This window comes from Phyllobates terribilis, unplaced genomic scaffold, assembly GCF_046119375.1.
Source record: "Phyllobates terribilis strain yellow unplaced genomic scaffold, ASM4611937v1 Scaffold_2__4_contigs__length_985480577, whole genome shotgun sequence".
NCBI classification, from domain to species: Eukaryota; Metazoa; Chordata; class Amphibia; order Anura; family Dendrobatidae; genus Phyllobates; species Phyllobates terribilis.
Window position 1 is genome coordinate 451138028 of NW_027362762.1, and position 288358 is coordinate 451426385.

At 45.8% G+C, this 288358-nt stretch overlaps 1 protein-coding gene across 4 annotated transcripts; it reads right to left on the reverse strand.

The window, feature by feature from the left end:
* Positions 1-42685: 42685 nt before the first annotated feature.
* DHX40 (DEAH-box helicase 40) lies at positions 42686-183981 on the reverse strand. Of its 4 annotated transcripts, XM_073665596.1 has the most exons (19): positions 183891-183981; positions 183652-183811; positions 180100-180300; positions 177511-177656; positions 172372-172491; positions 168963-169193; positions 165964-166030; positions 157926-158057; positions 132906-133005; positions 127953-128039; positions 127685-127867; positions 121669-121749; positions 120912-121069; positions 76751-76865; positions 70884-70992; positions 66436-66530; positions 63692-63761; positions 60476-60704; positions 42686-52027 (listed from the first exon to the last, which is right to left on the reverse strand). In XM_073665596.1, the coding sequence occupies exons 2-19, from the start codon at positions 183656-183658 to the stop codon at positions 51894-51896; spliced, it is 2265 nt and encodes a 754-aa protein (XP_073521697.1). In that variant the 5' UTR covers positions 183659-183811; positions 183891-183981; the 3' UTR covers positions 42686-51893. The 4 variants fall into 4 exon arrangements, with proteins under 4 accessions (XP_073521697.1, XP_073521698.1, XP_073521696.1 ...); XM_073665597.1 differs by lacking the exon at positions 183652-183811 and having other exon boundaries at positions 183891-183976; XM_073665595.1 differs by having other exon boundaries at positions 183652-183944.
* Positions 183982-288358: the final 104377 nt, after the last annotated feature.

Below are 288358 nucleotides of genomic sequence, written 5' to 3' on the forward strand. Positions count from 1 at the left end.
ACGCTAAACCCAAGACATCTCTTCAAAAGGACAGAAAATAATAATGCTGCAACTGAAGGGACATCTTAGAAGAATTAATGAATTTTGTGCTTTTTTTTTAAATTATTTTATAACTCATTTCTGCAATGGACATAAATTGATACTGGCTGTTTATCCCGTAGATGCCAAGATTAATACGGATTGTGGAATCTTAGGAATGTAAATAAGAGTACAGGCCTTTTAGGGGGACCAATTATTTTACCTCCATTCAAAGGGATAGTATTCAAAGGCCTTTAAATGAACGAACATAAAGAAATGAGACTTGTAGACAAAAAGAACAAGGCAGTGACAATGACATTAAATACACAGAAAAGCGCAACAAGATTAAAGGAGTTCTCCAAGAATGTTTTAAAAATGACCCCTACCACATAATTCAAACAGCATCCCATTCTAGTCATGTATCAGAACAGGCTGCAGTCTGATGAAATATCCCCCGAGTCCTGTGTCTCAACTAACTCCTCATGAATCACTGACCATGAAAAAAAATCCCATGTGCTCAGTCAGCCTAGAGAAGATATATCTCTTTGTCTTTCACACACTTCTCTGGCACCTCACCGTTATGTGTGCTTACGATAAAGCTCCTGTCATTGAGACACAGGTCTCTGGAGCAGTGTTTTTTTTCAGACTGCAGCCTGTACTGACACGTGTCTAGAACGGGCTACATTTTTCATTATATGATGAGGGCCATTTTATTGCATTCTTAGAGAACCTCTATAAGACTAAAATGGGAACAGCAGAAGAGATGATCACTAGTGTTGAGCGAGCACTAAAATGCTCGGGTGCTCGAAGCTCGGGCCGAGCTCACTGTGATACTCGGGTGCTCGACCCGAGCAACGAGCCCAATGTTAGTCTATGGGAGACCCGAGCATTTTTGCTGCGGCTCCCCTGGCAGTCTGTAGAAAGCCTAAAAAGTGCCCAAAACGATAGTGACAGTGCTCAAATGACATGGGGACAGCATGGGGATCGCCCCTGGAAGCATTTCTGACCCCCAGGTCACTGCTGTCAACAATGTGGTCAGAGGTATTAAGCCACTTTTACAGGCTCACAATAAAACGTTCAAAAACGAAAGTGAAAGTGCTTTCCTGTGAAATATGTTAACCCCTTAACGACCATGGGTCTTTCTGTTTTTGTGTTTTCCTTTTTTGCTCCCCTTCTTCCCAGAGCCAGAACTTTTTTAATTTTCGTTCAATATGGCCATGTGAGGGCTTATTTTTTGTGGGACGAGTTGTACTTTTAAACACCATCACTGGTTTTACCATATCGTGTGCTGGAAAATGGGAAAAAAATTCCAAGCGCAGTGAAACTGCAAAAAAAATGCAATTCCACAGTTGTTTTTTGGGTCCTTTTTTTACCACATTCGCAGATTGCTAAAACTGACCTGCCATAATTATTTTCCAGGTCGTTACGAGTTCATAGACACCAAACATGTATAGGTTCTTTTTTATTTAAGTGGTGAAAAAAAAATCCAAAGCATGCTAAAAAAACAAGAAAAAATGACGCCATTTTCCGAGACCTTTAGCTTCTCCATTTTTCGGGATCTGGGGCCAGGCGAGGGCCTTTTTTTTTGCGTGCCGGGCTGACGTTTTTATTGATACCATTTTGGGGTAGATCCGATGTTTTGATCGCCCGTTATTGCATTTTATTGCAAAGTTGTAGCGACCAAAAAAACTTAATTCTGGCGTTTAAAATTTTTTTCTCGTTATGCCGTTTACTGATTGTATTAATTCTTCTTTTATATTGATAGATCGGGCGATTCTGAACGCGGCGATACCAAATATGTGTATGTGTTTTTTTTTTTATATATATATATATTTTATTTTGAATGGGGCGAAAGGGGGGTGACTTAAACCTTTATATATTTTTTATTTTTTTAAAAACTTTTTTTTTACACTTTCTGCTTGCTTCTATAGTGTCCAGAGGAGACTAGAAGCAGCAGTTGTCTGATTGCTTCTACTGCATACAAGCGATGAGCAGATCTCTTGTATGCAGGAGAAATGCTCACTTGCTATGAGCGCTGACCACTAGGTGGCGCTCATAGCAATTGAGACATGACAACCACAGGCGTCTGCTGCAGACCCTGAGTTGTCATGCCCACCCATTGGTGACCCGCGATCACGTGACGGGGTCACTGATGGGCGGGGCTTAGGACTCCCGGAAGCGCGAGTTAAATGCCACTGTCAGAGATTTGTAAAGAGAGGAGAGAACAAGGCGCAATGGGTGACTCAGTATTGCAATTGTTAGAGGGGTGTGAGGATGGCTACTAACCTTATGAAGTTGTGCACCTCTGCACAACCCCAGTGTAAAGCTCCACAAGCTCCGCTCTGTTGGTGGCTGTCATCTAATTCCAGCGGCGTTCACAGATCCTGATCTCTCGGTGGTGGATCACGTGGTCAGGTTAGTTGCATGTAACGCCGAGATGGACGCCCAGCTTCACCAACACTCCAGGCAGCGCTCCGGAGGGGTTAGGGCAGCGCAGCTTGGAAAACCTGGGTAGTGATTCTAATTAAATTCCTCCCACAGGTGAAAGAACAATAAATTAAAGGCAGCTCTACCGCACCCCAACAGGGGGAAAGGGACAATCAGTGAATATGAATAGCGGTACCAGAGCGCCAATAACAGGGCAAAAATATTAAAAGGACTGATTTATTAATATACACACAACGCGTTTCGGTGGACACAGCCACCTTCATCAGGTCTGACAAGCAGCAAACAATTGATCCTTATATACATTTGACTAGGTATACAATTACTTAAAAGGGGCGGGGCCAGATACAGAGTAATACCTCTATATTAACCCCTTGAGTTCATATATGCTCAATAAAGTAAAAAGGATTGTTATAAATTAATGCCTAATGAAGCATATAGGGTTCTTATAAAAAGGATTCGCTGTATAAAAACTTGTGAATCCTATAATCATAAATAATAATTTTTACATACAACATAAAACAATGTATAAATATAAAGTTATAAAATTACAATCAGTTTCTATCATTATAATTAAGGAAAAGTAGACGAAGAAAGGAAAGAGAAAAAAAAATAAAATAAAATAAATAATATAAAATAAAAAATAATAAAAAAAATAAATAAAAAAATTAATAAAAAAAAAATTAAAAAATAAAAAATTTTTATCCAAAAAAAAAAAAATTTTTTTTATTATTTTTTCTCTTTTCTCTCTCTCCTCCCTCCTCCCCTCCCTCTCTCCTTTCCCCTCTTCCCTCCTTCTCTCTCTCCTCCCCCCTGCTCCTCCATATAAAAGATATATATAATAAATTTGCTAAAATATAAAAACAATTATTTAAAAAGTTGTCTTCTCTATATTGAGGTTCAAACCTTCAGGAGACAAGGTTCCCATTTTGAAAATCCAATAATTTTCACGTGTAATGAGACGATTTAGTCTATCAGGGTGTGTATCAACTATATGATCAATGATAGTTAGTTTTAGGTTATTAGGATTTTTTTGATGTTCTTTTAAGAGATGATTAGAAACACTATGTAGGGGAAAGCCGTTTCTAATATTTTGGCGATGTTTATTTAATCTGGAGTGCATTTCCTGGATAGTGCGGCCAATGTATTGCAGGCCGCAGGTGCACTGGAGCAGATAGATCATATATGAGGACTGACATGTAAGTCTAAAGCGAATGGGATATATCTCTCCAGTGACCGCAGAGACTAATGTTTTAGCTACGTTATCAATGGATTGACAGCATAAGCATTTAGGGACGTTGCATTTATAACATCCATTATTGCTAGTAGGAGCTGAATTTAAATGGTTCGGTCTTCTACCAATTGTTGTATTGCTAGGGGCTATATAGTTTCCTAGATTTTTACTCCTCCGATATATGACATGAGGAAATTCCGGTAAATGACAAGTTAATATTGGATCATTACTTAAAATTAACCAATATTTTTTTAATAAACTGGATAACACTTGCGTAGGTTTACCATAAGTAGTAATCAGATTTAAACTGAAATCGTTGTATGGCTCTTGGCTGGTATTCTTGGATTTGTTGATACACAAGTTCTGTGATAGGGATCTAGTTTTGGTGAAAGCATCCTTTAATAATTTCTGGGGGTATCCCTTAGCTCTAAAACGTTTTTGTAAAACCTTAGATTCCAGAAAAAAATCCGAATCATGTGTACAATTTTTTCTGACACGCCAATATTGACTGTATGGAATATTTCTAATCCAGCTGGGTAGATGGCCACTGTCAAATTCAAGATAGCTATTTACATCCACTTCCTTAAAGTGGGTAGATGTGGATATTTTACCCGAATTGTCTATATTTATCTGAAGGTCAAGATATTGAATATTACTCTCAGATATGGTAGAGGTAAAGTAAAGACCCCAGTCGTTAGAGTTTAATTCATCAATAAATTTGGCAGCCTCCACAGTATTTCCCCTCCATATAATAAACAGATCATCTATAAAGCGGCGGTACATAACGATGGATTTATCGGCGCCGAGGGATTGCGCGATGTGGATAGACTCGAATGCCCCCATATATAGATTTGCATAACTGGGGGCAAACCTCGTCCCCATCGCGCTGCCCCTCAGCTGCCGATACATCACCCCCTCAAAAGAAAATACATTGTTCTCAAGAATGAAAGTTATACCCCTCAATAAAAAGTTTTTTTGAGGATCTTGTAAGTTAGGGTCCTCATCTAGGAATTTTTTAATTGCCTGTAAACCCAATACATGTGTGATATTGGAATAAAGAGAGCTTATATCGAGTGTAATAAGAAGACAGCCTGGAAGAGGGGGTAATTCTCTCAATAGTCTAATTAAATGTGTGGAATCCTTTAAATGAGAATCTAGGGATAAAACGTACTTCTGTAAAAAAAGATCAATATAGTGGGATAAGTTGGATGTGATAGAATTAATACCAGAAATAATAGGACGTCCAGGGGGATTAAATTTATCTTTATGAATTTTGGGTAAAAAATAAAAATAAGGGACTTTGAATTTTTTAATGTCTAAAAAGGATTTTTCTTTTTTATTGAGGAAGCCAGCTGTAGAGGCCCCTGCTACAAGTCCTTTGTACTCCAAAAAAATGGTTACAGATGGGTCTGCTTCTAATTTCATGTAACAGTTTGAGTCGTCTAAAGGCCCTGTCACACATAACGAGATCGCTAGCGAGATCGCTGATGAGTCACGTTTTGGTGACGCAATAGCGATCTCGCTAGCGATCTCGTCATGTCTGACAGGTAGCAACGATCAGGCCTCTGCTGTGAGATCGCTGATCGTTACAAAGCTTCCTGGACCATTCCTGGGTCGTTGCGCTCCCGCTGGGCAGTGTGCATCGCTGTATTTGACACCTTGTCAACGACCTCGCTAGCGATTCAGAGCTGAGACACGTAGAGGTGCATAAATTGGACTTTTCTGCATTTATCGTCCCCGATTGGTGGTCGCTACTGCGTCCTCGTTTTTCAGATCCCACCAGCGTTCTCCGGCTGTGACTCCACTTTGAACAAATCAGACATCTTTAGCGAAGTAGGTATTGTTTGGGGTCTCAAATGAGTTTCCATTTTTAATTCATTTATAGGACATCTACCAATTATCTGCTATCATTGCTCTTCAGGGAGGGAGGGCTTGGCTTCTATCTGTATATATATGCTTTTGCATGGGCAGATATTTTAGGGGTCTCGTGCACACACACCCACACAGCACGTTTTCTGACACGCTGTCGTAGCCAACCGCTTCAGAGTTTTTCACACGCCAATTAACATGAAGCTTAAATCAATAGACTCTGTTCTTTTGGCCCGTTGCACGCTTCAAAACTTTCTTCGTCGACGTGATGCAATTACGTACTGTCCGCCTGGCTTTGTGGACTCTGTGGACCGAGCCAATGGGGAAGTGGAGCTCGGTGAATGGCGTGCAAACGATCCTGCAATTGCAGGCCTTCAACCAGTGGGACATGGCAGAAACACCCATGATGCGAAGACCTGCCGCGACAACTGCTGCCAGTATTTTAACGGTCCTGGTGCCCCGTCACACATAACGAGATCGCTATTGAGATCGCTATTGAAGCCAAGCCCTCCCTCCCTGAAGAGCAATGATAGCAGATAATTGGTAGATGTCCTATAAATGAATTAAAAATGGAAACTCATTTGAGACCCCAAACAATACCTACTTCGCCAAAGATGTCTGATTTGTTCAAAGTGGAGTCACAGCCGGAGAACGCTGGTGGGATCTGAAAAAACAAGGACGCAGTAGCGACCACCAATCGGGGACGATGAACGCAGAAAAGTCCAATTTATGCACCTCTACGTGTCTCAGTTCTGAATCGCTAGCGAGGTCGTTGACAAGGTGTCAAATACAGCGATGCACACTGCCCAGCGGGAGCGCAACGACCCAGGAATGGTCCAGGAAGCTTTGTAACGATCAGCGATCTCACAGCAGGGGCCTGATCGTTGCTACCTGTCAGACATAACGAGATCGCTATTGCGTCACCAAACCGTGACTCATCAGCGATCTCGCTAGCGATCTCGTTATGTGTGACGGGGCCTTAAGATTCTGAGGCCCTCCTTGATGTACCAGCCCCTGTTCATTATCACAGTCCCCCCTCCCTTATCTGCTCTTTTTATAATTATTTCTTTATTATCCTGAAGGGTTTTTAATGCACATTTCTCCTGGTAGCTCAAGTTATTCACTTTTTTAGAAATTGGGGGGAATGTCCTAAGGTCCCTCAAAATTAATTGTTGGAAAGTTTCAAGGTGTGAACCTTTGTGATGTAATGGATAAAAATTATTTTTCCCCCTCACATTTACATGAGTGAAAGGGTCCAGTAATGGGGGGCCTGGTATATTAGATTCTTGAATGGAGGGGGATACTGTTGAGCATGAACTAATAGGATGTGATTTTCTCTTATCTTCCAATAGAAAATGTCTTTTTAGTGTCAATTTCCTTATAAATTCATTTAAATCACAGAACAAAGTGAAATTATTAAATGGGACAGCTGGACAGAAAGATAATCCTCGACCTAACAAGGATCGTTCAGCTTCAGATAGCACATAGCTAGAAAAAATGCCCCCACAACCGATAGGGGTTTCTATCTGCAGGGAATTTGTATTCTGGTTCATTGGCAAGATTTAATTTTCTTTATATTTGGATTGTGTCTCAATTTCGGCATTTGGACTATTTTTGTTGTTGAGGCCTCGGGTTTTTCCACTCCCTCTACATCCCCTAAATTTCTTTTTCGTTTTGGACAACGTCCGGGGACCACGTGAAAAAAATGTGTAATTTTCGTTTTATTAGTTTGGGATGCAACTGCCTTCTGTGTTTGAGGATTTATCAAGATACTATTCTCATTCAAAATCGGAGATAATTCCAAGGATGTCATTCTGTTTATAGGGGGTTTTATGTGGTTTATACCACTTGTTTTATCAGAAGGTGTCCCTTGATTTAAAATATTCAGTGTATCCGCTAACGGGATCTGTCCAGATGACTCCCCAGCAATAGGAGTCTGTATTGCACTAGAAAGCTCTGAGATATTAGATCCACTATGGGATATCTCCTGTGTATGTAATGTGAAGTTCAATTCATCTATACCTGCTACTTGTGTGGAAATAGTAGACGGATTAGCAATAAATTCTACATCTGCTGCTTGTGTGGATAAAATAGGTGGATCAGTAATCAATATGGAGGGAGGAGTAATTTCCATACACATTCCCTCTATTATAAGGTCATTATTTTTTTCCAAATTAGAATTAAATGCAGTATTTTTCTTGTAATTATTGTTAATGGATAACTTCTTTTTATGAGTCTCATATTTTGCTTGTTGTTTTTTATTCATAAAAAACTGTTTTTGAAAACTATTCACTTGTTTTGTATGGTTATCAGGATCATTGCTTAGAATAGGGGATGATGGATTATCCCTAGTTGTTCTCCGCATAGGGATGATGGGAACAGGTGAAGTAATTGTATACCTAGTCAAATGTATATAAGGATCAATTGTTTGCTGCTTGTCACACCTGATGAAGGTGGCTGTGTCCACTGAAACGCGTTGTGTGTATATTAATAAATCAGTCCTTTTAATATTTTTGCCCTGTTATTGGCGCTCTGGTACCGCTATTCATATTCACTGTCAGAGATTTAACATGTTAACAGCCGCGGGTGGATTGCGATTCCAATAATCAGCTGACATGTGCTCGCTTCAAAGCGGCCTCACCGCCGGAGCCCCCGCTGAACCGGCCTTCCCGACCTGGTGCATACTATTACTGACCAGGTCGGAAAGGGGTTAAGGAACATCCTTTCCAGGGTAAAGACTTGTGTATAAGGTAAAATAAATAACCAAAAACAAAAATACTCCTCCACACCTTGGGCTATGTTCACAAGTAGCATTTTTTATGCGTTTTTGCACGTTTGTATTGCTTTCAACCGTGACAAATGCATTCACCGGGAAATGTCATTTTAACATTTTACAACCTTATCTGGCCATGTGCTGTGTGACACATGCATACAGTACTAAAAAGACATGGGAACAGCATGGGGAAGACCCCTGGAAGCATCTCTGACACCCAGGTCACTGCCTAAAAGTGTGCCCATCAGAAGTGATCTTTGCCGCATCAGAAGATGCAGACTTGCAACTATCCCCGTGCAAGTCCTTGTCCCAGGGCAGTGTTCAATTGTACCTCCCCCATTCCTTGCAATACAAGCGCAAGTATGCAGCCTGCCACCCACCCACCCCCAGGCTGCAATACCATACTGCTAGCTTGCTTGCACTTGAAATTGGGCCTTTTAGGCATGTGGAGGTGGAATCTGGCCACCACGTCATGGCTGCGTCGGTAGCCTGGTATTCATACTCAGTCCCCAGCCGCCTGGCGGCCGGGTGTCCACGCTTGGTCCCCAGCCGCCAGGGGGCGGCCGGGTGTCCATACTCAGTCCCCAGCCGCCCCGCGGCCGGGTGCCCACACACAGTCCCCAGCCACGTGGGGGTGGCCGGGTGTCCATAAACGGTCCCCAGCCGCCCCTATTTGTCCCGATGCGCCTTATACACAAGCGCGCATACCAAAACATTACCGGTGCCCTCCCCAGTGCATTTAGTGGGAAGGACAGCCTAACCACAAACACGTGGACAAGTGAATGTGGCCAGGAATGGTCCATCTCACTGACGCCTTCACACTGGGTTAATATTGTGGAAGCCGGGACACAGTTGGACACTGGGATGCAACACGTCCTCCAGACATAGAGGATTGCGGGTCCTGGGTCAATCAGGCTTCAACACAAAGTTCAGAAGGTAGACAGCAGCAGTGGTCGGCCTCCTACACAACTAGTAAATTATTCATGATCATGAGGCCATCCACCTCCTTAGCTGTCTGTTCCTTGGAATGCAAGCGCATGTATGTAGTAGCAGCTAGGCCTGAGGTGGTCAGCGTTTTGGCGCATATTCTACCTCCTTCGAGGATTGCTGGATGTTTTCCTGCTACTATCCCAGTTCTATGACTCCCGTTAAAACAAAGCTTCAGGTGATGAATGATGGATGAGGTGGTGGCAAAGGAGAAAGAGCAGGAGGAACAGGGACCATTCACATCAATATCAGGCCAGCCAACCACACATGTCTTGTAGGATATGTTTCTGTACCAAAAGTAGCGGTTCAGCTACACAGTTATAAGGCATACAGTGAATGCAATGCCTACCAAAAATTTCGAGGCACTCCAATGCCCCTTGGAAGTGACATGGAGGTCAGAGGGCCTTAACTAAACCGTTTTTTCCATTTATAGCAACTGGGTCTCCTGTACACTGTTGGCCTAAGCAGGGAATGGAAGGCTTTCCAAAAATTATTAGGCACTGCAATGCCCCTTGAAACAGACGTGGATTACAGCGTATTAAAAACCTTCTACCCATTATTGGGGAGTGGGTCTCCCTTAGTGTTCGCCTATGCATTGAAAAGCAAAAGCTGACAAAAATTAGGAGGAAATGCAATGCCCGTTGCAAGAGTCGTGGAGGTTAGAGGTAATTAAAAACAACATGTCAATGCCCCTTGGAAGAGCTGTGGAGTTCAGAGTGGTTTAACAAGATGGTTTTAATACCCCTTAGAAGAGACGTGGAGTTCAGAGTGGTTTAACAAGACAGTTTTAATGCCCCTTGGAAGAGATGTGGAGGTCACAGTAGCTTAACAAGATGGTTTTAATGCCCCTTGGAAGAGACGTGGAGTTCACAGTGGTTTAACAAGACAGTTTTAATGCCCCTTGGAAGAGTGGTGGAGGTTACAGAGGAATAAAAAGACAATATCAATGCCCCGTGGAAGAGACGTGGAGGTCACAGTAGCTTAACAAGACGGTTTTAATGCCCCTTGGAAGAGTGGTGGAGGTCGCAGTGGAATAAAAAGACAATATCAATGCCCCTTGGAAGAGTGGTGGAGGTTACAGTGGAATAAAAAGACAATATTAACGACCCTTGGAAGAGACGTGGAGGTCACAGTAGCTTAACAAGACGATTTTAATGCCGCTTACAAGAGCCATGCAGTACAGCATATTAAAAACATTATTCCCATTATTGGGGAGTGGGTCTCCCATAGTCTTTGCCTATGCCTTCCAAGCAAAAGCTGCCAAAAATTAGGAAGGGGGAACTTGCAATGTCCCTTACAAGAGCCATGCAGTACAGCATATTAAAAACATTATTCCCATTATTGGGGAGTGGGTCTCCCATAGTCTTTGCCTATGCCTTCCAAGCAAAAGCTTCCAAAAATTAGGACAGAGGAACTTGCAATGCTGGCAACATGGACCACGGTCACCCTGGTGGTATAGTGGTCGTGGAGGCTGAGGATAAGGAGAAGAGCAAAAAACAGCCGAAATGAGGAAGCGTATACCCATGTGTGGGTGTGAAGAGATGCATGGGAATACACCTCCCGAAATAACACCGTGGATTTGACTTTATGTTACTCTGCTGTCATTTGGTGGTGATGAGAAGTCTGGCCCAATCCAGCCCTTGTTCATTTTGATAAGGGTCAGCTTGTCAGCATTGTCTGTTGACAGGCGAGTGCGCTTATCAGTTATAATTCCCCCAGAGGCACTAAAAACACGCTCCGATAACACGCTAGCGGCAGGGCAGGCCAGGACCTCCAAGGCATACAGAGTGAGTTCATTCCAAGTGTCCAGCTTGGATACCCAATAATTAAAAGGCACAGAGGAATCACGGAGGACGCTGATACTCCCTCACCATCTTTTGAAACTTTCCACTCCTTGTGAGAGTACCCTGCGCCTCAGGGCCTGTAAGCTGGGCAGGTCTCAGAAAACTGTCCTAGAACATTGACAGTGTTCCCCTGCCTCTGCTGGATTGGAGTTGCGTCTCTCTCGCCTGTATGCCTTAGTTGGGCAGCGAACTGTGACCTCTGCCGCTACCGTGTTCAGATGGGAGTTTTTTTAATAGTTCTGCAGCAAGGGCCTTCTGGTACTGCCCCATTTTTGTAGACCTCTCCAACTCAGGAATAAGTGAGTGAAAGTTCTCCTTGTAGAGGGGGTCTAAAAGTGTCATCAACCAGTAATGACTGTCACCCAACATTTTGACAATGCGAGGGTCACGGTTAAGGCAGCGTAACAAAGTCAGCCATGGGTGCCAGACTGGTAACGGGCAAGACTTCCGTGTCCTCACCAAGATGATGACTGATAGTGTTGAGCGATCACTAAAATGCTCGGGTGCTCGAAGCTCGGGCCGAGCTTACCGTGATACTCGGGTGCTCGACCCGAGCAACGAGCCCAATGTTAGTCTATGAGAGACCCGAGCATTTTTGCGGCAGCACCCCCGGCAGTCTGTAGAAAGCCTAAAAAGTGCCCAAAACGATAGTGACAGTGCTCAAAAGACATGGGGATCGCCCCTGGAAGCATTTCTGACCCCCAGGTCACTGCTGTCAACAACGTGGTCAGAGGTATTAAGCTACTTTTGCGGGCTCACAATAAAACGTTCAAAAACGAAACTGAAACGGTTTTCCTGTGAAATATGTTAAGGAATTTCCTTTCCAGGGTAAAAACTTGTGTATAAGGTAAAATAAATAACCAAAAACAAAAATACTCCTCCACACCTTGGGCTATGTTCACATGTAGCATTTTTCATGCGTTTTTGCACTTTTGTATTGCTTTCAACCGTGACAAATGCGTTCACCGGGAAATGTCATTTTAACATTTTACAACCTTATCTGGCCATGTGCTGTGTGACACATGCATACAGTGCTGAAAAGACAAGGGATCAGCATGGGGAAGACCCCTGGAAGCATCTCTGACCCCCAGGTCACTGTCTAAAAGTGTGCCCATCAGAAGTGATCCTTGCCGCATCAGAAGATGCAGACTTGCAACTATCCCCGTGCAAGTCCTTGTCCCAGGGCAGTGTTCAATTGTACCTCCCCCATTCCTTGCAATGCAAGCGAAAATATGCAGCCAACCACCCACCCACCCGCAGGCTGCAATACCATACTGCTAGCTTTCACTTGAAATGGGGCCTTTTAGTTTGGAGGAGGCCGAAGCTGGCCACTACCTCATGGCCGCTTCGACAGCGAGGTATCCATACTCTGTCCTCAGCCATCCGGCGGCCGGGTGTCCACGCTCGGTCCCCAGCCGCCAGGTGGCGGCCAGGTGTCCATACTCGGTCCCCAGCCGCCCTGATTTCTCCTGTCACCTTCCCCCACACTTTTCTTAGCCTGGCCTGCTTTAGGGCAGCATTGGACGAGCCCACCAGAGAACCAGACTCCTCCGGTGGGCCCTGGCTTCTCCTTCAGGGGAGTTGAGAGTGCCTAGGTGAGGAGCATGATGATGATGATAGAAGTTAGCATCTGCTTTGTTTTCTTGGAATGCAAGCGCATGTATGTAGTAGCGGCTAGGCCTGAGGTGGTCTGCGTTTTGGCGCATATCCTACCTCATCCGAGGATTGCTGGATGTTTTCCTGCTACTATCCCAGTTCTATGACTCCCGTTAAAACAAAGCTTCAGGTGATAAATGATGGATGAGGTAGTGGCAAAGGAGAAAGAGCAAGAGGAACAGGGACCATTCACATCAATATCAGGCCAGTCAACCAGATATGTCTTGTAGGATATGTTTCTGTAACAAAAGGAGCGGTTCGGCTACACAGTTATAGGGCATACAGTGAGTGCAATGCCTACCAAAAATTTCGAGCCACTCCAATGCCCCTTGGAAATGACATGGAGGTCAGAGGGCGTTAAATAAACCTTTTTTTCGATTTATAGCAACTGGGTCTCCCGTGCACTGTTGGCCTAAGCAGTGAATGGAAGGCTTTCCAAAAATTATGAGGAACTGCAATGCCCCTTACAAGAGCCATGTGTGGCACCCCAGGGGTCTGGTCACCACAGTAATAGAGATATTACGTCGGAGAGCAAGTGGGAGGTTTCCTGGTCAGGATCCCTTAAACATGCAACATCCTCCTGCCCCAGTCCTGGGAGGGGAGAATTCTGCCCTTATAAACTGGATCTGGGGCGGGGTTGAGTGAGTCAGAGAACAGTCAGAGTCCGAGTGAGAGCAAGGGAAAGTAACAGCAAGGAGCTCTGTAGGAGCTAGGAGCTAAAGACCAGGGGCTGGAAGCTGAGCAGAGCTCGCCCTGGCAGAAGACAATAGGAACCGGACACAGGAGTCCGAAGCTGTGAGGACTTATATATCCAGCAGCAGAAACCAGCCGGCAGGGGATTTCAGGTCCTCTGGCCATAGAAGCCCGGAGGCTCAGTCACAAGCAAGGGACCAGCACCGCCGTCGTGGAGCGGAGGCTAACAGATGGCCCCAAGTCACCAGCCATACGGGTGAGCACTACACGGTACACTCAGGGACGTGGGCTACTTCTACCCGCTTACAGCAAGGTAGCCAGGAAGAGTGCAGACAGACGGGGAGGCCTACAACTCCACCTGGCCAGGGGAACTCCTGCTTGCTCACAGACTGACCAGGCCTCTTATGCTAGCCAGTACTCCCGGGAGGGTCTACCTTATAATCATCAGTAAAGACCCTGAACTGCACTGCAAAGACTCTGAGTCGTTCCTGCTGCGCTCGTGCACCATCACCCCCATCATCCACACTCACTGCCCTGAGGCTATACTCCTCCCGAGGGGAGTTATCCCATTCTATGCTGCGCACACAACACCAGCCTCAGCGGTCTGCCTCGCAGCGGTGGTACTCCCTGACCGCAATCCACGGGTGGCGCAGTCGGACAATTAACCTCAAAACCTAAGAAAGACTGTCACTGGTTTGACCAGCCTGAGCCACGGGACTGGGTCACCGCCACGGAGACTACAGACCCCAGAGACCCGGCACCGGGTATCCCACACACGTGTACACACGTCCCAGGGGGTGCGTCACATGCAGTACAGCATATTACAAACATAAGTCCCATTATTGGGGAGTGGGTCTCCCATAGTATTTGCTTATGCTTTCCCAGCAAAAGCTGCCAAAAATTAGGACGGAGCAACTTGCAATGCCCCTTACAAGAGCCATGCAGTACAGCATATTACAAACATAAGTCCCATTATTGGGGAGTGGGTGTCCCATGGTTTTTGCTTATGCTTTCCCAGCAAAAGCTGCCAAAAATTTGGACGGAGGAACTTGCAATGCTGGCACCCTGGTGGTATAGTGGTGGTGGAGGCTGAGGATAAGGAGAAGAAGATTAAACAACCGAAACGAGGAAGCGTATACCCATGTGTGGGTGTGAAGCGGTGCATGTGAATACACCTCCCGAAATAACACAGTGGATTTGACTTTATGTTACTCTGCTGTCATTTGGTGGTGATGAGAAGTCTGGCCCAAACCAGCCCTTGTTCATTTTGATAAGGGTCAGCTTGTCAGCATTGTCAGTTGACAGGCGAGTGCGCTTATCAGTTATAATTCCCCCAGCGGCACTAAAAACACGCTCCGATAACACGCTAGCGGCAGGGCAGGCCAGGACCTCCAAGACGTACAGAGCGAGTTCATTCCAAGTGTCCAGCTTGGATACCCAATAATTAAAAGGCACAGAGGAATCACGGAGGACGCTGGTACGATCGGCAAGGTACTCCCTCACCATCTTTTGAAACTTTCCACTCCTTGTGAGAGTACCCCGCGCCTCAGGGCCTGTAAGCTGGGCGGGTGTCAGAAAACTGTCCCAGAACGTTGACAGTGTTCCCCTGCCTCTGCTGGATTGGAGTTGCATCTCTCTCGCCTGTACGCCTTGGTTGGGCAACGAACTGTGACCTCTGCCGCTAGCGTGTTCAGATGGGAATTTTTTTAAGAGTTCTGCAGCAAGGGCCTTCTGGTATTGCCCTATTTTTGTAGACCTCTCCACCTCAGGAATAAGAGAGTGAAAGTTCTCCTTGTAGCGGGGGTCTACAAGTGTCACCAACCAGTAATGACTGTCACCCAACATTTTGACAACGCGAGGGTCACGGTTAAGGCAGCGTAACATAAAGTCAGCCATGCGTGCCAGACTGGTAACGGGCAAGATTTCCGTGTCCTCACCAAGATGACGACTGACCATGCTCTCCTCCTCCTCCTCTTCCTCCTCCCCCCTGTCCTCAGGCCACCCACGCTGAACCGACAGTATGACACTTGTACAGGTACTACCGTCTACAACGCATGATAGCAGCTCCTGTTCTTCCTCCTCCTCCTCCTCCTCTCCCTCATTGTCCCCCAATGCACGTTGGGATGAGATGAGGCTGGGCTGTGTGTAATCGCCCGCTAAGGCTTCTTGATCCATCTCATCATACTCTGGCTGCAATGCCTCCTCTTTAATTCTCTGCAGAGAGCGTTGCAAAAGACAGACAAGTGGTGGGATGCTGACACTAATGATGGCGTCATCGCCACTCACAATCTTGGTGGCCTCCTCAAAGTTTGTCAGGATGGTACATATGTCAGACATCCAGGTCCACTCCTGAGGTCTTATGTGTGGAGTCTGACCTGAATATCGACGGCCTTGTTGCAGCTGGTACTCCACAACTGCTCTCTTCTGCTCACAAATCCTTTGCAACATGTGGAGGGTAGAGTTCCAACGTGTGGGGACATCACACACCAGTCGGTGTGCCGGAAGCTGCAAACGCTTCTGCAACACAGCAAGGGCGGCGGAAGCTGTAGCCGACTTGCGAAAATGAGCTGACAGGCGGCGTACTTTCACGAGCAGATCTGGCAACTCGGGGTACGATTTAAGAAACCGCTGAACCACGAGGTTAAGCACATGAGCCAGGCATGGTACGTGTGTGATCTCACCTCGCCTCAGAGCCGCCACCAGGTTACGGCCATTGTCACACACGACTATGCCGGGATGTAGGTTCAGCGGTCTCAGCCACAGATCTGCCTGCTCTTTCACAGCTGTCCACAACTCACAAGCAGTGTGAGGTTTATCACCTAAGCTTATGAGTTTCAGCACAACCTGTTGCCGCTTGGCGGAGGCAGTACTGCAATGCTTCCAGCTTGTAACTGATTGTAACGGGTCTGGGAGGTGGAACCACAGAGCAACTATACAAAGGGGCAGTCCTTGTAAGGAAGCGGGTGACACCCAGGGAAGGCAGGCAGGCAGTCACGGCTAGTGACGGGGACAGTCTCTGGGTAAGAGGGCAGGAGGTCACGGCAAGAGACGGGGACAGTCTCTGGGTAAGAGGGCAGGAGGTCACGGCAAGTGACGGGGACAGTCTCTGGGTAAGAGGGCAGGAGGCCACGGCAAGTGATGGCTAAGCCTCCAGGTAGGCCAGCAGGCAGGTAGCAGGTGGACGCTCCCAGGTGAGCGGGCGAGAGTCTCTGGACAAGCGGGTGGTCACAGCAAGTGACGGCTGAGCCTCCAGGTAGGCAAGCAGGTAGGTAGCAGGTGGACGCTCCCAGGTGAGCGGGCGAGAGTCTCTGGACAAGCGGGTGGTCACAGCAAGTGACGGCAGAGCCTCCAGGTAGGCTAACAGGCAGGTAACAAGTGGACGCTCCCAGGTGAGCGGGCAAGATTCTCTGGACGGGCAGGTGGTCACAGCACGTGACGGTAGAGCCTCCAGGTAGGCTAGCAGGCAGGTAGCAGGTGAGCGCTCCCAGGTGAGCGGGCAACAGACACTGGACAGGCAGGTGGTCACAGCACGTGACGGCAGAGCCTCCAGGTAGGCTAGCAGGCAGGTAGCAGGTGAGCGCTCCCAGGTGAGCAGGCAGACGGATCCATAGACAGACTGGCAGGGCTGGTAGGCAGACTGTCGGACAGCAGGAATAACAGCAGATAGACACGAGTCAGGCAGGTATCAGACAGGAAACTGGCAGGTAACTGGCAGGTAACTGGAAACGGGACCTGAGGGCTGAAGCAGAGTGATGAACTATGCTACAACATTGCTCGGGCACCTCCATCTTGGAGGAGGTGCCTTATATATTGGAGAGATCCTCCGGCCATTGGCCGGGGACTCCTTAGGGCGGCGCGCGCGGCCCCTTTGAGAGGGGGAGCGCGCGCACGCGCGCCCTAAGCACAGTGACCGGGGAGGAGCGCACGCTGCCAGCAGAGCGGGAGGAAGACGCCGGGCACGGAGCGGAGAGGTGAGGGGAACAGCGTCCCTGCCTAGCAGGAGGCAGGGACGCCGACGCTACACTGATGTGGTGATATCTGAGATGGAGGCTGAACATGAGGAGGAGGAGGAGGATGCGCAGGAGCTGTACACTGTGGGGGCAACTCTGACTGACATAGGGCCCGCAATCCTCGGTGTGGGGAGGATGTGTTCCGTCCCAAGGTCCGACTGGGTCCCGGCTTCCACTATGTTTACCCAGTGTGCCGTCAGAGAGATTTACCGTCCCTGGCCACAAGCACTTGTCCACGTGTCCGTTGTCAGGTGGACTCTCCCAGTAACTGCGTTGTTGAGGGCACGGCAGATGCTTTGGGATACGTGCTTGTGTAGTGCGGGGATGGCACACCAGGCAAAATAGTGTCGGCTGGGGACCGAGTACCGAGGGACGGCCACCGCCATAAGATTGCGGAAGGATTCCGTCTCCACCAGCCTAAAAGGCAGCATTTCCAATGCAAGCAGTCGTGAAATGTGCGAATTTTCGACTGTGGCCTGTGGGGTGTTAGCTGCGAATTTCCGCTTTCGTTCAAAGGTCTGGGATATGGACAATTGAACGCTGCGGTGGGACGTGGACGTTGATGCTGTTTCTTGAGAAACTGCCATAACAAGTGAAGACTGAGAGGAGGGGGCATCTTTACATGCAGTATGGACAGGGGATTGCCTTGCACACACAACAGGGGGTTCTATTGCACGCACAACAGTGGAAGAAGCAGTGGTGACACCCGCTGACACTGGTCGTGGACCCTGGGTTTCGCCCCACAAAGTCGGGTGCTTTGCTGCCATGTGCCTGATCATGCTGGTGGTGATCAGGCTGGTAGTTTTGTCACCCCTGCTGATGCTGGCATGGCAGGTGGAACATATGGCCTTTTTGGGGTTATCAGCAGAGTCTTTAAAAAAATTCCAGACTCTGGAAGACCTACCGCTTGTACTGGCAACGTCCCTCGTGTTGGTGTTACGGGGAACGGTTGCCTGCCTTCTGTCTGCGGCCACCACACTGCTTCTTCCTGCCTGTTGGGGTACTCTGCCTCCCTCCCCCTGTGTGCTGCTGGCCTCACTCTGCATGTCCTCCTTCCACGTTGGGTCAGTTACTAGATCATCCACCACCTCCTCCTCTTCCACTTGCGCACCACGATCCTCCTCCTCAGTTCCTGGCAATTGTGTCTCGTCATCGTCCACCTCTTGTGACAGATTGCCAACGTCGACTTCCTGTGGCCGTGGCTGTTCAAATATTTGGGCATCGCAACATGGGATCTCCTCTTCCACCACTTCAAGCGTATCAGGCGAGGGGCCCAAATATGGAAATGGACCAGTGAACAGCTCTTCAGAGTGTCCAAGTGTGGGATCACTTGCTGTCTGACGACACTCGGCATGGTGGGAGGAAGGAGCATCAGGGTGAGGAGGAGTATGCGGTCGAGACTCACGGCTACTAAGAGTTGACTGTGTGGAAGACAGACCGGAGGTGGTGGTGCCCAGGTAACTGGAAGTATTGTCTGCTATCCAATTAATCACCTGTTCACACTGATCAGTTCTCAATACTGGTGTTGTTCTGTGCTTCCCTAGTAATTCGGTCAAGAAGTGGGAGCGAGAAGATGTGGCTGTTGGTTGTGGCACATTTTCACCTTGGCCACGGCCCCGTCCTCTGCACGAACCATCACCAGAGCGTCCACTTCCACGTCCCTTGCCACGCGCCTTGCCCATTGTAAATGAAGTAAAATAGCTTACACTTGCACTATCAATGGAAAAAGGGTAATAAAGAGTAGATTAGAACCGTGGAAGAGGAAAACCACATACTGGGGTATACCACACTTTTTTAAATAGAGATATTTGTGGCTGAACAGTGAGCGACACACTCAAACTGCTTTTTTTTTAGATATCAAAGGCCCAAAACTGGATAGTACAGCAATTTGACCCGTGGAACTGCGAAACCACACTGGGATGTCGGGCCTATACAAGACTATTTTCAACAGATATATTTTTGTGTCACAACAGTCAGGAGACGCTACTGTTTTTCTTTACGGAAAAAACTACCAAAACCTGAATAATAGAGATTTTTTACCGTGGAACAGCAAAACCACAGTTATAATTTACTGGTGTATACCAGGCTTTTTAAAATATATATATATTTGCGGCTGAACAGTGAGCGACACACTCAAACTGTTTTTTTTAGATACAAATGGCCCAAAAGTGGATAATACAGAGGTTTGTACCGTGGAACTGCAAAACCACACTTGTATTTCTCGGGCCTACACCAGACTATTTTCAACAGATATATTTGTGTCTGAAAAATCAGGGAGACACTATTTTTTTTTTTTTTTACAGCAAAAAATGCAAAAAGCAGGATAATAGAGATTTTTTACCGTGGAACAGCAAAAGCACACTTCTGTCTCTCGGGCCTACACCAGACTATTTTTAACAGATATATTTGTGTCTGAAAAATCAGGGAGACACTATTATTATTTTTATACAGCAAAAAATGCCAAAAACAGGATAATAGAGATGTTTTACCGTGGAATATCAAAACCACAGTAATAATTTACTGGTGTGTACCAGGCTTTTTAAAATATATATATATTTGCGGCTGAACAGTGAGCGACACACTCAAACTGTTTTTTTTTAGATACAAATGGCCCAAAAGTGGATAATACAGAGGTTTGTACCGTGGAACTGCAAAACCACACTTGTATTTCTCGGGCCTACACCAGACTATTTTCAACAGATATATTTGTGTCTGAAAAATCAGGGAGACACTATTTTTTTTTTTTTTTACAGCAAAAAATGCAAAAAGCAGGATAATAGAGATTTTTTACCGTGGAACAGCAAAAGCACACTTCTGTCTCTCGGGCCTACACCAGACTATTTTTAACAGATATATTTGTGTCTGAAAAATCAGGGAGACACTATTATTATTTTTATACAGCAAAAAATGCCAAAAACAGGATAATAGAGATGTTTTACCGTGGAATATCAAAACCACAGTAATAATTTACTGGTGTGTACCAGGCTTTTTAAAATATATATATATTTGCGGCTGAAGAGTGAGCGACACACTCAAACTGTTTTTTTTTAGATACAAATGGCCCAAAAGTGGATAATACAGAGGTTTGTACCGTGGAACTGCAAAACCACACTTGTATTTCTCGGGCCTACACCAGACTATTTTCAACAGATATATTTGTGTCTGAAAAATCAGGGAGACACTATTTTTTTTTTTTTTACAGCAAAAAATGCAAAAAGCAGGATAATAGAGATTTTTTACCGTGGAACAGCAAAAGCACACTTTTGTCTCTCTGGCCTACACCAGACTATTTTCAACAGATATATTTGTGTCTGAAAAATCAGGGAGACACTATTATTATTTTTATACAGCAAAAAATGCCAAAAACAGGATAATAGAGATGTTTTACCGTGGAACATCAAAACCACAGTAATAATTTACTGGTGTATACCAGGCTTTTTAAAATATATATATATATTTGCGGCTGAACAGTGAGCGACACACTCAAACTGTTTTTTTTAGATACAAATGGCCCATAGAACTGCAAAACCACACTTCTATTTCTCTGGCCTACACCAGACTATTTTCAACAGATATATTTGTGTCTGAAAAATCAGAGGCACACTTTTTTTTTGGGGGGGGGGGGGGGGCACCAAAAGGTTAATAAGATGGGTATTTGTACATTGTGAAGGAGGAAAAAAAAAGAGGATTTAGATTAAAAAAAAGGATTTTTCCTGGCCCCCGGGACCTGGAGCTAAGTCCAGCAATTTCAGCAACAGGAGCAGCACACAGGACTGTAATGCAGCGTTTGCTGGTATAACCACTGCGTCTCCTATACAGCCTGCCTGCCTGCCTGCCTGCCTGATATACCTGGGATGGATATTAGTCCTGAGAAGGACTGTTTGTTTGATCTGGCAGCCTTTACAGACCCTACACTAACTATTTTGCAGGATATATCTCTCCCTAAATCAGCAGCGCTGTCCCTACACTGTCTGATCCGGAGAGACTGTGTCCAAGATGGCGGCGCCCGGTTTTAAATACTCGAGGTGACGCTGTGCGGCCAGCCAATCACTGTAATGCCCACAAACAACATGGCTGCGGCATTACAGTGACTAGGCTGGCAATCCCTGCATGTTCATTGGCTCTGTAAAGAGCGCCAAACATGCAGGGCGGAGACCCGAGCTCCCGCCCGAGTAACCCGGAAATGCTCGGTGCTCGCCGAACATCCCGAGTAGCGTGATGCTCGGGCGAGTACCGAGCAGTGTCGAGCATGTTCGCTCAACACTAATGATCACTAGTGTTGAGCGAGTATGTTCTGTCCGAGTATGCTCGGGCCGAGCTCCGAGTATTTATAGCTGCTCGGTGATATCGTTGAATCGCTTCCGTGTGCATGATTTGCAACTGTTTGACAGTTTTATTACATGTGAGGAATGTGTAAGAAATAGACATTCCTCACATGTAATAAAACTGTCAAACAGTTGCAAATCATGCACACGGAAGCGATTCAACGATATCACCGAGCAGCTATAAATAGTCGGAGCTCGGCCCGAGCATACTCGGCAAAAGGGTTAATAGAACATACTCGCTCAACACTAGATTTAACCATATCACCGAGCAGCTGTAAATACTCGGAGCTCGGCCCGAGCATACTCGGACAGAACATACTCGCTCAACCCTAATGATCACCTATGAGATTATTTGTAAAACAGTTTTTGCTCAGGGTCTAGATAAAAAGGTATCCAGGACTGCCAGATTCAGACAAATATTGACACTTTGTAGCATCGGCGTCTCTGCCTCCTGCAGAGCAGACGCCGTTCCCCTCACCGCCGCGGCCCAGGTCCGGCATCTTCCTGCTTCCTGGGCACTATGCTTAGGGCACGCGCGCTCCCTCCCTCTCATAGGGGCCGTGCGTGCCGTCCTATAGAGTCCCCGGCCAATGGCCGGAGGACTTCCCCTATATAAGGTACCTCCTCCAAAATGGACGTGCCTGTGCAAGGTTGTTGTTCCGTGTGGTAAACACTAGCTCCAGCCCTCAGGTCCCGCTGCCTGTCAGTCCAGCCCGAGAGCCTGTCTAACAGTTCTGTCCTCCAGTCTGTCTACAGTTGTGCCCGCCAGCCTGCTTACCTGGAGCACCTGTATGTTACCTGTTGTGCCTGCCAGACTGTCTACCTGGAGCACCTGCCTGTTACCTGTCGTGCCCACCAGCCAGCCTACCCGGAGCACCTGCCAGTTACCTGCCGTGCCCGCCTGCCTACCCGGAGCATCCATATGGCTATCTGCAGAACCAGACTCCTTATCTACCCGGACCACCCGTCAGCCTTCCTGCCGTGCTCATCCACTGTACCGGTCAGTTCCTGCCATCTGACCCGTGGGAGTCACCTGCTCTCAGACAAGGTCAGTCCCAGAGTGGCACCTGGTCCACCTGCCCGGTCCCTCCCTCGTTCACGGAGTCGACTAAGCCGCCGCGTGACCTCGGTAGGGCCGAGTAGGCACTTAGTCATGCCCCTCTGGTCCCTCCTTCACCGAAGCACAGAAGTTCCACCACCCGGACCCGTAACACACTTTAGCTCTAAGTATACTGTATAGGTGTTTATTGATTCATTGGAATGAGACCACCAAATGTGATACAGGGATCTTTATGTACACATGTGCATCAGCAGGTCAGAGATATGTTGGAAATCTGTATAATCTCGAGGAAACCAGTGGATACCATTTTCTTTGGTAAAGGTGTGTTACACTGCACAATTATAAAGAACAAGCATTCTTAGGAAAGCTTATTTTCTGATAATCAGATAGTGTCAACAGGCTAACAATCACAAGATGAACAAGCAAAATGCTCAATTGTAGGGTGAAACGATTTTAAGTTCACATAAAAATAATCGTTCTTGGCAGCACATTGTCCCTTATAATTATGACCTGAGCTGCATAGAACAATAACAGCTTATTCGCACAGAATTATCTATGAACAAATGTTCTGTGCACATTCGAAGTGACTGGCAGAAATGTACAGTACAGACCAAAAGTTTGGACACACCTTCTCATTCAAAGATTTTTTTCAGTATTTTCATGACTTTGAAAATTGTACATTCACACTGAAGGCATCAAAACTATGAATTAACACATGTGGAATTATATACTTAACAAAAAAGTGTGAAACAACTGAAAATATGTCTTATATTCTAGGTTCTTCAAAGTAGCCACCTTTTGCTTTGATGACTGCTTTGCACATTCTTGGCATTCTCTTGATGAGCTTCAAGAGGTAGTCACCGGAAATGGCTTTCACTTCACAGGTATGCCCTGTCAGGTTTAATAAGTGGGATTTCTTGCCTTATAAATGGGGTTGGGACCATCAGTTGTGTTGTGCAGAAGTCAGGTGGATACACAGCTGATAGTCCTACTGAATAGACTGTTAGAATTTGTATTATGGCAAGAAAAAAGCAGCTAAGTAAAGAAAAACGAGTGGCCATCATTACTTTAAGAAATGAAGGTCAGTCAGTGCGAAAAATTGGGCAAACTTTGAAAGTGTCCCCAAGTGCAGTTGCAAAGACCATCAAGCGCTACAAAGAAACTGGCTCACATGAGGACCTCCCCAGGAAAGGAAGACCAAGAGTCACCTCTGCTTCTGAGGATAAGTTTATCCGAGTCACCAGCCTCAGAAATCGCAGGTTAACAGCAGCTCAGATTAGAGACCAGGTCAATGCCACACAGAGTTCTAGCAGCAGACACATCTCTACAACAACTGTTAAGAGGAGACTTTGTGCAGCCGGCCTTCATGGTAAAATAGCTGCTAGGAAACCACTGCTAAGGACAGGCAACAAGCAGAAGAGACTTGTTTGGGCTAAAGAACACAAGGGATGGACATTAGACCAGTGGAAATCTGTGCTTTGGTCTGATGAGTCCAAATTTGAGATCTTTGGTTCCAACCACCGTGTCTTTGTGCGACGCAGAAAAGGTGAACGGATGGACTCTACATGCCTGGTTCCCACCGTGAAGCATGGAGGAGGAGGTGTGATGGTGTGGGGGTGCTTTGCTGGTGACACTGTTGGGGATTTATTCAAAATTGAAGGCATACTGAACCAGCATGGCTACCACAGCATCTTGCAGCGGCATGCTATTCCATCCAGTTTGCGTTTAGTTGGACCATTATTTATTTTTCATCAGGACAATGACCCCAAACATACCTCCAGGCTGTGTAAGGGCTATTTGACCAAGACAGAGAGTGATAGGGTGCTACGCCAGATGACCTGGCCTCCACACTCACCAGACCTGAACCCAATTGAGATGGTTTGGGGTGAGCTGGACCGCAGAGTGAAGGCAAAAGGACCAACAAGTGCTAAACATCTCTGGGAACTCCTTCAAGATTGTTGGAAGACCATTTCCGGTGACTACCTCTTGAAGCTCATCAAGAGAATGCCAAGAGTGTGCAAAGCAGTCATCAAAGCAAAAGGTGGCTACTTTGAAAAACCTAGAATATAAGACATATTTTCAGTTGTTTCACACTTTTTTGTTAAGCATATAATTCCTCATGTGTTAATTCATAGTTTTGATGCCTTCAGTGTGAATGTACAATTTTCATAGTCATGAAAATACAGAAAAATCTTTAAATGAGGTGTGTCCAAACTTTTGGTTTGTACTGTAGCTGATAGGTGGTCATTCTCGGCTGCGGTTCATGCAATGTAAATGAGTCCCTAAAGGGTTTGTCCACTACTAACACAACCCCTTCTTGATGTAAATGTTTTTCCACCAATAAAGTAAAATAGCTTATACTCGCCTCCTGTACCAGCGCCATTCCATGAGTGCAGTGTGCCAGGATCTGCAGCACCACACGGTGGGAAGGCCTACGTACTATTTGAATTGTCAGCAGAAAAAGTGGATAAATAATGGTCATCAGACATACACACGTAAAGATATGCAGATAAGCATTTTTCATGATATATCAGCCCGATATTATTGTGGTATGGCTTATTTCTGACCCTCCTTGTATCTTTACGTGTGTATGTCTGATGACCATTATTTATCCACTTTTTCTGCTGACAATTCAGATAGTATGTAGGCCTTCCCACCGTGTGGTGCAGCAGATCCTGGCAAACTGCACTTTTTGTCCTACAAATATATTGTTATTGTATACCTGCATGATTTATATGTAAAAAATATTCTTCTATCAATAAAGCTGTTTTTATGCCATTTATACTCGTGTTTTCTCTAGTATTTGATTCAGTACTAATGTATCACACACAAATCGGATTACAAAAATATTTAAACACAGGTTGTAATGTAACAAAATAGGTAAAAAGCCAAGGTGGTGAATACTTTCACAAGTCACTGTATATAGCGCCATTAATTCCACAGCTTTGTACAGACATCATCATCGCCGTCCCCATTGGGGCTCATAATCTAAAGTCTTTGGAGTGTGGGAGGAAACCCACGCAAACACGGGGAAAACATACAAACTCCTTGCAGATGTTGTGCTTGGTGGGATTTGAACCCAGGACCCCAGCCCTAACCCCCGGGCTACTGTGAGCACTGATGTTAAAACTAACATGTGGAAGGCATAAAATAAGCCGAACGTATAGAATATAAAAAATGTGAAGTAAATGAAACACAAACTTACCAACAAGTAAGGATCTAGGTGCACACAATTTATACATCAAAAAAAATGGCAGCTATGTGATAGTATTTATTTCCACAGACTGAAGCAGATTTTAATTTACTAACAGCTATAGAAAATGTTTGTTACCTAATTACTTGAGACTAATAAATATAGTCAGCTGGACAGGAACATAGTAGATTTTAGTCTAGAAGAAAGATGTGGAAAGCCTATATTTTCATATGGTTGTTTTGTCTGATAACACCCACAAGCTGCATTGTATGATAATGGCAAACTGTTTCTCACTTCTAGGAATAAGACAGCTGTCTTGTAATCATGTACCTGACAGTAGTAGCCCGGTAAGAACAGTCAGAAGTCTCCATACTGCATAAGATTTCATGCATAGAATTAATTTTTCTTCATAAAGGGACTTTTCTGAAATGAAAAGTCTGTAGTCACTCTGTGTGACTGCAGACTTATCAATCCCCCGAGCGCACGCACTGTACTCTGAAGGGATTCGCCCGTTTGAGCCTGGAATGTCGGTGATGTATGTGATATACATACTCTCGGACAGAGCCAGACTAGTGGGTGCGGCCTCGCTCTACATAAGTGTATGGAGCGAGACCGCTCCCACTTGCTGGGCTCTGACCGAGACATGCATAACACATACGTACCTGCCCGTCCGGGCTCAGAAACCGGCAAATCCTTGCAGCGCACAGCACATGCACTGGGAGTATTCATAAGTCTGCAGTCACACAAAGTGACTGCACACTTATCATTTTGGACCGGACAATCCCTTTACAGCCTGGGACGTATTCGTATGCACCAGGCTGTCACCTCCTGTTCAGCGCGGGCTTCGGCGGTGAGCCCACACTGAACCGGGCACATGTCAGCTGATTATTACAGCTGACATATGCCCACCACAGCCGCGGGTGGAATCCCGATCCACCCGCGGCTGTTAACATGTTAAATGCCATTGTCAATCTCTGACAGCGGCATTTAACATCACCGCGCCGGAAGCGCGTCACTTAACCCGCCCATCGGTGATGAACCATTTCTGCTACATAGAGGTGATCTGCTCATCACCTCTATGTAGCAGAGGCGATCAGACAAGTGCTGCATCTAGTCTCCTATGGAGACTATAGAAGCATGCAAAAAGGGAAAAAAAATGTATTTAAAAAAATATAAAAGTTTAAATCACCCCCCTTTCGCCCCATTGAAAATAAAATTATATAAAAAAAAAACAACATACAGATATTTGGTATCGCCGCATTCAGAATCGCCCGATCTATCAATATAAAAAAAGAATTAATCTGATCGCTAAACGGAGTAACAAGAAAAAAATTCTAAACGCAAGAATTACGTTTTTTTGTCGCTGCAACATTGAAATAAAATGCAATAATGGACGATCAAAAGATCGGATCTACCTCAAAATGGTATCAATAAAAACTTCAGCTCGGCGCGCAAAAAATAAGCCCTCACCCGGACCCAGATCCCAAAAAATAGAGACGCTACGGGTCTTGGAAAATGGTGCCATTTTTTTTTTTTTTTTTAAGCAAACTTTGGAATTTTTTTCACCACTTAAATAAAAAAGAACCTATACATGTTTGGTGTCTACGAAGTCGTAATGACCTGGAAAATAAGAATAGCAGGTCAGTTGTAGCATTCAGTGAACGTGGTAAAAAAAAAAAAAAGAAAAAAACATCTGTGGTATTGCACTTTTGCAATTTCACCGCACTTTTTTTCCCGTTTTCCCGTACATGATATGGTAAAACCAGTAATGGCGTTCAAAAATACAACTCGTCTCGCAAAAAATAAGTCCTCACACGGCCATATTGACCAAAAAATAAAAACGCTATGGCTCTGGGAACAAAAAAACGAAAATGCAAAAACGGAAAATCCCGGGGTTGCAAAGGGGTTAACCCTGCTGTTCTGTTCGTTTTGGCTATACACTTGTACTGTTTGGGTCAATATTACCCGACCTATTATAGTCTGTTAATTTTGACATTTAGGTACTCTAAACATATTATTTGAATACCAGTTGCATTATTTAACTGTATGTGAACATGGTTGGTCTAAAACAAATGAAAATCAAAACTTCAGTTTGCATTATTTTCATTAGAAAAAGGTTATAATTGTACAGTTTGACTTATTGCTATATTGAGGCATTCTTACTAGTGTTGAGCCACCCCCGTAGTGTTCGGGTTCGGTTCGGTTCGTCGAACACCGGGATGTTCGAGGAACTGTTCGTCGAACTGTTCGTCGAACACCTTAGAACACCGTCGAACACCGTTAAAACCAATGGCAGGCAAACAAAAACACATAGAAACACATAGAAAACACCTGCAAAGGTGTCCAAAAGCTGACAAACTGCTCAGAAGACACTCTCTTTAAAAAAGCCGGCCGGCAAATTCAGCAGCGGCATACACCGGTACCCGACAATTTAGACAAGAAGGAATAGAGCATCACACATAGATTAGATAGATAGAAACATGTCAGTCACACATATAAGAAGCACAGTGACAGTGTTGGTTACTGCACTTGTCATTTAGTGTAAAGGATTTATTAAAAAAAATATTAGTGTTTTCATGCACCGTCTCTTTAAAAAAGCCGGCCGGCAATTCAGCATCTGTACCCGACAATTTATAACAGAAAGAATAGAGCTTCACACATAGATTAGATAGATAGAAACATGTCAGTCACATATATAATAAGTACAGTGATAGTGTTGCTTACTGTACTTGTCATTTAGTGTAAAGGATTTATTTAAAAAAATAATAGTGTTTTCATGCACTGTCTCTTTAAAAAAGCCGGCCGGCAATTCAGCAGCGGTACCCGACAATTTAGAACAGAAAGATAGAGCATCACACATAGATTAGATAGATAGAAACATGTCAGTCACATATATATGAAGTACAGTGATAGTGTTGGTTACTGTACTTGTAATTTAGTATTAAAATAAAGGATTTATTATTAAAAAAATTGGCGTAGGGTTCCCCTTAATTTTAGGCTCTAGCGGAGGTTAAGCAGACGGCTGGGGCAGATGTTTGAAGCCTGGGAAGGGGGTAATACCCACGGAGCTTCCCAGGCTACTAATATCAGCCCCCAGCTGAATACATAGCCTTTACTAGCTATTAAAATGGGGGACCCCCCCAAAAAAATGACGTGGGGTCCCCCCTAATTTAATAGCTAGCAAAGGCTAGGCAGACAGCTGGGGGCTGATATTAATAGCCCAGGAAGGGAGCCATGAATATTGGCCCCCTCCCAGGCTAGAAACACCAGCCGTCAGCCGCCCCAGAAATGGCACATTCATAGGATGCGCCAATTCTGGCACTTAGCCTCGCTCTTCCACGCTGCCCTGGTGCGGTGGCAGGGGGTAATAGGGTTGGGGTTGATGTCAGCTTATAATGCCAGCTGACATCAAGCCCAGGTTAGTAATGGAGAGGCGTCTATAAGACACCCCCATTACTAACCCCATAGTCAAAGTTAAAAAAAACACAAACACCCAGAATAAAGTCCTTTAATTGAAATAAAGACACAATCCTTTATTGTTCTAAATTAAACCATACTTACCATCACGCCCATTCCAGCTGAAGCCAACGATCTCCTGCAATAAAAGAAAAATAATAAAGCAACCTCATCCTTACCTTTCCATGGTTCCCACGACAGCTTCAGCTCTGCTACATCGAGATGACAGGCTGGACCGCAGCAGAACGCTGCCATCCAGCCTGTCATCCCGCAGACACTGAGAAGCGCAGGCTTGCTTGCGCTGCTCAGCGTCTCTCTGTGACGACATCCAGATGAGCCGAGTTCATGTCCAATGAACTCGGCTCACCTCATGCACGTCACTGACAGCGTGGGAAAATTCTCACGCTGAAGCGCTGATTGCAGGAGAATTTTCTCACGCTGTCAGTGACGTGCAGGAGGTGAGCTGAGTTCATTGGACATGAGCTCACCTCATGCACATCACTGACAGCGTGGGAGAATTCTCCTGCACTCAGCACTTCAGCGTGAGAATTTTCCCACGCTGTCAGTGACGTGCATGAGGTGAGCCGAGTTCATTGGACATGACCTCGGCTCATCTGGATGCCGTCACAGCGAGACAGTGAGGAGCGCAAGCATGCCTGCGCTTCTCAGTGTCTGCGGGATGACAGACTGGATGGCAGCGTTCTGCTGCGGTCCAGCCAGTCATCTCGATGTAGCAGAGCTGAAGCTGTCGTGGGAACCATGGAAAGGTAAGGATGAGGTTGGTTTATTATTTTTCTTTTATTGCAGGAGATCGTTGGCTTCAGCTGGAATGGGTGTGATGGTAAGTATGATTTAATTTAGAACAATAAAGAATTGTGTCTTTATTTCAATTAAAGGACTTTATTCTGGGTGTTGTGTTTTTTTTAAATACTTTACTAGAAATTCATGGCGGTCATGTCTAATACTGGCGTGACCCCATGAATTTTGGGCTTGGGGCCAGCTGATAATACCAAGCTGGCCCTAACCCCTTTATTACCCAGTGAGCCACCGCACCAGGGCCCTGGATGAGTTGGGTACAGCGCCAGAAGATGGCGCTTCTATGAACGCGCCATTTTCCGGGGTGGCTGCGGACTGCAATTTGTAGCGGGGGGGGGCCCAGAAAGCTTGGGCCTCCCTGCGCTGCAGATTCCAGCCCCCAGCTGCCTAGTTGTACCTGGCTGGACACAAAAATAGGGCGAAGCCCCACGTCAATTTTCTTTAAATTATTTCATGAAATAATTAAGAAAAAAAGGCCTTCCCTATATTGTTGTGTCCGGCCAGGTACAAATAGGCAGCTGGTGGTTGGGGGCAGCCCGTTCCTGCCTGCTGTACCTGGCTGGACACAAATATAGTGCGAAGCCCCACTTCAATTTTTTTTAATTATTTCATGAAATTCATGAAATAATTAAGAAAAAAAGGGCTTCCCTATATTGTTGTGTCCGGCCAGGTACAAATAGGCAGCTGGTGGATGGGGGCAGCCCGTTCCTGCCTGCTGTACCTGGCTGGACACAAATATAGTGCGAAGCCCCACTTCAATTTTTTTAAATTATTTCAGGAAATTCATGAAATAATTAAAAAAAAATTGACGTGGGGCTTCGCACTATATTTGTGTCCAGCCAGGTACAGCAGGCAGGAACGGGCTGCCCCCAACCACCAGCTGCCTATTTGTACCTGGCCGGACACAACAATATAGGGAAGGCCTTTTTTTCTTAATTATTTCATGAAATAATTTAAAGAAAATTGACGTGGGGCTTCGCCCTGTTTTTGTGTCCAGCCAGGTACAACTAGGCAGCTGGGGGCTGGAATCCGCAGCGCAGGGAGGCCCAAGCTTTCTGGGCCACCCCCGCTGCAAATTGCAGTCCGCAGCCACCCCGGAAAATGGCGCGTTCATAGAAGCGCCATCTTCTGGCACTGTACCCAACTCATCCAGGGCCCTGATGCGGTGGCTCACTGGGTAATAAAGGGGTTAGGGCCAGCTTGGCATTATCAGCTGGCCCTAAGCCCGAAATTCATGGGGTCACGCCAATATTAGACATGACCACCATGAATTTCTAGTAAAGTATTTAAAAAAAACACAACACCCAGAAAAAAGTCCTTTAATTGAAATAAACACACAATTCTTTATTGTTCTAAATTAAACCATACTTACCATCACGCCCATTCCAGCTGAAGCCAACGATCTCCTGAAATAAAAGAAAAATAATAAAGCAACATCATCCTTACCTTTCCATGGTTCCCATGACAGCTTCAGCTCTGCTACATCGAGATGACAGGCTGGACCGCAGCAGAACGCTGCCATCCAGCCTGTCATCCCGCAGACACTGAGAAGCGCAGGCTTGCTTGCGCTCCACAGTGTCTCTCTGTGAGGGCATCCAGATGAGCCGAGGTCATGTCCAATGAACTCGGCTCACCTCATGCACGTCACTGACAGCGTGGGAAAATTCTCCTGCACTCAGCGCTTCAGCGTGGGAGAATTCTCACACTGAAGCGCTGAGTGCAGGAGAATTCTCCCACGCTGTCAGTGACGTGCAGGAGGTGAGCTGAGTTCATTGGACATGAGCTCACCTTATGCACGTCACTGACAGCGTGGGAAAATTCTCCTGCACTCAGCGCTTCAGCGTGGGAGAATTCTCACGCTGAAGCGCTGAGTGCAGGAGAATTCTCCCACGCTGTCAGTGACGTGCAGGAGGTGAGCTGAGTTCATTGGACATGAGCTCACCTTATGCACGTCACTGACAGCGTGGGAGAATTCTCCTGCACTCACCGCTTCAGCGTGAGAATTTTCCCACGCTGTCAGTGACGTGCATGAGGTGAGCCGAGTTCATTGGACATGACCTCGGCTCATCTGGATGCCGTCACAGCGAGACAGTGAGGAGCGCAAGCATGCCTGCGCTTCTCAGTGTCTGCGGGATGAGAGGCTGGATGGCAGCGTTCTGCTGCGGTCCAGCCTGTCATCTCGATGTAGCAGAGCTGAAGCTGTCGTGGGAACCATGGAAAGGTAAGGATGAGGTTGCTTTATTATTTTTCTTTTATTGCAGGAGATCGTTGGCTTCAGCTGGAATGGACGTGACGGTAAGTATGGTTTAATTTAGAACAATAAAGGATTGTGTATTTCAATTAAAGGACTTTATTCTGGGTGTTTGTGTTTTTTTTAACTTTGACTATGGGGTTAGTAATGGGGGTGTCTTATAGACGCCTCTCCATTACTAACCTGGGCTTGATGTCAGCTGGCATTATAAGCTGACATCAACCCCAACCCTATTACCCCCTGCCACCGCACCAGGGCAGCGTGGAAGAGCGAGGCTAAGTGCCAGAATTGGCGCATCCTATGAATGCGCCATTTCTGGGGCGGCTGACGGCTGGTGTTTCTAGCCTGGGAGGGGGCCAATATTCATGGCTCCCTTCCTGGGCTATTAATATCAGCCCCCAGCTGTCTGCCTAGCCTTTGCTAGCTATTAAATTAGGGGGGACCCCACGTCATTTTTTTGGGGGGGTCCCCCATTTTAATAGCTAGTAAAGGCTATGTATTCAGCTGGGGGCTGATATTAGTAGCCTGGGAAGCTCCGTGGGTATTACCCCCTTCCCAGGCTTCAAACATCTGCCCCAGCCGTCTGCTTAACCTCCGCTAGAGCCTAAAATTAAGGGGAACCCCACGCCAATTTTTTTAATAATAAATCCTTTATTTTAATACTAAATGACAAGTACAGTAACCAACACTATCACTGTACTTCATATATATGTGACTGACATGTTTCTATCTATCTAATCTATGTGTGAAGCTCTATTCTGTCTGTTATAAATTGTCGGGTACCGCTGCTGAATTGCCGGCCGGCTTTTTTAAAGAGACGGTGCATGAAAACACTATTATTTTTTTTGATAAATCCTTTACGCTAAATGACAAGTACAGTAAGCAGCACTTTCACTGTACTTCGTATATATGTGGCTGACATGTTTATATCTATCTAATCTATGTGTGAAGCTCTATTCTTTCGGTTCTAAATTGTCGGGTACCAGTGTATGCCGCTGCTGAATTGCCGGCTTTTCATGTTTCACTGTTGGCACTGTTCCCATCGATTTGGGCAATCACTGTAATGCCACAACCACCATGGCTGTGGCATTACAGTGAGTGGCAGACAATCCCTGCATGATTGGTGCTCTAAATAGCGCCAGACATGCAGGACACGCTTTTGGTGCACGAACAGTTATCGAACATAACCTCGAACAGCCAAATTTTTTGCAAATCGTTCGGGTTCGTCGAACAACTCGAACACCGCCCAAAACAGCTCGAATTTGAGATTGGCGAACAGTTCTAGTCGAACACCGCTCATCTCTAATTCTTACATTCTGCACAGAAATAACTCACTTGTGCTTTACATAAATATTTACTACAACTAGAACATGTAATATTTCTTTTATCACATGAAGATGGACAAATGCTGCATCTTTTCCTTTTCAGTCTTTTCCCAGTGTTGGTGGAGGCCGTGGGTTCGCTTTGTGGAGCATGCTGCTGGATACGGTTTACTATGGCTGCTGCTCTTTCACTTCGGGTTTTAACGTTTCTTCCTAAAATAGATGGCATAACAAGTGACTTTCTTAATTCTTATAGAGGGAGTCTTCGGTTATGCAGTTTATTGGCGTACCAATCGGGGTTTATTTCACATCATAAAACAAATACATTGCAGTCAGATATATCTGCTTGTGTATGTAGCTATTAGTTGATCTAGTGTATCAACTGCCCCTTTGGTGGATTTATAATCATATATCATCTGCAGCTTTTTGTCATCTCGACCACTTACTGCATTGTCATGGTGCATCGTGCTCATCAGTGACCGGTGTGTCTTTTTTTGGGAATGTAAGAAACCACTGTCATGTCTCCAGTAAAGTAAAATGTTGACCTATGAACATCTCTTTTTACCAAGGATACCTTATGGCAGTTCAGGCTTGCTTTTTCTTACAGTGCCCACCATTGTAAGTTTTTTGTTTTAGCAACAGCTGCTCCAGTTGGTGCGATGTAAAAAAAGTTGTCACATTTTGTCCTCTTAGTCCATACGTCAAATCTGAAACCACTCGCATACCCTGATTCTTTTCAGGTTTTTCTCCGGGCTTTTTTCCTGTATTTACCTGAGTGTTTAGAGTGTATGAACTGCTGCTGTCATAAAGTGTCCATATCTTGATGCTCTACTTTGCTGGCTTACTCGGTATACATTGTCTGAACGGGCACCTACCTCAGAATGCCACAAGTTGTTCATCCACAGTGACATTTTCACCAGTATTGTATAATTTTGGAAGAATCTCTATCCATTTATCACAAACTTCTCTAATAGCGGCTAGTTATTAAGAGAATTATCTGATGTTAGCAGAGGACAATATTCCTGCCTGGGCAGAAGGCTGCAAGTTCCAGATCATATTTTTATTTTAAGACTGAATTGCTTGCATCAGAGTAGTTGTCTGGGTATATTGCCTCATCAATTCAACTTCAGAATCAGAATTCTCATAATCAATCACTTTCCCCACCACTTATGTGGTCCTTATTTTCAGACACTTTCTCCAGTTGGCAAGCTTTTACAATTCAGTTCACTCAATGGACGTCTTTGCCACATTTTCATACAACTTTCGAAACAATGGACACTAGCCACTTTCACAGGAAAAAAATAGAGCTATGTGATATGTAAACAATAGTAATAAAATTGCAGCAAACATTAACCAGTTTAGCAGCAATAAGAGCTTAAATACTACAGCGAAACAGACCTGCACTCAAAGCCCATCCATCTGCAGTAACTTGTATCCAGCGCACGGACCGCCACGAACTGGAGAAATCGATAAACAGTAGTAGATGCAATAAATAATACACAATGATATTATAAATCGTTTGTGACTGAAAATATGGCGGGAGATCTGTATAAAACATTATCGGGTCATATTGACCCGAACAGTGGGTATGTAACAATTATCATTTCATATAGAAAGAGTTTTAAAAAAAAACAAACACTCATAATAACAACACATATCCATAAACAAAGTTGCCTAACTACGATTTGCAGATCCTCATAATAATGAATCTGCAGATTCACAAACTTTTTTTCGGGTCACATAAACCTGATCAGTACAGCAGGGTTAAACTAGGAAAAAGGGATGAGGAAAGCGTTTTGCTATACAGAATTCACTTACACAAATGGTAGTATTATGGCAGGCATCAATACACATGACCATAACGTATACTTGAAAACTTAGTCCTGTTGCAAAACTTCTGTAAGAAAAAAAAAAGGAATTCGATGCTCTTATGTTCCAAGTTCAGAGGACATAGACTGGAGATTTCCAAACCAGATACTGATATTCCACCAACAGAATATGCTAAATAAAAAAAAGTGATTAATAGTGTTGAGCGATACCTTCCGATATCGGGAAATATCGGATCGGATTGGATCGGACCGATACCCAAAAAGTATCGGATATCGCCGATTCCGATACCGGAAACCAATGCAAGTCAATGGGACAGAAATATCGGAATGAAAATAAACCCTTTCTTTCCTTGTAGGTTAATTCTACATGAAGGAAAACAACTAAGAATAATGTAGAATGTATTGGGTGAGGTGGGGGAGACAAAGGCATAGAGGTTTAGCACAATCAAATGGAATAGCAGGAATTAATAGCAGAAGGTACAAGAGCCAATGGAACTACCGAGGACCAGCTGACGGTACAGGAACTCGGTTACTAAGCAGGAGGTACCTGTGCCAGAAAGCACTACCAAGGACCAGCAGACGTTGGTGGAACTTGGATACCGAGAAGGAGGCACCTAAGCCAAAGGCACTGCCGAGAACCAGCTGACGGTACTGGAACCCGGATGGGTAGCAGAAGGTACCCATATAAAAAAAAGTTGCAAGGCAGCGAGAAGGCCGCAGTTACCAAAACCCACAGTTCTACAGGGGGTGCTTGTCTTATTGGCACTATGGAACCAGCCTTCATTGCCAGATCCCGCAGCCCACATAGGAGTCACCTAAACTGCAGGCACCATAGAGTCGGCTAACCCGACCGCAACATGACAGGACAACGCATTGGAGGCAAAGTGACGTTGACACTACCCGGAAACAGCTGACGTGCTGGAACCAGGCTGGGCAGGAGGGAGTACCCGTGCCAAAGACACTGCTGGGAAACAGCTGGCGGTGCTGGAACCCAGGGTAAATACTAAAAACAGAGTGGAGCCAGAGGCGTAATTGGAGCAACTTTAAAATCTGTAGTAGTGTGAATGAGGACAGAGCAGGAGAAATTGCCGTCCGCACAGCAGGGGAACAGCTGACATTACTGAACCCCAATAACACAGCAGCAAGTGTTGACTGTGCAAACGGCACTTCCGAGCGCCAACTGGCGGTGTTGGAGCTCAGGGATAATACTGAAAACAGAGGAGCCAGAGGTGTAATTGGAGCAACTTTAAAATCTGTAGTAGTGTGAATGTGGACAGAGCAGGAGAATTTGCCGGACACACAGCTGGGGATCAGCTGACGTTACTGAACCCCAATAACACAGGAGCAAGCGTTGACTGTGCAGACGGCACTTCTGAGCAGCAACTAGCGGTATTGGAGCCCAGGGTAAATACTAAAAACAGAGGAGCCAGAGGTATAATTGGAGCAAGTTTTTAATCAGTAGTACAGTGGATGTGGAAAAAGCAGGAGAATTTGCCGGACACACAGCTGGGGATCAGCTGACGTTACTGAACCCCAATAACACTGGAGCAAGCGTTGACTGTGCAGACGGCACTTCTGAGCAGCAACTAGCGGTATTGGAGCCATGTGTAAATACTAAAAACAGAGGAGCCAGAGGTGTAATTGGAGCAAGTTTTAAATCAATAGTACAATGGATGTGGACAAAGCAGGAGAATTTGCCGGACACACAGCTGGGGATCAGCTGACGTTACTGAACCCCAATAACACTGGAGCAAGCGTTGACTGTGCAGACGGCACTTCTGAGCAGCAACTAGCGGTATTGGAGCCCAGGGTAAATACTAAAAACAGAGGAGCCAGAGGTGTAATTGGAGCAAGTTTTAAATCAGTAGTACAGTGGATGTGGACAAAGCAGGAGAATTTGCCGGACACACAGCTGGGGATCAGCTGACGTTACTGAACCCCAATAACACTGGAGCAAGCGTTGACTGTGCAGACGGCACTTCTGAGCAGCAACTAGCGGTATTGGAGCCCAGGGTAAATACTAAAAACAGAGGAGCCAGAGGTGTAATTGGAGCAACTTTAAAATCTGTAGTAGTGTGAATGAGGACAGAGCAGGAGAAATTGCCGTCCGCACAGCAGGGGAACAGCTGACGTTACTGAACCCCAATAACCCGGCAGCAAGTGTTGACTGTGCAGACAGCACTTCCAAGCGCCAACTGGTGGTGTTGGAGCTCAGGGATAATACTAAAAACAGAGGAGCCAGAGGTGTAATTGGAGCAACTTTAAAATCTGTAGTAGTGACAATGTGGACAGAGCAGGAGAAATTGCCGTCCGCACAGCAGGGGAACAGCTGACGTTACTGAACCCCAATAACACGGCAGCAAGTGTTGACGGTGCAAACGGCACTTCCGAGCGCCAACTGGCGGTGTTGGAGCTCAGGGATTACAGTTCAGGTGGTAGAAACATGAACACAACAGGAGACCTGGATATTGTTGACAACCAATTATTTATTCTGGAAGAGGACTGGCAAATTCATGAGAGATCCAGACCTTGTTCATTTTGAGAAAAGTAAGCCGGTCAACGTTATCGGAGGATAGTCGCATGCGACGGTCTGTTAGTACACCACCTGCGGCACTAAAGACGCGTTCCGATAATACACTAGCATCAGGGCAAGCTAGCACCTCCAATGCATACTGACTAAGCTCTGGCCATGTATCCAGCTTACAGACCCAAAACTTGAAGGGAGAAGAGCCGTCTGGGAGTACACTGAGAGGGCAAGACATGTAGTCTGTCACCATCTGACGGAAAAGATTGCCTCCTGCTGACTGGAGCCGTCTGTGATGGTGTAGACATTTGTGGCGACGGGGACACAAAACTTTGCCACATTTGGGCCATACTGGTCTTGCCTTGTGCTGAGGCGCTGCTTCTGCTCCCTCTTTATGCAGAGCTTCCTCCACTGCCTCGACGCACTAAGCTGCTTTGTAAAGCACTAGCAGCACTGCTCTCGGTTGGAATGGAGAACATGATGGAATGCACCAGTGCGTCTTGGTACTCCCACATTTTACGCTCCCGGTTCAATGGTGTTAAGAGGCTTTGTAAGTTGTCCCGGTAGTGAGGATCTAGGAGGGTGGACACCTAATAGTCAGCCGTGTTGAGAATGTGGGCGATGCGGCGGTGTTTCTCAGGCACTGCAGCATGAAATCAACCATGTGCTGCAGACTGCCAACTGGCCAAGAAACGCTGTCCCCTGCTTGAGGCGTGATCTCTGCCTGCTCTGCATCACCCCACCCTCGCTCTAGCTACTGACTACTAGAGCATTGTGTACCTCCCTCCTCTGGACAGATGTCTTCCTCATCCATTGACTCCTCCTCATCCTCCTCACAAAGTGTCCCCTGCCTAGGCCTTTGTGAGGAACCAAGTTGCGCAGACTGTAGAGAAGCAGATGGCATTTGTGACTCCTCATCCTCCACCTCTTCTAAAACCTCGTCCCTTAGTGCTTGCAGTGTTTTTTCAAGCAGGCAGATAAGGGGGATAGTCATGCTGACTAGTGCATCATCTGCACTCGCCATCCGCGTGGAATAATCGAAGGCACACAAAACGTGGCAAATGTCCTTCATAGAGGCCCACTCAGTGGTGGTGAAGTGTGAACGGCGCGCACTGCGACTTGTTTGCGCCTGCTGCAGCTGGTACTCCATTACTGCTGCCTGCTGCTCACACAACCTCTCCAACATATGTAACGTTGAATTCCTCCTGGTGGGTAGGTCACATATGATGCGATGTTCCGGAAGACGTAATCGGTGCTGCAGAGCTGCAATGCGTGATCTTGCGTTGCTGGAACGCCGCAAGTGAGCGCACTCTATGCGGACCTTGTGATGCAGTGCATCAAGATCCGGATAGTCCCTCAAAAAACTCTGCACGACCAAGTTGAGCACATGTACCAGACATGGGATGTGAGTGAGGTTGCCTAGGCCCAGAGCTGCCACCAGATTTCGGCCATTGTCACACACTACCATGCCTGGCTGGAGATTCGCTGGCACAAACCACACGTCGCTCTGCTGCTTGATGGCATTCCAGAGCTCCTGCCCTGTGTGGCTTCGATTCCCCAAAGAAATTAATTTTAATACGGCCTGTTGATGTTTGGCCACGGCTGTGCTCATATCGGTCATCATAACAGGTAACCGTTCACGGGTCGATGTGGAGGTAGACCGTGACGGCTCCTGCAGCGCTGATTCAGAGGAACTGGAGTATGAGGAGGAGTCAATGTGTACAGACTGAATTCCTGCAATCCTTGGAGTTGGCAGAACACGTACAGCGCCACTCTCAAGATCTGTACCCGGCCCCACAACATTTACCCAATGGGCAGTGAGGGAAAGGTATCGTCCCTGTCCATGCTTACTGGTCCACGCATCGGTGGTCAGGTGGACCTTGCTACTGACAGCGTTTTGTAGCACATGTTTAATTTTTCCCTCCACATGCTGTTGTAGGGCAGGGACGGCTTAACTGCTGAAATAAAAGCGGCTGGGCACGTTGTATTGTGGGACTGCCAATGCCATAAAGTTACGGAAGGTGTCAGTCTCCACCAGCCTGAATGATTGCTAAACTACTGGCCCTTGAAATGCTAAGCCAGCATTCAGAGCCTGTGCTCGGGGGTGGTTTGCCGAGTATGGGCGCCTTTTCTCCCATGCCTGTGCTAACGATGGCTGTAGACTGGCCTGGGAGTGTGAGGATGACAGGGAAAGTGGTGCTGTGGGTGGAATTACACTGTGTCTCTGTACAACAGTGCCAGAGATTCTTCCATGGCAATCCTGTGAGGAAGCCGAACCAGCTGTGTATGAGCTCGAGGAAGAGGCTACAACACGAGCTGAAGAGGTGGTAGGTGGCGCTGTAGGTTGGCCTAGGTCTTCAGTGTGTTTTTGTAACTCCACCACGTTCTTGGTCCGCACATGTTTCCACATATTTGTGGTATTGAGGTTGCTGACACTTTTCCCTCTTTTCACCTTCTGATTACACAGCTTGCATTTGACAAAGCAAATGTCATCTGCAACTGTGTCAAAAAAGGACCAGACACTGCAAGTCTTGGGAGCGCCCGCTTTGGATTTTGGAAGAGCCATGCTCCTAATGGGTGCCGAAGTGGAGGCTACAGGCAACCAAGTCTGCCCCCTCCCTCTCCCTCCTTTTTGGGCCATTCGGGGAATCTCTTCCTCAGAGCTGCTCCCACCACCTTCCTGTCCCTCATGCCATGATGGGTCAAGGACCTCATCATCTACACCACCCTCTTCAAACAACTGCTTCTCCTGGGTAGTCTCGACAGCACAGTACGCACCAGAAAGTGGCACCTGAGTCTCATCATCAGATGCGTACTGAGGTGTGCTGCTGACCATAGGCACTGGCCCACCCGCCTCTTCAGATTCAGAGAGACAAAACGGTTGCGCATCACTGCATACTACCTCTTCTTCAAATTCTCGAATTCTGCTTGGCTGGCCCCCTCTTTCCAAGCCAAGAGATTCAGAGAACAGAAGTAGAGATGGCTCCTGTCCAGGGCTCTCTGACTGCCTGGCCAATTTGGCAGGTGGTGAAGAGACAGATGGGTGCTCTTCAGTGCTCAGGACCTGAGAGGATCTGGAACTAATTGAAGTCTATGCGTTAGCTGCCATCCATACGACAACGGCTTCAATTTGGTCCTCCCGCAGCAGTGGGGTACGGCTAGCTCCTACAAAGCTGCGCATAAAGGACTGTTCCCTGGTAAAACTGGGGGATGCTGAGTCACTGGTGCCCGCAGCAGGCACAGAATCCCCACGTCCTCTCCCTGCAGGCACAGAATCCTCACGTCCTCTCCCTGCAGAAACTCCACGCCCACGACCACATGCCTTACTCCCTGCCTTCTTCATCTTGGTAGACTGATAAAGATAGGCAGAAAAGTACTAAGGGCTTAGTGTGCTTATTCCTGAACAGCTACTAACAGGTATAAGAAACACTAATTTTATAAAGTGTGGACTAGACTTTAATATGAGCTAATGTGGCCTACACAACTGTAAAGTGGAGTGTTTGGTGAACTTTATTTAGGTTTTTTTGTCACAAAAAGACACTGGATGTGCCCAAAGATGTAATACCGATAGTATCACAAACTTTTTGTAGCTATTACAATGTAGGAAGGTAACCTACAATGCAATAGATGAGGCTACAAAAAATAGGCTAATACTAATCTGGCTGGGGCTGCAGGGCACAATGCTGCAGAAAGGCTCCTCTAACTACTCCTATATAGTGTGTTTGGAACCAATTTAGCTGAATACGGATGGAACCACCACACTAATAGGAGATATCAGGAAAAATTATGAATTGGCAAAAAAGGACAATGTATGAGGCAGTGACACACACTGAATGCACTACAACCAGACGTGGCTGAAGCACACACTACAGGGTGAGCTGCACTCACACACACAGACCTTGCAGACAGCAGTGAACAGCACAGAGAACTGTGCACTAGCGCTGCAAGGCACAGCGATTTATAAAGTAGCTTGGGTAAAGCAGAATAGACCAAATAGGTAGCTAAAACTGTCCCTCAGAACAACAGCGTCCTATCCCTAACTGAATTCACAGCAGAGTGAGCTCAAAATGGCGGCGGCGGCTTTTATAGTGCATCATGACATCATTTCAGCAGCCAATCACAGCCATGCCATTAGTTAAGATGCCTACATGCCTAACAGGATGTGCCCACACTTCTTAGGATCCTCATTGGCTGAATAAAATGAAACTGGCTCATTGCATTATGGGAACTTCCGATTCCGGTATACGATATTGCAAAAGTATCGGAATTAAGTATCGGAATTCCGATACCGCGAATATCGGCCGATACCCGATATTTCAGTATCGGAATGCTCAACACTAGTGATTAACTATTGTTTAACAATGCACATACATCTAGAAAGGAGACACAAGCATACATATTTTTATTTAAACTGTATAAAAATAAGGTTTACAAACTTTGGATAATTATCAAAACAATGAAAAATAAAACTGTGGGAAATCTATCAAAACTATTGTAAATATAGGGTGATTGGAACGCGAACAGTAACCAACCTAACTGCAAAGGGCTTCTGAAATATGAGACTTGGAAAATATCAGCAACTTTACCAAACTTCCTTTCATTTGTTACAGTAAATCTAGCCAAATGTTCTTAGCAATTATGTAATAGTTGTGCTTGAAAAGAATCCAGGTGATGTTAAAGGGAACCTGTCATCAGAAAAAAACGCTATTAACATGCAGATATGGGGATAATCTGCAGGCTACTAGTTATTATGCTGCCTGGCGCCCGTACTTAGCGAACGCAGCAGGGAGAAAATGGACTTTATTCTCCCCGGCAGCATTCCGGTTTCAGCCACCGGTCTGAGTATACAGAGCGCGCCTGTAACCGCGCCCCTGGCACTGACTGCCGGCCGGCCCTAATGCAGAGCCAGTCAGTCACAGTGGTGGGCGCCGTTATAGCTGCCTCTCTGTATACTCAGAGCTGTGACTGAAGCCGGAACGCTGTTGGGGGTAAGAAAGTTAATTTCCTCCCTGCAGCATTCGGCTATGTGCAGGCACTGGGCAGCATTATAACACTATTAACCTGCAGGTTAACCCCATGGACTTTGAGGGGCCTATAGATTGGAAACTCCCCAAAAGTGATACAATATTAAAAATCACACCCCTCAGATACTTCAACATTTTTTAACCCTTCAGGTGTTACACAAAAATTAATGCAAAGTCGAATGAAAAAAAAAAAAATTTAAATTTTTACTCTAAAATGTTGCCCCAATTTTTTCACATTTACAAGGAATAGCACAAGAGAATGGTCCCCACAATTTGTTACCTAGGTTTCTTTTCAGCATGTAGATCCCCTGCATGTGATCAGAAAGCTGTGTCTGGACACACGGCAGGGCTCGGAAGGGAAGGAGCAATATTTGAATTTAGGAACACAAATTTGGCTGAAATAGATTGCGGGCACCATGTCGCATTTGCAGGGCCCCTAAGGCGCATAAGCAACAGAAACCCCCCCACAAGTGACCCCATTTTGGAAACTACACACCTCAAGGATTTTAACCAGGGGTATAGTGAGAATTTTCAACTCACAGGTACGACAGAGAATTTGATAACATTAGATCGTCATATTGAAAATCTTCATTTTTTTCACGAAAATGTTGCTTGAACCCCAAATTTTCCACTATTGCAAGAGGCAACATGAAAAACATGTAGTCAAAATGTTCTGTTTGGACACACGGCAGGGCTCAAAATGGAAGCGACATTTGGTATTTTAAATGTAAATTTAGCTGAAATAGATTGCAGACACCAAAACAGCAGGAATCTCCACAAGTTTTTGGAAACTAGACCCATGAAGGGATTCATCTACGGGTGTGATGATCTTGTTGAACCCATTAGTGAGTCACAGAATTTTTTAAAATGTGGATATGAAAACCAAAATTTTTTATTGCTAAAATGTTGCTTTAGCACCGAATTCGTAATTTTCACAATGAATAATAGGAAAAAACGGACCCCAAAATTTGTTACACAATTTCTTCCGAACATGAAGATACCCCATATGTGGTCAAAAACTGCTGTTTGCGCACATGGCAGAGCTCGGAAAGGAAAGAGCGCTATTTGATTTTTGCGCGGTTCACTGTAAGGTAAAAGTTATAAGACCGATTTGTTTGTTGGATCAGTACAATTACAGTGATACCAGATTTACATAGTTTTTTTATGCTTTGCTACTTTTACACACTTAAAACATTATTTTACAAAAATTGATTTGTTTTTGCATCACCATATTCTGAGAGCTGTAACTTTATTTTTTTTCCCGAATGAGCCATATAGGGCTTTTTTTTGCGGGACGTTTAAGCATTTTAATTTATACCATTTTTTTTTTTTTTTACATATTTTTTTTTTATTGCTTTTCATTCAATTTTTTGTGTCTCAGTATGATGAAAAAGCTACATTTTGGCCATTTTTTATTTTTATTTAAGGTGTTCGCCGTAAAAAACAACATTACAGTTTTATAGACACGTTGATACTAATTATGTGTACCTTTTTGGTTTCTTTTTGTTTTAATGCAAATGCTGCATTTTTAGTGGCGAAATTACTTTTCGTGATTTGTGTGCGCTTTTTTTTTGTGTTTTTTTTTTTTTTTTTTTTACCCTTTTTAAACATTTTATGTAATTTTTTTCTACTTTTCCACTTAGTTCCACTGTGGAACATATGTGTATATTTTTACTTTGATCGTTGGTCTCATGCATTGCACCTCTGCTTATAGCAGGATCTCACAGTCTCACTGTACATTAGGGTCATCAGATGACATCAGGGTACCATGGCAATTACAAGGTGGATGCTGCTATAGGGGGTCTTTTAACCCCCTTTTAACCGCTTAGATACCGTTGTCGCGATTGACAGCGGTATTTAAGAGGTTAATCAGCCCTGATCGGTTCCAAAACCGGCCGTGGTAGATACCGCAGGAGGTCAGCTCAATGTAAAGCTGTCACTGGCGGGAATTGCGCCCGCGGGTGTGGGGGACTACACTATTCTTTTATTCATGACCACCGTTTTAAAATGGCAATCAGGAATAAGGCCCCTTAACAGCTGCCATTTTAATATGTATTGGTGGTTGTTTTTATATATATATATATATATATATATATATATATATATATATATATATATATATATACACATATATACACATATACATAGCTCAAAAAATAAAGGCAACACTCAAATAACACATCCTAGATCTGAATGAATGAAATATTCTCATTGAATACTTTGTTCTGTACAAAGTTGAATATGCGGACAACAAAATCACACAAAAATTATCAATGGAAATCAAATTTATTAACCAATGGAGGCCTGAATTTGGAGTCACCTCCAAAATTAAAGTGGAAAAACACACTACAGGCTGATCCAACTTGGATGTAATGTCCTTAAAACAAGTCAAAATGAGGCTCAGTATTGTGTGTGGCCTCCACATGCCTGTATGACCTTCCTACAATGCCTGGGCATGCTCCTGATGAGGTTGCGGATGGTCTCCTGTGGGATCTCCTCCCAGACCTGGACCAAAGCATCCGCCAACTCATGGACAGTCTGTGGTGCAACGTGGTGTTGGTGGATGGAGCGAGACATGATGTCACAGATGTGCTCAATCAGATTCAGGTCTTGGGAACGGGCGGGCCAGTCCATAGCTTCAATGTGTTCATCTTGCAGGAACTGCTGACACACTCCAGCCACATGAGGTCTGGCATTGTCCTGCATTAGGAGGAACCCAGGGCCAACCGCAACAGCATATGGTCTCACAAGGGGTCTGAGGATCTCATCTCGGTACCTAATGGCAGTCAGGCTACCTCTGGTAAGCACATGGAGGGCTGTGCAGCCCTCGAAAGATAGGCCACCCCACACCATTACTGACCCACTGCCAAACCGGTCATGCTGAAGGATGTTGCACGCAGCAGATCACTCTCCACGGCGTCTCCAGACTCTGTCACGTCTGTCACATGTGCTCAGTGTGAACCTGCTTTCATCTGTGAAGAGCACAGGGTGCCAGTGGCGACTTAGCCAATCCTGGTGTTCTGTAGCAAATGCCAAGCGTCCTGCACAGTGTTGGGCTGTGAGCACCACCCCCATCTGTGGACGTCGGGCCCTCATACCACCCTCATGGAGTCCGTTTGTGGCCTGCTGGAGGTCATTTTGCAGGGCTCTGGCAGTGCTCTTCCTGTTCCTCCTTGCACAAAGGAGGAGGTAACGGTCCTGCTGCTGGGTTCTTGCCCTTCTATGGCTCCCACCACATCTCCTGGTATCTGCTCCATGCTCTGGACACTGTGCTGACAGACACAGCTACCCTTCTTGCCACAGGTCGCACTGATGTGCCATCCTGGATGAACTGCACTACCTGAGCAACTTCTGTGAGTTGTACTGTAGACACCGCCTCATGCTACTGTACCTCTAGGGGTGAGAGCAATGGCAAAATGAAAAAGTGACCAAAACAACAGCCAAAAAGGATGAGAACAGAGAAATGGTCTGTGGTCATCACCTGCAGAAACACTCCTTTATAGGAGGTATGTTGCTAATTGCCGATCATTTCTACCAGTTGTCTGTTCCATTTGCACAGCAGCAGGAGAAATTGATTCACAATCAGTGTGGCTTCATAAATGGACAGGTAGATTTCACAGAAGTGTTAATGACTTGGAGTTACATTGTGTTGTTTTAAGTGTTCCCTTTATTTTTTTGAGCAGTGTATATGGACGTAACCGCAGGAGCTGCGTTCACGCAAAGCGTCATATACAGAGCTGCGATCGTGCGGCCTAGCTGGCCCTGTTACCCGGATTACTTCTGAAGGTGAAGACGCCGGGGCCACGTACCTTGCCTGAGCTCCTCAATCTGCCCTCAGTCTGTTCCCTTCCCCCACCCAGGGAAGAGGGGAGTAGTAGTGTATGGCAGTACACCAATCAGACTAACAAGGTAATACAAACAGGGCTAAAGGAAAATACCAATCATAGAAATATATGCACACAAACAACAGAGGTTGACACATGGGAGTGGAGGATGGGGAAAAACCAAAATAGGAGAAGAGGATTACACACAACCTAAATCACACAACATTCTTGGCTTAAATCCTCCAAACGCCTTCTCCAACAACAACTCTCCACCACACTCCTTGCACCATGCAGGAGAGCTAGCTCTGGCAATGACTCCAAGCCAAAGCCGAGAATATATAGGAACGGGGAATGGCTAACACTGGAGAGCCATAATGCAGGTAAGCTTCCAGGAACTCACAACTGAGCAAACTAACCCGTGCACTGCTGAAAGAAACCAGCACCGTTTAATATGAAGGTGAAAGGCTTCTTTTGAGTGTAAGAGTGGGTGGAATCAGACTTCTGGCTCCTCTCTGTCGCAGTAAACCCGTGACACGCGCTTCTTCCCTTCTGAGCTTTGCACTATGAATCAAAAGTAGTTTTTGACAACATATGGGGTATCTGCATACTCAGAAGAAATTGCACAACAAATGTTTGGGTCCATTTTCCTGATACCCTTGTGAAAATGCAAAATTTGGGGATAAAAAAATATTCTGGCGGGAAAAATTAGATATTTTTTTTTATTTTTACGGCTCAATGTTATAAACTTCTATAAAGCACCTGGGGTTTCAAGGTGCTCACCACACATCTAGATAAGTTCCCTGTGAGGTCTAGTTTCCAAAACAGTGTCACTTGTGGGGGGGGTTCCCCTGTTTAGGCACATCAGGGGCTCCCCAAACACGACATGGCGTCCTCTAATTATTCCAGCAAATTTTGCATTTAAAAAGTCAAATGGCGCTAGTTCCCTTGCAAGCCCTGCGCTCAAACAGTATGGTGTATCAGTGTACTCAGGACAAATTGCACAACAAATTGCTTAGTGAACTTTCTCCTGCTACCCTTGTGAAAATGAAAATATGGTGCTAAAAAACATTTGTGTGGGAAAAATTTGATTTTTTTGATCTTCATGGCTCAACATTATAAGCTTCTGTGAAGCACCTGGGGGTTCAAGGGGCTCACCACACATCTATACAATTTCCCTGAGGGGTCTAGTTTCCAGAATGGCGTCACTTGCGGGGGATTTCCACTGTTTAGGCACATCAGAGGCTTTCCAAATGCGACATGGCATCCGCTAATTATGCCAGCAAATTTTACATTCAAAAAGTCAAATGGCGCTCGTTCCCTTTCAAGCCCTGACGTGCGCCCAAACACTGGTTTTCCCCCCACATGTTGGGTATTGGTGTGCTCAGGAGAAATTGCACAACAAGTTTTGGGGTCCATTTTCTCCTCTTACCATTGTGAAAGTAAAAAAATTCCACAATTGTGCTGATGTAAAGAAGACATATGGGAAATGTTATTTATTAACTATTTTGTGTAAAATGACTCTGATTTAAGGGCATAAAATTAAAAGTTTGAAAATTGCAAAATTTTCAAAATTTTCGCTAAATTTCCATTTTTTTCACAAATAAAAGTAAGTCATATCAAATAATTGTTAGCAATAGCATAAAGTTCAATATGTCACGAAAAAACAATCTCATAATCACCGGGATATGTTGAAGCGTTCCAGAGTTATTACCTCATAAAGTGACAGTGGTCAGAATTGTAAAAATTGGCCTGGTCAGGAAGGTGAAAACAGTCTTCAGGGTGAAAGGTTATTTCCAGTTAAGGGTTTAAAGGGGATTTCCAGGCTAGGTAAAAAAAATTCTCTTGGTAGTCTATTGTGGGAAATGTAATGTACACACTGTTAGGATACCGCTGTGTTTCATACTTGTAGCATTGGTCATGTGAGCGCTTATATGGAATCTGCATATGTGCGACCCCGTGCCAACTTTTCTTTCTTTCACTTTGGTCAATGCTGCATTTAGAGAATCGGAAGAGAAAGCAGTTTGCATCTGACAGGAAGTATTCACATTTCATATGCGCGGTCACATAAACCGGCAGAATCCAAAGTCTGTAATTATATACCAGGCCTGGAAAACCCCTTTAATTCTTGTCAGTTTCTTTCAGTGCCGTAAACATTAATGGAGCAGCATGGCACATACCTGAACACTATTTCATTCAAACTTCTCCAAGCTGGGGTGGAGGAAGGAATATAGGATTCATCTGTTCATATAACTGGTGGAGGGCCCAGCAGTTGGAGCCCCACCGATCCAACAATAATCGATAATATTTATCCAATTGATAGGTGACAAATCCTTCTGGTTGGAATACCTCTGTAAACTGATCTGACAGGTCATATTCATAGAGCTTAGACCTTGGATCAATGATCAAATCAATAATGAGCCAAACTCATTCAGTTTTGCTCATCACTGGATAACTCACCCAAATTTCTGATAAGGTGGCCATTCCAACCAATGAAGCTTTAATTAGAATGTTATGAATGCGATCTCAGAGCAAAGCCAAATAGGTTTCTGCACTCTGCAGAGATCCGCAGTCCCTTTATACTGGAATTAACTATTGATCTTGGCTCAGAAATTCTACTGATGTGATCCCCTAACAAATGTTTTTTTGCCCGGTTTCCTCTTTAAATGATAACATTTTGCCCGCCTGTGGCCGATGCCAGGGATGTATAGGAGCTAAATGAACACGGCGTTCAAAAGGATCTGCCTAAAGGTGTCTTCCAATCTTGGGCAGGCATTTATAGCATATCCATAGGAAATCCACACTCTCAGCTTAAGGCAACTCTCAATTTTGGGCAACAGGAGATGGGGTCAGACGTTCAGAACATAACATGAGAATATGCCATCAATGTCCAAACACCCCTTTACAAGCAGTATGCAGTAAGCTTACTCCAGTGGCAGCTGCATTTAAATAATCACTCCCATCAAAGTTTTAATCCTCTTAATATATTGCAATCAGCATATTATATTGCACTGTGTACTTACAACTGCTTATTTTGCCCTTCTATTCAGTAAATTCTTTTCTTTGCTCTATTTAGAAACCAGAAGTCTTTTCCCCACAAAAATCATTCCCCTCTTTAACTCCTGACCCAGTTGCTCCGCTCCTCCCCCCCACCAGGAACTTTTGCAATAACTCGAGTTATGCAGGGAAAATTGACCTCCTGTTTCTACATAGAGCTTAGAAGGATTCAGCTAGTCAGTTTTTAATCAAATGATATCATAGAATTAATGGAAAATAGAAGAATTAGCTGAGTAGAAAAGCAAAATGAGCAATAATAAGTACACAGTGCCATATAATATGACGACTGCAATATATTAAGAGGATGAAAGTGGTTATTTAACATTATAGCTGTTTGAATGAAAGCAAGGATTTCTGTAAGTAAAAAAAAATAGCAATTTTTATAATATATTTTGACAAAATATTTGACCTAAAAGCCTAATGACATTCACATCACCTCAGTTTATCTTACAAAAGGAAGGAACATTGCACTAGCACATTAGGTTTTCCTGTTGTTTACACCATTAGTTGAAGTGAGGACATTACACAGTATACATAGTCATCTGGATTATCATGTAAAGATATGTACTGTAACTGTACACCAAAAATATTAGTTTTCTTAAAAAAGAAAAAAAAAAAAAAAAGATTCTCAAACAAAGCATCATCAAAAAGGAAGTGGAAAAAGAAAAGAAGTTTGATGGTGTAGTTAGGGAAGGATAGGGAATTTTTAATAAAGTATATTAGAAAATAGTTTAGATTATGACTAACTATATAGAGATTTAGGATGAAAATTAATTTGGACTTTGGACCACCCTTTTAAAAGGAATCTATAATCACCATTTCTTGTTCATTTTTCTTGTGAAAAATTGTTAAAATACAGTCCATTACTTAGATATTGGTGGCGTATCCTTGGATTATGTCATCAATATAACAGTTATGGGGGTCTGACACCTGGCACTCCCACCAATCAGCTGGACGTTAACAGTGTGTGTAGTCGGAACATTTCAGCATTGTAAACTATGTAGTAGTTTTTCCCAGCTGCCATATCTCAGATCACAATCATATCAATAGGAGCTGAGCTGTAGTACCCGGGAACAGCCATGACACAGTGTATTGAGCAGTGACGTTTTGGCTCTGTACATAGTTTGTATCCTGACTGCTGTCAGAGCTGATGGCGACTAATCTATGGGATGGGAGTGCGAGGCGTCGGACCACCACTGATGTGATATTCAATACCTATCCCAAGAACAGGTCATCAATGTAGTGGTAGTGGAAAGCCTATTTTACCAAACAATTGAATAGTCATCAGGGCTGTGGAGTCGGTAAGCCAAACCTCCGACTCCTCAATTTCCATGACACCGACTCAGACTCCCTTATATATGGCTCATGTTTAAGTGATAAATTTACTGTAGCACAGACTCATCCAAGCTAAAAGTCTAGACCCTTAGATCAGAAATAGGACAGACATTTATAGGACATTTCATAACTTTCCCAAATTCTTATGGAAAAAATATTCCCCAAAAACTGCACTGAACTACTGTACCCAATTTATGATATATTTTAGGAGTTGGAGTCTGTCCATTTTATACCGATTCCACCAAAATGGACACCGGATCAGACTCTGACGCCACAGCCCTGATAGTCATTTTGTATTATGGTCTATATGTAACTAGTAAATTGTATAAAAAGACCACAGCTTCACTTTTGTCAACTTTTTTCTCCCTGATGAGTATTTGGATTCAACATTTTCTGCTGTTTACGTTGAAGAAAGCGTGCTCTCGCATCAGATATTGAGTTGTCGTCGTTTCTTTTCTGCATTTTCTTCAGTGAGGCTTCTAGTCCTACCAACAAGTAGAAAAAAAAATAAAAACAATATTCAGTGGCTAGTACATTAGTGTTGTGGTATACTTATGCATAGTTGCCAACAGGCCAGGATAAGCACATATTTGTTTTCCTTCTAGCCCCCAAAATTTTTGGTCATGAACGTTTTCCAAAGTGCCTTCTGCCCCCTGCTATCTTCTCCTACCTATACAAACACAGCTATAACAGTGTAGGCCATGTAGTGAGAAGCTTCGCTCAGGAATGTATTAGGCCAGGACAGTCACAGCTCAACACATCCAATTGGTGCATAAGATAGATAAAATATGAATCCTTTAAAATCCCATATCATTTTTAAAAAACGCAATATGAACTATAGGTTATGTTAGGACAATGTTTTTTATGTGATTGAAAACAACTGTATGGATATATGCATCACTAATCTGGAAGCATTTTAATGCTATTTAGCTGGATTCCACAAGAGACTATTTATCTGGATATTGGAGAACACCATTTATCTGGATGCTGTGTATGTTGTTATTAAACTGGGCATGGAATAACACAGTTTATTTGTACGTAATTTTATAGTACAAAATGTACAATGTGACCCATTTAATATGTGGGTTTAAGTTATGGCAGAGCCAACAAGGATAAAGTAGGCCCACCACACATTGCTTCTACGCAACTTCAAAAGTTGGTAACTATGCTTATGTACAGAAGAATCACTTATTATGATTAGGATAGGTCATCAATGTTTGATCAGTGGAGTTCTAAGCCCTGCTTCTCAGCAGAATGAAAGGGACACAGTCCTGGTTTGCTTTGCAGTACAATGCTTAACTTCACTGCCAGCGCAGGATCTGTAGTTCATTCTGGTGAGCAGGTGGTAAAAAGAGTTGTGCTTTATACATCAAGAGGAGCATGGCAATACACTAAAGAGCAACCCAAGAAAATATATGAGAATAACTGTCGACATGCAGTGTTTTTCTGATGGTTTTAGTTTTATGCAAGTATCTCTCACTTGAGTAAGTTTGAAGTTGATGGGGTTTTTTTTCTGCGCTATTCGGGCATTTATTTTTCGTGAACCAAATGGGATAATTGTTTAACACTGAAAAGGTTTAAATTTCTGCAGTGTTGGAATTTAGACTTGCATAGTGTGCTGCGGTACAGAGCAGTGATTCTTTAATAAAAATACATTAGTTCTCATTTTTACATTATGTCCTCAAATAAACAGAAATTTCAGTCTGCTGATTCTTTAGTCCTGACAGAAGTTCTCTCATAAAGAGCAGAGGAGCGTTCGGCAGAGTGAGTGCTCCTGTGTATGAAGGAGCCTGGGGACATAGCTGATGGCCAAACCCTTGGCCAAACCATGGTTCTCCCAACAGCTATCTAAATGAGGGGATTTACACTCTGTTAACATCTGGATTGTGGCTTCTATTTAAAACCCAACAGGCCACATTGACATAAAATGGGATCCATAGGTTTTCACTCAAATGTTTATGATTCTTACAGAAAAAAGTGCGAAGGACACAGGGCTGGTTTTCCATCAATTATGAAAAAATCTGTAACAAAGCCTCTGATAAAAATCTGAACTTAGCCTTACCAATAAGAGAGTATAAGTGCCTTCTGTCACATTTAGGTGGGATTTTTTTCTCACATGTATGAGTTTCAAACATTGTGAACTTATTTTTTTTAGTAGTTTTGTGTATCCAAGTGTCAGACCTGTAGCCACGAAGCTGAATTTGCATGTATTTCTTTCAAAACATTACTCTGATGCAAAAATCGCATGGCTATGTCTATGACTGTAAAGTGCTGGGTGAAATTTTCACAATGTGTCAGGTGTCTACGTTCAGAAAACATATTGATATGCGGGTATGCTGAGATCGTTTTATTTTACAATTCACATTTCTTTTAACTCAATAATGTGACAGCTTTTATTAAGCACTATTCTGTAACTACCACAAATAAATCTTAAATATTCTCCCTGAAAAGTGTGGAAAGCTGCAAAAATTATCAAATCAAATATAAAAAAGTGCAAAACCATTCTCACTGATTATTTACATTAAAAAGGAAGCCTCTAAAGTGTTATTCTAAGTAAAGTGGACACAGTAGGTGAAATAAGTATTGAACACGTCACCAATTTTCTAACTAAATATATTTCTAAAGGTGCTATTTACATGAAATTCTCATCAGATGTCGGTAACAATCCATCAAATAAATTAACTTATGTGTAACAGAAGAGAAATGACACAGGGATAAAGTATTGAACAGGCTTAACTGAAATTTCTTCAATACTTCGAACAAAAGCCTTTGTTTGTGATTACCGCATCAAGATGCCTCCTGTATGGAGAATCGAATTGCATGCATTGCTCCGGTGTGATTTTAGCCCATTATTCCACACAAACACTCTTCAAATCCTGAAGGTTTAGTAGGCTCCTTCATGGGCGTACCCAGGATCAAAACTAGGGGGGGGGGGGCAAGCCATGGTCACAGATACCGAAGAGAAATATATATATATAGTACAATGCAAAGATTTCACTTCTTACATTACATGAGTGATATCTATTGTAAATTCCACAATAGCTCAGAAACCAGCGAATCGCTCCACACAGTATACTGGCCCCCATAAAATGCTCCATACAGGATACTGGTCCCCATATAACGCTCCATACAGGGTACTGGCCCCCATATAAATGCTCCATACAGGATTCTGGCCCCCATATAATGCTCCATACAGAATACTGGCCCCCATATAACGCTCCATGCAGGATACTGGCCCCCATATAACGCTCCATACAGAATATTGGCCCCCATATAACGCTCCATGCAGGCTGTTCCCCACACATAATGCCTCATGCAGGCTGTTCCCCCCACATAATGCCCCACGCAGGCTGTTCCCCCCACATAATGCCCCACGCAGGCTGTTCCCCCCACATAATGCCCCACGCAGGCTGTTCCCCCCACATAATGCCCCACGCAGGCTGTTCCCCCCCATATAATGCCCCATGCAGGATGTCACCCCCCTTATAATGCCCCATGCAGGATGACACCCCCCCCTTCCTTATAATGCCCCATGCAGGATGTCACACACCCCCCTCCCTTATAATGCCCCATGCAGGATGTCACACCCCCCCTCCCTTATAATGCCCCATGCAGGATGTCACCCCCCTTCCCTTATAATGCCCCATACAGGATGTCACCCCCCCTCCCTTATAATGCCCCATGCAGGATGTCACCCCCCCATATAATGCCCCATGCAGGATGTCACACACCCCCACTTCACCCCCCTCCCTTATACTGCCACTGGCCTCCATACAATAAAAAAAAAATCAAATACTCACCTCACTTCTCACACTGCTCCGGACTCCTCAGCGTCGCCGGCCTCATCCCGCTCTGCGCGGTGACGGCTCAGGAGAGAGCACGGTGTAAAGAAGTCACCGCGCCCTCTGACCTGAGACGTCACAGTGCAGCAGCCGCGGAGAATGCAGGAGCTGCTACGGAGGCACGGGGAGAGATAAGTATTGTGCCGGGTGCCGCACACCAGGGCCGGCGTCAGCTCAGGGCCCCGGCATTTGCCCGGGTGCGGACGCCGGCCCTGGTGTGCGGCCCTGCTTCTAGGGGGGGCAGCTGCCCCCCCTGCCCCACGGTGGGTACACCCATGGGCTCCTTCTATGAACGCTGAGCTTTAGTTCCTTCCAGAAAATTTCTATTGTATTCATCCCAGGTGATTGGGTGGACCATTCTAGACGTTTTATTTTTTTTTTTCTCTGAAACCAATTGAGAGTTTCCTTGGCTGTGTGTTTGGGATCATTGTCTTGCTGAAATGTCCACCCTTGTTATGTCTTCATCATTCTGGTAGATGGCAGCAGATTTTTATCAAGAATGTCTCAGTACATTTGTCCATTCATCCTTCCTTCAATCACATGAAGTTTGCAAGTGCCGTATGCTGAAAAACAGCCCCACACCATGATGTTCCCGCCTCCAAACTTCACTGCTAGTATGGTGTGTTTGGGGTAATATGCAGTGCTTTTTGGCCTCCAAACATGGTGTGTATTATGGCATCCAAATAGTTCAATTCTGGTCTCATATGACCAGACTATATTCTCCCAGTATTTCACAGGCTTATTTAAATGTTAATGAACAAACTTTAAACATGCTTTAGTTCAGCAATGGAGTCTTGCGTGGTGAGCGTGCATACAGGCCATGGAGGTTGAGTGCATTATAGTTTTCTTTTAAACAATTATATCTGATGATTCCAGGTCTTTCTGTAGCTCTCCAGAAGTGGTCCTTGGTTCTTGGACAACTCTTCTAATAATTCTTTTCACTCCTCTGTCTGAAATCTTGCAAGGGGCAACTGTTCATGGCCAGTTTATGGTGAAATTATGTTCTTTCCACTTTTGAACTATGGCCCCAACAGTGCTCACTGGAACCTTCAGTAGTTTAGAAATTCTTCTGTAACCAATACCATCAGTATGTTTTGCAACAATAAGGTTGTAAAGGTCTTGAGACAGCTCATTGGTTTTATCCATTATGAGATGTTTCTTGTGTGGCACCTTGGTAATGAGACCCATTTTTATAGGCCATAAGTTGAACCAGATGATATTATTTTTCACTTAGTGACAGAATTGCTTTCTAATTACTGATAGATTTCAGCTGGTGTCATGACTTTCCATGGCCTTTTGCACCTCTCTTTCTTCATGTATTCAATGCTTTTTCCCGGTGTCAATTCTTATTATTACACATATCTTAACCCATTTACGACCTTGTCAGTCTATAGGGCGAGCTATGTACTATTACACGAGCGGCGATGGCACCCGCCGCCGGGTGTCAGCTGATTGTTACAGCTGTGCCAGGAGCGGTCCCGCATCGAAGTCGATCACAGCATTGCAGAGGTAAGTGCGATACTCACCTCCTCCACCGGCGTCCCGAGTCAGATCTCGGGTGTTGTCATGATGACCCGATGTCGTCATGACAACATCCGGGTTACCAGGAGGCAGGAAGTTACTTTGGTCATGCGCAGTGCATAACCAAAGTAACTTCTCCCTGTGCAGCTGTGACAGCCTGTATAGCACAGGGATGGTGCTGCATTCCTGTGCTATACAGGCAATCTGAAAGTTAAAAGTGAAAGTCCCATAGTGGGACATAGTGTAAAAGTTAAAAAAGAATCAGAAAGTGGAAAAAAAAAAAAGTTAAAAATATATAAAAAAAAAAAAAGAAAAAAGAAAAAAAGAATCTCCCAAAAATGAAAATATAATGTACACATCAATAAATATTATGAAAAAAACCCCAACAAAATAATAAAACTACGCATATTTGGCATTGCCACGTCCGGAATGACCTGACCTATAAAATCGTCCCACTAGTTAACCCCTTTAGTGAACACGGTAAAAAGAAAAAACCAAGCAATGAATGATGCTTTATCATCATACCGCCAAACAAAAAATGGAATAAAACACGATCAAAAAAACTAAATGTAAATAGAAATGGTACCGCTGAAAACGTCATCTTGTCCCGCAATAAACAAACCGCCATACAGCTCCATCAGCCAAAAAATAAAAAAGTTATAGCTCTCAGAATAAAGCGATGCAAAAACAATTCTATAAAAGAGCTTTCATTGTGTAAAAGCGCAAAAACATAAAAAAAAATATAAATGTGGTACTGTTGTAAACGCATTGACCCGAAGAATAAAGCTGCATTATCAATTTTACTACACAAGGAACAGCATTAAAAAAAAAAAAATTCCTGAATTGTTGGTTGTTGTTTATTCTGCCTCCCAAAAATTGGAATAGAAAGCGATCAAAAAATGTCACGTGGTATCAATAAAAACGTCAACTTGTCCCACAAAAAACAAGTGGTCACATGACTCTGTCGGCCGAAATATGGAAAAATTATAGCTCTCAAAATATGGCAATGCAAAAACTAGTCTTTGCAAAAAAATTAGTCTTTTAGTGTGTGACAGCTGTCAATCATAAAAACCCGATATGAATCTTGTATCACTGTAATCGCACAGACCCGAAGAATAAAGTCGTCTAATCACTTATGCTGCACGAGGAACAGCATAAAAAATAAACTCTAGGGTTAGGCTTGTGCTAGGGTTGGGATTTTTTAAAAAGTAAAAAAAAAATAAAATGATGATATGGCAACTAGTGTTGAGCGCAAGTGCTCGCTACTTGAGTTTGCATCGGGTGCTCGGGTATGCACAGAGTATCGCGGGTGCTCGAGTGACATGCTCGAGTCTCCGCCCCATATGCTTTGCTGCCAAAAAAAACTCACGGGGATTGCCTGCCATGCACGAGAAATCCCAGCATGTTTTTTTTGGGTGTCTAATAACCGTGAAACATGCGGGGCAGGGACTCGAGCATGTCACTCGAGCAGCCGCGATACATGGAGCATACCTGAGTACCCGATGCAAACTCAAATAGCGAGCACTTGAGCTCAAGACGAATGACAACTTATTCAATATGATGACCTAATGTTATCAAATTCTGTGTCGTACCTCTGGGTTCAAAATGTTCACTATACCCCTTGATAAAATCCTTGAGGGGTGTAGTTTCCAAAATGGGGTCACTTGTGGGGGGGTTTCCAGTATTTAGACACATAAGGGACTCTCCAAACGAGACATGGCGTCCGCTTTCAATTCCAGCCAATTTTGCGTTCAAAAAGTAACACAGTGCTCGTTCCCTTCTGAACCCTGCCGTGCGCCAAAACACTGTATTTTCCCCACATATAGGGTATTGGTGTACTCAGGAGAAATTGCACAATAGTTTTAGGGGTCCATTTTCTCCTGTTACCCTTATGAAAATGCGAAATTTGGGGCTGAAAAACATTTTTGTGGGAAAAATGTGAAAATGTTATTTTTACGGCTCAATGTTATAAACTTCTGTGAAGCACCTGGGGGTTCAAGGTGCTCCCTACATATCTAGATAAGTTCCCTGAGGGGTTTAGTTTCCAAAATGGTGTCACTTGTGGGGGGTTTCCATTTTTAGGCACACCAGGGGCTCTCCAAACGCAACATGGTGCACACTAATTATTCAAGCAAATTTTACATTCAAAGAGTCAAATGGCGCTCCTTCCCTTCCCAACTCTGCCGTGCCCCAAACAGTGGTTTTTCCCCACATATGGGGTATCTGCGTGCTCAGGGGAAATTGCACAACAAATTTTGGGGTCCATTTTTTCCTGTTACCCCTGCAAAAATAAAAAAGTTGGGTCTAAAGTAACATTTTTGTGAAAAAAAAGTTAAATGTTCATTTTTTTCTTCCACATTCCAAAATTTCCTGTGAAGCACCTGAAGGGTTAATAAACTTCTTGAAAGTAGTTTTGAGCACCTTGAGGGGTGCAGTTTTTAGTCACTTTTGAGTATTCTTTGTCATAAAGGCCTCTCAAAGTGACTTCAAATGTGATGTGGTCCCTAAAAAAATGGTTTTGTAAATTTTGTTGGAAAAATGAGAAATTGCTGATCAACTTTTAACCCTTATAGCTCACTAATAAAAAAAATTTTGGTTCCAAAATTGTGCCGATGTAAAGTAAACATGTGGGAAATGTTATTTATTAACTATTTTGTGTGACATATCGCTCTGATTTAAGGACATAAAAATTCAAATTTTGAAAATTGTGAAATTTTCTAAATTGTCGCCAAATTTCCGTTGTTTTCACAAATAAACGCAAGTGATATCGAAGAAATTTTACCACAATCATGAAGTACAATATGTACAAACAGTCTCAGAATCAGGGGGATCCGTTGAAGCGTTTCAGAGTAATTACCTCATAAAGTGACAGTGGTCAGAATTGTAAAAATTGGCCTGGTCATTAACATGCAAACCACCCTGGTGGGTAAAGGGGTTAATTTATAGACATCTATGGTTTGATTTCTTTGCCAGATTGGATGGGTTGTTACAGATATCTGGTGAGAATTTCATGTCAATAACACCTTTAGAAATATATTTACTTAAGTACTGAACAAGTCACCAATTTTCCATTTCACCCGCTGTACATTACTAAATATATTGAGCTGAGCAATTGTAAATTATTTACACTCACCCAACCAAAATTAATGTCCAATAGACTCTATATCATGGATGATGGAAGAGAAAATAGTCCATGTTGAGAGCATGTAGTACGTAATAAAGTAACAGATGTCCAAGTAAAAGTTAAAAGAAGTATACTTTAAATTTATCTGTTTAAAGACATGACAGGTAACAATAATCCTAGCATGCGGTCTCAGGCTTTGGAGCAATCAAAGGAACCATAACTGGTTGCTCCAAACCGTTGAATCCACATACTAGGATTATTGTACACCTGCCATGTTTTTAAAGAGATGAAATAAAGAACAACACTTTAACTATTACTTGATTATGATGCCGGACATCAGGATACCATTGCACAAGTAGTGTTGGGTCAGTTGTATAAGCAAGTTAAGATAAGCGATTCACTTATCTGTTATTAGTATACTGTTTGATAGGAAAAAAAAGTCATACCATCGTTCCGTTTTGCTTGTTCTCTTGATTCCCATTTTGCTAGTTCCTCTTTAGTCACCTCTTCTCTGGCAACATTGCTCAGTTCATAGGCATCAACATCATGTAGTTTAGGAAGCAAATCCTTAACCCATTCATAGCGGATAGGACACACAGTTCGAACAAATATCTTGGATGTAACCATAACATTGTGGAATAAAATCCACTCCAGGTGGGCCTCCTGTCCAAACAACTTGGGGGAGAGAAAGAAAATAAATATTACATACATATATATATATACACATACAGTACAGACCAAAAGTTTGGACACACCTTCTCATTTAAAGATTTTTCTGTATTTTCATGATTATGAAAATTGTACATTCACACTGAAGGCATCAAAACTATGAATTAACACATGTGGAATTATATACTTAACAAAAAAGTGTGAAACAACTGAAAATATGTCTTATATTCTAGGTTCTTCAAAGTAGGCACCTTTTGCTTTGATGACTGCTTTGCACACTCTTGGCATTCTCTTGACGAGCTTCAAGAGGTAGTCACCGGAAATGTTCTTCCAACAATCTTGAAGGAGTTCCCAGAGATGCTTAGCACTTGTTGGCCCTTTTGCCTTCACTCTGCAGTCCAGCTCACCCCAAACCATCTCGATTGGGTTCAGGTCTGGTGACTGTGGAGGCCAGGTCATCTGGCGTAGCACCCCATCACTCTCCTGCTTGGTCAAATAGCCCTTACACAGCCTGGAGGTGTGTTTGGGGTCATTGTCCTGTTGAAAAATAAATGATGGTCCAACTAAACGCAAACCGGATGGAATAGCATGCCGCTGCAAGATGCTTTGGTAGCCATGCTGGTTCAGTATGCCTTCAATTTTGAATAAATCCCCAACAGTGTCACCAGCAAAGCACCCCCACACCATCACACCTCCTCCTCCATGCTTCACTGTGGGAACCAGGCATGTAGAGTCCATCCGTTCACCTTTTCTGTGTCGCACAAAGACACGGTGGTTGGAACCAAAGATCTCAAATTTGGACTCATCCAACCAAAGCACAGATTTCCACTGGTCTAATGTCCATTCCTTGTGTTCTTTAGCCCAAACAAGTCTCTTCTGCTTGTTGCCTGTCCGTAGCAGTGGTTTCCTAGCAGCTATTTTACCATGAAGGCCTGCTGCACAAAGTCTCCTCTTAACAGTGGTTGTAGAGATGTGTCTGCTGCTAGAACTCTGTGTGGCATTGACCTGGTCTCTAATCTGAGCTGCTGTTAACCTGCGATCGATTTCTGAGGCTGGTGACTCGGATAAACTTATCCTCAGAAGCAGAGGTGACTCTTGGTCTTCCTTTCCTGGGGCGGTCCTCATGTGAGCCAGTTTCTTTGTAGCGCTTGATGGTTTTTGCAACTGCACTTGGGGACACTTTCAAAGTTTGCCCAATTTTTCTGATTGACTGACCTTCATTTCCTAAAGTAATGATGGCCACTCGTTTTTCTTTACTTAGCTGCTTTTTTCTTGCCATAATACAAATTCTAACGGTCTATTCAGTAGGACTATCAGCTGTGTATCCACCTGACTTCTGCACAACACAACTGATGGTCCCAACCCCATTTATAAGGCAAGAAATCCCACTTATTAAACCTGACAGGGCACACCTGTGAAGTGAAAACCATTTCCGGTGACTACCTCTTGAAGCTCATCAAGAGAATGCAAAGAGTGTGCAAAGCAGTCATCAAAGCAAAAGGTGGCCACTTTGAAGAACCTAGAATATAAGACATATTTTCAGTTGTTTCACACTTTTTTGTTAAGTATATAATTCCACATGTGTTAATTCATAGTTTTGATGCCTTCAGTGTGAATGTACAATTTTCATAGTCATGAAAATACAGAAAAATCTTTAAATGAGAAGGTGTGTCCAAACTTTTGGTCTGTACTGTATATATAATGAGTTTTTAAGTGCAATAGTCTATAAAAAAAATTAGACTATTGCACTTAAAAACTCAAAAGCTATCTGCCCTCTAGCATTTAGAGGTCAGTAGCTTTTATAATGTACATCACAGAGGCAGCGGAAGGGAAGAGTGCTTCTTGGGGAAGAGGAGCAACAGCTAAGGTGGAAGGGATAATGTCCTGCTTAGAGTGGTGACAACAACTGGGTGGTGGGAAGTGGAAATTTCTGCTGCTAGGTTTTGGGTAAAATGGGAAAGAAAGTGGGAAATAGGCTTGAAGGGATATGAAAATGTGCTACATGGTAAAATGACAACGCACTACAATGAAAGTAAGAGATCTATTCAAGGGGGTCAGGAAACCAGATACGCTGCCATCCAAGTCTGATTGTGCCTGTTCTACTACAGAGGTGATATAAGATACGGAGGTCTATGAGATGCTATGAAAGGTAACTAGGTACACTGCTACTGTGACATTATACACTGCAGAGATGAGGGGCCCAGGCTGGAAATGGGTTAGCATACCATTACTGCTGCTTAGGTGCAAACTACATCTCTTTTAGGAACTATAGTTTCATTAGCATATCTACATATCATTGACTAAAAACTAGTGTTGAGCGAGTATGTTCTGTTCAGAGTATCCTCGGGCCGAGCACCGAGTAGTTACAGCTGCTCGGTGATATGATTGAATCGCTCCCGTGTGCATGATTTGCGACTGTTTGACAGTTTTATTACATGTGAGGAATGTGTAAGAAATTGACAGCTTTATTACATGTGAGGAATGTCTATTTCTTACACATTCCTCACATGTAATAAAGCTGTCAAACAGTCTCAAATCATGCACACGGGAGCGATTCAACCTTATCACCGAGCAGCTCTAAATACTCGGAGCTCGGCCAGACATACTCGGCGAAAGGGTTAATAGAACATACTCGCTCAACACTACTAAAAACCTAAGTGCAACACTTATGTTAAGCATGTCACGTTTTATTATGACTCCTTCAAGGTAATACAATAGGATGAGAAATTACTGTATTATGTCATAGCACTGCACCGATAATGCAAGCTATTATGCATTTTTCTGCTACCACTCCATAAAAGGATTACCCGCATTGTTATAACTGACTCATTTCTATAAATGGTTTGTCACATTTATGACATAGGAATTTAAGGAAAACAACAATGCATCTACTGAATCCAACAAACATTGACTGATTATAGTTTCCTTAGCAGTAGACGAGCAACCAACGTGAATTTGCATCTGTCTATCTATGCTTGGATACCAATACTCACAACTGAAGAAGGATGGATATGTACCATGCTGCCATTTCCATCCATTGTGCAGAATGTTCTTCCTATTGACCTAGAAGTATAGTACAGAAGTGTGCACAATGTAAATTAATCATTTTACTAACATTTAGAGGAATTATTTGCAAATGCATACAGCATAATGCAGTGACCAGAAACACCAATATTAAATATTTTTACCTAACTTTGATCAACGAATAATTACTAAATATTTTTTTTCATTCACTATCTTTCATGTGCTTAATTCTATGGACACTGGTTCTCTCTGTAGTCTTTGTTGTTCCACAATTCATAGTACTAGTTTGCACAGCAGTGCATTCACCTCATCTTGCTCTTTGCAGTTACAGAGAGGGCAGTCACCCACCCTGAGGGGCCCACCCGGAGTAACCACCACTTTCAACTGTAATGGTCTTGCTGCACTACCTCTCTGTTCTGTAATCTGCAGATCGCTTTAAGCTCTGGCATCCTGTGCATGCCAAGGAGCGATGACATCACATTGGTCCGCCCACGCCTTACCGCTATCTGCCGGCGGACTCACCAGGATCCAGGGTTAGGTGACTGTGTTTTTATTTTAATAGTACTTGTGATGGGACCATCATACAGTGTGGGGGGCATCATACATCATGGGGACTACTGTGGGGGCCATCATATAGCATGGGGGCTACTGTGACAGCCATCATACAGTGTGGAATCTATTGTAGGGGCATCATACAGTGTGAGGGGCATTATATTGTATTTAGGGGGCTGTGGGGTCATCATACTGTAAATAGGGGGGACAGTGCTGGAAATGGGAGAAATCAGATGTGTCTTTGTTGTCAAGTTATGCCTGGAAAAACTGCCATGGCATTCTGGGCCAGGTGGAAAAGACGGGAAAAGCGAGCAACTCAATGACAAAGAATGTCACCTGTAAGTCACTGCCTATGATTGTATTTCTCACAACCGGCACCAGCGCTGCATGGAGCGAGATCAACTCCTGAGCCCGTTCCATACAGTGATAGTGCACATTCACCTTTGTTAAGGGGTTAAATACCTGTTTGGTAATTGTATTTAATTAGTGCACATAACTGTAAAAACCTAAAAATATTTACATAGGTATGTGTTACTTGGAGGCAGTTGCCCAGCTAATGTTCACAAATGCATTATTGAATTCTGTTGGTCTGTTTTAGTAAAATAGAGCAGACGAACAAACCCAAAATGGAGCCATTACATAACTCCTGCAAACTGAAGCAGATGTACCCCATTGCTTATTATGAGGTCCGCCTTGGTTTGATTAGGTCTCATTTTTTAGAATGAAAAAAAAAAAAGCACATCATGCAAAACTTTTAATCTTCTGTTTGAAAAACTGACACAAAATGGAATCAAAATGATCCCCATAATACAAAATGGGGTCTCTCTGCTTCAGTTTGCATAAGATATGCAATGGATCCATTTTGAATTCAATTTTGCCTGCGAACTTAGTCATACACCAGTCACATAAAAACAAAAAAGCCCGGCATCTGGAAATGAATACTGAGCATGCGCAGTAAACCCAGACACGCGTGTGGAATAAAACACCTCAATATTGATTTGGTGACCAGTATAATACTGGACAATTGTGGAGTGCTGATTGCCAGTATGGGTCAAGCATAGTGTAACCCACCTAGACCTTTGCAATACTCACCCACAACGGTCACTTTTACAACAAAGATATGTTAAAATCACTTTAAAAAGTTTAAGTGTTAAAAAAACACTTAAAAAAACATCTGTGAAATCCCGTTCTTCTGGAGTGGGTTTGAAGTAAACTACTGTTTTCATGCGACACATATGCCCACCCTCCCTCTCAGTGACTAAGGTATCATCATTTCCCTTTCTCCCTAGATTGTTCAATTCTTGTAGCCACCTTCCTCCAAAAAACTGGGCAGTCAATGAAGCCTTTGCACAAGGATTGTTAAGATAAATTTAACAATTTAAATGACTGAAGCATTTAAAGAGGACCTGTCACCAGCTCAAAAAAATTAAGGAGTTAAATACCTTGTAAAAATCCCTGATCTCCCGTGATTTTGCCACTCTCTTCTTTTTTGTACTGTGCAACTCCATTATAGAGATATTCACATTTGTTTCTTCTGGAGAGCACTATATGAAATCTTGGCTTTGCAGTCAAACTGGTCAGTTCTTCAGAGTCTTCTCTGGGGGCAGAGGCTTTCATCCCCTGATTCCAGATGCTGCCATTCACAACTCGGCAGCGTCCGAGACTGACAGCGTGTTAGATCAGTTAGTGAGCTGTGATTGGCAGCATTTGTGAGGGAGGAGTGAGAGTAGACGCTTCAAGAGAAAACTCTGAAGAAACGCCCAGTTGAATTGCAAAGCAGAGATTTCACATGCTGTGCTCCAGAAGAAACAAATATTAATATCTATGCAATGGAGCCACATAACGCAAAATGGAAAAGATAAGTTAAGTCAATATTTTGATCAAATGACAGATCCTTTTTAATGCTTTCTAAAACCTCCTAGGAATGTGAGTGGTACACACTCTCACTGCACCCTCCACAAGGAGAAGGTCACTGAAGAATATGGTCCAGTAATGTTGACGGAATAAAGTACTGGCACACAAACTATTGCTGTGACTTGCATGGGATCAGGTCTGACAGAGGCAGACAGCATTTTATTACATACATAATGTATTACACAACAAATAAAACTAAGGGTCTAGACTTGAATATTATGCAAAATAACAATGTTAATCGCCTTACTTTCTAGCCACATTGGAAAAAAATCCAGCACACAGACATCGCTGAAGTATCTCATTCTTGGGAATATCACTTTTCCGCATTGGAAAATTCTTTAGCTAAACAGATACATACGGGTAATCGAGGCATTAGTGTTAAACATATAAGTTTCAATATATGTATCTTTAAAATATCACAAATAAAGGAAAGATGCAAAGATACATTTGTTTATATCAGAAGAAAAGCGACTATTGGAGTACAAATGGATAAGTATGGTGCATAACATCACAATAATGTATTATTAGGCTAGGGTGTTTATCAATGTACAGTCACTGCCAAAAATTGAGTGACCCAAGTTTTGGTTTTCACAAAGTTTTTTGCATCAGTTTTCAGAGTAACAATTTGCTTTAACTCTAGATTGTTATGAACAGTGATCAGATCCATTGCAAAAAAAATGCAAAGTCATTCATTGCCTTGAAAATTAACTTAAATCACAAAAACGCCATTTCCACTGAATTTCAGCCCTGCCACAAAATAACTTACTTGGATCATTTCAGTGAACTTCTTGTTAGCCCAGGAGAAAGTGTTAACGAGGACAACGCAACTTGTACCACTTTGTCATGTTGACTGAATTATAAGAGCAGACTGGTTGATTTAAAAAGGGGATGATGCATGAAATTATCGTCTTCTGCTGTTAATCATGGTTACTTCCAAGGAAACACATGTAGTCTTCATTGCATTGCATCAAAAGGGCTTTACAGGCTGCTTGCAAAATTGTAGCTAACAGTTGTGCAATATGACTTAGGATAAAAGCCAAATCAGAATCTCAATTTGCAGACACGGTGTTTCGGGCTGTTGGCCCTCGTCAGTGCAAAGTATGAGAACTGATTTGGCTGCATGAGAGGCTCTGGACTGAGGTCTAAGGGGTAACGTTTCTCCTTGTGGAGAGTGACATACCGGCTCTGGCATGTCAAGGTAAGGAGGCTTATTCACTGTACAATGCTCCTCTGGGAAATTGAATATGCAAATTGCCTCCTCAGAGGACCTTTTTTTCTGATGACACTCCATTCAGCCTGATTGAGACATATGGAAGAATGATTGTCCGGAGAGAAAAAAATGAAAGCACTACCATGAGTCCTGTGCCATGCCAACAGTAAAGCATCCTGAGACCATTCATATGTGGGGTTGCTTTTCATGCAATGGAGTGGGGACACTCACAATTTTGCATAAAAACACTGCCATGAACAAAGAATTGCATCTAAAAAAATACTCCAAGAGCAATGTCTCCTAAGGATTCAGGTGCAATTTGGTGATGAACAATGTTTTTTCAAGCATGATGGAGAACTATGTCACAAGGCAAAAGTGATAAACTAAGTGGTTTGGTGAACAAAACATTGAAATTTTGTGTCCATGGCAGGGAAACTTAAGAGGTCTCAATCCCAATGAGAACCTGCAACCAATCCTCAAAAAGAAGGTAGACAAATAAAAACAATAATTGTGATAAACTCCAAGTACTGATTATGCAAGAAAGGGTTGCCATCAGTCAGGATTTGGCCCAGATGCGGATACCCAGCATGCCAGGGCTAAATGGAAAAGTCTTGAAAAATAAGGGTCAATTCTGAAAATATTGAGTCTTTGCATAAACTTGGTGTATTTGTATATAAAAGTGTAAAAACTTATGAAAAGCTTATAATTGTCCTACAGTAATCATAGAAACATCTGAGCAAAAAAAAAAAATCTAAAAACACTGAAGCAGTAAACGTTTTAAAAAACAAAACTTGTGTCAGTCTCAAAACTTTTGGCCACGATTATACACATTGCAGGTAAAGCAGAGCTAGAAGCACTACTATTGCATCCATACTATAAAATATGTATATGCTGTCCTGAGCTTATTTATAAAGGCAGCCTCTATGAAAATGCTTTGGACAGAGAACCTAAATGTAAGCAATGATCCATACAGAATTGTATGCGCTTTACAAAGCAGTGTCTGTGACATACAACAGATCAATAGAATATGTAAGGATGTATGGGTAAGCATACAAAGCATACCCAAATAATTCATTTTATAGCACCCTTAATTCAGGGCCGGCGTCTGCACCCGGGCAAATGCCGGAGCCCTGAGCAGGCGGGGGGGCCCCTCACAGTCTGGCACCCCGCGCACTATGGGACCCGTGAGAGGAGGAGAGCCGTGTCAGTGCCCGCTCCCCACCGCTTGCTCAGGGCCCCGGCAGCCGGCACAATACTTACCCCTCCCCATGCCTCCGCAGCAGCTCCTGCATCCTCCGCGGCTGCTGCACTGTGACGTCTCAGGTCAGACGTCTTTACATCGCGCTCTCTCCTGAGCAGTCACAGCGCAGAGCGGGATGAGGCCGGCGACGCTGAGGAGTCCGGAGCAGCGGCAGCAGGTGAGACGGGAGGTGAGTATTTGATTTTTTTTATTGTATGGAGGCTTGTGGCAGTATAAGGGAGGGGGGTGAGGTGGGGGTGTGTGACATCCTGCATGGGGCATTATATGGGGTGGTTGTGTGACATCCTGTATGGGGCATTATAAGGGAGGGGGGTGTGTGACATCCTGCATGGGGCATTATAACAGGGGGTGGGGGGGGTGACATCCTGCATGGGGCATTATAAGGGAGGGGGGTGTGTGACATCCTGCATGGGGCATTATAAGGGAGGGGGGTGTGTGACATCTTGCATGGGGCATTATAAGGGAGGGGGGGGTGTGACATCCTGCATGGGGCATTATAAGGGAGGGAGGTGTGTGACATCCTGCATGGGGCATTATAAGGAGGGGGGTGGTCATCCTGCATGCGGCATTATAAGGGGGGGAACAGCCTACATGGGGCATTATGTGGGGGAAATAGTCTGCGTGGGTTTTATGTGGGGGGAACAGCCTGCATGGGGCATTATGTGGGGGGGAACAGCCGGCATGAGGCATTATTTGTGGGGAACAGCCAGCATGAAGCGTTATATGGGGGCCAGTATTCTGTATGGAGCGTTATATGGGGGCCAGTATCCTGCATGGAGCGTTATAAGGGAGGGAGGTGTGTGACATCCTGCATGGGGCATTATAAGGAAGGGGGGGGGGGGTGTCATCCTGCATGGGGCATTATAAGGGGGGGGGGGGGGGACAGCCTACATGGGGCATTATGTGGGGGGAATAGCCTGCGTGGGGTATTATGTGGGGGGGAACAGCCTGCATGGGGCATTATGTGGGGGGAACAGCCTGCATGGGGCATTATGTGGGGGGAACAGCCTGCATGGAGCGTTATATGGGGGCCAGTATTCTGTATGGAGCGTTATATGGGGGCCAGTATTCTGTATGGAGCGTTATATGGGGGCCAGTATCCTGCATGGAGCATTATATGGGGGCCAGTATCCTGCATGGAGCGTTATATGGGGGCCAGTATTCTGTGTGGAGCGTTATATGGGGGCCAGTATCCTGTATGGAGTGTTATATGGGGGCCAGTATTCCGTATGGAGCGTTATATGGGGGCCAGTATTCTGTATGGAGCATTTTATGGGGGCCAGTATTCTGTATGGAGCATTTTATGGGGGCCAGTATTCTGTATGGAGCATTATATGGGGTCCAGTATCCTGTATGGAGCATTATATGGGGACCAGTATTCTGTATGGAGCATTATATGGGGGCCAGTATTCTGTATGGAGCATTATATGAGGGCCAGTATCCTGTATGGAGCGTTATATGGGAGCCAGTATTCTGTATGGAGCGTTATATGGGGGCAAGTATTCTGTATGGAGCGTTATATGGGGGCAAGTATTCTGTATGGAGCGTTATATGGGGGCCAGTATCCTGTATGGAGCGTTATATGGGGACCAGTATCCTGTATGGAGCATTTTATGGGGGCCAGTATACTGTGTGGAGCGATTCGCTGGTTACTGAGCTATTGTGGAATTTATAATAGCTATCGCTCATGTAATGTAAGAAGTGAAATCTTTGCATTGTACTATAAATATATTTCTCTTCGGTATCTGTGCATCATGAATCGTGGTATGTGTTAAAGGGGCCCACTGAGACTCTTTCGCCCGGGGCCCACAAAAACCTGGAGCCGGCCCTGCCTTAATTCCAGGGCGCTGAACATTTGAAAACGTTTTTTTTTCTAATACATAATAATCAGTGAACAAAAATTATAACTAAGAACAGCTAAATAAGTGACAGACTGGTGCAATGGGAGAGAGGACTCTGGCTGTGAGGGCTTACAATTTACTCCAAAGAATCAGTACTACAAAGTCAGAAACGTTTACAAATTATATGTAAATGTGTAAAATATCCAGAGATTTTTGAAGCCTAGAAGTGTTTTTCCCTCTTGCATGTTCTACATAATATTAATATTGACCCCTGTATACTCATAGAAATGGGTTTGGATACATATGGGTCAATGTATGAATTACAAGAAAGGGTGGAGGACAGATTTGTTGACAACAGTAATTACAGAAAGTAAAGTACAAACCTGTTTTAGCTTAGCTGAAATATCTCTAAGCTGCTTTTCCACACTGAAAGCAGATTTTACAGCTCTCCAGTGAACGGCATGTTTGTGACACCAGGAAACAGGATTGTCACTGGGAAACAAAAATATAATCTTATCTCCTTCTGCATAAAAGACCAACATTGATGTTTATGTATTGTAACATAAATTAAAGGGAATCTGTCAGCAGGATTTCACCCACCAAACTATTATATGTACATGTAGCTCTTAAAGTCAAGTCAAGCAATACCTTTACATGGCCAGCCCCTTCTTGTGTTACTGAGAAATCAGCATTTGAACTGATATGCAAATAAGGCTGAAGATCTGAAGCCTCTGTCACTCCAGCTCTATTCCCCACCGAGTGTTGCCTCGTCCTGCTTCACCGACAGCCTCTATGCTGTGTAACTTTAGGCAAAGGAGCCATCAGTCAAGCATTAGGAGGCAGCGCTGTGTGGGGAATAGAGTGAGCTGGAGTGACAGCCTAAAGGCTGATTTCTCATTGACAGAGGAATGGACTGACCATGTAAAGGTATTCACTGATTGAGGACTTCAAGACTCCGTATATTAGAGTCCACTAAATAGTATTTTATCACTGACTTGGGTGTACTCAAAATAATATTTAAAATATAACAGTTATTAATAACAGTTAAAATTGAAATTAATTCTATATTCCACTATGCTAAGAGCAAGGTGGAATATAGAATTAATTTAAATTTGAACAGTATTATTAATAAAGGTTATATTTTAAATATTATTTTGACTCCACCCAAGTCAGTAAATAAAAAAAAAAAAAAAGTATTAAGGGACTTGTCTGAAAGTGCTACATGCGCATAAATATAGTTTGTGGTCTGAAATCATGCTGGCAAATTCCCTTTAAGAGTCTACAAGACTGGGAAAAGTATGTAAAACTTTAATGTGTTTGAATGATATCTGGGACATTTTCTATAAATGTTTTTATCATGGACTTTTAACTGATATTCTTAAAGAAAAAAACAGCAGTGTCTCGTCATTACATGCCCTCTTTATTCATCTGTACCTGTTTCTTCTTAGAGGGAGTATGACAAGAAAATTAACAATTGTTTAAAGGGAACCTGACACGTTCTAGTTGCTCGTATTCAGCCATAGGGGTGTGAGGCTATGTGCCCACGATGCAGAAATGCTGCATATTTTTTCCACTTCTCCCTGGCGGGAAAACGCATGCGGATTGTACATGCGTTTTTCCCGCCAGGTAGAAGTGTTTGTCAAGCGTTTTTGCATGCATTTCTGCATGCGGGTTATCAAGCGCTTTTCCAAGCGATTTTAGCATCACTTGGAAAGTGCTTGACAACTTGTTCACACTATAGAAATTCATGATGCAACCGGCATGGATTTATAATAGTGTGACCAAGTTAGTTTAAAAAAAAAAGAATAAGAATGGTAAAAAATGAAGAAAAAAAAAAGATTATACTTACCTTCCGATGTCCTCCCGGTATTTTCTCTGCTGTGTCCGGTGTCTTGGGTTGCTCGCAGTGGTGTGAAGGACCTGCGGTGACGTCATTGAGTCATGTGACAGGTCACATGACTCAATGACATCATGGCAGGTCCTTCACAACACCGCGACCCATACAGCAGATCAGACGGAGGGGAGAAAACACTGGAAGGTGAGTATAATCTTTTTTTTTATTTTAAATTCTTTTTTTTACAGTTTCTATGGTACCCAGGTCTAGATGTGATTCTCCGCTCCTCCAGACCTGGGTACCATCCGCACATTGAACCGTGTGATATCCGCTTGTGCAGATGCAGTGATGCGGATGTCACGCGGTCCAAAGCAAGTCAATGTCAGCGATTACGCTGCGTGTCCACAAAATTAATGGACATGCTGCGTATTTTTCCGCAATGATAATCCGCAGCGGAAATTTCCGCAGCATGTGCACAGCACATGCTGATTATCATTGGGGACCTTGGGGCACGTATTACCAAGCGTTTTCGCTGCGTAAATTCCGCGGCAAAAACGCTTGAAAAACGCATAGTGGGCACGCAGCCTGATTCTCATTCAGTCATTGCTGGCGCCGCCCATGTATTTGAATATTGCTCCCAGCAAGGTTGTGTCTAGATCGGAGGTGATTTTTTGTGCTCCTCACTTTAGCCTCCGATCTAGACGCTTCACTGCTGAGGAGACTAGATCGGATTTGCTGGAGTGAGGGCCTCAGTAATCCCCTCCGATGTAGACAGTTCAGCACTGACACCACTAGATCGGAGTAGATTCCAGGATCCTCATACTCACTGCTGTCTAGTCGCCTCTACAGGCTTTTTATTATTTTTCTTATGCAATTGCTCATGTTTTTAATAGAGCAAACATCACAAGTCAAAAATGATTTTTTTACACTGTTATATAATTTATGGATATCTGCAAAATAATTTTTTTCCTGATTAATGAAACTTACATTTTTATTGTCGCTTTATGTAATATAAAGAATTCCCCTTATCAGTGATTGTTCAGTTTTGCCAGAATGTGACTCTTCCCATTTGTCCACACTCCTGTCCGTAGCACCAACATTGTGAAGAGTGTGAGGAGCTCCACGGGGAGAGGCGTAAAAGAGCGCCCCCGACAGTCACCATAATGTTCAACACAGAAGTGACAAATTATTACAGGAATGTCCGGGGTCACTGGAGAACACTGCCATTATCATTTACGCCACTTTTGTGCTGTACATTCTGATGATTCTGTCGGCTGCTTCGTCACTGGCTGAGATTTGTGGACATACAGGAAAATTTCAATTCTATCAAAACTGAACAATCAGAGCTGTGTGTAATTTTTTTATATTACAAAATGCAATAATAAAAACCTCACTTTATTAATTTAAAAAAAATTCAAAGGGGATATCCAGGACTTTATGGAAAACAAAAAATGTGCCTAAGCACTAACAGGCAGGTAATTGCTACTTACCTGTCTGTTGTGCCCGGTGCCGTTCTTCCCCGGCACAGAGCAGTCACAGACCGTTCCTGTCGGGGATTCAGCTGCCTCTGCTGACGGGGCAGAGCGTGATGTCTGACTCATTCTGATTGATAGCCTTCTCCCCCAGTTAGACAGTGGGAATCCAGCTGTCAATCAGAATGACGTCCTCAGTCTCGCCCTGTCAACGCAGTGGAGCGGAAAAGAAGCCTCCGCTCTGTCGACGTGACGTCAGCACAGGCAGCTGAACGACAGGAATGGATATCCCCTTTAATGAAGGGTGAGAGGGAGAAAGCTCGGTCACTTTGTGCATTTTTTTAATTAATTAATAAAGTGAGGTTTTTTATTATCGCTTTCTGTAATATAAAAAATTACACACAGCTTTGATTATTCAGTTTTGATAGAATTAAAATTTTCCTGTATGTCCACAAGTCTCAGCCAGTGACGGAGCAGCCGACAGAATCATCAGAATGTACACCACAAAAGTGGCGTAAATGATAACAGTTCTCCAGTGAAAAAGAACCACCTGTAATCTCATTCATTCTGGGCCTCGTTACATCCCCGCACTGCATTAACTGCACTGCATTAACAGCATTATAGCCACTTCTATAAGGAACCATCTAGATAGGAGATGATTATTTGAGGACCTCGTTTTAGCCTCCACTGTAGGCGGCTCACTAGTGAGGTGAGTAGAACGGAGGTGATTTTTTGAGGACCTGGAAGTAGCCTCCACTCTAGAAGATTTCATTAATCAAGAAAACATTTTTTTTTTTTACCAAATCCATGAAATATATAACAGTGTAAAAATACATAAATTATATAACAGTGTAAAAAATATCATTTTTGACTTGTGTTGTTTGCTCCATTAAAAACATGAGCAATTGCGTAAAAAAGCATCAGAAAAACAATAAAAAGCCAGTAGAGGCAACTAGACAGCAGTGAGGATGAACTGTCTACATCGAAGGGGATTTTTTGAGGCCCTAACTGCAGCAACTCCGATCTAGTCTCCTCAGCAGTGAAGCGTCTAGATCGGAGGCTAAAGTGAGGAGCACAAAAAATCACCTCCAATCTAGACACAACGGGAGCAATATTCAAATACATGGGCGGCGCCAGCAGTGACTGAATGCGGGGCTGCCCATGACTGAATGAGAGAATCACGCCCCTATGACTGAATACGAGCAGGTAGGAAATAGTGTAAATAAAAGTGATAAAATCATTACGTTACCACCGATTTTTATGAAAAAGCTAGTTAGTGATGCACATTGCAAATTGCATCACTAACAAAGCAATGGGGGCAGTGTAGATAGCAACTAGGAAGTGGCAGGGTTCCTTTAAATCAAGTTTTATGTTAAATGTATTTTTTTCTCATATAGCTATTAAAAAATAGTAAAAAAAAATCTTGCAATTTTCATATTAGACAATAGGCTTAATTTGAGATTCTTACTTCCTGTTGGGCATAGACATTAGCAGCAGTGGACTGACTGAGAACCTATTGGTTTATATAGAAGCCTTCTGAGCTTCTAATCTGAACATGCTCTAATGAGGACAAAGGTTATTGTGATAGGAGGGGCAGACGGTGAGCTATAATATCACCTAGATGGATCCTTTGTTATCTATTGAATATAGAGGTGTTACCTTTCATTGATCCTTTCTGAGATGATAATGCCAGTTGAAAATATTCTGTACAAAACAGGAAGTCAGTCTTGTATAACTTAAAGCGCACCTGTCAGCAGGATTGTGCTTAGTAAACCACATACACTGTCAGGTGGGCACCATTACACTGAGTAAAATGATAGCTTTGTTGATGAAATCCATCCAGTGGTTCTTTTATAATCTTTATTTTCAGTTCTACCATAATGATATGCATGTGTTCTGGGGCGGAACTGTAGGGAGGGGTTGTAACTGGTGCTCTCAATATGTATGCCTATCTCTGGCCTCTGACAGGTCACCTTGCTGTCAGTGACCTGCCAACTATTTTAAATATTGCCTTTGTAATTTCTCTGCCAATGTGAAATTTACACACAATCCTGCTGCCAATCCTGCTTTAAAGGAGAGTGTAAAAATTGAAGATTTCAGTTATTTTTTCTTCTTCAATTTTCCAATTGCAATCTATATAAAAAAATATATTTTTTTAAATATACATTTAACATAGAAACTTGATTTAATCAATATATAATTTTCTGATGACACATCCCTTTAAGATCAAACAAGGATGCCAAAATATAGAGGAGCTGTTAAAAAAACCCAAAACATTACAGTAAACATGACTTAAAATGTTATAGGGAGTCTATAAAATCCTTTCCAATCGTAGCCCAATAATAGCGCTGGGTAGTGGACTGAAATAGATGTACAAATATATTTTTGTTTTCTCTGCAATTAGGCATCTCTTTCCTATACAGTCACAAACTTTTTCACATATGCAAATGAGGTTACAAGAGCCCAGTGGACATTCCCAAGGAAAGATGTGGTAGATATAACATAAGTTCAGGCAATGCTACATCTGGACAAGCAAGTGCTGACAATCAGTACACCAAGGATGCACCAAAGCCCCTTTTTTGCATTTGAATTAAGAGTAATTTATCCAAGCACTCTACTACCAAAATATACAGCGCTAGTGTAATTTTTATAGAGGCCAAGTCCCCTATATCACATAAATGCATTTCGGAGGTGACAGACTCACATTATTTACTAACCCTGATCTGACACACTCCTTTTAATACAAACTATACATTAACAATGTGCTCATACATGTTTTCTGTTTATTAAAATGCACCTGTCACCAATTTTTAGCTTGTCATCAATGTCAGTTTATTAACTTGTGGACATAAATAACATTTAGGACAACTGCAATATAATCTAGTATAGCAGAATATATTTATTTTATGACCCAATACTGGTGACAGACGCTCTTTAAACTTACCTAGACTTGCAATGTTCAAAAATCAAAAAAAGAGTGGCAAAGTCATTGTTTCCCCCAGCCATTTCAGATATTGTTTTGTGACTTTCTTCAACTTCCTTTTGTTTCTGAGTCACTGCTAAAATAAACAGATTTTTTTTTTATAATACAACATAATATATAACATTATAACATTAACATTACATAGAACAAGGACCTATTGCAGAAGACTAAATAATTAGAAGATTACAAACATTATGGTGTAACACAAAAACATGGACTCTAGCAGGCTATTATTGAAGTCACATTTCCAGTTTGTCACCATTGCTCTGGACACTAGTGGGAAAACAAGTGATGGAAATGATTTTTCCTAGAGAGAATTACTTTGTATTCGTGAATGTACCAACGGTTAGGATAATAAATAGAAATCATGGGCCCCATCGCAAAATACAAATTGAGCCCCCTCCCTCCTTCCAATAAATAAATATTTTTTATTATATATATATATATATATATATATATATATATATATATATATATATATATATATATATATATATATATATATACAGTACAGACCAAAAGTTTGGACACACCTTCTCATTTAAAGATTTTTCTGTATTTTCATGACTATGAAAATTGTACATTCACACTTAAGGCATCAAAACTATGAATTAACACATGTGGAATTATATACTTAACAAAAGAGTGTGAAACAACTGAAAATATGTCTTATATTCTAGGTTCTTCAAAGTAGCCACCTTTTGCTTTGATGCTTTGACTGCTTTGCACACTCTTGGCATTCTCTTGATGAGCTTCAAGAGGGAGTCACCGGAAATGGTCTTCCAACAATCTTGAAGGAGTTCCCAGAGATGCTTAGCACTTGTTGACCCTTTTGCCTTCACTCTGCGGTCCAGCTCACCCCAAACCATCTCGATAAGGTTCAGGTCTGGTGACTATGGAGGCCAGGTCATCTGGCATAGCACCCCATCACTCTCCCTCTTGGTCAAATAGCCCTTACACAGCCTGGAGGTGTGTTTGGGGTCATTGTCCTGTTGAAAAATAAATGATGGTCCAACTAAACGCAAACCGGATGGAATAGCATGCCGCTGCAAGATGCTGTGGCAGCCATGCTGGTTCAGTATGCCTTCAATTTTGAATAAATCCCCAACAGTGTCACCAGCAAAGCACCCCCACACCATCACACCTCCTCCTCCATGCTTCACGGTGGAAACTAGGCATGTAGAGTCCATCCGTTCACCTTTTCTGCATCGCACAAAGACACTTTGGTTGGAACCAAAGATCTCAAATTTGGACTCATGAGACCAAAGCACAGATTTCCACTAGTCTAATGTCCATTCCTTGTGTTCTTTAGCCCAAACAAGTCTCTTCTGCTTGTTGCCTCTCCTTAGCAGTGGTTTCTTAGCAGTTATTTTACCATGAAGGCCTGCTGCACAAAGTCTCATCTTAACAGTGGTTGTAGAGATGTGTCTGCTGCTAGAACTCTGTGTGCCATTGACCTGGTCTCTAATCTGAGCTGCTGTTAACCTGCGATTTCTGAGGCTGGTGACTCGGATAAACTTATCCTCAGAAGCAGAGGTGACTCTTGGTCTTCCTTTCCTGGGGCGGTTCTCATGTGAGCCAGTTTCTTTGTAGCGCTTGATGGTTTTTGCAACTGCACTTGGGGACACTTTCAAAGTTTGCCCAATTTTTCGGACTGACTGACCTTCATTTCTTAAAGTAATGATAGCCACTCATTTTTCTTTACTTAGCTGCTTTTTTATTGTCATAATACAAATTCTAACAGTCTATTCAGTAGGACTATCAGCTGTATATCCACCTGACTTCTGCACAACACAACTGATGGTCCCAACCCCATTTATAAGGCAAGAAATCCCACTTATTAAACCTGACAGGGCACACCTGTGAAGTGAAAACCATTTCCGGTGACTACCTCTTGAAGCTCATCAAGAGAATGCCAAGAGTGTGCAAAGCAGTCATCAAAGCAAAAGGTGGCTACTTTGAAGAACCTAGAATATAAGACATATTTTCAGTTGTTTCACACTTTTTTTGTATATAATTCCACATGTGTTAATTCATAGTTTTGATGCCTTCAGTGTGAATGTTCAATTTTCAAAGTCATGACAATACAGAAAAATCTTTAGGTAGTCACCGGAAATGGTTTTCACTTCACAGGTGTGCCCTGTCAGGTTTAATAAGTGGGATTTCTAGCCTTATAAATGGGGTTGGGACCATTAGTTGTGTTGTGCAGAAGTCAGGTGGATACACAGCTGATAGTCCTACTGAATAGACTGTTAGCTGCTTTTTTCTTGCCATAATACAAATTCTAAGTAAAGAAAAACAAGTGGCCATCATTACTTTAAGAAATGAAGGTCAGTCAGTGCGAAATATTGGGAACACTTTGAAAGTATCCCCAAGTGCAGTTGCAAAAACCATCAAGCGCAACAAAGAAACTGGCTCACATGAGGACCGCCCCAGGAAAGGAAGACCAAGAGTCACCTCTGCTTCTGAGGATAAGTTTATCCGAGTCACCAGCCTCAGAAATCACAGGTTAACAGCAGCTCAGATTAGAGACCAGGTCAATGCCACACAGAGTTCTAGCAGCAGACACATCTCTTCAACAACTGTTAAGAGGAGACTTTGTGCAGCAGGCCTTCATGGTAAAATAGCTGCTAGGAAACCACTGCTAAGGACAGGCAACAAGCAGAAGAGACTTGTTTGGGCTAAAGAAAACAAGGAATGGACATTAGACCAGTGGAAATCTGTGCTTTGGTCTGATGAGTCCAAATTTGAGATCTTTGGTTCCAACCACTGTGTCTTTGTGCGACGCAGAAAAGGTGAACGGATGGACTCTACATGCCTGGTTCCCACCGTGAAGCATGGAGGAGGAGGTGTGATGATGTGGGGGTGCTTTGCTGGTGACACTGTTGGGGATTTATTCAAAATTGAAGGCATACTAAACCAGCATGGCTACCACAGCATATTGGACCATCATTTATTTTTCAACAGGACAATGACCCCAAACACACCTCCAGGCTGTGTAAGGGCTGTTTGACCAAGAAGGAGAGTGATGGGGTGCTACGCCAGATGACCTGGCCTCCACAGTCACCAGACCTGAACCCAATCGAGATGGTTTGGGGTGAGCTGGACCGCAGAGTGAAGGCAAAAGGGCCAACAAGTGCTAAGCATCTCTGGGAACTCCTTCAAGATTGCTGGAAGACCATTTCCGGTGACTACCTCTTGAAGCTCATCAAGAGAATGCCAAGAGTGTGCAAAGCAGTCATCAAAGCAAAAGGTGCCTACTTTGAAGAACCTAGAATACAAGACATATTTTCAGTTGTTTCACACTTTTTTGTTAAGTATATAATTACACATGTGTTAATTCATAGTTTTGATGCCTTCAGTTTGAATGTACAATTTTCAAAGTCATGAAAATACAGAAAAATCTTTAAATGAGAAGGTGTGTCCAAACTTTTGGTCTGTACTGTATATATATATATATATATATATATATATATATATATATATATATATACACATACATACATATACACTGTATATTAGGTGGATTAGGTGGGGTCAAGGTGCAGTCACAGGAGGGCGTAGCTCTCATCATTGAACATTCAATTCACAGGCAACAGCTCTGGTGGACATAAGTGAAGTCAGCATGCCAATTGCACGCTCCCTCAAAACTTGCGACATCTGGGGCATTGTGCTGTGTGATAAAACTGCACATTTCACAGTGGCCTTTTATTGTGGCCAGCCAGCCTAAGCCACACCTATGCAATAATCATGCTGTCTAATCAGTATCTTGGTATTCCACACCTGTGAGGTGGATAGATTATATCAGCAAAGGAGTATTGCTCACTAACACAGATTTAGACACATTTGTGAACAATATTTGAGAGAAAAAGGCATTTTGTGTACATAGAAAAAGTCTTAGATCTTTTGAGTTCAGCTCATGAAAAATGGGAGCAAAAACAAAAGCGTTGCGTTTATATTTTTGTTCGGTGTATGTTCATAGCCTACAAGAACTGGTAAAGAGAAATTAACTAACAAATGCAATTATTTGTACAGCTAGAAAAGAACAAATAAAGTATATTGAGCCACTAGTCTTTAATTTTTAACAGAGCTATGCAAGTGCTTGTTTTTGCACAACTAAAAAGTTGCATACAACTACATACATACTAAGGAACAAAACTTGGCCTTCATATCTCGGATTCAGGTGATCAGAACACCAGTCAACATACCGTGCCTATCACCCAAGTGCCTACTCAAATAAACATGAAAAAGACTAGAGGAATAAAGAGTATATATGGCATAAGAAAGATTTTTATTTATAATTAATTAAAATGCGTACATCAACAATCATAAAATGTTAAGTTTCCAAATTACAATCAAGGTAAGATAAGGTGCAAAGTGTTATAGAGGCCATTGCCTCACCCCAATACAAGATCCCCTGTGGTCTCCGTAGGTCCAGCCCACAGTTGCAGTATGTAATATAGAGTAATGTGCATAAATGCTACGTCACATCAATTAAATAGATCCTACTTACCACTAGGTATAGTGGGGGAGTATAAGGGGGGCAGCAATGAATGGTATCCCGGCACAGTTGAGGCCCCGACGCGCGTTTCGCCGCTGGAGCACTGGCTTTCTCAAGAGATGTGTGTGTGATTAGGTAGCAGGACCTTATAAGTACCTCCCCAAAAGATCACATGACACGATCCCGGTCACGTGATTGGGAGGTAACCTGGCAATGGATGCTCAACGGCGCATGTGGCAGGTCCCGTGATCCCACGGCACGAGCGCCAGCCGTCACCCGGTGACGCACATCCAGAAGCACGAACGCGCATACCAGAAGTGCGAGGCCGAGAGGAAAGACAGCTGAGCGCGGGCCAGGTACCCAGGGAACCATGGCGCATGCGCACCGCACCAAATGTTATAAGGTGGCTAGATATTAAATAAAGCAAGTAGAATAATTCCAATATGTGTAAGGAGGGAGCCAGTGGTGTCCCCACACCTCCAATCTAGTGATCAATCTGAATAGCAATGTTCATGACAATACATATCAAAAAGGAGATGCAATTCCAAATATTGGGAAGACAACACTGGTACACAAATAACAAACAATTTCCAAAGCCAATAGATGAAATGGTCCATCAAGCTCCCCCCTATAATGAAGATAATTCAAAGACTAGGATCACGTCCCACTCCGATACTAATGAAAAAGAAGGAAAAAAGGGGAAAATTAGATAATGAATAATAAAAACAAATTAAAAACAAAAGCAGAACAAGCCGGGATTTACGTTGAACGGGCAAATACGGAGGTTGGACCAGAGCAAGAGAGGTTCATAGAAAGGAAGCGAAACCCAAAGTCTCATTCAGACCCCGCGGAGCCATGGTGCCCAGGCTAACAATCCATTTGGTCTCCATGTGGGCCAGAACCCTTCCCCAGTCACCTCCACGGGATCCCAAATGTAGAATATCAATTCCACGTATCTTCAAAGATTTAGGGTCACAATTATGATATAGTCGAAAGTGGCGTGGGAGGGTCCTTAGCTCACGGGGGTCGGTCACTGACCTGGCTGCGCCAATGTCGCGAACATGCACCCGCACCCGAAGCTCCCTGGTGGTCAGGCCAACATAAATTAATTGGCACGCACACGTGGCATAGTAAATTACATGTGTCGAGCCGCATGAAATATAATTGCGGATCTGAAACTCACGGGAGCCATCGGATGAGGTGAAGGAGACTGAGCGCACGGCATTGGCGCATGCCAGGCAGCGGCCACATGGATAAAACCCTACCCTGGGTTCACGAGATCCGAATGGGTTGGTTGGAGGGGGGATGTAGTGGCTGGACACCAAAAGATCCCCCAAATTATTGGCTTTGCGAGGGGCCATCAGAGGGTATTCCCCAATACGGTCACGCAGGGAGGGCTCCGCACCGAGAACTCCACAATGTTTGGAGAGGATCCGCCGCATCGCCTCCCACTCGTGATTGAAGGTGGAGATGTAGCGAATCCTCCCCACATCCTTCTTCCTATCCATGGGGGCGGGGTATAACAGGTGATTACGTGGGGTCCCCCGTGCCCTTCTATAGCCACGGTCGATGCACCTATTGCTGTATCCCCGGTTTTTAAAGCGGTTGGTAGGTCGGCCGCCTGTCTCTCAAATTGAAAGTCAGAGGAGCAGATCCACCTCATCCTTAGGAACTGACCGACCGGGACGGCCCTAATAGTTGGAATATAATGCGCAGAGGAGGCATGAACCAGGGATTTGACAGCCGTAGATTTACGAAAAACATCTGTCTGGATACGGCCAGTTGTATCGACCTCCAGACTGATGTCCAAAAATGACATTCTTTGGTGATGGTATGTGTGTGTCAACTTAATGCCCCATTTATTTAGGTTCAGCCTGCTCATGAATTCCTCGAGCTCCTCCACTGTACCCTGCCACAGAAAAAAGATATCATCTATATACCTGAGCCACATCACGACACGGTCCGCGCCATGCTCCAAATATGAAAGGGAGGCATTACGGCAGCTAAGAGATACGAATACGTATTCAAAACTGTCATTTAATCCGACCACCTCTTTCTCCGCCACACTCCAGGGAATCCTAGCTCGAGCCTGTGATCAATGTATCATTGACAAGAGAACTGTGGAGGCGTTGACTGTACGCTTCCCTCGAACAGCTGCTTTCTACCTTCTTCCTAAAATCCACAAGGACGCCCTCTGCCCCCCGGGACGTCCGATTGTGTCTGGTTTGGGGGGGTTTAAATGGACCAATTTGTACATATATTGATAATCATCTTCATCCACTTGTGGAAACATTACGCTCATATACCAAAGACACGTCGGACGTCCTTAGGCGGGTAGACGGCGTCCTTGTGGATGATAATACCCTGATGGTCACGGCCGATGTGGAGAGCCTATACACATGCATTAAACATGAACTCAGTCTGGCGGCGGTCCGCCTCTTCCTTGGGGGCTCTGACCTGGATGGCCTTTCTTGCGACTTTCTCCTAGAGCTCCTTCACTTTGTCCTTTATCATAATTATTTTCTTTTAACCCCTTAATAACATCTGACGTACTAATACGCGTCTGTGCCCTGGGACTTAAGAGCCAGACCCGTATTAGTACGTCAGGCTGTGCGGGCGCGATCGCCGCCGGGTGTCAGCTGATTGTCACAGCTGACACCCGATACTATGTGCAGGGAGCGGTCCTGCACCGCTCCCAGCACATTAACCCCCGCGATGCTGCGATCGAAGTCGATCGCAGCATTGCGGGGGCAAGGGGAGGTAATCGCAGATACTCACCTCCTCTTCCGGCTTCCAGCGCTGTCTGCAAAGGCTTCCCGGGTGTTGCCATGACGACCCGATGTCGTCATGACAACATCCGGGTCACCAGACAGCAGGAAGATTGTTTGGACATGCGCAGTGCATCTCCAAACAATCTTCTCCCTGTCCGGCGCTGACAGCCAGCATGGCACAGGGATGGTGCTGCATTCCTGTGCCATGCAGGCGATCAGAGAAAAAAAAGTGAAAGTCCCAGAGTGGGACAAAGTAATAAACTATATAAGCTTCCAGAAAGTGAAAAAAAAAAAAAATTGCAAAAATATAAAAAAAAAATTAAAAAAATAATCCACCAAAAATAAAAATAATATTTATTCATGGATACATTATATTATAAAAAAAAACAAAGAAAACAATAAAAGTACACATATTTGGTATCGCCGCGTCCGGAACTACCTGACCTATAAAACTGTCCCACTAGTTAACCCCTTCAGTGAACACGGTAAAAAAAAAAAAAAAAACGAAGCAAAAAACAATGCTTTAACACCATACCGCCAAACAAAAAATGGAATAACACGCGATCAAAAAGACAAATATAAATAAAAATGGTACCGCTGAAAACGTAATCTCATCCCGCAAAAAACAAGCCGCCATACAGCTCCATCATCCGAAAAATAAAAAAGATATAGCTCTCAGAATAAAGCGATGCTAAAAAATATTATTTTCTAGAAAATTGCTTTCATTATGTAAAAGTGCAAAACATATAAAAACGATATAAATGTGGTACCGCTGTAAACGTACTGACCCGAAGAATAAAGCTACCTTATCAATTTTACCACACGCGGAACAGAATAAAAAAAAAAATAAAAAAAAACACAATTCCTGAATTGTTGGTTTTTGTTTATTCAGCCTCCCAAAAATCGGAATAGAAAGTGATCAAAAAATGTCACGTGCCTGAAAATGGCACCAATAACAACGTCAAGTCATCCCGCAAAAAACGAGCCATCACATGACTGTCTGCCAAAATCTGGAAAAATTAAAGCTCTCAAAATATGGCGATGTAAAAACTAGATTTTACAAAAAATGCGTCTTTTAGTGTGTGACAGCTGTCAGTCATAAAAACCCCATATGATTCTGGTATTGCTGTAATCACACCGACCCGAAGAATAAAGTCGTCTAATCACTTATACCGCACAAGGAACGGCGTCAAAAATAAACTCTTGGGTTAGGATTGGGCTAGGGTTAGGGCTGGGTTTGGGGCTAGGGTTGTGCTAGGGCTAGGGTTGTGCTACGGTTAGGGTTGTGCTACGGTTAGGGTTGTGCTACGGTTAGGGCTGTGCTACGGTTAGGGCTGTGGTTAGGGCTGGGGTTGGGATTTTTTTCAAAAGTAAGAAAAAAAGATGACGATATGGCGACTAGTGTTGAGAGCAAGTGCTCGCTACTTGAGTTTGCATCGGGTGCTCTGGTATGCATTGAGTATCGTGGGTATTTGAGTGACATGCTCGAGTCTCTGCCCCATATGCTTCACAAATTGATTCGTAAAAATGAATAAATGAAAAAAAAAAAAAACACTTTTTCATTTTTACGAATCAATTTGTGAAGCACCTAGGGGGTTCCAAGTGCTCACTATGCATCTAGATAGGTGCCTTGGGGGGTCTAGTTTCCAAAATGGGGTCACTTGTGGGGGAGCTCCAATGTTTGGGCACACAGGGGCTCTCCAAACACAACATGGCGTCCGCTAATTATTCAAGCAAATTTTACAATCAAAAAGTCAAATGGCGCTCCTTCCCTTCCGAGACCTGCCGTGCGCCCAGTGTTTTTTCCCCAAATATTGGGTATCTGCGTGCCCAGGGGAAATTGCACAAAAAATTTTGGGGTCCATTTTTTCTTGTTACCCCTGTGAAAATAAAAAAAATTGGGTCTAAAGTAACATTTTTGTGAAAAAAGTTAAATGTTCATTTTTTTCTTCCACATTCCAAAAATTCCTGTGAAGCACCTGAATGGTTAATAAACTTATTGAATGTGGTTTTGAGCACCTTCAGGGGTGCAGTTTTTAGAATGGTATCACTTTTGGGTATTTTCTGTCATAAAGACCTCTCAAATTGACTTCAAATGTGATGTGGTCCCTAAAAAAATGGTTTTGTAAATTTTGTTGGAAAAATGAGAAATCGCTGGTCAACTTTTAACCGTTATAGCTCCCTAACAAAAAAAAATTTTGGTTCCAAAATTGTGCTGATGTAAAGTAGACATGTGGGAAATGTTATTTATTAACTCTTTTGTGTGACATAGCTCTCTGATTTAAGGGCACAAAAATTCAAATTTTGAAAATTGCAAAATGTTCAAAATTTTCGCCAAATTTCCGTTTTTTTTTCACAAATAAACGCAAGTGATATCGTAGAAATTTTACCACAATCATGAAGTACAATATGTCATGAAAAAACAAACAATCTCAGAATCAGGGGGATCCGTTGAAGCGTTCCAGAGTAATTACCTCATATAGAGACAGTGGTCAGAATTGTAAAAATTGGCCTGGTCATTAACGTGCAAACCACCCTCGGGGCTTAAGGATGTGGTTTACCAGTAGAGAAACGGCACGGCTATGGGCGCGGCCTGTGCGCCCACGTATGCCAATCTCTTCCTGGGTGCATGGGAGAGGGAAATTTTTGGCGACGGGGGCGTGCGCTGCGCGGACCGTGTCGTGATGTGGCTCAGATATATACAGTACAGACCAAAAGTTTGGACACACCTTCTCATTTAAAGATTTTTCTGTATTTTCATGACTATGAAAATTGTACATTCACACTGAAGGCATCAAAACTATGAATTAACACATGTGGAATTATATACTTAACAAAAAAGTGTGAAACAACTGAAAATATGTCTTATATTCTAGGTTCTTCAAAGTAGCCACCTTTTGCTTTGATGACTGCTTTGCACACTCTTGCCATTCTCTTGATGAGCTTCAAGAGGTAGTCACCGGAAATGGTTTTCACTTCACAGGTGTGCCCTGTCAGGTTTAATAAGTGGGATTTCTTGCCTTATAAATGGGGTTAGGACCATCAGTTGTGTTGTGCAGAAGTCTGGTGGATACACAGCTGATAGTCCTACTGAATAGACTGTTAGAATTTGTATTATGGCAAGAAAAAAGCAGCTAAGTAAAGAAAAACAAGTGGCCATCATTACTTTAAGAAATGAAGGTCAGTCAGTGCTAAAAATTGGGCAAACTTTGAAAGTGTCCCCAAGTCCAGTTGCAAAAACCATCAAGCGCTACAAAGAAACTGGCTCACATGAGGACCGCCCCAGGAAAGGAAGACCAAGAGTCACCTCTGCTTCTGAGGATAAGTTTATCTGAGTCATCAGCCTCAGAAATCGCAGGTTAACAGCAGCTCAGATTAGAGACCAGGTCAATGCCACACAGAGTTCTAGCAGCAGACACATCTCTACAACAACTGTTAAGAGGAGACTTTGTGCAGCAGGTCTTCATGGTAAAATACCTGCTAGGAAACCACTGCTAAGGACAGGCAACAAACAGAAGAGACTTGTTTGGGCTAAAGAACACAAGGAATGGACATTAGACCAGTGGAAATCTGTGCTTTGGTCTGATGAGTCCAAATTTGAGATATTTGGTTCCAACCACCATGTCTTTGTGTGACACAAAAAAGGTGAACGGATGGACTCTACATGCCTGGTTCCCACCGTGAAGCATGGAGGAGGAGGTGTGATGGTGTGGGGGTGCTTTGCTTGTGACACTGTTGGGGATTTATTCAAAATTGAAGGCATACTGAACCAGCATGGCTACCACAGCATCTTGCAGCAGCATGCTATTCTATCCGGTTTGCGTGTAGTTGGACCATCATTTATTTTTCAACAGGACAATGACCCCAAACACACCTCCAGGCTGTGTAAGGGCTATTTGACCAAGAAGGAGAGTGATGGGGTGCTACGCCAGATGACCTGGCCTCCACAGTCACCAGACCTGAATCCAATCGAGATGGTTTGGGGTGAGCTGGACTGCAGAGAGAAGGCAAAAGGGCCAACAAGTGCTAAGCATCTCTGGGAACTCCTTCAAGATTGTTGGAAGACCATTTCCGGTGACTACCTCTTGAAGCTCATCAAGAGAATGCCAAGAGTGTGCAAAGCAGTCATCAAAGCAAAAGGTGGCTACTTTGAAGAACCTAGAATATAAGACATACTTTCAGTTGTTTCACACTTTTTTGTTAAGTATATAATTCCACATGTGTTAATTCATAGTTTTGATGCCTTCAGTGTGAATGTACAATTTTCATAGTCATGAAAATATGGAAAAATCTTTAAATGAGAAGGTGTGTCCAAACTTTTGGTCTGTACTGTATATACCTGAGCCACATCACGACACTGTCCGCGCAGCGCACACCCCGTCGCCAAAAATCTCCCTCTCCCATGCACCCAGGAAGAGATTGGCATACGTGGGCGCACAGGCCGCGCCCATAGCCGTGCCGCGTCTCTACAGGTAAACCACATCCTTAAAAAGAAAATAATCATGATAAAGGACAAAGTGAAGGAGCTCAAGGAGAAAGTCGCAAGAAGGGCCATCCAGGTCAGAGCCCCCAAGGAAGAGGCGGACCGCCGCCAGACTGAGTTCATGTTTAATGCATGTGTATAGGCTCTCCACATCGGCCGTGACCATCAGGGTATTATCATCCACAAGGACGCAGTCTACCCGCCTAAGGACGTCCGACGTGTCTTTGGTATATGAGGGTAATGTTTCCACAAGTGGACGAAGATGATTATCAATATATGTACAAATTGGTCCATTTAAACCCCCCCAAACCAGACACAATCGGACGTCCCGGGGGGCAGAGGGCGTCCTTGTGGATTTTAGGAAGAAGGTAGAAAGCAGCTGTTCGAGGGAAGCGTACAGTCAACGGCTCCACAGTTCTCTTGTCAATGATACATTGATCACAGGCTCGAGCTAGGATTCCCTGGAGTGTGGCGGAGAAAGAGGTGGTCGGATTAAATGACAGTTTTGAATACGTATTCGTATCTCTTAGCTGCCGTAATGCCTCCCTTTCATATTTGGAGCATGGCGCGGACCGTGTCGTGACGTGGCTCAGGTATATAGATGATATCTTTTTTCTGTGGCAGGGTACAGTGGAGGAGCTCGAGTTATTCATGAGCAGGCTGAACCTAAATAAATGGGGCATTAAGTTGACACACACATACCATCACCAAAGAATGTCATTTTTGGACATCAGTCTGGAGGTCGATACAACTGGCCGTATCCAGACAGATGTTTTTCGTAAATCTACGGCTGTCAACTCCCTGGTTCATGCCTCCTCTGCGCATTATATTCCAACTATTAGGGCCGTCCCGGTCGGTCAGTTCCTAAGGATGAGGTGGATCTGCTCCTCTGACTTTCAATTTGAGAGACAGGCGGCCGACCTACCAACCGCTTTAAAAACCGGGGATACAGCAATAGGTGCATCGACCGTGGCTATAGAAGGGCACGGGGGACCCCACGTAATCACCTGTTTTACCCCGCCCCCATGAATAGGAAGAAGGATGTGGGGAGGATTCGCTACATCTCCACCTTCAATCACGAGTGGGAGGCGATGCGGCGGATCCTCTCCAATCATTGGGGAGTTCTCGGTGCGGAGCCCTCCCTGCGTGACTGTATTGGGGAATACCCTCTGATGACCCCTCGCAAAGCCAATAATTTGGGGGATCTTTTGGTGTCCAGCCACTACATCCCCCCTCCAACCAACCCATTCGGATCTCGTGAACCCAGGGTAGGGTTTTATCCATGTGGCCGCTGCCTGGCATGCGCCAATGCCGTGCGCTCAGTCTCCTTCACCTCATCCGATGGCTCCCGTGAGTTTCAGATCCGCAGTTATATTTCATGCGGCTCGACACATGTAATTTACTATGCCACGTGTGCGTGCCAATTAATTTATGTTGGCCTGACCACCAGGGAGCTTCGGGTGCGGGTGCATGTTCGCTACATTGGCGCAGCCAGGTCAGTGACCGACCCCCGTGAGCTAAGGACCCTCCCACGCCACTTTCGACTATATCATAATTGTGACCCTAAATCTTTGAAGATACGTGGAATTGATATTCTACATTTGGGATCCCGTGGAGGTGACTGGGGAAGGGTTCTGGCCCACATGGAGACCAAATGGATTGTTAGCCTGGGCACCATGGCTCCGCGGGGTCTGAATGAGACTTTGGGTTTCGCTTCCTTTCTATGAACCTCTCTTGCTCTGGTCCAACCTCCATATTTGCCCGTTCAACGTAAATCCCGGCTTGTTCTGCTTTTGTTTTTAATTTGTTTTTATTATTCATTATCTAATTTTCCCCTTTTTTCCTTCTTTTTCATTAGTATCGGAGTGGGACGTGATCCTAGTCTTTGAATTATCTTCATTATAGGGGGGAGCTTGATGGACCATTTCATCTATTGGCTTTGGAAATTGTTTGTTATTTGTGTACCAGTGTTGTCTTCCAAATATTTGGAATTGCATCTCCTTTTTGATATGTATTGTCATGAACATTGCTATTCAGATTGATCACTAGATTGGAGGTGTGGGGACACCACTGGCTCCCTCCTTACACATATTGGAATTATTCTACTTGCTTTATTTAATATCTAGCCACCTTATAACATTTGGTGCGGTGCACATGCGCCATGGTTCCCTGGGTACCTGGCCCGCGCTCAGCTGTCTTTCCTCTCGGCCTCGAACTTCCGGTATGCGCGTTCGTGCTTCCGGATGTGCGTCACCGGGTGACGGCTGGCGCTCGTGCCGTGGGATCCCGGGACCTGCCACATGCGCCGTTGAGCATCCATTGCCAGGTTACCTCCCAATCACGTGACCGGGATCGTGTCATGTGATCTTTTGGGGAGGTACTTATAAGGTCCTGCTACCTAATCACACACACATCTCTTGAGAAAGCCAGTGCTCCAGCGGCGAAACGCGCGTCGGGGCCTCATCTGTGCCGGGATACCATTCATTGCTGCCCCCCTTATACTCCCCCACTATACCTAGTGGTAAGTAGGATCTATTTAATTGATGTGACGTAGCATTTATGCACATTACTCTATATTACATACTGCAACTGTGGGCTGGACCTACGGAGACCACAGGGGATCTTGTATTGGGGTGAGGCAATGGCCTCTATAACACTTTGCACCTTATCTTACCTTGATTGTAATTTGGAAACTTAACATTTTATGATTGTTGATGTACGCATTTTAATTATAAATAAAAATCTTTCTTATGCCATATATACTCGTTATTCCTCTAGTCTTTTACATACATACTAACAAGAATTTGCTGGTACCATGTTGGGATAAAAATGACTTTTTGATCATTCACTATATGCGAGATGGGATGAACAAAAAAAAGAAATTCCAGCTTTGTTTTTTATATATATTCTTCATGGCTTTCACTTTGCGGGGTAAATAAACAATAAGTATTTTAGTATGAGTTGTTACAGACATAGCAATGCCAAATATGAACGTTTTTAGGGAGGTTTATTTTAGAGAAAAAAACTTCTTTTTTTTATGTGTTTTTCTTTTATAATTTTTTTGCAATTCCAATATTTATTAAGACCACAAAGGGACTTCAATATGTGATCCTTTAACCACAGTGTAAGTGTTGCAGATGCATCAATGGGCTAACATAGAGAGGGATTAAACTGCTAGGATCAAAGTAAGCTGCTATGTTCCCAGCACAGGCAACAGGAGCTTTCTTGTATATTACAGCTTACTCCCGCTGGGGATGACCTGGGCATAACTCCTGTGCTCGCACCATTCCTGGAAATTATAGTACATCCTGACGTGGGAACCTCCTCCATTTTTTTTACAGCAAGAATGACACTGCAGACCGCACTATTCCGGACATCAAAAATACCTAAGAGAAACTTGATAGAAACCCCACGGCCCCATCATCTATTCAGAATTCTAGGGTTTTCTAGGTCTTAAACAAGGACTTAACCTTTGGTAAGGATCAATGTTTGATTGGTAGGAGTACAATTAGTGGAATTGTTTATGCAGGTTCTGTTCCGTTCATAGGTGTAACTGTGTAATTGCTTATTAGTCTCATTTACTTGAAAACAACAGCGATAGGTAACGGCAGCCTATGAAGACATATAGAAATATAGAGCTCATGGACAATAAATAATGCAAAGGTGTACATGCTCAATGGGATTGCCAAAAACAGTCAAGTACAGCAATCAGCTTTGTCAAGCAGTGCCACAGATAAGGAATGGAGCAGAGGTTGAGTATGCGCATCTCCATTCAATTCAAGATGGGGCTACAGAGCCCCGATTACTGGGCGTCTCAGCAATTGAAAACTCAGCGAACAGCTAGGTTATCCGTCATCCTTTGGATAGGGAATAACTTGTGATTTTGGAAATAACCCACTAAATGTAATTTAAAGATTTCACCAAAAATTGTACCTATGCCTTTACTTCTGTATGTGTATGCCCTTAGATTTCCTTTCCTTAATGCAGTTTGCTGTCTGTGCTTACAAAGCTTTAGCGACAATACTCAAGTCGTCACTTCCTATACCTGTTTCTGAATAATAAAGAAGTGATCCAGTGATTCAGCTTAGTGACTCTCCAATTTTACTCAGTAGTTTTAAGACTCACCAGTGATTCACTGCAGCTTAGATTCCTGTTAAATCTTCGGTAAAACGTAAACTCCCTTTTGACAATAAAAGACTACATAAAAAGTTTAATAACTTTGTAACTACTTTCCTTTGCTTATTGTTTTTGAACTTTTTTGTTGTTTTTTGGCACAATTTACACCCACGTGTCTGCTAAACTCAGAATGCAGTTTTTCTCTACTCCTCAGCCAATAAGTAGCTGTAAACATGTAACGGTCATCCGAGCCACTAATGTAATTAAAATCTGCAATATACCACGGTAACCAATAGAAAACAAAACATTTCATATGTAATAAGCTTGTAACAATAGTAAGGCTATGTTCACATAACATTTTAAACTACGTTCAGTGGCTCCGTCGGGGCTTACGTCCAAATCCCAGCAAAACAGGATTTATGAGTACGTGCTAACGAGGCCACTGGCTATAATGATGCAGACGGCGTCACAGTGTGCCCTGTTGTGCATCATGTTCAGTTGTGTATGCCTATTGGAGGCGGACAGCAATTCATAGTAGACTATGCCTTGCTGCCAGCCTCAAGTAGGCGTATACGTTTTGCAGGGCTTTGGACGTAAACCCTGACGGTGCCACTGACTGTTAGGGTAAAATGGGATTTCATGAAAATTGCAAAAAAAAAAAAAAAACTTCGCACTCTCCGGTCCTATTAAAATCTAACATTTTTATTCAAAACATCATATTAAAACTGGCTGCAGGGGAGAGTGAAGCACATGGGACGGATGACGGCCGTTTCACGCCTGTTTGAGCTTCAACAGGTCCTGGAAACAAGATTTCAACCCAGCCTAATGCTTTGTGCAAAAGTGGACCTTTCCTTCAACCCTTCCTACAAAATTATGTTTCATTAACCCCTCCACCCCTCCCCCTTTCCCAAGTCTGTTTTCACCTTCCTGACCTGGCCAATTTTACAATTCTGCCCAGTGTTACTGTAAGCGGTAATAACTCTGGAACGCTTCAGCATATCCTAGTGATTCTGAGAGTGTTTGTTTGTGACACATTGTACTTTAGTATTTAGTGGTAAATTCAGGTCGATATTTTTTGCGTTTAATTGTGAAAATATTAGCAAAAAGTTTGAAAATTTCAAACTTTTAATTTTGATGCCCTTAAACCAGATCGTTATATCACACAAAATAGTTAATAAATAACATTTACTACATGTGTACTTTACATCAGCATCATTTTTTAAACTTTTTTTTTTGTTAGGAAGATAGAAGAGTTAAATGTTTATCAGCAATTTCTCATTTTTACAACAAAATTTACAAAACCAATTTTTGTAGGGACCACATCATATTTGAAGTGAGTTTGACGGGCCTATATACAAAACAGAAAATACCCATATTAAAAACTGCACCCCTCAAAGTGCTCAAAACCGAATTCAAGAATTTTATTAACTCTTCAAGTGATTCACAGGAATAAAAGCGATGTGGAAGAAAAAAAATTTACATTTATTTTTTTCCCACAAAAATGTTGCTTTAGCCCCAAATTTTGCATTTTCACAAGGGAAATAGGAGATAATGGACCATACAAATTGTTGTGCAATTTCTCCTGAGTATGCAGATACCCCATACGTGGTAGAAAACTACTGGTAGGGCACACAGCAGGGCTTGGAAGGGAAGAGGCACCATTTGACTTTGGGAACACAAAATTGGCTGGAATCGTTAGAGGATGCCATGTTGGGTCTAGAGAGCCCCTGATGTGCCTAAACAGTGGAAACCGCCCACAAGTGACCCCATTTGGGAAATTACACCTCAAGTAACTTATGTAGAGGTCTTGTGAGCATCTTGAACACACAGGTACTTCACAGAATTTTATAATGTAGAGCTGTGAAAATGAAAAAATAAATTTTTCCCACAAAAATGTTGTTTTTCTCCAAACATTTTCATTTTCACAAGGGTAACAGGAGAAAATGGACCATACAGTTTGTGTGCAATTTCTCCTGAATACACAAGATACCCCACATGTGGTGGAAAACCACTGTTTGGGCACATGGCAGGAATCGGAAGCGAAGGAATGCCAATTTTGCCTGGAATAGATTGCGGATGCAATGTCACATTTGAAAAGCCCCCAACATGCCAAAACAGCAGAAACCCACACAAGTGACCCAATTTTAGAAACTTCACCTCTTGAGGAATTCATCTATGGGTGTAGTGAGCGTTTGTAACCCTCAGGCGATGTATGACAATAGACTGAGTCAATAGTAAATTACCATTTTTTCCACTAAAATGTTGTCTTGGTCCCAAGTTTTTAATTTTCAAAAGGGGTAATAGGAGAAAATGAAACGTACAACTTGTTACGCAATTTCTCCTGAGTACGCCAATACCCCACATGTGGTCGAAAACTACTTTTGAGACACTGTACATTGGAGTTCAGATTTTGCTACAATGGTTAGAGGGCGCCATGTCACATTGGCAGAACCCCTGAGGTGCCAGGACAGCAGAATTCCCACATAAGTGACCCCATTTTACAAACTACAACTTTCTATGAATTCATCTAAGGGTGCAGTGTTCACTTTGACAGCAAGGGTGTGTCACAGGATTAGCAGAACCCCTGGGGTGCCAGAACAGCAGAACCCCCATAAGTGATCTTATTTTAGAAACTACACCCCTCCAATGAATTCATCTAGGGGTCCAGTGAGCATGTTGACACATGTGCCTCACAGAATTTTATATAATTGAGCAGTAAAGAAACAATAATTACATTTTTACCATAAAAATGTTGTTTTAGCCTCAAATTTTTAATTTTTCTAAGGGCTAATAGGAAAAAATGGACCTCACAGGTTGATGTGCAATTTCTGCTGAGTGCGCGAATACCCTACATGTAATCGGGAAATACTTTTGAGGCACAGTGTAAAACTCAGAAGGGAAGGAGCACCATATTATAGTGCAGATTTTGCCCTTATGGTTTGCGGGGTAACATGTTACATTGGCAGAGCCCGAGGTGCAAAAACAGCAGAATTCCCCCATAAGTAACCCCATTTTACAAACTACACCTCTCAATGAATTCATCTAAGGGTGCAGTGATCATATTGACATCACAGCTGTGTCGCAAAATTTTCTACCACTAGGCAGCGAAGAAAAAATAATTGCATTTTTACCACACAAATTTAGTTTTAGCCCTAGATTTTAAATTTTCACAAGGTGAAGAGGGTGAAAATGGCACCAAAATTTGTCATACAATTTCTGCTGAAAGTGGCAATACCCCATATGTGGCTGTACAGAAATGGATGTTGCTAAGTGAAAATTACAAATCTACCATTGTAGTGTCAGTATATTATGCCTATCTTGTGCTTCTGAAGACATGGACCCACAAATTAAACATGCTCTCATCGCTACAGAAATGCCAAATATGTGGACGCTAAATGTGGCTTAGGCACATTGGGGCTCAGAAGGGAGAGGGGCATTTGGATTTGGGAGCGCAGAATTTGCTGAATTTCTTTTGGGAGGAGCCATTTCACTTTTCCACAGTCTTTGTGCTACCAGTAACATGGAAACCCCCTATATTTCTATTAACAGATAAAGGACCTCACTGGGGACTTGCTTTTTTGTAGATTGAGTTGAAGCGTTTATTGGGAACATTTTACATAACATTTTGAATCACATTTATCATGTGCTCTATGCTGAGCACTTACATCGGGGTTTCCATCTAAATCTCTAACTGACAGGATTCAAATGAAATCTCTGAGGGATCCATTCACTATAATCAGGCAGCAGAGTTACCCTGGATTCCGTCTGGCCTCTATTCATCATTGTCCTTTTAAGAGGTGCTCAAACCTTTGGCCCGACCAGACTTTTAGGCATGCATAAAAAGACGGACACAGCCGGATTATATGCCAGACTGTATCCACAGTGCCTCCATCTGACTCATGATAGGGCATCTCAGGTAGGGGGTTCGGTCTGAATCATGTATTCCAGAGATTTACACGGAAACCCAGGTATAAGCGCTCAGTACAGGCTAAATGTGAGCCGAGCCTTACTGCGATTTTTGGGAGGCAAAATAAACAAATATACAGCAGGTGAAGAATTGATTTTATTTATTTTTTACACTGTTGTGATGTAAGTGATTAGACAACTGTATTCTTCGAGCCGGTGCGATTACAGAGATACCAGATTTGTGTTGTTTTTTATGTGTGGCAGCTATCACAAACTAAAAAAAGATTCTTCTTTTATTTATTTATTTTTTTTGCAAAAACAAGTTTTTGCATCACCATATTTTGAGAGCTATAATTTTTCAATATTGCTGACGACAGTCATGTGAGGGCTTGTTTTTTGCTGGACGAGTTGACATTTTTATTGGTACCATTTTTGGGCACATAACATTTTTTGACAGACTTCTAGAGCGATTTTTGGGAGGCAGAATGAACAAAAAGCCTTAGTTACTTACCGGTAACGGATTTTTCGGAGCCCATGACAGCACCACGTGAGAGAGAGGATCCGCCCATCAAGGACAGGAAACCTACAGGTTAAAAAGGGGCGGCCCTCTCTTTCCGCCTCAGTTTAGTTAACAGAGCATGAGAGTACCGCCAAGGTTAGTTATAACAAAACATAATCACATTAAGTACATTACTTTTCATCAATTTCCCACAAGGGTGCACAAAAAGAAATCAAATCTACAGGAGTGCACAACACCAGTGAAGGGAGGGAATATACGGGTGCTGTCATGGGCTCCGAAAAATCTAAAAAGTAACTAAGGCTTTATTCGGTCGTCCATGACAGCACCACGTGAGAGAATTACAGAGACGAAGGAAATTAGGGAGGGACCACAGCTTGAAGCACCCTTCTCCCGAAAGTGAGATCTGCAGAGCCACCCAGATCCAATCTATAGTGCCTATAGAAAGTAGAGGGAGAAGACCAAGTGGCAGCCTTACAAATCTCCTCAATGGAAAGCCCTGTCTTCTCCGCCCAGGAGGTTGACACCGCTCTGGTAGAATGCGCCCTCAATCCCTCTGGTATCTCTTTATCCCCTGAGGAGTATGCGAGGGAAATGGCCTCCTTGATCCATCTAGCGATTGTAGCCTTTGAGGCCTTACAACCCTTCCTAGCCCCCTGATAGCAAATAAATAGGGACTTATCCTTTCTAAAGCCATGTGATACTTTTAAGTACCTTAGTACGCACCTCCTAACGTCTAAAGTGTGAAGTCTCTCCTCTTTTTGATTTTTGGGCGGAAAGCAAAAAGTTGGGAGAACTATTTCCTGGGTTCTATGGAATAGAGTGGCCACTTTAGGAAGAAAGGCTGGATCAGGTTTTAATATAATCCTATCGTTCAGAATTTGCGTGAATGGAGGGCATATTGAAAGGGCCTGTAGGTCAGTGACTCTCCTGGCTGAAGTTAGGGCTACTAACAGGACCGTCTTTAGGAAAATAATTTTGGGGGAGACTAAATCTAGTGGCTCAAAAGGAGGACTGGTCAAGGCATCTAAGACATAATTCAAATCCCAGGGAGACATCTTTGCTTTGGTAATGGGTCTACACCTAAAGGAAGCTTTTATAAAACGGCCTATCCAATAGTTATCTGCAATATTGGAACAAAATAAAGCTCCCAACGTCGACACCTGTACTTTCAAGGTACTGGTAGTGAGACCTAATTCTAAGCCTCGCTGCAGAAATTCCAGAATTTTCCCAATAGGGGGCCCCTCCTCCACCTTAACTTCTGCAAAGGACAGAAACTTCCTCCAGGTCCTGGCATAAATACGGGTGGTAACAGGTTTTCTGCTAGCCAGGAGAGTATTCACTACATTTGCGGGGAATCCTTTGTTAGTCAATAACACCCTCTCAAATTCCACGCCGTCAAATGCAGACTCGGGGTTGGAGGATGGGAAAGTGGTCCTTGAGTGAGGAGGTCCGGAATCTCCGGAAGAACCCAGGGATCTGATATGGACATCTTCCGGAGACAAGGGAACCACGGTCTTTTGGGCCAAAAGGGACATACGAGTATCACTCTGGCCCGGTCTGCCCTGATCTTTTTTATCACCGCTGGGAGCAGGATCATGGGAGGGAAGGCATATGCCAGAGGAAACCTCCAGGGAACCATAAAGGCGTCCACTGCCAGGGGTCCTTCTCTGGGGTCTAAGGAACAAAAATTTTCCACTTTCCGATTGGCTCTTGTTGCGAATAAGTCCACAGACGGAAGGCCCCACATCTCTACGATTCTGGAGAATATTTGTGTATTTAGGGACCACTCTCCTTCTTTTACAGAAGTACGGCTGAGGAAATCCGCTGTGATGTTTTCCTTGCCTTTTAGATGAGTAGCCGAAAGAGAGAGACAGTGATCTTCGGCTTTCAGCAGAAGTGCGTTCGCTACCCTCATCAAGTTTCTTGAGCGGGTTCCCCCTTGGTGGTTTATGTAAGCTACCGTGACTTGATTGTCCGAGAGTACACGGACATGCTGGTCCTGAAAATATATAAGGAACTCGTTGAACGCATGCTGCACCGCCAGAAGCTCCTTAACATTTGATGACAACTGTTGCTCACTGCTCGACCAGGTTCCCTGCACTAATTTCCCTTCAAAGTAAGCTCCCCAACCTGTAGCACTTGCATCAGTGGACAAGACTGCAGTTGGACTACATTCCCAGGGAACCCCTTTAGCAAGATTGTCTTGTCGTAACCACCAACGAAGGGACCATATGGCACGAGGACCTAGCGTAAACTTACGGTCTAGATGCCCCTCTAAAGCTGCGTTATTGTACAACACATCCCACTGAAAGGCTCTTGAATGCAATTGTGACCAACGAACCGCAGGAAAAGTGGAGGTGAAGGTTCTCAATAGTGACATGGCCTTACGGAGTGACATAGAAGGTTTACGTATACATTGTTCTACCAACTCCCGGATTCTATCAATTTTCTCTTCTGGAAGACAACATAGCTGTTTCCTGGAATCTAATATGACCCCCAGATATTGTTGTACCTTGAGTGGAGATAGTCTAGATTTTTCTTTCTCTTATATGGGCCATAACTTCCGCCATTACTTTAGTAAAAACCCGTGGGGCTATAGCTAAACCGAAGGGGAGTGCAGTGTATTGGAAGTGTTTAACCACCCCGTCTATTTCAATGGCCAGCCTCAAGTATTTCTGGTAATCACTATGAATTGGGATATGGTAATACGCATCTTTGAGATCGAGCACTACCATATAGCAGTGGGGAAAAAGTAACTTTATTATGGATTTTAAAGACTCCATTTTAACCCCTTAATAACATCTGACGTACTAATACGCGTCTGTGCCCTGGGACTTAAGAGCCAGACCCGTATTAGTACGTCATATCTTTAATGCGGCACCGCGGTGACAGCATTAAAGTTACGGTGCCATCCTACCTCCTGGTAGATGGCGTCATCATCCCGGGGGCTGTCGCCGCCCCCCCGCACCAGCGATCGCTGTGATTGGCTGTTCAAATCTGAACAGCCAATCACAGCATTTCTCACTGTTTCCGGCAATGTGATTGCCGGAAACAGTGATCTGCAGCCTAGGATCGGTGCTCCTATGAGCACCGATCCTAGACTGTTGCTAGGACACCCCAGCCCTGGCCCCGGACTGCTATGATCGGTGCGATCGCCGATCACATCGATCGCACCAATCGTAGCGCGACCGCGCGGTGACAGGGCGGTCATGGGGCGGTGACCGGCTTGTGACCTGCCTGTCACCGCCCCATGACTCCCTGTAATGTGACTCAAGCCCCCAGACTGCTGTGATTGGAGCGATCAATGATGACATCGATCGCTCCAATCAGAGTACCTGAATACAGGTGACCAGGCGGTCACAGGGAGGTGTCACCCCTCTGTGACCCCCTGTGGTGCGTGCTCTGCTCCAGCCATGTCTGATTGGTGCAATCCGTGTCACCAATCAGATGGCTGGGGCACAACATGCACCACAGGGGGTCACAGAGGGGTGACACCTCCCTGTGACCGCCTGGTCACCTGTATTCAGGTACTCTGATTGGAGCGATCGATGTCATCAATGATTGCTCCAATCAGATTACCTCCACCTGCCACCACCCCATCATCACCCTGTGACCGCCCTGCAGACCCTCACATTTGGTGAGGATTTCTACAGAGCGATCACATCTGATGTGTCTGTGCTGGGCCTTGTAGTGCCACAGAATATTCTCACTGTTCCAGTCGCTGCTGCTGCCGCTGCTCCTGGATCTTCTGTTCCAGCGTCCTGGATCTTCTGCTCCAGCTCATGGATCTTCTGCTCCTGACCTGCTGTGGTTCCTGCTCCAGAGCCTGCTGCTGATCCTGCAGAGAAGACTTTGGTAAGTCTGTTCTCCCCTCATCCACCCCAATCCCCCCTCCCCCCTCTTTTTACCCCCCCTTACCTTTTTTTTCTACGTACCCTGCAGCGGTCTCCAGCTCTGGTCCGAGTCTCCAGCTCCACTCCCGGTCACCAGCGCCGGGCTCCTGGTCACCAGCGCCGGGCTCCTGGTCACCAGCGCCGGGCTCCTGGTCACCAGCGCCGGGCTCCTGGTCACCAGCGCCGGGCTCCTGGTCTCCTGCGCCGGGCTCCTGGTCTCCTGCGCCAGGCTCCTGGTCTCCTGCGCCAGGCTCCTGGTCTCCTGCGCCAGGCTCCTGGTCTCCTGCACCGGGCTCCTGGTCTCCTGCTCCTGGTCTCCTGCTCCGGGTTCCTGGTCTCCTGCTCTGGGTCTTCTGTTCCAGTCCTGCTGACCCTTTGGTAAGTCCATCTCTGATCTCCCCTCATCCACCCCAATCCCCCTCTTCCCCCTCTTCCCACTCCCCTGTCTTTTTACCCCTCTTCCCACCCCAGTGTCCCTGTTAATTCTTTTGCTTCTGTTCTCCAGCTCCAGTACCGGTCTCCTGCACCGGGCTCCTGGTCTCCTGCACCGGGCTCCTGGTCTCCTGCACCGGGCTCCTGGTCTCCTGCACCGGGCTCCTGGTCTCCTGCACCGGGCTCCTGGTCTCCTGCACCGGGCTCCTGGTCTCCTGCACCGGGCTCCTGGTCTCCTGCACCGGGCTCCTGGTCTCCTGCACCGGGCTCCTGGTCTCCTGCACCGGGCTCCTGGTCTCCTGCACCGGGCTCCTGGTCTCCTGCACCGGGCTCCTGGTCTCCTGCACCGGGCTCCTGGTCTCCTGCACCGGGCTCCTGGTCTCCTGCTCCGGGTCTTCTGTTCCAGTCCTGCTGACCCTTTGGTAAGTCCATCTCTGATCTCCCCTCATCCACCCCAATCCCCCTCTTCCCCCTTTTCCCACTCCCCTGTCTTTTTACTCCTCTTCCCACTCCCCTGTCTTTTAACCCCCCTTCCCACCCCAGTGTCCCTGTTAGTTCTTTTGCTTATGATCTCCAGCTCCAGTACCGGTCTCCTGCACCGGGCTCCTGGTCTCCTGCACCGGGCTCCTGGTCTCCTGCACCGGGCTCCTGGTCTCCTGCACCGGGCTCCTGGTCTCCTGCACCGGGCTCCTGGTCTCCTGCACCGGGCTCCTGGTCTCCTGCACCGGGCTCCTGGTCTCCTGCACCGGGCTCCTGGTCTCCTGCACCGGGCTCCTGGTCTCCTGCACCGGGCTCCTGGTCTCCTGCACCGGGCTCCTGGTCTCCTGCACCGGGCTCCTGGTCTCCTGCACCGGGCTCCTGGTCTCCTGCACCGGGCTCCCGGGCTCCTGCTCTGGGTCTTCTGTTCCAGTCCTGCTGACCCTTTGGTAAGTCCATCTCTGATCTCCCCTCATCCACCCCAATCCCCCTCTTCCCACTCTCCTGTCTTTTTACCCCTCTTCCCACTCCCCTGTCTTTTTACCCCCCTTCCCATCCCAATCCGCCTCACCCCAGTGTCCCTGTTAATTCTTTTGTTTCTGATCTCCAGCTCCAGTACCAGTCTCCTGCTCCGTGCTCCTGGTCTCCTGCTCCGAGCTCCCGTCTTCCTGCTCCGGGCTCCCGTCTTCCTGCTCCGGGCTCCCGGTCTCCTGCTCCGGGCCCCCGGTCTCCTGCTCCGGGCTCCCGGTCTCCTGCTCCGGGCCCCCGGTCTCCTGCTCCGGGCTCCCTGTCACCAGCGCCGGTCTCCTGCTCCGGGCTCCCGGTCTCCTGCTCCGGGCTCCCGGTCACCAGCGCTGGTCTCCTGCTCCGGGCCCCCGGTCTCCTGCTCCGGGCTCCCGGTCACCAGCGCCGGTCTCCTGCTCCGGGCTCCCGGTCTCCTGCTCCGGGCTCCCGGTCTCCTGCTCCGGGCCCCCGGTCTCCTGCTCCGGGCCCCCGGTCTCCTGCTCCGGGCCCCCGGTCTCCTGCTCCGGGCTCCCGGTCTCCTGCTCCGGGCTCCCGGTCTCCTGCTCCGGGCTCCCGGTCTCCTGCTCCGGGCTCCCGGTCTCCTGCTCCGGGCTCCCGGTCTCCTGCTCCGGGCTCCTGCTACGGGCTCCCGGTCCTGAAAGAACAGAGAGGACTTTGGTAAGTAATCTGATCTCCCCTCATCCAACCCAATTCCCCTCTTCCCACTCCCCACACATTTGTGCGCACATCCAGCAGCCGCCGAGTATTGATCGGTGGCATAGTTCACCAATCCACACTCGTGCTCACTGTTTGCACCACATACAGTATTTCCTTTTTCCACACACTCTAAATAAAGTACTGACACACACACACTCTCAAAGAATTGACACACACGCAGCACATACATAACAAACAATGTCCAGCTCATCCCAAACTCATTATTCAGCGGAGGAGGCATACGCTATTCTTGCCTCCGACACTGACAGTGAGGGTGAGGATCCCACATTTCTTTGTTTTTCCGACTCCTCGTCGTCTTCCTCCTTCTCTTCTTCCTCCTCTTCCTCAGGTTCTGCTGGCCCGCCCCGCCGTCGTCGCAGGAGAGATGTTCCAGCGCCCCCCACTACTGAGCCTATATGGACTTCGCCCCCCGAAAATTATGAGCCGCTGATTCCTGATTTCGTAGCGGAATCAGGAATCAAGTTTGACACCACCGGCCTCACAGAAATAGACTTTTTCAAAGTCTTTTTCTCTGAGGATTTTATAAACCTCATGGTGGGCCAAACTAATTTATATGCTCATCAATTTTTAGAACAAAACCCCTCTTCATCATTTTCTAACTGGTCTCCTGTAGACGCAGTAGAAATGATGAAGTTTTGGGGCCTGGTCCTTCTTATGGGGATCTTGAAGAAGCCCGAGCTTCGGCAATACTGGAGTGTTGACGTTTTGTATAACACTCCAGTGTTCCGAATGGTCATGCCCCGGACACGTTTTCAGGCCATCTACAAGTTCTTGCATTACCAAGATAATGCAAGGTGTCCTGCACGCGATGACCCGAACTTTGATCGTCTTTTCAAAGTTCGGCCGGTCATCGAACACTTCAACAACAAGTTTGGTGAAGTGTACGTGCCCCAAAGGGACATTTGTGTGGATGAGTCCTTAATTTCTTTTAAGGGGCGGCTTGGATTCCGGCAGTACCTGCCCAGTAAGAGGGCAAGGTACGGGATCAAGCTGTATAAACTTTGTGAGAGTACCTCAGGATACACTCACAAGTTTAGAGTTTATGAAGGGAAGGACTCCCGGATTGAACCCCCTGAATGCCCCCCTGTTCTGGGAGTGAGTGGGAAAATTGTGTGGGACTTGGTGCACCCACTGCTTGATAAAGGTTATCACCTCTACGTGGATAACTTTTATACAAGTATCCCGCTCTTCCAGTCCCTCTCTGCGCGACGTACCGCAGCCTGCGGTATTGTCCGCAAAATTCAGAAAGGCCTCCCAAAGACGCTAATTGGGCAGCTGCTCAAGAGGGGTGAGAGCAGAGCCCAATGTAGCGACCACCTGTTGATGGTCAAGTACAAGGACAAAAGGGATGTCCTTTTCTTGACCACCATACATGGTGATGGCAGCACACTCAGCACTGTACGAGGTTCCACTACACAGGTCGTCAAACCAGACTGTGTAGTGGGGTACAACAAGTACATGGGGGGAGTTGATCTCTCTGATCAAGTCCTCCAGCCATACAGTGCTTTGAGAAAGTCCAGAGTGTGGTACAAGAAGCTGGCCGTGCACATTGTACAGATGGCAATGCACAATGCTTTCCTTCTGTCACAATGTGCAGGCCAGACTTCTGCGTCGTACCTTCAGTTTCAGGAAACAGTTATCAAGGCCCTGATATTTGGCAGCGGTGACAGAGAGGGCCCCAGTACTTCTGGAATTGAAGGACCAAGAATTGTACCAGGCCAGCATTTCCCAGGGCAGATCCCTCACAGCGGAAAAAAAGGAAAGTCACAAAAGAGGTGCCGAGTGTGTTATAAAAGTGGAATACGCAAGGACACCATTTATCAATGTGACACCTGCCCTGACAAACCTGGCCTGTGTATGAAAGACTGCTTCAAAAGGTACCATACTTCGATGGACTATTGAATTAATTTCTGAAGTATAACAACCTGACGAACACTGCACAGCTGACGTAGTGTTCGTCAGGTTGTTATACATCAGTTGTGTAGTGTTCGTCAGATTGTCCTACACAACTGATGTATAACACTACATTACAAAATTCAAAAATCAACTAACACTACCAAAAAGGGGGCACTTGTTAGGCATTTCACTGTTTAGGCACATCAAGGGCTCTGAGAACATGACATGACGCCCGCAGACCATTCCATCAAAGTCTGCGTTCAAAAGCGTCACTCCTTCCCTTCCGAGCCCTTACATGCGCCCAAACAGTAGTTTTTTTCCAACACATGGGGTATATGAGTACTCAGGAGAAATTGCACAACAACTTATGGGGTGCAATTTCTCCTAGTACCCTTGTGAAAATATTTTTTTTTGCATTTTTGTGGAAAAAATGTTTTTTTTTTATTTTCACAAGTCAACATTATGATTTTCTGAGAGGCACCTGGGGGTTCAATGGGCTCACCACACATCTATATAAGTTCCCTGGGGGGTCTAGTTTCCAAAATGGGGTCACTTGTGGGGGAGCTCCAATGTTTAGACACACAGGGGCTCTTGAAACGCAACATGGTGTCCTCTAACAAATTGGAACCATGTCGCGTTTGGAGACATCCTGTGTGTCTAAACATTGGAGCTCCCCCACAAGTGACCCCATTTTGGAAACTAGACCCCCCAAGGCACCTATCTAGATGCATAGTGAGCACTTGGAACCCCCAGGTGCTTCACAAATTGATCCATAAAATTGAAAAAGTGTTTTTTTTTCACTTATTCAATTTTACGAATCAATTTGTGAAGCACCTGGGGGTTCCAAGTGCTCATTATGCATCTAGATAGGTGCCTTGGGGGGTCTAGTTTCCAAAATGCGGTCACTTGTGGGGGAGCTCCAATGTTTGGGCAAACAGGGACTCTTCAAATGCAACATGGTATCCGCTAACAAATTGTCGGCTCAAATTGTTAGCGGATACCATGTTGCATTTGAAGAGACCCTGTGTGCCCAAACATTGGAGCTCCCCCACAAGTGACCCCATTTTGGAAACTAGACCCCCCAAGGCACCTATCTAGATGCATAGTGAGCACTTGGAACCCCCAGGTGCTTCACAAATTGATTCGTAACAATGAAAAAGTGAAAAAAAAAACACTTTTTCATTTTTATGAATCAATTTGTGAAGCACCTGAGGGTTCCAAGTGCTCACTATGCATCTAGATAGGTGCCTTGGGTGGTCTAGTTTCCAAAATGGGGTCACTTGTGGGGGAGCTCCAATATTTGGGCACACAGCGGCTCTCTAAATGCAACATGGTGTCCGCTAACAAATTTAACGCAAAATTGGCTCAAATTGTTAGCGACACCATGTTGCGTTTGGAGAGCCGCTGTGTGCCCAAACATTGGAGCTCCCCCACAAGTGACCCCATTTTGGAAACTAGACCCCCCAAGGCACCTATCTAGATGCATTGTGAGCACTTGGAACCCTCAGGTGCTTCACAAATTGATTTATAAAAATGAAAAAGTGTTTTTTTTTTCACTTTTTCATTGTTACGAATCAATTTGTGAAGCACCTGGGGGTTCCAAGTGCTCACTATGCATCTAGATAGGTGCCTTGGGGGGTCTAGTTTCCAAAATGGGGTCACTTGTGGGGGAGCTCCAATGTTTGGGCACACAGCGGCTCTCCAAACGCAACATGGTGTCGCTAACAATTTGAGCCAATTTTGCGTTAAATTTGTTAGCGGACACCATGTTGCATTTAGAGAGCCGCTGTGTGCCCAAATATTGGAGCTCCCCCACAAGTGACCCCATTTTGGAAACTAGACCACCCAAGGCACCTATCTAGATGCATAGTGAGCACTTGGAACCCTCAGGTGCTTCACAAATTGATTCATAAAAATGAAAAAGTGTTTTTTTTTTCACTTTTTCATTGTTACGAATCAATTTGTGAAGCACCTGGGGGTTCCAAGTGCTCACTATGCATCTAGATAGGTGCCTTGGGGGGTCTAGCTTCCAAAATGGGGTCACTTGTGGGGGAGCTCCAATGTTTGGGCACACAGCGGCTCTCCAAACGCAACATGGTGTCGCTAACAATTTGAGCCAATTTTGCGTTAAATTTGTTAGCGGACACCATGTTGCATTTAGAGAGCCGCTGTGTGCCCAAATATTGGAGCTCCCCCACAAGTGACCCCATTTTGGAAACTAGACCACCCAAGGCACCTATCTAGATGCATAGTGAGCACTTGGAACCCTCAGGTGCTTCACAAATTGATTCATAAAAATGAAAAAGTGTTTTTTTTTCACTTTTTCATGGTTACGAATCAATTTGTGAAGCACCTGGGGGTTCCAAGTGCTCACTATGCATCTAGATAGGTGCCTTGGGGGGTCTAGTTTCCAAAATGGGGTCACTTGTGGGGGAGCTCCAAAGTTTGGGCACACATGGGCTCTCCAAACACAACATGGCGTCCGCTAATTATTCAAGCAAATTTTACAATCAAAAAGTCAAATGGCGCTCCTTCCCTTCCGAGCCCTGCCGTGCGCCCAAACAGTGTTTTTTCCCCAAATATTGGGTATCTGCGTGCCCAGGGGAAATTGCACAACAAATTTTGGGGTCCATTTTTTCTTGTTACCCCTGTGAAAATAAAAAAAATTGGGTCTAAAGTAACATTTTTGTGAAAAAAGTTAAATGTTCATTTTTTTCTTCCACATTCAAAAAATTCCTGTGAAGCACCTGAAGGGTTAATAAAGTTCTTGAATGTGGTTTTGAGCACCTTGAGGGGTGCAGTTTTTAGAATGGTGTCACTTTTGGGTATTTTCTGTCATAAAGACCTCTCAAAGTGACTTCAAATGTGATGTGGTCCCTAAAAAAATGTTTTTGTAAATTTTGTTGGAAAAATGAGAAATCGCTGGTCAACTTTTAACCCTTATAGCTCCCTAACAAAAAAAAATTTTGGTTCCAAAATTGTGCTGATGTAAAGTAGACATGTGGGAAATGTTATTTATTAACTCTTTTGTGTGACATATCGCTCTGATTTCAGGGCTTAAAAATTCAAATTTTTAAAATTGCAAAATTTTCAAAATTTTCGCCAAATTTCCGTTTTTTCACAAATAAACGCAAGTGATATCGAAGAAATTTTTCCACAATCATGAAGTACAATATGTCACGAAAAAACAATCTCAGAATCAGGGGGATCCGTTGAAGCGTTCCAGAGTAATTACCTCATAAAGTGACAGTGGTCAGAATTGTAAAAATTGGCCCGGTCATTAACGTGCAAACCACCCGCGGGGCTTAAGGGGTTAAAGGTGTGTATTTTAAGGAAATTATTCAGGGATTTCAGATTTATAATTGTCCTGATACTTCCATCCGGTTTCGGAATCAAGAAGAGCGGGGAGTAGAAACAAAGACCCTTTTCAGCTTCCGGAACCTCAATCAGGACGTGCTTTCTTATTAGGGTTTGTACTTCCGAAACGAGGGCAGCCTGGCGTTCTGGGGAAGAACTGGAGGGAACAACCATGAACCTTTTGTGAGGCAATGCTTTAAATTGAAACTTAAGACCATACTTAATCAGGCTCAAAATCCAATTACTATGAGAAATGTGTTCCCAAGCTGGGACAAAAAATGACAATCTCCCTCCCACCTGGGCTGATTGTGTATCCCCTGGCTTCTGCTCAATTTTTGGAGACGGACCAAAGAGTAGACCTCTACCTTTTCGACCTCTTTCATCAGACTTGTCTTGTTCCCTGAAATATCTCTTCCGGAAAAATTTCCTCTTCCGGAACGATCTCTTAAAGGAGGGTAGAGGAACTGATGGAAACCCCTTCTTAGGGTCCCCCGCTTTCTCCAATAAGTCGTCCATGGTCTGACCAAAGAGGTATTCCCCTTCACAATGGAATTGTACACAATCTGGACTTAGTCTGTAAATCCCCTGGCCAGCTTTTAATCCACAAGGCTCACCTAGCCGCATTTGACAGTGCTGCTGACTTTGCTGCCAATCTCACAGAGTCCACAGATGCATCAGCAAGAAAAGCTGCCGCCCCCTGAACCAGTGGAAGGGAAGAAATAATGTCTTTCCTAGAAGTCCCATCCTTCAACTGACTGTCTAGCTGTTCAAGCCACACCATCAGGGCTCTGGACGTACAGGTAGCTGCTACTGTTGGTCTCAGTGCTCCCGCAGCTGTCTCCCATGCCCCTTTCAGGAAAGCATCAGCCCGTCTGTCTAGGGGGTCTCTCAATGCACCCATATCATCGAACGGGAGGGAAGTTCTTTTCGCTGCTTTAGTAACAGCAACATCCAGCTTGGGTGCTTTTAACCAGGAGGAACACATAGCATCCTCAAACGGATATTTCCTTTTAAAGGATGGAGGAACACTACCCTTCTTGTCAGGCTTTCTCCACTCCTTATCAATGAGGTCTTTCACCCTTGAATTTACTGGAAAGACCCTTCTCTTCTTTAGCCCCAGACCACCAAACATAACATCCTCAGCTGACTTCTCTACCCTCGAGTCCACTATCCCCATTGTAGATCGGACGGCTTTTACTAGGGCATCGACCTCCTTCAGGGGGAAGCACTGTCTGTCTGGCTCACTATCAGAGGAAGAGAAGGCGGAGGAGGAAGCGACCGATAGCTCAGAGTCTGAACCCGGCTGGGTTTCTTGAGGAATATGCCCAGACTCTAAACCTTGCAATGCTTTGCCTATTTCTTCCCTTATTAAAGTTCTTAGGCCTAGGGAAAAATCTGGGGTCTCCTCCGATATCATTTTGCTGATACAAAGCTGACAACCTTTTGCTATAAGAATCAGGGAGTGGACAGCTGCATAAGGCACACTCTCTGTGCTTGGACTTCGAGGAACATTTCTTGCTCTAAAAGAAAGTCATAGATAGAAAAAAGGAGGAAACTTAGTAGAACTTTCACGAAGATTCCACTCACCCCACAGAACCTTCGGTACCGTAGAAGCAGAAGAATCCAGCATGCATGGCGAGGAATCACGCCGCACTGGACCGTCCTTCCTGCTCTTAGTGGTAGCTCTTCTAGTTGCACGACCAGACCCTAGCCGGGAATGACGCTGCGCCACTAGTTGTGAGGGCTCCCCAGAGGGCTGCTCCTGCAGCAGATGTTGTTGCCTAGGTGACAGCTCCTGTGAATCTTCCATAGCTTACAATGTAAGAATGGGCTGGGAAGCACCTCTGTATGTTACCAGACCCTTTATATACTGGCCATACCGGTACCATGTGTGGGTGTGTGTTTCCTTTTTTTTTTTTTTTTTTTACCCAGGAGGGCGTTACCTGCTCCTTGGTCTTCCTCCCCAGGTCCAGGTGGGATCCAGGTGGGCTACTCGCCGCCAGGTCCTCAATCCCCCGGCGTTCAGCTGCTCGCGCCAAAAAATTCAAACGAGCCCCGCCCCTTCCGGTGACGTCACAGGGCTTCCTGCCCGGCGCACCGGAAGTCGCGTCAGAAGGTCGCGCCCGTCACGTGCGCCGCCGGCGCGACCTGGATCTCCTGCAAGCGGTAGCGAGGGGGGGGGGGGGGGGAGCCCGCTAGCGGCCCCACACCTGGCGGACATCTACCTCCCGTGAGGCGATGTCGCGCCTGCCGCAACGCTCACGGAGGCGCCCCCATGAGCCCTGCTGTGGCGTCTCCAGAGGACCGGCTCCAACCACCTGCTGTGGCCCTCTCTGGGACAGGAGTCCATCTTCTGCAGGTAAGCCTGCAAGGTCCCCCATCATGGACAGGAAACCTAAACTGAGGCGGAAAGAGAGGGCCGCCCTTTTTAACCTGTAGGTTTCCTGTCCTTGATGGGCGGATCCTCGCTCTCACGTGGTGCTGTCATGGACGACCGAATAAAAAACAGCAATTCAGTAATTGTTGGTTGTATTTTATGCTGTTCGCTAAGTGGTAAAAGTAATAAGGCAGCTTTATTCTTCGGGTCAGTACGATTACAGCGATACCACATTTATATCATAGTTTCTTATTGAGTAAAAGCGGCAAAGTGTAAATATTTTTTAATAGAAAAAAAATAATTGTTTTGCAACACTGTATTCTGAGAGCTATACCTTTGTTTTTTCTCCGCTGACGGAGCTGTATGGGGTCTTGATTTTTGTGAGATAGGTTGAGGTTGAGGTTTACAGCAAAAACATTTTTATTTACACTTGAGTTTTTGAACACTGTTTATTCGACGATATGGGGAAGAAGCATAGTTTTTTGCCAGGTTTATTTATTTTTTTTTTTTACAGTGTTCACTGAAGGGATTAACTAGTTTGACAGTTTTTTTTAGAATAGGTCATTCTGGACGGGGCGATACCAAATGTGTGTACTTATTTTCTTCTTTTTACATAAATATATAGTTATGGGTATAATATTTTTTTTTCATGTTTTTATTTTCTTGTGATTTTTTTTTTTTTAAATATAAACTTTTTTACTTAGTAGCTCTATGGGATTTTAACTTTCATTATTCTAATCGCTGGTATAATACATTGCAATGCACTATACATATCAATATTACCCTGGTCTAAGCAAGCCACCGATCCCTGGCAGACCCACAGGTCGTCATTACGACCTTGGGTTGCAATGACTACCACATTGGATCCTCAAGATCACGTTGCAGGGGCGCCAACCGGAAGGGAAAGGGAGCCCCCTCCTTCTCTCTCAGCCTCCTAAATGCTGCGATCGATATTTATCGCGGCAAGAAGGCACGATTTAAATATGAGAGACCTGGAGCAGTTTGCAAAAGAAGAGTGGTCCAAAATTCCAGTTGAGAGACGTAAGAAGCTGGTTGATAGTTATAAGAAGCAATTGATTATAGTTATTTATTCCAAAGGGTGCACAACCAAATATTAAGTTGAGAGTGCCAACAATTTTGTCCAGTCCATTTTTGAGGTTTAGTGTAAAATTATGCCCAATTTGACTTTTTTCTCTGTGTTGTTTTGTTATACACATCTTTATTTCCTTTGTGTGTATTGGAACATGTGTAACTGCAATAATTTTCTAGGAGAAACACTTAATTTTCTGGAACAATTTCAAGGATGCCAATGCTCCCGGCCATGACTGTATGTGCAAGTACATTCCCGATCCAAGCAGATTATATGTAGAGTTACAGACGATCTTTCACTGGATTTATTTAATTTAAAATTTGCACGCCCTTCAATTGGTGCTGTTCCATTAATTCTGGAACAGTTTTTCTTTTATTTTTTCTGTGCCACTCCACTCCAAGGTTTCCCCCAAACCCCTGCAATAAAGAATATCCAACGTGCAATTTTTTTTTTCAACAAACTGGGCATATGCAACAAAACTTCTCGGTGCGCGTAGCCTTTTTCTCTTCTATGATGTTGCCCAATCAAAACAAGACCATGTCATAGAGGGGAATAAGAAAAGACACACAGAGAAGATTACAGCTGGATCCTGGGTCCTCCTGGGATGATATTCGTCTCACATGAACACCCAGCGAGCTCCGCAGTCTCCGCATCCCTTCCTGCTACTGTAGCGCTGGAGAACAGGAGAGTAGTACCCATCGCCTGAAATTCAGTCGTACAGCTCTCCATAGCTGCAATAGCAGGAAGAAAAGCTGTGACAGCCGAGTTCTCAGTGTGTTTATGGGAACAAGCTGCAGGTGTGACCTTCTCTGTGTGCATTTGTTTTTCACCCTCTATGATGTGGTAATGTTTTTGATAAGCCAGCATCATAGAGGAGAAAAAGCAAAAGCACACAAAAAAGCAGATATTCTGTGGTATGCGTCCAGTTGGGTAAAGAGAAAATTTGCATTTGAGGGTCATGACTTTGGAGAGAGGGGCATAAAAAAGAAATACAGTTCCAAAAAAAATACAGTGAAAGGTTCCTTTTAAATAAGTAAATGACAAATTGTACAAAATCAGGTAGTGAGTATCTACCCAGTGTAATGTATTGTAGAGCTACTGGTGTAAAAAGGTACATTTTAACTCATGTCTAACTGCTAAGAAATTAACTTTAGTTACTATATCACTTGTTTAACAGATACTTTTGTGCCATACAGAACAAAAGGCAAAGGTCTTCATTTTATGGTAAACATTTAAAGGGGTATTCCCAGAATTGAAAGTTATCCACTATCCATAAGATAATTTACTGATCACAAGGGGTCCCACCACTGAGATCCCCAGCAATCCAGCCTGTCCTCCGTTCTACTTGACTGCCAGAGGAAGCAGAATATAGGGCCTGGCAGTTCTTTCAGCAGCAGTTTCTGCTATTTCTACGAATCTTGAGCCTCTCATCATATGGATAGGGAAAAAACGTTAAATTCTGGAAATATGTCTTTAATGTCGTCTGGACATTTACATACATTAATCTGATACATCATTTTATAACAGAATGATGTCACATAGGTTGGGGCTACACAGCTTGTGGCATGACAGAAATTCTCCCGACTTGTTTGCACAACTTTTCTGTGACTAGCTGTCACATGACTATTTTAGTGCTTGGAGTTTGCCGTTTAAAAAACAGCTAAATCGCAGGCAACTTCCAGATGCATGCAACTTGCATTGAAGTGTATGGCAAAATAGTCGCATGTGACTAACAACCAGCGACGAAAAATGAAACACATTAGAAACCATTTGTGGCTCTGTATCAGAGTCGTGGTAGACCACAATGCGACATCATGGGAAATCATTACATGCAATGTTGTAATGAGACACTGCGTTCTCACTGTCGCATGAAACATGTCACTGTGAAGTCCTTGCTTAAAATATTATTGTTGCTTCTCATATAAAAGTTAATTGTTTCCTTTAACCTGTAACCTAAGAATACATCCCCACAGTGCACAGTTCAGAAAATCTGCTGCATATTACAATAGCAGTGATTTTCAGAAGTCTCAAGCACATACTGCACAGATTATTCTTGTTCGGGACTTTTGTATTTTTATCTTATCTTATGGGGCTAATAACTTACAGGCAGGTAGTTGGGACCCTTTGAAGAGCAGTGAGGCGCGAAATGGCCATTGTCTATTCACTCCAGTTTTTATATTGAGGTTTCAATAAACACGAATTTTAAAAGGACCGTGAGTGCCACCTTTTCCTTCTTCAATTTACACTAGTTGCCTGTTCTGCCCAGTGCCTATCTCTGCCAGCTCAGAATGGTTACGGACCATACCTGATGGTGATTTTATGGCTTCTGTTGACGTCAGCTTCTTCTCTTCCGCTCTGCTCTGTTGATGGGTCATCTCTGGAGATAAGTTTTTTGTCAGCCAGCTCCGCGCTGCCTAACTGCGGGCTCATAATCCATATGGCATCGGCAGTCACGCTCCATCAACAGAGCAGACGAAGAGGAAGAGCTGCTCTGCTGACATGAGGTCAAATGAAGCAGTAGAATCGCCAGCAAGAGCGGTTTGTGATCGCTCTGATTTGGCAGAGATCGGCGCCAGGCAGAACAGCCAGGTAATTAGCAACTACCTGCCTGTAAGTTCTTAGCCTCGTCAGAAAAAAAGGCTCGTATAACACCTTTAAGATCTTCATTACCATAGACTATTAGGGATCCTAAAGCGAATCTCTTCACTACTATAGAACATCAGAAATATTGACATTAACCCCATCACTGCCTTAGATGTAGCTAAATATTACAGCCCTGCGCGATACTTATTTGATGCTGTCCTGCACCCCGGGTTCACGTCTGTTCAACTCACGTCAGAGGTATATGTCAGTCCTCAGTAGCATTTCCTGACACATATGACTTATACCTCTGATGTTAGGTTTTTACATATGCCGTTGTATCGGCCTTTGCTCCGTGGAATAGTGCAATCTACTACGTTATCCCATACAAAGAAAAAAATATATGCTGAGTGTATATACAAAAACGTAAATAGACAATCAACTCCTCAATGCATGTCAAAAGGTCACTTTTAGTATAGATTGAGTCAATGGGGCTCTATGGAAGCGTTTAACATAACAAAAACGTGGTGTTCAGACGTTATGTCCACATCTGCCTCCCTCAGTGGCGACAAAAGCTTTGAAGGAACACTGGTCACTATATAATCACTTATACTACTACATAGCCCGTTCCAGGACGGTGACTGTAATAGAAAATGCATCCACTTAAGGGCACAGTTCTTGTCTCAGGACAACATATATATAATATATACATACATGATCTCAAAATTATTTGTGGAATTTGGAATAATAGTTGTAATGCAAAGGTATGAGCTATTTTGAATACACAAAATACCCAGGATAAACCAGCGTGGAGATCCCTTTTCGTGTTGCCCCACTGGTGATTGGCTGGCCACACTTTGGTGAAGCAGGAGCGGCTGAGCGTAGGTTAGTGTAGCAGGAGCCGCTCTTTGCCGCACTGTTGCGTGCAGGGCACAGTGGAGCGAGTTTGAATAGGACGGCTTCTTTCTAACCTCCCATTTGTTACCGCGTGTAACATACCTGGCGGCGTCCTTGCATGGTGGTCCATCTCCCACTGTGCAAGAGCGCGCACTTGATCTCCAGTCCAGAATGTCTCTCTGGCTTCCCTCCATGCTGTCTGTTTGTGTCTGTTTCTGCTGCTTAAGGGCGGCGCCCGATCACTTCCTGCTTTTTGTACCTGCTGTGGGTCACACCCCTTGTGCGTCCTCAGCCTATTGCTGTCTGTCACCTGGTATATAGCTCAGCTGCTTCATTCAATCCCTGCCTGAGCATAGTGTTTCATTCAGTGTGTGCTTGCACTCTGAAGGTGCCAGGTCCCGTTCTGTGTTCTCTTGTCTGCCTATCTGAACACGCTCCTAGCCTGTTCCTCCCGCCTTCTAGGGGCCGATTACCTAGACCCGCTCCTGTATCTTGTCTGTCCTGTCAGAACACGCTCCTAGCCTGTTCCTCCCGCCTTCTAGGGACCGATTACCTAGACCCGCTCCTGTATCTTGTCTGTCCTGTCTGAACACGCTCCTTGCCTGTTCGTCCCGCCTCTCTGGGGGCAGTATTCCCAGACCCGCTCCTGTATCCCGCTGCAGTGTCGGTCTCCTCCGTACACTCAGTTCCAGTCTGAACTCTCTCCTATCCTTTACCTGTTTTGCCTCTATGTCCGTTCCCTTCCTTTTTCTGCAGAGTCTGAACTCGTACCTAACTCCTGCTTGTTGTCTCTGTACTCCCATTTGTGAGTTTGTGGTCCACTCGCTACTTCACTGCAAGTACCCTGTGGGTATCTGGCTCTGCCTTTCTCTTCCTGTCTGTTCCGTGTGAACAGAGCCCTGTCCCCCCTGCTCCGACTCCTTTGCTCACCGCTCCGGCGGTTCTAGCCTGCTCTGGCTCCTTTGCTCACCGCTCCGGCGGTTCTAGCCTGCTCTGACTCCTTTGCTCACCGCTCCGGCGGTTCTAGCCTGCTCTGACTCCTTTGCTCACCGCTCCGTCGGTTCTAGCCTGCTCTGACTCCTTTGCTCACCGCTCCGGCGGTTCTAGCCTGCTCTGACTCCTTTGCTCACCGCTCCGGCGGTTCTAGCCTGCTCTGGCTCCTTTTGCTCGCTGCTCCGGCAGCCTTGCTCCGCTCTGACCCTTTTGCTCACTGCTCCGGCAGTCTCGCTCCGCTCTTATCCTTTTGCTCACTGCTCCGGCAGTCTTGCTCACTGCTCCAGGCGGCCTCGTCCTGCTTTACTCTTGCTCACTGCTCCGGCAGTCTCGCTCAGCTCTGACCCTTTGCTCACCGCTCCTGGCGGCCTTGTCCTGCTCTACTCTTGCTCACCGCTCCAGGCGGCCTCGTCCTGCCCTGCTCTCGCTCACCTCTCTGGGCGGCCTCACTCTGCTGTGTTTGTCCGCCACATCTGTGGTTCTGTTCCTGAGTCCCAGTGTGTACTGGGTCCTATCCCGCCAGTGTCCCTACCTGCTAGTGCCTCCCTGTCTGCACTCTAGCCGTGCTTGCCTGTACACCCCTGCCTGCATACCCGCCTGCCTGCATCCCAGTTGAGCCTGCCTATACCCACCAGTCTGTGTGCCAGCCTCCCAGTCTGTTCCTGTATTCCCCTGTGTGGGTCAACAGCCGTGTCCGGGGTCTGTCCTGGAGTAGCACCTGGTCCCTCTGCTCGGTTCCTCCTTGGTGCACTGGCGTCGTATGCCGTCGTGCGACCCTGGTCGGATCGGGTGAATACCTAGTTACGCCCCTCCAGGCATTCACTCTCCGGCACGGTCCAGTGGAATCACTACAATCACACGCACACGCCGCTCAGCCCGGGCGTGTGCATTACACCGCGCACATTACGCTGTACAGCACTACGTCGATATGGGCACTGACTGTGAGTGTAGCAAAGCCGTACAGCACTACACTGGTGAGTGGGTGCAGTGGCATGTATACAGCACCCCTTGGTGGCACATGGAGTGTCTACTGTTCTGTAGTATGTGCTTCCATGCAGAGGCCTTATTATTGACTGAATTGTATTAGTATATGCATAAGTATCATGGTTATCGAGAGGCAAGTTATTAAATGTAAATATTCACTACCTGACATTTCCTTTTTATATAAACGGTATTGATAAAAATAACAATACAATTTTATTTCACTGTTCCAACCTTCTGATAATTTATCAGTGGGCTGATTAATTGCAACATAAAAAATCAGCTTAATAGGTGGCTAATGTGGAAGTGTAAGGGTTCATATGCTTCCATTGTAGTTAGCTTGTAATCAAATCCATTAAAATGTGTGGTCAAAACCCACAGAAATAAAAAAGGGGTTGTCCGGAATAAATTTGTATCTTCACATAGACTTGCAGACACAGAAAATAAACATATACTCACCTTGCTCAGGTCCAGTGCTACCTCTCCGCCGCTGCTACAGTCTTTCTTTCTTGACTACAGCCAATCACTGGGTTCAGAGATGAAAAATTATAGGAAAAGGCTGTTTGTAATTAATGGCATTACAGTGGTGCAACCAATTCTTTAAAGATGGCAGACAGCACAAGATACTGAGCCCAGGGATTGGCTGCAGGTAGCATGTGCGCTGTAGTAGCCTTGTCAACTCTGCTGGCTGGAAATAAAGACTAGAACAGCGGTGGATAGGCAGTGCTTGACCTGGGGAGGGCACGTATTGGTATGTCTGTTATTTTCTATGTCAGTATAAACATGCAAAAAAAAGAAAAAAAATTAACAGAAAACCCCTTTAACAAGCATGTCAATTTATGCAATGATATATTTCTGCACAGTGTGGATGAGATTAATATCTCACCCACTTTGCCACTGCAGTGGACAGAAAATCCACAGCTTTTCCACTATGTGGAATGTACCCTAATGGTTTCCGGTCAGTATTCCATTATATTAGAAGGCATGAATAGTGCATTCTGTAAGATTACTATTGCTATAAAAATAATGTAAATGGGCAGTATAAACGCAGAGGTTCCAGCACAAAACTGAGCAGAGCCCAAGTCTGTCTGTTCTTAGAGTAAATGAAAGCCATATTTTAGCCTATATGGTACATCATGATATTTTTTTTTTAATTTTTGATAAAATGGGGCCAATTCATCAAAGCTCTCATAAATGTTTTGAAAAGTTGCAATTTTTTTTGCGCATAGGTGGATTTGCGCAAAAAGTCTGCGGCTTTCGAAGCATTCTCGCCACTTTAGATCAACTGTGCCAAAATGGTTAAATCTGAGGACGAGCTGGGCAGTACAGGGCAAGGTCACACCCACCTGTCAGATACATAAAAAGTGGCAGCATTATTTTAGCAACCAATTCTATTCCAGTCGCTGACTGGAGCAGCATTGCTGGTGCGGCACGCAGATGCGCATGCCACTCAGAAGAGGTGCAAAATTCATTAATTAGTGTATGTCTCTTACTGAATTCTGCGCGTCTTCTACTCCATCAAGACTGGAATAGTGGGAGTGTGCGCTACGCCAATATTGATGAATTAGCCCCATAAAGTATACAGCATAACCATTAGCCTACATTTCTGTTATGCCACTGTCTATATTCAGCAGATAAGCAAATTTCCTAATTTAATTCTGTTGACTTAGATGCCATGTAATGTACTGTGTTTTTCCCCATTTCTTATACCTACATGATCCCCCTTTGAGAGGGAGGTTTAGACCATGTTTTTTGATGGACCACAACTACAGGGGACTGTCAGCAAATCATTAATTACAATCAGCTTCCCATGACTCCAACGTATGGGTACATTGCACTGTTCATCTGTGTTTTGCTTTGAGGTGGTGGATTTTTTTGGGGGGGCGTGGGGAAGGCAGATGATTTGCACAGAAGATTTATGTTTGCATTTGTTACCAGGAAAAAGTTATAAAAATTGTACTTGATAAAAAAAATAGGACTCATAATTAAAGTGGTATTGTAGGTGTGTGCCAAGAGTGAAAAATGTATATTAGACCAGTGTCCTCACCCGGAAATTCTAATGAATAAAACATACATTTGGAAGATCAATTTAACTTAAATTTAGGGAGTAACTTCATCTAAAATTGATGTACAATAAAAAAAATTATATTGTGGTACCTTCTTAGCCAGAAAAATCGATGTAAATACTTCTTTTATGCCCAAAAATGACAAAAGTATACTAGGAGTTATCCCTTTATTGGCTAACCCAAAAAATTATATTTGCAAGCTTTCATAGCAGAGAGGCTCCTTTTTCGGGCAGGTTTACAAATCAGATCTCATACTTTACACAGACAAGGAGCAAAATCCCAAAACACTGTCTGAAAACAGTTTCTGGTTTGGCTTTTATCCTAAGTCATGTGGAAAGGCTCGTTAAATGGTCGATATTGACTTGTAGGATTGCTACTTCCAATAGGTGGCGCTAGAGTTCAAGTTCTCTTCCTTCCTGAAGAGGCAATTTGCATATAGAATACTTTTGTCATTTTTGGGCATAAAAGTATTTCCATTCATCTAAAACAGAAATTTACGTTAAACTCCACCAATAAGAAGGACATAACTTGAAACACGCAGATGTCAGTTTTCCACTGATATATTGACATGTATATTGCATGTTCTGTTGGTTTTCCAACAGCTAAAGGTGCTGTCCACTAATCAGACAACTCCTTCTCAATCCAAATGTTTGCACCCAGTAAAATAATAACATTTTTATTCACCCCGGCGCCAGTGCTGTTATGGTGGTGTCGGCACTGACTCTCCCAACGATCATGGGGCATTCTTATGTTACGTGATCCCTCTGGCCAGTCAGCGGCCGCTTCACTGTCCCCTGCCTGCTGCTCACTTACCTCCTCCGGATGTATGGGATACGTCCGAAGGTACACAGGGATCTCGTAACAAAACAACGTTAGCCAATCACCAGGAGAGCCAGTGCAGACCACTCCGGAACAGTGCCAGCACCAGAGGAAACTATATTGTACTGGTGGCAAACTTACGGATTGAGGATAGGTTTTTCAAGCAGTGGACAACCCCTTTAAAGGAAACTTGTCAGATCAGGCTTCCCCATCTAAGTAAAGGCAGAGAAGGCTAGGGGTTATGTAATTATCATCCATATCATGTCTGTGTCATAGGAAGCACTCGGTTGAAAAGAGGAAACAACATTATAATCGCACTATGCCACACTCTGTTCCAGTCATCAGGGAGAGGTGCAGCACTGAGCGGTCATGGCTGTTCTCCAATCATGGACAGTGTTCAGTTGATTGACATCCCGTTCAGCCTACGAATCTGCTCAACAGTGAAAGCTCAGTGCTGCGCCTCGCCCAGATGACTGAACAGATCGTGGGACATTGAGATTATAATGTGGATTTTCTTCTTTCACCACTGAGTACTACCTATGACACTGACATGATCTGGATGCAAATTATAACCCCCAGCCTGCTATGACTTTACTTAGAAAGGGAAACATGACCTGACAGGTTCCCTTCAGTGTCAGACTTTACTAAGCAGAGCACAGTTATTGCTAAACAACTGCACCCCAAATGATGATGGGAATATTTTGGGAGTAATCCCTACAAGATACCTGATTGTATAAACACATGTTCCACAGATAACATGGCTGCCACAGGAAGAAGAACATCCTCACACCCAAGAGAGGTTGCTTTAATAAGAGCACAGGCCAAATTTGGAGACAATGGAAATTCAATGATGAAACGTCCAAGATCTGTAACATTGCCGCTCCTTTAGAAGTTAAAGAGAAAAAGAAAAATGTGGTCAGTTCTGACAGATTGCCACATGAGAATGAGAAAATAAAAAATAACACTTCAATGGGAAATAAATGTACTGAGAACCCTGTCAGGTATGTTGGGCTTGTCTCTGTGTCACACCATTCGTTAAGAACATTTACGCAGCTTCAAGATATGAAATCAAGAACAAATGGTATAAATACAACATCTGCAGGAAACAAAGAAAGCATTTAAACTGTATGAGACATGGCAGGCTGGAATGCTAACAATACACGTTAATAATCCTATAGATTGAGCGAGTATGTTCTGTCCGAGTATGCTCAGGCCGAGCTCTGAGTATTTATAGCTGCTCGGTGATAAGGTTGAATCGCTCCCGTGTGCATGATTTGCAACTGTTTGACAGCTTTATTACATGTGAGGAATGTGTAAGAAGTAGACATTCCACACATGTAATAAAGCTGTCAAACAGACGCAAATCATGGACACGGGAGCGATTCAGACATATCACCCAGCAGCTGTAAATACTCGGAGCTCGGCCAGAGCATACTCGGACAGAACATACTCGCTCAACCCTAGTTAGAACGTTTATATTACCTGTCAATTGCACTGCATTGATAAAGCTTCCTAAGTGCTTCTAAAATAAATCTCTCTTCAGGTGGATCCAAGTAGGGGAACCTGTGGATAACATCAGACGTCAATAATGAAAATCAGATACTATGGCCCTGCTTCATTAAGACTGGCTTTGTGCACGCCAGTCTTCTCTCCGATCTCTTCCAGGTCTTCAGCTCCATGTAAGAGGAAGAGAAAATATATATCCTGCTAAATGAAGACAAAAGCACAGTGGACATAGCAGCTCAATAGGTGAATGCGTGCCATAGACTGCAGGGGAACATGATTACATATGGACTTGTATGTCCCCTCCCTGAATGTCCATTTTACATCATTCCCCAGAGCAGGGCTGTGGAGTCATGGAGTCGGTGCCCATTTTGGTGGAGTTGGTATAAAATGGACCGACTCCTAAAATATATAATAAATTGGGTACAGTAGTTCAATGCAGTTTGTGGGGAATATTTTTTCATAAGAATTTGGGAAAGTTATGAAATGTCCTATAAATGTCTGTCCTATTCCTGATCTAAGGGTGTAGACTTTTAGCTGAGATGAATCTGTGCTACAGTAAATTTATCACTTAAACATGAGCCACGTATGAGGGAGTCAGAGTCGGAGTCGGAGGAAATTGAGGAGTCGGAGGTTTGGCTTACCGACTCCACAGCCCTGCCCCAGAGTCCCTATCTTTATTCCCTACACTTGTTTTGGCAATGCTAATGTATATTTGGTTGTGCCAATAAAGCTCAATTGAATTTGAATTGAAAGAGAAAAAGAGAGAAAAAAAGAACGAAGGGGAGAGAGAGAGCGCGAGAGAGTGAGGGAGAAAAAAAAAAAGAGTAGGGAGAGAAAGAAAGAGAAATAGAGAAAGAGTGATAGAGAGAGAGAAAAGGAAAGAAAGGAAGAAAGAAAGAAAGAAAGAAAGAAAGAAAGAAAGAAAGAAAGAAAGAAAAAAAGAAAAAAAAGAAAGAAAAAAACCTACAAAACAATGCGAATGGCGTTTTTTTCAAAATCACCAGAATATGAAATTCAAAACAAAGAAGTGCATGAAGTGATTGGAACCACCAACATGAGGCCCACATTAATTTTCTATACTTTGTCTCCAGCAGAGGGAGCATACAGAAACTACATTTCAGTTCAATGAATCAGGCACTCTGTAAACCAGTAATGAAGTTTACAGATTCTCTATATATCACTGATCATTTTAAAGGCAGCATGATGGTAGGGGTTGAGACCCTGATTCCAGTGAGGTGTCATTTGCTGAGCTGCATGCTGTCATTTTGATATAAATCTTATTTTTCCTGTTGCAGATTTAGCAGTTCTCAGAAATCTGCTAATCAATAGTAAGGGCGGGGTCAGACGGAGTAGTTGACTAGGAGGCACAAGACTGAGTCCCGTAGTGATTATCTCCTGCTGATAAAACACTAATTTTATTGAAACCGCAACACCCAGCCTAGTAAGTCACACACTGATAGAATCGGGCTCTCAGCCCCTACATAATGCTGCTCTCATATTACTTTGTAAAAGTTGCCGACAGATTTCCTTTAACAAAATCCAGTATCTGGAAATCATTCCTAATGCTTGAGTTTGCAGAACTGCAGGTGTACAGTTTGAGCATTTATTAATTCATGCTCAATTGCAATGCCAAAACTGGGGTTATAAAATGTAAGAAAACAAGAATGTAATGATTTGGAAATCTCTTATAGCAATATTTTATTCACAACAGAACATCAAAAGTTTAACGTTGTACATTTTTCCATATCATTAAAAGAAAAACTCCTTTAGAAATTGATGGCAGGAAAACCTCTTAAAAAAAGTTGGGACAGCGTTAACAAAAGTCTGGAAACTTGACTGTATATAAAAAGAACATGTTGGAGAGGCAGAGTCTCTCAAAAGCAAAGATGGTTAAAAGGTTCACTTGTCAACAACCAAGTCTAAAAATTGTTGAACAATTTCAGTAAAATTTTCCTTAATGTAAAATTGCAAAGACTTTGAATATTCCTCAATCTTCAGTACATAATATCATAAAAAGATTCAGAGTCTGGAGAAATCCATGTGTACAAGGAACAAAGCCAACAATCTATACTAGGTGCTCGTGATCTATGGTCCCTCAGGCGGCACTGCATTAAAAACAGGGTATGATTCGGTCATAAAAATCACTGCATGCGCTCAGGAATACTTCCAGAAATCATTGTCTGTGAACACAGGTCACCGTACAATCCACAAATGCAAGTTAAAGCTCCATCATGGAAAGAAGAAGCCATATATCAACGCTGCTGACGTATCTGGGCCAAAGCTTAATTAATATAGACTGAGACAAAATTGAAAAAACTGTTCTGTGGTCAGATTAAACAAAATTTGAAATAGGGCCGCATTAGTGCCTATGACATGGGCAGCTTACATATCTTGAAAGGCACTATCAATGAGCATCATATAGAGGTTTTAGAACAAAATAAGCTCCGATCCACGCAACATCTACAGTGATGTGAAAAAGCGTTTGTCCCCTTCCTGATTTCTTATTCTTTTGCATGTTTGTTATACTTTAGTGTTTCAGATCACAAAACAAATGTAAATATTAGACAAAGATAACAAAAGTAAACACACAATGCAGTTTTTAAATGAAGGGAAAAAGAAATCCAAACCTACAGGGCCCTGTGTGAAAAAGTGATTGCCCCCCTGTTATGCTAGGTATTGGGAGAACCCAGCGTATATTGACGGGAACAGGGGAGGGGGCCCTACAATTAGGGAAACGGAGAGTGGAGACCCCTAAGCAGATTTAACGACACCCTGACTCCCCTATCGACCCTAAATAGGTTACGCACCTATGGCCAAGTGGGATAACTTAGCCCTAGCTGACCCTAGAGCTAGGCCTTAGATAGGGAGTGGAAGGGGTGAGCACTAGTCAGCCCCACTGTAAACTAAAATACAAACCAGGGAAACAAACAAGGGAATACACTTAGCTTTAAGATGACACCGGAGAGAACACGGCTATAATGCACAAAGGAACTCCAAGGAAATTCTAGCCAACTACTAGAATTCCAGGCCTGAATAGAAGAGGAAACTATCACCAGCAACTCACTGGATAAACTGAGTGTATTTAAGGATCCAGCAAGGGTGTAGTAATTATCAGTAGAAGGTAAGGATCACTGCTGGGTCCTAAAGGTATAATCCCCAAGCAAGGTGAAGATCACCGCTGGGTCATAGAGAGAGAGGGGGATCAGGAAGATGTTTGCAAGGCCAAAAGCAGCGATCTTCTACAGCCGGATCCCGTATGACTGTCTGTCAAACCTGACACACCCGTGACACCCCCCTTAAAACATATATTAATTGTGATTGCTCACATTTTGGGAAGAGGAGTTAAATTTCCCTAGCCACACACAGGCCTGATTACTGCCACACTTATTCTCAATGAAGAAATCACTTAAATAGGACCAGCTTGACGAAGTGAAGTAGACCAAAAGATCCTCAAAAGCTCGACGTCATGCAGCGATACAAAGAAATTCAGGAACAAATGAGAAACAAAGTAATTGAGATCTATCAGTCTGGAAAAGGTTATAAAGCCATTTCTAAAGCTTTGGGAATCCAGCGAACCACAGTGAGAGTTATTATCCACAAATGGCGAAAACATGGAACAGTGGTGAACCTTCCCACAAGTGGCAGACCAAAATTACCCCAAGAGCGCAGCGACGACTCATCCAAGAGGTCACAAAAGACCCCACAACAACATCCAAAGAACCTCAGGCCTCACTTGCCTCAGTTAAGGTCAGTGTTCATGCCTCCACCATAAGAGAGAGACTGGGCAAAAATGGAATGCATGGCAGAGGGCTAAAACAAAAACTACTGCTGAGCAAAAAGAACCTAAAGGCTCGTCTCAGTTTTTACAGAAAACATCTTGATGATCGCCAAGACTTTTGGGAGAATACTGTGTGGACTGACGAGACACACGTTTAACTTTTTGGAAGGTGCGTGTCCCATTACATCTGGTGTAGAAGTAACAACATTTCAGAAAAGGAACATCATACCAACAGTAAAATATGGTGGTGGTAGTGTGATGATCTGGGGTTGTTTTGCTGCTACCAGACCTAGAAAACTTGCTGTGGTAAATGGAACCGTGAATTCTGCTGTCTACCAAAAAATCCTGAAAGAGAAAGTCCGGCCATCTGTTCGTGGCCTCAAGCTGAAGTTGTCATGCTGTCTCTGTATACTGGAGGTAGGGGGCCTAAGCTGACCCTAAGCTGGGGCCCTGACTAATCCCTCAACCTGGAGGTACTGTTAAAGGTACAGAGGTCCAGGCCGCCAGCGTAACCCCTACCTCCTGAGGATCCCTGCACCTAAGTAATCTAGTCCTGAGAAGGACCCCGATCACAACAAAAGGGGACAAGTAATAATATGCCCACACACAGTACTTAGACGAACGAGACAGTACAAGGGAAAAACCAAAACCACCTTGCATACAACAACTACACAACTACAACAGAGGGAACACCAACGGGAAAGGAGATAAATGATAAAGCGAGGAAGGGAAAAGACACTCCAAGTACACTTATCTCAGAAACTCCAAACACAACGATCCGCTCTGTAAGTCTGAATGAAATGCTTTCACCGACACTTCCCAAACAGACCAGCAGGCATTTGAAGGAGTCTCACTACAGAAGTATTGATTGCAGCTGGGCGAGGCTGGACCTCGTCTAGCACAGAGAGAGAGAGAATTAACTCCCTCACTGCCGAAAAACACAAAGCACCAACAAGTCAGCTGCGAGAAGTCAGGCTGTGTACTCGTGACGATCTTCGTGGCGACACACCCGTGACAGAAGTGCACTTGGGTTATGAAGCAGGACAATGATCCAAAACACATCAGCAAGTCCACCTCTGAATGGCTTAAGAAAAACAAAATTAAGACTTCAGAGTGGCCTAGTCAGAGTCCTGACCTTAATCTGAATGAGATGCTGTGGCATGACCTTAAAAAGGCGGTTCCTGCTCGGAAACCCTCCAGTGTGGCTGAATTACAACAATTTTGCAAAGATGAGTGGGCCAAAATTCCTCCAGAGTGTTGTAAAAGACTCATTGCCAGTTATCGCAAACGATTGATTGCAGTTGTTGCTGATAAGGGTGGTCCGACCAGTTATTAGGTTTAGTATTAGGTTTAGGGGTCAATCACTTTTTCCCTTAATAATAAAGACATTCATTTAAAAATTGCATTATGTGTTTACTTGTGTTATCTTTGTCTAATATTTAAATTTGTTTTGTGATCTGAAACATTTAAGTGTAACAAACATGCAAAAGAATAAGAAATCATGAAGGAGGCAAACACTTTTTCACAACACTGTATTTCAGGGAAGGCCTTACATATTTCAGCAAGACAATAAATCACAAAGTGCACCCATCACAACAGCATGGATTCACAGAAGATGATTTTGGGTGATGACCTGGCCGCCTACAATCCAGACCTTTTACCAAAAGAAAACATTTGATGCATCATGAAACAAAAAAAATCAGGCAAAGAAGACTGTTGAGCAGCTGGAATACTACATCAGACAAGAATGGGACAACATTCCTCTCCCAAAACTCCAGCAATTGATCTCCTTACTTCCCCGGACACTTACAGATATCATAAAAAGAAGAGAGGATGCTACAAAATGGCTCTGTCTCATTTTTTGTAGATGTTTTGCTGCCATCAATTTCTAAATTGTCTGATTTTCAACTGATCTGTGTCACATGTTCTGAATAAAATACGGCTGTAAAAGATTTCCAAAATCATTTATTGCATTTTTGTTTTCTTTACGGTTTACATAGCATTCCAACTTTTTTTTGCAATAGGGGTTGCAAATCCTAAAAATATTAGGAATAAATGGTCCTGAAACTATAATAGCGGTCCTCAAACTTAAATGAACTAGGCCAACATTGATATTAATGTGGCCACCCTCACAAAATAAAATTCCAGGGTTACTCTTACAACAAGGGTGACAGTCTAAGGTAACATAACGTATTTAAGGAAACATTGGATTACCTGATTACATCATTTACCTCCAGGCATTTAAGTGTCAGAATAACAGATGCTAGGCTTGTTCGCTTAATCTCAGGGATCATGTGGTCTGGCATACATTTTTCCCAGAACTCCTCACTGTAAATCCTATGGCATTTTCCAGGAGCTGTCCTACCAGCCCTCCCGGCTCTCTGCACTGCTTCACTTCTTGAGAAAACAAAGTAAATATTTAACAAAAATTGCTCATAATAATATAAAAAATTTAACTATTATGATATTCAATTTTACTTACTTTGAAATAGGCCCAATTTCCAACACATCCAGACCAGCTCTAGGATTATGGTTTAACTGTTTCACAAATCCGCTGTCTATTACATACCTGAAAAAAACAAGAAGTTCTCAAAATTTTAAACTACAGGGTAAATATCCAAAATCTACAAAAAAGTTGGGTTCACATAAGCTTTCAGCTACACATTTGTGATTTTGGTGGGGGGTTCTGTCTGAAACCACAAAAATCTGGATTCTGATGTGCCCCCAAAGGAGCATAGCCATAAATTAGCAAATGGATTCCAAAAAATGTAACTTTGGAGAACTACATTTGAGCTTTTTTTGTCATATCTATCTTCTAAGTCAGAAACAATAATGTAGCCTACTGCATTAATATTTCAAACTTCAAAGAAGGATACAACCCCCAAAAAGTAAAGTTGTATGTTTTTCACTTCATTGATAATTTAAGCCTATGGCTCCACTGAGGGAGTGTCCAAATCCCATTTTTCAGGGTTTTAGTGGACAGCCCGATAAAGTTATGCTACAAACGTGTGGCAAAGATGAAATGCAAACATGCTCTTAGACATTTATGGCATATCTATGAGCTATGCTATAAATGTCGGATAGGTGAAGGACTTATATATACACATAAACGCATACATATGTATGCACTTCAAAAGGGAAGTGAAGACTTTCTATATCCACTGTATAGACACACACACACACACACACACACACACACACACAGTTATGCTCAAATTTTACATACCCCGGCCTTGTTTCAGAGAATATGAATGATAACAAAAAAACTTTTTCTCCACTCATGGTTATTGGTTGGGTGAAGCCATTTTTTTTTCAAACTACTGTGTTTTCTCTTTTTACATCTTAATGACAACAAAAAACATCCAAATGACCCTGATGAAAAGTTCACATACCCTGGTGATTTGGGCCTGATAACATGCACAGAATTTGACACAAATGGGTTTGAATGGCTACTAAAAGGTAACATCCTCACCTGTGACAGGTTTGCTTGCAATCAGTGTGTGTGCATAAAAGCTGAGCGAGTTTCTGGGATCCAGACAGACTCTTGCATCTTTCATCCAGCCACTGACGTTTCTGGATTATGAGTCATGGGGAAAGCAAAAGAATTTTCAACGGATCTACAGGAAAATGTAGTTGAACTGTATAACACAGGAAAGGGATACAAAAAAATATCCAAGGAATTGATAATGCCAGTCAGCAGCATTGAAACTGTGATTAACAAATAGAAAATCAGGGGCTCTGTAAAAACCAAACCACAGTCAGGTAGACCAACAAAAATTTCGGCCACAACTGCTGGGAAAATTGTTCAGGATGCAAAGAAAAACCCACAAACAACATCAGCTGAAATTCAGAACTCTCTGAAAAGTAGAGGTGTGGCTGTTTCAAGATGCAGAATAAGGAGGTGCTTTAAGAAAAATGGGCTGCATGATCGAGATGCCAGAAGAAAGTCATTACTGAGCAAATGCCACAAAATATCTCGCCTACAATACACCAAACAGCACAAAGACAAGCCTCAAAACTTCTAGAACAAGCTAATTTGGAGTGACAAGACCAAAATTTAACTTTTTGGCCACAACCATAAACGTTACATTTGGAGAGAGGTCAACAAGGCCTATGATGAAAGGAACACCATTCCTACAGTAAAGCACGGAGGTGGATGGCTGATGTTTTGGGGATGGGATGTATGAGCTACAAAGGCACAGGAAACTTGGTAAAAGTTGAAGGAAAGATGAATGCAGCACGTTATCAGCTAATGCTGGAGGCAAATCAGCCCGGAAGCTGCGCATGGGACGTACTTGGACGTTCCAACAGGACAACGATCCAAAACAAAAGGCCAAGTCGACCTGTCATTGGCTACAGCAGACCAAAGTGAAGGTTCTGGAGTGGCCATCTCAGTCTCCTGACCACAATATCATTGAGCTACTCTGGGGAAATCTCAAGCACGCAGTTCACGCTAGACAGCCCAGGAATTTACAGGAACTGGAGGCTTTTTGCCAAGAAGAATAGGCAGCTTTACTATCTGAGAAAATAAAGAATCTCATCCACAACTACCACAAAAGACTTCAAGCTGTCACTGATGTTAAAGGGGGCAATACACGGTATTAAGAACTGGGGTATGTGAACATTTGATCAGGGTCATTTGGATGTTTTTGGTGGTCATTAAGATTTAAAAAGAGAAAACACAGTAGTTTGACAATAAATGGCTTCACCCAACCAATAATCATGAGTGGAAAAAAGTTTTTTTGTTATCATTCATATTCTCTGCTGGGGTATGTAAACTTTTGAGCACAACTGTACATATATATTCATACACATATATACACAAACATACATACATACATACATATATAGTCATGGCCAAAAGTGTTGGCACCCATGAAATTGTTCCAGAAAATGAAGCATTTCTCCTAGAAAATTATTGCAATTACACATTTTGTTATACTCATGTTCATTTCCTTTGTGTGTGTTAGAACAACACAAAAAACAGAGAAAATAAAGGCAAATAGGACATAATTTCACACTAAACCCCCAAAACAGCCAGACAAAATTGTTGGAACCTTTCCAAAATTGTGGGTAAACAACTTTTTTTCCAAGCATGTGATGCTCGTTCAAACTCACCTATGGCAAGTAACAGGTGGGGGCAATATGAAAATATTGTCACACTAAGCATGGAGAACAGCAGAGAACTGTCTGAGGAATTGAGATCCAAAATTGTTGAAAAGTATCAGCAATCTAAAGGTTACAAGTCCATCTCCAGAGATCTTGATGTTCCTTTGTCCATTGTGCGCTACATAATCAAGAAGTTTACAATCCATAGCACTGTAGCTAATCTCCCTGGACGACAGAAAAAAACTGATGAAACGTTGAAACACAGGATAGTCCGGATGGTGGATAAAAACTCCAATCAAGTTCCAAAGAAATTCATGCTGTCCTGCAGGCTCAGGGTGCATCAGTGTCAGCGTGAACTATCCGTTGAAATTTGAATGAAATAAAACGCTATGCCAGGAGACCCAGGAGGACCTCAATGCTGACACAGAGACATAAAAAAAAGCTAGACTGCAGTTTGCCAAAATGTAAGTAAGACAAAATCCATCTGGGAATGTGTCTTGTGGACAGATGAGACAAAGACAGAGCTTTTTGGTAAAGCACGTCATTCTACTGTTTACCGAAAACAGAATGAGGCCTGCAAAGAAAAGAACACAGTACCTACAGTTCAATATGGTGGAGGTTCAAAGATGTTTTGGCATAGTTTTGCTGCCTCTGGCACTAGGCGCCTTGACTGTGTTCTAGGCATCATGAAATCTGAGGATTACCAAAGGATTTTGAGTCGCAATGTACTGCCCAGTGTAAGAAAGCTAGGTTTGCATCCAAGGTCATTGGTCTTCTTCCAGCAGTACAATGACCTCAAACATACATCAAGAAGCACCCAGAAATGGATGAAAACAAAGCGCTGGAGATATCTGAGGTGGCCAGCAATGAGTCCATATCCAAATCCCATTGAACTCCTGTGGAGAGATCTTAAAATTGCTGTTGGGAGAAGGCACCCCTTGAAATATGAGAGATCTGGAGCAGTTTGCAAAAGAAGAATGGTCAAAAATTCCAGTTGAGAGGTATAAGAAGCTTGGTGGTTACAGGAAGTGATCGATTGCAGTTATTTATTCCAAAGGGTGTGCAACCAAATATTTAGTGGAGTGTGCCAACAATTTTGTCCGGCCCGTTTTGTGTGAAATTATGTTCAATTTGCCATTTTTCCTCAGTTTTTTGTGTTGTTCCAATACAAAGGAAATAAACATATGCATAACAAAAGTTGTAATTGCAATATTTTTTTGGGAGAAATACTTTGTTTTCTGGAACAATTTCAAGGGTGCCAACGCTATTGGCCATGACTGTATATGGATGTATAATAGATAGATAGATAGATAGATAGAGAGATCGATAGATCTCTCTATCTATAATTAGCCCGTTGTAATTGTTTAAATTTAATGTGTCCATACAGCCTGCAATAGGTCCGAGATAGCTACCACTCAGGACTCCCCCAGATATGAACGCTCGGCGTTTAAATGTTTTCATTAGGGTGAGCAAAAAGATTGAGCTGATGAATCCAAATGGACCACTCCTTATCTCACCTGACACCATTTGTCGGAGTACAGTCGGAAAACCCCTATACACACAGTCAGGGTCAGCCAACTTTAATGGGGTTGTCCAATCAGAAAATATTGATAATCTTGTAGACATTGAACAGAGCTTCACATATTCATATTCAAGTCAAGATGAGCCGTTCTGTAATACATAGCAGTGGCTGCTGCACACAGAATGGATTTACACAGTGCTGCTCCATTGAATGCTTAAATCCAGTGACTGGTCTGGGTGTCAGACCCCACAGATCTGATATTGATGACAAATTCATGGGATAGGTCAACAATATCTTGCATATTGGATAAATTCCATAATGCAATCCAGCGCTTCTTTAATAGGATAACTGCTTTATTTCATATCATGAGTTAAAACTTCGAAACACCTAGGTTTTCAACTCTGGCTTCCATCTACATCTATGTGGATATTTATCATTATGAAATAAAGAAATTACCATTTTAAAGAAGAAATGGATTGTGTGATGGAATATATCCAATTTGCTTCATGTCCTGCCAGCCTGCAGGCTCCTTGTGCTCTGTTTGATGAGTACTAACGGCTGAAAACTTTAAATTACTGCCAGGTAAGTACATGTCTCATCTTTATTGTACTTTCATCAATATCTGGTGCGTGGACAACCCTTTTAACTTAATATCTATGGGGCCTTTACCAAAAGCAGAAACCAGAGGACTAAATGCCACCTTGGTGCAACAATATCTTGGAAGAAGCCAAGAATGTAGAGAATTACTACACCTGCATGCACATACGTAACTGAAAAACAGACAACATGTAAACTACTTTGTACCTAATGCCTTCAATTGTTACAGATGTTGCAGCAATGTTTGTGGCTACTACACACTTCCTGATGCCTTTTGGAGGTGGGAGAAAAATTCTTTTTTGCTGATCTGCAAATTGACACAGGATATAAAAACAGGAAATGTAGTTCAGTGCTTTACTACACAAATTCCATTAGAATATCCCCTCTACATAACTATATAAAACATTCATACTGTCTCCGATAGAAATAAATATTTCCCTTGCAGTTATATTGACACATTAAAGGTCATTAAATCAATGTAGGCTTATACTGCTATGTGTTAAGTCATAACATACACAACAAATCTGTATATCATATTATAACTTATGTACTGTAGGTATATATCCATAAACTTTGAAACAAAATAAAAAACTGCGGTAAAATACCCTGGGCCATTTAAAAATATTAAAAAACTTAATTACTGAGCCAGTTTGCTCTTAAAATGAATAAACATTTTTGCAAGTAACTGCAGATCCAGAAAATTATTCTTTAGGGAGTGTGAAGGGTTCTCTATTGAATAGTTCTATTGGCATTCAGCAGTTTTTATTAGTTTCAGGGAATGCTAGTTCTTGTCTAGCAGTATACAACCATCTCAACAAGTAAAGGCTTTCACAGTACTTAACAAGTCATCAATTGGTGGCATTTCAAAAATTGGGAAAATAAAATATATAGTAGATATGGGCTAAAAAAAGTAAATCTTTAGAAGGGCTTTCCAAGCACCCAAAATATAATTATCTGGCAAATCTCCATGTTACATTTATTTTCCTTTTTAGCCACCCTCCTTTGCAGCCATCTTGTCTGTTACTGTTTACACCCTGTACTTCTTGCCAGCTTTCAATCTGTGCCCCTAGACTACATTTCCCAGGAGGCTGTTATATATTTCCCACAGCATCCTCATCCTCCCCTCCACCGCTTTACAGAATTTCAGTGATCTTGTTTTATTAGGAGAAAGTGTTAACAAGGACAAAGCAGTTAATATCACTCTGTCATGCTGATTGAATTAGAAAAGCAAACTGAATACTTTAAAAGAGAACAGCAAAAAAAAACAGACTCATGGTACCAAAGACTGCGTAATGGAGAGATACATGATATTAAAGCAATTATTTTTATTGAAATATAGTATTAAAAACAGAATAAAAAAGCAGAATGTCATCAAGGGGACACTGCAACGGCCAGAGAAAACTTATATACAATGTCAAAAATAAAGGATATATATTCATTGACAGGGTGTCTAAATATTTAAGGTCCTGTGATCCCCTATCTATAGACTAATATAATGAACTCTGTGATCTATTGTAACAAGACTAAAGGCACTCCTTGATCATTAATATAATTATACTGATTATATATTAATTTCTTATTTTTCACCTGTTTCTTCTTTTTAGCATTGTCACTTTAAACCAGCATTATTTATAGCAAACACGTGTCACTTTAATGTTCACGTATTTTAATGCTTCTTTCTATATACCATATATACATTTAATACTGTAATCTGTCGGGACATTCGGGGTCTCATGAGGTCCGGTAGTCGCCATTCTTCACTGACCACTAATACCCAGTTCTTGTTCCCCTCTTTCCACTAACTCTGGTATGCACAAGGTACTTTATTTTATTGACTCAAGATGACTTACCCCATTATACACATACAGGAAGCACTACGTGATCATATTATAATCATACTGATAATATATTCATTTTTTATTATTTTTTTAGCACGGTCACTTTAAATCAATATCATTTTTGGATAGCAAGCACCACTTTAATGTCCACATATCTAAAAGTTTTTCAATACATTTAATCTAATTTGCATAATATAAGTGCACATTATGTACTGTACTATGATTTATTATTGTGGTGATTGCATAGTATTTTCATTTCGTTTCACCATAGGTGACTATTAAACGTAATTGCACTTATCTAGCAATTTACTGTTTCTTAGATTTCCACTTAAACTGTCCATATATCTTCCCCCCAACCTAAAACCCATGTTCCTCCGACATCCATACGTTTCCCCTGTTCTTTACATAGCATTCTCGTACTCTCCCTGACAGTGTGCATGCTCTGCCTTCCTAGACTCTGGCACTTCTGGTGATGCCCCTGCATCCACACTTGGGTGCCAGGTAGCACTTTCCAGAAGACCTTTACACAGGAGATGGGCAGTCAATATATGCGCCACATACGTCATGGGTAAGAGAGGCCTTTCTCATTACGGACTGGACGTTGCATCCCATAAATTAAAGATCGCCCCTCACCCTGACATGCCTCCAGAAGAAGCTGGCGGCGAAACGCATGTCGGGGTATGCTGAATCGGTTCTTCCTGAACATTTGTGACTCTCCCTAACTACTAACAGGTACAGGTGCATCTCACTAAATTAAAATATCATCAAAAAGTTAATTTATTTCAGTTTTTCAATACAAATAGTGAAACTCATTATATAGAGTCATTACAACAGAGTGATCTATTTAAAGTGTTTATTTCTGTTAATGTTAATGATTATGGCTTACCAATGAAAACACAAAAGTCATTATCTCAGTAAATTAGAATAATTAACAAAAAACATCTGCAAAGGCTTCCTAAGCATTTAAAAAGGTCCCTTAGTCTGTTTCAGTAGGTTCCATAATCATGGGGAAGACTGCTGATTTGACAGATGTCCAGAAGGCAGTCATTGTCACACTCCACAAGGTCACAGAGTTCCAATTTTCATTTGGAAATCAAGGTCCCAGACTCTGGAGGAAGAGTGGAGAGGCCACAATCCAAGCTGCTTGAGGTCTAGTGTGAAGTTTCCACAATGAGTGATGGTTTGGGGAGCCATGTCATCTGCTGGTGTAGGTCCACTGTGTTTTATCAAGACCAAAGTCAGCGCAGTCGTCTACCAGGAAATTTTAGAGCACTTCATGCTTCCCCCTGCCGACAAGCTTTTAGGAGAGGGAAATTTCATTCTCCAGCAGGACTTGGCACCTGTCCACACTGCCAAAAGTACCAATACCTGGTTTAAAAACAACAGTATCACTGTGCTTGATTGGCCAGCAAACTCGCCTGACCTTAACCCCATACAGAATCTATGGGGTATTGTCAAGAGGAAGATGAGAGACACCAGACCCAACAATACAGACGAGCTGACGGCTGCTATCAAAGCAACCTGGGCTTCCATATCACCTCAGCAGTGCCACAGGCTGATCGCCTCCATGCCACGCCGCATTGATGCAAAAGGAGCCTCGACCAAGTATTGAGTGCATTTACTGAACATACCTTTCAGTAAGCCAACATTTCAGATTTTAAAAACATTTTTCAAGCTGTTATAAAGTATTCTAATTTACTGAGATAATGACTTTTGTGTTTTCATTGTCTGTAAGCCATAATCATCAACATTAACAGAAATAAACAATTGACATAGATCACTCTGTTTGTAATGACTCTATATAATATAGGAGTTTCACTGCTGCTTGTAAAGTTGCCTCTAAATCATCCATTCATCAGATCATCAAAGAACAAAAAGTGAGTAGTTCAATTGCTAACAAGAAAACTTCATGGAACCAAATTTAGTCCAGCAAGTGCCAAGACTGTCTTCTTAAAGATTCAACTATGGGAACAGTTCAACATCAGTGCAAAGCTTGCTCAGGAATAGCAGCAGGCAGGTGTCAGTTCATCTGCACACACAGTAAGTTGAAGGTTTTTGGAGACTGGCCTGGAGTCAATAAATCCGCAAAGAAGCCACTTCTCTCCAAGAAAATCATCAAGAACAGACTGACTTTCTATAGGAAGAAAAATGGATTGCACTGCAGAGGACTGAGGTAAAGTTATTTTCTCTCATAAAGCCTCATTCAGACTGTTTGGGAGATCTGAAAGGATTGGCCAAAGTAAAAAAAATGAGCTCCACCATGAGTCCTGTGTTATGCCAACAGTAAAGCCTCCTCACACCATTCATGTATTGGGTGTCCTCACTTACAATTTTGCCTAAGAGCACTGCCATGAATAAGGAATGGTATATTAGTAGTTGATCCTTGAAGAAAAACTATTCACAAAGAACTAGGAGAAATTTGGTGATGAACAAAACATTGAAATTTTGGGTTCACGGCCCGGAAGCTCCCCAGATCTCAATTCTATTGAGAACCTGTGGTCAATCCTCAAAAAGAAGGTGGACAAAAATAGAACACAGAAATTGTGCTACACTTCAAGCACTGATTAGGTAAGATAGGTTGTCATTAGTGTTGCGCAAACTTGTTCGCATAAGGTGTTATCCAATCACACTCTGTTAGCACCCGAGCATCTTCGGTATGCTCGAAAAATATGTTTGCGTCACCGCGGCTGTTAGACAGCCACAACACATGCAGGGATTGACTAACAAACAGGTAATCCCTACATGTGGTGTGACTGAAATCTCATAGCTTTTGCTGGTACTGTAAAACACAGCTTTTAATTTGCATAAAAAACTCTCACGGGTGTGTCAGAAGTGACAGACCGTCGCCCTGCAGTGGGTTGCAGGAGATCTCCACTTTTGGCATTGCAGACAGCTGCTTAGATAGGAGACTGTCTTCAGGACCAAGCGACTACCTCTCTCTTGCTAATTTGCTCTCTGGCCTGGGTGTATATAAACCTGGTGTGTCTGAGAGGGCGTCGCCGGTTATATTCATTTCTACTTGTGAAGCTTAGCAGGAGCTGTACCTTGTCCTCTCTGGAGCTTGAGACCGTGTGCACACTGGAGTTCATCTAAAGCTAAGCCATTTTCCCCTGTTTGTCTACCCTTGTTGTCTTTAGAATTTTAGTGGAGGTTGACTAGTGCTCACCTCCTTCCATCCTTAGCCGTAGCCTTACGCCAGGGAAAGTAGGACGAGGCACGAGATCGGCGATAGCTGAGGAGGCTGTATAGGGACGTTAGTTGAGACAGGATGACGCAAGACCAGGCTAGGAGTCTCCACTTCCCCCTTTTCCCTCTGTGTTGCACTTACACCTGGAGTGACATTATAACTGGCCGAGCCGAGCACGTTTAAGAAAAAAAAAAAAATACTGACATTTTGGTTTGGTTTTTTTTTTGTGTGTGTTTTTGGGGGTGCACCTTTTTTTTCCCTTTCTCCCTTGGTATGGGATCAGTTGCAGAGCTCGCAGAGCAGTTCCGCTGTCTGTCTTTAGAGGTGAATGACCTCCGCTGTGACGTTCAGCAGCAGCATCAGCGGTTACAGGCCGGCAATGTAGGGGTCTCTGCAGGTAGGCCTGTCTAGCCTGAACCCAAAATTGCCCTCCCGGACAGGTTTTCAGGAGGTAGGGACAGGTTTTTTGTATTTAAGGAGGCATGCAAATTTTATTTCAAACTTCATCCCTACTCCTCCGGTAATGAGGAGCAAAGGGTTGTTACTGTAGTTTCTCTATTGCAGAGCGATCCTCAGTCATGGGCGTTTTCGATACAGCAGGATTCGGTTTGTCTCCAATCTGTGGAGGTCTTTTTTGGAGCTCTGGCCCTCATCTATGATGACCCTGACTGAGTCGCCTTGGCTGAGTCTAGGCTACGTCGCCTTCAGCAGGGGATTTGGTCAGTGGAAACGTACAGTTCGGAATTCCGTAGATGGGCAACGGATTCCAAATGGAATGACTCAGCCCTTAGAAGTCAATTTTGTGAGGGGCTTTGTGATGAAAGCCGGCCGGTGGGTGCAGCTCTCTGGCGCCCCCTTACCTCTCAGGTCAGTCAAGGTACTGCACCTAGAGAAAGTAGTGCCAGGTAGCTGCAACCAGCGCAGGGAACACGGTAGTGTGTTATCCCTTCAACGTCACTACACAGCACAACTCGCTAGCGCCCTCTTAGCCTCAGGTCAGTCAAGGAACTGCACCTAGGATAAGCGGTCGCCAGAGAGACTGTCCTGTAACCTACTGGGTATCGGGGCCCTCTGTAGTGAGGGCGGTATATATATCTTCCTTGGCCGCGCCAGGAATATATATATCTGAACCTCCGACCGTCACTACCAGCCTTCCCCAATCCCCAGTTGGTATGCTGCCACCAGTCCCTATTTTAGATATACGCCCAGTCCGTGAATGGGCCTATATCGGGTCAGGAACCAACCCTGGGTAGCGTTTTTGGCTTGAGCCGAGCTCACACGGACGTGCGTTCGTTATGCAGAATAAAAGGCAGGCCCACAATTACTTGAGGTAATTGATTATAATAATACACTAGATACACGATATACAACTAAATATACACAGGTATAAGGTCAGGCTAAACTATACAACAATGGAATACAACACACAGAATCACCACAGCATATCAGTTACCGGTTTCTTGATTTTCTTGTGACGCAGGGGGAGGATTCTGCGATCGCAGGCACGGTTCTTTGTTACAGGCTGAGGCCTACCACCGCATGGTCAAACTGCTCCTCCCCTTGGTGGCCTCAGCTGGTGCTCAGATGTTCAGCACACCACTCTTGGGTCAAGACTGACTTGTCTCTTGTCTGTCCTGCTATCTTACCTGCCCCGTCCCGCCCACTGCTGGTGAGGTCAGCTGGCTCAGTCTCCACCCTCAGGTCTAACTTCGATCAGAAGCCCAAATTCTATGGAACCCAATAACTTCTTCTGGGATGGTCTCATGATACCCCCAGGGGTTCCCATGGATTCGGGCCGCCGTAACCGACCTTTTGATATCAATTATGATACCATACGGTCCTCAGGAATGGCTCCGCGCTATATCTTGGCTTCCAGAGCACGTACAAACGTCTACCGCGGAGGCTTGTGTGCGCAATGGCTCCGGGACGCCGTGATATTTTTTTATTGGCCCATCCCACGCAACATGCGTGTACTATTCATGTTTCTATATCTTATGCCTCCATGCTTGTGACAGACAAAGAAACTAGTCCTATGGGACAAATGGTCAGGTACAGATAGACGAAGCACCCCCCCCTGCTGGCTGTGTTTCCTCTCGAAGTCTTTGAAGCTCCTAGCATTCAAGTGTTAAGTAGGCTTCTTATCTTACAGGAGCCTGGATGGGGGGAAACTATCTAGTTGACGTTTTAACAGAAGGTCCCAAGGGTGGGGGCTGCTGAAGTGTGGCCATCCCTGGATATGATTTATCATTACCAAGATGGCGGCTACAGGTTCATCACACCTCCCCCTATACGAGGGCGCGAGGGGGTAGCACATTCCTGTGTTCCCCCGTGCGTCCTTCTGCACCCTCCCCTTGCCGGGATAACCCGTCAGCGTTACCGTGGTCACGGCCTCTTCTGTGGCGAATGGAGAAGTGGTACTGCTGGAGAGCGAGGCTCCAGCGTAGCAACCTGCCATTCGACCCAGAGACCGTGTGTAACCAGCTGAGGGGGTTGTGGTCCGTCTCCACGGTGAAATGGCTCCCGTACAAGTAGGGCTGCAGACGCTGCAGGGCCCATACAATTGCCAGGCATTCTTTTTCCACCGTGGAGTAAGCCACCTCCCGGGGCAGTAGCTTCCTGCTCAGGTACAAGACAGGACGTTCCTGGCCTGTCGTGTTGACCTGACTTAGCACAGCACCGAGGCCAAAGTCACTGGCGTCGGTCTGTACCACAAACGGCCGGTCGAAGTCGGCAGCTTGCAGTACAGGGGAGCTACTTAGGGCGGCCTTGAGTGCCCCGAAAGCTGTCTCGCAGGCGACTGTCCAGTCGACTGCGACGGGCAGCTTCTTCTTGGTGAGGTCCGTCAGGGGCTTGGCCAGGGTGCTATAGTGTGGGACGAACCTCCTATAGTACCCGGCGGTCCCCAAGAAGGACATCACCTGCTTTTGGTCCTAGGAGTGGGCCAGGATGCGATGGCATCCACTTTCCCCGGTTCTGGCTTCAGAACCCCCCCGCCTACCCGGTGACCCAGGTAGAGGACCTCACTCATGCCCAGCTGGCACTTTTCCGGCTTGATGGTCAAGCCTGCCCGGTGGATCCGACCGAGCACCTGCCGCAGGTGCTCTAGGTGATCCTCCCAAGTGGGACTGAAGACTGCAATATCGTCCAAGTACGCAGCCGCGTACCCTTCAAGTCCCTCAAGCAGCGTATTGACCATCCGCTGAAAAGTGGCAGGGGCATTCTTCATGCCGAATGGCATCACTGTGGACTCGTACAGTCCAAAAGGGGTGATAAAGGCAGAGCGTTCCCTTGCCGCGGGGGTCAGAGGAATCTGCCAGTACCCCCGGCTCAGATCCATGATGGTCAGGTACTTAGCCCCGGCCATCCGATCGAGCAGGTCATCGATGCGTGGTATGGGGAACGCATCGGTGGCCGTTACAGCGTTGAGCCCCCGGTAGTCCACGCAGAACCGTGTAGTTCGGTCCTTCTTTGGTACGAGGACTACAGGCGAGGCCCACGCGCTGCTGGATGCCTGGATCACCCCCAGCTTCAGCATCTCGTCTATCTCTTGGCGCATGTTTCCCTGCACCTCGAAAGAGACCCGATATGCTGAACGCCGGATCGGCGGGTGATCGCCAGTGTCCACGTCGTGGACAGCCATCTCAGTCCTTCCGGGCAGGCTGCTGAACAGCCCCCGGAAGGGGTGCAGGGTGGTCCCCAGCTGGGACCGTTGGTCCTCCGTGAGCTGGTGGCCAACCCCCACATCCTCGATGGACCCACCCGCCTTGGCTTGGGTGAGCAGATCCAGGAGGCTTTCTACCTCTCCTTCCTCGGGAAGGTTGCACACTGGGTGGGCAGTCGCTTCCCGCTCATGATGAGCCTTCATCATGTTCACGTGGAAGGCCTTCCTCCTTCCACGGGCGTGATCCAGGGTGACCAGATAGGTGACGGCATTGAGTTTCTGGTGCACGAAGTAGGGACCTTCCCAGGCTGCCTGAAGCTTGTTCTGTGGTACGGGGACCAGTACCCACACCTTTTGACCCACCTGGTAGGTCCTCTCACAAGCATTCTGGTCGTACCACCGCTTCTGGTCGGCCTGGGCCTGGGCCATATTGTCCTGCACCAGCTTTGCCAAGGCCATCATCCTGTCCCGGTGGCGCACGACATACTCGATGACCGACACCTCGGGGGTGGCCAAATCCCCTTCCCATGCTTCCTTCACCAGAGCCAGGGGGCCCCGTACCCGTCGCCCGTACAGGAGCTCAAAGGGGGAGAACCCCGTTGAGGCCTGCGGAACCTCCCGGTAAGCAAATAGGAGGTGTGGGAGGTAACGCTCCCAGTCTCTCCCGTGGGAGTCGACCAACATCTTAAGCATCTGCTTTAAGGTGCCATTGAACCGCTCACACAGGCCATTAGTCTGTGGGTGATACGGGCTGGCCACCAGATGTTGCACCTGCATTTGCTTACAGAGGGACTCCATCAGCCGCGACATGAACTGGGTCCCTCGGTCGGTGAGCATTTCTTGGGGGAAACCCACTCTGGAGAAGATCTCCAGTAAGGCGGTAGCCACCTTGTCGGCCCGAATGGACGACAAAGCTACCGCTTCCGGGTACCGGGTGGCATAGTCCACTACCGTGAGTATGAAGCATTTCCCGGAGTGGCTGGGAGTGGACAGAGGTCCAATAAGATCCACAGCGACCCTCGAGAAAGGCTCTTCGATGATTGGCAGAGTTACCAGTGGGGCTTTGGGGCGCGGCCCCGCCTTCCCCACCCTCTGACAGGTGTCACACGAACGGCAGTAGGCACCCACCGCGGCTCCCATCCCAGGCCAGTAGAAATGCTGAGCTATCCTGGCCTTGGTTTTAGCGATCCCTAGGTGTCCGGCCATCGGAATCTCGTGTGCGATCCGCAACAATTCCGCCCTGAACGGATAGGGTACCACTAACTGTCGGTCCCTGGGCCACGCCTCCGGTGAACCCTGCTGGACCGTTACCCGGTACAGCCGTCCCTGGTCCCAGACCACACGCTCGCAGTCTGACTCCATGGGAGGCTGTGCCGCCTGTTCCTTGAGAGCTTTCAGGCTGTCGTCTGCTTCCAACGCAGCCTGAAATTCCTGACTTGATGTGGCCAGAATCGACGAAACTGCCACATCCTCCGTCAGCCCCTCCGGGCATGTCACCTGGCCGCTGTCTGACCCGGCAGACACTTGGTCAGAAGTGGGGAAGCCGTCGGACCTCTGCAAGGCTCCTTGGGCTCCGACGCTCCCACTCCTGGTGACAGCGGCTATGACCGCTGTGACCGTGGGTAGTGCCTGCTTCCCCTCTGTTTCTGACCAAGCCGCCCGATCAGGCAGGCTTCCTAGGCCTTTGGACATCTCGGATGTGGGGAACTCCTGCCCTGGGGTCTTACCTGGCGGCTCCTCTCTTGGGACACCCCCACCTCCCATGGCCTGTTCCTCCCCCTGCAGTGGGCCTATACTCAGCAGCCTGGATACCCCTGGGAGCCCTACACTGCCGGTAGCTGCCCCCCTCTCCATCCCTGAGCTTCCCTCTACAGAATCCTGCCCGCCCCCTCCCTCACCGGAGGACAAGAGGTCACGGCACGCCGGCTGAGCACCTCTGCGGGCATCCCCACACTCCCCACCTGCTTTCACTAACCCTGTTTGTGTTGTGTCTGTGCAGGTGTTACCCTCAGGTTTCACTCCCTCCTCCTCAGCAGGACACACACTACATACAACATGGTTGGCATTAGCAGCAGACAAATCAATACACTCTTGGGGGGCCGAACTTGGGGGTTCAGAGGGTACATACTGCGATACTAGACGCCCCAAGTCGGTCCCTAATAAAACATTTGCGGGAATATTTGGCGTTACTCCCACCTCCCGCATCCCCCTTCCGGCACCCCAGTCCAAATACACCATGGCAACGGGAAGTGCCGGCTCCACGCCTCCAACCCCGGAGACGGAAAGAGTCTTTCCTGGTACCAAGTCCTGGGGGGACACCACCTCAGGCCGTACCAGTGTTCGTTCAGCGCCCGTGTCCCGCAGTCCCATGACCGCAGAACGGCCTATGGTGACGGGTTGGATGTTGTCCAGGGACCTACCACCACCCCCTCCCACACACAAAACATTGGGCGCTCTCTGGGACTGGGATGGGGTCTTTTGGCGCTGGGGACACTCAGCCCTAAAGTGTCCTGGTTTGTTGCATAGATGACAACGTCTTACGTCTGGTCCTTGCCTGGAGAGGGCAACAGGGGGATACACCCCTTGTGTTCTAGGGGCCGGGGAAACAGGGGCATGACTGGGCTTACCCCCTCTCCAGGTGCTGCTGGCAGACTTCTTCAGCTCAGGCGCCCTGTTATTGGCATACTCGTCTGCCAGGGCGGCTGTAGCAGAAGCCCCTGTTGGTTTTCGGTCACGGAGGAACTGTCGGAGGTCCTCTGGGCAGTTCCACAAGAACTGCTCCGTGACGAACAGTTCCTGGACCTCCTGGCGGGTAGTAAGCGCTAGACCCGAGGTCCAGTGCTCTGCGGCTCTCAACAGCGCCCGCATATGATCGGTCCAGGTGTCCTTGGGGCCACGCAGCAGGCTCCGGAACTTCTGGCGGTACGACTCGGGAGTGAGGTTGTACTGCCGGATCAGGGCCCGCTTGATGCAGTCGTAGTTCTGTACCTCCCCGGCAGGTAAGTCCCCCAAGGCATCCAGGGACTTACCCCTCAAACGGGGGGTCAGGTATCTGGCCCACTGATCCCGGGCCAGATGGTGCTGAAGACAGGTCCGTTCAAATGCCACCAGAAAGGAGTCCAGGTCCCCATCCTTCTCCAGTAGAGGGAAGTCCTCAGCTCGGACTTTGGACGACTTGGTCTCCTGATGGGTTGGTTGCTCTAGCGGAAGCCCCCGCTGGGCCAGGTCCAGTTGGTGCTGGCGCTCCGCAGCTCGCTCTGCACGCTCCGCAACCTCCCGGCGCTCTGCAGCTTCACGCTCCGCAGCCTCCCGGCGCTCTGCAGCTTCACGCTCCGCAGCCCGCTCCGCAGCCCGCTCTGCACGCTCCTCCTCCGCTGCCTTCTCTGATGCTGCCAGGAGGGTTTTGTAGACGGCATCGCCATGAGACTGGAGACTTGCCATAGCCGCTTGTAAAAGGGCTTGTGATCTGGACAGGCTGGGCTGGGTAGGTGGTGGGCAGCCCACTGCGGGACCGTATACTGGGGACTGGCTCCCTGAGGTGCCCGGGCTGGACTCCTCCTCGCCATGAGTAACAATGTCCTCCCCTCCTGCCACACGGACCGTAGCATTAGCCTCCTGCAGGGTCTTGCTCCTGGTGCCGTCTGCCATCTTGGTAACCGACAACGCTGCAACCCTGAGTTTGCACACACCTTGTTATACTTTTAGCCTGACCGTCTAACGTTGGGCTGACCTTAAGACTCCAGCAGTGGAAGTTACCACTGGCAGTCTTTAGTGCCTGGGAGTAGGGGTCCCACAACACTATTATTCTGCAATCCCACCGCTGCCACCAATGTGATGAAAGCCGGCCGGTGGGTGCAGCTCTCTGGCGCCCCCTTACCTCTCAGGTCAGTCAAGGTACTGCACCTAGAGAAAGTAGTGCCAGGTAGCTGCAACCAGCGCAGGGAACACGGTAGTGTGTTATCCCTTCAACGTCACTACACAGCACAACTCGCTAGCGCCCTCTTAGCCTCAGGTCAGTCAAGGAACTGCACCTAGGATAAGCGGTCGCCAGAGAGACTGTCCTGTAACCTACTGGGTATCGGGGCCCTCTGTAGTGAGGGCGGTATATATATCTTCCTTGGCCGCGCCAGGAATATATATATCTGAACCTCCGACCGTCACTACCAGCCTTCCCCAATCCCCAGTTGGTATGCTGCCACCAGTCCCTATTTTAGATATACGCCCAGTCCGTGAATGGGCCTATATCGGGTCAGGAACCAACCCTGGGTAGCGTTTTTGGCTTGAGCCGAGCTCACACGGACGTGCGTTCGTTATGCAGAATAAAAGGCAGGCCCACAATTACTTGAGGTAATTGATTATAATAATACACTAGATACACGATATACAACTAAATATACACAGGTATAAGGTCAGGCTAAACTATACAACAATGGAATACAACACACAGAATCACCACAGCATATCAGTTACCGGTTTCTTGATTTTCTTGTGACGCAGGGGGAGGATTCTGCGATCGCAGGCACGGTTCTTTGTTACAGGCTGAGGCCTACCACCGCATGGTCAAACTGCTCCTCCCCTTGGTGGCCTCAGCTGGTGCTCAGATGTTCAGCACACCACTCTTGGGTCAAGACTGACTTGTCTCTTGTCTGTCCTGCTATCTTACCTGCCCCGTCCCGCCCACTGCTGGTGAGGTCAGCTGGCTCAGTCTCCACCCTCAGGTCTAACTTCGATCAGAAGCCCAAATTCTATGGAACCCAATAACTTCTTCTGGGATGGTCTCATGATACCCCCAGGGGTTCCCATGGATTCGGGCCGCCGTAACCGACCTTTTGATATCAATTATGATACCATACGGTCCTCAGGAATGGCTCCGCGCTATATCTTGGCTTCCAGAGCACGTACAAACGTCTACCGCGGAGGCTTGTGTGCGCAATGGCTCCGGGACGCCGTGATATTTTTTTATTGGCCCATCCCACGCAACATGCGTGTACTATTCATGTTTCTATATCTTATGCCTCCATGCTTGTGACAGACAAAGAAACTAGTCCTATGGGACAAATGGTCAGGTACAGATAGACGAAGCACCCCCCCCTGCTGGCTGTGTTTCCTCTCGAAGTCTTTGAAGCTCCTAGCATTCAAGTGTTAAGTAGGCTTCTTATCTTACAGGAGCCTGGATGGGGGGAAACTATCTAGTTGACGTTTTAACAGAAGGTCCCAAGGGTGGGGGCTGCTGAAGTGTGGCCATCCCTGGATATGATTTATCATTACCAAGATGGCGGCTACAGGTTCATCACAGGCTTACTGAAAGGTTGATAGATGCCTTGGCTGTCGTTGGCCATATGTCTGGAAAGGCGCCTTCGGGATAAACAGGTGCGACCACCTTCTCCGGGGCCTTCTGGTCGGGGTTGTGTACCTTTGCCAGGGGAGCGGTCTGGGGGTGAAACAGTAATGGGGGAGGTGGAAGAACCCATGCAGTTAGGGGGTGTCTCTACACCATACATCTCCCCGGAGATTCGCAAGAAAAAAGTCGTATTTTTTTTTTGTCGGAAAAAAGGACACTTTGTTGGGACCTGTCCTTCAATTCCTAAACAAAAGGAGACTATTAACTCTCGGTAGTCTGGAATTAGATAAAAGGGGTGCATTTGTGGCCAAACTGCAGTTCCTGCTTTGTCCTGACAGCAGAGGTGGTGCTAGAGAGCAAAACTGAAAAAATGTCTGTTCGTTGCCAGTGGAGCTGGGGTCAGCATGGTTGATGCTGAGGTTGTGAAAACTCATGGTCTTGATTGCTGTGCTTTAGCTGAGCCTATTCCCATCTTTGCCATTGACTCGGCACCACTTGCACAAAAAGCATTTACTCAGATTGCACATAATGTAAAATGGAGGGTGGGGTCAGTTCATTTTGAAATCATCCCTTGCTATGTTCTGGACAATATTCCTACTCCGATTATTTTGGGTGTCCCTTGGCTTGTTAAACATAATCCGTTGGTGGATTTGCAAGCCGGGGAGATTATTGAATGGGGAGATTACTGCCATGGGAACTGTCTGGATGTTTCCATTGCTGCTGTCTCTATGGAAATATTACCTACTTTTCTGTCTGGTTTTGAGAACTTTTTTTCTGAGAAGGGGTGTCAGGATTTGCCTCCTCATCGTGCTTATGACTGTCCTATTAACCTGACCCCCAGAGCTAAACAACCGAAGTCCAGACTGTATAATCTTTCTGGCCCTGAGAGACAAGCCATGAAGGATTTGATTGTGGAAAGTCTGGAGAAGGGACAATATCAGACCCTCATCTTCGCCCGTGGCGGCAGGGTTCTTCTTTGTGAAGAAAAAAGTTAACGCTCTGCGTCCCTGTTTAGATTTCCGGGAATTAAATCAAATTACCATCCGTGATCCATACCCTCTTCCTCTGATTCCTGATTTGTTCAGCCAGGTTATAGGAGTTAAGGTATTCTCCAAGTTGGATTAAAGGGGAGCCTACAATGTGGTTAGAATCAGAGAAGGAGACGAATGGAAGACAGCGTTCAATACCCCCGAAGGACATTTCGAGAGTCTGGTTATGCCTTTTGGTTTGACCAATGCACCTGCGGTATTCCAGCATTTCATAAATGATATTTTCCATCATTTGGTGGGGAGGTTTGTGGTGGTCTATCTGGACGATATTTTGGTTTACTCACCTGATTTTGAGACTCATCGGGGGCATGTTAATCAGGTGCTCCAGATAATAAAGGGACAACAAACTTTATGCCAAAACTAGAAAAATGAGTTTTTGCTGTTCAGGAGGTGCAGTTTTTGGGGTACTTGTTGTCATCTTCAAGTTTTCGGATGGATCGGGAGAAGATCCGTGCAGTCCTTGACTGGGAATGTCCCGAGAACCTGAAGGCTCTACAACGTTCTCTGGACTTTACTAATTTTTACAGGAAATTCATCGAAAATTACTCTGTTATTGTGAAACCCCTTACTGACATGACTAAGAAGGGGTCTGATTTTTCCAAATGGTCGGATGCTTCCCTCCAGGCTTTTTCTTCCTTAAAGAATCATTTTGCCACTGCACCTATTCTCAGTCAACCCGATGTTTCTCAACCCTTTATTGTGGAGGTCGATGCTTCGGATGTTGGGGTTGGGGCTGTGTTGTCTCAGGGTTCGTCCCCTGGTAAATGGCATCCCTGCGCCTTCTTCTCTAAAAAATTGTCTTCGGCTGAGAGAAATTATGACATGAGTAAGAGGGAACTTTTGGCATTCAAATTGGCGTTCGAGGAATGGCGACACCAGTTGGAGGGGGCTGTCCATCCCATTACTGACCATAAGAACCTGTCATATCTCCAGTCAGCTAAACTTCTCAACCCTAGGCAAGCCAGATGGTCCCTGGTTTTACTAGGTTCAATTTTGTTGTCACTTTTCATCCAGGGGTCAAAAATGTCAAGGCTGATGCTTTGTCCCGGAGCTTCCCTGGTGGTGGTGACCATGAGAACCCTGTCCCGATATTACAGAAAGGGGTAGTCATTTCGGCTCTTTATCCTGAACTGGAGGGTGAGGTGTTGGAGGTTCAGGGGAAGCCCCTGCCTCCTGCCCTTCAGGGAAGATATTTGTACCATCTGATCTGCGCCACAAAGTAATCAAGGAACATCATAACTCTGTGCTTGCTGGGCATCCAGGTGGTAAGGCAACCACTGACCTCCTCTCTTGTCGTATTTGGTGGCTGGGGTTGCATCGATATGTAATTGAACATGTAGCTGCTTGTAGTATTTGAGCGCATTCTAAGATTTCGCATACCCGTCCGTTTGGTACTCTTCTTCCGCTACCTATCCCTAGTAGGCCATGGACACACTTGTCCATGGATTTTATTACTGACCTACCGGTTTCTGGTAGTAGTAGATAGGTTCAGTAAAATGGTTCACTTCGTCACATTACCTGCACTTCCCAATGTCAAGACACTTGCTCAGGTGTTCATAAATGAGATTGTGAAGCTTCACAGTGTTCCCTCCGATGTGGTGTCTGATCGGGGGACCCAGTTTGTTTCCAACTTCCAAGAATCCACTGGCAGGTCACCGTTCTTCAGCAGCGCATATGGTTATCATCCACAGTTTGGTACCTTCAGTGGGGGAGGAGCTTCACGAGTTCCTGAGGAGGAACGGTTTGCTTCGTTGCCCTCCTCGGTATGGCTGGGTGTTCTGTGTAATTTAAAGACCATGGGAGACAGGTATAAACGTATGTCTGACAGAAAACGCTTGCCAGGTTCGGACCTGAATGTGAATGACTTTGTGTGGTTGTCTACCAGGAATATAAGATTGAAAGTTCCTTTTTGGAAGCTGGGACCTAGGTTTATTGGTCCCTATAAAATAACCGTCATTAACAGAAGCGTTTCGTCTTGAACTTCCTCAGGCCCTTAAGGTCCACAATGTGTTCCGTAGGTCCTTACTCAAAAGGTATGTGGAACCTCTTGAGCCCTCACCTCTACCACCGCCCCCAGTAATGGTTGATGGTAATCCGGAGTTCCAGATTTTGAGGACTGTAGATTCTCGTCTCCAACCTCGTTCTCTACAATACTTGGTGCACTGGAAAGGCTATGGTCCAGAGGAGATGATGTGGGTTTCAGCATCAGAGGTGAACGCTCCCAGATTGGTTCGCTCATTCCACACCTCTTTTCCCGAGAAACCTGGTCCTGAGTGTCCGGAGGCCACTTGTAGAGGATGGGGGTGGGGGGAGGGGAGTACTGTCACGGGTGTGTCAGAGGTGACAGACAGTCGCCCTGCAGTGGGTTGCAGGAGATCTCCACTTTTGGCATTGCAGAGAGCTGCTTAGATAGGAGGCTGTCTTCAGGACCAAGCAACTACCTCTCTCTTGATAATTTGCTCTCTGGCCTGGGTGTATATAAACCTGGTGCATCTGAGAGGGAGTCGCCAGTTATATTCATTTCTATTTGTAAAGCTTAGCAGGAGCTGTACCTCGTCCTCTCTGGAGCTTGAAGTTGTGTGCACAATGGAGTTCATTTAAAGCTAAGCCATTTTCCCCTGTTTTGTCTACCCTTGCTGTCTTTAATAATAATAATCATAATAATAATTTTTTATTTATATAGCGCCAACAAATTCCGCAGCACTTTACAATTAAGCGGGGACATGTACAGACAATAAATTCAATACAATTTAAGGACAGTTTAAACAGTTACATTAGGAGTGAGGTCCCTGCTCGCAAGCTTACATTCTACAAGGAAATGGGGGGACACAATAGGTGAAAAGTGCTTGTTATTTCAGGTCTGGCAATTATAATAAATAGGGATTTTCATATAAAGCTGTAAGATCCGGTCAGCAGCCTGTATGTTTAAGTGCAATACTAGAGTACCGAGTGCAGTTATCCTGAGCAAGGATGTGGAGACAGATGAAGAGTAGGGAACAGATTCTGAATGATATTTAAAAGGAGGGAACAGGGGAAAGTTAATTTACTGAGTAGTTAAGGTGGTAGGCTTGTTTAAAGAGATGGGTTTTTAAAGTGTGCTTGAAGATATGGGGGCTAGGCATCAATCGGATCGCCTGGGGTAGTGCATTCCAGAGATCTGGCGCAGCACGAGAGAAGTCTTGGAGACGGAGGTGCGAGTTTCGGATTATGGGGGATGTTAGTCTTAGGTTATTTGTAGAACGGAAGGCACGTGTAGACAGAGATGAGAGAGGAGATATAAGGCGGTGCAGAACTGTGGAGAGCTTTTTGGGTGAGAGTGATGAGTTTATATTGGACCCTGAGGCGGACCGGCAACCAGTGTAAAGACTGGCACAAGATGGAGGCATCGGTGAAGCGGCTGGACAGAAATACGACCCTGGCTGCAGCATTCAGGATGGATTGGAGAGGAGAAAGTTTGGTAAGAGGGAGACCGATCAGAAGAGAGTTGCAGTAGTCCAGACGAGAGTGAATAAGAGCAACAGTAAAAGTTTTAGCAGTTTCAAAGGTGAGAAAAGGTCGGATTCTGGAGATGTTTTTAAGATGCAGGTGACAAGAGAGAATGAGTGATCGGATATGGGGGGGTAAAGGAAAAGTTAGTGTCGAATGTCTTTAGAGTTTTAGTGGAGGTTGACTAGTGCTCATCTCCTTCCATCCGTAGCCTTACGCCAGGGAAAGCAGGACGAGGCACGCGATCGGCGATAGCTGAGGAGGCTATATAGGGATGTTAGTTGAGACAGGGTGACGCTAGACTAGACTAGGATGTCTCCACTTCCCCCTTTCCCTAGTGTCTGGGCGCCCTCTCCCTTTTCCCTCTGTGTTGCACTTACATCTGGCGTGACAAAAACACAGCAAAAACACAACGTGTAAACATAGCCTAATTGTGCAAACAAGGATAATGCTGGCACTACTTTCACACAGGCTGGAGGGTAGTTATATACCTGACAGATCTGCTTCTGCTCTCCCTCCCTGTACCCATCCTGGGTCACTCACTTCTTTCCAGGGATCACAGGCTACGCCCATATGACATTATCAAAAAATAAAAATTAGCCGATCAACAACGTTAAAAAAAAAAAAAAAAAAAACTACATCAAAAAGCCAAAATTGCGTTTTTTCGCCACGAAACTGCAAAAAAAATTGCAATTACAAGAAATAAAAACATTGTATCTACCTTAAAATGGTTTCAATAAAAAAAAAGCCAGTTCGCCACACAAAAAAACAAGACCACACAGCTCCGTCAACGTAAAAATGTCTCAGGAAAAGGTGACAAAAGCAAAATATTTTTTTAATGAATGCCTGAATTTTTTTTCATCATTAAATTTTAAAAAAAGAAATATTTTGGTTGGTATATCTCTAATTGTACTTCTTTAGGCCATGGCCTGAGGAAGGCACTGGTCCAGACTTGAAAAGTGTAGCCTATTTTATACTGAATAAACCTGTTACTTCTATTCTGTCTCTCTCCACAAATCAACAGCACCTTTTTTTTTTTTTTTTTTAATGTTTAACTGTTTTTTGTCCAGCTGGCGATTTGTTATGAGCTACTGGGATTTTGGGTGAAGCTGCATTTGACTTACCATATATTGACATTGCAAACATAAGTTTTCTAGTTAGCCAATAAAGGTATTACTCCTAGAATACTTTTGTCTTCTTTGGGCATAAAAGTATATATACATTTTGACCTTGAAACTGCATTATGCTTGGTAGTAGCGCATCATCATAAGGCGAGCATATTACATTACACCTTTGATTGTTCTGCCGTTACCACTCATTTCATAAGCATATCTGCACTATGAAGTACCCTGTATTTTTCTTTCAATATTATAATTGTACAGACCTGGAGAATCAAGCTGCCCAGTCACTTTTAGGGCAGGTACAGATGACTATATGTTCTCCATTCAAGAAAAACAGACTAATTATGATAATCACACAAAGTGGGATCTGTTTTTCTCGGATCTTCTCTCCATTCAGTCTGTCTGTGAAAATGAGAACACGCTCAGATGTCATCCGAGTGCAGTCCGATGTTTTGTACGGACTCAGAAATAGATAAGCAAATACCATCAGATAGAGACAAATAATGCAAGCTGCAATTTTTTTGGTCTGAGGAAAAAAAAAATCAGACATGTGCACTACCTCCCTGAATAACATTGCTCCGAGTGTAATCCGATGCTTTGATGGATTGCACTTGGACTGAAACTATGGTTGTCTGCACAAGCCCTTACTACGCTATATGAAAAAAATAAATAAAACCTGCATTTCTGCAATTTTATTTTTTAACAATTTCATCGCACTTGGAGTTTTTTTTTCACATTTTCCACTACAAAGAATGTTAGAATGAATGATGCTATTTAAAAACTACAATTCGGCCCACAAAAATAAAAAAATATGATGGCTTTTGGAAGAAGGGGCGAAAAGACAAAAGCGGAAAAATCGCCTGGTCGGAAAAGTGTTAATCCATGGTTTAAATTATTCTATAATTTGATAGTTCAAACCATTAGGGGTAGGTTCACACGATTGTATAAAAAAATCGCTTAGAGTTGCATCCAGAAAAGTGAGACGATTTTTTCTTACTTGTCATCATTGTGCAGTACGTACACAATCCGTTTTTTTTTACAGCAGCAGCTATTAACCATTTACAGTTTCCTATATGTTACAGAACTGCAATGTATCCGTAAAAATCGGATGCTATACTGTGGCTCTGTATGGCATCTGATATTTTGTCACCCCCATAGACTTGAATGGGAGAGTCTCATCCAATTTTCGGAGGAAAATCGTGCATGCCGCATTTTTTTCACATGCAGAATAGATTCAGGTCAGTGAAAAACAATGAAAACAATGAACAGTGAAAACAATGGCTGCACTGCCCCAATGAATAACATTGGTCAAAGGGCGATACGCTTTCTCCTTATAGATAGCACTTGGACTGAAAATACAGTCATGTCATATCCATAAGGGATCATGCACAATAGCAAATATGCCTATATACAGCTCTGGCAAAAATTTAAGAGACCACTACACAGTATTCTAAAAATCACCATCTCTACATGTCTGTTGGCCATTCCATTCCAGTGTCAGTTGAATTCCAACCACAGTCCACCTCATTCTACTTAATGTGCTTCTGATTAGGTGATCACCTGAACCAAATCTTATGTAACGAGGGAAAGTATAAAAAACACTGCTGTGGTCTTCACAATCCTCTTGCAATAGGACAAGCTGGATGGCGAAACAAGTGCTAGGAATAGCCCAAAAGTAATTTGAATGAAAAAATAACTTTTAACCATGCCAAAGGAGTTGAAAAGAAAAGTCTTGAGTGAGGAAAAGAAGGGCTCAATTCTGGCTTTACTAGCAGAGGGATACAGTGAGCGTCATGTTGCCTCCATCCTTTAAATTTCGAAGACGGCAGTCCATTACAACAAGGTCAAGCAGCAGACATTGGGGATAACAAAGCTACCGACCAGCAGAGGGCGAAAGCGACTCTCCACTGACCAGGATGACCATCATCTTATTCAAATGTCACTCAGAAACCACAGGATGACATCAAGTGACCTACAAAAGGAATGGCAAATGGCAGCTGTGGTGAAGTGCACGGCAATAACAGTTCGTAACAGGCTCCTAGAAGCAGGCCTCAAGTCATGTAAAGCTAGAAAAAAGCCTTTCATCAAAGAGAAGCAAAGGAGAGCCAGGCTGAAGTTTGCCAAAGACCATAAGGATTGGACCATAGAGGACTGGAGTAAGGTAATCTTCTCTGATGAGTCTAATTTTCAGCTTTGCCCAACACCTGATCATCTAATGGTTAGACGGCGACCTGGAGAGGCATACAAGCCACAGTGTCTTGCACCCACTGTGAAATTTGGTGGAGGATTGGTGATGATCTGGGGATGCTTCAGCAAGGCTGGAATTGGGAAGGGTTAATCTTTGCAAAGGACGTACGAGTCAAGCTGCATACAAGATTATCCTTGAAAAACACTTGCTTCCTTCTGCTCAGGCAATGTTCCCCAACTCGGACGACTGTTTTTTCCAGCAGGACAATGCCCCATGCCACACAACTAGATCAATCAATGTGTGGATGAAGGAGCACCACATCAAGAACCTGTCATGGCCAGCCCAATCTCCAGAACCCCATTGAAAACCTCTGGAATGTAATCAAGAAGAAGATGGACAGTCACAAGCCATCAAGTAAAGAAGAACTGCTTACATTTTTGTGCCAGGAGTGGCATAAGGTCACCCAAAAGCAGTGTGAAAGACTGGTGGAAAGCATGCCAAGAAGCATGAAAGCTGTGATTAAAAATCATGGTTACTCCACCAAATATTGATTTCTGAACTCTTCCTCAGTTAAAACTTGAGTATTGCTGTTTCTAAATGAATAATAACTTGTTTTCTTTGCATTACTTGGAGGTAATGAAAGCCCTTTCTTTTTTATTATTTTGACAATTTCTCATTTGCTGCAAGTAAATACAAAAGTTTTAGCTTTGAATTTCAGAGACATGTTGTCAGTAGTTTCTAGAAAAAAACAACAATCTACATTTTACGCATATATATATATATATATATATATATATATATATATATATATATATATATATATATATATATATACACACAGTACAGACCAAAAGTTTGGACACACCTCATTTAAAGACTTTTCTGTATTTTCATGACAATGAAAATTGTACATTCACACTGAAGGCATCAAAACTATGAATTAACACATGTGGAATTATATACTTAACAAAAAAGTGTGAAACAACTGAAAATATGTCTTATATTCTAGGTTCTTCAAAGTAGCCACATTTTGCTTTGATGACTGCTTTGCACACTCTTGGCATTCTCTTGATGAGCTTCAAGAGGTAGTCACCGGAAATGGTCTTCCAGCAATCTTGAAGGAGTTCCCAGAGATGCTTAGCACTTGTTGGCCCTTTTGCCTTCACTCTGCGGTCCAGCTCACCCCAAACCATCTCGATTGGGTTCAGGTCTGGTGACTGTGGAGGCCAGGTCATCTGGCGTAGCACCTCATCACTCTCCTACTTGGTCAAATAGCCCTTACACAGCCTGGAGGTGTGTTTGGGGTCATTGTCCTGTTGAAAACTAAATGATGGCCCAACCAAACGCAAACCGGATGGAATAGCATGCCGCTGCAAGATGCTGTGGTAGCCATGCTGGTTCAGTATGCCTTCAATTTTGAATTAATCCCCAGCAGTGTCACCAGCAAAGCACCACCACACCACCACTCCTCCTCCTCCATGCTTCATGGTGGGAACCAGGCATGTAGAGTCCATCCGGTCACCTTTTCAGCGTCGCACAAAGACACGGTGGTTGGAACCAAAGATCTCAAATTTGTACTCATCAGACCAAAGCACAGATTTCCACTGGTCTAATGTTCATTCCTTGTGTTCTTTAGCCCAAACAAGTCTCTTCTGCTTGTTGCCTGTCCTTAGCAGTGGTTTCCTAGCAGCTATTTTACCATGAAGGCCAGCTGCACAAAGTCTCCTCTTAACAGTTGTTGAAGAGATGTGTCTGCTGCTAGAACTCTGTGTGGCATTGACCTGGTCTCTAATCTGAGCTGCTGTCAACCTGCGATTTCTGAGGCTGGTGACTCAGATAAACTTATCCTCAGTTGCAGAGGTGACTCTTGGTCTTCCTTTCCTGGGGCGGTCCTCATGTGAGCCAGTTTCTTTGTAGAGCTTGATGGTTTTTGCAACTGCACTAGGGGACACTTTCAAAGTTTGCCCAATTTTTCGGACTGACTGACCTTCATTTCTTAAAGTAATGATGGCCACTCGTTTTTCTTTACCAAGCTGCTTTTTTCTTGCCATAATACAAATTCTAACAGTCTATTCAGTAGGACTATCAGCTGTGTATCCACCTGACTTCTGCACAACACAAATGATGGTCCTAACCCCATTTATAAGGCAAGAAATCCCACTTATTAAACCTGACAGGGCACACCTGTGAAGTGAAAACCATTTCCGGTGACTACCTCTTGAAGCTCATCAAGAGAATGCCAAGAGTGTGCAAAGCAGTCATCAAAGCAAAAGGTGGCTACTTTGAAGAACCTAGAATATAAGACATATTTTCAGTTGTTTCACACTTTTTTGTAAAGTATATAATTCCACATGTGTTAATTCATAGTTTTGAAGCCTTCAGTGTTAATGTACAATTTTCATAGTCATGAAAATACAGAAAAATCTTTAAATGAGAAGGTGTGTCCAAACTTTGGGTCTGTACTATATATATATATATATATATATATATATATATATATATATATATATATATATATATATATATATATATATATATATATATATATATATATATATATATATATATATATATATATATATATATATATATATATATATATATATATATTCGTTTGTTTAATGTACTGCAATACTACAGTTCTGCGGTACCCCACAACCGCATTGTTGAGTGGGCCTCAAAGGAGCCAGTCCACATACATGCACCAGGAAGTAAGCAATTTGAATGCAGCTGTCAGTTATTAGAGAGGGATCTAAAATGGTGTTTAGATATTACACAGTTTTAAAGTGATATTTCAGTGCTGATAACTTCCACATTGGAGGTGAGCTGTGCCGATTACATTAAAGGGGTTTTCCGGTCCAAATCGATAAATCTGTATTCACATACTTCCGGCCAGTGGGCACAGCCTCAATCCATATACTTGTATTGAGCGAGGCCGCTCCCTGCCCATTGACAGTAGCCAGCCAGAATTCATGGCCGATTAGAGGGTGCGGCCATGCTCCATACAAGTGTATGGAAGTGAGGCCACGCCCACTGGCCGGGAGTATGTATAACGCATACATACCAGCCAGTCCTGGGTCTGAAACCAGCGAATTCCCGCATTCCATAAATCTGCAGTCACACAGAATGACTACAGACTTATAAATTTGGACCAGACAACCCATTTAAGACCTCATTTCCCTGCCAAGACGCATGATACCTACCGACTGTACAGGTGTTCTGGCAGGTATGTGGGGCCATAACGTCCGGCGCTGCAGAAGTAAGTAGCAACATACAACCCTCTTACATGCAAAATATGGCTGTTCTGTGTTTCTTTAAAGGTCTGCATCAAAAATAACAGAAAAACAATGTCTTACCTGTTGGCATAGAACCATATAATGGCAAGATAAGAAGCCCTTCCACAGTAGAGTCAAATACATCATGCCGATAGTCTATCATTTCAGCTTTTTGGTACAATACATCACAAACCTTCTCAATTTCTGACTGTCCTGCAGTATATAAACAAAATACTTGGAATGTATCCTTTAATGAGATTGGAAACTTGCAGTTTCAGATAGCCCAAAAAAAAAAAAAAAGATATTGATAATGAGCAGGGTTACTAAGTTTTCCATACAATAGAGATTTACGACATCCAAAAAGGCCAATTTAGAACAGATTCTGTTGGACTATCTGGTGTTATAGATACTGACCGATGGCAGATGTTTGCTTGCTTTACTTATTCAGCGATTGTTGAGTACTGTAGCTGAAACATTGTTCATGAAGAAAGTCAGATCTGCATCACATCAATGGAAGCCCAGACCTAGCCACAGATTCCTTTGAAATTCCTAAAAGGTGGCAATAAATATTAAAGTAATGTCCGCTGGGGGGGGGCGTGGTTATGCTCTTGGACTGAGCGGACGTGTAAAAGCAGAGATCCCAATATCCTGAACAGTATCCTGCTGGGATTCTGGAATTTCTGGGCCAAATTCACACTGAAAGATCGTGGGGTGAGAGATTGTGCTGGTGTGGCGGATCAGCGTTACGGACATCTGAAATCGGCCCTGGTGAGGTCTACAAGCTCCTAGCCTGCAGCGAGTGGTGGTGGGGCCGGCGGCCATCTTAGCGCCCTGTCACAGTGATGAGTGGCGGAGAGAGGAGACCAGCAGTGTGCACGATGGCAGTTATACTTACCTACAGAGCTAGGGCACCGCTGGACCTGATCCCTCCTCTGTCAGTTTCTTGGCCGTGGCAAGGAACCTTTGATCTTCTTGGTGGAGAACAGGAAGACAGTCCTGTCATCCTTGGCTCCTAGTGCCGCCAGGAGCTCGTGCCAGCAGTCAATGCTCGTGAATATACAGGGCTGCATCAGGAGTGTTGGAAGCTCTTCGTTGTCTGCGGATACCTGGTTGTCAGAATCCAGGTCGTTAAAGGGCCATGATGTCCAGTTAGAAGCTGGGGAAGGAAGATGGTGAACAGCAGATGAGCTCCCAAGATGGCGCCCGCGCGTCCTGTGGGAAGATGCAGAGGGATGTTGGCGGGGATGCAGCAGCCAGGCTGGAACAGTATGCTGATAGAGCACACTCTAAAACCCCCATGAGCAATAAACCAGGAATAAATCTACAGGGGACTCAGAGTGTGTCCCAAACAGGATCCGGATATTCACCCTTAGTACAGAATGAGGAAAATGATGTATCTCCTGAAATGGCCGCTTCTACACAGGGTACACTTGGGTCTCAGGGTACCCTTGGAGAAATAAAAGTGCTTCTGGTGGCATACCACCAGGGGATTTCTCTTCATTGAAGGATGTTCTCACTGCAGTCAATAAATGTAATGCTACTCTCAATACACTGGCAAGCCAGGTGGGCTATATCCAGGAAACCATCTCCATAATCCGCCATGATATACAGAGAAAGAGGCAGAGTGTAGGTCGAGGGCAGAGTTAGTGAGTTGGAGGATGCTCTTCCCCCTGTCCGCAGGGATGTTCAGAACCATACTCAAGCTGTGACAGCACTATTTGCTAAGGCAGACGACCGGGAGAATCGCCTGAGATGTAATAATATTAGGCTAGTTGGGGTGATGGAAAAGGTGGAAGAGGGGGGCCACAACAGGAGTTTTTTGAAAAATTGTTACTGGATACCTTCGGTAAAGAGGTCCTCACTCCTTTGTTTGTGGTGCAGAGGGCGCACAGGGTCCTACAAGGCCCAGCCCAGTGGACAGACCCCCTGACCCATCCTAATTAAAATTCTACATTATAAAGACTGGGGCATTATACTAAGGAAGGCAAGAGAGAAGCAAGATATTCAGTTTGATTACCAAAATATTTTAATCTTTCCGGATTTCTATGTGGAAGTCCAGCGCAAAAGTTCTATGTTCTTAGACATAAAAAGGAGAATGAGGGCGCTGGGAATACAGTACTCTATGATTTATCCAGCCAAATTGAGAGTGGTGGCTCTTGGCTCAACCTCATTCTTCGAGTTTCCAAAGGATGCCCTAATATGAACATTGTGGTTTGGTCCTGATGAAGAGGTTTGAAAACCTTGAAATGTGTTGACAAAATAAACCGCATTCATGCTTCACCTTAGTGTGTGAGCATCTATTTGAACCATTGTGCAGCGCGGATTTTGAACCACCGGATTCCACATTTACTAATATAGCGGGGCACTCACGAACCTCAGATCCAGCAGGACACGAGGGCTGAGAGGGCCTGAATTAAATAAGGAATATGGATGGAAGTGCTTTCCAATTTGTAACTTTGACCCCCCCCCCCCCAGGAGTCTTGCCCCCTTTTTTCTTTTTAGGGCCTCACAAAGGCGGTTTCTCAACAATGGGACGAGCTCTGTCCTAGAGACACTGGTACCTGATTTTTACAGCGGGAGAGCATACCAAATGGTTAGGGTTTTTTTTTGTGTCCCACCCTTTACTTTTAAGGGAAAACATTAGTTTTATAAAAACATTAGAATCAAGGAATTCCACTAATTTCTCCTTAATGCGGGGTCTGCGTCCAGTAATGTAGTGTGGGACACCATGAAGGCTTTTTTTAGGGGGGCGCTAATTAGCAAAATACAAATAGTAAAAGATACGGTAATTCTCTGAAAAAGGGAGGTGGAGTTGCAGTACAGAGTACAGGCAACCGAACTAGCCTATATTAAAAATAAAACTTGTCGTGATGAAAGGAGGCCCAAAAACATCTAAGGTCATTCTTATTGGAACAAGCGGAAAATAAAACGTATGTTTTTACAGCAACAATTTTATGAGGAAGGAGAAACTACTGGCTGATTATTAGCTAAGCTAGCAGAGGCACAAATAGAGAATGCTTTTATCTATCAACTAAATCTATCAAAACAGAGGGAAATGTCATTACTCAAATCCCTAGAATATTACAGTTTCTACTCTAGTTTGTAATCCTCAAGAGTTAACTACTCTCAGGAAGAACTCTTGGAGTACTTAGTAGAGATTGGTCTCCCTTCTCTGGGGGTTAAGGATAAAGATTTCTTAGATCTGCCAATCTCGTTGGAAGAAATCTAACAAGCGTTGGGGTCAACGTCTAATGATAAGGCCCCTGAATCAGATGGCCTTTCAATAGAAATTTATAAGCTAGTTGAGGGGGAACTACTGCAACATTACTCGGAAACGATTAATAGTGCGTTTCTGTTTGGGGAACTTCCAAGATACTTATATGAGGCGGTGACTATTGTGCTACACAAAGAGGTTAAAGAAAAGGAACTCCCAGATTCATACAGGCCTATCTCGCTTTTAATGTCGGATGTCAAGATTCTGGTCAAAATTCTTGCAACAAGACTTAATACAGTTATAACCTGGATAATACACTCTGATCCGGCTGGCTTTATGCCCTCTAAATCTACAGCTATTAATTTAGTCTGTTCCTAAATATAAAGATGGATCCAAGAAGAGAAATAAGGCTATTCTTTCCTTGGATGCCACTAAGGCCTTTGATAGTGTGGAGTAGGGTTACCTATGGACTGTTCTAAAAGAAATGGCTTTGGTCCTAATTTCATTAAATGGATTATGTTACTATATTAGGGCCCCTACAGCTTGAGTAAAGGCTAATGGAAATATTTCTGATAGTCTAGTACTTCATAGGGGGGCAAGGTGGGTTGACCTCCATCAAAGTTACTTTTTGCCCTAGCGATTGAACCTCTAGCCAACATTAGTAAAAGAAATCCTGGGGTTAAAGGCTTTAAATATGGGGGCAGGGAAGATAGGATTGAATTATATGCTGATGAGCTACTCTTATTTATTAATAATTTTAATACTTCACTCCCCACTATAACAAAAGCTATAGAAATTTGAGCTATTCTCGGGATTAAAATTAACTGGTCCAAATCCACTTTACTTCCTTTGGATAAAAGACACACCTTGGCTTTTGAAAATATTTCAGATATTACAGTGGTTCAGAAATTTAAATATCTTGGTATTCACATTACAAAGAAAACGCAAGATCCTAAATCTCAGTCGTATGGTGACTAAACTGAAGAGTAAAGCTACTGCTGGGCAAAACTATCGCTGTCGACGCTAGGTAGAAGGAACTTAATCAAAATGTGCCTTATGCTCTGCGTTCTATATATTCTCCATAACTCTACAGTATGGATTCCTAAATATTGGTTTTGAAGAATACATAATATTTTTAAAGACTTGGCTTGGAAGATTGGCATTCCTAGAATTAAATTGGAAAAGTTGCAGCTGCCTAAGGATCAAGGGGGGATTAGCACTGCCACATATATGGGGATACTGTCACGATTCCACAGCTCAGTGTATTTTGAACTCAGTGACTGACAGCTCAGGCGTCTAATCTAGTGTAGGGGCATGCTGAGCTGTTAGTATGTTGATTGACAGCTCAATCGTTCAATCTAGTGCGGGGGGGGGTGTGCGGAGCTATCAGAGTTTTGAATGACAGCTCTGCCGTCCAATCTGGGAATGGGAGGTGCTGAGCTTCCTTCAGCTATTCCCTATTTCAGGTGATTGCCCAGCTACTCAACTGAGCTGTCCATCCCAGATAGCTGCCGGTTGTAGCTTTAAGCGTTGTGTGGCTTGTCCTTTGTGCCTTGCTCTGAATTCTGATCTTTTGTTGCCGGACTCTGGATTTGTCTATTGACTACCCATTTGTATTACCCATTTTGTCTTAATGGACTCTGACCTTGGAATTCTGACTCTGGACTGTGGCCCAACCATGCCTTCTGTCGTAACCCTTTGTACATGACAAGCCCTCTTGGCATCTGTCTTCGAACCTCTTGACTACTCAAACCTCACGGCTTTTCCATGAGTAGTGACTAGCGTCACAGATACTTTTTAGCCTCCCAATTCCAACACTGTAGAGAATGGGACTTGGATGGGACATGAGGCGAAGATATTCGTGTTGAAATACCTGGGGGGGGAAGCAAGCACGTTAGAGCTTTTGGAATCTCAGAAATTTAAGGGTAGTTGGGGATAGCTTCCTAATCTATTCTTTATACATAAAATTTGGTGGACTTGCAAAAGTTTGCTGGGAATGAAGGCTTGCTCTAAACATACCCCTATCTGAGATCACCCTTGTCTGAAGGAACTTCGTTACTTGGAGGAATTTGGGAACTGGAAAAGACAGGGCCTGAAATGTGTATCAATTATATGCAGATGGTTATTTCTGTTCACTTGAAACAAGAGTTCAATCTGATGAATTCTGAGGTTTTTTAATATTTACAACTAGACACGCTATCAGAACTCCGGAAACTATATCGGATCTCACCATCTCAACTAACGGGCTACTAGATTTTGTGCTATGTGCTAAAGCTACTAAGAGATTGATCTCACTACTGTATAACTCTTTGCTGTTAATAATTCTGGGAGACTCCACGGCCTCGGTTAAAGATAAATGGGAGAGAGACGTAGGAAGCATTTCAATGGAAGAGTGGGAGGATGTCCTTGAATCGACAGGGAAGATCTCGATCAATATGGCACAGAGAAGGTCTCAATTATTTCTGGAGCACAGAGTATAAAAATTTCCCAAAGCATTATGTAAGATGAGGAGATGATGTCTGTTCGAGGTGCAGGGAGGAAGAACTTAATGCATATGTTTTGGTCCTGTTCCAAATTAGCTGAACTGTGGGGAAATGCTGGAAAATTAATCATGGAAGTTTATGGCCTCCAAATTTCACTTAATCCTAAAACATGTATTTTGGATTTTGCTGGGGACAAGATAAGGTCATATTCAATCCAGTTGACCATAACCAAAATATTTTACCAAGTCAGAATATACATAGCCAAACACTGGTTAGCAAATGATTCTCCCTTGATAGACGAAATAATCTAATGTTTGAATACTATAATCCTGATGGAAAAGAAGGGATGCATTAAAAGCAACGACAAAATTTGGTAAAAAATGGGGGAAATGAATTAGATGCTCTAGGGTGATCTCCGACGAGTTGGCAAGGGATGTGTTTTTCAACCTACTAATACTTTAATAAAAATTTAAATTTGTGTTGGGTTGCACACCTGGAAGGGATGGGGGATTTGTTGGAACATGGGAGAGTGGTTTGTTTTTCAGTTTTTAGTTTTTCTATAGGAAAATTGTTTGTTTGTAACACACATGTATGAGATGTATAATGATACTGTTTTTGAATACGGTTAATCTTGACAAATGGTTAAATAAACGTTCCTTGATAAAAAAATAAATAAAAAAAAAAGTAAACCCACCGTTTTCAGAGGGATCAGACAACCATATAGCGCGGGTGCCCTACTTTTTCTTGGGGGAATGATCGTATTGTTGAGTTTCAACATGCCCGATCTAAATTTGTTCTCAGGGAAGATTAGCTGCCTTTAGAGGTGTCTGGCATCAGAAAAGACACACTGTCTTTGCTGTACTGAACAAGATGTGTGGGGACGGCAAGGATAGATATCTGCCAAACAAGCAGTCAGACTACATCTACAGAACTGTGAAATTTTTGTAGGCAGGAGTGGTAAAAATGCTGAAAAGTAAAAATGCTTTAAAAAAATTTGGAGTGTTAACTAACACCGCAAATGTAGTATTTGGGCTATAGATCTTACAGATACAATATAAATAATTCACCAATCTCTTTCTATCAAAAAATGTCAGTTTATAATGCTACACATAGTTACCACCGCAGACCTAGCATTTTAGCTAACAATCATGCGCATGTGAAACATAAGAAAAAAAAAAGAAACCTACAGTTTGCGGACATAGCGTCCTTGTTATAGTTCACTGTAGGATGGGAGTTATCTCTGGACCTCTGAGTGCTCCTGTGTGTACTGGTGTCTGCTGTAGGGATCCTGTATCCAGAAGCAAATAGAAATGGGAGTGGTGCACAGGTCTGTGGAGTCGATAAGCCAAACCTTCAACTCAGATTTAGACTCCTCAATTTCCATGACACCAACTCCAACTCAGACTCCACGACTCCGACTCCCTCATACATGGCTCATGCTTAAGTGATAAATTTACTGTACCACAGATTCATCTCAGCTAAAAGTCTAGACCCTTAGATCAGGAATAGGACAGACATTTATAGGACATTTCGTAACTTTCCCAAATTCTTATGAAAAAATATTCCCCACAAACTGCATTGAACTACTGTACCCAATTTATTATATATTTTAGGAGTCGGAGTTGGTCCATTTTATACCGACTCCACAGCCCTGGTGGTGCGGCAAGACGCTGTGAGTCTTCTGGTAAGTCTAACAAGTCTGTGCAACCAGGGCGCTCCAGCCAGTAGCATCCCTGGTAACCAAGCGCAAGAATGCTGGCGTAGCGTGTGACATCACAGTAAGAAGTTAAAAAGTCCTGCGGAGACCACAACCATGGCGTTTCGGGGAAATCTCTGTTCCCCATAGTCAGCGCCCTGGTTGCAGGGAGTTTGTTCTAAACATCTAAAAGAACTACAGATTTTTGTGGATGAAGCATTAAGCAAATCCTTCTGTCTCTTCATATAATCCCAGACAGACTCAATGATATCAAGATCATGGCTCTATTGTGGGCAATATCATCACTTTCACAAAAGTCCCTTCAGAGTTTCTTCAAAAACTGTATGGAAATGTACCTAGAAGAATCTATGCCGGTTTGTATGTCACATCAATATTTTGCCTTCATTCTCTTTTGTTCATTCACTTTGCATTTTGCTAATTGATAAACTATTAACACTTCTATTTTGTAAAGCATTTTTCCCATTTCTGCCCAAAGCACTTGCACAGTACTGTATCTAAAGTGGTAGGTGGGTACTTGCCATGTATTTAGGGTACACATGCCTTATACTTGGTCATCATTGAGGGCACTTCTGTTTAATTTGATTGAGTAGGGGGCACTTGGCTTAGGTGGGATGAGACACGTTGCATTACAGCAGAGTTCTTATGACCTTATGACTGTAAAATGTTTTGATTGCCAAGACCAAAATTCTTATGAGAATAGCTTACCTGTAAGAAAAACAAGAATATCCCCTGATGGTTCATTTAAGTGTGTCTGCAGTGTTACTTTCACAGTCTGAGATATAAAAAAAAAACAACTTGTTAACAAGTACATTTACAAACCCTGGGCTAACAGTATGTCACTAAGAGCTGAACATTCATATTGCTGTCCACTGACACACTATGTTGATCACTTCTACATAACATTTGCATACATGACATAAGGCGTTTCGTACGCTGCATTTTTTTGTTGCCATCATCTGTGTAAATGTATTTAAAATTCATCTCATTTGCATGTGCCCGGGTGAAAACATGAATGAGGCCCCTTTAAGACAAAGAGGTACGTAGTGCGTGTTTTACGGCCGTCTGACTGTGCCCTCAAAGAACTACACAACCCCTTTTACTCCTTGCCTCTGCAAAAGCCATAACTTTATTTATCCATTGATACAGCCATATGAGGGCTTGATTTTTGCAGGATGTAGTTGTAGTTTTGAATGACACCATTCATATTACCATATCATGTACTCAAAAACTGGAAAAATTCCAAGCGGGATGAAATGGTGGGAAAAAAATGAAAATGCGCTATTGTTTTTTTTAAATGGCGTTCATTGTATAGTAAAAAATTACCTGGCAACATGATTCTCCAGGTCAGTATGATACCAAACCAGTGTGGTGTAATATGTATATATACGATATACATTATAGATGCGGTAAGAAAAAATTCAAAGTTCATAAAGAAAAAGAAAACAGAAGTTTGGTTTGTGTTGTCATCTTCTGACACCTATAACATATCGATGGAGCTACATGAAGGCTTGTTTTTACCTACTTTAGAGACCCCTATGTAAGATACAGTGAACCTCAAATTCTGAGGTTTTGATTTTTTTTTTTTCTTTTCACTGTGTTTTTGTATGGGTTAATTAATTTTATATTTTGAATTTTTTAATTTGATACTTTTAAAGGCGGAAAGGGTGGTGTTTTTACATGTTATACTTTTAAAAATGTTTTAGTCCTGTTGGGGAACTTAAATGTGCAATTGTCTAATCGCTTATACTATATACTTAAATATCACACGTGCTCTCCTATGAAACTCAGTCTGTGGCTAGGAATCACAGAAGTACGACGATGGCAGTAACATGCATCTTAAGCAGGCCCATGGTTGTAATGGTATTCCATCAGGGGGGAGGCGATGGAATATGGTGCTGCTCCATTTAAATTATGCTGTCCGATAGATTGACAAGGAATCAAAATAGTTAACAGCAGCAATTGTTGATCGCATCTAACTAGTTAACAGCAGTAATTGGAGCTCAGTTCCACTCACTGCTGACAGAGACAGATGCCAGCTTTGTAACAAAGTCAGCATCTATGGCTTGTGGAGGGAGCTCAGCTCCTGAGCTGTACATACTTTAGCGCTCTGGGGTTGTTAAAATATTGTACTGTACATTTTGATTGAAAATGAATAGGCCCAGCTCAGTAAGTAAATATAACCAGGCAAGCACAGTGTACACTTATAAAAATATAATAATACTTTATTAATGAAAATATTTCTTTTAAACAAAAGGTAGATATACAGAAAATACAAGATAAAAAAGGTGCCTTTACACTGTGAGGGACATTGAAATCGACTTGCTAATATCTGCATAAAAAATTGCTACATGCAAACCACCATAATGGCAATCCTGATATTCAACTCAATACAATGCTATAATTCTACTATATCGCTGGTCGCAATGCCTACCAAAAATTAAATACCAGCATTGTGGGATATCATTATTTCTCAGATAAAGTGCATGAGATTAAGCAAGTATAAAGCATTTAAAAGGTTAACTGCGGCAGTTTTAATGGCACATGATGGCTAATTAAATCAACCATCATGGGCAGGAAAGATGTTTGCTCGGTTTGCGAGCCAACATTAAAGGCAGGGACACGACTTTTGACGTACATGTCCATCAAAAGACAGAAAGGGTTTAAATTTAGATGGCTATAATACACCTATAAGGCTATGTGCCCAAGATGCAGAAATGCTCCGGATTTTTCCTGAGCGTTTCTGCATCTCCCGGGCAGAAAAAAAAACACATGCGGATTGTACATGCGGATTGTACATGCGGATGTGAAGCGTTCTTCACATGCATTTCCGCATGCGGGTTGACAAGCGCATCACTTGGAAAGTGCTTGTCAACTTGGTCACACTATATAAATCCATGCAACCAGCATGGATTTATATAGTGTGACCTTAAAGAATGGTTAAAAATAAAGTAAATCTATACTTACCTTCCGATGGCCCCCGGAGTCTTGCTTCGTTCCATTCTCACTTGTTGGCAGCTCGCGGTACACTGCACTGAAGGACCTGCCGTCACATGACTATGACGTCAGCGAAGGTCCTTCAGTCCATCGCGAGCTGCCGGCATGGGAGGACGAGCGCAGCGGGGGCCATCAGAAGGTAAATAAAACATTTATTTTTTATTTTATTCTTTTTTTCACAGGTTCTATGGTACCCGAGTCCGGAGGAGAGTCTCCTGTCCTCTAGACCCAGGTACCATCCGCACATTGAAACGCGTTGAATGCGCATCTACATAAGTAGTGATGCGTAATCCATGCGTTTCAATGGCGGTGAAAACGCAGCACTTCCGCAAAATAATTGGTAGTGCTGCGCTTTTTTCCGCAATGATAATCCGCAGCATGTGCACAGCACATGCGGATTATCATTGGGGACCATGGCAGGCCTTCTACCATGCGTTTAAGCGTTTTTGCCGCTGCGGAAACACTTAAAAAACGCATCGTGGGCACACAGGCTAAGACCCAAACCAAAGCGATTAAATTGTACCAAAAAGTGATCCAATTTTGATTCAGTAGAACCACAGGGGTGCAGGCACTACATAGAGTATTAGTGTGGACGATAAAGTGCAGTGGTAATACAGCTATAACTGTCCTAAGAGTTTATTTTCATGACACTCAGGAAATCCCACAATCTCGTAATTAGGCTTAGTAGTTAATTAGCAGAACAAACATACCTCTGTAACATATGCACTGCCATCTCTGTCTCTGGGGCCAATAAGGTTATGGAATCTCTCTTTAATTGCAAACACCTTTCCTGGAATTGAGCACACTGGACAATTGCCAAAGAATTCAGACAGTTTCTCGATGTCCAGAGTGGCAGACATTACTATAACTTTGAGAGGGTATTTCCTTTTTGAAGTGAATTTCATCAGGAACTGTTTTCTCAGAAGACCAAACAAAATGTCCTGGAATTAAAAAACAAGCACATTGGCCAATTTTATCTGTAACAAGTGAAGAAACTATAATACTCTAAACAAGGGGTGTACATAATTTTCTGGTTCAAACACCAAGTTATCAGATTGTACCAATCCCAGGGGATAAAAGAAAGCAAAAAACAGTATTCCCTTCTAGGACATTATTGTCTGCATTGTGGGAGTTCCCACCTTATGAGGAGAACATAGGGAAAACCTTTCAACTGCTTACTTAATAATGCCCCCATAACAGTGGGAGCCACAAAGTGTCCCCACCATGACAGTGCCAGCAAAACATTGTTCCATCCAGTAGTGATCGCTGCATGTCGTTGGTTGATGCTCTATTTTCCACCAGAGGACACTCATTCTACAACCCCTGGCAAAAATTATGGAATCACCGGGCTCGGAGGATGTTCATTCAGTTGTTTAATGTTGTTGAAAAAAAGCAGATCACAGACATGGCACAAAACTAAAGTCATTTGAAATGGCATCTTTAGGGCTTTAAGAAACACTAAAAGAAATCAAGATTAAAAATGTGGTAGTCAGTAAGGGTAATTTTTTTCAGACCAAGCAGAGGGAAAAAATTATGGAATCACCCTATAAATTTTCATTTCCAAAACTAACATCTGCATCAAATTAGATCTGCTCGTTAGTCTGCATCTAAAAAGGAGTGATCACACCTTGGAGAGCTGTTGCACCAAGTGGACTGACATGAATCATGCAGGAGAGGATTACCAAACTCTTAAAAGAAGGTAAATCATCACGCAATGTTGCAAAAGATGTTGGTTGTTCACCGTCAGCTGTGTCTAAAATCTGGACCAAATACAAACAACAAGGGAACGTTGTTAAAGGCAAACATACTGGTAGACCAAGGAAGACATCAAAGCATCAAGACCGGAAACTTAAAGCAATATGTCTCCAAAACAGGAAATGCACAAAACAAATGAGGAACGAATGGGAGGAAACAGGAGTCAATGTATGTGACCAAACTGTAAGAAACCGCCTAAAGGAAATGGGATTTACATACAGAAAAGCTAAACATAAGCCATCATTAACACCTAAAAAGAAAAAAACAAGGTTACAATGGGCTAAGGAAAAGCAATCGTGGACTGTGGATGACTGGATGAAAGTCATATTCAGTGATGAATTGCGAATCTGCATTGGGCAAGGTGATTATGCTGGAACTTTTGTTTGGTGCCATTCCAATGAGATTTATAAAGATGACTGCATGAAGAGAACATGCAAATTTCCACAGTCATTAATGATATGGGGCTGCATGTCAGGTAAAAGCACTGGGGAGATGGCTGTCATTACATCTTCAATAAATGCCCAAGTTTACATTGAGATTTTGGACAGTTTTCTTATCCCATTAATTGAAAGGATGTTTGGGGATGATGACATCATTTTTCAAGATGATAATGCATCCTGCCATAGAGCAAAAACTGTGAAAACATTCCTTGAAAGAAGACACATAAGGTCAATGTCATGGCCTGCAAATAGTCCGGATCTCAATCCAATTGAAAATCTTTGGTGGAAATTGAAGGAAATGGTCCATGACAAGGCTCCAACCTGCAAAGCTGATCTGGCAACAGCAATCAGAGAAAGTTGGAGCCAGATTGATGAAAAGTACTGTTTGTCACTCATTAAGTCCATGCCTCAGAGATTGCAAGCTGCTATTAAAGCCAGAGGTGGTGCAACAAAATACTAGTGATGTATTGGAGTGTTCTTTTGTGTGTTTGCTTTTCTTGATTCCATATTTTTTTCCTCAGAATTGAGCGATTCCATATTTTTTTCCCCTCTGCTTGGTCTGAAAAAAATTACCCTTACCGAGTACCATATTTTTAATCTTGATTTCTTTCAGTGTTTCTTAAAGCCCTAAAGTTGCCATTTGAAATTACTTTAGTTTTGTGCCAAGTCTGTGATCTGCTTTTTTTCAACAACATTAAAAAACTGAATGAACATCCTCCGAGCCCGGTGATTCCATAATTTTTGCCAGGGGTTGTATTCTCCAAAACCTATAAATCAGGGGAACAAAGCAAGTGCAAACTGGCACACAAGAATGTTCCATCAATCAGATGTGTCCCATACATCGTGATTTCAGACAACCATTACCATTCTTGGATGTACATTACAAAACAGCATAAAGTTTATGTACAGAACAATTATGACTCTTTACATGAGGAGTATGTACTTCTTTACAGTGATGAGGATTTAATCGAGTACTAACAGGGCAGATGGGAGTATTAACAAGGCAGATAGAGGGGCTTTCAGTAATCCCAGGCGACATAGGTGAGTAAACGCTTGTCCCCCCAGATTCAAATGACTTAAATGGCGCAGTTAGTGACTGACAGTGACTATGTTTTTCCCATATAAAATACAGCCACCACCACACTGGAATGCTGTAAAAAGTCCCCAATCCAGTCTGTAGACCACAAAAAAGAACTTTTATTATACTCACAGATTGGGGGGGGGGGGTCCGGTCCTATAGGCGTCTCTGAGCTTGATCAAGCACCTCTTCTCTCTATTCTTACAATCGCTGTCCTCCTTTTTGCTTTGTGTCCCCGGCATCGTCCTCATGCGCAGACACAGTTCTCTCTGCCCTGCAGAAGGCAGAGCAAGGTACTACAGTGCACATTCTAGTATCCTGTAAAAAAAGGCCCTAATGGTGGTGACAATACTTTATATGGGGAAAACCTGATGACAGATTCCCTTTAAAATAAAAGAGATCAGGCGTTGAAATTACAAATGCCCAAACCTGCTTTCCACCTTATATCACCTGTCGAGGGAGAGACAGGAGTCCCCAATGCACACATATCAGATGGTCATTTGGTGCCACTGACATGGGATTGGTTCAACCAACTTTCATCTAATATGTTTGGGGAGTCTTAAGAGGCTAAACAGCACAGATCGGAGCTAAATCTGACCTCTGTTAGCAGCAGATGGTGGCTGTATAACATAGCCAACACCCACAATGTATAGGAAGTTTCATACACCTGCAAGGGGAGAGGTTAAAAAAAAAGTAAGGACATCATACAATGATCCCGTTACGTCTATAGGGAAGAGAAAAAAAAAAGATTCTGTTTGTGGCCACTTAGAGCAAAAGCCATCTTAGTCAAAAAATAACAAGTATTACACATATTCTACACCAAGATGTATCTAAAATTGCACTTACAGTACTTAAACTCCGCTCATGAGCTTCATCCAAGACAACTATGCTGAATTTTGTGAGGTTGGGATCGGTCAGTGTGTGTCTCAGCAGACATCCATCAGTCATGTACATGATTGCAGTTTTCTAGAGGAAAAATCATTTATAAGACATTATGTAGTCATACCTATACATATCACAACTTGACTAAGCAAGCATATTCAGGCTATAACTGACAACCGACATCCAGTGGTAAGGAAATTCTTACAAGATGGTGGCAATCTAGCATACAAATGAAGCTTCTATAAGGCAACATGAAAGCACATTATAAGTGTGGGTTACACTGACAGCAGATCGGCCCATTGGGGAAATAAAATTATATATTTTTTAAGTGTTTTGATTAAATGCTTTTGCTTCATTCCCACTTTAAAAAATTATTTATTTTAAAGCAAGATTAATTCTATGACGCAGTACATGTGAAAAGGATTTACATAAATATAATACATATATAAAATACAAGTACAATAAACAAGCTAACAGCAACAGACTCAGCCCCTTACAATCTACAAAGTGTTAGGGAAGGAGACAGTAGGTTAGAGGGTTGGAACAGTTCTGGTGGTAATGAGGTGGCAACATGGTTATTGCAGGCTGGTGGCTTTCTAGAAGAGACGAGTTTTCATTTTGCACTTGAAGATTGATTGTGGGAGACAATCTGGTATGCTGAAGTAATGAGTTCCACAGTATGAGGGATGCTTGGGGGCATCTTGGAGATAGATGGACGAGGAATGTACAACGGTTGACGAAAGAAGGAGATTTCATGAAGACCAGAGATTATTTGTGGGAAGATATCGGGCGATTAGCTTGGAGATGTATGGTAGGAGAGAGATTATGGACGGCTTTTCAAGTAATTTATAGTAATTTAAACTAGATTTGCTGGGGAAATGGAAGTTAGGGAAAGGACTGGTAGAAGGCAGAAGAGTAGCAAGAGGAGAGGTGGATTAATCTGGCAGCGGAGTGAAGCATAGATTGGAGGGGTGCAAGAGTGTTAGATCGGAGGCCACAGAAGGTTGTTGCAGTAGTCAGGGAGGGAGATCATGAGGGAATGCACCAACATTTTTGTTGATTAGGGGATGAGGACAGGACAGATTCTGGAAATGTTTTGAATCTGGAGTCTGCAGGAAGAGGTAAGGGTTTGGATGTGCGGTTTGCAGGACAGAGCAGAGTCAAGGGTTACAAAAAAGCAGTGGACTTACAGCGGCTTACGAAAATATTCACCCCATCTTTGCTTTTTAACTATTTTGTTGCATTACACACAAATCGGATAACAAAAATATATAAACACAGGTTGTAATGTATCCGCAGTAGTCTAAGTTGGTGAAATGAAAAAAAAATATAGACATAAATTTAATTTATGGGATCAAATAACTAAAAATTGCCATGTACATATGTATTCACTCCTTCTGCCATGAAGCCCCTAAAAAATTCTGGTGCAAGCAATTACCTTCATAAGTCACATGCATAGTGAAAGGAAGTCCACCTGTGTGCAATCTAAGTGTCATATGATCTGTCAGTATATACACACCTTTCTGAAAGGCCAAAGAGGCTGCATTACCAATACGCAAGAGTGGATTAACCAAACACCAACATGAAGAGCAAAGAGATCTCCAAACAAGTCAGGGACAAAGTTGTTAAGAAGTACATAGTTATAGAAAAATATCTCAATGTTTGATGATCCCCACTGGAGCACCACCAAATCCATTATCATCAAATGGAAAGAACATGGTACCACAACAAACCTGCCAAGAGAGGGCTACCCACCAAAACTCTCAGCCCGGACAAGGAGGGCATTAATCAGAGAGGCAGCACAGAGACCAAAGGTAACCCTGAAGGAGCTGCAGAGTTCCCAGGCAGAGACTGGAGTATCTGTTCATACGACCACAATAAGCAGCAAACTCCATAGAGGTGGCCTTTATGGAAGAGTGAGCAGAAAAAAGCCTTTACTTACACACAAAAATTGTAAGGCTCGTTTTGAGTTTTCCAAAAGACATGAAGAAGATTCCCCAAATGTATGGCGGGAGGTGCTGTGGTCAGATGAGACCAAAATTAAATTTTTTGGCCACCAAGTTAAATGCCAAGTCTGACACCAAACCAACACAGCTCATCACCCCAAGAACACCATCCCCACACATGGTGGTGGCAGCATCATGCTATGGGAATGTTTTTCGGCAGTAGGGACAAGGAAAATGGTCTGAGTTGAGGGGAAGATGGATGGTGCGAAATACAGGGATATTCTTGAGCAAAACCTGTTTCAATCTGTCAGCAATTTGAGACTGGGATGGAGGTTCACCTTCCAACAAGACGATGACCCAAAGCATACTGCTGAAGCGACACTCGAGTAGTTAAAGGGGAAACGTGTAAAATGTTTTGGAGTGGCCTAGTCAAAGCCGTAAAAGGAGGCTCAACAAACTACTGACTTTAGGGGAGTAAATAGTTATGCACACTGAAGTTTTCAATTATTTTGTCCTATTTGTTGTTCACTTCACAATAAAAAGAAAACCAAATGTTCAGAGTTGTAGGCATGTTCTTTATATAAACTGATGCAAACCCTCAAAAAGAAAAAAAAACTGAATTCCAGGTTGTGAGGTAGCAAAACACAAAAAAATGCCAAGGGTGTGAATACTTTCGCAAGCCACTGTATAGTAGAGGAAAAAGCACAAAGTCACTTACTGTGATTGACTGTTCTGATAGGGGGTGAATTTAAGTAAGATGTAGGAAAGATTATGAGTTAGGTTTTAGAAACCACAGTGAGGAAGAGAATATAATTGATACACTCTGGGATTTTTGGACTATAGGCGGCATTGGAAGCCATGGGACTTTAGAAGTTGTTCCAGGCCAATGGTATAAATGGTGAAGAGTAGGGTTTCCAGGACAGAGACGAAAGACAGAACAGAGAGAAATTGGGATGAGGAGGTAGTATGGAAATGGAAGATGCTAATTGTGTGGCTAGTTAGGTTTGAGAGGATCTAGGAGAGGGCAAGGTCTTTGATGAGAAAGGAAGAGAGGATCTGTAGTAGGAGGGAGTGGTTAACTGTGTAGACACATACCAGGTCAAGGAGTAGGAGTACAGAGAATTGTCTATTAGCTTTGGCAGTTAGTAGGTCATTTGTAATTTTGGTTAGGGCAGTTTCAGTGGAGTGGTGGAGACAAAATCTGGATTGAAGTTGGTCAAAGAGTGTCTTAAATGAAAGTTGGCTGTGGAATTCAACGTGGTCCATGCTGGTCAAGGAGTTTTGAGGCAAATAATGACGTGAAGCTACAACTGGACTAAGAAGATGGTTCCAAGGGATGACTTCTTCAGTACGGGTGGATTGGGGGGGGTTGTACATCAAAACTTTCTCTGATGTGATTGATCTTGCTTTTGAAATGTGAGGCAAAGTTTTCTGTGAAATGAGAGAACTGAGAGGGGACAACAGGGACAAAGGAGGGAATTAAAAGTGATTAATAGGTGTTTGGGGCTGTGGGATAGTGATGCTATGAGAGTTGTGAACTAGTCCTTTTTAGTGAAATGAGGTCCAAGTTGAATTTGAAAACTGCTTTTTTTGTGTGCCAGGGCTGTCTATGGAGCTGTTCCATTCTGCTATGCATGAGAGGGGCAACCGAGTCAAGAGATGATGCGAGTATGGTGTTGTAGAAAATGGTGGCTGTTGTGTGGAGTGAGGATATGGAAGACAGCACTAAAAGACAGTGTATGAATGTCTTGGCATGAGAGTTTTCTGCAGGAGTTTGCTAGTTGCTGGACTTGGGGGACAGTCAAAGAATACAAGGATAGTTTGAGTAGGTGCTTGGATAGATATTAAACAGAGGTGAGTGAAAATACTCTTAAAGTATTATTAACCACCCACTGAAATCAACTGCCCCTATGTGGAATGCAGAAAAGTACAGTCCACAGTGTAAAACACTTTTTAGAGCAGTTATTCACTATGATTAACACCGGGGGTCCCAAATAGATGACTGCTCCTTATTACCTACATAAGGCCTGAAAAGCATTTAAGGTAAGTGGTTAATCAGGGAGTTGGTCGTACATGAAAGGGCAATAACATTAAGAGGTTATCCAGGATTTAAAAAAATAAAGAATTCTAAAAAGGCAGGGGATGTGGTAGAATTAATCTCTGGCAAGAGTCTACTGCTGTACCACCGGTGAGGGTAGTGGCTGATGGCAGTAGCCACATGTATGGCACTTTATCACTGTAGTGCAAATCAACAAGGATGGCGGGAGCACCAGAATGATGGCACTAAAGCAGTAGGGGATTTCTCAATAAGGGCATGTGCTGCAACTAATGTCTTTCTCAAGGCCCTAAAAACACACACACAAAAAAAAGTTAAATATTCAATTCTATGTAATAACGTCATGTTGTTCATACATTCAGTCTTTTGATCATTCTTTAACCGCTCCAGGTTTGAAAAGATGCAAAGTGGTTAAAAGATGTTACTTGACCATTCTTGTAGCGTCTTCCGATTGGAAGTTAAATAAAGAAGTCTATGGGAAGCCCAAAAAAGACAGATGGAAGACATCTGGCGTCTTTTTTACTTTCAAAAGATTGTAAAACACGCCAGCGTTTCCAGAAGCGTATCCGCTTAAAGAACTCATCAAGTTTACCCAAGTTTAAAATATGTCTGTGCACATACCTTTCAGTGTTACATTTTGTTAATGTGTATATTTACCACATTCCCAGCCTTTTAAAAAAAACGTTGGAATATACTTTAAGATTTAAACATTGAATATGCTATTGGAGACAAATTTAATTACATTTAGTGATGAGCGAGTATGTTTTGTTAACCCTTTCGCAGAGAATGCTCGGCCGAGCACCGAGTATTTATAGCGTGCTCGGTAATATGTTTGAATCACTCCCGTGTGCATGATTTGCGACGGTTTGACAGCTTTCATACATGTGAGGAATGTATAAGAAGCAGACATTCCTCACATGTATTAAAGCTGTCAAAAAGTCGCAAATCATGCACACGGGAATGATTCAAACATATCACCGAGCACGCTATAAATACTCGGTGCTCGCTCGAGTATACTCGACAAAAGGGTTAACAAAACATACTCGCTCATCACTAATTACAATAGAGCATATGACCGATAAAAAAACTGAAAAGACCTACCTGTGAAGTGCAGTCATCAAAACGCACTTGGTAACCAACTGTACTCCCCAGCGAACAATCCATTTCTTCTGATACTCTTTGTGCCACAGAAATTGTTGCTACTCGTCGTGGCTGGGTGACACCAATAATACCGTGTTTTCCAAAACCTTAAAGAAGGGTAAATTGAACAATTAGTCTCTGGTCAAAAGGGTAAGAAAGATTTAACCTCTATGCATCAAATACTAAGATGTGGCTTCAGTCGTCAGAGTAGTGGAAGTTAAATGAAATGAAGGTCAAATTTTCCCTCTGCCACTCTATTTGTTGTCTGTGGGATTAAAGAATATAGTCAGGTGCAGAATTTGGCAATCTTTGTGTGTCCCATAGCCTTTCAATGTAGCGGCTGTGTACTTGATCGATGGCTTCTCCATTCAAACAGATGACTCAGGCTCCCATTCTAATGATCAGTGGTATCCTCAGCAACTTATCATTTAAAGGACTTGTCACCAGGTTTGTCCCATATGAGGTAAGGCCAGTACCTTTCAGCCCTGATACACAGCGGCGGCCAAAAGTTTAGCATTTTTTTTTTAAATTGTGATTACTTCTGTCTGGCTGTTGTGATGCCATTTCCCTGATGAGTTTAGCAAACCAGAAGCAAATGGTTGTCAGCTATAAGGAAGAAAATTGTGTTTGACATGGTTTTATCCCTTTACGTGTTAATTTTCAATATTTGCTGGGCCAAACGTTTTGCATATTTTGTCACGGGTACTCGAATTTTACCTAAAATTTATTTTTTATGTGTGTGTTTTTAGGTTAAAACATGGCAAAGACAAAGCCAAATTAATCACCAGATGTCAGGAAGCTTATTATTAATGAAGTCAGGCAAAAGCCAAAAAGAGGTAGCTATGGAATTCAACTGTTCTCAGAGTCAAGTGTCACGTATATTAAAGAAAGAAAAAGAAGGTTATGGAACAGCTGACAAACCTAGAAATGGACGACCATCGAAAACTTCCTCCAGAGTTGATCACATTATTAAGAAAAAGTCAGTATCTGATGCCCATAAAAGTGCTGTACAGATTTCACACGAAATGATCGAAGAATACGGGGTGCGACGACAAAGAGCAGTAGGGTTGAATGCACGAGTTCCAGTCGAGAAGCCTTTCATCTCTGCAAAGAACCGGAAGGTCCGACTTGAGTTTGCCAAAGAACACAGTCAATGGAAAGAGACAGATTGATCTAAGGTGTTGTGGTCGGATGATTCCAAGTTCAATCTGTTTGGTAGAGATGGCAAGCACTATATAGAACGCCCAATTGGAAAACGCAATGATGTAAGGTACCAAACACCTACAGTGAAACATGGTGGTGGCAATGTCATGGTTTGGGCCTATTTCTCTGCATCGAATTGATGGAAATATGAATGCTACTATGTACAAGAATATACTGGAGAATGTAATGCAGCCACATTGTATAACCAAAGTAGGTAGGATGAGTTAGGGCAAAGAGTTGGGGCCCATACCCATAGCAATAAAGATTAATTGTTTGCAGATTTGCAAATGGAATGGACCAAGATCCCTCAAGATGTCTTGAATACCCTAGTGGCTTCAATGCCCCGTCAGTGTTGTGCAATAATTAAAGCACGAGGTTAAGCTACAAAATACTAAGCTATGGCATTGTAAACAGTGAATTACTCTCTATGTTGTGAGCAATAAATAGTATATGCAAAACTTTTGGCAGTCAGTTTTCTTTAATGAAATGACCATACCTATATTCAAAAGCATGTTGGTTAAAATTAAGGTCTTGCATGACAACTTCATGAACTTTCAATTCATCACCAGGGAAATGGCATCACACCAACCAGACAGAAGTGATCACACTTGTAAAAAAAAAATGCAAAAAACTTTTGGTCGCCACTGTATGCCCCCAATCCGGCCTAGCACAAGACAAGAAAAGACCTTTTACAATACCTATGGGGGTCTGATGGGCGTCACTGTCTTAGTCCGGTGCCTCCTCTCTTCTTGCAACGCGTGCTTCGTGTGAATGACACGTCCTAAGACATCCACACAGCGTCTCTGGCATCACGCTCCTGTGCAGGTGTACTTCTCTGCCCTGACCAAGACAGAGTAAAGTACTGTAGTGCGCATGTGCCGGGGCTCTTTGGCCTTTTCCTGCGCATATGCCCTGCAGTACTTTGCTCTGCCCTTAAGAGGGCAGAGAAGTACACCTGTGCAGGAGCGTGATGCCAGGGACACTGTGTGGATGACGTAGGACGTGTCATCCACACGAAGTACAGAAGGAAGACAGCATCACAAGAGGAGAGGAGGTACCGGACCACGACAACGACGCCCATCGGACCCGACCTCTCCGTAGGTGAATATTATAAAAGGTTTTTTTCTAGTCTTGCAGGAAGGATTGGGGGCATATATACATCATATTAGAATGCTATATGTCAGGGCTGAAAGGTACTGGCCTTAGCTCATATGGGACAAACCTGGTGACCGGTTCCCTTTAACCTGTGGATAGGTGCTGAGTTGGAATCTCCTTACAACCCCTTTAAGGACTTGTATTTACTGATGACATTATGATGTGTGGTGGGTAGTTATAGAATAGAGTTACCTGCTTTGTGGAGATACTGGGGCAGCTGAGTAGTCTTCCCACTACCTGTGTCTCCTGTCACAATAAAAAACAAATGCTCTCTTGCAGCCTGAAGAAGCTTATCTTTGCATTTGTGAATAGGAAGAATGGGGTAATACTGCACATGATCGTCTGTTTTAGAAGTTCTGGATTTACACTCCATTGCACTTGGTTTGAAATATTCTGTAACACAAAGAATAACATTTTATCAGCTCAGTTGTTAAGAACGCCCACACAATAAGTATCTGATCCAGTAAAGTACCAGCTGTGCGCTTTTAGCAAAACCAGCAGCATGTGAAGACTATATCATACAGTCCTTTCACTGCTTCTGGCTAGAATTCAACAGGACAGCAGGGATACTGAGCAGCACACAAATAGCACAAACCACACTCATCATATCAGCAATAATCTTCTGGTAGGGGGAATTCATTTGTGATTAAGATACTTTATTTCTGCTCCTTGACACAGTATTACTGATTCTCTTACCAATCAAACTGTGGCACACAGCTCAACATTGAAATTGCAAAACCAAGAAGAAAAAGTTGTGGAATTATGGAAATCACCGGATCAATAGACATGTTAATGATGAGAAAATGGAAACAACATTTTCTAAACATCCCAACTGATTCAGTACCTAGTTTGAGCAGCAAGCAGAGAAATAAGGCTATGTGCCCACGTTGCATTTATGCAGCAGAAAATTTCTGCTGCATAAATGCAAGTCCTCTCCCGGAAAAACGCATGCGGAATTCCGCACGCGTTTATCGCGGATTTTTCGCGCGTTTATCACGCGTTTTCCACATGCGGAATTACCTTGCGTTTTTTATGCATTGGACAAAGGCAATTCCGCTTGCGGAAACGCAAAATTAAATGACATGCTGCGGATTTTTGAACGCGGCATAAACGCTGCGGAAAAATCCGCAGCATGTGCATAGAACTTGCGGAATCCCATTGGGGACCATGGGGTGCGGATATACATGCGTTTTTCAAGCGTTTACGCTGCGGAAATTCCGCAGCATATACGCTTGAAAAATGCTACGTGGGCACACAGCCTAACTGTACTTGCATGAATCGATGTGCTATCAGTGAGATTGTTGGTTGCCTGAGTAATGTTCTGCCACGATGAATGCACTTGGGCACGCAAATTATCAAGATCCGCTGCTGGCAGCACCCTTTGCAATTGCTGACTAATGATGTCCCAGATGTACATGCTGTTAGACAAGTCCAGCCATGATTTCATCTTTAGGCACACAGGCTGCTCTCAGTAGCACGAGCAACATGCTGCCTAGTGTTATCAAGTAGAAAAATGGCTCCCGGGAAACTTTGGAGAAATGGACGTATCACTGGTTCCACAATTGATTCATTCTGTACTGCATGTGAAATTGGAATCACATACCAAGCCTAAGGCATCAAATATTGTCTACACAAACCATCAGAAGGCGTATGCATAACATTTCGCTACGAGCCGGATGTTCAGCTATAGGAGTTCCATTGACCTCACGCCACCACTCTCAAAGGTTATCATACTGCAGAGCAGGAGAGTGGAATGGAGGTCTATCCTCTTCAACAACTAGTCTTATTTTTTTCTTGGATGCAGTGAAAGACAGATATTGCTTTTAAGACCATGTTGGTAACTCCGTAAAGAGACAATCACGATGAAACATCACACCAGTCCTACTCCCCGAATTATGGTGTGGGGTCACATAATGCACGGTGGCCGGACCCTTCTAGTCTTTATTTCAGGCACACCAACAGCTCGCGGTTACATTGACTTGGTTGTGGAACCAGTGGTACAATCATTTCTCTACAGTGTCCCAGGAGATGTTTTTCAACACAACGCAAGATTTTTTTCTCTGGACAACTTATCCTACAATCACAGACAACCCCTTTAAGGACATATTGGGAAACCACAATGGATTATACAGATTATAGGCGATATACATGTCCACTGCAGGACATAGTGATGTAATCCATTAGTAGTATTTACTATGAACTATAACATTATAATAATCTGCACTAGCTTCTCCTGCTTCAGAAAATGAATGGGCACTTTATATATTTTATTTCTAAATACCCATGATGAGTAGTTGATGTTTTGGGTTTTTTATGCTGCAGATTTTAGGCAGTATTTCTGCATCAATTAGCTTATAGGCTATGTCCAAATAGTGCTCTTTTGCAGAATTTTTTTCAGCATGAAAAACATCCACGCAGAAGAAACGCTGGGTGCATTATGTGTTTTTATGCATTCAACTGCATAGGTAAAAAAAAAAAACTAAGTCCACGTTCACACGTTCAGTATATGTAAGCCAAAACCAGGAGTGGGTGATAAATACAGAAGTGGTGACGAGTTTCTATTATACTTTTCCTCTGATTGCTCCACTACTGGTTTTGGCTTACAAATACTAAAGTAAAAAACTGACCAAATACTGATGGTATGAACATGGCCTAAAAGAATTCCCATACTGTAGATTTACAAATCGCATTAATCATTTAAAAACGCGAAAGAAAATAAAAAGCAGCATGTGGTTGACATTGTGGTAATTACATTCATTTTGCTGGCACCTTCAAATGTTGCATTTTTTTTTATGCGAGAATAAAAAACACTATAAAAACAGTGTGAGAACAAGCCCTAAATTAGATTATTTGTGGTTTTTCATTTTGTTCTTTTTAAGCTGTGTTTTTTGTCTTTTTTGGTGTGTCATGTTTTAAAAAAAAAAAAACAGTTTTGTTTTGGAAACTTCCAATTACTTAGCTCTGATTAAAAGTCACGTGCGGATTAGATACGTTTTTAGTGTGGAAATGCAATAAAAACGGGTTTTCTAATCTGCAGATTTTCCTCTTCTCATTCAATTTTATGTAAAAAAAAAAATCAGCAAACAAAACATATTTACTGGAAGAGAAATTGACATGTTGCAGATTTCAAACACGCACCGCAGGTCAGTTTACCCTACGGAAAAAAAAAACAACCCACAGAGGGCATGAGATTTCTATACAGTTTGCCGGAACTGTAAAACACTGCGTTTTTTGCAATGAAAATAAGCGTCAAAAACTCATTGTAAGAACTTAGCCTAAGGCCACGGCCCCACTATCAGTATTCGGTCAGTATTTTTTCTCAGGAGTGGGAGCCAAAACCAGGAGTTGGACAATCAGAGGAAAAGTATAATAGAAACAAGTCACCAATTCTGTGTTTATCACCCACTCCTGGTTTTGGCTCCCACTTATGAGAAAAAATACTGATAGTGGGGCCCTGTCATGTTCCCATGTGCTTTTTTTCTGCAAGTGACCACACTAAAATATGCAATAGTAATCTGCTTTGATTATCACTTTTCCCTTTTTTTTTTACTGTGGAAACACAGATTCTGCACTGAAAATGCATCTTAGTTTTTTACATTGTTTTTCCCCACAGAAGTCTATAGGGGAAAAAAATCCAAAAACAAATACAGATAATTTCTTAAATGCAGATTTTCTGCACACAACGAAGAAAACCCCACAGATACAGTACACAGTGGGAATGCCAGGAGTGTTTATTCCACTCACCTGACATGAAGCCAGTGACTGCACAGAAATCTCCCAAGTGTTCGTTTTAGCACAGCTCCTATCACAAGTATCCATAACTGCAGGGAGCCATGTTGCCTGCCAGGACCTTTCATCAGAAGAATATGATGTCGGTGCTTGGTCCCTCTGTTTAACAGTAAAGCTAATGACAACAGCATGAAGCCTTCTGCATTCTCCCACCACTAATGAAGACACGAATGTTATCACATCAATATACCCACCTTCCAGGCTGCGGAGCGACTGAAGCTTTTTGACTCCTACAGGGACCCGTACACTGCAAACACTTCCTGGAGTAGTGGAAGCGTGCTGTGCTGGGATGAAAACAAGCGTATAGCGCCATCTAGTGGCAATTAAAAGGTTCTGCGTCAACAATTGTCTTCAAAGCTTCCACGTGGTGCAGTGTTTCTTTCCCACCACAATACACGCCTGGTATCTCCTTAGTGTAACCTTGACAATCTTATTTTTTATAGGCTCCTTCACGTTCACTTTTGTATTTTTCATATTAAACCACAGGGAAAAGCACTTTTCTTGGTGACTTTCATAAGCATTTTAGGTGGCTTTGGCCCTGATGCATCATTGCAGTTTCTCCAAATTTCTAGCTTTTTGCTCCTTTTTTACTGGCTTTTGTACTTCCACCTTATTTTCTCTACATTTTGAACCATTATTTAGGTTGTCTTTCTTTTTTAAGTCTTTTTTTTGTTTTTCTCAACAACTTTGCTCATCCAGATGTTTTTAGTTTCATGAAATGTGACTTTTATCAAATGTTGCATTGTTTTAGCACCTCTATCCCCATGTTATGTATGTGCTTTGCAGAGGGACACAGCAAGACTGGCGCCAAACCAGCAAAGGCGCAGCCACAGACGCACTTGGCGCAAGCTGCCCAGCTAGGCGAGTGTCACGCAAGGTGTGGTAAAGACTAAGTGCAACACGAAGGGAAGAGAGGGAGGAAGCCCAAACACTAGGGAAAGGGGGAGTGGAGACCCCTAGGCAGATCTAATATCACCCTGCCTACCCTACCATCCCTATATAGGTTCCACACCTATCGCTGAGCAGGACCCTGGATGACCCTAGAGCTTGGCCCTAGATAGGGAGAGAGGTGAGCACTGGTCAGGTCCCACTACAAACTAAAGACAACAAGGTAGACAAAGGGGATTAACTTAGCTTGAGCAGACACCAGAGGAGTAACGCCAACTGTCCTCCAAGGGGCACCAGAGAAGATGCTATCCGACTGCTAATGCTCCAAACCTGTACATAGAAGTATCACCAGCAATTGCATGGAGCAAACTGAGTGTTTTTAACTCCCATACAAGGGTGTGTCAATCAGCAGCAGGAGGGAGGTCGCAGCAGGGTCTTAAAGGGAAAAGGATTAAGAAGGTGTCTGCAATGCCAAGCGCAGTGACCTTCTACAGCTAGATCCAGAGCGACTGTCTATTACACCTGACACACCTATGACAGCAAGCCCTGGACGGCCGGGAATACTCTTCACCCAGCTCCCAGTAAATGGAAGGGGGACTTTGGCAGAGCCCTTCCCAGGCCCACTGTTGCCGGACCGTTGGCGTCTGGTGACGTGGCTGGTGCCTAGTCAAGAACCAGGTGAGTACCAGAAGAGAAAATGAGAAAACCCCGGAAAAGATAGCAAACCTAATGCTAGCACCATTCACCACTACAGCACATGGAACTGTACTAAACAGCAAGTCACTGAGCAGGGAGCAGGATTATATTGCCCGCCTAATGATCAGGTGTTGAATACCTCCCTGTCATCCCCAGACAGCTACTCCCTGCCAGTCTGCACAGCAGAATGAACACAATTCCACCATTGCTTAGTACCAAAGCAGGGTCTTGCGTTGCCTGGTGACTGGGGAAATCAGTGACAGACACAGTGTCCCGTGTCCTCACACATCCCACGACACCAGAACGTGACGCTCGAAAAGCCTCCAGGATCAGGACAATGGCGGCGCCTGCAACCGGAGTAGCGCAGCATGGGACCTGCTCTATTCCCAGGTGGGAGCACAGAACCACAATTCCTAACGCCCAAGTCCCAACTTGGAGTAGGGTTTCTGACAATTTTTTTTATTTTGGCGTAGTTGAAGACTGACATGCTGTATTTTAAAGGAATATGTGAATTTTTGCACTAAAAAGTAGCAAAAACAGTTAAAAACAAAAACAAGAGGCATTTTGTACACCTAATTCATTAGCTGTGTGCACCATTTTGATGAATTTGGTGAAAAAAAATGAACAAAAATTACTTTAAAAAAAAATCGCTAATGATGAATCCACTGACTTTCAAAGACTCCATATGTTTGTATAAAACACGGTGAAAAAAGCTACAGGTATTATCAGTGTGTCATCCGTGTGTTCATTTTTACCATCAGTGTGTCATCAGTGTTTTTCCAGTATGGATAAAGAAGTACATAAATTATAAAGCTTCTCCTACACTTTGCAATGTTAAAGGGGTTTTCCCACGAACAAAAGTTGATTTTAATCAATACATCTTGGAATAACAATAATTTCCACAATTGGATGTGTTTAAATAGAATATCCCTGTGCTGAGATAATCTTATAAGTGTGCCCCTGCTGTGTACTGTGTAATGGCTGTGTCTGACCTTACAGGAACATGGTCTGATCATACCACATCTTCTGGGCAGGAGAGGACGCAAAAGAGTATACTGACATCACAGCACGGGATCGCAGCTGATTCTTTCTTTGAAGTAAAACATTGGTTAAAAACAAGAAGAGAAATATTTTTCCTTACAAAAAGAGTCAGCTGTGATCCCCTTCTGTAATGTCTGTATACTCTTTTGCTTCATCCCCTGCCCAGGAGATGTGGTATGATCAGACCGCGGTCCGTGCAAGGCCAGACACAGCCATTACACAGGGGAACATTTACAGTATAAGATTATCTCAGCACAGGAATATTTTATTTAAACACATCCAATTGTGGAAAGTATTATTATTCCAAGATCTATAGATTAAAATGAACTTTTGTTTGTGAGAAAACCCCTTTAACCTCTTAAGGATGGAGCCAATTATGTCCTTAATGACCAAGCCAAATTTTACAAGTCTGACTACTGTCACTTTATGAGGTAATACCTCTGGAACGCTTCAACGGATCCAACAGATTCTGAGACTGTTTTTTCGTGACATATTGTACTTCATGATAGTGGTAAAATTTATTCAATATGACTTGCGTTTATTTGTGAAAAAATTGGAAATTTGGTGAAAATTTAGAAAAATTCGCAATTTTCTAAATTTTAATTTTCATGCCCTTAAATCAGAGCGATATGTCACACAAAACAGTTGATAAATAACATTTCCCACATGTCTACTTTACATCAGCACAATTTTGGAACCAAAATTTTTTGTCTGTTAGGAAGTTATAAGGGTTAAAAGTTGACCAGTGATTCCTCATTTTTCCAACAAAATTTACAAAACCATTTTTTTAGAGACCACATCACATTTGAAGTGACTTTGAGGGGCCTTTATGACAGAAAATACCCAAAAGTGACACCATTCTAAAAACTGCACCCTTCAAGGTGCTCAAAACCACATTCAAGAAGTTTAATAACTCTTCAGGTGCTTCAAAGGAATTTTTGGAATGTGGAAGAAAAAATAAATATTTAACTTTTAGACCCAAATTTTTTTAAACAGTGGAAACCCCCCACAAGTGACCCCATTTTGGAAACTAGACTCCTCAAGGATTTTATCAACTTATAGTGAACATTTTGAACCCAGAGGTATGACACAGAATTTGGTAACATCAGATCATCATATTCAATAAGTTGTCATTAGTCTTGAGCGCAAGTGCTCGCTGCTTGAGTTTGCATCGGGTGCTCGGGTATGCACCATGTATTGCGGATGCTCGAGTGACATGCTCGAGTCCCCACCCCACATGTTTCACGGTTGTTAGACACCCCAAAAAAAAAACATGCGGGGATTGCTCGTGCATGGCAGGCAATCCCCGTGAGGTTCTTTTGGCTGCGAAGCATATGGGGCGGGGACTCGAGCATGTTACTTGAGCACCCGCGATACTCGGTGCATACCCGAGCACCCGAAGCAAACTCAAGTATCGTCATCATTTTTTTCTATACTTTTGAAAAAATCCCAACCCCAACCCTGACCCTAACACAACCCTAACCCCAGCCCTAACACAACCTTAACCCTAACACAACCCTAACCCTAATCCGAACCATAACCTTAACGCAACCCTAATACAACCCTAATCCTAACCCTAACCCTATCAGAACCCTAATCCTAACACAACCCTAACACAACCCTAATCCTAACCCTAACACGACCCTAACCCTAAAGAATTCTAACACTACCCTAACACAGCCCTAACACTAACATTAATCCTAATCCTAAGTCTAACACAACCCTAATCCTAACCGTAACCCTAACTGCAAAGAATGGAAAAAAAATGTTTTTTATTTTATACACTGCTCAAAAAATAAAGGGAACACTCAAATAACACATCCTAGATCTGAAAGAATGAAACATTCTCATTGAATACTTTGTTCTGTACAAAGTTGAATGTGCTGACAACAAAATCACACAAAAATCATCAATGGAAATCAAATTTATTAACCAATGGAGGCCTGGATTTGGAGTCACCCCCAAAATTAAAGTGGAAAAACACACTACAGGCTGATCCAACTTTGATGTAATGTCCTTAAAACAAGTAAAAATGAGGCTCAGTATTGTGTGTGGCCTCCACGTGCCTGTATGACCTCCCTACAATGCCTGGGCATGCTACTGATGAGGTTGCGGATGGTCTCCTGTGGGATCTCCTCCACGATGGCACATCAATGCGAGCTGTGACAAGAAGATTTGCTGTGTCTGTCAGCATAGTGTCCACAGGCTGGAGGTGCTACCAGGAGACAGGCCAGTAGACCAGGAGACGTGGAGGGGGCCGTAGAAGAGCAACAACCCAACAGCAGGACCGCTACCTATGCCTTTGTGCAAGGAAGAACAGGAGGAGCACTGCCAATGCCCTGCAAAATGACTACCAGCAGGCCACAAATGTGCATGTGTCTGCACAAACGGTTAGAAACTGACTCCACGAGGGTGGTATGAGGGCCCGAAGTCCACAGATGGGGGTTGTGCTCACGGCCCAACACCGTGCAGGATGCTTGGCATTTGCCACAGAACACCAGGATTGGCAAAGTCGTCACTGGCGCCCTGTGCTCTTCACAGATGAAAGCAGGTTCACACTGAGCACATGTGACAGACGTGACAGAGTCTGGAGACCCCGTGGAGAGCGATCTGCTGCCTGCAACATCCTTCAGCATGACCGGTTTGGCAGTGGGTCAGTAATGGTGTGGGGTGGCATTTCTTTGGAGGGCCGCACAGCCCTCCATGTGCTCGACAGAGGCAGCCTGACCTCCAATAGGTACCGAGATGAGATCCTCAGACCCATTGTGAGACCATATGCTGGTGCGGTTGGCCCTGGGTTCCTCCTAATGCAGGACAGTGCCAGACCTCATGTGGCTGGAGTGTGTCAGCAGTTCCTGCAAGATGAAGGCATTGAAGCTATGGACTGGCCCGCCCGTTCCCCAGACCTGAATCCGATTGAGCACATCTGAGACATCATGTCTCGATCCATCCACCAACGTCACATTGCACCACAGACTGTCCAGGAGTGCCGGATGCTTTGGTCCAAGTCTGGGAGGAGATCCCACAGGAGACCATCCGCAACCTCATCAGGAGCATGCCCAGGCATTGTAGGGAGGTCATACAGGCACGTAGAGGCCACACACAATACTGAGCCTCATTTTGACTTGTTGACTTGTTTTAAGGACATTACATCAAAGTTGGATCAACCTGTAGTTGTAACATACCTGGCGGCGTCCTTGCATAGTGGTCCATCTCCCACTGTGCAAGAGCGTGCACTTTATTTCCAGTCCAGACTGCCACTTTGGCTTCTTTCCATACTGTCTGGTTTGCTCTGCTCTGGCTGCTTAGCGCGACACCCGCTGAACTTCCTGTTTCTTGTAGCTGCTGCAGACACGCCCCTAATGCGTCCTCAGCCTGTTGCCGTCTGTCACCTGGTATTTAAACCAGCTACTCCTTGGAATTCATGCCTGAGCATCTTGTTCTGTCAGTTGGCTTCTTGTCACTGATGCGCCAGGTCCTGTCTATGTTTTCTGCCTTGCGGTATCAGTTCCCATATCTGAACTGTTTCCTGTCTGTGTGCTCTAGCCAGCTGTCTGTCTGCCTTCCTGGAGGCCGTATTTCCAGGCCTGTCTGAACACGCTCCTAGCCTGTTCGTCTTGCCCTCTGGGGGCCGCATACCCAGACTCGCTCCTGTATTTGTTGCAGTACAGTTCCTGTCTGAACTGTCTCCTAGCTTCCTACCTGTTTTGTCTTTATGTCCGTTTGTTCCCTTTTTCTGCAGTGTCTGAACCAACACTTGGCTTTACCTAGGCTCGTTCCTGCATTTTGTTGCAGTTACTGTTCTTGTCTGAACTGTCTCCTAGCTTCTTACCTGTTTTGTCTTTATATCCGTTTGCTCCCTTTTTCTGTAGAGTCTGAACCTGCACCTAACTTCTACTCGTTGTCATTGTACTTCCGTTTGTGAGTTGGAGTCCTTTCGCTACTTCTTTGCAAGTACCTTGTGTGTTTCTGGTTCTGTCTTTCTTTTCCAGTCTGTTCCGTGTGAACAGTGCCCTGTCCCCTTTGCTTTATCTTTGTTTACCGCTTCGGCGATTTATCTCTGTCCTGTCTTGCTTACCGTTTCGGCGGTTCCTGCCCGCTCAGTCTTGTCCACCGCACTTGCGGATTTGCTCTGCTCAGCCCTGTCCACCGCATCTGCGGTTTTGCTCTGCTCAGCCTTGTCCACCGCGTCTGCGGTTTTGCTCTGCTCAGCCTTGTCTACCGCGTCTGCGGTTTCGCTCTGCTCAGCCTTGTCTACCGCATCTGCGGTTTCTCTCTGCTCGGCCTTGTCTACCGCGTCTGCGGTTTCGCTCTGCTCAGCCCTGTCCACCTCGTCTGCGGTTTTGCTCTGCTCAGCCCTGTCCACCGCGTCTGCGGTTTTGCTCTGCTCGGCCTTGTCTACTGCACCTGCTGTTTCGCTTTGCTCTGCTTGATTACCGCATCTGTGGCTCTGGACCCGTCTCCCAGTCTGTACTGGACCCTACCCAGCCTGCACTCTAGCCTGCCTATTCCTGTATTCCCCGGTGTGGGTCAACAGCCGGTGTCCGGGGTCTGACCTGGAGTGGCACCTGGTCCCTCTGCTCGGTTCCTCCCTGGTGCACTGGCGTCGTATGCCGTCGTGCGACCTTGGTCGGATCGGGCAGATACTTAGTTATGCCCCTCCAGGCACTCTCCGGTTCATGGCACAGTGGAATCACTAATCACGCACACGCCAGTCAGTCTGGGCGTGTGCATTACAGTAGTGTGTTTTTCCACTTTAATTTTGGAGGTCACTCCAAATCCAGGCCTCCATTGGTTAATAAATTTGATTTCCATTGATGATTTTTGTGTGATTTTGTTGTCAGCACATTCAACTTTGAACAGAACAAAGTATTCAATGAGAATATTTCATTCATTCAGATCTAGGATGTGTTATTTGAGTGTTCCCTTTATTTTTTTGAGCAGTGTATTTTTTATCTAACTAAGGGGGGGAGAAAGGGGGATTTGATTTATATATTTTTTAATTTTGACCATTTTGATAGGGTTAACACAGTGATCAAAAGGAACTAATAAGGAAAATTCCCTGTTGTTGCAGGGTACCGGCCGGCAGACCTCGGCGGGCGCACTGTGCATACGCCCGCCATTTTTTTCTTCAGCATGATGCCGGAGGGCTGGGGGTAGATCAGAAAACGGCGGAGGTACTGGGGGACGGCTCGGGGTGTTAGAACCCTCCTGTTTGTTTTTTCCATCTTGTGTTTTCCTTTCACGTGACCATCTGCCTTTATATTCCAGCTCCGCCCTTTTGGCTGTGCTGGACTTCAGTGTTGTTTGGCTGTTTTACTAGCCAGGTGCTTCTGTGCCTTTCTCTGTCAGTTCGCTTGGTTCTTCTGGGACCTCTAGTACCTTTTTGTCAGTTTATCTTTTTGTGTTCTGCAACAACTTCTCTGTTTAGGAGGTGTCCCATTTTTGTTCCAGTCCTTAGTTCTTTTAGGGACCCCTCCCCTTTATGCTTTAGGTCTTCGTTCAGACTAGCCGAGGACTAAGGCGGATCTGTTCGCAAGGAACAGGCAGCCCGCTACATCGTAGGGATTCAGCTTAGTCTTACTGTAGGGATAGCTTTCCCCTTTCTTTCCTTAGTACTTGTTGCAGATCATAACACGGGGTCTTCATTTCTCTCTCCTCTGACATGTATATCATGTAAGAGGAGAGAGAAATGATTGGCACACTTTTTTTGTGATCGCCGTTATTCGGTGAATAGTGTGACATGCAGAAGTAGTACTGTAGCGGGCTACCTGTTCCTAGTGAACAGACCCGCTTAAGTCCTCGTCTAGTCTGAACGAAGACCTATAGAATTAAGGGAGGGGTCCCTAAAAGAACTAAGGACTGGGACAAAAAAATGGGACACCTCCTAAACAGAAGTTGTTGTAGAACACAAAAGACAAACTGACAAAAATGTACTAGAGGTCCCAGAGGACCAAGCGAACTGACAGAGATAGGCACCGAAGCACCAGGCTAGCAAAACAGTCAAACAACACTGAAGTCCAGCAAAGCCAGAACGGCGGAGCTGGAATATAAAGGCAGATGGTCACATGACCGCAAAACACAAGATAGAAAAAACTAACAGGAGGGTTCTAACAGTACCCCCTCTTTTATGAGGATCCCCCGTATCCTCCAGGCCCAGGCCTATCCGGAAACCTCCTGTGGAAAGCTTTAACAAGCCTAGGAGCAGAGACATCATCCGTCCTTACCCAGGAGTTGTCTTCGGGACCGAAACCCTTCCAGGAGACAAGATACTGTAATCTCCCTCTATGCCATCTAGAATGCAAGATACGCAAAATTTCAAATTCGCCATCTTCCACCACAGGAGGAACTGTGACAGTGGCGTCCCTATCAGATACGTCAGCCTTTTTCAACAAGGAAACATGAAATACAGGATTAATCTTCCAGTAAGTAGGGACATTCAACCTAACAGCAGACGGGTTAACAACCTGAAGCACTTTAAATGGACCCACAAACTTAGGACCCAGTTTTTTAGAGGGAATCCTCAACCGCAGGTTCTTCGAGGACAACCAAACTATGTCACCCACAGGAAACAAAACCTCTTTACGTTTCCTGTCAAAATACTTCTTGGACTTCTTGTTAGCCTCTTGAAGGTTGCAACGTACATTAGTCCAAACTCTCTCCAAATCACCAGAAAAATTCTCCTCCTCCGGCACCGCCGATCCTAATATGGAGAACGAACCAAAAGACGGATGTCTCCCAGTACAACAAAAAAAAGGAGAACACCCAGCAGAGGAGGATGTATGATTGTTAAGAGCAAATTCTGCGAGAGGCAGAAACTCAGACCACACCTCTTGATTGTCTGCCACAAAACAACGCAAAAACTGTTCAACATCCTGGTTCTTTCTTTCAGTCTGTCCATTAGACACAGGATGATAACCAGACGAAAATGACAAATGGACTCCCAACCTGTCACAAAAAGCACGCCAAAAGCGAGCCAAAAACTGAGGTCCTCTATCAGAAACAATATCCGTGGGAACGCCATGGAGTTTGACAATCTCCTTAACAAACGCCTTAGCGAGTGTCTTGGCGCAGAGCAACTTAATGAATGGAACCAAGTGATACATCTTACTAAAACGGTCCATGACCACCCAGATGACAGTACAACCCTCGGACACAGTAAGATCAGTAATAAAATCCATTGTGAGATGTGTCCAAGGCGCACTAGGAACTTCCAGAGGGCAAAGCAACCCCGCAGCAGGAGTATGTGAAGCCTTTGACCTAGCACACACAGTACACTGACGCACCCACTTGATGACTTCCTTCTGCCATCCAGGCCACCAAAAACTGCGATTGATAAGTCTCTTAGTTTTTGAAATTCCTGGATGACCTGCCAACTGAGACTCATGACACTCCACAAACAAATCTCTCCTAAAGGCTCTAGGCACGAACAACCTCCCATGGGGAGTGCTAGATCTAGCATCATCTTGAGCTTTCAGAATCCCATTCTCCAAAACGGAGTCCAAAGCCGCCACAACAACTCCTTTCTGTAAAATGCTCTCCTCCTCCTCGGCACCGACCGTAGGAGAGAAGCTGCGAGATAAAGCATCGGCTTTAACATTCTTAGTACCAGGGATATAGGTAACAGAAAAATGAAACCGAGAAAAAAAAAGTGCCCACCTAGCTTGACGGGCATTCAAGCGCTTGGCAGCATCCAGATAGATCAAATTCTTATGATCTGTGAAAACCTGAATAGGAAATCTAGCACCTTCCAAAAAATGACGCCAATGTTCAAACGCAAGTTTAATAGCCAGCAACTCCCGATTTCCGACATCATAATTCAGTTCAGTTTCCGAAAATTTCCTCGAAAAGAAGGCACAAGGATGTACTCCACCCTTGTTCTCCTGAGACAAAACTGCTCCAACCCCCCACCGATGAAGCATCGACCTCGACCAAAAAAAGCTTGGTCTCATCAGGCTGCATAAGGATAGGGGCAGAACTGAACCTCTCTTTGAGATACTCAAACGCTTCAATGGCCTCAGTAGTCCACTGGGCCGTATTCACACCTTTCCTGGTGAGATCGGTTAGAGGTTTAACAATTACAGAAAAATTCTTAATGAATTTCCTGTAATAATTGGCAAAACCCAAAAATCTCTGTATAGATTTCAAACCAATAGGCCTAGGCCATTCCTGCACAGCCTGAACCTTCACAGGGTCCATCTCAAAGCCCTCGCTGGAGACAATGTAGCCCAAAAAACTAATTTTCTGCACAGCGAACTCACATTTCTCCAGCTTAGCAAAGAGTGAATTATCACTCAATAACTGCAAAACTTCACGTACACTCTGCCAATGGGACTCCAGATCTGGCGAATAAATAAAAATGTCATCCAAATACACAACCACATTCTTACCAATGAAAGGTCTCAGGATGTCATCAATAAGGTTCTGAAAAAATGCAGGTGCATTGGTAAGACCAAAAAGCATGACCAGATTCTCAAAATGACCTACCGGAGTGTTAAAAGTAGTTTTCCATTCATCACCCTCCTTCACTCGTAACAAATTTTATGCCCCCCGGAGATCAATTTTGGAGAACCACTTGGCTCCCACTAACTGGTTAAACAAGTCAGGAATTAACTGCAATGGGTAGGAATTGCGTACGGTAATCTTATTAATTTCACGAAAATCCAGACATGGACGTAAACCGCCGTCCTTTTTTTTAACAAAGAAGAATCCAACTGCCACAGGCGACTTAGAAGGTCTAATGTGACCAGCAGCCAGGCTAGTTTCTATGTACTCCTCCAAAGCCTTTCTTTCAGGGATAGTCAGATTAAACAAGCGACTTTTGGGAAGAGTAGCACCCAGAACAAACTCAATGGCGCAATCATAATCCCTATGAGGAGGTAAAACTTGCGACTCCTCCTCCGAAAAAACCCTCCAAAATTCTTGAATAGGTACCGGTAATTCCCCTTTTTCCACAACCGCAATGCGACCATTACAACTTTTATCATAGCACTTCGGACTCCAAGACTTAATCACATTAGTAGACCAGTCCAATAAAGGATTGTGCAGTTTTAACCAAGGCAATCCCAGAACAACTGGAGAGGGCAAATTATCCAAAACAACCAAGTCCAAAATTTCTTGGTGAACTCCATTGATAGTGAGGGAAAATGCAGCAGTATTGTGAGTAATACATTTCAAAGGAGTGTTATCAATTGCAACCACAGAAATAGGTGATGACAAAGGTTTGGTTTTCAATTTAAGGTTTTCCAAAAACCCTTTATCAATCACATTAAGTGTTGAACCACAATACACAAATACCTGAAATTCAATCAAATCTCCCTGCAGAGTAGTACTCCCAGAAAGAAATACTCCTGCAGAGCGTAAACAAGCTATACTGGCGTAACTGACATTTTTTTTTCTTTATTGAAACGACGCTCACAATACTTAATCAAATGGTCAGCTTTACCACAATAAAGACACAAACCCTCGGCGAATCTCCGGTCTCTTTCTTGAGAGCGGAGTGACATCGCCCCAACCTCCATTGGTTCTCCGCTGTCAGAGCAGATTTTCTGGGAACTAGGACCTGACGTTACAGGAGTTTTTACATCATTCACCCTGGACCTCAGGCTCCTGTCCACAGGAACAGCTAACTGCATAGCTTCCTGCAGAGTCTCAGGTGCAGGGAATGCAATTAGCAAATCCTTAACCCTTTCACTCAGACCAGCAAGAAATAAACATCTCAGCGCAGAATCATTCCATTTAACTTCTGAGGCCCATCTCCTGAAGTGAGTGCAATAATTTTCAACATCATCTGACCCCTGATTTAAACGTCTAAGTTCTGATTCAGCAGATGAGATTCGATCAGGATCGTCATATAATAGCCCCATAGCAGAAAAAAAATCTTCAACAGACCTTAAACACGGATCATTAGGTTGGAGAGAAAAGGCCCACCCCTGTGCTTCTTTGCTCAAAAGTGACATAATAAAACCAGTGCGCTGTGATTCATTCCCAGAGGATCTTGGTCTCAAACGAAAATATAACAAACAAGCATTTTTAAAGGAAAAAAAATCTTGCTGTTTACCATAAAAAAACATCAGGCAGTCCTACCTTGGGTTCGACAAAATGCGCTCCAGAACAGCTACTCACGTGTTGCTGGAGCTCGGCCACCTCCAGAGACAATCCCTGCAAGCGTTGAGCCAAATCCTGGATGGAAACCATACTGATCCCCGAATTTCTTTCCTTTAGTTTTTTGGGCTGGACTTACTGTTATAATCTGCAACAAGTACTAAGGAAAGATAGGGGAAAGCTGTCCTTACAGTAAGACTAAGCTGAATCCCTACGATGTAGCGGGCTGCCTGTTCCTAGTGAACAGACCCGCCTAAGTCCTCGGCTAGTCTGAATGAAGACCTATAGAATTAAGGGAGGGGTCCCTAAAAGAACTAAGGACTGGGGCAAAAAAATGGGACACCTCCTAAACGGAAGTTGTTGTAGAACACAAAAGACAAACTGACAAAAATGTACTAGAGGTCCCAGAGGACCAAGAACTGACAGAGATAGGCACCAAAGCACCAGGCTAGCAAAACAGTCAAACAACACTGAAGTCCAGCAAAGCCAGAAGGGCGGAGCTGGAATATATAGGCAGATGGTCACGTGACCGCAAAACACAAGATAGAAAAAACTAACAGGAGGGTTCTAACACATAGGTTATAATGGGTATGTGTGGTATCTGTGAAAAAATATCATACCACGTACTGGAGACACGACACGGACGTGTGAAGGAGGCATAAAGTAGTTTCCTACATTCCTATAAATTAAGATAATTGGCTGAAAAATAACAATATTGTGTCATATGTTGTATTTGCATTAGCTGTAATTAAGCACCTGTAAGAGTATATTCGTGCTGTGTCTGCAGTGTCCGTTTGGCGTGTGCCCGGTAAATCTCTGGGTATATGCTTCAAGTCTATCCAGAGGTCCCCAATTACTTAGCAGAGGCCAATTAGTGTCCTTATGGTATTCTTCGGACTAGTGTACGTCAGCTACCATGTTTGACTACTCCATTCTATGCAGAGGCATCCTGTAAGAAAAAGGTGTATTACAGAGCTATAAATTGGAAAATCCTACCGATGTATATCTCTGATTTATGAAAGAGGTTAGAAAATGGGCCTGCCACCCTCATAGAAATATTACATAATGAGGCTATGTGAACCTCTAGTACTACCTGTTGAGCTGTTCAGAGCTGTGCTAATGCCATGTTGATGTTATGATATGTTGTTTTATACTATGTGTGTATATAGTGAAATGCTGCATTTGTGATATAGGTGTGTAATGTTTTGTGCATCAAACATTTTGTATGAGAAATGCCATGACTATTACATGCTCATTCATTTGAATAGGGGTAGATCTGTAGTAATGACGTCCCACTAATAGTGGTAGACCACACGGCCGCTATGGGTCCCGTGAGTCGGGGGACATGGTGACAGCGCCAGGTCCCCCCACTCGGCATCATACTACTTTCAACTGTATCCTCATCATTAATGCAGATACAGTTGAAAGCAATGATGGAACAGGGAGCCATCAGCTCCCTTCTCCATCATTCTGCCCTGTGTGTCTGACATTTCAGCGTAGCGGGCACGATGATGTCACTATATTGTGCCCACTATGCTGAGTAGTGCAGAGGCTCAGACCACATGCTGTAGAGACCGAAGCAGCGGGAGAGGTGAGTATTTTTTTCTCTCTCAATGAGTACTTTATAGGGGCCATCATACTATTTGAAGGGCTCTTTGGGGTGCCATCATACTATTTAGAGGGCTATGTGTGGGGGAATCATACTATTTGGAGTGCTATGTGGGGGCCATTATAATATTTGGATGGCTGTGTGGGGACCAATTATACTGTCTGGAGGGCTATGTTTGGGGCCATGATACTGTTTAGAAGGCTAGTGGGAGCCATTATAATGTGTGCAGGCCATTATACAGTGTGGAAGGTTCTGTGGGGGCAATCATACGGTGTGGAGGGTTGTGGACCCCACTGTACTGTATGGAGGGCAACTATACTTTAAGGGAGGGCCATCATAATGTATAGAGGGCTGTGTGGGGACTATCATATTGTGTGGAGGGCTGTGTGGGGGTCATCATACTGTGTGGGGGGACTAAGGGTGCCATTATACTGTGGGTTCCAGTACTATGGGGGCCATCATGCTGTGTTGAGGTGACTGTGAGGGTATCATACTTTGGTATGGGGTAGGTGGTATACAGTAGGTTGATCATACTGTGCATGTGGAGGCCACTGTGGAGGAATTCACTGTGGGGCTATCTTACAGTGTTTGGGTGGAATATTTGATGGCATCATACTTTATGGGGGCTATGAAATGGGTATTTTAGTGTGGGCTTCAAAAGGCCAAAATCACTTTATAAGGGCTGCAAATTTATGACATATCCTCTTCAGTGACCCCACTGAACATTATTATTATTTTTCTCTGGGGGAGGGGGGCCCAAATAGGACTTCTGCTATGGGGCCCCATTATTTTTATGTATGTCCCTGATCTGCAGTACCACGATGTGTCCACTAAACAGTTAACGGAGCTATGTACTTCTGCTCCACAACTTAGCACATCCAGACGGTGGCGGCAAAGAGAACAGCTGAATGGAGGGAGTGCTGGGTGTCGCACCCCCACCAATCTGATATTGATGACCTTTCCAAAGTATAGCTGTAGCATCGGCGTCTCTGCCCCTTGCTAGGCAGAGACGCCGTCCCTCTAACCTTCCCGCTCCTGGCGCGGCGTCCTCTAGCGCTTCTGTCCCCGCTGCTTCCGGCACGCGCTCCTTCCCCGGCTGTGTGCTTAGGGCGCGCGCGCGCTCCCCCTCTCTTAAAGGGACCGCGTGCGCTGCCCTAAGGAGTCCCCGGCCAATTGCTGGAGGACCTCCCATATATAAGGCACCTCCTCCATAATGGAGGTGCCCGAGCAAAGTTGTTTGCACTGTGTCTCATCTGTGCTTCAGCCCTCAGGTCCCGCTGCTAGCCTGACTTCTCGTCCTGCCTGCCCGTTACCTGCCAGCCTGCTCACCTGGAGCGCTCACCTGTTACCTGCCAATTACCTGCCTCGTCTGTCTGCCTGCTCACCTGGGAGCACCTGCCTGTTTCCTGCCAGCCTGCCTGGAGACCCTGCCGTCACTTGCTGTGACCACCTTCCTGGTAAACCTAAAGACTGCTACTTGCCCTGCTTTCTCGAACTGTGACCACCTGTCTGCTACCAGAGACTTCCGCCTGCTTGCCGTGTCCATCCGCCATATCGGTCACTCCCAGCCATCTGACCCGTGGAAGCCACCTGCTCTCTTACAAGGTCGTCCCCAGAGTAGTACCTGGTCCCTCAGCCCGGATCCTCCCTGGTCACGGTGTCGTTAGCTGCCGTACGACCAGGGTCGGTTCGCGTGGATACTTAGTCACGCCCCTCTGGGTCCCTCCTTGCACAGAGGCACAGAGGTTCCACCACCCGGACCCGTAACAGTTTGCTCGGGCCATGGAACCCGGTGGCACCCAAGCTCCCTCGCTCTCTGACCTATACCAGGAAGTCTCCCGTCAGAGATCCCAGCAGGAGTCCATCCTGAACCACCTGCGGAATGTCAACTCCCGCCTGGACACACTGACTGCTCCACCTGCAACCACCGCAAGTCACACGACTCGCACCCCGGCAGCGCCGCTGCCCACCAATACCATGGCATCCTGCCTCGGACCCCGGCTTTCTGCACCTCCTCGTTTCGGAGGCGACCCCGCTCAAGCTCGGGGCTTCATAAACCAGTGCACCCTGCACTTTGAACTCTTGGCTCACCAGTTTAACTCCGACCGGGCCAAAGTGGCATTCATCATGTCCCATCTCACTGGGGAGGCACTGGCATGGCTTAACCCCCTGTGGGAGAGAGGGAACCCCCTGGTGTCCGACCTGTCATCTTTCCTCACTGCTTTCCGGAGAGTCTTCGATGAACCGGGACGAAAGACCTCATCTGCCTCCTCTCTGCTACGTCTTCGCCAAGGGAGCCTCACCGTGGGCCAATATGCCATACGGTTCCGCACCCTCGCTTCTGAGCTTGCCTGGGATAACGAGGCCCTGGTGTCCGTCTTCTGCGAGGGTCTTTCCGGTCGAATTAAAGATGAGCTCGCCGGTCGGGACATTCCTACCACCCTGGATGACCTGGTGTCGCTGGCTACCTGGATTGACATCCGGTTTCAAGAACGCACCAAAGAGACCACCCGTGAGAGAAGGTTTCCCAGCCTAGCTCCTACTTTCCAGAGACCTGTCTCCTCTTCTGTCACTCCCCGGGCGCACTCACCCGAGCCCATGCAGATCGACCAGACCAAGATGGTCAAATCTCGCCAAGACTCACGCCGAGCCGAGGGGAGCTGTTTCTATTGTGGCAGTAAGGAGCACCTGATCCGTTCCTGCCCGGAGAGGCCGGGAAACTCCAGTGTCTAGGACCGCTCGGAGAGGTCGCCCTAGACAAAAGTAAGTCCTCTCCAACCCTGACTTTGTCTGTATCTATCTCCTGGGGAGAGAACCGTCACTTTGAACTCGCCCACCTGGATTCTGGATCCGCTGGAAACCTCATCTCCCAATCCCTGGTTGAGAAATACCGTATTCCCACCAAGTCTCTGGCTGAACCTTTGTCAGTCGCCTCCGTGGATGGAAGACTCCTTCCGGTGACCATCCTGCTCGTCACGGAACCCATAACCCTGCAGGTGGGAATGCTGCACTCTGAGGTAATCTCCTTCCATGTGTTGCCCGGACTCTCCCACTCCCTATTGCTAGGCCTACCTTGGCTCCACATGAACCCGTGTTGAACTGGCATTCCGGTGAAGTACTCCGGTGGGGGCCGCTCTGTCATAAGACCTGCCTGGTTCCGGTTCGTCCGGTTCGTCCTCCACCTACCCCAGCTAATTTACCTGGTCTTCCGGCTCCTTACTGGCCCTATGCTGATGTCTTCGGTAAAAAGGAAGCAGAGACATTGCCACCTCATAGGCCATATGATTGCCCGATCGACCTGGTACCTGGCGCCACTCCACCCCGTGGGTGTATTTATCCGTTGTCTGCGGCTGAAACCCGGGCCATGTCTGAGTACATAGAGGAAAATCTGGCCAGGGGATTCATCCGGAAGTCTACTTCCCCGGCTGGAGCCGGATTCTTCTTTGTCAAAAAAAAGGATGGCTCGCTACGCCCCTGTATTGACTATAGAGGACTCAATCAGATCACGGTTAAAAATAAATACCCCCTTCCGCTCATCTCTGAGTTATTTGATTGCCTTAAAGGCGCCAGGATCTTTTCCAAGCTGGATCTACATGGAGTGTATAACCTGGTCCGTATCCGTCAAGGAGACGAGTGGAAAACGGCATTTAATACCCGGGACGGACACTATGAGTACCGTGTGATGCCCTACGGCCTCTGCAATGCTCCCGCCGTCTTCCAAGAACTGGTCAACGACATCTTCCGTGACCTTCTTTACTCCTGCGTGGTGATATACCTGGACGACATCTTGGTCTTCTCTCCGGATCTTCCCACACACCGGAGGGATGTTCGTCAGGTCCTGCTTAGGCTCAGGCAGAACCACCTCTATGCTAAATACGAGAAGTGCCTTTTTGAGCAGACCTCTCTTCCATTTCTAGGCTATGTTATCTCCCAGACAGGCTTGCGAATGGATCCCGAGAAGCTCTCTGCTGTCCTAAAGTGGCCCCGTCCGGAGGGCTTAAAGGCGATACAGCGATTCCTGGGCTTCGCTTATTACTGTAACGGGTCTGGGAGGTGGAACCTCTGTGCAACTATACAAGGGGGCAGTCCTTGTAAGGAAGCGGGTGGCTCCCAGGGAAGACGGGCAGGTAGTCACGGCAAGTGACAGGGACAGTCTCTGGGTAGAGGGGCAGGTAGTCACGGCAAGTGACAGGGACAGTCTCTGGGTAGAGGGGCAGGTAGTCACGGCAAGTGACAGGGACAGTCTCTGGGTAGAAGGGCAGCGGGCTGGTGGCTGGTGAACGCTCCCAGGTGAGCGGGCGAGAGTCTCTGGACAGGCAGGTGGTCACGGCAAGTGACGGCAGAACCCCCAGGTAGACTAGCAGACAGGTAGCGGGTGGGCGCTCCCAGGTGAGCGGGCAAGAGTCTCTGGACAGGCAGGTGGTCACGGCAAGTGACGGCAGAGCCTCCAGGTAGGCTAGCAGGCAGGTAGCAGGTGAGCGCTCCCAGGTGAGCGGGCAAGAGTCTCTGGACAGGCAGGAGGTCACGGCAAGTGACGGCAGAGCCTCCAGATAGGCTAGCAGGCAAGTAACAGGTGAGCGCTCCCAGGTGAGCGGGCAGGCTGGTCCATAGACAGACTGACAGGTGTCGGAGAGCAGACCGTCGGACCGCAGGCTTGCAAGCTGGTAAGCGGATATCAGGCAGGTATCAAGCAGGAATCTGGCAGATGACTGGCAGGTAACAGGCAGGAATCAGGCAGGTGACTGGCAGGTCACTGGCAACGGGACCTGAGGGCTGAAGCAGAGTGAAGGCTTTGCAACAACATTGCTCGGGCACCTCCATTTTGGAGGAGGTGCCTTATATATGGGAGGTCCTCCGGCAATTGGCCGGGGACTCCTTAGGACGGCGCGCGCGGTCCCTTTAAGAGAGGGGGAGCGCGCGCCCTAAGCACACTGCCGGGGAAGGAGCGCGTGCCGGAAGCAGCGGGGAGAGAAGCGCTGGAGGACGCCGCGCCAGGAGCGGGGAGGTGAGAGGGACGGCGTCTCTGCCTAGAACGGGGCAGAGACGCCGATGCTACAGTACCCCCCCCCCCTTTAGGCCCCCTCTTTTTTTGGCCAGAAAGAAATTTTTCAAGGAGAAGCAGGGCGTTGATGTTCTCCCTGGGTTCCCAAGTTCTCTCCTCAGGACCAAACCCCCTCCAATCTACCAGAAAAAAGGTCTTTCCTCTTACCCTCTTGGAGGCCAGAATACTCTCTACCTCAAAGACGTCATCAGCGGAAACCGGAGCAGGAGGGGCACCTGGATTATTGGAAAAAGAGTTAAAGACAACGGGTTTGAGGAGAGATACGTGGAAGGAGTTGGGAATCCGTAGGGTGGCCGGGAGTTTTAATTTGTAGGCCACAGGGTTAATTTGCCTGAGGACTTCGAAGGGACCGATGAATCGAGGGCCCAACTTGAAGGAGGGTACTTTGAGCCGCACATGTTTGGACGAGAGCCAAACCTTGTCTCCCGGGCGGTATTGAGGCGGATCCAGACGTCTCTTATCAGCATATCTCTTCATCCGCTCAGAGGACAGAAGAAGAGCGGACCTGGTACTCTCCCAAATAGTAGAAAATTCGCTGACGAGAGACTCCGCAGCAGGGTTGTCCACAGAAACGGAGACAGGAAGCGGAATCCGGGGGTGCTGGCCATAGACAATAAAGAACGGGGATTTGGAAGAGGATTCGCTCTTGTGGTTATTATAAGAGAACTCGGCCCAAGGAAGGAGGTCCACCCAATCAGAATGGTGGGCATTAACAAAGTGCCGGAGATAGCTGGTAAGGATCTGATTGATCCGCTCCACTTGACCATTGGACTGAGGGTGGTAAGCGGAGGAGAAATCCAGGGTGACGTCCAGCAGTTTACATGTGGCTCTCCAGCAGCGTGAGGTAAACTGAACCCCTCGATCCGACACGATGTGGAGGGGTAGGCCATGGAGACGGAAGATATGGCGAATAAAGTCCTTAGCCAGCTCAGGTGCAGACGGAAGACCAGGCAGGGGAATGAAGTGGGCCATTTTAGAGAAGCGGTCCGCGACCACCCAAATGACAGTACACCCGGCAGAGACAGGAAGATCGGTAATGAAGTCCATAGCGATGTGTTGCCACGGGGCAACAGGTATGGGAAGCAGCAGGAGATGACCAGCTGGTAAGTGTCTGGGAATTTTGTTGCGGCCACAAGATGAACAGGCAGAGACGAAGTCTACCACATCCTTACGCAGGGTAGACCACCAGTAATGCCGGGAAATGAGTAGGAAGGTCTTCTTTTGGCCGGCATGGCCAGCTAGTTTAGAAGAATGACCCCAGCGAAGAACCCTCTCACGGTCTGGAGGCGCCACGAACGTCTTGCCGGGTGGGAGACGAGTCAAATCCAAGGGGGCCACATTCATCACCTTGGAGGGGTCGATAATGTGCATAGGCTCCTCCTCTTGGTCGGAGGACAGGAAGGATCGGGACAAGGCATCAGCTTTGACATTTTTGTCCGCCGGGCGGAAATGAAGGGTGAAATCGAAGCGGGCAAAGAACAAAGACCACCGGGCCTGACGTGGATTAAGTCTCTGGACATTTTGGAGATATGCCAGGTTCTTGTGATCCGTATAGATGATCACCGGGTATAGAGCCCCTTCAAGCAGGTAATGCCACTCCTCCAGCGCCAATTTAACGGCAAGCAGTTCTCGGTCTCCTATGGAGTAATTGCGCTCAGAGGAGGAGAAGATTTTAGAGAAAAAGCCGCAGGTTACCATTCTCCCGGAGGAAGACTTCTGGGTGAGCACCGCTCCGGCTCCAGAGGAGGAGGCATCAACCTCCAGGTAGAACTGTTTGTTGCAGTCCGGACGGTGCAGCACAGGGGCAGAGGAGAAGGCTTGTTTCAGGGAAAGGAAGGCCTCCTCAGCTTCGGGTGACCATACCTTGGGATTTGCTCCCTTACGGGTGAGCACAGATATGGGCGCAGTCCGTGACGAGAAGTGAGGAATGAAGAGACGATAGTAATTAGCGAAGGCCAGGAATCGCTGTATCGCCTTTAAGCCCTCCGGACGGGGCCACTTTAGGACAGCAGAGAGCTTCTCGGGATCCATTCGCAAGCCTGTCTGGGAGATAACATAGCCTAGAAATGGAAGAGAGGTCTGCTCAAAAAGGCACTTCTCGTATTTAGCATAGAGGTGGTTCTGCCTGAGCCTAAGCAGGACCTGACGAACATCCCTCTGGTGTGTGGGAAGATCCGGAGAGAAGACCAAGATGTCGTCCAGGTATACCACCACGCAGGAGTAAAGAAGGTCACGGAAGATGTCGTTGACCAGTTCTTGGAAGACGGCGGGAGCATTGCAGAGACCGAAGGGCATCACACGGTACTCATAGTGTCTGTCCCGGTTATTAAATGCTGTTTTCCACTCGTCTCCCTGACGGATACGGACCAGGTTATACGCTCCACGTAGATCCAGCTTGGAGAAGATCCTGGCGCCTTTAAGACGATCAAATAACTCAGAGATGAGCGGAAGGGGGTATTTATTTTTAACCGTGATCTGATTGAGTCCTCTATAGTCAATACAGGGGCGTAGCGAGCCGTCTTTCTTTTTGACAAAGAAGAATCCGGCTCCAGCCGGGGAGGTAGATTTCCGGATAAATCCCCTAGCCAGATTCTCTTCAATGTACTCAGACATGGCCAGGGTCTCGGCTGCAGACAATGGGTAGATACGCCCACGGGGAGGAGTGGTGCCAGGTACAAGGTCGATCGGGCAGTCATATGGCCTATGGGGTGGCAACGTCTCTGCTTCCTTCTTACCGAAGACGTCCGCATAGGACCAGTAAGGAGCTGGGAGACCTGGTAAATTAGCTGGAGTTGGCGGAGGGCGAGCTGGGTGGACCGGAACCAGGCAGGTCCTATGGCAGTCTGGACCCCATCGGAGTACTTCACCGGATCGCCAGTTCAATACGGGTTCGTGTCTGGAGCCAAGGTAGACCTAGCAACAGGGAGTGAGAAAGTCCGGACAACACATGGAATGAGATTTCCTCAGAGTGCAGCATTCCCACCTGCAGGGTTATGGGTTCAGTGACGAGCAGGATGGTCTCCGAGTGAAGTCTTCCATCCACAGAGGCGACTGATAATGGTTCAGCCAGGGACTTGGTGGGAATACGGTATCTCTCTACCAGAGACTGGGAGATGAGGTTTCCAGCAGCTCCAGAATCCAGGTGGGCGAGTTCAAAGTGACGGTTTTCTCCCCAAGCAATAGAGACCGGTAAAGTCAGAGACGGAGAGGGCTTGCTTTTGTCTAGGACGACCTCTCCGAGCGGTCCTAGACACTGGTGTTTCCCGGCTTCTCCGGGCAGGAACGGATGAAGTGCTCCATACTGCCACAATAGAAACAGCTTCCCTCGGCTTGGCGAGATTCTTGGCGAGATCTGACCGTCTTGGTCTGGTCGATCTGCATAGGTTCAGGCGAGAGCGCCCGCGGAGTGACTGATTGAGAGGCAGGTCTCAGGGAAGTAGGAGCAGAGCAAGAAAAGTCTTTCTCCCAGGTAGTCTCTTTGGCACGTTCTTGGAACCGGATGCCAATCCGGGTAGCTAGTGACACCAGGTCATCCAGAGTGGTAGGAATGTCCCGACCAGCTAACTCGTCCTTAATCCGACCGGAAAGACCCTCCCAGAAGACGGACACCAGAGCCTCATTTTCCCAGGCAAGCTCAGTAGCGAGGGTGCGGAACCGTATGGCATATTGGCCCACGGTGAGACTCCCTTGGCGAAGACGTAGCAGAGAGGAGGCAGAAGAGGTTTTCCGTCCAGGTTCATCGAAGACTTTCCGGAAAGCATCGAGGAAAGACGGCAGGTCGGACACCAGGGGATCCCCTCTCTCCCACAGGGGATTTAGCCATGCCAGTGCCTCCCCAGTGAGATGGGACATGATGAAGGCCACCTTGGCCCGGTCGGAGATGAACTGGTATGCCAATAGCTCAAAGTGCAGTGTGCACTGGTTTATAAAACCCCGAGCTAAAGTAGGTTCGCCGGCAAAGCGTGGAGGTGCCAGAAGCCGAGGTCCATAGTCGGGTACCATGAAGTGACTGGATTGCGGTACCGCAGGAATGGGCACAGCTGGACCAGAGGTAGACATAGACAAGTCACACAATGCGCCTAGACGAGAGTTAACGGACCGTAGATAGGACAGTACCACCTCCTGCTGAGTTTTCTGACGTAAGACTTCCTGGTGCAGATCGGAGATCTGGGGGCCACCGGGTTCCGGTGCCCGAGCAAACTGTAACGGGTCTGGGAGGTGGAACCTCTGTGCAACTATACAAGGGGGCAGTCCTTGTAAGGAAGCGGGTGGCTCCCAGGGAAGACGGGCAGGTAGTCACGGCAAGTGACAGGGACAGTCTCTGGGTAGAGGGGCAGGTAGTCACGGCAAGTGACAGGGACAGTCTCTGGGTAGAGGGGCAGGTAGTCACGGCAAGTGACAGGGACAGTCTCTGGGTAGAAGGGCTGGTGGCTGGTGAACGCTCCCAGGTGAGCGGGCGAGAGTCTCTGGACAGGCAGGTGGTCACGGCAAGTGACGGCAGAACCTCCAGGTAGACTAGCAGACAGGTAGCGGGTGGACGCTCCCAGGTGAGCGGGCAAGAGTCTCTGGACAGGCAGGTGGTCACGGCAAGTGACGGCAGAGCCTCCAGGTAGGCTAGCAGGCAGGTAGCAGGTGAGCGCTCCCAGGTGAGCGGGCAAAAGTCTCTGGACAGGCAGGAGGTCACGGCAAGTGACGGCAGAGCCTCCAGGTAGGCTAGCAGGCAAGTAACAGGTGAGCGCTCCCAGGTGAGCGGGCAGGCTGGTGCATAGACAGACTGACAGGTGTCGGAGAGCAGACCGTCGGACCGCAGGCTTGCAAGCTGGTAAGCGGATATCAGGCAGGTATCAAGCAGGAATCTGGCAGATGACTGGCAGGTAACAGGCAGGAATCAGGCAGGTGACTGGCAGGTCACTGGCAACGGGACCTGAGGGCTGAAGCAGAGTGAAGGCTTTGCAACAACATTGCTTGGGCACCTCCATTTTGGAAGAGGTGCCTTATATATGGGAGGTCCTCCGGCAATTGGCCGGAGACTCCTTAGGATGGCGCGCGCGGTCCCTTTAAGAGAGGGGGAGCGCGCGCGCGCCCTAAGCACACTGCCGGGGAAGGAGCGCGTGCCGGAAGCAGCGGGGAGAGAAGCGATGGAGGACGCCGCGCCAGGAGCAGGGAGGTCAGAGGGACGGCGTCTCTGCCTAGTACGGGGCAGAGACGCCGATGCTACAATTACTATCGTCTCTTCATTCCTCACTTCTCGTCTCGGACTGCGCCCATATCTGCGCTCACCTGTAAGGGAGAGAATCCCAAGGTATGGCCACCCGAAGCTGAGGAGGCCTTCCTTTCCCTGAAGCAAGCCTTCTCCTCTGCCCCTGTGCTGCACCGTCCGGACTGCAACAAACAGTTCTACCTGGAGGTTGATGCTTCCTCCTCTGGAGCCGGAGCGGTACTCACCCAAAAGTCTTCATCCGGGAGAATGGTAACCTGCGGCTTTTTCTCCAAAATCTTCTCCTCCTCTGAGCGCAATTACTCCATAGGAGACCGAGAACTGCTGGCCGTCAAATTGGCGCTGGAAGAGTGGCGCTATCTGCTTGAAGGGGCTCTATACCCGGTGATCATCTACACGGATCACAAAAACCTGGCATATCTCCAAAATGCCCAGAGACTTAATCCACGTCAGGCCCGGTGGTCTTTGTTTTTTGCCCGCTTCGATTTCATCCTTCATTTCCGCCCGGCGGACAAGAATGTCAAAGCTGATGCCTTGTCCCGATCCTTCCTGTCCTCCGACCAAGAGGAGGAGCCTATGCACATTATCGACCCCTCTAAGGTGATGAATGTGGCCCCCTTGGATTTGACTCGTCTACCACCCGGCAAGACATTCGTGGTGGCTCCTGACCGTGAGAAGGTTCTTCGCTGGGGTCATTCTTCTAAACTAGCTGGCCATGCCGTCCAAAAGAAGACCTTCCTACTCATTTCCCGGCATTACTGGTAGTCTACCCTGCGTAAGGATGTGGTAGACTTCGTCTCTGCCTGTTCATCTTGTGGCCGCAATAAAGTTCCCAGACACTTACCAGCTGGTCATCTCCTGCCGCTTCCCATACCTGTTGCCCAGTGGCAACACATCGCTATGGACTTCATTACTGATCTCCCTGTTTCTGCCGGGTGTACTGTCATTTGGGTGGTCGCGGACCGCTTTTCTAAAATGGCCCACTTCATTCCCCTGCCTGGTCTCCCGTCTGCACCTGACCTGGCTAAGGACTTTATCCTCCATATCTTCCGTCTCCATGGCCTACCCCTCCACATCGTGTCGGATCGAGGGGTTCAGTTCACCTCACGCTTCTGGAGAGCCACATGTAAACTGCTGGACGTCACCCTGGATTTCTCCTCCGCTTACCACCCTCAGTCCAATGGTCAAGTGGAGCGGATCAATCAGATCCTTACCAGCTATCTCCGGCACTTTGTTAATGCCCACCATTCTGATTGGGTGGACCTCCTTCCTTTGGCCGAATTCTCTTATAATAACCACGAGAGCGAATCCTCTTCCAAGTCCCCGTTCTTTATTGTCTATGGCCAGCACCCCCGGATTCCGTTTCCCATCTCTGCCTCTGTGGACAACCCTGCCGCACAGTCTCTTGTCAGCGAGTTTTCTACTATTTGGGAGAGCACTAGGCCCTCACTTCTTCTGTCCTCCGAGCGGATGAAGAGATATGCTGATAAGAGACGTCTGGATCCGCCTCAATTCTGTCCGGGAGACAAGGTTTGGCTCTCCTCCAAACATGTACGGCTCAATATACCCTCCTACAAGTTAGGTCCTCGCTTCATCGGCCCTTTCGAAATCCTCAGGCAAATTAATCCAGTGGCCTACAAATTAAAACTCCGGGCCACATTACGGATTCCCAACTCCTTCCACGTATCTCTCCTCAAACCCGTTGTCTTTAACTCTTTTTCCAACAATCCAGGTACTCCCCCTGCTCCGGTTTCCGCTGAAGACGTCTTTGAGGTAGAGAGTATTCTGGCCACCAAGAGGGTAAGAGGAAAGACCTTTTTTGTGGTAGATTGGAAGGGGTTTGGTCCTGTGGAGAGAACTTGGGAACCCAGGGAGAACATCAACACCCCGCTTCTCCTTGAAGAATTTCTTTCTGGCCTAAAAAAGAGGGGGCCTAAAGGGGGGGGTACTGTAGCATCGGCATCTCTGCCCCTTGCTAGGCAGAGACGCCGTCCCTCTAACCTTCCCGCTCCTGGCGCGGCGTCCTCTAGCGCTTCTGTCCCCGCTGCTTCCGGCACGTGCTCCTTCCCCGGCTGTGTGCTTAGGGCACGCGCGCTCTCCCCCTCTCTTAAAGGGACCGCGTGTGCCGTCCTAAGGAGTCCCCGGCCAATTGCCGGAGGACCTCCCATATATAAGGCACCTCCTCCATAATGGAGGTGCCCGAGCAAAGTTGTTTGCACTGTGTCTGATCTGTGCTTCAGCCTTCAGGTCCCGCTGCTAGCCTGACTTCTCGTCCTGCCTGCCCGTTACCTGCCAGCCTGCTCACCTGGAGCGCTCACCTGTTACCTGCCAATTACCTGCCTCGTCTGTCTGCCTGCTCACCTGGGAGCACCTGCCTGTTTCCTGCCAGCCTGCCTGGAGGCTCTGCCGTCACTTGCTGTGACCACCTTCCTGGTAAACCTAAAGACTGCTACTTGCCCTGCTTTCTCGAACTGTGACCACCTGTCTGCTACCAGAGACTTCCGCCTGCTTGCCGCGTCCATCCGCCATACCGGTCAGTCCCAGCCATCTGTAAGTAAAGATATAAATCACTGCACTCCCTATGAGTGTGCACGAGTAGGGGCCGAACCCTGGTATATCAGATCAAAGAGCCTCGGCACTCAATCGTCCTTTTGCAAGAGAAAATTTATTGACTTTGTGAAATAAATCTGTACACAGAAATAACACCAAAACGTTTCGGTCTTAGCGACCTTCTTCAGTTGACTGTAGAAAATAGGACAATGTCATAGACAATTAGATACAGAACGATACAAATATCATTTCTAGATGACATAGTGAAAAAAAAAAAAACAGCATATCATAAGTAGTGAAACAGAAATCCTTCCTATTATATTATACAAGTGTGCACAGTAATGCATAAGCGAAATATATAGCTTATAGATACACAGTATACTTTTCCATAATATGTAGGGAAATCACAAAGGAGGGGGGGGGGAGAAGAAGGACAGGGAGAAGGGGACAAAGGGATGAAGCACATAGGTATGGGGGGAAGGGGAAGAAAAAATAGAACACAAGATAGCTGGCAGAAGTGGGCACATACCGGGTAATTCTGCGAGAGATGTGAGCAACAAGTGGGTCCCAATAGGGCTGCCTAAAGGTGAGAAGGTGAAAGAAATCAGAGGCAAGGACCTCACAGAGTGCGCCAGAAAGGCGTGCTGTGCCAAAGGTTACCTGCTGAGAAGCGCGTGGGGACATGGACATCACAACGCGGTCTCCACCGCTAGTTGGAGTAACCAAAAGTGCAGAGAGGGAGGTTAATAAAGGGTCTAAAATGCAAAAGACGCGCGAATCCGAAACGCCGGACCGCACATACCGGAAGTGCCATACGACGCAACCGGAAATGACGTTAGCGGGTCACCGTCTGCGTTCCACAGAGGGAGAGCGCAAACCGGAAGTTCCGGTTTGAAGCGAACAGGAAGTGACGAAAGCCGGTGCGTTCCATGAAGGGATCACTTGCGTTCCAGGACGGTGTACATAGCCAGGGGAGGGAGACAACGAGAGGTATAGATGGAAAACGAAGGGGAGGTGGGAGAGGACCATAGTATAAGGTGAATCTGCAACAAAAGAGACATAAGTTAGAGCGCACACGCGAACTTACATAAACACGCCAGTCAAAAACATGGTGGCAAATTGATTATAGGGTAACACTGCGTCAAAACAGTAATAAATAATAATAAATGATAATAAATAAATAATAAACTGAATATTTGAAAATGTACAACAGCGAACCAGATGGACAAAAGAATCTTAGGCCCACATGTATGGGATAATCCACCCCGATTGAGGACCCAGGTGACAGTACATCAAGAGGTGTAACATAGTAACTGTATATAAACAGATAGAGGAGCAGGGGAGACTTTAGTTAAAGGAGAGGAGGTCGTATTCCCTATTCAATCCCCTGGGAGAAAGGGTGTCCAATGTGTGGATCCAGAAGGCTTCCCTCTGTTTAAGGAGTAGGGTCCTGTCTCCACCGCGGCGCGGCGGTACCACTTGTTCCAGAACCTGGAACCTAAGTTGGGAGATGTTGTGTCCTGAAGTAATGAAATGATAGGGGATTGGTAAGAGTAGATTTTTACACCTGACCGTAGATTTGTGCTTTGAAATTCTGTCACGGATTGGTTGCGTGGTTTCGCCTACATAGAGGAGGCCGCATGGACATTTGATGAGGTAGACGACAAACGAGCTGTCACAGGTGAAATACCCTTTGATAGTATATTTCCTACCGGTGTGCGGATGGTGAATTGAGTTCCCTTTAGTAACATTGTTACACTGCCTACAATGAAGGCAAGGGAAGGTACCAGTTTTGGGTTGTTGAAGGAAGCGTTGTGTCGAAAGAGACCTATTAGTACCAATGTCAGCTCTGACAAGTGAGTCTCTCAAATTGAGGGCACGTTTAAAGCAGGGCATAAAAGGCCTTTGAAAGCCAGTGACAGAGGGATAGCCAGTGCGTAGTATGCCCCAATGTCTACGTATGGTTTTGTGCAACACATAGGCAAATGGATGAAAAGTATGGACAAAAGGGATACGATAGGAGTTATCAGGGCTTGCACGGGACGATTCGCTAGAGGATTGGAGAAGCGCTTGTGGATAGCCCCTGTTAATGAATTTGCAATTCATTTCATGAAGTCTGTGTTGGCGGGTGACGGGATCGGACACTATGCGTTCCACCCTCTTGAATTGGGATCTGGGTATGGATTTCTTGACATGCACAGGATGGTTACTGGTATAGTGCAACAGTCTGTTGCGGTCCGTGGGCTTTGAATACAGGTCTGTGGTGAGAACGCCATTCTCATCTTTGATGACTAGCGTGTCAAGGAAGCTAATCTGGTGTAGATCGTATGTAATGGTGAACGTGAGGTCGGGCCATGCAGAATTGAGATCAGTGAAGAATGTTTCAAGTGTAGATGAAGGACCATCCCAGATACAAAAAATGTCATCAATAAATCTCTTCCAGACAACAGAATGTGACTGGAAGAGAGGATGGGCGTAGACAACGTCGGTCTCAAAGGCCGCCATATAGCAGTTAGCGTAAGGTGGTGCCACATTAGAGCCCATTGCTGTGCCTTTATTTGTAGATAGTATCTGTCTTGAAACAGAAAACAATTTTTGTGAAGTATGATGGATAATAAGTCAATCACAAGGTCAGTAATCTGTGGGTCTGTATGGAACTGGGTCAAGAGAGACTTGACTGTATGAATACCCATGTCATGTGGGATAGACGTATAAAGACTCTTCACATCCAATGAAACCAAAAGGGCAGATGAAGGAATCTGTCTGTGTTCGGCCAGAATCTTCAGAAAAGAGCCCGTGTCCAGTAGAAAAGAGGGGCTTTTTTGGATGAGAGGAGTGATTATTTTCTCCACAAAAATGGAAAGAGGGGAGAACAACGAGTCTGTAGAAGCCACAATGGGACGGCCCGGGGGTTCTATAAGACTTTTGTGTATCTTCGGTAGGACGTAGAACACCGGGGTAATGGGATTAATTTTAGTGAGGTATTCACTTGTTTTGGTATCAATAGTCCTAGCTTTAAGGTGACGCTCAATGGTATCGCGTATCAGAACCCTGAACTCGGGGGTAGGGTCCCGAGATAGCTGATGGTAAGTGGTGGTGTCACTCAGTTGGCGTTCAATTTCCCTAATGTATTGGGCTTTGTCCATAATGACAATGGCACCCCCCTTGTCTGCCGGTTTAATGATCAAAGAAGTGTCATCACGTAGGCTGCGTAGAGCCTGTTGGTCTAAGGCAGATAGGTTGGGTTCGAAGTGTAGTTTCCCTCTATCCATATTTGACCATAAACCTCTGAAAGCTGAATCAATAAAACCAATGAACGTTTCAAGAGCATGAGAGTTATGGGGGGGCCTGTATGTGCTCTTGGTATAGAGACCCAAACTTTTAGCAGTGATGGCTACATCAGTGTTAGGGGTCGGGGCTTGTTGTGTACCATCGGAGGGTGTAGGGCCTTGATCGAAGTGGACCTTGAGCCTAAGGGAACGATAGAATCGTTGTAACTCCATGTCCAACTTAAAGGTATTAAACCTCATCGTTGGACAGAAAGTAAGGCCTTTTTGTAGTACAGATAATTGGGCCATGTTTAAAGTCTTTGAAGAAATATTTACCACCAAGTGGGGCGCGTCTGGGACCTGGTCACTCTGCCGTAGTCCGTACTGTCTCCGATGCCTGCCACCCCTCCTCGTTTTCTTCTTGACGGGTATCTCCGCGGATGACCTAAAAAACGAGAGGGATTAGTGAGCCGGTCCCGTCTCTCAGGTTCGGAGCCAGAGGAGGACGCGTCGGTCGAGAGGTGGGTGAACCGTGACGAATGGCCACCCGGTGGATATCGTTCCTGCCACCGGTACACCCTGTTCGCCTCGTAGTCCTCTGCGTCGCGTTGGAACTTGGCCCTTTTCTTGGATTCAGTATCTTTCTTATGCTGGTCAACGTTGGATTGGATTCTAGTTTTCAGGTTGGACCAATCATCCGGTGGTAGAGTCGAGGTGAGTTGTGATTCTGTACTGGTGATAAGCTCCTTTGTAGATGATATGGCTTTATGCAGGTAGTCGACGGTCAATAACATAAGATCAAAGGAGCATTTATTCAGGATCTGTTCGAATCTGGTGTTATAGTCAGGTAGATCAGAGAAGAGAGTGGGTCTGAGTGGTACTCTAAGGCCCCTTGGGATCCTTTGTACTTTGAGATATTCAGTCAAGGTAGTGCAGTGTAGTTCTAGATTCACCAGGTGGCGGTGGTCCTTCTCCAGGTTGCGCCCTCTCGTCTCGCCTGGGGGCAATCTCAGGAAATCGCTTGATACACAGGTGCGAGCCAGGATTGTGTTGGTTTCTTCCACATTGTAGGAGAAAGTAGATGAGGACATATCCCCAAGGGGTGCAAGTGGACCGGTATCGGTAAGTAAAGATATAAATCACTACACTCCCTATGAGTGTGCACGAGAAATGATATTTGTATCGTTCTGTATCTAATTGTCTATGACATTGTCCTATTTTCTACAGTCAACTGAAGAAGGTCGCTAAGACCGAAACGTTTCGGTGTTATTTCTGTGTACAGATTTATTTCACAAAGTCAATACATTTTCTCTTGCAAAAGGACGATTGAGTGCTGAGGCTCTTTGATCGGAGTCCCAGCCATCTGACCCGTGAGAGCCACCTGCTCTCTTACAAGGTCGTCCCCAGAGTAGCACCTGGTCCCTCAGCCCGGATTCTCCCTGGTCACGGTGTCGTTAGCTGCCGTATGATCAGGGTCGGTTCGGGTGGATACTTAGTCACGCCCCTCTGGGTCCCTCCTTGCACCTCGGCACAGAGGTTCCACCACCCGTACCCGTAACAATAGCCATCACTATAAAGTACAGGATAACCCTTCAAACAAGTAAAAGGGTAAGGAACACTTGTCAATTGTTATGTTACCCCAGGGAACTGGTTAGGGCTACAGAGGAGCATATAAGAAGCTAAATCTTGCAGTGCAGCAGTTGCAGTTTGTCATAGGAGGCAGAGATACACGCTTCTGGATGAGAGAGCTGCCATTACAAAGAGTGAGAAAGGATTGCTACCACAGAAGGAGGGAGCAATCGGGTTTATTCCTGTGATTGAAGAGTGTATCCACTGACAACGTGAAGTTAGCCGCCATAGCAGAGAAGATTAGATACAGCAGAGAGGAAGATAAAGCCTTATTCCTGTCTGTGAGATTTGTCTGAGTATCAAGAGAATTACCACATTGGAAACAGCCAGATGCAAGTGTCTGTGTTTGAGTAACTGTAAAACGGGAATTGAGTGAGTAGGCCACAAGTTAGCTCATTGCTGTAAACCAACTTTCCACCGCTGTTCAAGCCTTTTACTTCTTAAGAGACGTTGTAATCATCAAGCTTGTTCCTTATGCGTGAGTAAAATTCACTGGTACAGTTGCTGGTGGCCGTCTGCATTGCTTTTGCTATCACTGAGTGGGGAAACCACTTTGTTTAAAGCCACTCCAGTGTTTATTCATTTCAGCGCTGGAGTGGTGCTACTAATGTAAGTTACCTGAGCCTTGTCTTATACTTACTATCCTCTGTCTTCAGCTTTCCCAGCATCGCTCCGGTCCTGCGCCACCATCTTGTGACCGCAACTTCTGAATGACCAGAAATCAGAGGTAACAGTCACAAGCTCCCAATGTAAGTCTATGAGAGCCTCATTCTGGCTCTCATAGACTTATATTAACCCCTTTACGACCTAGGGCATATTAGTACGTATCTGTGCCCTGGGCCTTATGGACTTGATACGTATTAGTACGCCCTGGCGATTTCGCCCGCACACAGGCTGTGCGGGCGCGATCGCCGCCGGGTGTCAGCTGATTGTCACAGCTGACACCCAGGGCTATGTGCAGGGAGCGGTCCCGCACCGCTCCCAGCACATTAACCCTCGCAATGCTGTGATCGAAGTCGATCGCAGCATTGCGGTGGCAAGGCGAGGTGATCGCCGATACTCACCTCCTCTTCTGGCCTCCAGCGATGTCTGCCGCGGCTTCCAGGATGTTGCCATAACGACCCGATGTCGTCATGACAGCATCCGGGTCACCAGACAGCAGGAAGATTTTTTGGACATGCGCAGTGCATCTCCAAACTATCTTCTCCCTGTCCAGCGCTGACAGCCTGCATGGCACAGGGATGGTGCTCCATTCCTGTGCCATGCAGCCGATCAGAGAAAAAAAAGTGAGAGTCCCATAGTGGGACAAAGTAAAAAAGTGTAAAAAGTGTCATAAAGTGAAAAAAAAAAAAAAAAATTGTAAAAATAAAAATAAAAAATAGTCCACCAAAAATAAAAATATAATGTACCCATCAATAAATATTATTATAAAAAAAAACAAAAAAAACAATAAAAGTACACATATTTGGTATCGCCTCGTCCAGAATGACCTGACCTATAAAACTGTCCCACTAGATAACCACTTCAGTGAACACGGTAAAAATAAAAAATAAAAAACGAAGCAAAAAACAATGCTTTATCACAATACCGCCAAAAAAAAATGGAATAACACGCGATCAAAAAGATGAATATAAATAAAAATGGTACTGCTGAAAACGTCATCTCGTCCCGCAAAAAACAAGCCACCATACAGCTCCATCAGCCAAAAAATAAAAAAGTTATAGCTCTCAGAATAAAGCAATGCTAAAAAATATTTTTTTCTATAAAATTGCTTTTATTATGTAAAAGTGCAAAACATAGAAAAACTATATAAATGTTGTACCGCTGTAAACGTACTAACCCAAAGAATAAAACTACCTTATCAATTTTACCACACGCGGAACGGCATAAAAAAAAAAATAAAATACAATTCCTGAATTGTTGGTTTTTGTTTATTCTGCCTCCCAAAAATCGGAATAGAAAGCGATCAAAAAATGTCAAGTGACTGAAAATGGCACAAATAAAAATGTCAACTCATCCCGCAAAAAACAAGCCATGACATGACTCTTTCTGCCAAAATCTGGAAAAATTATAGCTCTCAAAATATGGCGATGCAAAAACTAGATTTTACAAAAAATGCGTCTTTTAGTGTGTGACAGCTGTCAATCATAAAAACCCCATATGATTCTGGTATCGCTGTAGTCGCACCGACCCGAAGAATAAGGTCATCTAATCACTATGTTCCAAGTGCTCACTATGCATCTAGATAGGTGCCTTGGGTGGTCTAGTTTCCAAAATAGGGTCACTTGTGGGGGAGGTCCAATGTTTAGGCACACAGGAGCTCTCCATACGCGACATGGTGTCCGCTAACAAATTGGAACCATGTTGCGTTTGGAGAGCCCCTGTGTGCCTAAACATTGGAGCTCCCCCACAAGTGACCACATTTTGGAAACTAGACCCCCCAAGGCACCTATCTAGATGCATAGTGAGCACTTGGAACCCCCAGGTGCTTCACAAATTGATTTGTAAAAATGAAAAAGTGTTTTTTTTTCCCAGTTTTTCAGTTTTACGAATCAATTTATGAAGCACCTGGGGGTTCCAAGTGCTCACTATGCATCTAGATAGGTGCCTTGGGGGGTCTAGTTTCCAAGATGGGGTCATTTGTGGGGGAGTTCCAATGTTTAGGCACACAGGGGCTCTCCAAACGCAACATGGTGTCCGCTAACAATTTGCGCCGATTTTCCATTCAATTTTCTTAGCGGACACCATGTTGCGTTTGAAGAGCCCCTGTGTGCCTAAACATTGGAGCTCCCCCACAAGTGACCCCATTTTGGAAACTAGACCTCCCAAGGCACCTATCTAGATGCATAGTGAGCACTTGGAACCCCCAGGTGGTTCACAAATTGATTCGTAAAAATGAAAAAGTGGGAAAAAAAACACTTTTTCATTTTTACGAATCAATTTGTGAAGCACCTAGGGGTTCCAAGTGCTCACTATGCATCTAGATAGTAGCCTTGGGTGGTCTAGTTTCCAAACTGGGGTCACTTGTGCGGGAGCTCCAATGTTTGGGCACACAGGAGCTCTCCAAACGCAACATGGTGTCCGCTAATTATTCAAGCAAATTTTACAATCAAAAAGTCAAATGGCGCTCCTTCCCTTCCGAGCCCTGCCGTGCGCACAAACAGTGGTTTTCCCCACATATGGGGTATGTGCGTGCCCAGGGGATATTGCACAACAAATTTTGGGGTCCACTTTTTCTTGTTACCCCTGTGAAAATAAAAAAATTGGGTCTAAAGTAACATTTTTGTGAAAAAAGTTAAATGTTCATTTTTTTCTTCCACATTCCAAAAATTCATGTGAAGCAATTGAAGGGTTAATAAAGTTCTTGAATGTGGTTTTGAGCACCTTGAGGGGTGCAGTTTTTAGAATGGTGTCACTTTTGGGTATTTTCTGTCATAAAGACCTCTCAAAGTGACTTCAAATGTGATGTGGTCCCTAAAAAAATGGTTTTGTAAATTTTGTTGGAAAAATGAGAAATCGCTGGTCAACTTTTAACCCTTATAGCTCCCTAACAAAAAAAAATTTGGGTTCCAAAATTGTGCTGATGTAAAAATTCAAATTTTGAAAATTGCTAAATTTTCCAAATTTTCACCAAATTTCCATTCTTTTCACAAATAAACGCAAGTGATATCGAAGAAATTTTACCACAATCATGAAGTACAATATGTCACGAAAAAACAATCTCAGAATCAGGGGGATCCGTTGAAGCGTTCCAGAGTAATTACCTCATAAAGTGACAGTGGTCAGAATTGTAAAAATTGGCCTGGTCATTAACGTGCAAACCACCCTCGGGGGTAAAGGGGTTAAGCACTGATTTCCGGCTCGCCAGCAAACAATGGAGCAATCTGGCAGAACACCAATAAAATCTGAAGACAGTGGCTGTTAAGTATAATACGAGGGGTAGGGAACTTTCACTGACAAGCAAAAGGGTAACAATTTTTGATCTTTTGACTTTCTGGCTCCATATCTCCCCATCCACTACTGTTTCTAATGTGAGACTGCCATCATTATATAAACAATCATCTTGGCTTTCTCATACATAAATTTGACTTTCATCTATTTCGCATATGATTAGTTATGCAGATTCTTGTCATGTCACTGCATTGTTACTATTTTGCTCCTGGTAGTGGAAAAATCTTTTTCTTCCTGTATACTACAAAATACAACCTGAACTCACATTCCCTAATATCTCAGTGTGTTATTAGGTTGATTCCCAAGTGAAAGGTCACTGGTTCGAACCGAGAAGCAGCCATGAAGAAGATTTTCCCAAGAAAAGAGAAACAGCATCATCCAGTTCATCAACAGCAGTCTCTCAGCCAAGAAAATTGCCAAACTGCATCATGTGAGTACCATGACAGTTGGAAGAATACGAAATGAAGTCCGTTCATCCATTCAAAAGTAAAGAGGTGAACGTACAGGCAAAAAATTGGAGTCAACAAGTCGGCTCATCACAAGGTCTATAACTTCTGTAATAGTGAGATGTCCATGCAAGCACCATGCGACACACGTTACACAAGTCTGGAATGGTGGCCCGAAAAGGGAAGACTCCTCAACCTTAATATCACCATAAGAAACATCAGCTCGAGTTTACAAAATAACATGAAAAGTGGACAGTAGAAGATTGGAAACGAGTGGAGCAATGAGACAAAAGTCAAAAGACTTGGCTCTGATGGGTGCAAATGGATCTGGAAGAAACAAGGGAAAAAGGGGCAGAAGCTTGATGATATGGGGTTGTTTCACAGCCAAAAGCATTGGATACTTGAATAGGATTGATGGTGGCCTAAATGCTGAACTATATGTGAGTATTCTACAAGATGAGTTACTCCATACACTAGAGTACTATGGCTGTGAAAAAGACGGCTTTCGAGTAGTGTTCCAGCAGGACAACGACCTGAAGCATGTAGCGTCGGCGTCCCTGCCTCCTGCTAGGCAGGGACGCTGTTCCCCTCACCTCTCTGCTCCGTGCCCGTTGGCTTCCTCCCGCTCTGCCTGCAGTGCCCGCTCTCCCCCGGTCACTGTGCTTAGGGCGCGCGCTCTCCCCCTCTCTTAAAGGGGCCGCGCGCGTCGCCCTAAGGAGTCCCTGGCCAATGGCCGGAGGATCCCTCCATATATAAGGCACCTCCTCCAAAATGGAGGTGCCCGAGCAATGTTGTTGCACTGTTCACTACTCTGCTTCAGCCCTCAGGTCCCGTTGCCAGTTACCTGCCAGTCTCCTGCCAGTTTGCTGCCTGATTCCTGCCTGTCATCCGCTTTCCTGCTTGCTAGCCTGAGGTCCGACGGTCTGCCTTCCGACACCTGTCAGTCTGTCTATGGACCAGCTTGCCTGCTCACCTGGGAGCGCTCACCTGCTACCTGCCTGATAGCCTACCTGGAGGCTCCGCCGTCACGTGCTGTGACCACCTGCCAGTCCAGAGACTCTTGCCCGCTCACCTGGGAGCGCTCATCTGCTACCTGCCTGTTAGCCTACCTAGAGGCTCCGCCGTCACGTGCTGTGACCACCTGCCAGTCCAGAGACTCTTGTCCGCTCACCTGGGAGCGCTCATCTGCTACCTGCCTGTTAGCCTACCTAGAGGCTCCGCCGTCACGTGCTGTGACCACCTGCCAGTCCAGAGACTCTTGCCCGCTCACCTGGGAGCGCTCATCTGCTACCTGCCTGTTAGCCTACCTAGAGGCTCCGCCGTCATGTGCTGTGACCACCTGCCAGTCCAGAGACTCTTGCCCGCTCACCAGGGAGCGCTCATCTGCTACCTGCCTGTTAGCCTACCTGGAGGCTCAGCCGTCACAGGTCGTACCTGCCCGTTTACCCAGAGACTGCCCCGGTCACTTGCCATGACCTCCTGCCCGTTTACCCAGAGACTGCCCCGGTCACTTGCCGTGACCTCCTGCCCGTTTACCCAGAGACTGTCCCGGTCACTTGCTGTGACCTCCTGCCCGTTTACCCAGAGACTGTCCCGGTCACTTGCTGTGACCTCCTGCCCGTTTACCCAGATACTGTCCCGGTCACTTGCCGTGACCTCCTGCCCGTTTGCCCAGAGACTGTCCCGGTCACCTGCTGTGACCGCCTGCCTGTCTTCCCTGGTCGTCACCCGCTTCCTTACAAGGACTGCCCCCTTGTATAAGTTGCTCAGAGGTTCCGCCTCCCAGACCCATTACAGTTTGCTCGGGCCATGGAACCCGGTGGCACCCAAGCTGCCTCGCTCTCGGACCTTTGTCATGAACTGTCCCGACAGAGGTCCCAACAGGAGTCCATCCTGGGTCACCTGCGGAATGTCAATACTCGCCTGGACACTTTGACTGCCCCACCAGCAACCACCGCTAGTGTCATGACTCGCAGCCCGGCTGCTCCGCTGCCCACCAATACCATTGTATCCTGCTCTGGAATCCGGCTTTCTGCACCTCCTCGCTTCGGAGGCGACTCCGCTCAAGCTCGGGGCTTCATTAACCAGTGCACCCTGCACTTTGAACACCAGTCCCACCAGTTTAATTCCGACCGGGCCAAAGTAGCCTTCATCATGTCCCATCTCACGGGAGAGGCACTGGCTTGGCTAAATCCTCTATGGGAGAGAGGAGACCCTTTGGTGTCCGACCTGCCAGCCTTTCTCACGGCTTTCCGGAAGGTCTTCGACGAACCCGGACGGAAGACCTCATCCGCCTCATCTCTGCTACGCCTCCGTCAAGGGAGTCTCACCGTGGGCCAATATGCCATACGGTTCCGTACCCTAGCTTCGGAGCTGGCCTGGGATAACGACGCCCTGGTGTCCGTCTTCTGGGAGGGTCTGTCCGGCCGTATTAAAGATGAACTCGCCGGTCGGGACATTCCTACCACTCTCGACGATTTGATTACACTTGCCACCCGGATTGACATCCGGTTCCAGGAGCGCGCTAGGGAGGTCACCCGTGAGAGGAGGATTCCACGTCTAGTCCCTACCTTCCAGAGACCCGTCACTCCCCCTGTTACTCCCCAGGCACACTCACCTGAGCCTATGCAGGTCGACCAGACCAAGATGGTCAAGACCCGTCAAGACTTACATCGTGCCGAGGGGAGCTGTTTCTACTGTGGCAGTAAGGAGCACCGGATCCGTTCCTGCCCTGAGAGGTCGGGAAACGCCTGTGTCTAGGATCGCTCAGAGAGGTCGCCCTAGACAAAAGTAAACCCTCTCCATCCCTGATGCTGTCTGTTTCTATCCTCTGCGGAGAGAACCGCTATTTTGAACTGGCTCAACTTGACTCTGGAGCTGCTGGAAATCTCATCTCTCAATCCCTGGTAGAAAAATACCACATTCCCACCAAACCTCTGGCCGTACCTATATCTGTCGCCGCCGTGGATGGGGGCCTCTTACCACATCCCATCCAACTCATCACCGAATCTCTGACTCTACAGGTGGGAATGCTGCATTCCGAGAGCATCTCCTTCCATGTTCTGCCTGGACTCTCTCACGCACTATTGCTTGACCTGCCTTGGCTCCAGAGACATGCACCCGTGCTTGACTGGCAGACCGGAGAGGTCCTTCGCTGGGGACAGGACTGCCATAAGACTTGTCTAGTTCTCGTTCATCCTGCCCGTCCTTCTCCTACCCCAGCCAATCTGCCCGGTCTTCCGGTTCCCTATTGGTCTTATGCGGATGTCTTCGATAAAAAAGAGGCAGAGACTTTACCTCCTCATAGACCATACGACTGCCCAATCGACCTGATGCCCGGCTCTACTTCTCCCCGTGGGTGAATCTACCCTTTGTCCGCTGCTGAAACCCAGTCCATGTCTGAATATATTGAGGAGAACCTGGCCCGGGGATTTATCCAGAAATCTACCTCCCCGGCGGGAGCAGGCTTCTTCTTTGTCACAAAGAAGGACGGCTCACTCCGTCCATGTATAGACTATAGAGGCCTAAACCAGATTACTGTGAAGAATAAATACCCCCTTCCGCTTATTCCTGAATTATTTGACCGTCTGAGGGGGGCTAGAATCTTCACCAAACTGGATCTCCGTGGGGCATATAACCTGGTCCGTATCCGTCAGGGGGATGAGTGGAAGACGGCATTCAATACCCGGGACGGCCACTATGAGTACCTTGTGATGCCCTTCGGTCTCTGTAACGCTCCTGCCGTCTTTCAAGAGTTGGTCAATGACATCTTCCGTGATCTTCTCTACTCCTGCGTGGTGGTGTACCTGGACGATATCTTGGTCTTCTCTCCGGATCTTCCTACTCACCGGAGGGATGTTCGTCAGGTCCTGCTCAGGCTCAGGCAGAACCACCTCTACGCTAAATATGAGAAGTGCATCTTTGAACAGACCTCTCTTCCATTTCTGGGCTACATAATCTCTCAGACTGGTCTACAAATGGATCCTGAGAAACTGTCTGCCATCCAGAAGTGGCCCCGACCAGAGTGGTTGAAGGCTATTCAGCGGTTCCTGGGCTTCGCCAACTATTACCGCCTGTTCATACCGCACTTCTCTTCCCGGACCGCCCCTATCTCTGCTCTCACCCGTAAAGGTACGAACCCCAGAGAATGGCCGCCCGAAGCAGAGGAGGCATTTCTTTCCTTAAAACAGGCCTTCCTCTCCGCCTCGGTACTGCATCGTCCGGACGGCAACAAACAATTCTTCCTAGAAGTTGACGCATCCTCCTCCGGAGCTGGGGCGGTACTTACCCAAAAATCTTCTTCCGGAAGAAAGGTAACCTGCGGCTTTTTCTCCAAACTTTTCTCCTCTTCTGAGCGCAATTATTCTATAGGAGACCGAGAATTGTTGGCCATTAAGATGGCACTGGAGGAGTGGCGTTACCTGCTCGAGGGGGCTCTCCACCCGGTAATAATTTACACTGACCACAAGAACTTGGCATATCTCCAGAGCGCCCAGAGACTTAACCCGCGCCAAGCCCGGTGGTCTTTGTTTTTTGCCCGCTTTGATTTCATTCTTCATTTTCGTCCGGCTGACAAAAACATCAAAGCTGACGCCCTGTCCCGATCCTTTCTGGTGTCTGATCTTGAGGAGGAGCCTAAACACATCATCGATCCCGCCAGAGTAATGCAGGTAGCCCCCGTGGGCCTAAATCGTCTCCCTCCCGGTAAGACGTTCGTAACGGAGTCCGATCGGGAGAAGATTCTACACTGGGGTCACTCGTCTAAGCTAGCTGGGCACGCCGGTCAGAAAAAGACCCTCCAGCTTATTACCCGGCACTACTGGTGGCCTACCCTGCACAAGGATGTAATTGACTTTGTTTCTGCCTGTGTGTCCTGGTCCCGCAACAAAGTTCCGAGACACCTGCCTGCCGGCCGCCTTCTTCCTCTGCCTGTGCCTGCTGCCCCGTGGCAACATATAGCTATGGACTTCATAACAGATCTCCCCGTCTCTGCCGGTTGTACGGTCATTTGGGTGGTCGCTGACCGCTTTTCCAAAATGGCTCATTTTATTCCCCTGCCAGGCCTCCCGTCTGCTCCCGAGCTAGCTAAGGACTTTATCCGCCACATCTTCCGTCTCCATGGTCTGCCTCTCCACATCGTGTCGGATCGTGGGGTTCAGTTCACCTCACGCTTCTGGAGAGCCACATGTAAACTGCTCGACATCACCCTGGACTTCTCCTCCGCTTACCACCCACAGTCCAATGGTCAAGTGGAGCGGATCAATCAGAATTTGACCAGTTACCTCCGGCACTTCGTTAATGCCCACCATTCAGACTGGGTGGATCTCCTACCGTGGGCCGAGTTCTCTTACAACAATCATGAGAGCGAATCTTCTTCTAAATCCCCGTTTTTTGTAGTCTTCGGTCAGCATCCTCGGATCCCTTTTCCTGTCTCCACCTCTGTGGACAACCCGGCCGCGGAATCTCTCGTTAGCAAATTTTCCTCCATTTGGGAGAGCACCCGATCCGCACTCCTTCAGTCATCCGAGCGGATGAAGAGACACGCCGACAAAAAACGCCTGGATTCCCCACAATTTCGTCCCGGAGATAAAGTCTGGCTCTCATCCAAATATGTCCGGCTCAAGATTCCTTCCTATAAGTTAGGGCCTCGGTTCATCGGCCCACTGGAGGTTATCAAACAGATCAACCCGGTGGCCTATAAATTGAAACTCCCGGCCAACTTACGGATCCCTAACTCCTTCCATGTATCTCTTCTCAAACCCGTGGTACTTAACTCCTTTTCCAAGTCTACAGGTACGCCTCCTGCTCCGGTTTCTGCTGAAGACGAGTTTGAGGTAGAGAACATTCTGGCCACCAAAAGGGTAAGAGGAAAGACCTTTTTTCTAGTGGATTGGAAGGGGTTTGGTCCTGAGGAGAGAACATGGGAGCCCCGGGAGAACATCCATGCCCCTCTCATCCTTGCTAAATTTCTGTCTGGCCTAAAAAAGGGGGGCCTAAAGGGGGGGGTACTGTAGCGTCGGCGTCCCTGCCTCCTGCTAGGCAGGGACGCTGTTCCCCTCACCTCTCTGCTCCGTGCCCGGCGGCTTCCTCCCGCTCTGCCTGCAGCGCCCGCTCTCCCCCGGTCACTGTGCTTAGGGCGCGCGCGCTCCCCCTCTCTTAAAGGGGCCGCGCGCGTCGCCCTAAGGAGTCCCCGGCCAATGGCCGGAGGATCCCTCCATATATAAGGCACCTCCTTCAAAATGGAGGTGCCCGAGCAATGTTGTTGCACTGTTCACTACTCTGCTTCAGCCCTCAGGTCCCGTTGCCAGTTACCTGTCAGTTACCTGCCAGTTACCTGCCAGTCTCCTGCCAGTTTGCTGCCTGATTCCTGCCTGTCATCCGCTTTCCTGCTTGCTAGCCTGAGGTCCGACGGTCTGCCTTCCGACACCTGTCAGTCTGTCTATGGACCAGCTTGCCCGCTCACCTGGGAGCGCTCACCTGCTACCTGCCTGATAGCCTACCTGGAGGCTCCGCCGTCACGTGCTGTGACCACCTGCCAGTCCAGAGACTCTTGCCCGCTCACCTGGGAGCGCTCATCTGCTACCTGCCTGTTAGCCTACCTAGAAGCTCCGCCGTCACGTGCTGTGACCACCTGCCAGTCCAGAGACTCTTGCCCGCTCACCTGGGAGCGCTCATCTGCTACCTGCCTGTTAGCCTACCTAGAGGCTCCGCCGTCACGTGCTGTGACCACCTGCCAGTCCAGAGACTCTTGCCCGCTCACCTGAGAGCGCTCATCTGCTACCTGCCTGTTAGCCTACCTGGAGGCTCAGCCGTCACAGGTCGTACCTGCCCTTTTACCCAGAGACTGCCCCGGTCACTTGCCGTGACCTCCTGCCCGTTTACCCAGAGACTGCCCCGGTCACTTGCCGTGACCTCTTGCCCGTTTACCCAGAGACTGTCCCGGTCACTTGCTGTGACCTCCTGCCCGTTTACCCAGAGACTGTCCCGGTCACTTGCTGTGACCTCCTGCCCGTTTACCCAGAGACTGTCCCGGTCACTTGCCGTGACCTCCTGCCCGTTTGCCCAGAGACTGTCCCGGTCACCTGCTGTGACCGCCTGCCTGTCTTCCCTGGTCGCCACCCGCTTCCTTACAAGGACTGCCCCCTTGTATAAGTTGCTCAGAGGTTCCGCCTCCCAGACCCGTTACAAAGCATATGTCGAGATTGGAGAAAAAATGGTTCAATGATAATGAATAGAGATGCTGGATTGGCCCACACAGTCCCCAGACCTCAATCCAATTGAACACTTGTGGGTAGAGTTGAAGAAAAAGCTGTATATGCCCAAGTGAGTCAACCATATGCACTAACTTTGGGAACGTGTAGAAGAGACCTGGGATCAGATTTCGGTCGAGACATGCTTGAGTCTGATTGAGAGCATGTCCAGAAGGATCCAGGCAGTGTTGAAAACCAAAGGTGGATTTACAAAATTCTACCAAAATAATCAAAATCTAAATTTAGATTTTTAGGAGCAAAACAGTAACAATGCAGTGACATGACAAAAATCTGCATAACTAATCATATCCTAAATAGTTGCAAGTCAAATTTATGTATGAGACAGCCAAGAGGATTGTCTATAAAATGATGGTAGTCTCACAATCGAAGCATTAGTGGATGGTGAGATATGGAGCCTGAAAGTCAAAAGTTCAAAACATTGTTACCCTTTTGCTCATCAGTGTACATTAGTGGCACCGCTCCAGAGCTGCAATACAAAAACGCTGGTGTGGTGCTTTAATGATGATGACCAGTGTGTCCTTACTATTTAAACGGGCTTCACATATAGTCCCTGGCACTTTTTATATGAACACTGCAAAAACAGTGGGAATGTACCTTTAACTCCTTGTGAATACATAAGGTATTGATTAGAACATGATTTCTACAATTTCTTCAATTTCTTACAAAGTAGAAGAGCTAGCAAGCTTGAAAAGAAACTTCTGTCTACAGTATTTCAACCTACACTATATTGCCATAATTATTTGGACCCCACTCGTAATTATTGAGCATAGATGTTTCCACCATCCCCATTTCACATACAGTACAGACCAAAAGTTTGGACACACCTTCTCATTTAAAGATTTTTCTGTATTTTCATGACTATGAAAATTGTACATTCACACTGAAGGCATCAAAACTATGAATTAACACATGTGGAATTATATACTTAGCAAAAAAGTGTGAAACAACTGAAAATATGTCTTATATTCTAGGCTTTTCAAAGTAGCCACCTTTTGCTTTGATGACTGCTTTACACACTCTTGGCATTCTCTTGATGAGCTTCAAGAGGTAGTCACCGGAAATGGTTTTCACTTCACAGGTGTCCCCTGTCAGGTTAATAAGTGGGATTTCTTGCCTTATAAATGGGATTGGGAACATCAGTTATGTTGTGCAGAAGTCAAGTGGATACGAAGCTGATAGTCCTACTGAATAGACTGTTAGAATTTGTATTATGGCAAGAAAAAAGCAGCTAAGTAAAGAAAAACGAGTGGTCATCATTACTTTAAGAAATTAAGGTCAGTCAGTTCAAAAAATTGGGCAAACTTTGAAAGTGTTCCCAAGTGCAGTTGCAAAAAACGTCAAGCGCTACAAAGAAACTGGCTCACATGAGGACCGCCTCAGGAAAGGAAGACCAAGAGTCACCTCTGCTTCTGAGGATAAGTTTATCCGAGTCACCAGCTTCAGAAATCACAGGTTAACAGCAGCTCAGATTAGAGACCATGTCAATGCCACACAGAGTTCTAGCAGCAGACACATCTCTACAACAACTGTTAAGAGAAGACTTTGTGCAGCAGGCCTTCATGGTAAAATAGCTGCTAGGAAACCACTGCTAAGGACAGGTGTAGCACCCTGAGGATTCGGCTGCTACAGGGGTATTGCACCTCAACCCAGAGGTGTGATATTCCACTCCCGGGTAAGGATGGAGTGTGGAACTGAGCTAGTAGGCTGCATGCACTACACACATCCCATTTCCGGGGAACAGACCGATGGTACTCCCACTAGAGAAATGTGCAGGTACGACAGTGTCTGTTCCTGGCTGGAGTGGGAGGGGGGTGGAACATCCCAGTAGTGTAGGGGCAGATAGGGGGAGCAGCCTGGGTAAAGTTAGGAGCTCATTGGGTGCTGGTCACCTGAGCTCACACATAAAGGGAGTATATAAGGTGGGCACCATCTTAGATCAGGGTCAGTCAGTCAGTTGTCAGTCTGTGAGACGTCAGTCTGTCAGAGTGTAACCTGAGAAGCAGAGCAGAGGAGAAGAGAGAGAGACCCAGAGGCGCAGAGGGGACCCCAAGAGCCCATAAGAGAGCTAATAGGGTGAAGGGTCGGCAACAGGGTACCGGATCCCAAGCTGGCAGAGGCTACAGCACACCTTAGCCAGGAACCGGAGGTCGTGGGCAGGATCTGCCACGATCACCCACTAAATCCACCCGGAAGGCAGACCAAGAATAGGGTCAGGGAGCCCAGAGGAGGCTTGACCAACAAGAGGCCCGAGGGAGCCGGACTTAGGTGGATCCCTGGTGGGAACGGCCAGAAGAAGGGAGAGACAGAAAGGAGCTCAGGACCACACTCCGGAGTTGCCTGGGAGTTGACCGAGTCCAGGACCTGGTGGACGCAGCACGGCTTGGGTGGTCACTGCTGTACACAGTGACCCGAGCAACACCAGTAAGTAAAACCCTGGAACTGCATTTTATGCCTCTGAGTCTCCTTGCTGCACCTTCACAACCACCATCCTCCACGGCTGACCCCCTGAGGCTATACCCCTCCCGTTGGGGGTTATACTACCAAAGCTGCACACATACCAACAGCCTCAGCGGACCCTGCTGCAGCGGCGGCCTTTTGACCGCAAATCAACGGGTGGCGTAGTTGACACAAAGAACTCTAATAACATCTGTAGGACTGCCACACACTGAGCTTGACACCCTGGGCACGGACCGGGTCACAGCCACTCGGAGACTACAACCCCCATCTGATCCGGCTCCGGGTATCCCTAACAGCACTGGCCCAGGGGGCGCGTCACAGGCAACAAGCAGAAGAGACTTGTTTGGGCTAAAGAACACAAGGAATGGACATTAGACCAGTGGAAATCTGTGCTTTGGTCTGATGAGTCAAAATTTGAGATTTTTTATTCCAACCACTGTGTCTTTGTGCGACGCAGAAAAGGTGAACGGATGGACTCTAATATGCCTGGTTCCCACCGTGAAGCATGGAGGAGGAGGTGTGATGGTGTGGGGGTGCTTTGCTGGTGACACTGTTGGGGATTTATTCAAAATTGAAGGAATACTGAACCAGCATGGCTACCACAGCATCTTGCAGCGGCATGCCATTCCATCCGGTTTGCGTTTAGTTGGACCATCATTTATTTTTCAACAGGACAATGACCCCAAACACACCTCCAGGCTGTGTAAGGGCTATTTGACCAAGAAGGAGAGTGATGGGGTGCTACGCCAGATGACCTGGCCTCCACAGTCACCAGACCTGAACCCAATCGAGATGGTTTGGGGTGAGCTGGACCGCAGAATGAAGGCAAAAGGGCCAACAAGTGCTAAGCATCTCTGGGAACTCTTTCAAGATGGTTGGAAGACCATTTCCGGTGACTACCTCTTGAAGCTCATCAAGAGAATGCCAATAGTGTGCAAAGCAGTCATCAAAGCAAAAGGTGGCTACTTTGAAGAAACTAGAATATAAGACATATTTTCAGTTGTTTCACACTTTTTTGTTAAGTATATAATTCCACATGTGTTAATTCATAGTTTTGATGCCTTCAGTGTGAATGTACAATTTTCAAAGTCATGAAAATACAGAAAAATCTTTAAATGAGAAGGTGTGTCCAAACTTTTGATCTGTACTGTAGGTGTATAAAATCAAGCACACAGACATGTACTCTCCATAGACAAATATTGGCGGCAGTTTGAATAGCACAGAGTAGAGCTATTCATACTGAAGCCCCATACACATTAGACCAACATAGGCCATACATGCTGATATCGACGATCTCATAAAGAACACAGAAGCGCTCAGCGAGAGAGCAAGCACTCCTTGTGTATGAAGGAAGCTGGGTGAGATAGCTGCCGGTCGAACCATTGTTCATCCATCTAAGGTGTATTGAGGGATTAATGATGCCACTGGAGGCCATTACAGCATAATTGTACTTACCTGAAGTCAAGTGTTAGTCACGTGCAGCATCCTGAATGTTCCTTCGCTGGTGTGTGATCCTTTCAGATAGTTCTCCATATGCAAGAATTTGTCACGTCTTATAAGAAGTAAACCCCATTAAATGTTTGCCGGTATCAAGTCACCAGAGAACAACCACTGTTAAATATTAATTATGGATATTCATTTTATTCTTAATTTTGAGTTCTGTACATAAGATTGCATCAGCCATCGTTTCTAGCTGTCATGCGCTGTTTGTGTATTTTTGGTTCAGCACCATAATTAGAAGAACAGGTGCCATATGACCGGGCTATAAAAGCCCATGCTGCAGAAAGGGGGGGCTCTTGCCATTCCACAGGACACAGGATGAGGGTCCGTGTGCAAACCAGCAGCTGATGTAGGCCCAGGAAACATGTTCTTTATTCGGACACACGTGCAGGATCCAAGGGAAAGATGGGTGAATCTCAACTATTAAGCTAATTATGGACAAATGGACAATCACTCTGTAACTATCTAATTATCTAATTATTTTATGTACCTGCTGCAATCTGATTCTTTTCAATGGACAATCCAAGAATAAATCAATACATTTTTTATAAGAAAATCTTGATATTGATACTTTGCAAAGTCCTCAATAGAGAAAAATAATACAGAAAGAAGTATTTATTTAACAACCACCCACCCTGCAGTAAGCTTTAGTAGTAGTTATTTATTTGAGGGATTGTCACCCAGATAATACTGGGTGGATCCTTTTATCAATTCAGTTACTGATAATATTTGTTAAATATAGAATTGTTTAATAAGCTGTTTAGTTTTAACAAGAGAGATTGTTTCTTCTGACTTGGACAGAATGTAAAGGCTGCAGCCTATAAGTGGCCACTGAATGGCTGCAGTGGTCTTTAGACATGCCTGGTAGGTGATTCTCTGTTCCTTTTCTTTTAATTCCCCCATGGGGCGATTATTAATATTAAATAAATGTAGTTGACAATCCTTTTAATAAAAGGCGGCAATCTTTTCAGCCAAATGCTTTGTTTTCCGTCTTTTATTTTAGGTTAGAGTGATACCTGTGTTAGATTAGTTCAGTGACATTATATGCTCCACTGTCAAAAGACCATGATGTATCCCACCTGAGCCACATGTCAGTTAGTGAAATGATCCACTAGATCTGCTGATTATTATTGTGAAGTGAATGCTTCCAGGGGTAACTACAGCTAAGCCAAAAAGTGGTGAATCACACAAACTCACAGCATGTGCTGAAGAGTGTGACACATAAATATCCCTGATTTTTTGTCGAATTACTCAATGAAGAATCCCAGATTTATCCCTTTAGGTGACGTCTTCACAAGTGGTGTACATCCAGAGCATCACTAAATGGGTTTTAAAATCAAGCAACCGCACACAAGCCCAAAGTCACCATGGAAAATACCCAGTGACCGCAGTAGTGCTGTGTAATGCATGGCACGCTGCTGCTGGACTTGGGAGAAGTGGAAAAGTGTTCTCTGGAAGATAAATCACATTTCAGTCTAGCAGATTGATGGCTCAATCTAAGTTTGGCGGATGCCTAGAGAATGTGATTTACCGGAATGGATGGCGCCTGCTATAAAAATTGGTAGATGAGAAATAGTATGGGGCTGATTAGAAAGAGGCATTTAACAAATCAAAAAGGGCATTGCAATCAAATTGGGCGCCAGGAATCCTTGCACCTTTCTCCATAAACTTCTCAAAGGGAATCTGTCACCAGGTTTTTGCCACCTAATCTGAGAGCAGTATAATGTAGAGACAGAGAACCCTGATTCCAGTGTCACTTACTGGGCTGTTTGCTGTAGTTTTGAAAAAAAATTGCTATTTTATTGGCAGGAGATTATCACTAGAGGACTAGTTACATCTGCTGTCATGTATTCATGAGCTCTATATAACCCTGTGTTATGCACACGCCCGGGCTAAGCGGCGTGTGCGTGTGATTGGTAGTGATTCCACTGGACCGTGCCGGAGAGTGAATGCCTGGAGGGGCGTGACTAAGTATTCACCCGATCCGACCAGGGTCGCACGACGGCATACGACGCCAGTGCACCAAGGAGGAACCGAGCAGAGGGACCAGGTGCTACTCCAGGACAGACCCCGGACACGGCTGTTGACCCACACAGGGGAATACAGGAACAGGCTGGTAGGCTGGCACACAGACTGGTGGGTATAGGCAGGCACGACTGGTATGCAGGCAGGCGGGTATGCAGGCAGGGGGGTAAAGGCAAGCACAGCTAGAGTGCAGACAGGGAGGCACTAGCAGGTAGGAACACAGGCGGGATAGAACCCAGTACACACCGGGACTCAGGAACAATACAGGCAGAGGGTTACAGGCAAGCACTGCTAGAGTGCAGACAAGGCTGAGCAGGGAGGACAGGGCTCTGTTCACACGGAACAGACAGGAAGGGAAAGACAGAGCCAGATACTCACACAGTACTTGCAGAGAAAACAAGCAGGAGTTAGGTACGAGTTCAGACTCTGCAGAAAAAGGAAGGGAACGGACATAGAGGCAAAACAGGTAAAGGACAGGAGAGTGTTCAGACTGGAACTGAGTGTACGGAGGAGACCGACACTGCAGCGGGATACAGGAGCGGGTCTGGGAATACGGCCCCCAGAGAGGCGGAACGAACAGGCAAGGAGCGTGTTCAGACAGGACAGACCAGAAACAGGAGCGGGTCTAGGAAATCGGCCACTAGAAGGCGGAACGAACAGGCAAGGAGCGTGTTCAGACAGGACAGACAAGAGAACACAGAAAGGACTCAGTTCAGACACGGGAACTAATACCGCAAAGCAGGAGACATACAGGACACAGTTCAGACACGGGAGCTGATACCGCAAAGCAGGAGACATACAGGACTCAGTTCAGACACGGGAACTGATACAAAAAGCAGGAGACATACAGGACTCAGTTCAGACACGGGAACTGATACAAAAAGCAGGAGACATACAGGACTTAGTTCAGACACGGGAACTAATACCGCAAAGCAGGAGAAATACAGGACTCAGTTCAGACACGGAAACTGATACAAAAAGCAGGAGACATACAGGACTCAGTTCAGACACGGGAACTGATACAAAAAGCAGGAGACATACAGGACTCAGTTCAGACACGGGAACTAATACCGAAAAGCAGGAGACATACAGGACTTAGTTCAGACACGGGAACTAATACCGCAAAGCAGGAGACATACAGGACTAAGTTCAGACAGGCCTGGAAATACAGCCTCCAGGAAAGGCAGACAAGGAAACAAAGACGGGACCTGGCACCTTCAGAGTGCAAGCACACACTGAAGGAAAACACTATGCTCAGGCAGGGATAGAAGGGAGCTGCTGAGCTATATACCAAGTGTCAGACAGCAATAGGCTGAGGACGCACAAGGGGTGTGACCCACAGCAGGTACAAAAAGCAGGAAGTGATCGGGCGCCGCCCTTAAGCAGCAGAGACAGACACAAACAGACAGCATGGAGGGAAGCCAGAGAGACATTCCGGACAGGAGATCAAGTGCGCGCTCCTGCACAGTGGGAAATGGACCACTATGCAAGGACGCCGCCAGGTATGTTACAGTACCTCCCCCCTTACGCCCCCTCTTCTTCAGACCTGCCAGAATCTTCCGCAGGGAATTCGAGGACCAGTCGTTCACTGGGTTGGAGGGGGACAGAGACTTGAGGGTAATCTCTGCTTCGAGGTACATCTTGTCAAGCTCACAGGAAAAAATAGACGGGTTATCAGGTACATAATGAGGAAAAGTCACTGTCTCTTTGTTATCTGGTGGTACCCCGGAGGATTCAGGAAACAACTGGAGGTCCTCCGCCGGGTCAGAAGAGTGCAGAGGCTCAGAGAAAACAACTGCTTCAGAGTACACTAGGTCGGACTCACTGGAGGAAGCAGGCGAGGTATCGGGTACCGAGTATAGGAAAGTCTCTGTCCATTCACCACCAGGTGGCACCCCGAAGGGTTCTGAACACAACTGGAGGTCCTCCGCCTGGTCGGAGGGGTGTAGAGACTCGGGAGTAACCTCTGCTTCGGAGTACACTAGGTTGGACTCACTGGAGGAAGCAGGCGAGGTATCGGGTACCGAGTATAGGAAAGTCTCTGTCCATTCACCACCAGGTGGCACCCCGAAGGGTTCTGAACACAACTGGAGGTCCTCCGCCTGGTCGGAGGGGTGTAGAGACTCGGGAGTAACTTCTGCTTCGGAGTACACTAGGTTGGACTCACTGGACGAAGCGAGCGAGGTATCAGGTACAGAGTATAGGAGAGTCTCTGTCCTATCGTTACCAGGTAGCACCCCGAAGGGTTCAGGAGACAACTGGAGATCCTCCGCCTGGTCGGAGGGGTGTAGAGACTCGGAGGTAACTACCACTTTGGGGTACCCATTGTCAGGCTCACAGGACGAAGCGGACAAAGTATTGAGTACCGGGTGTAGAGAAGTCTCTCTCCATTTGTCATCGAGTGGTATCCCGGAGGATTCAGGAGGCAACAGGGGATCCTCCGCCAGGTAGTAGAGGTGCACAGACTCAGAGGTAACCACAGCTTTGGAGCATCCTTGGACATGCACACCGGTTAAAGAGAGAGAAGCATCTGATGCCGGGTGCAGGAAGTTCTCCTGTGTGGAGTCTGGATGGGCAGAAGTCTCTTCGGGCAGGAGAACTGGTGCACTACCCACGCACATTACCCATTGGGGTTTCTCCGGGATACAGGGAGATGAAGCTTCAGTAGGGACTTCAAGGTTGGGGTCAGGAGGTCTCAGGGAGGACAGACCCTGGCGTGACGGCTTGCCTCTACGTCTAGCATGTCTGGACTGCCTCTTGAGGTTGAGAGAAGTATTCCGGAAAGCGTAGTCACCCTGTGAGGATTCTGGGTGGGCAGTAGTCTCATTGGGCTGGAGGACTATTGCGCTACCCACACACATTACCCATCGGGGCTGCTCCGGGATATTGGGAGGTGAAGCTTCAGCAGGAGCCTCCGGGTTAGGATCATCGAAGACCATTAGAAAGGCCACCAGGAAGGCCATTAGGTCCCGGAGGATCGGATCCTGTGTTTCATATAGGGGGTTGATCCATTCCAAGGCATCACCCGCCAGGTAAGACATCATAAAGGCCACTTTAGCCCAATCGGAAGGAAAGTAGAGAGGGTAGGCCTTAAAGTGTAGCATGCATTGCTCCACAAATGCACGACACTGTCTTGGATCCCCATAGTAACGTGGCGGATCCGCAGGAACGAGAGCTGATAGATCCATCTGGACGGTGCGTAATTTCGCCTGGAACTCAGCTAAGAGAAAAAAAATTTATTTATTTATTTTAATGCATATATTCGCTGGAAAACTTCTCAGAGGGCGAAGGCCGTGGGGCTCAACGGGAACCATGGCCTGAGCATGCTGTTATGCACACGCCCGGGCTAAGCGGCGTGTGCGTGTGATTGGTAGTGATTCCACTGGACCGTGCCGGAGAGTGAATGCCTGGAGGGGCGTGACTAAGTATTCACCCGATCCGACCAGGGTCGCACGACGGCATACGACGCCAGTGCACCAAGGAGGAACCGAGCAGAGGGACCAGGTGCTACTCCAGGACAGACCCCGGACACGGCTGTTGACCCACACAGGGGAATACAGGAACAGGCTGGTAGGCTGGCACACAGACTGGTGGGTATAGGCAGGCACGACTGGTATGCAGGCAGGCGGGTATGCAGGCAGGGGGGTAAAGGCAAGCACAGCTAGAGTGCAGACAGGGAGGCACTAGCAGGTAGGAACACAGGCGGGATAGAACCCAGTACACACCGGGACTCAGGAACAATACAGGCAGAGGGTTACAGGCAAGCACTGCTAGAGTGCAGACAAGGCTGAGCAGGGAGGACAGGGCTCTGTTCACACGGAACAGACAGGAAGGGAAAGACAGAGCCAGATACTCACACAGTACTTGCAGAGAAAACAAGCAGGAGTTAGGTACGAGTTCAGACTCTGCAGAAAAAGGAAGGGAACGGACATAGAGGCAAAACAGGTAAAGGACAGGAGAGTGTTCAGACTGGAACTGAGTGTACGGAGGAGACCGACACTGCAGCGGGATACAGGAGCGGGTCTGGGAATACGGCCCCCAGAGAGGCGGAACGAACAGGCAAGGAGCGTGTTCAGACAGGACAGACCAGAAACAGGAGCGGGTCTAGGAAATCGGCCACTAGAAGGCGGAACGAACAGGCAAGGAGCGTGTTCAGACAGGACAGACAAGAGAACACAGAAAGGACTCAGTTCAGACACGGGAACTAATACCGCAAAGCAGGAGACATACAGGACACAGTTCAGACACGGGAGCTGATACCGCAAAGCAGGAGACATACAGGACTCAGTTCAGACACGGGAACTGATACAAAAAGCAGGAGACATACAGGACTCAGTTCAGACACGGGAACTGATACAAAAAGCAGGAGACATACAGGACTTAGTTCAGACACGGGAACTAATACCGCAAAGCAGGAGAAATACAGGACTCAGTTCAGACACGGAAACTGATACAAAAAGCAGGAGACATACAGGACTCAGTTCAGACACGGGAACTGATACAAAAAGCAGGAGACATACAGGACTCAGTTCAGACACGGGAACTAATACCGAAAAGCAGGAGACATACAGGACTTAGTTCAGACACGGGAACTAATACCGCAAAGCAGGAGACATACAGGACTAAGTTCAGACAGGCCTGGAAATACAGCCTCCAGGAAAGGCAGACAAGGAAACAAAGACGGGACCTGGCACCTTCAGAGTGCAAGCACACACTGAAGGAAAACACTATGCTCAGGCAGGGATAGAAGGGAGCTGCTGAGCTATATACCAAGTGTCAGACAGCAATAGGCTGAGGACGCACAAGGGGTGTGACCCACAGCAGGTACAAAAAGCAGGAAGTGATCGGGCGCCGCCCTTAAGCAGCAGAGACAGACACAAACAGACAGCATGGAGGGAAGCCAGAGAGACATTCCGGACAGGAGATCAAGTGCGCGCTCCTGCACAGTGGGAAATGGACCACTATGCAAGGACGCCGCCAGGTATGTTACACCCTGTCCCCACTATTGATTGGCAACTTTCTGTGTATACTGTGCATGGGCAGTAAGATGCCAATCAGTGGTATGGACAGGATTATACAGAGCTCAGTATTCAGAAAACTGGTAGATCTATAGCAGCTAAATCAGTGATTTCATCAAAACTGCAGAAAGCAGACCACTAAGTTATACTGTACATAGGTGGTATCAGGGTCTTTGTCCCTATAGCATGCTGCTCTCAGATAAGGTAGTAAAAAGCTGGTGACAGTTTTATGTGAGCAGATTATGATCCAGATAGTTTGCATTGATGCAGCAATGCACAATATGAGAATAGAAGATCATATTTGCCAGTAATGCTGTTTTCTCTGGCATTTCTTCTCTGCCACTGTCCCTGGTCTTTTTTGACAGGCTGCAGAAGTGATCAAACAACTGCTGTAAATGTGACCACTGCATCTGACTCGCCCCCTGGGCCTAGTGTGGACGTGTGTGGGATCCCCGGAGCCGGGTCTCTGGGGGTTGTAGAATCCGTGGTGGTGACCCGGTCCCGTGGCTCAGGGTGGTCAGGCCGATGGTGGTAATTTTGTGGGGGTTTTAGGGTTAATTGTCCGACTACGCCACCCGTGGATTGCGGTCAGCGCGAACCGCCGCTGCAAGGGCAGACCGCTGGGGCTGATGGTGTATGCAGCTAAGGTAGTGTGACTCCCCACGGGAAGAGTGCAGCCCCAGGGCAGTGTAGTTGATGGTGAGGGTGATAGTGCACGGGAGTCCCAGCACTAGTAGTGCTGGTGCGGCGATGAAGAACAGAGACGTGGGGTTGCAGTTCAAGTTCTTTACTCACAGTTCTTTATATTCCAAGTCACTCCGCTGACAATGACTGCCCGAGCCGTGCTGCGTCCACCAGATGCGGGGCTCGGTCAACCCCCAGGCAATTCCAGAGTGTGTCACAGGACTCCCTTCTATTCCTTTCTCTGGCCGTGCCCCACCAGTGACACTACGTCTGTCCAGCTCCCGCGGGCCTTCTCTTGGGAGGGCTTCGTGCTCACCTCCCTGACTCTATGTGGTGTGCTTTTCTAGTAGGTGTAGTGAGGGGTCGCACCAAGATGTGATCACGCCCGCCAGGCCCTTGGCTGAGGATTAGTCGCCTCCACCAACTTGGGATCCGGTACCCTGTTCTGCCAACCCGTCACCCGCAATCTCCTGGGCCTTTGGGGTTCCTTCTCCCCTTGTGTCTCTGGGCCTCTCTGGGTGTTCTGTTCCTTTCTTCCTTTCCTTTCTGTTCCTATCTGTTTCCGTTCCTCTCCTCTGGCTCTGGCCTCCACTCCAGGCCTGCCTCGTGGAGCTGGGCCCAGACTGAGCAACAGCTCCCTGTCAGCCCTCTCTGGCTGAACTCCTTCTCTCTCTCCACTGTCTGACTGTCTGTCTAAGATGGTGCCCACCTTATATACCTCCCTCTAGTGTATGAGCCCAGGTGACTTGCAACCAATGGGCTCCTACCTATGCCCAGAAACCGTCCCCTCCTGCTCCTACATCACTGGGTTTTCCTCCCCCCTCCCCACTCCAGCCAGGGACAGATTCTGTCGTGCCTGCATTACTGTCTAATGGGAGCACCGTTGAGCTGTCCCCCGGAAATAGGGTGTGTGTGATGCATGCAGCTAAACGAGCCCTGGTCCACACTCCATCCTTACCCGGGAGTGGAATATCACACCTCTGGCAGAGGTGCAATACCCCTGTAGCTGCCGAACCCTCGGGGCGCTACACTTCCAATCACTGGGATAAATGATCTTATGCTGACAACATCGGCATCAATTCTGAGCCAAGTTATGGCTGTAGCAGTCACGTGCGCTGTAGTTGTTAGGTGACTGCTGTGTTAAATTTAATATAATTAAATACCTGGTCTACTTTTACCCCATCTAACTTTAGAACGGATTAATAATTAATGTTTCTCTCTGCGTTTAAATTAATTACCATTTTCAAAAATGGGACATCAGAGGCACATCTGGTGACGTGACGTCCTGTTCCAGGCACCGGACCACTAAAACTATTTACAATCCTCGCCCGAAAGAATGGGTCTTCCCTGCTTAATGTCCTGCTGGAGGACAATGGTGTGGCCTGCATTGCAGCCACTGAGATTTGAGCCGGTGAATATACATTCCGTTTTTACCATCTCTTTCTACTACTGTAGATTTTATATACGGTAGTTGGAAAGCCCCATTAATTTCTTAAACTGATTTCTTAGAATTCTAGAGCAATCAACAGACTTTTTGCATGATGCTGATGGTAAATAGAGTATTCTCATTTGATATGTCTACAGGCTTTGGCAAAAGAGTATCTTTATTTATTTATTTATATACATAGTAGTTACGTCACTCCTAAATTATTGTTTTTATAAAGCAATTAATAACAATTTATTTTTCTAATTTTCTTAACTTGTGAAACATGTTTGGGAGAATGAGAGGAAACCAGGCTATTACTAACATGCCATCAAACCAGCCATGTTCATCCGTTAGGATGTGCTGCCTTGCATTGTAGCAGCTTAATCGTAATAATGAGTGAAGATGCTGTTTATAACCCAATGAGAGCATGTTTTAATTACATTTATCAGTGTGTCGATTCAGATAATTACTGTAAGTCTTAAATCCCCAAGCATTCAAAGTAGATGAGTTGATAAAAATAGATGAAGACTTTCCGGTATCTGCGATGTCAAGGCAAGAAAAAGGATTTCATGTTTATTATCTTCATTACTTTCTCATTAATAATTCAAATCAAATTAGGCATTTTACACACAACAGATAAAAACTATTTAGTAGCCAACCATCCTTCGATCACCAACCTTCTTTATTTTCTATAAATCAAACATTTGTGTTGAAGCTCAACTTGACTTGACTTAAAAAAAAAGTTTGGTGCTGTGTACCGTAGATTATCGTGATGTCACATCTGGATCCCTGGAGCTTCATTTTTGAACGGCGAGAGACAGTGTGGAAAGTTGCTATCAGCTGGGGAACTTTCCACTGAGCATTCTGGTTGATATGTCTCTGGACCTATACAAAAACCACTGTCATCTACTTGGACATTAAAAGGGTGGTTCGGCCTTGGAGTACAAGTTCGGCCTGGAGTACAAGTCTGCAGTCATTTTATGCGGACTTGTGACATCTTACAGCGTGCACATTGCACGTTGTGAGGATTTTCCGGTGCCAGGAGTGGGTGTTCATGTGACCGCAAGTGTGAAATCTGCATACTAACAGCCACATTCAGACTAGATGTGTCCAGCCTCTCTTAATACACTTGTGTGGCACCCTGCTATTACAGGTACCACAGGACCCAAAAGGGTGCATGGACGGACTTCTCCACAAGAGGCCCTCATTACTTAACAGACACCTTCACCCTTCCACCTCACACCACCAGAGGGAGCCCCGTTAGGGATATATATACTGGAGGGTGGAGTTAGGTAGAGAGAGTGTGCTGACACTTAGATCAGTGAAGGAGCAGCACGTCTGCTGCTGTGTTGAGGGCCCCGAGTGTGGCCGAGGCAAGGAGAGAGGAGATAAGGGGGTAGAGGAGCATCTGAAGCTCACCCCAGGACACAAGCCGGAGACGGGGACCGCGCCTACGGGGTCCTCCACACCCAGTAGGGACAACCAGAATACCAGGAGGATTCCAGATCTCTGGTCAACCTGAAGCTACCATCATTTTACAGAACTAGGAACCACGAAGGCCCTAGCGTCCAGGGATAGTGGTAGCCGGAGAAAAGTTCTATTACAAAGCAGACAGGTGAGAGAGTGAAACTGCATAGAAGCTAGGCCTAGTTCCTGGCTGGCCAGAAGCTTTAGAGAAAGGAAGAAATGGACCAGGAGGCCTATTACCTGCTCACTGGGGAGAGTCCAGAAGTGCACCCTTCCTACTAGGTACCCTGGACCACACCTGCCGTTACACCAGCAAAGGTACTGAAGCGAATCCCCTGTGTGCGTGTCCATCATTCCCCTGGCCTGACTGGGCCACCTCTCACCTGCATCCCTTCCATCAACCCTGCCCTGGGGTCCCGCTCCGCCTGTGGGGAGCAGAAACATCCCAGCTGCCATCCCATCACCCCTGGAGGTCTGCAGCAGCGCCGGTACCCATTACCGGGAACCACAGGTGGCGTCACGAGACAAAACTGTTAACAAACCCCTTTTAAAGAGTGACCCCAGAGTACGGGCCCGGGAGCCGACTGTCGTGACATCCCAAGGAGGTAAAGGCCGGGGTACCGAGTCCCCCATATCCCCCTTGGGCGAGTCACTTGCATTGAGCAATGCCATGCATGTCTAGTTGGAAAGTAACCATATGTATGAAAATCGCATATTTGCAGTCACATGGACACCTGATCCTGTCACTGCCACTGTGGAATCCTCACAACGCGCAGTGTGTGCGCTGTAAGGATTCACGAATCTGCAGTTACATAGAGTGACTGCAGATTTGTACTCTAAGGCTGGACAACCCCTTTAAAGAAATCTCTAAGCATACAGTGGACTGCTGAAATTGGAACATTTGCTATCAGGCTCTTGTACTACTGAAATCAAGAGGGTTTGCTCCCCTTAGCAACTGGGATCTGGAGGCGGGGTTACTTAGTGTGAGGAGAACAGACAGAAGTTGAAGTCAGGACATTGACGAGGAAAGACCCAGGGAGTGGAGCTGCACGGCTGTTCACCCCAGAGGAAAGCGCAGAAGAACCAGACACCGGAGTCCGAGGTTGTGGGGCACCAAAAGCCCAGCAGCAGAAACCGTAGGGCAGGAGACTGCAGGTCTCCTGGCCCCATCAGACGCCCGGAGGCTCAACAGCACATAGGGCCCAGCACTGCCACGTGGGAACGACACTCCAGGAAGGCCCGAGCTGCCTGCCATACGGGTGAGCACAAAGACGTTTTACTCAGGGACGAGGGCCGCAGCATAGCTATATGCAGCAGGGCCAAAAAGGTAGCGCAAAGGGAAGGCCTACAACTCCACCTGGCTAGGTGGATCCCCCAACATGCTTCCAGGCCGCCCGGACCTCTACTACCCGCTAGTACCCGTGCCCCGGTCTGCCTAACTACCGCAGGTAAAGATAAGAGGAAACCGCCATTAAGTTGTGGACTGATTATTAACTGCGCCATCCTCTGCACTACACCGCACAGTAACATCTATAAAATCACTACTTCCTACCCTGGAACTGAGCTCTGCCTGTGGAGGGCTGAACCAACTCTGCTGCACTAACAACGGCTCCAGAAGTTCTGCACCGCAGCGGCGGCTCCATATAGCCGCATACCACAGGTGGCGTCACGAACTGTATATAAAAACTATAAATCCCCTGTAAATATCTCCTTTTATTGACCACCCTGGGTCACGGACCGGGTCACCGCCACTGTGACATCTCCCCTAGCAACGACCGACCCGGCACCGAGTACCCCACGGCCCAGGGGGTGCGTCAACTTGGCGTCACGAACAGGATTCACGAAGCCCGTTATAACCGGGTCCTGTGTGCCATAGACTGTACTGAACTGTGTTATCACATCATTTGCTGTCAGCCGAGGGGACACAGGAGGCCCCGATCCGGAACCGCCAGGTAAGAGATCCTTCCGCCTGCAGAGCAGCATACTGGTACGTCAGCAAACTCCCAGGACCTGGCTGAGGTTCACTAGGGGGGAGGAGGATGCCCAAGCGAGGAGAGGATTCAGCCGCGGCCGCCGCCACTGTAATGCCATTATCAATTCCGTATATACCAGGGGCGGCGTGGTTGTCCCAGTACTCAGGGGAGTCGCACACCCTGAACGACTTTGAGGAGAGACTGCGCAGTTTGTTTAAAGTGTACCCCCTGTCTGAGGAGCAAAAAGTCAGCATCCTCATAGACCAGGTAATCGGTGCAGCCCAGAGAGAGGTGAAGTCCTGGCCGGGCAGGGACAAAGGCACTATCAAGGAAATAATGGCCCGGTCGAAGGATACCTTTGACACCCGCACCGCAGCAGAAATTAAAATGAAGTTCTACGGGTGCAAACAAAGGGTGCAGGACAGTGTACGGGACTATGCTCTAAACCTGCAGGAGGCGCTGCGGGGCATTAAACAGGTGGACCCCAACATTGTGCGAGATGAGGACTGATTGCTAACTGAGCAGTTTATTGAGGGGCTCCGGTCTAACGCTCACCGGACACAGCTGCGCATTATGGCTCTGCAAAACCCTGATCTGGACTTTGCGCAATTTAAAGACCGAACCATCTGGGTGCTGCAAGAACCAACCCCAGGCGGCACTGCATCCCTCCGGCGTCCAGCTATCACATACTACCAGGAGGTGGCGTCCTTTCCCCCAGCACCTGTGGAGGCTGACGCGCAGACTCTAGACAATGACCCGTCTGCAGACCTACGCCTTCAGGTCCAGGAGCTGACCAAAAGTGTGGCTACACTAACTAAAACCGTGCAGGCCATGCAAGTGTCTCCAAAGGAAAAGATCCAGCTGGCTTCCAGTCCAGATGACGTCCCATGGCGACGACAGAGAAGAATTCCACAGACCAGAGGTAAGAACAGTGATCGCTACGACCAGGACGGACAACCCATCTGCCGCCGCTGTCAAAAGGCGGGGCACTACGCAAGATTCTGTCATTTAAACGAGCAACCCCTGGGGCAGAGGGCCAACCCCCAGGAGTAAGATGACCAGGCCCACAAAGCTGGCGAGACAAATACGTGGGCGGACGGCTGGTCCTACCTGTCGTGCTTGATGGCATCCTGATGAACGCACTGCTGGACACTGGGTCCCAGGTGACATCGATGCCGTATATCCTTTATAAACAATACTGGACTGATTAGGACATTACCCGCCGTCCATATGAACATCTTAGTATCTATGCCAGCAATGGTCAGCCCTTGCCTCAGGTGGGGTATAAAGAGGTGACCATAAAAGTTGGCCGAGTAGAATTGCCATCACAAGGAATGATTATTGTTGATATTGATTGCCAAGAAAGTCATCCTATGATAACGATAGGCACCAATGTGATAGAGAATTGTCTTTTGGAAATTATTCTTTTGTTGCATCAGGTCGCAGAGACTGCCAGTTCCAGTCAGCAGCGAGTTCTGCAGAAGGAGATCAGAGCCTTGATGAAAAGACAACAGGTAGAGCTGTCTGGTGGAGAAGTCGGCAGTGTCAGGATGAGTGATCCATTCCCCATTGCAATGCCCCCTAGGAGTGAAATGTTAATATGGTGTCGGGCAGCAATAGGTCTCAGGGGTCAAGATTATCAGGCCCTGGTAGAACCCGTGTACTCTGATAGTAGGCCCACTATCTTGACAGCCAGGGGGGTAGTTGATGTCCACAAGGGGAGAGTACCGATACGCATCATAAATTGTGGGGAGAAAGAGGTCCATTTACCCCGGTATGCTACCCTTGCTAAGCTATTCACTGTCAGTAACAACGCAATAAAGACAGTGGAACACTTGCCTCCATCCAAACCGGTGGAGGATAATGGCTCCAAGGGGCAGATGGAGGATTGGTGTCAGAAGCTACAAGTGGGCACTGACTCCACCCCTTTGCACCAAAAGTAAGGAGTATACCGGGTGGTCCAAGAATATGAGCGAGTCTTCAGCAAACACCCACTAGACTTTGGGCAGGTAAAAGGGGTCCAACATCATATCCCCACAGGAGATCATCCGCCCATTAAAGAGAGGTACCGGCCTGTACCCCCAGCTCACTATCAATGTGCCAAAGGAATGTTACGGGAGATGAAGGAGGCTGGGGTGATCAGAGATAGTTGTAGCCCCTGGGCAGCTCCATTAGTTCTCGTTAGAAAGAAAGATGGTACAATGAGGATGTGTGTTGATTACAGGCAGATTAACCGCATTACACATAAGGACGCCTACCCATTACCCAGAATTCAGGAATCATTAGCAGCATTGAGATCAGCTAACTATTTCTCCACTTTGGATCTTACCAGTGGGTACTGGCAGGTTCCTGTGGCAGAGGCGGACAGAGAAAAGACCGCATTTACAACACCAATGGGTCTCAGCGAGTTCAACTGCTTGCCATTCGGGCTCTGCAACGCCCCAGGAACCTTCCAGCAGTTAATGGGGTGTTGCCTAGGACACAAAAACTTTGAAACCGTCCTACTGTACCTAGACAACGTAATCGTCTACTCAAAGACATATAAAGACCACCTGGAGCACCTGGCCTATCTGGTTATGGCCTGAAGGTAAAGCCGTCCAAGTGCCACCTGTTAAAGCCCAAGGTGCAGTACCTAGGTCATGTGGTAAGCGCCGAAGGTGTAGCACTAGATCCTGAAAAAGTCACTGTGATCAAGGACTGGCCAAGACCCTCCTCTATCAAGGAAGTGCGGCAGTTCCTCGGGCTGGTAGGCTACTACAGGAGATTCATCAAGGGTTTCACCAAGATAGCGGCACCCATGCAGGACCTCTTAGCGGGCCAGTCCAGGAAGGACAAGAACCTGAAACCTCCGTTCAAATGGGGTAAACCAGAAGACGAATCTTTCACTCGACTGAAAATGGCTCTTATGGGAGACGAAGTCCTGGCCTACCCCGACTATGGCCAACCCTTTATACTTTATACGGATGCCAGCAACGTGGGATTGGGAGCTGTGCTGTCCCAGGTACAGCAGGGCAGAGAGAGAGTGATTGCCTACGCCAGCAGGAAGCTCCGGCCCACGGAAAGGAACCCCGACAACTATAGTTCCTTCAAGTTGGAGTTTTAAGCCATAGTCTGGGCTGTAACAGAGCGCTTCAAACACTACCTCGCCTCCTCCATATTTACAGTCTTCACAGACAACAACCCGCTGATGCACCTGGAGACTGCGAAGCTTGGTGCCCTAGAGCAACGATGGATGGCCCGACTGTCTAACTACGAGTTTACCATCAAGTATTGGGCGGGGCATAAAAACACTAATGCTGATGTGCTGTCCAGGATACCCAACTTGCCAGATGAGGGAGAAGACCCGGAAGATCTGGAGGAGATAGAGCTACCCGCTTTCCATCGTCATGGGGTGACCCAGTGCTCTCACTGTGTGAGGGACAAGCGCTCCGCCAACAGAGAGGCCACATTCAACCCATTGCCCCACCATGGATGGGCAGAGATGCAGGATAGCGACCCAGCTGTCCGCCTGGTAAAGGAGTTGCTGACACAAGCTGACTCGCACCCTGATCCAGATGCTCCACAGGAGACCCAACAGTTGTGGAAAGAGAAGGGCAAACTGTTCATCTACGAGGGAAAACTGTGTCAAAGAAGTATCAACTCCCGGACACACAAACTGGTCTGGCAGGTGGTAGTCCCGAGGAGGGATGCGCCAATGGTCTTAGAAGCGTACCACGATGGAGCAGGACACTTCAGTTGGAAGAAGTTGGAAGTCCTGCTACGTGAGCGATTCTACTGGGTTGGCATGAGGAAAGCAATCGAGAGATGGTGTCGAGAATGTGGTCCATGCAACCTGAGACGAAAAGACCGTGATAGCCAGAGGGCTCCCCTGCAGCCCATAATCACCAAACAACCACTTGAACTGGTAGACTTGGATCACGTGAAGCTAGCCCCAAGCCGGTCAGGCTATTTCTACGCTCTCACCATAGTAGACTTCTACTCCCGGTTCTTGGTAGTAGTGCCAGTGAAAGACCAGACTGGTCAGACGGCAGCCAAAGCATTCCAACAGTACATTTGTCGCCCGCACGGTTACCCTGAACGTGTGCTTACCGACCAAAGTCCAGCCTTTGAAGCAGAGGTGTTCCAGGAATTCTGTAACTTGTACGGCTGCAAGAAAATAAGGATGACGCCGTATCATCCCCAGACCAACGGGTTGTGTGAGAAGATGAACCAGGTGGTACTAGACCTGTTGAAGACGTTGCCCCTTCAAGAACGTAGCCTGTGGCCAGAGAAGTTACCAGATTTGGTGAACCTATATAACCACATCCCGGTGAACTCCACCAACTATACACCCGCTTACCTGATGAGAGCAAGACCTAGTAAGCTACCCATTGACTTAGACATGGGCGTTTTAACACCAGAGACAACCTCACCAGATGTGGATTGGGATACCGAGCGGCAGCAACAATACCGCAAGGTGCAAGAATGTGTTGAGAGAAGTTTGTCCCAGGCGAGACAGAAGGAAGAGAAAACTTATAATCAGCACGCACCTGCCGTTCCCTTATCACCTGGAGAACAGGTACTTAAGAGGAAAAGACGAGTCCACAAGTTAGATGACCAGTGGGAGGTTGAGCCATACACCATCCTACCATCAAATTACGATAACACCAAGGTGTGCCTCATCAGCAAAGATGGAGGGGAAACTTCAGCGGCAGTCTCAAGAGACCACTTGAAGATATGTCCTGAACAGTTGAAACGCAAAGAAGAAGACCAAGACAGCCCTCAGCCCACAGAAGAGGTGGAGGAAACGGTCCAGACAGTCCTTGGAGTATTCCCCCGGTCTTGGACGCTGGTGAACAGAGCAATTGTGGTACCGGTCCTGACCTTTCTCCTAGCTTCCTCACCGGAAGCTGCAGAGGCTCCAGAACATCTGGAAGGCCAGTCGGCCCCAGAGACAGATGCTTCATCAGCAGCAGATCAGGAGAATCTACCCTCTGCTAGCAGTGAACCTGTCGTACCCAGGGTGAGCCAAAGAATTCGTAGGAGATTACCCAGCCTACCGGTGTTACCTCAGACTACCCGTAGTGTAGTTCACACTGAACCCACCACACCAGAGGTAGACACTAGGGACCAGGGTAGGTCAGTGACAACAAATGTACTACGCAGATCGACCCGGAGTACTAAAGGTCAGCTCCCTGCCCGCTGGAGGAACTAAAGTGTAAGAGAACTAAAGAGTATGTTATAAATAGTTGTAATTGTTAAATAATGCTAGAAATATATATATTTGTTAAATTTATGGACAATTGGACCACAGGACTAGGTGTGGTCAGGACAATGTTGGATATAGTTACTAATTGGCCTAGAAAATAAACCGCAGGCGTGGCTGAAGACCAGGCCCACCAAAAGAGTGCCCTGAAGCCACGCCCAGGGACGATACACAAAGTGGGTTGATGCGGTTCCCACCAGCCAAATTTCAGTTACCCGGATTGTGGTGTAAAGACTAAGCACCGCAGTGACTGCTGTACGTTTTTGCTTGGGTTTTTGTAGTTTTTGCTTTATGAGATTTTTTTGTAAACTGTTTGTAATGTGAATTGTTATTGTTGATTGTTAATTTTAAAAAGGTATCCTCAGTCCGGGAGTACTGAAGTTAACTAGGGGGGAATGTGGCACCCCAGGAGTTCGGTTGCCACAGTGGCATTGCCTCCCTCACAAGAGGGGATGCCATGCCTGGAAGCAAGGAGGGGTCCCCTAATCAGGTTTTGCTAGCATGCAACACTTCCTGGCTCCAGACCAGCAAGGGGAGCTCCTCCCCTTAGCAACTGGAATCTGGAGGCGGGGTAACTTAGTGTGAGGAGAACAGACAGCAGTTGAAGTCAGGACGTCGACAAGGAAAGACCCAGGGAGTGGAGCTGCACGGCAGTTCACCCCAGAGGAAAGCGCAGAAGAACCAGACACCAGAGTCCAAGGTTGTGGGGCACCGAAAGCCCAGCAGCAGAAACCGGAGGGCAGGAGACTGCAGGTCTCCTGGCCCCATCAGACGCCCGGAGGCTCAGCAGCATCATAGGGCCCAGCACCGTCACGTGGGAGCGATACTCCAGGAAGGTCCGAGCTGCCTGCCATACGGGTGAGCACAAAGACGTTTTACTCAGGGACGAGGGCCGCAGCATAGCTATACGCAGCAGGGCCAAAGAGGTAGCGCAAAGGGAAGGCCTAAAACTCCACCTGGCTAGGTGGATGCCCCAACTTGCTTTCAGGCTGCCCGGACCTCTACTACCAGCTAGTACCCGTGCCCCAGTCTGCCTAACTATCGCAGGTAAAGATAAGAGGAAACCACCATTAAGTTGTGGACCGATTATTAACTGCGCCATCCTCTGCACTACACCGCACAGCAACATCTATAAAATCACTACTTCTTGCCCTGGATCTGAGCTCTGCCTGTGGAGAGCTGAACCAACTCTGCTGCACTAACAACGGCTCCAGAGGTTCTGCACCGCAGCGGCGGCTCCATATAGCGGCATGCCACAGGTGGCCTCACAAACTGTATATAAAAACTATGAATCCCCTGTAAATATCTCCTTTTATTGACCACCCTGGGTCATGGACCGGGTCACCGCCACTATGACATCTCCCCTAGCAACAACCGACCCGGCACCGAGTACCCCACGGCCCAGGGGGTGCATCAATAACGTCCTCTTTTATTTAAAATAAGCTCTGGAGGCAGATTCTCTGATAAATCTGTGTCTGGCCCATAGAATTTAACAGCTCATTTACAAATTAAGAAAAATGTGCATTTTTCTGGATTAAAACACCAGATTGCAGATATCAAGTAATTATTTTATTCAACTTTCTATTACCTGCATGCACAAATAGACAGCTTAGGAGGGTTGATCCTACTGATAGATTCTGTCACGCAAGGTGTGGGAAAGACTAAGTGAAACTCAAAGGGAAGAGAGGAAGGCAGCCCACACTCTAGGGAAAGGGGTAAGTGGTGACCTCCTAGGCTGATCTGATATCACCCGGTCTCCCCTAATAGTCCCTATATTGGTTCCTCACCAATCGCCGCACAGCAACCTAGACCCTGTATTTCCCTAGCGCTTGGCCTTGGATAGGGATGGGGGGATGAGCACTAGTCGATCCCCACTATCAACTAAAGACAAACACAGGGGAAAGTAACTTAGCTTTAGTCGACTTCAGAGAGATAACTCAAAACGTCCTCCTAGCACCACAGAGGAAGTTAGCATTATGAGAGCTCAAAGCATTCACAAGTAAACATGTGAGTATAACCGGCACCTCCCTGCTGCAAAGTGACACTATTTGTACACAAAGACCTGGGGGTCAATTAGAGCAGGAGGGAGGTAGTTGCTGGGTCCTAGCGTGAGACAGATTAGGAAGTTGTCTGTAAAGCCAAACGGAGAGATCTGCAACCAACTGCAGGGCGTCTGTCTGTCACATCTGACACACCCATGACACTACTCAGGACCAAGTTTCTCAGGATAAGAGGTGTGGAATGAACAAACCAATCTGGGGGCGTTGACCTCTGATGCTGAAACCCACATCCTCTCCTCTGGACCATAACCCTTCCAGTGCACCAAGTATTGTAGGGAACGACGTTGTAGACGAGAGTCTACAATCCTTGAAATCTGAAACTCCAGATTACCAACAACCATTACTGGGGGTGGCAGTAGAGGTGAGGGCTCAAGAGGTTCCACATATTTCTTGAGTAAGGACCTGTGGGAAACATTGTGGACTTTAAGGGCCTGAGGAAGCTCAAAACGAAACGCTGCTGGGTTAATGACGGCGGTTATTTTATAGGGACCAATGAACCTAGGTCCCAGCTTCCAAGAAGGAACTTTCAACCTTATATTCCTGGTAGACAACCACACAAAGTCATTCACACCCAGTCCGGACCTGGCACATGTTTTCTGTCCGCCAATGCGTTTGTACCTGTCTCCCATGATTTTTAAATTACTCAGAACCCCCCTCCACACCGAGGCGAGAGACGAAGCAAAACATTCCTCCTCAGGAACTCCTGAAGCTCCTCCCCCACTAAAAGTACCAAACTGTGGATGGTAACTGTAGACACCAAAAAACGGTGATCTGCCAGTGGATTCTTGTCAATGATTATTAATGGCAAATTCGGCCAGCGGTAAGTAGGATGCCCAATCCTCCTGATTTTCGGAAATGAAAAACCTCAGGTATGTCTCTAAATTCTGATTGACGCTCACGGTCTGTCCATTTGACTGAGGATGGAAGCCCAAAGAAAAGGACAGCTGCACCCCCAGTTGACAACAGAATGCTTTCCAGAACTTGAAAACAAACTGGGTCTCCCGATCTGACACCACATCGGAGGCAGCCCTGTGAAGCTTCACAATCTCATTTATAAACACCTGAGCAAGTGTCTTGGCATTATGGAAGTGCAGGTAAAGTGACAAAGTCAACCATTTTACTAAACCTATCTACAACCACCAAAACCACCGTTTTGCCTGCAGAAATAAAATCTATGGACAAGTGTGTCCATGGCCTGCTAGGGATAGGTAATGGAAGAAGAGTACCAGACGGACGGGTATGCGATACTTTAGAATGCAAATACTACAATCAGATACGTGTTCAACCACATCCCGATGCAACCCCAGCCACCAAAAACGAAGAGAGAGGAGGTCCTCGGTTGCCTTACCACCTAGATGGCCAGCAAGCACAGAGTTGTGATGTTCCTTAATCACTTTGCGGCGCAGATTGGATGGCACAAATGACCTTCCTAAAGGGCAGGAGGCAGGGGCGTCCCCCTGAGCCTCCAACACCTCGCCCTCCAGTTCAGGAAACAATGCCGAAATGACTACCCCTTTGTGTCATATCGATTCAGGGTTCTCATGGTCACTGCCACCAGGGAAGCTCCGGGATAATGCATCAGCCTTGACATTTTTGAACCCTAGACGAAAAGTGACAACAAAATTGAACCTAGTAAAAAACAGGGACCATCTGGCTTGCCTAGGGTTGAGACGTTTAGCTGACTGGACATATCACAGATTCTTATGGTCAGTAATACCAGTATTAGAATGGACAGCCCCCTCCAACCAATGTCGCCATTCTTTGAACGCCAATTTGATCGCCAAAAGTTCGTATTACCCACGTCATAATTCCTCTCAGCTGAAGACAATTTTTTAGAAAAGAAAGCGCATGGACGTCATTTACCAGGGGACGGACCCTGAGACAACACAGTCCCAACCCTCACCTCTGACGCATCAACTTCCACAATAAAGGGCTAGGAAACATCGGGTTGACTGAGTATTGGTGCCATGGCAAAACAATCCTTTAAGGAAGAAAAGGCCGAGACGGAGGCCTCTAACCATTTGAAAAAAATCAGACCCCTTCTTGGTCATGTCAATAAGGGGTTTCACGATTATCTAGTAAAGCCCAGAAAATGTTGTTGAGCCCAGTGGCGTACCACCAATGGTGGCAGGCCACGCGACTGCTATGGGGCCCGTGAGCTGGGGGGGCCAGATGTCAGCGCCGTATCGGGCATCCCCCCGCATCGGGCCCCTTCATTGGGCCCCCTGCATCGGCAGGCCCCCTCATTTGGCCCCCCGATCCGCATTCAACTGTATTGGCAGATGCCGATACAGTTGAAGGCAATGATGGAGGAGGGAACGTCATGTGACACTCCCTCTCCCATCATTCCTACTCTGCGTCTGAAGCAGCAGCGTGCGCTGGATCAGGCAGTGGAGCTGTGGAGACACGCTGCAGAGACCGAAGCAGTGGAGGAACGAGGAGCTTTAAGTGTCTGTTTATTTATTTATTTATTTAAATATGGTACTCATATTACTGGAGGACTGTGGCTGCACTATACCCTATGGGGGCCCGCACTAAGCCCTATGGGGGCCGCACTAAGCGATATGGGGGCAGCACTAAGCCCTATGTGGGCGGCACTAAGCCATATGGTGGCCGCACTAAGCCCTATGGGGCCGCACTAAGCCATATGAGGGCCGCACTATGCCCTATGGGGGGGCCGCACTAAGCCATATGGGGACGCACTAAGCCCTATGGGGGCCGCACTAAGCTGTATGGGGGGCCACACTATGCCCTATGGGGGCCGCACTAAGCCCCATGGGGTCCGTACTAAGCCCTATGGGGGCCGCATTATACTGTATGGAGGACCATGGGGGTGAATTATACTATATGGAGGACCATGGGGGTGCATTATATTGTGAGGAGGACCATGGGGGTGCATTACATTGTGTGGAGGACCATGGGGGTGCATTATACTTTATGGAGCACTATGTGGGGCCATTATACTGTATGGATGACCATGGGGGAGCATTTTATTGCATGGAGGACCATGGGGGGTGCATTATACTATATGGAAGGCTATGTGGGGCCATTATAATATTTGGAGGGTTATGTGGTGCCATTATACTGTGTGCAAGCAATTATACAGTGTGAAGGTTTGCGTGGGGAACATCATACTGTTTGGAGAGCTAGTGGGGGACATTATACTATATGTAGGCCCATTATACTGCATGGAGAGCTGTGTGGGGGTCACAGTTGGGGGATCATATTGTGTTGTGGTCACCATACTTTGCCTTGGGAGTTGAGGTGGGGCACAGTAGGGTCATTATACTGTGCATGTGGAGGAATTCACAATGGGGTATTATACTGTGTTTGGGGGGGCACTTTTGTTGGCATCATACTTTTTATGGGGGCAATGAAAGAGGAATCTAGGACTTCAGCAGGAGTAAAATTACTATGTAAAGGATGGAAAGTTGTGAGATATGCTCTTCTGTGACCCTGACAATTATAACTTCTGCTATGGGGCACCATGATTTCTATGTACACCAGCATTGAGCAGGTGGTTGGACCCGATGAACCAGGAGGACCCTGCCAATGTGAACTCCTCTCTAACAGACAAAAGTCTGCATGTGTATGGGAAAGCAAGATCCTGCTGCAATTAAAACCGCCTGTGGCTTAGAGGCGGAGTGCCCAGTTAAAGCCCATACTTTTAAACTGAGAAAATGACCAGCACTTCCAAGAAATAGGTGTGTACAGGTGCTTAATAGGAGCAGCTACCTCCATATACAACTAACAAACAAAGTAGCACTCTACAACGCTAAGCTTGTGAACATGAAATATATGAAATTTGTATAGCATTACTGCTGTAGAAAATAGAAATAAATGAGAAATCTTAGTGCATAAATTGGCCAATTCATGTGTACTTGGTAGCCACAATAAGGCATTTCTCATTATACCAGGAGGAACCTGCCAATGTGAACTCCTCTCTAAGAGACAAAAGTCTGCATGTGTATGGGAAAGCAAGATCCTGCTGCAATTAAAACCGCCTGTGGCTTAGAGGCGGAGTGTCCAGTCAAAGAGACGGAGTGCTCAGTCAAAGCCCATACATATAAAGAGAAAAAAATGACCCTCACTTGCAAAATAAGAAATAGATGTGCACATGTGCTTAATAGGAGCAGCTACCTCCATATACAACTAACAAATGGGCTTTGACTGGGCACTCCGCCTCTAAGCCACAGACGGTTTTGATTCCCATACACATGCAGACTTTTGTCTCTTAGAGAGGAGTTCACATTGGCAGGGTCCTCCTGGTTCATCTGGTCCAACCACCTGCTCAATGCAGGATTCACTAAACCATCTCAGACAGAGATGTCTGTCCAGCCTCTGTTTGAAAACTTCCAGTGAAGGAGAACTCACATCCTCTAGTGGCAGCCTGGTCCACTCATTAATCACCCTCACTGTAAAAGTTTTTTTCTAATATCTAATCTGTATCTTCTCTCATTCAGTTTCATCCCATTGCTTCTAGTCTTTCTTTGTGCAAATGAGAATAAAGCTGATCTCTCTACAGTGTGACAGCCCTTAAGATATTTGTAGACAGCTATTAAGTCACCTCTCAGTCTTCCCTTTTGCAAGCTAAACATTCCCAAATCCTCTAACCATTCCTCATAGGACATTGTTTGCAGACCGGTCACCATTTTGGTCGCTCTTCTCAGAACTTGCTCCATTTTCTTCATGTTTTTTAACCCCTTTAAAGCCCAAGACGTACTAATACGTATCTGCGCCCCGGGGCTTTAAGAGCCTGATACGTATTAGTACGTCTTTGCGATCGTGCCGGCACACAGGCTGTGCGGGCGCGATCACCGCCGGTTGTCAGCTGATTGTCACAGATGACACCCGGTGCTATGTGCAGGGAGCAGTCCCACATCGCTCCCGGCACATTAACCCCTGCAATGCTGCGATCAAAGTCAATCGCAGCATTGCGGTGGCAAGGGGAGGTGATCGGGATACTCACCACTTCAGCCGGCCTCCAGCGCTGTCTGATGAGGCTTCCCGGATGTTTCCATGACGACCCGATGTCGTCATGACAACATCTGGGTCACGAGACAGCAGGAAGATATTTTGGTCATGCGCAGTGCATGACCAAAGTATCTTCTGCATCTGCAGCGCTGACAGCCTGTATAGCACAGGGATGGTGCTCCATCCCCATGCTATACAGGCGATCAGAATAAAAAAAGTGAAATTCCCATAGAGTGACAAAGAATAAAAGTAAAAAAAAGTGTCAGAAAGTGAAAAAATAAATAAATAAAAAATTGTAAAAATATAAAAAAAAATAAAAAAAATAATCCACCAAAAATAAAAATATAATGTACCCATCAATAAATATTACTATGAAAAAAAAACAAACAAACAAACAATAAAAGTACACATATTTGGTATCGCCGCGTCCGGAACGACCTGACCTATAAAAATTTTCCACTAATTAACCCCTTTAGTGAACATGGTAAAAAAAATAAAAAATAAAAAACGAAGCAAAAAACAATGCTTTATCATCATACCGGCAAACAAAAAATGAAATAACACGAGATCAAAAAGACGAATATAAATAAAAATGATACCACTGAAACCGTCATCTTTTTCCGCAAAAAACAAGCTGCCATACTGCTCCATCAGCATAAAAATAAAAAAAGTTATAGCTCTCAGAATAAAGCGATGCAAAAAAAAATTTTTTTCTATAAAATAGCCTTTATTGCGTAAAAGCGCCAAAACATAGAAAAACTATATAAATGTGGTACCGCTGTAAACGTACTGACCCGAAGAATAAAGCTACCTTATCAATTTTACCACAAGCGGAACAACAAAAAAATAAAAAAAAACAATTCCTGAATTGTTGGTTTTTGTTTATTCTGCCTCCCAAAAATTGGAATAGAACGCGATCAAAAATGTCACGTGCCTGAAAATGGCACCAATAAAAACATCAACTCATCCCGCAAAAAAGAAGCCATCACATGACTCTGTCGGCCAAAATATGGAAAAATTATAGCTCTCAAAATATGGCAATGCAAAAACTAGATTTTACAAAAAAATGAGTCTTTTAGTGTGTGACAGCTGTCAATCATAAAAACCCAATATGATTCTGGTATCACTGTAATCGCACCGACCCGAAGAATAAAGTCGTCTAATCACTTATACCGCACGAGGAACGGCGTAAAAAATAAACTCGGGTTAGAGTTAGGGTTGGGTTAGGGTTGGGGTTGGGTTTAGGGTTGGGCTAGGGTTAGGGTTAGGGTGGGGTGAGGGTTGGGCTAGGGTTAGGGTTGGGGTTAGGGTTAGGGTTGGGATTAGGGTTGGACTAGGGTTGGGGTTAGGGTTGGGCTAGAGTTAGGGTTGGGGTTAGGGTTGGGCTAAGGTTGGGCTTAGGGTTGGGCTAGGGTTGGGGTTAGGGTTGGGCTAGGGTTGGGGTTAGGGTTGGGGTTGGGATTTTTTTCAAAAGTAAAAAAAAAAAAGATGACAATATGGCGAATAGTGTTGAGCGCAAGTGCTCGCTACTTGAGTTTGCATCGGGTGCTCGGGTATGCACTGAGTACCGCAGGTGATCAAGTGACATGCTCGAGTCTCCGCCCCATATGCTTCGCGGCCAAAAAAAACCTTGGGGGATTGCCTGCCAAGCACGAGCGATCCCCACATGTTTTTTTTGGGTGTTTAATAACCGTGAAACATGCGGGGCAGGGACTCGAGCATGTCACTCGAGCACCCGTGATACATGGTGCATACCTGAGTACCGATGCAAACTCAAGTAGCGAGCACTTGTGCTCAAGACTAATGACAACTTATTCAATATGATGACCTAATGTTATCAAATTCTGTGTCGTACCTCTGGGTTCAAAATATTCCTTGATAAAATCCATGAGGGGTGCAGTTTCCAAAATAGGGTCACTTGTGGGGGGTTTCCACTATTTAGGCACATCAGGGGCTCTCCAAACTCGACATGGCGTCCGCTCTCAATTCCAGCCAATTTTTGCGTTCAAAAAGTCAATGTAGCATCGGCGTCTCTGCCCCCTGACAGGCAGAGAAGCCGTCCCCCTTACCGCCGCGCTCCTGGCCCGGCGTCTTCTGGCCCTCCTGCTGCTGCCGGCGCACGCAGCTTCCCGAGCACTGTGCTTAGGGCGCGCGCACGTTCCCTCCCTCTTAAAGGGGCGGCGCGTGCCGTCCTAAGGAGTCCCCGGCCAATGGCCGGAGGACCTCTCATATAAAAGGCACCTCCTCCAAAATGGAGGTGCCCGTGCAAGGTTGTAGCTCTGTGTTCTAAACTCTGCTTCAGCCCTCAGGCCCCCCTGCTAGTCTGACTACCAGTCCAGTCCCCCAGCCTGACTATCAGTCCAGTCGGCCAGCCTGACTACCAGTCCAGTCCGCCAGCCTGACTACCTGTCCAGTCCACCAGCCTGACTACCAGTCCAGTCCGCCAGCCTGACTACCAGTCCAGTCCGCTAGCCTGACTACTAGTCCGCCAGCCTGACTACCAGTCCTGTCCGCCAGCCTGACTGCCAGTCCTGTCCGCCAGCCTGTCTACCAGTCCAGTCCGCCAAGTACACTCTCCAGCCCGACGGTCTGCCTATGGTTCTAACCCGCCAGTCTGTCTATGGGCCAGGCTTGCCTGCCTACCCGGAGAACGTACCAGTTACCTGCCATGCCTACCAGCCAGCCTACCTGGAGGCTCCTGCCAGTTACCCGTGGTGTCTGCCAGTCCGTCTTCCCGGATCACCGGTCAGCCTGCCTGTTGTGCTCATCTGCTGTACTGGTCAGTCCCTGCCTTCTGACCCGTGGGAGTCACCTGCTCTCATACAAGGACTGGTCCAGAGTAGCACCTGGTCCCACTGCTCGGTCCTTCCCTGGTTCACGGAGTCGATTGAGCGCCATGCGACCTTGGTCAGTCCGAGTTGATACCTTGTTACGCCCCTCTGGTCCCTCCTTGCACCGCAGCACAGAGGTTCCACCACCCGGATCCGTAACAGTTTGCACGGGCCATGGAACCCGGTGGCCCCCAGGCTCCTTCGTTTGCTGACCTGTACCAGGAGGTTTCTCGTCAGAGATCCCAACAGGAAACCATCCTGACCTACCTGCGGTCTATCAACTCTCGCCTGGACATGCTGTCCGTCCCACGAGTGTCCGCCTCGAGCCGAGCGACACCCGCTCTCGTGGCGCCTCTGCCTACCAGTGCCACGGCATCCAGCTCAGGACCCCGGCTCTCTGCGCCTCCTCGTTTTGGGGGTGACCCCGTCTTATGTCAGGGTTTTATGAACCAGTGTATGCTGCACTTTGAACTACTGGCACATCAGTTTCCCTCCGACCAGGCCAAGGTGGCGTTCATCATGTCTCACCTCACTGGGGAAGCATTGGCATGGCTAAACCCTCTATGGGAGAGACGGGATCCCCTGGTGTCCGATCTTCCGGCTTTCCTCACTGCCTTCCGGAAGGTCTTCGATGAGCCCGGACGAAGGACTTCTACTGCCTCCTCATTGCTCCGACTCCGCCAAGGGAGTCTCACCGTAGGCCAGTATGCCATACAGTTCCGTACCCTCGCTTCTGAGCTTGTCTGGAACAATGAGGCCCTGGTGTCCACCTTCTGGGAGGGTCTTTGCAGACGGGTCAAGGACGAGCTAGCCGGCCGGGACATTCCTACCACCCTGGATGACCTGGTGTCACTAGCTACCCGGATTGACATCCGTTTCCTGGAACAAGCTAAGGAGACTACCCGGGAGAGAAGATTTCCTCGTCTTGCTCCTGTTTTCCAGAAACCTGCCTCCCAACCTGCAACTCCCCGGGCACGCTCGTCCGAACCCATGCAGATCGACCAGACCAAGATGGTCAAGTCTCGCCAAGAAACACGCCGTGCCGAGGGGAGCTGTTTCTACTGTGGTAGTAAGGAGCATATGATCCATTCCTGTCCGGAGAAGCCGGGAAACTCCAGTGTCTAGGACCACTCGGAGAGGTCGTCCTAGGCAAGAGTAAATCCTCTCTGTTCTTGACTCTATCCGTTTCTATTTCCTGTGGAGAGAACCGCTTCTTTGAAACCGCCCACCTGGATTCCGGAGCCGCTGGGAATCTCATTTCTCAGTCCCTTGTAGAGAAGTATCAGATTCCCACCTCTGGCTGAACCATTGGCAGTCGCTTCCGTGGATGGAAGACTCCTTCCGGTGACCATCTTGCTCGTCACAGAGCCTGTGACCCTTCAGGTGGGAATGTTGCACTCGGAGAGGATCTCCTTCCATGTGCTATCCGGACTCTCTCACTCCCTTTTGCTAGGTCTACCCTGGCTACAGAGACATGAACGCTTTCTGAATTGGCGATCCGGTGAGGTGCTCCGTTAAGGGCAGGATTGCCATGAGACCTGCCTGGTTCCGGTTCACCCGGTTCAACCTCCGTCTACTCCGGCTAATTTACCTCGTCTACCGGTACCTTACTGGTCCTATGCAGATGTCTTCGACAAGAAGGAGGCAGAGACACTGCCACCTCATAGGCATATGATTGCCCTATCGACCTGGTACCCGGTGCCACTCCACCCCGTGGGCGTATCTACCCCTTGTCGCTGGCCGAAACCCGGGCCATGTCGGAGTACATCGAAGAAAATCTGGCTAGGGCATTCATGTTATGATCTGCAACATATACAGTGCTGGCCAAAAGTATTGGCACCCCTGCAATTCTGTCAGATAATACTCAGTTTCTTCCGGAAAATGATTGCAATCACAAATTCTTTGGTCTTATTATCTTCATTTAATTTGCTTGCAAGGAAAAAACACAAAAGAGAATGAAGCAAAAATCAAATCATTGATCATTTCACACAAAACTCCAAAAATGAACCAGACAAAAGTATTGGCACCCTCAGCCTAATACTTGGTTGCACAACCTTTAGCCAAAATAACTGCGAACAACTGCTTCCGGTAACCATCAATGAGTTTCTTACAATGCTCTGCTGGAATTGTAGACCATTCTTCTTTGGCAAACTGCTCCAGGTCCCTGATATTTGAAGGGTGCCTTCTCCAAACTGCCATTTTGAGATCTCTCCACAGGTGTTCTATGGGATTCAGGTCTGGACTCATTGCTGGCCACCTTAGAAGTCTCCAGTGCTTTCTCTCAAACCATTTTATAGTGCTTTTGGAAGTGTGTTTTGGGTCATTGTCCTGCTGGAAGACCCCTGACCTCTGAGGGAGACCCAGCTTTCTCACTCTGGGCCTTACATTAGGCTGCAAAATTTGTTGGTAGTCTTCAGACTTCATAATGCTATGCACACGGTCAAGCAGTCCAGTGCCAGAGGCAGCAAAGCAACCCCAAAACATCAGTGAACCTCCGCCATGTTTGACTGGAGGGACCGTGTTCTTTTCTTTGAATGCCTCTTTTTTTTCCTGTACACTCTATGTTGATACTTTCTCCCAAAAAGCTCTGCTTTTGTCTCATCTGACCAGAGAACATTCTTCCAAAACGTTTTAGGCTTTCTCAGGTAAGTTTTGGCAAACTCCAGCCTGGCTTTTTTATGTCTCGGGGTAAGAAGTGGGGTCTTCCTGGGTATCCTACCATACAGTCCCTTTTCATTCAGACGCCGACGGATAGTACGGGTTGACACTGTTGTACCCTCGGACTGCAGGGCAGCTTGAACTTGTTTGGATGTTAGTCAAGGTTCTTTATCCACCATCCGCACAATCTTGCGCTGAAATCTCTCGTCAATTTTTCTTTTCCGTCCACATCTAGGGAGGTTAGCCACAGTGCCATGGGCTTTACACTTCTTGATGACACTGCGCACGGAAGACACAGGAACATTCAGGTCTTTGGAGATGGACTTGTAGCCTTGAGATTGCTCATGCTTCCTCACAATTTGGTTTCTCAAGTCCTCAGACAGTTCTTTGGTCTTCTTTCTTTTCTCCATGCTCAATGTGGTACACACAAGGACACAGGACAGAGGTTGAGTCAATTTTAATCCATGTTAACTGGCTGCAAGTGTGATTTAGTTATTGCCAACACCTGTTAGGTGCCACAGGTAAGTTACAGGTGCTGTTAATTACACGAATTAGAGAAGCATCACATGATTTTTCAAACAGTGTCAATACCTTAGTCCACCCCCTTTTTTAGGTTTGGTGTGGAATTATATCCAATTTGGCTTTAGGACAATTCTTTTTGTGTTTTTTCATTGAAGACAAATTAAATGAAGATAATAATACCAAAGAATTTGTGATTGCAATCATTTTCAGGAAGAAACTGAGTATTATCTGACAGAATTGCAGGGGTGCCAATACTTTTATTCCACCACTGTACTAAGGCAAGATAGGGGAAGCTGTCCCTACAGTAAGACTAAGCTGAATCCCTACGATGTAGCGGGCTGCCTGTTCCTTGTGAACAGACCCGCCTTAGTCCTCAGCTAGTCTGAACGAAGACCTATAGAATTAAGGGAGGGGTCCCTAAAAGAACTAAGGACTGGGACAAAAATGGGACACCTCCTAAACAGAAGTTGTTGCAGAACACAAAAAGACAAACTGACAAAAATGTACTAAAGGTCCCAGAGGACCAAGTCAACTTGACAGAGAAAGGCACAGAAGCAACAGGCTAGAGAAACAGTCAAACACTGAAGTCCAGCACAGCCAGAAGGGCGGAGCTGGAATAAAAAGGCAGATGGTCACGTGACCGCAAAACACAAGATGGAAAAAACAAACAGTAGGGTTCTAACAGTACCCCCTCTTTTATGAGGATCCTCCGGATCCTCCAGGCCCAGGCCTATCCGGAAACCTCCTGTGGAAAGCTTTAACAAACCTAGGAGCAGAGACATCATCCGTCCTTACCCAGGAATTGTCTTCAGGACGAAACCTTTCCAGGAGACAAGATTCTGTAATCTCCCTCTATGCCATCTAGAATTCAAAATCCGAGAAATTTCATATTCGCCGTCTTCCACCACAGGAGGAACTGTGACAGTGGCGTCCCTATCAGATACGTCAGCCTTTTTCAGCAAGGAAACATGAAACACAGGATTAATCTTCCAGGAAGTAGGGACATCCAACCTAACAGCAGACGGGTTAACAACCTGAAGCACTTTAAATGGACCCACAAACTTAGGACCCAGTTTTTTAGAGGGAATCCTCAACTGCAGGTTCTTCGAGGACAACCAAACCATGTCACCCACAGTAAACAAAACCTCTTTACGTTTCCTGTCAAAATACTTCTTGGTCTTCTTGTTAGCCTCTTGAAGGTTACAACGTACATTAGTCCAAACTCTCTCCAAATCACCGGAAAAATTCTCCTCCTCCGGCACCACTGACCCCAATTTGGAGAACGAACCAAAAGACGGATGTCTCCCAGTACAACAAAAAAAAGGAGAACACCCAGCAGAGGAGGATGTATGATTGTTAAGAGCAAATTCTGTGAGACGCAGAAACTCAGACCACGCCTCTTGATTGTCCACCACAAAACAACGCAAAAACTGTTCAACATCCTGGTTCTTTCTTTCCATCTGTCCATTAGACTCAGGATGATAACCAGACGAAAATGACAAATGGACTCCCAACCTGTCACAAAAAGCACGCCAAAAGCGAGCCACAAACTGAGGTCCTCTATCAGAAACAATATCCGTGGGAACGCCATGGAGCTTGACAATCTCCTTAACATACGCCTTAGCGAGTGTCTTGGCGCAGGGCAACTTAATGAATGGAACCAAATGACACATCTTACTAAAACGTTCCACGACCACCCAGATGACAGTAAAACCCTTGAACACAGGAAGATCAGTAATAAAATCCATTGTGAGATGCGTCCAAGGTGCACTAGGAACCTCCAGAGGGCAAAGCAACCCCGCAGCAGGAGTATGTGAAGCCTTTGACCTAGCACACACAGTACACTGACGCACCCACTTGATGACTTCCTTCTGCCATCCAGGCCACCAAAAACTGCGACTGATAAGTCTCTTAGTCTCCGAAATTCCTGGATGACCTGCCAACCGAGACTCATGACACTCCACAAACAAATCTCTCCTAAAGACTCTAGACACGAACAACCTCCCATGGGGAGTGTTAAATGGAGCATCATCTTGAGCTTTCAGAATCCCATTCTCCAAAACGGAGTCCAACGCCGCCACCACAACTCCTTTCTGTAAAATGCTCTCCTCCTCCTCGGCACCGACCGTAGGAGAGAAGCTGCGAGATAAAGCATCGGCGTTAACATTCTTAGTACCAGGGATATAGGTAACAGAAAAATGAAACTGAGAAAAAAAAAGTGCCCACCTAGCTTGACGGGCATTCAAGTGCTTGGCAGCATCCAGATAGATCAAATTCTTATGATCTGTGAAAACCTGAATAGCAAATCTAGCGCCTTCCAAAAAATGACGCCAATGTTCAAACGCAAGTTTAGTGGCCAGCAACTCCCGATTTCCAACATCATAATTCAGTTCGGTTTCCGAAAAAATTTTCGAAAAGAAGGCACAAGGATGTACTCCACCCTTGTTCTCCTGAGACAAAACTGCTCCGACCCCCACCGATGAAGCATCGACCTCGACCAAAAAGGGCTTGGTCTCATCAGGCTGCATAAGGATAGGGGCAGAACTGAACCTCTCTTTGAGATACTCAAACGCTTCAATGGCCTCAGTAGTCCACTGGGCCGTATTCACACCTTTCCTGGTGAGATCGGTTAGAGGTTTAACAATTACAGAAAAATTCTTAATGAATTTCCTGTAATAATTGGCAAAACCCAAAAATCTCTGTATATATTTCAAACCAATAGGCCTAGGCCATTCCTGCACAGCCTGAACCTTCACAGGGTCCATGTCAAAGCCCTCGCTGGAGACAATGTAGCCCAAAAAACTAATTTTCTGCACAGTGAACTCACATTTCTCCAGCTTAGCAAAGAGTGAATTATCACTCAATAACTGCAAAACTTCACGTACACTCTGCTAATGGGACTCTAGATCTGGTGAATAAATCAAAATGTCATCCAAATACACAACCACATTCTTACCAATCAAAGGTCTCAGGATGTCATCAATAAGGTTCTGAAAAAATGCAGGTGCATTGGTAAGACCAAAAGGCATGACCAGATTCTCAAAATGACCTACCGGAGTGTTAAAAGCAGTTTTCCATTCATCACCCTCCTTCACTCGTAACAAATTGTATGCCCCCCGGAGATCAATTTTGGACAACCACTTGGCTCCCACTAACTGGTTAAACAAGTCAGGAATTAACGGCAATGGGTAGGAATTGCGTACGGTAATCTTATTAAATTTCACAACGTAAACCGCCGTCCTTTTTTTTAACAAAGAAAAATCCAACTGCCACAGGCGACTTAGAAGGTCTAATGTGACCAGCAGCCAGGCTAGTCTCTATGTACTCCTCCAAGGCCTTTCTTTCAGGGATAGTCAGATTAAACAAGCGACTTTTAGGAAGAGTAGCACCCGGAACAAACTCAATGGCGCACTCATAATACCTATGAGGAGGTAAAACTTGTGACTCTTTCTCCGAAAAAACCCTCAAAAAATCTTGAATAGGTACAGGTAATTCCCCTTTTTCCACAGCCACAATGCGACCATTTCAACATTTATCATAGCACTTCGGACTCCAAGACTTAATCACATTAGTAGACCAGTCCAATAAAGGATTGTGCAGTTTTAACCAAGGCAATCCTAGAACAACTGGAGAGGGCAAATTATCCAAAACAACCAAGTCCAAAATTTCTTGATGAACTCCATTGATAGTGAGGGGCAGGGTCGGACTGGGCTGGCGGGATACCGGGAATTTTCCCAGTGGGCCCCGCCCCCTGCTGCAGAGGAGAGGGGGAGAAGAGAGCAAAAAAAAAATCCTGCGGTTTTAAGGGGCACGGGACCTTTAAAAGCGCAGGCACAGTGTATGCGGGGACGCGCGCACGCGGCGTTCATTAACTGAACCACCGCGGCGCACGTCCCTGTGAAGCAGCTGAAGCTGCGCGTCTCCCTTTGCCAGCCGGCTTATGATGTCATCGTCATGCGCCTGCTGTGAAGGAGGCGCGCAACTCAGGAGAAGGACGGCGCACGGGATCGCAGGAAGGTAAGAGGTGTATGTGTGTGTGTGTGTGTGTGTGTGTAATGGTCTGGGCCCCTGGCTGGACACACAAGGGGGGAATCCCAGCTGGACAGTGGACAGACACACAAGGTGGGGAAGCCCAGCTGGACAGACACACAAGGTGGGAAGCCCAGCTGGACAGACACACAAGGGGGGAAGCCCAGCTGGACAGACACACAAGGGGGGAAGCCCAGCTGGACAGACACACAAGGGGGGAAGACCAGCTGGACAGACACACAAGGGGGGAAGCCCAGCTGGACAGACACACAAGGGGGGAAGCCCAGCTGGCCAGACACACAAGGGGGGAAGCCCAGCTGGACAGACACACAAGGAGGGAAGCCCAGCTGGACAGACACACAAGGGGGGAAGCCCAGCTGGACAGACACACAAGGGGGGAAGCCCAGCTGGACAGACACACAAGGGGGGAAGCCCAGCTGGACAGACACACAAGGGGGGGAAGCCCAGCTGGACAGACACACAAGGGAGGAAGCCCAGCTGGACAGACACACAAGGGGGAAGCCCAGTTGGACGGACACACAAGGGGGGAAGCCCAGCTGGATGGACACACAAGGGGGAAGCCCAGTTGGACGGACACACAAGGGGGGAAGCCCAGCTGGACGGACACACAAGGGGGGAAGCCCAGCTGGATGGACACACAAGGGGGGAAACCCAGCTGGACACACAAGGGGGGAACCCCGGATGGACACACAAAGGGGAACCCCGTATGGACACACAAGGGGGGAACCCCGTCTGGACACACAAGGGGGGAACCCTGGCTGGACACACAAGGGGGGAACCCTGGCTGGACTCACAAGGGGGGAACCCTGGCTGGACACACAAGGGGGGAACCCTGGCTGGAAACACAAGGGGGGACCCTGGCTGGACACACAAGGGGGGACCCTGGTTGGACACACAAGGGGGGACCCTGGCTGGACCCAGGCAAAGGGGGGGTGGGCAGGATGGATATATGGGGGGGCAGGCTGGACTCATGGAGGCCAGGATGATATATGGGGGGCAGGCTGGACATATGGAGGTCAGGATGGATATATGGGGGGGCATGCTGGACACATGGGAGGCCAGGATGGATATATGGGGGGCAGGCTGGACACATGGGAGGCCAGGATGGATACATGAGGGGGCAGGCTGGACTCATGGAGGCCAGGATGGATATATGGGAGGGGGCAATATGGACACATGGAGGCCAGGATGGATCTATTGGGGGGGCAGGCTGAACACATGGAGGCCAGGATGGATCTATGGGGGGGGGCAGGCTGAACACATGGAGGCTAGGATGGATATATGGGGGGGACAGGCTGGACACATGGGGGGCTAGGATGGATATGTGGATGGGCAGGCTTGATACACGTGGGCTAACATAAATATATGGAGGGGCACGCTGGATATATGGGGGGTGTCAGGATGGATATATGAGGAGGCAGGCTGGACACATGGAGGCCAGGATGGATATGTAGGGGGAGCAGGCTGGACACATGTATATATGGGTGGGGCAGGCTGGACACATGGAGTCCAGGATCGATATATGGGGGGGCAGGATGGATATATGGGGAGGTGTCAGGATGGATATATGCAGGGGGGGCAGGATGGATATATAGAGGGTAGGCTGGACACATGGAGTCCAGGATGGATATATGGGGAGGCAGGCTGGAAACATGGAGGCAAGGATGGATATGTGGGGGGGGGCAGGCTGACCACATGGGGGGCTAGGATGGGTATATGGGAGGCGGCAGGCTCGATACATGTGTGCTAGGATAAATATATGGAGGGGTCAAACTGGACAAATGGGGGCCAGAAGGGATATATGCAGGGGGGTGTCAGGATGGATACATGGAGTCCAGGATGGATATATGGAGGGGCAGGCTGGAAACATGGAGGCAAGGATGGATATGTGGGGGGGGGGCAGTCTGGCCATATGGGGACTAGGATGGATATATGGAGGAGGGAGGGCAGGCTCGATACATGTGGGCTAGGATAAATATATGGAGAGGCCACCCTGGACATATGGGGGCCAGAAGGGACATATGGGGGTGCCTGGCTGGACAAGGGACTTAATTACTGTTTGGGGGCCAGATTGAGGAACATACTTTATTAGTTTATGGTGGCTAGTGGGGAACATTATTACTTTAGATTCCAATTATTATTATTACATTATTACTTCAGTAATATAATTTACTTTTTAGGAAACTGTTTTCCATGGGATGGGACAAAAGAGGAGTCCTGTTACTGTGCTGGATGGCACTATGTTGCTTTTTTTCTTCAACTGGTGTAGTGTAGAAGTCGGGGGGGAGTGGGAATATTCTCTAGAAGAGATCAGTTATTGATAACTGTGTTATTTTCTGCATAGTCGATTCCTGGCTGGAAGAAGTGATGGCCGTCTGTGCCTGATGAAGAAGAAAAGCGAAGATGAAGGACTTCACCTAGAGACATCACTGGTGAGTCAGTGTATTACATGTACACTTACACTACACACGTGGTCAAAATTGTTGGTACCCCTCGTTTCATGAAAGAAAAACCCACAATGGTCACAGAAATAACTTGAATCTGATAAATTACAAACTTTTGAAAATGAACAAATGAAAGTCAGACATTGCTTTTCTGCTTCCACAGAATTTAAAAAAAATTAACTTCATGAAATAGGCCTGGACAGAAATGATGGTTCTTCTTAACTTAATATTTTGTTGAACAACTTTTTGAGGCAATCACTGCAATCAAAGGATTCTTGTAACTGTCAATGAGACTTCTGCACCTCTCCACAGGTATTTTGGCCCACTCCTCATGAGCAAACTGCTACAGTTGTCTCATGTTTGAAGGTTGCCTTTTCCATGTTTCAGCTCTTTCCAAAGATGCTCAATAGGATTTAGGTCAGGGCTCATAGAAGGCCACTTCAGAATAGTCCAATGTTTTCCTCTTAGCCATTCTTGGGTCATTATCCTGTTGCAAGACCCATGACCTGTGACTGATACTAAGCTTTCTGACACTGGGCAGCACATTTCTCACTAGAATCCCTTGATAGTCTTGAGATTTCATTGTACCCTGCAGAGATTCAAGACACCTTGTGCCAGATGCAGCAGAGCAGCCCCAGAACATAACAGCCTCCCCCCTGTTTCACAGTAGGGACAGTGTACTTTTCTTGATATGCTTCATTTTCCTGTCTGTGAACATAGAGCTGATGTGCCTTGCCAAAAACTTCCATTTTTGTCTCATCTGTCCATAGGACATTCTCCCAGAAGCTTTGTGGCTTGTCAACATGTAGTTTGGCAAATTCCAGTCTGGCTTTTTTATTATTTTTTTTTTTCAACAATGGTGTTCTCCTTGGTCGTCTCCCATGAAGTCCACTTTGGATCAAACAATGACAGATGGTGCTATCTGACACTGATGTTCCTTGAGCTTGAAGTTCACCTTTAATCTCATTAGAAGTTATCCTGGGCTCTTTTGTTACCATTCATATTATCCGTCTCTTTGATTTGTCATCAATTTTCCTCCTGTGGCCACGTCCAGGGAGGTTGGCTACAGTCCCATAGATCTTAAATTTCTGAATAATATGTGACACTGTAGTCAAAGGAACATAAAGCTGCTTGGAGATGGTCTTATAACCTTTACCTTTAACATGCTTTTCTATAACTTTCTTTCTAATCTCCCGAGACAACTGTTTCCTTTGCTTCCTCTGGTGCATGTTGAGTGTGGTACACACCATGTCACCAAACCTCACAGTGAGTATCTGTAGCCCTATATACAGGCCCACTGACTGATTACAAGATTGTAGACACCTGTGATGCTAATTAGTGGGCACAACTTGATTTAACATGTCCCTTTTGTCACATTATTTTCAGGGGTACCATAATTTCTTTCCAGGCCTATTTCATGAGTTTAATTTTTTTTTAAATTCTGTGGAAGCAGGGTTGCAAAGCAATGTCTGACTTTCATTTCTTCATTTTCATAGATTTTTAAATGTATTATTACTTTTGTCAGATTCAAGTTATTTCTGTGACCATTGTGGGTTTTTCTTTCATTAAACGAGGGGTACCAACAATTCTGATCACGTGTGTGTATAGTATATACAGAGCTCCTGTGTATGTCACTGGTGATCACTGTATTACGTATACACTATATACAGAGCTGCTGTTTATAATGTCACTGGTGATCACTGTGTTACCTGTACACTGACACTATATACAGAGCTCCTGTGTATAATATCACTGGTGATCACTGTATTTATTACCTGTACACGAACACTATATACAGAGCTCCTGTGTATAATATCACTGGTGATCAGTGTATTACCTGTACAATGACACTATATACAGAGCTCCTGTGTATAATATCACTGGTGATCAGTGTATTACCTGTACACTGTACACTATATACAGAGCTCCTGTGTATAATGTCACTGGTGATCACTGTGTTACCTGTACACTAACACTATATACAGAGCTCCTGTGTATAATGTCGCTGGTGGCAATAACAGTGTTGTTAGTATTGTGGTTTGTATTCATGATCAGTATTGTAGTATTTGGTCACTTTGGGGTGGTAATATGTGGTCTGGTCATGGTGTGGCCGTATTTGTTCCTTGTATGTGGTATTATTTAGTCACTATGTGGTGGTAATATGTGATCTAGTCATGGTGTGGCGATATTTGTCCCTTTTGTATGTGGTATTATTGGTGTTGATATAGTGAACTGTGTTGTGTATGGCGGTCATTTTGTTCTTGCTGATATTAACTAGGAAAAGATTTTTTTCCATTAGGCCACAGCCCCACCATCAGTATTTGGTTAGTATTTTTTCTCAGGAGTCGCTGCCAAAACAAGTAGTGGGTGATAAATGCAGGATTGGTGACTTGTTTCTATTATACCTTTTGTCTGATTGTTCCTCATCTAGTTTTGGCTCCCACTCCTGAAGAAAAAATACTGACTGGATACTGAACAAATACTGATAGTGTGGCTGTGGCCTTAGAGATGAAATACTTGGAGCAGAGCGTCAGAGATGTACTTACAGGGGTTCTCAGGTGAAAACAAGTAATCACCTCTCCACAGGATCAGTGATAATATTGATTGGTGGGGGTCTGACTGCTGGGACACAATTGGCAGAATGTGGAGTTTTTCTCCCCATTAGACTGGATCTCATGTGAGATGCGACCACTGATCCATTCATTCCCAAAGTGGCTGTGAGCGCTGCTCTTTTTTGGAAGCCCCCAAGAGAATGAATGGAGCTGCGGTCAGACGTCCCACCTGAAGCTGCATTTTAAAATGGGGATAAGTGTCCTGTCAGGGATAAAACTTCCCCATTCTTCTGATAGGTGCGTTTTCCAATGTTCGGACCCAAACGATCAATAAGTTACCACCTATCCTGTAGAGCCCATGGATCGGTGATAACTTGTTTTAACCAAAGAAGCCCTTTAATGCAAACTACCGTAATTGTACACCCCAGTTTGTGTCGCACAGTAGATGTGCAGGAGCCGCCTGTCAGTGCTCCACTATAACAGGGATAGCGGATAACAGATATTTGCATATGGCTGTAGGTGGGCCCCTAGAGTCAGTTCTCCCTGTGGGCCCCAGACACCCCAGTCCGACCTTGGTGAGGGGAAATGCAGCAGTCTTGTGAGTAATACATTTCAAAGGAGTGTTATCAATTGCAACCACAGAAATAGGTGATGACAAAGGTTTGGATTTCAATTTAAGGTTTTCCAAAAACCCTTTATAAATCACAATAAGTGTTGAACCACAATCCACAAATACCTTAAATTCAATCAAATCTCCCTGCAGAGTAGTACTCCCAGAAAGAAATACTCCTGCAGAGCGTAAATAAGCTATACGGGCGTAACTGACCTTTTTTTTTTCTTTACTTAAACGACGCTCACAATACTTAAGCAAATGGTCAGCTTTACCACAATAAAGACACAATCCCTCGGCAAACCTCCGGTCTCTTTCCTGAGAGCGGAGTGACATCCCCCCAACCTCCATCGGTTCACCGCCGTCAGAGCAGATTTTCTGGGGACTAGTAACTGACATTACAGGAGTCTTTACCTCATTGAGCCTGCACTTCAGTCTCCTGTCTTTACGAACAGCTAACTGCATAGCATCCTGCAGAGTCTCAGGTGCAGGGAATGCAATTAGCAAATCCTTAACCCTTTCACTCAGACCAGCAAGAAATAAACATTTCAGCGCAGGATCATTCCATTTGATTTCTGAAGCCCATCTCCTGAAGTGTGTGCAATAATTTACAACATCACCTGACCCCTGACTCAAACGCCTGAGTTCTGCTTCAGCAGATGAGATTTGATCAGGATCGTCATAAATAGCCCCATAGCATAAAAAAATTCTTCAACAGACCTTAAACATGGATCATTAGGTCGGAGAGAAAAGGCCAATCCCTGTGGTTCATTGCGCAAAAGTGATATAATAAAACCAATGCGCTGTGATTCATTACCAGAGGATCTTGGTCTCAAACGAAAATATAACAAACGAGCATTTTTAAAGGAAAAAAAATCTTGCGTTTTAACATTAAAAACATCAGGCAGTCCTACTTTAGGTTCAACAAAATGCGCTACAGAACAGCTACTCACCAGTCCAGTCTGCCAGCCTGTCTACCTGTGTCCGCCAGCCAAGTAAACTCTCCAGCCCGACGGTCTGCCTACGGTCCTAACCCGCCAGTCTGTCTATGGGCCAGGCTTGCCTGCCTACCCGGAGAACGTACCAGCTACCTGCCATGCCTACCAGCCAGCCTACCTGGGGGCTCCAGCCAGTTACCCGTGGTGTCTGCCAGTCCGTCTTCCCGGATCACCCATCAGCCTGCCTGCCGTGCTCATCTGCTGTACTGGTCAGTCCCTGCCTTCTGACCCGTGGGAGTCACCTGCTCTCATACAAGGACTGGTCCAGAGGAGCACCTGGTCCCTCTGCTCGGTCCTTCCCTGGTTCACGGAGTCGATTGAGCCACCGTGCGACCTTGGTCAGTCCGAGTTGATACCTAGTTACGCCCCTCTGGTCCCTCCTTGCACCACAGCACAGAGGTTCCACCACCCAGATCCGTAACAGTCACACAGTGCTCCTTCCCTTCTGAACTCTGACATGCACCCAACCACTGTATTTTCCCCACATATGGGGTATTGGCGTACTCAGAAGAAATTGCACAAAAGTTTTTGGGGTCCATTTTCTCCTCTTACCCTTGTGAAAATGAAAAAATTGTGGCTAAAACATCATTTTTGTGGAAAAAGTTAGATTTTTTTATTTTCACGGCTCCATGTTATAAACTTCTGTAAAGCACTTGGGGGTTCAGGGTGTTCACCACACATCTAGATAAGTTCCCTGAGGGGTTTAGTTTCCAAAATGGTGTCACTTGTGGGGGGTTTCTACTATTTAGGCACATCAGGGGCACATTCGCTAATTATTCAAGCAAATGTTACATTCAAAAAGTCAAATGGCGCTCCTTCCCTTCCGAACCCTGCCGTGAGCCCAAACAATGGTTTTCCCCCACATATGGAGTATCTGCTTGCTCAGGAGAAATTACACAACAAATTGCATGGTGCAATTTCTCCTGTTACCTTTATGAAAATGCAAAATTGGGGGCTGAAAAACATTTTTGTGGGAAAAATGTGAAAATTTTATTTTTACAGCTTAATGTTATAAACTTCTGTGAAGCACATGAGGGTTCAAGGTGCTCACCACACATCTAGATAAGTTCCCTGAGGGGTCTAGTTTCCAAGATGGTGTCACTTGTGGGGGGTTTCCACTGTTTAGGCACATCAGGGGCTCCCCAAACACAACATGGCGTCCGATAATTATTCAAACAAATTTTACATTCAAAAAGTCAAATGGTGCTTCTTCCCTTCCAAACCCTGCCGTGAGCCCAAGCAGTGGTTTTTCCCCACATATGGGGTATCTGCATGCTCAGGGGAAATTGCACAACACATTTTGGGGACCATTTTTTCCTGTTACCCCTGCGAAAATAAAAAAAATTGAGTCTAAAGTAACATTTTTGTGAAAAAAGTTAAATGTTTATTTTTTTCTTCCACATTCCAAAAGTTCCTGTAAAGTTCTTGAATGTGGTTTTGAGCACCTTGAGGGGTGCAGTTTTTAGAATGGTGTCACTTTTGGGTATTTTCTGTCATAAAGACCCCTCAAAGTGACTTCAAATGTGATGTGGTCCCTAAAAAAATGGTTTTGTAAATTTTGTTGGAAAAATGAGAAATCGCTGGTGGTGAGCACCCTGATCCCCCAAGTGCTTTACAGAAGTTTATAACATGGAGCCGTGAAAATAAAAAAATCTAACTTTTTCCACAAAAATGATGTTTTAGCCCCAATTTTTTTATTTTCACAAGAGTAAGAGGAGAAAATGGACTCCAAAAACTGTTGTGCAATTTCTCCTGAGTACGCCAAAACCTCATATGTTGGGAAAATACAGTGTTTGGGCGCATGGCAGAGTTCAGAAGGGAAGGAGTACTGTGTGACATTTTGAACGCAAAATTGGCTGGAATTGAGAGCGGACACCATGTCGCGTTTGGAGAGCCCCTGGTGTACCTAAATAGTGGAAACCCCCCACAAGTGACCCTATTTTGGAAACTACACCACTCAAGGATTTTATCAAGGGGTATAGTGAACATTTTGAACCCAGAGGTACGACACATAATTTGATAACATTAGGTCATCATATTGAATAAGTTGTCATTAGTCTTGAGTGAAAGTGCTCTCTATTTGAGTTTGCATCGGGTACTCAGGTATGCACCATGTATCGCGGGTGCTCAAGTGACATGCTCGAGTCCCCGCCCGCATGTTTCACGGTTATTAGACACTCAAAAAAAAACATGCGGGGATCGCTCATGGGCAATCCCCGCGAGTTTTTTTAGACCGCAAAGCATATGGGGCGGGGACTCGAGCATGTCACTCGAGCACCCGCGATACTCAGTGCATACCCGAGCATCCGATGCAAACTCAAGTAGCGAGCTGTAAAGGGAAGTGTCCCAGGTTGTACATGTATATACTGTATGTATCTGCATGCTAGCCATGCTTGCAGATAAGTATACATGTATATATTGGCCCCACATCTCCCCATGTGTTTCAGTCTGTTTGCTGCTGTCGGGGGAGGATCAACAGAATGTTCAGCCATGTGCTAAAACAGGTTTTGCCAGTATGGTTGGACATGAACAAAGACCTTAGCCAGTGGGCGGGGAATAATACATCATTTCCTGTCACATGAAACTGGACACTGGCTGGACTTAAAACCCCAGAGCCCACATGTGCTCAGGCTTTTTGACTCTTGGAGATGGAGATAACAACACATGGCTGAGTATCTCTCTTCCCCTGTAACTTTACTTACTAGCCCTACATACCCTGTACTAACCCTCCTAGATATTATATAGGGGAAGTTAGTATAGTTGGGTGGGCCGATATTGCATGAGTGATTAGGAAACGTGGGTGGAAAATATATTCGGTAATTGGGAATTGTATATATTATTATTGTGTACTGTGTTAGTATGATGAATAGTAGTATATTAACTGTAGACTTTTGTGTAATAAATACCTTTTATTAGTACATGGTTTTGTCTCAGTTGGTATATAGTATAAGGCACAGATAACGTTAGTGGATATTAATTATTAATAGTCAAGTTTGATGTTAATAGTTAATATCGGACCTCAATAGAGGTGTAGGAGAGCTCCCCATTAATAACTGATATTTTTGGAGGGAATCTCGTCCTTTTACACGAGCACTTGCGCTCAACACTAGTCACCATATCGTCATCTTTTTTTTTTTTTACTTTTGAAAAAAATCCCAAACCTAACACAAGCCTAACCCTAACCCTAGAGTTTATTTTTTTATGCCGTTCCTCGTACGGTATAAGCGATTAGACGACTTTATTCTTCGGGTCGGTGCGATTACAGCGATACCAGAATCATATCGGGTTTTTATGATTGACAGCTGTCACACACTAAAAGACACATATTTTTGCAAAATATAGTTTTTGCATCGCCATATTTTGAGAGCTATAATTTTTCCATATTTTGACGGACAGAGTCATGTGACGGCTTGTTTTTTGTGGGATGAGTTGACGTTTTTATTGGGACCATTTTCAGGCACGTGACATTTTTTGATTGCTTTCTATTCCGATTTTTGGGAGGCAGAATAAACAAAAACCAACAATTCAGGAATTGTTTTTTTTTTTTTATTCTTTTATGCTGTTTCGCGTGTGGTAAAATTGATAACGTACAGTAGCTTTATTCTTCGGGTCAGTACGTTTACAGCGGTACCACATTTATATAGTTTTTCTATGTTTTGGTGCTTTTACACAATGCAAGCTTTTATTTATATTCATCTTTTTGCGCTTTATTCCATTGTTTGTTTGGCTGTATGATGATAAAACATTGTTTTTTGCTTCGTTTTTTTATTTGTATTTTTTACAGTGTTCACTAAAGGGGTTAACTAGTGAGACAGTTTTATAGGTCAGGTCGTTCCGGACGCAGTGATACCAAATATGTGTACTTTTATTGTTGTTGTTTTCTTCATAATAATATTTATTGATGGGTACATTATATTTTTATTTTTGGTGGATTCTTTTTTTGATTTTTTTAAATATTTTTACAAAAATTTTTTTTCATTTTTTTAACACTTTTCTTACTTTTATACTTTGTCCCACCATGGGACTTTCACTTTTTTTACTCTGTTCGCCTGTATAGCATATGGATTGCACACCATCCCTACGCTATACAGGCTGTCAGCGCTGCAGATGAAGAAGATACTTTGGTCATGCACTGCGCATGATCAAAGTATCTTCCTTCTGTCTGGTGACCCGGATGTTGTCATGACGACATCCGGGTCACCATGACAACCACAGAACCCGGCCTCAGACAGCGTGGGACGGCGGGGTAGAGGTGAGTATGCAGTGCTTACCTCCGCAATACTGCGATCGACTTCGATCGCAGCATTGCAGAGGTTAATTGAGCCAGGAGCGGTGCGGGACCGCTCCCAGCACATAGTACCGGGTGTCAGCTGTGACAATCAGCTGACACCTGGCGGCGATTGCGCCCGCACAGCCTGTGTGCGGACGAAATCAACAGGGCGTACTAATAAGTACCTGCCTCTTAAAGCCCAGGGCACAGGCACGTATTAGTATGTGCTGGGCTGTAATTAGGTAAAAAGCCTATAAATTCTAGAATATAAATACATCTCAAAACATGATAACTCAAAGTGATAATATAAAAAAATCAAGTAGTAAAGGGAGGGCCATCCCATTTAGCAACTACTTGTCCCTACCTGTCTGTGGAGGTTGGCACCCCCTTGAAACAAAATTGGCGTCCCTGTTCAACAGCCTCCACTCAGCAGCATCCACTCACCAGTATCCCCCTCAGCAGCCTCCCCTCCCTCAGCAGTATCCGCTCAGTAGCCTCCCCTCCCTCACCAGCATCCCATCCCTCAGCAGCATCCCCTCAGCAGTCTCCCCTCTCTCAGCAGCATCCCCTTAGCAGCCTCAGCTCCCTCACCAGCCTCTCCTCCATCACCAGCCTCCCCTCCGTCACCTGCATCCCCTCAGCAGCCTCCCCTCCCTCACCAGCATCCCCTCAGCAGCAGCCCTCCCTTATCAGCATCCCCTCAAGCCTCCCCTCCCTCACTAGCATCCCCTCAGCAGCATCCCCTCAGCAGCCTCCCCTCAGCAGCCTCCCTTCCCTCATCAGCATCCCCTCAGCAGCCTCCCCTCCCTCATCAACATCCCCTCAGCAGCCTCCCCTCACTTACAGCACTCCCTCAGCAGCCTCCCCTCCCTTACCAGCATCCCCTCAGCAGCTTCCCCTCCCTTACCAGCATCCCCTCAGCAGCCTCCCCTCCATTACCAGCACCCCCTCAGCAGCCTCCCCTCCCTTACCAGCATCCCCTCAGCAGCCTCCCCTCCCTCACCAGACCCTCCCTCAGCAGCATCCCCTCAGAAGCCTCCTCTCCCTCATCAGTATCCCCTCAGCAGCCTCCGCTCCCTGATCAGCATCCCCTCAGCAGCCTCCCCTCCCTCACCATCATCCCCTCAGCAGCATCCCCTCAGCAGCCTCCCCTCCCTCACCAGCATCCTCTCAGCAGCCTCCCCTCCCTCACCAGCACACGAGCATCCCCTCAGCAGCCTCTCCTTCCTCACCATAATCCCCTCAGCAGCCTCCCCTCCCTCACCAGCACACCAGCATTCCCTCAGCAGCCTCCCCTCCAATACCAGCATCCCCTCAGCAGCATCCCCTCAGCAGCCTCCCCTCCCTCATCAGCATCCTCTCAGCAGCCTCCCCTCCCTCATCAGCATCCTCTCAGCAGCCTCCCCTCCCTCATCAGCATCCTCTCAGCAGCCTCCCCTCCCTTACTAGCATCCCCTCAGCAGCCTCCCCTCCCTTACCAGCATCTGTGGCGTCCCTGCGGGTTCAGTCGCCACAGAAGTACTGCATCTCACCCAGAGGTGTGGCATCTCACTCTCAGGTAAGGATGGAGTACTGCCCAGGACCCAAACACCTGCATCCAACACTACACTACTCTAGACCAGCAGGAGGGGCAAGATGCACTGCTGCGCTGCTGAGCCCTGTCCCTGGCTGGAGTGAGGAGAACCAAGAGAGGGGGAACCATGTAGTGGGTGTGGGTGGAGGAAGAAGATCAGGGGAGCACTTGAGAAGGAGGATATAAAAAGGGAAGCCATCTGGTAGGGTAGAGATCAGTCTGGGAGGACAGTGAAAAGACCAGGAGCTCTGCAGGAGCTCTGCTCAGGAGGAAGAGAGACTGAAGAGAGGAGAGGAGCAGGGAGAAAGGCTCCAGAAGGGAAAAGTGGATCCTAGGGGTACGGGAAGAACTGGAGGACACCCGTATGCCCGAATCTACCAGGAGTGGAAGGATCAGGCCGCAGAAGGGACCGGCCCCTAACTAGTGAGAATTGCATATTCAACTAGAAACTGGAGGCTTCTGCACTTTCATGGTGTAGTTGCCACAACCGCAATTAAACGCCAAAAAAGTAGCCACAAAAGATCCAGGAAACTCCAGGTTGCCCGCCAAGATCTGCGGTTACCGGCTTGGGACACTGTTTGAGATGCGCAGGGCAGGAGGGTAAGAGCCAGCGCAGGAAGACGACCAGGAGGGACTTACAGAAAGGGGTCCCGCTAAGTGCTCTTGAATTACATGAGGTTTTGCTGAACCCCTCCCTGAGTAAACACCGGACGACGTGGGTGGTTATGAACTGCAGTTGTAACCAGGAGCAATGTGAAAATCGTGAGTAAAACTCTGAAGACTGTACCCCACTGTCTCTGTGAATTTTTGCTGCGCCATTGTGTAACCCAGGGGGAATATAGGGGACTTAGTACCTGGGTCTTTCACCTTGTTTAGGAGGTCACGGCAGTCGGCTCCCGGGCCCGTACTCTGGGTCTCTCTTTTAAAAGGGGGTTTAGTGTACAGTTTGTCTCGTGACGCCACCTGTGGTTTCCGGTAATGGTTTCCCCTCGCTGCTTCAGACCTCCGGGGGTGATGGGATGGCAGCTGGGATGTTTCTGCTCCCCACAGGCGGAGCGGGCCCCCGGGGTGGTGGTGATGCTGGAGCTTGTAGTGCAGGAGAGATGGCACAGCAGAAATAACTGACGGAGGCAGTGCAGTGCAGTCATCCGAGTTTTACTCACAGTTCTTGTTCAAGCTTCTCAGGTACACTGTACGGGTGTCAGCCTTCCCGTCGCACTGCGTCCACCAGACCAGGGGTTCAGCACTTTCTCAGATATATCGGGAGCGCTTGACAGAACCCCGTTTTTGTTTGTTCCTTGCTAGACCGACTTCCGCCGCTTGGTCTTCTCCCTCCTGCCCTGCGCTTCCCACACACAGTCCCGATCGGGAGCTCTGAAGTCCCTCTGGGCAACCTGGAGTTCCCGGACCTACTTGATGCCCTTCACGGTGACTAGGGTGAGACTGTGGCAACTGCACCATGAAAGTGCAGAAGCCTCCGGTTTTCCAGCCGAGACCTGGAGTAACACGGCTGGTCCAGGGACCGGTTCCCTTCTTGCGGCCTGATCCCTTTGACACCTGGCAGATTCGGGCGTACGGGTGCCATCCTGCACTCACCGTACCCCCTGGGATCCCTTCTGTAAACGGACCCTTTCTCCTCTGCTCCCCTCCTGGGCCTCTCTTACTAGGCCCCACTTATGGAGCAGAGCTCCTGAAGAGACTCTGCTCCCCTCCTCACTCAACTCCACTCTCCTACTGTCTGACCTGCCACCCTAAGATGGCTTCCCTTTATATACCTCCTATAACGGTGCTCCCCTACTCTACATCCTCCACCCACACCCACTACTGGTTCCCCCTCTCTTTGGTTCCCCCCACTCCAGCCTGGGACAGGGCTCAGCAGAAACACAGTGCATCTTGCCCTTCCAGGCGGCCTGGAGCAGTGTAGTGTTGAATGCGGGTGTTGGGGTTCCGGGCAGCACTCCCTCCTTACCTGAGAGAAGGAGACACAACACCTCTGGGTGAGGTGCAGTACCTCTGTGGTGACTGAACCCTCAGGGGCGCCACACTCCCCCCTGGTAAAACACAGCACGTCCGCAGGCTGGAACTGAGCAAAAACACGGTATTTTAGACATACAAAATTTTTAGAATGCATTCGCTTAGAAGATCATAAAACTTTTTCTTCCCTTTATGGGAGGCACATTACTTGAACGTTACTGGTTAACATTATTACAAACAATATAAAACTTTTCACTTGCATATACACATTTTCTCAAGCAACTTGCAGTAAGATCCCAAACAGGGTGTCCATCTCACTGGTAAAGGTGCAAATCAAGCAGCATGAGGCACCCGTCTGAAAACCGTCAACGTAGGCCCTGGGCGTGGCTGCAGGGCTTAAGTGATCCTGGTGCTGGACCAAATGTGTTGAATGTGGGTGTTGGGGTTCCGGGCAGCACTCCCTCCTTACCTGATGAAGGAGACACCACACTTCTGGGTGAGGTGCAGTACCTCTGTGGCGACTGAACCCTAAGGGGCGCCACACCATCACCCCCAGCACCACACTGCAGCACCACAGTTACTTCATCATTCACCATAACAGCAACGCCCTGAAGCTTAGTTCTACCTGTGGAGAGCTGAACCAACTCTGCTGCATTAACAACAGCTCCAGAGGACCTGCTTTGCAGCGGCGGCTCTATATAGCCGCATACCACAGGTGGCGTCACGAACATTTATATAAAACTTTAATTCCACTTTTCTCAACAACCTCTTTTATTGGCCGCCCTGGGTCATGGACCGAGTCACCACCACTGTGACATCTCCCCTAGCAACGACCACCCCGGCTACCGAGTACCCCATGGCCCAGGGGGCACGTCACATCCCCTCAGCAGCCTCCCCGCCCTCACCAGCATCCCCTCAGCAGCCTCCCCTCCCTTACCAGCATCCCCTCAGCAGCCTCCCCTCAGTCATCAGCATCCCCTCAGCAGCCTTTCCTCCCTCATCAGCATCCCCTCAGCAGCCTCCGCTCTCTGATCAGCATCCTCTCAGCAGCCTCCCCTCCCTCATCAGCATCCCCTCAGCAGCCTCCCCTCCCTCACCAGCATCCTCTCAGCAGCCTCACTAGCACACCAGCATTCCCTCAGCAGCCTCCGCTCCCTCATCAACACACCAGCATCCCCTGAGCAGCCTCTCCTCCCTCACCAGCATCCCCTCAGCAGCCTCTCCTCCCTCACCAGCATCCCCTCAGCAGCGCAACGCAACACACACACACACACAATGCCTTGCCTGACCACCCGTCGCCGTCCCCGCAACACATGTGGCACGTACGCTGCTGTGCTCCGGATTGAAGATGACCATGCAGCGTGTCACATGACTGGCGTCAGGACCATGATGCACCCGGCCGCGAATTAAAGGTGCATCATGCGCCGAACTGTTGCCCCTAAGAGGCCCAGTAAGTAGAAGCAAAGAGTGGGGGAGGGTCCTGGGCCATGGCCCTGTGGCCCGGGCTCCCCCCTTTTTGCTTCTGGTCGCTGGGCACCATACAGTAGTAAGGGCAGTAATGCCCTGATGGCGGCCCTGTCTGCTGGGCCATCTCACGACTCCACTCCGTCAGCGTGTCTTGCTGCACCTGGGCCATCCTCCGTGCGAGGCCCTCCAGCGCGGTCTGTGCACACTCCCGGTCTCGGGGGAGCTGTGCTAGGATCTCCACTAAGCCTAGTGGGGTTGTTGCTTGCAGCAGGCTCCTGACCACTGGGTCGGTGCTGCCTGTCTCTCCCTCCATCTCCGGGTACGCTTTCTCTGGACTCCTCTCCAGACTTCTTGTCTCCGGGTGCGCTCTCTCCAGACTCCTCCAGGCTGCACCCATCTTCGCTCTTTTGTCCTGTCTCCGCCCACATTGAGGGTGGTCCCGGGGCAACTTTGTGATTGTCAGTTCCAGGGGCAGTTCTCTCACGCTGATGGACACTTCCAGCATCACAGTCTCTGTTGGTGGGCGCGGTTTCCGCTTTTGGCGCCATTCTTCGACCTGGCCCACGATGGGAGGTGGCCTCTTGCCACCCTCTGGCACGCCCATAATGGCGTCCGCTCTTCCAAGGCGGGAAATCTTTGGAAATGGCGGGAATCGTCTCCCAGTGGCGGGAAACTCCATGGATGGCGGGAAAAAGCTGCAAATGGCGGACAACCGGCGGGAAACGACCTGTGATGGGGTCCGTTGGCGGGGACCCTCCGGAACTGGCGGGAGACTTCTTTTTGAGGTAACGGTGAACTTTTCTTCAGGCACGCAGTACCCGGTTGTTGCGGGCACGTTATCCTGCCGACTACGCCAAAGTTGACGCGCCCCCTGGGCCAGTGTTGTTTGGGGGATACCCGGAGCCGGATCAGATGGGGGTTGTAGTCTCCGAGTGGCGGTGACCCGGTCCGTGCCCAGGGTGTCAAGCTCAGTGTGTGGCAGTCCTACAGATGTTGCTGGATGTTCTTTCGTGTCAACTACGCCACCCGTTGATTTGCGGTCAATACGGCCGCCGCTGCAGCAGGGTCCGCTGAGGCTGGTGGTGTGTGTGCAGCTTCTGGTAGTATAACCCCCAACGGGAGGGGTATAGCCTCAGGGGGTCAGTTGTAGAGGGTGGTGGTTGTGGTGGTGCAGTGAGGGTGGTATTAAGACTCAGAGTCGGGCTGTGCAGTTCAGGGTTTTTACTTACTGCTGTTGTTCTGGTCACTCCGGCCTTGAGTGACCGCCCGAGCCGTGCTGCGTCCACCAGGTCCTGGACTCGGCCAACCCCCAGGTAATTCTGGAGCGTGATCCTGAGCTCCCTTTCTGACGTTCCTTTTCTCTGGCCTTCCCCACCAGGGATCCACCTATGTCCGGCTCCCTCGGGTCTCTTGGTGGGTACACCTCTTCTGGGTTCCCTGACCCTATACTTGGTCTGCCTTTCGGGTGGATTTAGTGGGGGGTCGTGGCAGATCCTGCCCACAACCTCCGGTCTCTGGCTGAGGATTAGTGCCCTCCACCAGCTTGGGATCCGGTACCCTTGTGCCAACCCTTCACCCTGTTGCTTGTATTTGGGCTCTTGGGGTTCCCTCTTCTTCCCCTCTGGGTCCTTCTGACTCCTCTCTCTCTTCTTTCAGGACTGCTTGACCCTCTACAACAGACTGACTAGTAGCTGTCTGCCTGTCTGACCCTGATCTAAGATGGTTCCCACCTTATATACTCCCTCTATGTGTGAGCTCAGGTGACCAGCACCCAATGAGCTCCTAGCTTTACCCAGACTGCTCCCCCTATCTGCCCCTACACTACTGGGATGTTCCACCCCCCCTCCCACTCCAGCCAGGGACAGACACTATCGTACCTGCACATAAACTGGTGGGAGTACCGTCGATCTGTCCCCCGGAAATGGGATGTATGTAGTGTATGCAGCCTACTGAGCTCAGTTCCACACTCCATCCTTACCCGGGAGTGGAATACCACACCTCTGGCTGAGGTGCAATACCCCTGTAGCAGCCGAATCCTCAGGGTGCTACACATATATGAAACAACATATAAAGAAAATAATAAACAGGAAGAAGAGGAAGGGCAAAAACCAGGTACAACGAAGATGAAAGGAGAACAGTAAAGACAATGGGAAAAACAAAAAATGTTGATGGGAAGAATCATAAATCCAGCTAAGTTCCATGGCGAAGGGGATGAGATATTCTGTCTGTCCAAATATGACAACAAAACATGGTTGCAGTCCTTAAGAGAGAGTATATATGAAAATAATATAAGAAAATTAGAAACGAGACAATTTAAAAACAAGAATAAAAAGCGGGAGGGGTGAAAAGTAACCCCCACATACATAACAAGATGTTCAGCAGGGTCAACAGGAGAGCATATGCATACAACCCAAGGTAAATTAATATTATTAGATAGAGCTAGCTGCCGTGAAATACATAAATACATATTCTAATTGGCAGCATATCCAATATACTGAAGCACACTAACGGAATGGATCCAGTCAAAGAAAAGAGGCAAACCCCAGGTTCTCATTCAGACCCCGCGGCGCCAAGGTGTCAAGAGTAACAATCCACCTTGCCTCCTTTTGTGCCAGGAGGCGTTTGGCGTTCCCACCCCGGGAGCCCAAGTGTACCCCATCAATACCCCGTACTTTCAGTGACCGAGGATCGCAGTTATGAACCGCCCTGAAATGCTGTGGTAGTGTCTTGAGCTCCCAGGGATCAGTGGCTACTCGAGCCGCACCAATGTCCCTTACGTGTTCACAAACTCTGATTCGTAGCTCCCTTGATGTAAGACCTACATAAATCAGCCCACACCCACACGTGGCATAATATACCACGTGTGTGGTGCTACAGGAAATGTAGTTGTAGAATGAGCAAGAAAGCTTGTAAAAGAACTTCAACATGACATTTCAAGGATGGAGCGAGACTGCCATCTACTGGCCAGAGACAGTCAAGCGGAACCAAAATATACAAGGGAATTTGCAGGGAGGGCAGATTCAGACGCTGGACCCGATCAGGTGACTTCCAGGAAGGAGTTCAGAGAGATAAGAGGCCAGCGCGCCAAACCTGAGGGGTCTTTGGCGCCAAGCAGCAGAGAGGAGCAGACGTGCTCCCTGCGTCCTGAGAAACCCCGCGTGACAGGCCAAATCCAGAGGCCTGAGAGGTGCTCCAGCCGGGCACCGGTAAAAGAGCTCCGGATCCCTCACAGTTGTGACCCGAGTGCTGTGCCTGCTGAGGATACCAGGAACCTGATCGCGGTGCTGAGTGAGTTCGCGGAACCCGACGTCGGCCGCCGACAGACGAGGCCTGGACCCCCCTATCCAAGGCTCGAGAGACTGCCTCCAACGGCCAAGCAGAGAGGAGCTGCATACGTGAGCAGGGCCGTCACTTCCACTGCTCACCCACGGTACCGGGGACAGTTGGGTTTAAGTACTCAGGTTGCGAGGGGAACGGTTGGGGCTAAAGTAGCACAACGTGATTTAATTGAATTTATCCGGAAAGAGACTCACGGCCTAGCGGGAATAACCGGTGACCCCCGCTAGGGCCAAATTCACGGTTAAAGAACTTGTGTGGTGTCTCTCATGCTTGAGGGCATCACCTTACTTTAAGAGACTGCGCCTTATTTTAAGAGACTGCGCCTTACTTTAAGAGACTGCGCCTTACTTTGAGAGACTGCGCCTTATTTTAAGAGACTGCGCCTTACTCTGAGAAATTTCGTATTTTTCTGATATTTCAAACCACTGTTCATTACCCTTGTTGCTAATCCCTTGTTTCAGTATACCTGTTGTATAAAACTGTTTACAAACATCTCTGACTGTTCTCGCCTTGTGTCTCTGCGTTGCATTCGGGCACCTGCATTACATAGTGACGAATGTCAAAATGACGGGAGCCATCAGAGTTCGTGAACGACGCACAGCGTATGACATTAGTGCAGGCGGTGCAATGTCCACATGGGAAGGTGCCCACCGTAGGACCACGGGATCCGAAGGGGTTGCACGTTTGATCCGCAAGTCTACATATTGTCTTTGTACTTTTGATACGGTTTATATATTAAATAATTTTTAATAATAAAGCTTATTTATGCCAGTTTACTCATTTGTCCTCTTCGTTTCTCTATAATTATATATATTGTCTGCAGCTATACAAAAGCGGCAGTGGAGGAAGGCTGGGGTCAGGGGCCACTCTGAGTCTGATTTATTACAGCAGTAGTGACAGGAGGTGTCTGGGGTCAGTAGAAGCAGTGAATTAGTAACTGAGTTCCGTGTTATCTTATCGGTGCAGGATAAGGTTTCTCAGCAACTCACAGCACCGATCAGGAGCACCAAGCACAGTCACTAAATGACTGCTGTCATCAGCGCTGCCTCCTGTCACTGCTGCTCTGAAGAATCTGACCTGCAGCAGTTACAGCTCCCGGCCACCCCTCACCTTGTGCTCTGGGAGAAGAGGACACAATGGCAGGTGTAGGGGACACAACATGGATGCAAGAGCAGCGGGAGATTCAACTAGCAGAGAGGAGGAAGCAGCTATCTGCACTGAGAGACCTCCGCACGCTGTAAGCTTCTGCAGAGGGTAACACTGCTAGCCCCGCCCCCACGTATGTGACCTACATCAGGGTTCCCCAACTCCAGTCCTCAGGGCCCAACAACAGACTACGTTTTCAGGATTTCCTCAGTATTGCACAGGTGATAATTGTATCACCTGCACACGCAATAATTCCATCACCTGTGCAATACTAAGGAAATCCTGAAAACATGACCTGTTGGTGGGCCTTGAGGACTGGAGTTGGGGAACCCTGTCCTGTATCATATAGCCAGGCACAGCATCAACAAGAGGACAGGAAGGGGCAAATTAATCAGGTACGGGCCCAGTGTCAGACTGAAGAACATTGGGCCCACCAGAGGATTTGATTCTGAAGGCCCACCCTTCTCCCCCACTTAAGAGCCCCATAACAGCTGCAAGGTTTGCACTATGAACTCTCCTGAAGTAGAAGCCAGGGCCCACTGGTGGATTCTCCGGTTCTCTGGCGGGCCAGTCCAACCCTGCATGGACCCCTTCCTCTCCTCTTACTCTTAAACTGCCGTCGGCTGCGTGACAGAACAAGGAGTTTCAGCAGCTGATCGGGCCCCCTCCCCTTCGGGGCCCCGGTGCAGCAGCACCGGCGGTATGTCAGCCCCTGTCTGGATGTCCTGATGACGGCATAGTGCCGAAACGCACGTAGGGGTACGGAGCAGGCAGACTCTGCACCAAAATCACATTTGGTCTGTATGATCTTTGTCTCATTATTTAACACTATATCTACTGAAGGGTGATCATATATGAAAGCTTTCATTACGATTTGTATCTGTTACTGTGAGAGGATGTGTCTGTGATTTACTCGCACTTTATATTTTTGCCCTCCTCAAATATATATATGTAAGCTTTTAGTATGACTTGCACCCGTCACTATGTGAGGTTGTATTTGTGATCTACTTGTATTATATACTCCATCTTCCTCAAATATCTGTATAAATATATGTAGATATATGTAGATATACAGCTATATCATTGTATATTGCAAAAGTGATAATTTTCTACCACTGTCATCTACTTTACACAAAAAGTGCATGTTGTTCCATCCACTAGTCTGTCCCTGTTTTTGGTTTTAACTGGGTTTTATAGGGGTTTTTATTGGATTTTTTTCTCTCGTGTTGTTGTGCTAAATATATATTTTTTTCACCAATAAAATTTATAAATTATATCTAATCTTATAGAGTTAAGAGTTAATTATACTCTGGGGGTCTGCATAATACTCTGGGGTCTGCATCATACACTATGGGGGCCTGCATTATACTCTATCGAGGACTTTGAGGGGCATCATACTATATGGGGGCTGCATCATACACTATGGGAGCTGCATTATACTGTACTCTATCGAGGACTATGAGGGGCATTATACTATATGGGGGCTGCATCATATTCTGAGGGGGCTGCATCATACATTATGGGGGGCTGCATTATACTCTATTGAGGACTATGAGGGGCATTATACTATATGGGGGCTGCATCACACACTATGGGGAGCTGCATCACACACTATGGGGGGCTGCAGTATACTCTATCGAGAACTATGAGGTGCATTATACTATA

Bases quoted from the DNA above. Each gene is read 5' to 3' on its own strand.
- DHX40 (XM_073665596.1), bottom strand. The intron at 60,705-63,691 runs GTGAGTATTGGT...CTCTCCCCCAAG, and splicing joins ATATCCATCCTTCTTCAGTT to TTGTTTGGACAGGAGGCCCA. The intron at 52,028-60,475 runs GTATGACTTTTT...ACTTGTTGGTAG, and splicing joins ACAAGCAAAACGGAACGATG to GACTAGAAGCCTCACTGAAG.